At 42.1% G+C, this 243,793-nt stretch overlaps 2 protein-coding genes across 3 annotated transcripts; one reads left to right on the forward strand and one right to left on the reverse strand.

Moving 5' to 3' along the window:
- Positions 1-29,643: 29,643 nt before the first annotated feature.
- LOC126175105 (adenosine 3'-phospho 5'-phosphosulfate transporter 2) lies at positions 29,644-92,633 on the forward strand. Of its 2 annotated transcripts, XR_007535525.1 has the most exons (7): positions 29,644-29,944; positions 30,648-30,766; positions 30,966-31,228; positions 42,672-42,862; positions 59,534-59,715; positions 64,918-65,056; positions 91,846-91,978. XR_007535525.1 is itself a non-coding variant. In XM_049921659.1 (6 exons), the coding sequence occupies exons 1-6, from the start codon at positions 29,756-29,758 to the stop codon at positions 92,024-92,026; spliced, it is 1,125 nt and encodes a 374-aa protein (XP_049777616.1). In that variant the 5' UTR covers positions 29,645-29,755; the 3' UTR covers positions 92,027-92,633. The 2 variants fall into 2 exon arrangements, 1 of the variants encoding a protein (XP_049777616.1); XM_049921659.1 differs by lacking the exon at positions 64,918-65,056 and having other exon boundaries at positions 29,645-29,944; positions 91,846-92,633.
- Positions 92,634-95,540: 2,907 nt separating this feature from the next.
- On the reverse strand, positions 95,541-239,168 carry LOC126175106 (uncharacterized). The gene is made up of 4 exons (XM_049921660.1): positions 239,022-239,168; positions 116,860-117,192; positions 109,493-109,768; positions 95,541-96,024 (listed from the first exon to the last, which is right to left on the reverse strand). Exons 2-4 carry the CDS (start codon positions 117,177-117,179, stop codon positions 95,796-95,798), a joined length of 825 nt encoding a protein of 274 aa, XP_049777617.1. The 5' UTR covers positions 117,180-117,192; positions 239,022-239,168; the 3' UTR covers positions 95,541-95,795.
- Positions 239,169-243,793: the final 4,625 nt, after the last annotated feature.

The following is a 243,793-nucleotide window of genomic DNA, read 5'->3' on the forward strand; positions in this document are numbered from 1 at the left end:
GAAAGGATTGAAGACAGACAATAGGAGAGAGAGGCAGAAGAAAGTGTCAATGGGAGGAAAAGGAAGGCAGTTGGAAAGAGACACATAAAGACAGTAGCAGTGAGATGCAGCTGCTGAGTATGAAGGCATTACTACAAGTGGAGACAAGAGGAAAAGGATTTAGTCTGTTCTGTCTTAAAAGAGCGCTAATATGTTCCATTGATAGAAGTTTTGGTGAAGAAGGCAGAAAGAGACAGCTAGTTTCCCACTTTATTATCACAGTCCTTCAAAGACAAGCATGTTCGCCTTTTTTGTGTTTTAACAGGTTCATTTCTCAGCTTCTGCTCTAATGCAAGCTGAGACACCTACAAGGAAATCTTATACATAAAACATGCAAATAGGACGTAAATATTGAATGTGCTGTACCTCTTATTCATTGTTTCCACATGTAAGTATAGAGTGGATTTAGGCTTGCTATAGAGGTGTAACAATTAACTTGGCTCAAATGTTATATGACCATCACTAACCAGTATGACACGCAAACATAAACAACAGACAGGTAGCATATAAGAACACACTACTGGATAAAAACAGATGAACCAAACATGGATATGTTAAGGGTGCATTTGTATAAAAATATGATAATGTGGTGTGTAATCAGCATGTGTGTTTGTAACTTCCAGGTTTCGTAAGTACGGTGTATGACTCAGTACTTCAAACTGCAATGGTAATTCTGCCAAAGGGTATCACTTAATAGTAGTCGGCAGAGACAAATCTCACCGTCTAGGTGGTGACGCAAAGGTTTGAATGGTACTTGACTGCAGCGAAAGTTGGCATGCCCCAAGGAACATGCGCCTAGTGGGGGAATACCGGTATTGGAGGAGGTACAAAACGGAATAAGAACAGAAGTCAAATATCATAGTAAAATTGTAGAGAGTGGTTTGTGTTAACAAGATGTAGTAATAGTGTAACATGGTGTAAAATCATAATGGGATACTTTGTATTATAGACAAAACGTTTATATTTATTTAGCGATAAATAAAAAGGGTATTCATTTACTCTAAAAATAGCGTAATCCCTGAAAATGAACGAGTATAAAAACGAAAGTTGTTAGTAACTCGTATTTTTACAATGTTATTAAAATAAAAGATATAGCAAGTAAAGTGCTGTGACAAGTATACTGTTAAACATCTCTTCATGGTTCACTGGTGGCGACAGTAGGGTTATTCCTTACATTTATACACTCTGATATCTGTTGCTTACGAAGCTAATAACACTTGACTGCATCACATTCTGTCGCAGCTAGCTGTTAAATATATGCTGCCATTGAGTGAATAAACCCTACTCCTACCGCCTCTGAAACTGTGGCAACAGGACATAACAGTTGCAGGCAACATTAACATGTGAGCAACCAATATGTCACAAGCAAGCAGGTGCAGCACAGCAGGTCAAAATAAGACATTCGATGGCGTGACAGTTGTCCATTCCTGAGAAAAGAAGGGTAAAACACTAAAATTGGCATCATAACAATAAGCATTTCAGCACAGTTGGATTGCGTAGCATATTTAGTAGCACTCAACAAGGATATGGAGAATACACTGATGGATGAAATAATAGAACACGCCTATATCATGACCAAAGCACATAAGGAGGCTTGGATTGTATGGCATATCTTGGCAAAGAAGGGACAGTAGATTTTTTCTTTTCCACATACCAATAGCGATATGTGTTCTATCCCATAGTGGCTCTGCAGCCACGATAGGAATGGTGGTGTTTCTTGTCTGTAATAGTGTTTCAGTCTATAACAGTGAACAATTACAGAGAGTTTTCTACAATTACAGAGCAGTCTGCTAGCTGTATCTCAGCTCTGACAGGCGACATCAGTTGCATAATTTGATAAGAGAAAACTTCTTAGTTTCCCTTTTTTAACTGACAGTTTCTGGAGCAAAACCCAGACGATATGGTGGTAACACTACTACTTTATTATATCTTTGTACTTGTCTTGAAGCTGCTTTGAAATTACTTTGCTGTACATGGTGCCAATCATTTTAAGCCATTTTGATAAACTTTTTGCCTCTCTCAGATCAACAACTGAATGCAATTTATCCAGTTCAGAGGGAGAGATCATAGGACAGTTGACTTTTGAACTCTTGTGTTACATGTAGATAAAATATTTGGCAGTTAACGATCCCAGTCATTATGTGTCTTATCCACCTAATAAGGTAGCACTCAGACAATAGTCTTCTTAACTTTTTCAACACAGCTGTTGGCTTTAGGATGAAAGGGAGTGGTTCTCTGCATCTTAATCATTAACAGTTTACACACCTGTACAAATGAAGTAGTCATGAAGTTTGTTCCTTGGTCCATCAAAATGGCATCGAGACTTTCAAGTGGTATTATCAAGTGATTGACAAAGCCTCCTGCCACACTCTCCACAATCACTGACATAAGGTACTGAGAAAAATGCTCAATAATTGACACAATGTATTAATTCTCCAGTTGTGACTGGAGAAAAGGTCCAGTGATATCTAGGACCACAGTCTCTAGTGACATAGATGCTACTGGCAAAGTCTGCAGTGAAATCCATGATTGTGTATGTTGCACTCTTTGTGCTCACGAAAAATAAGCAGATATACCGGTATACCTCTGCAAGTCACCAGTAACCATTTTTTAGACCAATAACAAGTAGCGATTCGAGCATGTGTAGCTCTTTTGCTACTGTGGCAGGACTGGATGCCATTGTGACATTGGCCAATGATATGAGACTGGAGAGTTTTCGGTATTACTAACAAATTCCCAAAAGGAGTCTTACAATAGAAATAAACTGTTCCAGATACGAAATTTGGAATTGTAGTAACTTACAGTTGGCATTTTCTCTTTGCACTTATCTTGGTTCTAGAATAAGGACCTCATCTCCTGTACTAAATGACATATTTTTTTTATTATTACTATCGAGTTGAGCCTCTTTGACCTGTGTGGTAACAACCAATTTCATTTTAGTGTCTAGGTCTTGTTCTTGTTCCAGCTTTGACTTCCTGCCAGTGTCTTCTGAGCCCACCAAGAAGTGCCTGTTTATGCTCTTTGGACAAAGGTCCTCTCTGTCTTTAGGACATCGATGGCATTTTAAAACCTTGATAGTTGTTCACCAATCTTCTAAATTTCTTCCTTGCAGGAATTTCTCTCTCTGAGATACCAATCTGCCTAAGATCATTTTCACATTCTTCGAACCATCTCGGCCTTGTTTTCTTAGATTGTATGAAACTCCATATTCTTTTTGTTCGTCAGTCACCATCCATCCTCGTGAGATGACAGTAAAATAACAATCGTCTCTTCTTAGTGGATGCTGTACCATTCATCATTTGCTCTCATTTACCATTGTTCACCAACCCATATATTATGTAGGATTTTCCTTAATATCCTATGCTATCAGTTTTCCAGCCACTCAGCTTGACCTTGATTCATGGCCAAAGTTTCAGACGCATATAAGCCCTCAGGTTTTACAACTGTGTTATAATGTCGGAACTTGGGCCCTATACTCATAGACTTTTTGTTATAGGTATTTTTTGTCAGTTGATATGCCTGTTCTAACTTCCTCATCCTGACATTAATTGCTTCTTCTTCTAATCCATTGTCCTGGATGACTTCACCGAGATACCTGAAATTCTTGACTCATCCGATTTTTCCCAGATTGGTGATCATCCATTCAGATCCATCTCAGATGTTCATCATGTATTTTTTCTTTTGAATAGAGATCTGGAGTCCAACTTTTTCAGCAGTTTCTGACAGCCTGTTGATCTTGTTGACTGCTGACTTTATGTTGTTAGCAATAATAGCCAGGACATCTGCAAAGGCCAAGCAGTCAATGTACACCCCTTTGTTCTTAGAACTAAGTCTGAACCGCTCTTCATTTGTTTCTTCTTGGGCTAACAAATTTCTCCACTCTCGAATGACCTTTTCCAAGATGCAATTCAAAAGGAGTGGGGATAGTCCATCTCCTTGTCTTACGCCCATTCTGATTGTAAAGGGTTCTGAGATCTCACCCATCAATTTTATTTTTGACAATGTCTTAGTGAGAGTTTGTTTCATCAGCTTTCTTGATGTATCATCCACCCTAAACTCTTCAAAAATATTCATTAATGTCTCAGTCGATGGAGCCATATGCCTTCTGAAAATCAACCAAAACAACCACATAGTTATTTTCTCCAGTTTGTTGTACCTGATGATATTCTTCAGGCTAAAGATCTGTTCTGGGCAAGAACGGCTCATTCGGAGTCCAGCTTGATATTCCACGATCAGTTGGTCAAGATGACCTTCTATTATGTTCTGTATTGCTTTGGAGAGAATCTTATATGGAACAGATACTAATGAGATGCCCCTATAGTTATTGACATTTTTTTATCGCGTTTTTGTGTAGAAGATGGATTAAAGCTGACTGCCATTAAGTTGGTATCATCCCAGTTCTCAAGATCTCCTCAAAAAGTTAGACAGTGCATCTAGAGTTTCATTATTTGCCAGCTTCAGTCGTTCCGCCACTAGTGAATCCTCTCCTGCTGCCTTATTATTCTTAAGGTTGTTGATGATAACTTTGATCTCCTCTTTACCAGATGGAGGAGAGTTGAATGTCTGATAGAACTCTCTGGCAATGTTTTCTGGAAATCCTAATCGATCTGTTCCAACTGCTGTTTCTCATACAATCACTTCGACCTTTGTAAAGTGCTGGCTGCATATTTTCGAACTTCATGGATTACATCAAAATCTTCAGGTCTCCTGGTCGAGTTCCACTTTTTCCAGGCGTTTGTTCTTTGGACCACCACCTCATCACAAACCTCATTCCACCATGTATGCTTTCTCTTTTTAGCTGTCAGGATTGTAGTATTTGCTGGTTGTTGGATCTTGAAGGCGATGTCTGTCCATTTATGAGATTCAAATGTCAGTCGCAGGTGGTATTGTTCCAATACGTTTTGATTGATTTTGAGCTTCACAACGTCATATTCTATATATAAATGAACATTAGTACTTAAGGGATTTGTCCAATTTATGGCCTTCGTCAGAGTCTACCCATGGCCTAGGGGTGCCGCGACCAGCGAGTGCTGGCTACTGACGCAGCGCATGCTGGCGTTACTCTTGCGGCGATTGCCGGAGTCTATCTCCCCTGACGAATTATTGCGCCCCGACGGCGTATACTTTCTATCAACCAGAACGAACGCCGTTAACTGGCTAAAAGGCATGGCCGTTTACTACATATTTTGCGATGCTCCCAAAGGCACACTTGACTTTTGGTCCCTATTGATGACGACACATGCAGCTTTCAGCCGCCACCCGAAGTACAGAACTCGTTTCGCAAATTATTTAGGTTCATTATTTGCGGATCCTCCTGCTCACTGGGGCGTTCCGGGTATGAGACGCTGAAAATGAAGAAGAATCCTGGAGCATATTGATCCTCTACGGACGGAATAGGGGGGAACCCCTCCCAACAGACGAGAAGACGACTCGGACGCACGGCTACGGCAGTTGTAGGATCTTTCTTTGTAATGAAACCAAAATAAATCTATAAAAAAATGTTATAAAAATTTAAAAAAAAGAATAAATAAATAAATAAATAAATAAAACAACATCGACAAACCCATTACATCCTCTTCCTGATCCTTCGATCCTCGAACTCGAACACGTTGCTTGGGCGTGGCGGCGGGATGGCCAGGCTTCGGGTGTCGACCCCTGCCCTACCCGTCGTCCTGTTACTGCAGCGGTTCATTAGATTAAAAAAAAAAAAATAAAAAAATAAAAAGAAAAAAAAGAAAAAAAAGGGGTAGCGTCTTTGATTTATAATCAAAACGTCTTCGGTCCCGGGTTCGATCCCCGCCACTGCCTAAATTTTGATAAATAATCATCATTGGCGGCCGAAGACTTCCGGCATAAGAAGTCAGCCTCATTCTGCCAATGGCCTTGTCAAAGAGGGCGGGCACTCTCTTGTCCTAGGGGTGGGAAATTGCCCCTAAAGGCGGAAGAATCAGCAATGATCAACGACATGAGGATGCAGAAGGCAATGGAAACCACTGCATTAAAGACACGTAACGTGTATCCACAGGACATGTGGCCTGTATTTGAAGAAGTTGGTTGGTTGGTTGGTTGGGGAAGGAGACCAGACAGCGTGGTCATTGGTCTCATCGGATTAGGGAAGGAAGTCGGCCGTGCCCTTTTAGAGGAACCATCCTGGCATTTGCCTGGAATGATTTAGGGAAATCACGGAAAACCTAAATCAGGATGGCCGGACACGGGATTGAACCGTCGTCCTCCCGAATGTGAGTCCAGTGTCTAACCACTGCGCCACCTCGCTCGGTTTTGAAGAAGTGTCATGATGATCTCTCCATTGGCAAAAGATTCCGGAATAGTCCCCCATTCGGATCTCCGGGAGGGGACTGCCAAGGAGGAGGTTACCATGAGAAAAAGACTGAATAATCAACGAAAGGATAACGTTCTACGAGTCGGGGCGTGGAATGTCAGAAGCTTGAACGTGGTAGGGAAACTAGAAAATCTGAAAAGAGAAATGCAAAGGCTCAATCTAGATATAGTAGGGGTTAGTGAAGTGAAGTGGAAGGAAGACAAGGATTTCTGGTCAGATGAGTATCGGGTAATATCAACAGCAGCAGAAAATGGTATAACAGGTGTAGGATTCGTTATGAATAGGAAGGTAGGGCAGAGGGTGTGTTACTGTGAACAGTTCAGTGACCGGGTTGTTCTAATCAGAATCGACAGCAGACCAACGCCGACAACGATAGTTCAGGTATAATGCCGACGTAGCAAGCTGAAAATGAACAGATAGAGAAAGTGTATGAGGATATTGAAAGGGTAATGCAGTATGTAAAGGGGGACGAAAATCTAATAGTCATGGGCGACTGGAATGCAGTTGTAGGGGAAGGAGTAGAAGAAAAGGTTACAGGAGAATATGGGCTTGGGACAAGGAATGAAAGAGGAGAAAGACTAATTGAGTTCTGTAACAAGTTTCAGCTAGTAATAGCGAATACCCTGTTCAAGAATCACAAGAGGAGGAGGTATACTTGGAAAAGGCCGGGAGATACGGGAAGATTTCAATTAGATTACATCATGGTCAGACAGAGATTCCGAAATCAGATACTGGATTGTAAGGCATACCCAGGAGCAGACATAGACTCAGATCACAATATAGTAGTGATGAAGAGTAGGCTGAAGTTCATGACATTAGTCAGGAAGAATCAATACGCAAAGAAGTGGGATACGGAAGTACTAAGGAATGACGAGATACGTTTGAAGTTCTCTAACGCTATAGATACAGCAGTAAGGAATAGCACAGTAGGCAGTACAGTTGAAGAGGAATGGACATCTCTAAAAAGGACCATCACAGATGTTGGGAAGGAAAACATAGGTACAAAGAAGGTAGCTGCGAAGAAACCATGGGTAACAGAAGAAATACTTCAGTCGATTGATGAAAGGAGGAAGTACAAACATGTTCCGGGAAAATCAGGAATACAGAAATACAAGTCGCTGAGGAATGACATAAATAGGAAGTGCAGGGAAGCTAAGACGAAATGGCTGCAGGAAAAATGTAAAGACATCGAAAAAGATATGATTGTCGGAAGGACAGACTCAGCATACAGGAAAGTCAAAACAATCTTTGGTGTCATTAAGAGTGCAACGGGAATTCCACTGTTAAATGCAGAGGAGAGAGCAGATATGTGGAAAGACTACATTGAAACCCTCTATGAGGGTGAAGATTTGTCTGATGTGATAGAAGAAGAAACAGGAGTCGATTTAGAAGAGATAGGGGATCCAGTATTAGAATCGGAATTTAAAAGAGCTTTGGAGGACTTACGGTCAAATAAGGCAGAAGGGATAGGCACTTCTGAGATTAAGTTTTTAGGTATCTTGGGCTTTGGTTTCCCCAAATATAATGTTCCTTGAAAATGTGGAAAATGGAATATAAAGCTTGTGTTGACAGCAAGATACAAAACTTGCTGACTAATCCTCAGTAATTCCATTTTGCGTGCTGAGTCAGCACTGTATCGTTTCATAAAATCAGAAAACTCACTATAGTAGCTTTGTAGTTGTCAGAGAGGCCATCATCATTGTGGACAGTCACTGTGTAAACTGCCCCAACCAGTAGTATGCAGGTTAATGGTGGTCACCCAGTAAACTGATCATCACTGCTCCACCCAGTAGTATTCAACTAATTAACTATCATTGCTCTTACCCAATATTGTGTGTGTGTGTGTGTGTGTGTGTGTGTGTGTGTGTGTGTGTGTGTGTGTGTGTGTGTGTACAATTCAGAGAAAAATATCTTGCACTATTTTAAGCACATAGATAAACTGCATCATTTTTATATTCTTCTGATTAAACACATAGATATGTATATGTAAAGAAATATTTTTGACTTTCATGAAAGTAATGTAACTTGATGCCTTTTTTATATGTCGTTTTAGTATAAGCTGATTAAATATAGATGTATGTATGTGTACATAAAGATCTTTGACTTTCACAGACATAATGAATATATTTGATCTTGGTGCCACAAGGTTAACTATTTTTTTCTACTTGAAGCCAGTTTTAATACTTCCCTGAGACTTACATGTGAGAAGAGGGAAGGTGGTGCAAGGTCCAGACCACAACTATGCTAATTACATTTTTTAAAAATTACTTTTATTTTTTGTCAACTACAACTTATCTCCATGTGCTGAAGAGATACAATGTAGTACTCAAAAATGACTTTTTATTTACTAAAGCTTGAACATGATTCAACTGAATAACGTAAGTCAATACAAAGAATACTAATAAAAATCAAAGAGTAAAGCTGATTGTCCATGCACTCATCGCCACAGAATAATGCTGCGTTTCATTGTGCATTCATAGATGTTCTTCTGATAACTCCCACAATTTATTTATTTTATTTACTGAAACTACATTCTGATAATCAGCCTCATTCTGCTGTGATTGGCTGGAGAAGAGAGGGTATTGAGTGATGCAGGTTAGGGGGAGGGGGGCTTGTCAATAGGTAAATAAGGGGAATGGCTTGTCACGTGATAGATAAAGGGGGAGTGGCTGGCGCCATCTTTGATTGTGACTCCAATGTACTAAGTCATGTTATATAAATAAATTAAAACTTCTACCTGTAAACAAAGTGTAGCAGAATCAGCATAGATACACAACTTATAAATATAAATAAGTGTCGACATAATAGTTTTCTGGGTGTGGTACCATGTCATAATGTAAAAACTACTGCTGCTGGAGAAAAAACCAACGTTTCGACCATGGTTGCAGCAGTCTTCTTCTGGGTCTAATGACCATTACACCCAGAAGAAGGCCACTACAACTGTGGCCAAAACGTTGGTTTTTCTCTAGCAGCAGTAGTTTTTACATTATGACGCAGTACCATACTCAGAAAACTTTGATGTCAACTGACTCAGGCTGCGAAGCCTACGCAATTATAAAGATGTGTGTATATAAATATAAAAAATCAGTTATAATACTCTATTTAAAGTTTATAGAGTTATAAATCACTCCTGTTCAAGAATCTGCTGTACTATAAATTTGAGATTTATTGGACCATATATATAATACATGAATGCATTCAAGCTATTACCTATATGTCTAGTTTTACAAGTATTTATACATTATATACAATGGTCTTTGTATACAGTTTGAAACAATTTAGTTAACAATGCCATAACTCATGTTGCATTTAACAATTCCAATACTTCATTAGTTACTACACATACTGCACACATTGCCCTAACTGCATTCATATTGTTTCAGTTGATGTCAGGACCATGACAGTAGGTACCGTTCCATACCATTATACTACTGACGTTTTCCAGCTTTGCTATCTGAAAAACTGAGGTTTTCATTTGCTTCTGATTTCATTTGTTCTGGTGTTTTAACTGTTGTTGCTGTGCTGCTATCACAAGATAAAATAATTTTCCCCCATGTCCATCGCAGTCTGGAAAGCCATTAATAGGCAGCAAGTGCAAAGATTCAGACTTATCAACAGACTCTTTTAATTTGGATGTTGTTTTGTTTTTATTTTAGTGTGAATTTTCTTTAAATCTTGTAAGACTTATTCTTTCGTTACCCATTACCTATGAGCATACACATTCTCAAATATGCAGGCAGTACAAAATTATTTTGAGGAATTTACAATGAAATAATGAATAACAGTATATATACTACTGTCTGTAAAAAGTGAAATGCTCAGAAGCAATGGTCTTCAAAATGCCATGATAAGAGAACGTGTAGAACAGTGGAACCATAATAAATGATTTAAGTGGCACATAGGTCCAAGGGTGTCCTCTTTTGGGTGAACAGACATGTCAGTGTTACACAATGCTTTTTCAGTGTGGAGCTATCATACAAAGTGGAAACATGTAACCAAGTGTCCTTATGGCTTATCAGCATCAGATGGTCGAATATCAGCATGTGAGTGCGTTCAAATGGGCAGAGTCATTGGTCTCCATGAAGCAGGTCTGTCGTTCTTTAACATTACGGCCCATACAGGGCACACTGCTCGATCGATTATGTATACGTAAATCATTGAAGAGAAGAGTGATGTACACAGCGCCGACAGGTAGCTGGACATTACAGTGTGACCACATGAAAGATGACTACCATCTCCTCTGCTTGGCCATAACAGACAGAACAGCTTTGCTCACAGCGTTGGAGCAATGTTGGAGCACTGCTTTGGGGGTGGACATTTCTGCATCAACAGTCCCATACCGCCGTTTTGGGGGCTAGACAGGTTGAATACATGCCATTGTGTCAGCTTCCATTGGCCAGAACCCACTAATGTTGCAGACTCCAATGAACACATGAATGCTGACAATGAAGTGCTGAGTGGCAAACTGTAGTGTTTTCAGACGAATGCCACATTAACTTATCCTACATTGATGGCAGCATGTGTGTTTAATACCACAGTGGTGAACACAGTGGGGCACACTGTATTGTTACATGTCATAACAGACAAATGCCAAGTATTTGGGGCTCCATTGCCTATAACATGCAATCTCACCAAGTACGTCTTGAGCACAACATGACCAGCTACCTCTACATCAAGGAGATTTTACAGCCAGAGGCACTGTCCCTCCTGCAGGTTGTTCTATACACCATATTTCAGTAGAACAATGCATGGCCATACGCGGTAAGTAATGTGCCAGCAGGTACCCCTGCTTCTCTGGCCTAACTGTTTACCTGACGTGTTGCCCATTGAACATGTCTGGCATATGATAGGTCGGCAGCTTGTTCGTTCAGATCTTCCTGCAGCCACAGTTGATGTTTGTGAAGTGTCTACAACCGACATGGCAGATTATTCTCCAGCAGCATATTCAGGCGCTCTTTGATTCCATGCAATAGTATGTAGTGGCTCTGACTGCAGCATGTGGTGATGCTATTCTGTATTGAATTTCCACAGTCACTGTGTATGTACAGGTCTGTAATGCTGACCATGTGTGTTGTGTAATGTCCCTAATCAGTGGAATAAAATTTCATTGTGATTACATCTCTCATTCTTGGTTTTTCACTCCTTCTAAACAGAAGCGTAGGTCTTCACTATATCTGTTAGTTCTATAGTATTGCTTGGCCTCATAGGAAGCCAGAAAATTTCAATTTTTGACCTTTGTGAGACGCTCTGGCTAATGTTTGAGTGTAAAAGACTGAAATAACTACTAAAAAAGCATAACAACATTAACTAAGCATAACACTATATCTGTTAGTTCTGTAGTATTGCTTGGCCTCATAGGAAGCCATGTCCTATATGATTTGATGAAATAGATACTTAATAAATAAAAAAAAATGAAACGACCTGTAGGATATCACTATTGGACCCCAAAGTCATCTGAGAATCTAGAAAAAAAATTTCAGTTTGAGACCTCTGTGACACGCTCTGGCTAATGTTTGAGTGTAAAAGACTGAAATAACTACTAAAAAAGCATAACAACGTTTTCCAGTAACCATTAACACTCGAAAAGTAGTTTCGTCTTTCCATATCTAGGAAGGTCACTTGCGTTATGGAAATGTGTTTTTTTTAAAAAAAAAAGTCTTTCATTTTGTTAATCAAAGTCAGATAGAAAAAGAAAAACTATGTCCTGTACACACCTGTCGACTGCATGTATCAATGCAAAATTCTTGCCTCCATTTTTCGGGAAGTTCACTGTTGGGAGAGATGAGTGTTTTTGCCAGTTTCAATTGAACCCAAATTTTCCCATCCTTAAATTTAGTATATCCTCACAACAGACACTCGTTAACTCTCACACCTTTAAACATGGTACAGTATAAAACTTCCTGGCAGATTAAAACTGTGTGCCAGACCGAGACTCGAACTCAGGACCTTTGCCTTTCGCAGGCAAGTGCTGTGAGGACGGGGCGTGAGTCATGCTTGGGTAGCTCAGTTGGTAGAGCACTTGCCTGCGAAAGGGAAAGGTCCCGAGTTCGAGTCTCGGTTCGGCACACAGTTTTAATCTGCCAGGAAGTTTTATACTGTACCACGTTTAAAGATGTGAGAGTTAAAACTCCATTGTTGAGTGAAAAATTCATTCCAGTGGTACAGTATAATGTGTCCTTCCTGTGAAATATTATAAATTCACTTTCGTTCCCAAGTTCTGCTTATCTGAATGTTCAGGTTCATTCATCTCTGTTAGCTTATCCGTGTTCACTCATGTAACCTTCCTTCTCAATAGACACCTGATTCTGCCATCGACAGACTCATATCACAGTCCATTAAAATGTCTCCCATCGACTTCTATCAATGGTCCAACATCAGCCTCATAAACGTTGTAGGTTTTGCTATAGCTGTTGCTTTGAAAACCCGTATCCATCACTTTTAAGGACATTTCACACTGGCTGTCATGTCATGTCATGTTGGCCATCACATTATGTCATGTGTCGGTGCCTTCATGTCAGGGTGTATTCACACTATCCATCATGTCATGCCATGTCAATTTCCTTGGCCCAGAACTGAACGGCGAAAGTGAGGTTATTAATTAGTATCGGAATATACTGGGCCGTATGAATAAAATGGAGAATATACTTTATACTCGAAATTTTGGAGAACAATCTCAGGTTCACATGGATAAAGTGACTAGGAGAATCTACTTCATGGGAGAACGTTCTGTGTGAGTAAAACGATCAGAAAACTGCTCGGGACAAGAACATTTTCCGATTTTGTATGAATAAAACTAGAGACGTTCTCGCAATCTGAGAACATTCTCCATCTTTTAAGTGACCTCTGCAGCAAACTTCGAGCTGAGTAAGTTCTGTTAAGGTTAATTTTTACCAAGTTGTTTTAGTTAAAATGACAGAATTTATGTTGATTGGATAGCAAAAAGGATGATATATAACCCAAAGAAATATTGAAGAGAGAAACTGTGTAATTGTATACAGGTTTAACAATAGCAACATTATTTTCCTGGCGGACTTCCTTCCCAAAAATCATTAAAGAATAGGGGGCGACCCTTCAAACAAAGCGAAAATGAAAACATTTTTGCACTATTTGGCAGAACCAGGTTTTCAGACTGGTGTATGAGAACACTTACTAGATATAAACCAGGCAACTCTGTCACTGATATTTTCAGATGTTCATTATCTTTTCTCACTGCATAAATCTTATATTTTGTTGTGTCAGAAATAAGTAGACGGATCGGAAAAATTAATACTGTGTTTATTACAAACACAGCCATCTCTTTCTCGTAACAAACATAACGGGTGACTGCTAGTATACGATAGAGTTCCAGTTTGGAGTAGATAAAAATGTCGAGTTCGCATAATGTATTCACTTAACTTCAATAACAAAAAGTTTCCCACAAGTCGAAAATTCGGTAACATGGCCAGAAAATTCCATTTCGTAAAATGTCCGTAATCAAATTGAAACGTAGTACAACTCTTCTAGAACGCACTGATGCCAGTTCCACATTTGTAGACTGAATAGTTAATCTGTTTAAGCGAGATGAATGAAATGTAATACTGCACGTGTGTTCTCTGCTGGACATGGCAGAAAAAATACACTGAGAACCTTCCTAATATGGGGTGGAGGTAGTGAGGAGGAATTTTCTAGTAAGAGAATATGCTTCGAATTTTTTATTCATATGAAACTGAGAACTTACTCAGGCCCAGTTGTACAATCTTGGGTTAAATCCAGGTATAGCTAACCGAGGAATAGGATAACCATGGGTTACCTTGGAGTGCACATTGTATGACAGCATCTTATACCCTGGTTAGCTGTTCCTGGGCAATAGTATTCTCATCCAGTTAAGTTGGCAGCAAGTTAAGAGCATAATGGGCATTTTCGAGTACGTCATTTCATTTTTGCTTTAGTCACTGTATGCAGAAATTCACAAAATTGTTCGCTTGGTTGGTAGATACTGTACACAAGTTCAAGCGTATAGCAGAAAACACGAAAACTTCTGCTGTCTCATTCAATGAAAACGTTAGGGCAAAACAGTTAGCTAAGTTTGTTGGGTACTTGCTTGTATAACAGTATAACGATCTATCCTTAAATTGGTTGAAGGCTCTGGTATTTGTTGTTTGACCAGTAAGAGATCTTTCTAGATTTCCGATTAAAGTATGGGAAAAATTATGCAACAGTTTCCATTCATAAACAACCTCACACAGATCAGTAGAGCAGCTACAACAGGTGTACGATTTCTTCTCCCCCATGAAAAAAACATGTAAATATTATGCCTGGGAAAGACAGCAGTGGCGCCCCATATGTGGAATGTAAGTTTCAAGTTCTGCACAATGAAATTTACGATTTGATAAAATTATCAAGGAAAGGACGCCACGGTCCAAAAAGGGACATAATACAACAGCAACTGTGAAATGTAGTCTGCTTTGTGAAATAGTTGATCGTTTTTCAGAGTCTCCAATTGTGTCAACACAGATGTCATTGAGATTGATTTGACTGACAATCCTGAAAGGTGTTACTGCCTAACTTGCTGTTGTATTTACGTCTTAGGACGATTAATTAATTACAGCCTCAAGGGGTTTCTGTAGAAACTATCTTTCCTGAATTACTGAACATTGTGCATCCACTTTTGCAGTTATTGGGCATATATAAACCTTGTTTCTGTGATGTGATTATTAATAATTATATTGAGCTCTAAATACAGGGTGACAATTAATGAACTACACACATCAAAAGCAGTTTTGCATCACCCTGGTTCCCAGAACTCCTGAAGATAGATGTTGACTGTGGATACTACTGTATATCACAGACACAGTCCCTTTGACTGTCACTAAACCTGCCCAAAGATGTAGACAACCATGAATGAGCAGCGCCTATTAGACGGAAGGGGTCCAATAGCCGATTAGGTCCAGTCATTCCACCAGGAAAGAGGTACTCGGCTTGTCTTGTCTGTAGTTCAACCATGCTTAGACGGTCAACACCGCCATTCGATCGCTTCCGCATTGTTACTTTGTGCCAGGAAGGACTCTCAACAAGGGAAATGTCCAGGTGTCTTGAAGTGAACCAAAGCAATGTTGTTCAGACATGGAGGAGATACAGAAAGACAGAAACTGTCGATGACATTCATCGCTCAGGCCCCCAAGGGCTACTACTAAAGTGGATGACGGCTATTCGGATTATGGCTCGCAGGAACCCTGACAGCAACGCCACCATGTTGAGTAAAGCTTTTTGTGCAGCCACAGGACATTGTGTTACGACTCAAACTGTGTGCAATAGGCTGCAAGGTGCGCAACTTCACTCCCGACGTCCATGGGCGAGGTCCATCTTTGCAATCACGACACCATGTAGCATGGTACAGATTGGCCCAACAACATGCCAAATGGACCGCTCAGGATTGGCATCACATTCTCTTCTCCGATGAGTGTCGCTTGTGCCTTCAATCAGACAATCGTCGGAGACATGTTTGGAGGCAACTCGATCAGGCTGAACGCCTTAGACACACTCTCTAGCGAGTGCAGCAATATGGAGGTTTCCTGTTGTTTTGCGGTGGCATTAAGGGAAGCCGATGTACGCCGCTGGTGGTCGTGAAAGGCGCTGTAACAGCTGCACGATATGTGAATGTCATTCTCCGACCACTAGTACAACCATATCGGCAGCATATTGGCGAAGCATTCGTCTTCATGCACGACAATTTGCGCCCCCATCGTGAACATCTTGTGCGTGACTTCCTTCAGGATAACGACATCGTTCGACTAGAGAGGCCAGCGTGTTCTCCAGGCATGAACCCTATTGAACATGCCTTGCATAGATTTAAAAGGGCTGTTTATGGACGACGTGACCTACCAACCACTCTGAGGGACCTACGCCGAACCACCGTTAAAGAGTGGGACAACCTGGACCAACAGTGCTTTGATGAACTTGTGGATAGTATGCCATGACGAATACAGGCATGCATCAATGCAAGAGGGTGTGCTACTGGGTATTAGAGGTACCGGTGTGTACAGCAATCTGGATCACCACCTCTCAAGGTCTCGCTATATGGTTTTGTTGTTTTCATGAGCAATAAAAAGGGCGTAAATGGTGTTTTTTGTTGATCTCTATTCCAATTTTCTGCACAGATTCCGGAACTCTCGGAACCGAGGTGATGAAAAACTTTTTTGATGTGTGTATGTGAAAAAAACGTAAATTAGTTATAAATAACGACATGCACGAACTTTATTCAGCATGTAAACGTCACTACAGATATTTGGATTTAGGTAATGACATGTTCAATATGCCTGCCATCATTGGCGATGTTGTGGTGCCGACGAATAGACAAATATTGCATAACCGCAGAAGAGTCGGAACATCGATGCTGTCAATGGCCGCCTGAATGGCTGTTTTCAGCCCAGAATTTTTTTTGGAGCTATTACTATACACTTTGTCTTTAATATAGCCCCACCAGTACGAGTCGCATATGTTCAGACATGGAGAATATGGAGAAGAGCCAGAATGTGGTCCCCAAAGTGCTCTCCTGGTTCAATGTGGTCGAGCTCCATCTTGCATGAGCCACATCTTGTCGAAATCAGTCACTTTGGATAATGGGTATGAAATCATCTTCCAAAACCTTCACATACCGTTCGATAGTCACTGTGCCATCAAGGAATATCGCACCAATTATTCCATGACTGGACATTGCTCACCACACAGTCACCTGTTGAGGGTGAAGAGACTTCTCGACCATGAAATGCGGATTCTCAGTCCCTCAAATGCGCCAATTTCGCTCTATTGAAAACCCATCCAAATGAAACTGGGCTTCATCACTAAACCAAACTGTACAGCACATACTAATTCTCATCATGCCTTGCGGCCAACCATCCTAACACAAACTATTGAGAAGCGATGACGATTTTATTTCGTGTAGTTCAATAATTGTCAACCCGTATGAAGTAGAAGATTCCAACATTTACAATAAGTAAACATAAACTTGTTTATAATCCTCTGGTAGAAATGCACCTAAGGCAAATACCTGAAGTGGCTGCTGTTATCGTATCTCAACTTAAATGTTTTAGGAACAGTAGCTATTTTAAACCTAATTTTAGCTTTTGTAATCATCTTTAGCAGCTAAATTTAATCTGGGAGGGAAGGGAAAGTAACTAGACACACGAGACCTTTACTATGTAGTTCCTTTTCTACAGTCATTTCAGCTTAAAACTGTCAGTTTTGTTTTCAGAATAAAGATACGCTTGTCAAATGTGGAAGAATTAACAGAGTTGGGGGTGCTGCTTCAAAAGAAGCATGGTAAGAACCAGAGAATGGAGAAAGATCTGTATTGTTTTTTAAAAAAAAAGCATGCAGTTGAAAATTAGGATTGGAAAATACGAATAAAACGAATGATTTCAGATTAAAAGTACCGGTTGATCAAAAAGTCAGTATAAATTTCAAAACTTAATAAACCTTGGAATAATGTAGATAGAGAGGTAAAAATTGATACACATGCTTGGAATGACATGGGGTTTTATTAGAACAAAAAAAGAAAATTGCTAGATGCGTGAAAGATCTCTTGCACGCGTCGTTTGGTGATGATCATGTGCTCAGCCGCCACTTTCGTCATGCTTGGCCTCCCAGATCCCCAGACCTCAGTCCGTGCGATTAGTGGCTTTGGGGTTATCTGAAGTCGCAAGTGTATCGTGATCGACTGACATCTCTAGGTATACTGAAAGACAACGTCCGACGCCAATGCCTCACCATAACTCTGGACATGCTCTACAGTGCTGTTCACAATATTATTCCTCGTCTACATCTATTGTTGAGGTATGTGGTGGATATACTGAGCATTTCCTGTAAAGAACATCATCTTTGCTTTGTCTTACGTTGTTATACTAATTATTGCTTATCTGATCAGGTGAAGCGCCATCTGTCGGACATGTTTTGAACGTTTGTATTTTTTTGATTCTAATAAAACCCCATGTCATTCTAAGCATGTGTGTCAATTTGTACCTCTCTATCTACATTACTCCGTGATTTATTCAGTTTTCAAGTTTATACTGACTTTTTGATCACCCGATATATTATTCCACATATATGTTTTTATTTTATTTTCACTTAACTACATCAGATAACTGAAATAATTAACCAAATTGTCCCTTGTACATGTTGTCCTGTCTCTCACAGATCCTTTTAAGAAATTAGCTGGCAGTCCGCTTGTCAGTACCAAAGAAGTCTGCAATGGACAGAAAAAATCACAGAAGCAAAATATTCCAGTGTCAATAATAATTGCTTCTTTGGTGGAACAGAGTCTTTTCTGAAAGAAAAAAAAGGAACAATATGAGACAATTTGTTTGACTATTCAAGACAAATTTAAAAACATAACTTGCTAGCCACTTGCGACCGAACCGCCGAATCTTTCCATCAATAAATGGGGTATGTTCTCAACTGACTCGGTTGTTTTAACCCCCTCCACTGACGCAATGACCCACTTCCTAATTCCATATGTATATCACCAATACGGACTTGTAGCTGTCACGCCTTTGCGCTTACTGCAACGTATTTTAACAGTAAATAGCTCAGTCCTAATGGTAAGAGGTAGTAGTGAATTCAAGTTGTTAATATTTGAATACAGCACAGCTGCCACACGCTCAGTTCACTTTTACTCCGCTCCTACCCTTGCCATTGCACGACATTAACTATGTACTACTTGGACCATGCTAAGCTATTAAATTCACTTGCGTGTACATTTTGACCGTTACTCGCCAGTATTTACCTAATGATTAAAGCACACTCCTAACTGGACTATTTCCCAAAGAGCTGTGATGATTGAACGGGTTCGATCCACAGCCTACAGTGCCCTACAGTTCACACAGTAACACTGCCTACCTGACCCACTTAACTTGGTAGTGAGCTTATGTATCCAATCATCACTGCTAGCAGCAGTGTATAATCCTATCAGCACGACGAGAGCAGCAGACTTACCGCTGAATCTCCCTGAAAATACTTATAACTACGGTCGCCAGCTCTGAAGGAGCAAATCCATAAACCAATTTTTGGCTCGTTTCAAAGTGAAACAGCTTGTGTTGAATTTAAACTTAATTTTGAATATTACTATTACTGATCATTCAAGGTGATTCAACAAAGCAAATACTCTTTCAATTTCTGTGTGTTGACTTGGTAATTACTACCAAGACTGTTTATGAAACTTGGGTTAACAAAATTCTATCCTTCAACTTTATGTAAAGATTTTGGGTATTACTCTTTGAACAATTGATATAGAATTACTTAAGTGATGTTACTTATAAAGTTACTCAGTAAAATTTAAGTTAACTATAAAATGCGACTCATTCTGGTGTGACCATTGCTCTTTTCAACATTCTTATACGCTAAAGTATTCTACAACAAAAATAATTGTAAATGAAAGAGGTGATGGTGGCCTCAGTCTGATTTCACTATACTATGTTTGAAGTTACTACACTTTACAATGAACAACATGTGTCGTAATTTTACTCATAACTGTATTCTGTCCTCTGTACTTGCATAAAAGAACAACGTATTCTCCTTTTACCTTTCTGTAAAGTTCGAATTAACAATTACAAGCAGTCTTGCCTTGGGTAGCCGTGCCGATGCTGGTGGTGAGATGTATGTGGATAACGCAACTCTTCACGCCTCATGCCCTTGATGGCGGCTGGAACTACGAGCCGTAGCACCCGTATAAGCTACTGCACGTTCGCCATAAAATCTGGGCGCAGGAACTCCTACAATCAGCCCCAGTGGCATAGAGGCGGCTTCGGTAACCATTCGTCGCGTTTTACTCCACAAACGGCGACGATATTCGCCTCTTCGCCATTGCACAATCACTTTTGCGTGAGCACAGTTACACACGTCCGATCACGTCAACACTACCCAGGCCATTCTATTGTTCAGTCCCTGTGTCTCCAGCTACCACTAGCGACGCTCGTATCACCAAGAGTGAGGGCCTTCCCCTACCACATTTTTATCGAAATCATTTAGTGTTTAAGAAATTTTATATTTATTACCCTGGAGTTCATACCAGTCATAATGATTTACTACTAGCGCTTAACAACATTAAATTATACAGTAATATCTTATAATTAACAAGAAAAGGAATACATTTGAGTCCGAGAGCTTAGTGCATTGTCTGACAGATAGCGTGGTGGTGCCTTTCCGCTAGTTCCCGTTAATTCCCGGTTTCGCCAATAGATGGCATCAGGGTGCGCTCCCTGGCAGTCTCACGTCAGCGCGCCCATTTCCGACGCGCGGGCTCCAAATTACTGGTAGCCTACCATCATTTCAGTTCTGTTACGCACTCCTTCCAGCGTTATGAGTATGTAGATTCAATAACTAAAGATTCCTGTTAGCTGAGTGGCAACTGCCTATATTATTATGACACACATAACAATTACTTTATGATAAATATGGTGTGGATGATACTAAAAACCGAGAAACACAACAATCATATCCTATAGATTTCTTAAAAAGACTGACTTTCCCGTTAATTTTACTGTGTTAAACTTAGCTTGAGTTAGAACAAATAATTTATATGTTAACAGGAATAATTGTAGGTGGTGAATAATTGTTTTCACTCTGAAGCATTTACTAAAAGATGGAAAGTTGTAGTCTAAATGGGAGATAAGAGTGAATAATATGTTCTGCTGTAGATGTGACTGAGTTAGTTCTAGACGTTAGTATACAATCAAACTTTTTGTTACATTAATCAGTCATAATATGTCCTCACTCTCAGAAAGATGGTACTTCCCAGAAGTGCAATATTAGATATTTCAGTTTAAATCATCTTTAGCTAGCTACAATCTGAAATAAAGGAGGACACTAAACAGACTCCTTCCACATACTAGAGCTACATAGACTCGTTAGCTAGATTCGTATTTTGCTCCTATAACTCACAAATATATAGCAATTATTTTATGATAAATATGGATGGGAAAGAAAACAAATAAGAAGGTGGAAGGAGTATATAGATTGTCTACACAAGGGCGATGTACTTCAGGGCAATATTAGGGAAATGGAAGAGGCCATACATAAAGGTGAAATGGGAGATATGATACTGTGTGAAGAATCTGACAGAGCACTGAAAGACTTAAGTCAAAAGAAGGCCCCAGGAGTAGACAACATTCCATTAGAACTACTGAGTCTTGTTGTAACCCTTGTTCACTCAAGTACGAGCAGCCCTTAGCGGCTCGCTATCTTATTTACAACTATTCACGACGTCGCCTTTCTGGCTTAGATTTTTTAAAATGTGACTTGTAAGTACTGCATCTCTTTCCAGTCAGTACAAACTTTAATTTTATTAATGTATTACATACCTAATATGTTTTAGAACAGTTAGTTCAATTCTGAAGAAGACGCTCATAGTAGTGTCGAAACTTGGTCAATTTTGACTTAATATTTGTGACCGAGGGCTTATTTGTTCTAATATACTACTGATAGCTTTGGGAGAGCCAGCCATGACAAAACTCTTCCATCTGGCGAACAAGATGTATGAGACAGGCGAAATACCCTCAGGTCTCAAGAAGAATATAATAATTCCAATCCCAAACAAGGCAGGTGTTGACAGGTGTAAAAGTTACTGAACTATCAATTGATTAAGTCGTGGTTGCAAAATACTGACACGAATTCTTACAGACGAATGGAAAGACTGGTAGAAGCTGACCTTGAGAAAAATCATTTTGGATTCACGAGAAATGTAGGAACACGCGAGGCAATACCGCCCCACAACTTATCTTAGAAGATAGATTAAGGAAAGGCAAACCTAGGTTCCTAGCATTTGTAGACTTAGAGAAAGCTTTTGATAATGTTGACTGGAACACTCTCTTTCAAATTCTAAAGGTGGTAGGGGTAAAATACAGGGAGCAAAGAGCTATTTACAATATGTACAGAAACCAGATGGCAGTAATAAGAGTCAAGTGGCATGAAAGGGAAGTAGTGGGTGAGAAAGGAGTGAGACATGGTTGTAGCCTATCCCCAATATTATTCAATCTGTGTATTGAACAAGCAAAAGCAAACAAAGGAAAAATTTGGAGTAGGGATAAAAATCCAGGAAGAAGAAATCAAAACTTTGAGGTTTGCCAACGACATTGTAATACTGTCAGAGACAGCAAAAGACCTGGAAGAGTAGCTGAACGGGATGGACAGTGTCTTGAAAGGAGGAATAAGATGAATATCAACAAAAGAAAAACGAGGATAATGGAATATAGTCGAATTAAATCAGGTGACGATGAGGGTGTTAGATTTGGAAATAAGACACTTAACGTAGTAAACGAGTTTTGTTATTTTGGGAGCAAAATAACTGATGATCGTCGAAGTAGAGAGGATATAAAATGTAGACTGGCTATGGCAAGGAAAACGTTTCTGTCGAAGAGAAATTTATTAACATCTTAAGATTTAAGAGTCAGTAAGTCATTTCTGAATGTATTTGTAAGGAGTGTAGCCTTATATGGAAGTGAAACATGGACGATAAATACTGTAGACGAGAAGAGAACAGAAGATTTCGAAATGTGGTGTTACATAAGAATGCTCAAGATCAGATAGGTAGTTCGCATAACTAATGATGAGGTACTGAATAGAATTGGGGAAACAAGGAACTTGTGGCATAACTTGAAGAAGGAATTGGTTGGTAGGATACATTCTGAGGCATTAAGGGTTCACCAATTTACTACTGGAGGGAAGCATGGAGGGTAAAAAATCGTTGAGGGAGACCAAGAGATGAATACGCTAAATAGATTCAGAAGAACGTAATTTGCAGTAGTTATTCAGAGATGAAGAGGCTTGCACAGTATAGAGTAGCATGGAGAGCAGCATCAAACCAGTCTCTGGACTGACAACTACAACAACAACATGGATGCGCTTCTGTGGATAACACTGATAATTGAGAAACACAATAGCTATGTTCTGTAGCTGAGGAGGCATTACCATTTTTTACATATTCAGTTTCCTTTTAATCATACTGTGTTAAACTTAGCTTGATTAAGCACAGATAATTCACAGGTTTCAGTCAATAATGGTAAGTGGGACACAATGTTGTTGCTCTGAAGCATCGATGGACCTGTACAGCTAATACTTTCACTAAAAGGCAAAAGTTGTTGCGACACTGCTGTAATATTTACAAAAAGGGTCATTCCTAATAGAAAACAGAGTGGAACAACATTTTCTGCTGCTGAAGTAATGTGTCTGAACGAAATTCGCACACTACCTTTAATTAAATTGTTTTGCTACATGGAAAATCATTGTTTTTGTCTAAAACAGAAACAGCTGTTAACACAAATAGTACCCATAACTGGTATGGGTCTTCGATTTGGTTAGTCTATTAAGTCATTGCTAAATAAAGTAAAGAGCCAAAGAAACTGATATTGTGTAGACCCCCGCAAGCATGCAGAAGTGCTGCAACATGATGTGGCATAGCCTCAACTATGGATGAAGTGGTGCTGGAGGGAACTGATACTATGAACTGTGCAGGGCTGTCCATAAAAACGCAAGAGTACGAAGGGCTGGATATCTCTTCTGATCATCATGTTGCAAGGCATCCCAGATACGATCAAGAATGTTCATGTCCGGGGAGTTTGGTGGCTGCCAGAAGTGTTTAATCTCAGAAGAGAGTTCCTGGAGCCAATTTCGGACATGTGGGGTGTTGCATTGTCCTGCTAGAATTGCCTAAGTCGTCAGAATGCACAATGAACGTGAATGGATGCAGGTGATCAGTCAGGATGCTTACATACGTGTCACCTAGTCAGAATCTATCTAGACATATCAAGGGTTCCATATCATTCCAACTGCACATGCCCCACACCATTACAAAGCCTCCACCAGTTTGAACAGTACCCTGCTGACATGCAGAGTCCATGGATTCATGAGGTTGTCCCCATAGCCATACATGTCCACCTGCTTGATACAATTTTAAACGAGACTCGTCTGACCAGCCAACTTCTTTCCAGTCATCAACTGTCCAATGTCAGTGGTGATGGGCCCAGGTGAGACATAATACTTTGTGTTGTGGAGTCATCAAGGGTACATGATTGGGTCTTTGGCTCCAAAAACCCATATTGATGATGTTTTGTTGAATCGTTTGCATGCTGGCACTTGTTGATGGCCCAACATTGAAATCTGCAGCAATTTGCAGAAGGGTTGCACTTCTGCCATGTTGACCAATTCTTTTCAGTCGTTGTTGGTCCCGTTCCTGCAGGATATTTTTCCAGCCACAGCGATGTCAGAGATTTGATGTTTTACCAGATTCCTGATATTCATGATACACTCATGAAATGTTCATAAGAGAAAATCCTCACTTCATCGCTACCCCAGAGATGCTATGTCCCATCGTTCATGCACCAACAATAATACCACGTTCAAACTCACTTAAATCTTGATAACCTGCCATTGTAGCAGCAGTAACCGATCTAACAACTGTGTTGCTGCTGTCTCATTACAGAGGTAAGATGGGTCCCTATTGTCTGGTGGAGTTCAAGCTTGTGAGCTATGCCTCTAAACTGTCTATATAAGCATTGTTAGCCTGGCGTCATGGTGGTGTCCTATCGATCAGTGTGAACGGTGTCATCCAGGGTTACTTATGACTTAGCCATCACAAAGCAGGTGAGGCCATCTGGTAGTGTTGACATGCTATACCAATAGCCCAGTGTGCGGATAAGCTGATTGTTGACTGGACGGTCTTCTTGTAGAAGAGTCGAGCAGCCTGGCAGAACCTATATCAGATGATAGGTATATTGGAGACCCAAATGAGGTCGGCTGGTGTGTATTGGCGGTGAGGCACTGGATGGGTTAAACAAAAGGTTTCGAACGCTAGGCATATTTTTTGATTTAACTAAGGTGTTTGACTGTGTTGATCACAAAATATTGCTCCAGACGTTGGACCATTATGGAATACGGGGAGTAGCTCACAGTTGATTCACCTCTTACTTTAGCAACAGACAGCAAAATGTCACCATTCACAGTGTTAAGAATGGCTGTGATGTGGGGTCTGAGTGGGGTATAGTCAAATGGGAGGTGTCCCAGGGATCAGTGTTAGGTTCACTCTTGTTCCTTATGTATATAAATGATACACCCTCTAGCATTAAGGGTAACTAAAATACTTCTGTTTGCTGATGACCATAGCTTGGTAGTAAAGGATATTGTGTGCATCATTGGTTCAGTTTTAAATAATGCAGTTCATTACATAAGTTCATGACTTGTAGAAAATAAACTAACGCTAAATCATAGTAAGACTCAGTTTTTACGGTTTCTAACACACAATTCAACAAAACCTGACCTTCTAATTTCACAGAATAGCCATATGATTAGTGAAACTGAACAGTTCAAATTTCTATGTGTTCAGATAGATAGTAATCTGTCATGGAAAGCCCACATTCAGGATCTTGTTCAAAGACTTAATACTGCCATTTTTACTATTTGAACGGTATCAGAAGTGAGTGATCGTTCGACACGAAAATTAGTCTACTTTGCTTCTTTTCATTCTCTTATATCATATTATATTATATTTTGAAGTAACTCTTCCCATTCTAAAAGGATATTTTTGCCTCAGAAACTGGTGGTTCGAGTAATAAGTGGTGTACATTCACAAACCTCTTGTTGACCCCTGTTCATGAGTCTGGGTATTTTGACATTGGCTTTTCTCGCGCTCTCTCTCTCTGTATATATATAACCCTTACTGTCATTTCTTGTTAATAGAAGAAATCAAACTTACATTTGGTTCAGACTTCCTTAACTCTTGTGCAGAAAGGTGTACTGTTGCATCCATTTTCAATAAGCTACCACAAGAATTAAAAAATCTTAGCAGTAATCCACGCGCTTTCAAGTCGAAACTGAAGAGTTTCCTCATGGTCACTCCTTGTATTCTGTTGAGGAGTTCCTTGAAAAATTAAGCTGATTCTTGTTGTATTGTTGATAGCGTTTACTTAAACTTATGGCTTGACTTTTTTTAGGTTTAAAAACATTTTATTTTTATCTGTTATTACTTTTACATTTTAATTTCATGTAGTAACACGTTCCATGATCTTGGAGATTTGCTCCTCAATTTTGTCCTACAGAACTTGATGTGTAAATAAAATAAATAAAGTAATCCCAAGGCAGATGTAACGCCAGCTGCAGAGCCCAGTTCTGGAGTCATTGCAGGTGACTAACGCGAGTCACCGCTGCATTGCCCCAAACCACGGCAGCATAGTCGATGATCTGTCAGATGAGTGAGACATAAAGCACCACACGTAGTTTTGGAGTTAGTGTCATTGTTGTGTTGAGGAATGGGTACAGTTGGGTCAGTCGATCTCCGGCCTTCCAGACGACGTCGTCGACGTGCTGTCCCCACATTAGCCTCCTGTCCAACGTTACTCCCAGGCACTTCGCTGTAGCGCTCCAAGATACTGCAATTCCCCTGACAGTAATCTGTGGGAAGTTTGCTTGGACACACTTCTTGTTGATGAGGAGCGTTTGTATCTAAGCTCCATTGAATCTAAGTCGCCATCTTTTTTTATTTTGCCCACTGACTGATGGTGTCAGCCACTTCTTCCATTCAATAGTGGAGATGTCCAGCGTTCATATATCCCGTAAAGAGCGCCACGTCATCGGCATAGGGGGTGAGGTGTACTCCGTTCATCTGAGGCGTATCAGAGGTGTATAGAATATACACTAGGGGCCAAGTATGGAGCCTTGGGGAACTCCAGCATACTTGGCGTTTAAGTCGTTTCCGGCAAAGACTTTCCCAGGTAATACTAACAGCGTCTTGACATCCTCCAGGAGCAACAGTTGGCTGGGCTAGCAGTAAACTGCCACAAACGTGATCCATACATGCGATGTTTCAACGGTGACAGCTGTGCCCTCCAGTGTGTGCAGTGGCAGGAACTGGACTTGATGGTGCATCAGTGATGTTAGGATATTTGCAGCTTTATCACCACCATGGCTGGGCCTGTCAGTCCAATAACACACATAATTTGCAGCACGAACATGAACTCCAGGCTTTAGGAATGTCACAGATGCCAGACGAACATCGATGGACTCATTCCTTAGCAGCTATCGAAATTCACTATCTTGGGTGCAGACGCCCTGGTCATTCCACACACATACAATTACACAATGTCGATTACAGTGCATGCTGGGTGGTCAGAGATCCGGTGGAAAACGCCTGAATGGCTGCAGTGACAGTGGCGATGAGTTGCTGGGGTATTTCCTTGAGAAGCTCCCAAAGTTCCTGGAGAAGGCGCTTCATTTCATCCAGACTTGTAGCATCTCCTGTGAGTGTGCAGGAGCAGCTTGTGGGTGTTGAGCCGGGGTAGCCATCATGTCAGCCTGACGTCCCTGTAGGGTGTGGTCATAGTGTTACTGGTCATGGTTGTAACCCTGCTGCTGTTATGTGGCATGTCATTCTGGCGGAGGTGCTGGAACCCATGGTCGACGGTCCTTCTTGGCACCTGCAGCTGCAGTGGTGGAGGCAGGCACTGCTGCAGGTGGGGGCTCTGGAGTGGAACCAGAGGTAGCAGCAGCAGCATAACTGCCTCCAGATCTGACTGGTGCAGGTCCCTTGACAGCGCCATGCCCTTGGCCATGGCTCCTTGCCTCTGCCTATTGGAAGCTGTGACATCCACAGTAAGAAGCGACATGTTACCCACCAGTTCCGGTGCATTTGGGTGGTACATCCATCTTCTTCTGAGTGCAGTCGCGCCCGGCATATTCCCCAGCACACTTAACACAGCGTGTGGATATTGTGCAGAACCTGGCAACATGTCCAACAGTTTGGCAGTTGTAGCATTGAGGGTGGGGCCGAATCGGACCACCAACAAAGCAAGCTCCGCCCGACGACGATTTGCCGCACCCTTTGCCATACTGAGATCCTCACGCTCTGACATCACAACTCGGAATGTTACGTGTGCGTGCGTGCAACTGCACCAGACACTTGTCTTATATAGGCGTTGCCGACCGCAGTGCCGCATTATGGCTGTTTAAAAATCTCTGTATTTGAATACGCATGCCTATACCAGCTTCTTCAGGTAAAACAAAACAGTGCTTTCCACTCCCGCAGTAATTGTAAAACATGCCAAACAAATAAGGCTATTTTGGCACGAATTGACCATTTAATGTGACTGGTTTACATAAATAACGTGACGGAATTTACTAATTATTGAAATCAAATGCGTAATAGTACAAATAAACAGTATTATTTTAGGAAACGGAGAAATAGTCCCACCTGTCCGTCCTGTGCTCCAGTTTCTCACTTACAAGATTGTAAATACGAAGTACATCTTCCTTTGATAAGCGAAATCTTGATTAAATTCGGAATCGGCGTCGTCTCACTTTTTTCTCCTTCCTCAACCTCGGGAACATTTTAGACAAAATCTCGTCATTGCTGTCTGCAGCTGCATCTGTCACTAACTGGTCTATAATCGCCGGTTAAGTTATCCTAAGTTTGTTTTTAGGTTATGTGTTCATCCAGGTTCGCACAACGCGTTTCTCTCGCTATTCCGTGAATAGAGCTACTAATCGGAGATTGTACAATCGGCCCTCAGAGAATTTCTATTGTTCTTGGAATCTTCTTCAGAGAATGTTCCCTTTTTTATTCATACGACCCAGTATCTAAACTGAGAAGCTAACAACAATGAAGTTTATTAATGGCCACAGCAAACCTCATAATGTATCCTCCAGTGGTAAGGTCTTACATGTTATGTTAGACTGTAATGCTAAGGAGTGAACCAACATTTCGAAACATCAATATTTATTTGCCAGCGAAAATATACGCATACAAATACATCAAACAATATATTTACCAGATCCAGTATGTTTTTTTTTTTTAATTAGGTAACTAATAACATTATAAAAATTGTATTTCTTCCTACATTAGAGCCACCGTCAAAACTTTCTTCCTGAGAAATCTTTACATGACGTGATGTGACCGTGACGATCGGTTGACAGCCTATGTGAATGCCGAAATTTGAAATGCACTGTGGAATGTTTTGACGCGACGTGACGGCCAGTGTGAATTGGCCTATGTACAACAAATAGAGCAATCTCATTCCATATACGGCCGTCTGCTAGCAGGGGTGGCCATGTTTCATATCTTAGTTGTTTTCTATCTTTTTAATAATTTGAGTGTTTTATTCAGCAATTCGTCAAATTTATAACTTACATCAAGAAGGAGACGATGGACATATAAAATAGAAATAACAGGGAACCCAATTACTCCTAAACTCCTTGGTTAGTGCTTGGCGTTTACACGTTGAGGACACATCTGTGCTATTGACGAGTACAAACTTCGTAGGCTAAAGTCTTTGTGGTATAAACGTGGTATTTGAATCTGTGTTGACGTGTAAGCGGCAAAATAAAGAAGACGTATGGAAATACTGTGCCGTAAATGTAGCAATGAGTGTGAAACTCTCAATCGAAGATGAACGTAATAAGGGCTCAATTCAGGGAAACGCAAACCGGACTGACACGAGAACAGAAATCAAAGTTTTATGTTTTGACATTAGCACATTGAGCCAAATTCGGCAGGTTGTGATATGCTCCGTAGGAGTTTTTGGATTTTATTTGCTGTATGGTTACCTGCAGGTACTACATTAATTTAGCAATTATACTCAAAACTTAAGAAAGCAACACTTTCTTGTATTGTCTAATCGGTGGATACTTCAAAGTAAGAAAATTGTCAAGACTGAATACGTCACCTACATATAAGCACCGATTTCCCTATCAATCAAGAATTCAGTAAAGGTGGAGAAATGTGTATAATTTTCCCGTTTTTTTTTTTTGCGTTCTGACTATTTACTGATGTCAAATTTACATGCAGTTGATTTTAGAGGAAAGTGGTTCTATCTGTAGGCATGTTATAAGGCTCATTCAAAATCCTCAAACAGTGGTATGTATTACAATGAATGCCCCCTCCCTATAAATGAAAACCAGAAGAGACATCAATTACAACAGCATACCTAATCATGGACTTGGATTGTTATATGAAAAACATTTTTCTTTTTTTAAAATTTGCTTTATCATTTCCATTTTGTCATGTAAACTTGAAAGAAAACTACAAATAAAGCTCGTTGGAAACAGGAAAAAGTGAGAAATAAATAAATATTGTTGTTTAACAGCTGATGTGTCTACCACCTTCTGTCACCACTGAAGCTAAGAGAATTTATACTTGCAGACTTTATTGTTCAGAATACATTGATCACTAATAAGTGTTGTTTAGTTCAAGGTTTCTGTATGTATTACTCTGCATTCCAATAATTGCACTAGCTGGAGATTATTTTATTTACAGGAATTAATATTTACCCTTGATGGTTTTAAGCCTTATGGATGGTATCTAACCTTGGTACAATTTGCTTACTATACTGTTTTTGGATTTGTGGAAACATCTGTAAAAAATGTGACTAGAAAGTGAGTACATTGTTAATTACACACTTATTTAATCAAGGCATTGAAAAGTATTAAAATTCTCATCAGTATACACTAATGTTTTGAAAAATTATTTTAGTTTGTTCTTGGTAGCTCGATAAAAATTGTAATGAAACTGACAATATCCTTACTAGTGTTTGTTCACCTCATCCTCGAGAATGATAAGGCAATTTATTTGCAGAATACCAATCAAAACATATTTGCTCCTGGCTATGTTGACGTTGGGCACAATGGGCTTCTCCAATTCATCTCTTGGCTACCTTAACTATCCAACCCAGGTTATTTTCAAATGCTGTAAACTGATACCAGTTTTGATTGGCAGCATACTGATTCAGCACAAGCGTTATGGTTTACTAGATTTTGCTGCGGCTGGCTGTATGTGCTTGGGTCTGACACTGTTCACACTTGCAGACAGTCAGGTCTCTCCTAAATTTAGTGTTCTAGGTGAGTGTGAGAGATGTTTATTGCCATCACTAGTGTAATTCCATTAATTTAGATTGGTAAATGTTATTTTATTCACTGAAGTTGGTATTATAAATACTATTAAAGTTTAGGAATATTTTGATTCACATGGAATTGAGGAAGTGTTTAGTATCTCTTGTGTACCTTTCCGCAAGGTCTAGGATAGATTTGGCATGTTATCTCCACTGCAGTAGGAAGAACATTGAATGGATGAAGAATGTAAGCTGTAGCTAACCTGCGGAGAAGTCCTAAATATAAGTTGATAGAATAGTAAAAGAGGAAAAGAAAACTTCTGCTGCTAGGTAGCAGTCTGGGATTTCACAACACCACAAACCAACAAAAGCCTACAAAAAACTAGGTATCAGAAATTTCACTTGACTTATACTTCTCAAACATAGTCCACAACACCACAAACACACACATAACTCCTAAACCAGGTACCAGAAATTTCATATGACCTATATAACTGAACCATATTCCATGATACCAACAAACCACAACTAAATAGTATCAAAACCTAATCAGGCCAAAATAACAACACAGTATGCAGAACGATTAACTATTAAATAAGAACTTCAAGTACTAACCAAAACCACAGATATATTTGTTCCTGGGGATTTGTTAACTGCTGAGGTTTTTATTTGGTTTCTTTTTGTGTTTCTATTTGTTTTTGTATGCCTTCATGTTAGGATTGTCATATATTTAGTTTGTTCTCACCCAAACCCCCTCCCCGATTCATGCACTTTTCCTGTCAGTTTCATGTTATTTTTGATATTAAATATTTTTGTGTGTTTGTGTCTGTCTGCATGTGTAATGGGCAACATCATGGTTGCCATATTGTATAAGGTTCAGGTAGTGGTATCTGTCACTTTATGGCATCATGGGTCAAAGCCGACATATGGTACAGCAATTTTCAGTAATTCCATGTAGTACAGCAACTACAGGAAAAATTGGGCTCATAGTACAAGGTTTCAAGTTGTGTGAAAACCAAATGCCAGTCACAATCAAGGCAACAGAAAGCTTGAGACAAATGATCATGATGGTCTTGAACTACACAGCTGACTCCCTGTTTAATATTAACAACAAACCACCACAGCTGTATTGATACATATTCCTTATATCACAAATGGTTTTGTTTGAAAGAACGCCATCGGGTTAGCAATAGTCTTCATAAGAGTAATTGGTGGATTTCCTATGAAAACTGTTGATAATCTTGAAATGTTCTTTCGAACTAAACTGGTTGGGACATACGTATCAATACAGCTGTGGTGATTTCTTATTAACATTATTAAGACAGATGCATAAGGATTTTAGCAAGGGATGTCAGGTGTCAAAGTTAGCGAGCTACCAACACTTAAAACTTTGTGTACAGTGTCACGTGTGGTATGGTAAAAGTAGGGAGAATTCTTAAACACATACATGTTGGCTTTGTGGAAGTCGTGTTGCCCCATGATCAGCCTTGTATCGGCTCTGGTTGAAGTAAGTAAAAGCAAATCTGTGCAGTCTCATTAATTCGTACATGTGTTCTGTAGGTCCCACCAATGGAAAGAGCCTTCAGGGGTGTAGAGTGAGACAAGATAGGTGTCAGCAAAAGCTGCTTGAACGGTTAACAGAGGGTGTGCAAACACTGGCCAGAAAAAAACAAGAAAGATGGTTTATGAATTAACTGGGAGAGGTACATGAATTCTGTTGATTTCCCTTCCCCTCAGCCCATGAATGTAAACATGTGCTGCTGTTACAATTTAATTTCTGCGGGGTAATTTTATCCAAGGAGCATCATATGTAAATTACACTGGTCTGTAAAGCTAGATGAAAACAACCATCGCACAATGTGTTACCGATGAGGGAAATAATTCAATGAACTTGGACCCTACATAGAAAGAACTGGTACAGAAGGTAACTGAAAGAAATACACAATGAGACTAACAGAAATGACCCTTTAATCCAAAAACAATAATTACACTGAAGTAGGCATGATCGCTGGACATTAGAAAACGTGGGAAAAGGTTCTTAATAGCATGTGTGAGCATCATGGTTGGCAGTGCAATATGCTCCCATACAAGCAACAAATTTGGTAAGGAGTTCTCGGGATGATCCATTTCTCCACCAGCACAGTTGACATCTGTTGCATTGTCATGGTGCACGCGGAAGTGCTGCAGTACGTCTCCCCAATGAATCACACGTGCTCTCGATGGTATTTAAGTCAAGGGAATGGGCAGGCCAGTCCATTTGCTGAATACCCTCTAGTTCCAAGGGCTCCTCCACCTGTACCATTTGATGCGAGCACCCGTATTCATCCATAAAAATATGGTCATGGCGAAATGCACTCTGAAAAACCACAGATGGGGAAGGAATACAGTGTTAGAATAACATTTACCGGTGACTGTATCGTGTTCAAAAAGTGGAGGTCAGTACACTCGTGCAACATTATGCCTCTCCAATCCTTAACACGTGTACCACCAAAATGGCCATATTTGATAATGCTGGATGTCACCTCCTATGGTGAGAAGTGGGAGCATGTAATGCACCCATCAACATTGTTGAATATAATCGTTTCAGTGAGCCAAGTGGTACGGTGTGGGGAGGCATAATGTTGCGTGGGTGCATTGACCACCAAATCTTTGAATATGGCACACTCACTGGTGAACATTGTTGTGATGATGTGCTCCTTCTCCATGTGCATCTTTTCAGAGGTGCATTCGGGCCAGACTTCATTTTTATGGATGAGAATGCACGATGACATAGAACAGTGCAAGCGGAGGAGCTCTCGGAACCAGAGGGTGTTCAGCAAATGTACTGGCCTGCCTGTTCCCTTGACTTGAATCCCATTGATCTCATGTGAGATTCACTGGGGAGAAGTACTGCAGCATGTCCAAATGCACCAATGACCATGCAGCAGTTGTCTACTGCACTGGCGGAGGAATAGAACGTCCTATCACGAGAACTCTGGTACCAACCTTGTGGCCTGCATGGGACCACATTGCAGTGAATGCATCATTATTCATGGTGATGAGAAATCATATTAAGAACGATGTCACATGTTATGTAATATCCAGGGACTTCAGTGTAATTGTTTCAGATTAAAGTCTCATTTCTGTTTGTCTCGAGTATCTCTTTCAGTTACCTTCTGTACTATACTGTAGCAGTTCTTTCTATGTATGGTCCAAGTTTCACCTAGGTGTGTTACTTGGCAGTGCTGTGAAAGTTACTTTTGTCTCGTAAGTTTTGCAAATCAATGTACTACCCTACACGTGCCTATTGCTAACATGGCTGATGTGGCAAAAGTGCACGGGTCACAAAGCTGCTGCTTACACAGCTTACAGGTGCTGAGGTGTTAAGAGATGCTTATTCAAACATCTGAACAACCTTGAGGATATTTATGACAACGTCAGTGACTGCAACACCTTGTGAGTGCAGTTTCAGTAAATTAAAGATGGTGATAAACTGCTAAAGGTTAAAGAAGTGTGAAATCAGACTGCTAAATTTAGTTACCTTGTCAGTAGAATACAAAACAGCCGCTAAACTTCACTTAAATGGCATAATGAAAACATCAAGGGAATGCAAAGTAAAACTGTAATGAAAATACGAGTCCTGTGTATTTTCTCGACTCTTAATCATAGCCTTTTTCATTTATTTCTAATTTAAAATTTATGCGTTATTCATAATTTATGAAGAGCAGATAAAATGTATTCTTTGGTGTACACTTACTGAAACCAGTGTTCAGTAGCTGCCATAAATATTATAGACTTTTGATACCTGTTTTTGAGGAGGAGGGGGGGGGGGGGAATTTACACATTTTATGCTCAGCTTTCTAGAACAATACATTTAATTTGTTGTATGCAATATTTTTCATAAATATAATTCATCTAAGTAATATTATTCAGTAATGCTTCATTTTAACTATAGTATAAAAAATTATAATTTTTTAAAATTTTTATGGAGAAACATGCAGAAAGGGAAAGGAAGTGAGGGGCTAGAGACTGGGAGGGATGGGGACCCAACTTCCACTATTCTGACACAAGCAGATCATCATCATGGTCCTGCTCTGGTGGACCCTGTTCAGACCTTGTGGCACCCCATGTTATGTTTCCCTATTCTGAGTTAGTTTCATGCATGTGACAAATTCCATCAGCGAGCCCCTCTGCTTTCTGTTATAAAAGTAAGACACCATCAGTGCAAGAGGGACAGCCATTAGTGTCATAATGCTTCAGACTGCCCAATAGAATTTTGTGATCCATCCAAGGCAAGGACACAAAATATCACCAACAGGATAATTTTATTCATTTAGCTCTGTCAGCACTTCATCTATGAGGTCTTGCATTGCTTTTTCTGTGGAGAGTTCTTTATGAAAGCTGAACTGATAGACAGTTATCAAGGGGTGGAAAGAGTGAAGTAGGTCTCTGATTAGTGGTAATATGTTGATTGGAGGGTAGCCCTTGCAAGTCAGCACAAGTATTTTATATTCAACTAAAAACACAAATATAGCCAGCAGAATTATTACTTTCAAATGGCCTGATGAGTTTTCTAACCCCAGTGGGGTTGTAGTTTTGAAACCAGTGCCATCGCTGGTGCATGCAGTGTCTGCACAAGTAAATGTAATGTATCTGTTTTTGGTTGTTTGCAAATGGATAAATTTTCTTGGGCAGCATTGCCACATGTTCCTGTCCTGTGTCAATGTCAGAGTAGAACTTGCACCTAACATTCTCAGTTATTTGTTGGACATATTCTAATCTTTGTCTTTCCCTACAGTTTTTATTGACTGCAGCCCCCTTGAAGTACCATGAAAGTTATTCCTTGATGTCTCAGCACGTATCCTATCATCTTGTTCCTTCTTCTTGTCAATATTTTCGACACATTCCTCTCTTCACAGATGCTGCAGAGAAACTCCCCATTTTATGTCTTATCATTCTACCTAATTTTCAACATCCTTCTATAGCACCACATCTCATATGCTTCAAACTCTCCTCTTTCCCAGTTTTTCCACTATCTATGATTCACTTCCATACAGTGCTGTGTTCTAAATGTACATTCTCAGAAATTTTGTACTCAGGTCGATATTTGATCTAAATGATTTCCTTAGCCAGGAATACATTCTTTGCCTGTGCTAGTTTGCCTTTTATGCCCTCCTCACTTTGTCAGTCGTGTTTTTCTTTGCTCTCAACATAATAGACTTTGTTTTCTTTGCCATCCACAGTTTTGATGTTAATTTTATCACCAATCTCATTTCTGCTGTTCCTCAGTACTTTCGTTTTTCTTCAGTTTAATCTCATTCCGCAGTGTGTGCTCATTAGGCTCTTTGTTCCATTGAACAGGTTTTACAATTCTTCCTTATTTCGCTGAGAATAACAATGTCATCAGTGAATTTTAGCACTGACATCTTTTCACCCTGAATTTTGATCCCACACCTGAACCTTTCTTTTGTTTCCGTCATTGCTTCTACAGTGTGAACAGTAGACTGTGCCCCTGTCTTAAACGGTCTTTAATGAAAGCACTTCATTTTTGGTCTTCCATTCTTTTCTGTAGGCCAACAATTCCGATGAACATGTCTTGATTTTTCTTACATGTTGCTTCTATTATCAGTTGCAATTTCAGAACAGCCTCTCTGGTGCCTTTAACTGTCCGATAGCCAAACCAATTGTTATCTAACACATAATCAATTTTCTTTTATAGTCCTCTGTATTTTATTCTTGTAAGCAACTTTGATGCATGTTGAATCCTGCCTAGTCATCAAATGTAGGGTGTCTAGGAAACCTGCTTTCTCAAATTGCTGGACAAACAATTCAAACAAATCGTATTAATGAGTTTTATTACGAAATGAACAATGACAATACTTAACATTGAGAACAATATAGATGTGTCGCAAGCAGAGGGCGAGAGACAAAATAATCAAGCTTCTTCAGTATATGCAATTTCTAAGTCACTGGTCTTGAAGTGCCTAATCTAGATGCTGCTGTAGAAGCAGGCCACAGCCAGTCGGGAGCAGCACTTATGGTCTCTTCACATAGAGACTGCTGCTGTTGCATTGTTGTCCTGGAGATGTCGATCATTGTGCAATTGGCTGACATCTTCTTCACAGCCCTCTCTGCTCTGCCATTCCTGACTGGTGTGCTGGTGCTCGTCTTTACGCCATAACATGATGGTATCTCTAGTTTCACAAATTCCACAAACCAGCTTGAGTAGTTATTAGGCTGTCATTTGCCCCATTGAGTTAGAAATTTCAGTGGACTCTTGTCTAGGTCTTTTGCCTTATTTGATCGCAAGTCTTCCAAAACTCTGAGTCAAATACTGTATCCCCTTTATGTTCCCTACCAGCTCCTTTTTCTTTTATCATGTCACAAGACAGTTTCTCCCATCTTCTGTCTCCTCTGCACTTCAAAGCAGAACTCATTTCACACTTTTCATTTTTCCAAAGGTTGTTTTGACTTTTCTGTCTGCTGAGCCAGTCCTTCCAACAACCATTTCCTTTCGATTTCCCTGTCACTCCTAAGTAACCTGTGTTGCAATATTCCTCTCTTTTGCTGAAAATTTTAGTACTTCCTTCTTTTGCTGATCAGTTGAGGTATTTCTTCTGTTAACCAAGGTTACCTACCTTGTATTATATTTGTCTGCCCAACTTCTGTTATTGTGCTTTTTAGAGATGCCCATTCCTCTTTAAGTAAGCTGTATCGTGGTATTCATTACTTCAGTATGTACAGGCTTAGAGAAAATCAGATGCACATTGTCATTCCTCAGTACTTATGTATTTCACTTATCTACATAGTGAATCTTTCTGATAATTCATTTAAACTTCAGCCTACTCTTCATTATTTCTAAATTGTGATATGAATAAGTATCTGCTCTTCAGTATGCCTGACAATCCTATATCTGATTTGTCTAATCATGATGTATTACAGCTGGAATTTTCATGTGACTCCAGACATTTTCCCAGTATACACACTCCTGTTGTGATTTTGAACAATACATCCAGTATTATTAGCTGAAATTTATTCCAGAACTCAATATTTCTCCTCTCCAAGTCATATTACCATGCCCATATTCTCCCATATTTTTGTCTTCCATTCCTTTCCCTACTGCAGTGTTCCAGTCATCCATGATATTCGTTTCTCATCTCCCTTTATATATTGAATTATACATTCAACACCCTCATACTTGTGTTTCTCTATTTCTTCATCTTCTGCTTGTGATGTTGGCATGTATATCTGAACTGTTGTTGGTTTGCTATCAGTAATAATGAGAATAACGCTGCTACTGAACTGCTCACAGAAACTGACTATTTGTGTCTTACTTTCTAGTTCATAACAAATCCTACTCCCATTGTACCAGTTTTTGCTGCTCCTGCTGATATTGCTCCACATTTGTGTCTCTGGAAATCTTTATCTCCTTTTTGTTTCTCTTCAGTGACTATTTCTGGACTGAGGAACCAGATTCAGACTTCTGACATTTCACACTCCAACTTGTAGTGTGTTATCTTCTCATTGGTTATTCAATCTTTTTCTCGTGATCATCTCCCCCTTAGTGTTCCCCTCCAGAAGATCCCGTTTGCCTTCTGCCTAATCATGCTTTTGATCACTGCTGATTCTTCTGCTTTTTAGGGGCAGTTCCCTACCCCCAAATAAAAGACAGTGCGCTGAACCTCCGATTGCTCCTCTGCCCTCTTTGCGAAGACTGTTGGCATAATGAGGGTGACTTCTTATATTGTAAGTCTTCAGCTGGCGTAGCTGATATAATTTTTATTTTAAATTTAAGCAGTAACTGGGATTGAACCCATGACCTAAAACATTTTGATTACTAGTCAGTGTACTACTCACAGACCACAGTTACAGCCCCTGCTAATATAAGAAAGTAATTGTCAATTTTCATTTCCAGTGACTAGTGTATTATCATTTCTGCCACAACAGATTTCTGTGGACTCTGTATCAATTACATTGCTATTTTTTTTTTCCCTTCTCTAATAATGTCTCAAAGTGTTTTTGTTGAACTCTAGGAGTGCTTTTTAGTACGGTGCACAGGTTCACCTTTTTTAATACTCTACTGGATGATTTCAATGCAGTATTTTTGTATGATCTAAACTGAGTCAGTAAATTTTACCTTCATCATTTAACCATTTTGGCAGATAAACCAGTTACTGAATCACAGAAGGTAGTTTTGGGTCTTAAAACAAATTTTCAAAAAGTGTTACATTGTCCTCTTCAATCTTCGTAGGAAATTTTGCTGTGGAAAATCATCCAAAGCTGTATGTAAATGATTATAGGTGCTTTCCATCAGTATTACCTGATAGAAAAATCAGCATTTAAGTCTACACAAACACAGCTTATCCTGTTAAGTCTGCATAACCATGTTAAAACTGTCTCTAGTTGCTTGATGAAGCCAGAGATATTTTTTGCAAGTGGTTGGTAACGTATTAGATTATGTGTTTCTTGATCCACTGCGCGCATCTCGTGGTCGTGCGGTAGCATTCTCGCTTCCCACGCCCGGGTTCCCGGGTTCGATTCCCGGCGGGGTCAGGGATTTTCTCTGCCTCGTGATGGCTGGGTGTTGTGTGCTGTCCTTAGGTTAGTTAGGTTTAAGTAGTTCTAAGTTCTAGGGGACTGATGACCATAGATGTTAAGTCCCATAGTGCTCAGAGCCAGTTGAACCAGTCTTGATCCACTATTGTGGGACAAAATTCAATTAACTGTGGATGAAGCCCGACCAACAGGCATTACGTGCATTGATCAAAAATGATAGTGCATTAAGAGTGGCTAGTTTCTAGATCTCCCAATAAAATTTATAAGGGACAACTGATAGCTGAAATCTATTATTTACAAGTCAATATAACAGTTGCTGAGTGCAACAGCCTTCTGAATGGAAGTTAACCTGAAAATTCAAACAGTTATTCAACGCAATATTCACTAACCTGAAGTCCCTCGGACTGAACGTCTTTTTGCATATAAAGCCACTCCTGCTGTCCTTGTGTTGGTTCTACAATAGAACAATGTCAGCTTGTATCAAGGTGAATGTCGGATTTCAGCGATTTGCATGTGATGTTCTGACATGCACAACTATTATTGTTGAAATTCCATCTATCCTTTTATTTTCTTGTGTGAATGTGAGAAATTTATCTTTTATATTAATATCCAAACTGTAGTATTTTATTTTGCTATTCGCTGTTTCATCTGTAATGATATTTATTCTGCTGTTATTTTTTGGATAAATTTAATACAGAAAAGATGTATAGAACACATTTGGCAACACTGGAATAGGATGGATACTTCTTTGATCAGCCTGGACACTTGTAACTAGCAGTACAAGTAGTGTCTCACCAGAGGCATTCTGGTGCAAACTATGCTGTGTGTGCCGCATCCAAGTGAGAGGCAATCCCTCAGTCACACCTGTGTGTTGACTGCCTTTTTCTCCTGTGTGATTGTTGAAGCTTTGAATTAACATATTCCACAGAATGCTTAATATGCTCAAAGAGTGATACACTCTTCACACTAGTATGTGTATGTGTAATTTCGTCTTCAAGTGTATGATTGAGGATAGTATCCAAACTGTTGCCTGCAGCCTCAGCTATTATTATATCACCTTCTTTACCTAGACCAATCCTAACAGAGCCTAAATTGTGGGTTACATTGCTGAGCCTTTCACTTCCTAGTATAAAAATACTGGTTGCCTGGTAATAATTTCGCAGATAGTTCTCTACTAGTTCAAGTATTCCTCTACTGTGACTACTACCCAACAATAAGATACGGTCCTCTTAAAACTTTTCTTCTTACATTTAGATTTCACCTTAAGCCCTGTACTGTTAGACTGGTTCTGAACTTCCTGAGTTGCCTGAATATTTGTCGCCAGAGCACTGAAGCTATCAGGGATAGACTGACACTGGATTCTCTTCAGAATAAGGAGCTGGATTGTAGCATGCCTCCCCACAGTGTTGCTCTGTCAGATCGTATTGGGCAAGACATGACATATGGTGAACATCACAGTGCCTTTGTGTTGAGGGCATGCACAGTTGGTGTGTCACTCAATGTGTAGAGGAACCCTTCAAAGCTGGTGATAAGTATTCACACTCTGACAGGAGATGTGAGACACAGAGGCTGCTGGCAGGTCTCAGATGAGACAGGGTCTGTGCAGATTTACCCAACTTGCAACTGCTCTCTGTAGGATGGCTGCTAGTCTGACAGTAATCATGTCACAACTAGTGTTACGTGTCTTGCATCATTAATATTGGCTAACCGTATGTGCGCAACATGTAGTCAGGAACATTAAACCGAGATCTTCCTTCAAATTGACTATTGCGAGCTCTTTACCCCATAACATACTGCCATTTGTAGTTCCATATTATCCTGCCACAGTTTACACTACACAGTATCCCTATGACAAAATTCTTCTTCGTGGATCTCAGAAGTTCTTTAACTTCTGGGCATGAGCATGCTTTTCCGTGTACCTGTCTGTTGCTCAGTACTTATCCTATGAGAGAATTAAGTTTTCACTTTACATGTTGAAAAATTGGAAGAGAGATATTGGCCAGACTGAATCTATGAGGGTGGGTCTGACTTGTGCCTGGATAGCTCAGTTGGAAAGAGCACTTTCCATGAAAGATAAGGCTCCAGTTTTGAATGCTGGTCGGGCACAGTTTTTTTACTTTGTTAGGAAGTGTCAAAACTGTGTACGTGCTGGTGCAGAGTGAAATGTTCACTTTGCCTATTTGCTGTCCAGTTGCACTTCACCCAAATAAAAGTCTACATACAAGCTTTTGTTTTTGTTTTAATTATCAGAATACTATACATCGTGTATAAATTACTGTTCTCTTATTGCTGTGGTTTAGTAGTGGTGAATTGAAGCTGCAGTCTGAAACAGTGAGACTGGAGTTGCATCAAGTCCAGCATTGAAATTTCCTTTTATTTTCCAAAATGTTTTGATTATTGTAAGTTGGGAGCTGTGTCCATATTCATTGTTGAATCTGAGTAAATGTTACAGCCCTAAGTACCTTACTGATAAAATGTTAAAAACTTATGTTATACATTTGAAGGAAGACGTTGTTGTACTAGGATCTATTTTAAATTATTTTTTTTACATCACTGGTTTTGGGCGCTGTCCTTTCTCAAGTGCAACTGTAGTAACAGATGTTGATAAATTATCTTCATTGTAGCAAAAAGTGTATATAGTGTGATTTGCAGTAAACATTACAGGATTGTGACCATTGATGACCGTGCTGTGCACAAATATGTGTGGCACATGATTTTTTGATGAAACAAGGACAATAAATAAGGTTCTCCTTAAAATTTATTGAGGCCATGGGGTCCACCTAGAAGAAATTAGTTTATGTTAAACGTTGCATTTACTGTGTAAGTGTAAGATGTTTTCTGTATTTTCTCTGTTTCATCTGTACTGTGATTGTCATTGTCTGTTTTTGTTACCACAATTACACTTCTCTACTTTTTAGGAGTGTGTATGATTTCGTGTGCGCTTTTGTGTGATGCTGCTATTGGAAATGTTCAGGAGAAATCCATGAAACAATACAAAGCAGCAAACAGTGAAGTTGTGCTGTATTCATACTCCATTGGATTCCTATACCTACTGTCTGTCATGTTTTTCACTGGTGATTTACACAAAGGAATCAATTTTTGTTCCGAGGTAATATATTAAGACTGCTAAATATAATTTTTTATCTCTGTGTTTTTTAAGTTTTGAAATTTTCTCTTTTTTTTCCTTTTTACTAGCCCTGGTCTTGCGCATTGTTTGATGTAATGTTCACTATTGCTTTACAGCTGGAATTGCATTGTTTCAATAAACAACTGTTCACAATAAAGTTTTTGTGAAATAATGTAATGTGTGCTCAATAACCTTTACCTGCTTCTGATATTTATTCAGTAATGAGCACTTTGTTGGATGATTACCTAAAACATAACACACTGAAACAGTTATAAGTACCAAAAGGAAATTTTCTGGAGAAAAGCATAAAATCATGAAACAGAGTTACTGGACAGACCTAACCATCAGGGGAAATATCGGTACTGCTGAAACACGCATATCAAAGTACATGCACTACATTAGCTCTCGAAACTAATTGTTTCTAAAGAAGGAGAGGTTGCCCCATGTCTTCTCAACCGTGTTCCTCAGAGACAAAGGTGTCATCAGAGTGCCCCAAGGAAGTGTGATAGAACAGCTATTTTTTTCTATATACATAAATGATCTTGTGGACAGGGTAAGCGGCAGTCTGTAGCTGTCTGCTAATGGTGTTGTTGTGTATGGGAAGGTGCCATTATTGAGTGGCTGTAGGATGATACAAGATTATGTAGACAAAATTTGAAGTTAATGTTAAATAATTCACATGATTAGGAAAAGGAAAACCATGATTTTTGAGTACAGCATTAGTAGTGTGCTACTGACACAGTCATGTTGATTAAATATCTAGGTGTAATATTGCAAAATGGAATGAGCATGGATGGACTGTGGTAGGGAAGGTGAATGGTCAGCTTCAGTTTCTTGGGAGAATTTTAGGAAAGTGTGGTTCATCCTTAAAGGAGGCCACATCAAGGACACTAATGTGATTTATTGCCAATTACTGTTCAAGTGTTTGGGATCTGCTCTAGGTAGGATTAAAGGAAGACATCGAAGCAATCCAGAGGCAGGCTGCTACATTTGTTACACCTGAGATGTCTTCTGTATGGTAAATAACAATCTGTCTTGAAACTTCCTGGCAGATTAAAACTGTGTGCCGAACCGAGACTCGAACTCGGGACCTTTGCCTTTCGCGGGCAAGTGCTCTACCAACTGAGCTACCCAAGCGCAACTCACACCCCGTCCTCACAGCTTTACTTCTGCCAGTACCTCGTCTCCTACCTTCCAAACTTTACAGAAGCTCTGCTGCGAACCTTGCAGAACTAGCACTCCTGAAAGAAAGGATATTGCGAGGACATGGCTTAGCCACAACCTGGGGGATGTTTTAATCTGCCAGGAAGTTTCATATCAGTGCACACTCCACTGCAGAGTGAAAATCTCATTCTGGAAACATCCCACAGGCTGTGGCTAAGCCATGTCTTCGCAATATCCTTTCTTTCAGGAGTGCTAGTTCTGCAATGTTCGCAGCAGAGCTTCTGTAAAGTTTGGAAGGTAGGAGACGAGGTACTGGCAGAAGTGAAGCTGTGAGGACCGGGCGTGAGTCGTGCTTGGGTAGCTCAGTTGGTAGAGCACTTGCCCGCGAAAGGCAAAGGTCCCGAGTTCGAGTCTCGGTTCGGCACACAGTTTTAATCTGCCAGGAAGTTTCATATCAGCGCACACTTCGCTGCAGAGTGAAAATCTCATTCAGCAATCTGTCTTTTCCTACATTGTTGATATTCCTACCTGGAGTTTCCATTGTTTGTTTACTGGTACGTTTGGTAGACATACAGGTATTATGGAGCTACTTGGGAACTCAAATGGAAATCACTGGAGGGAAGGTGACATTCTTTTAGAGGAACATTATTGAGAAAATTTAGAGAACTGGCATTTGAGGCTAACTGCAGAGCAGTTCTACTGCTACCAGTGTGGACTATGAAGATAAGATTAGAAAGATTAGGGCTCAAATGGAGGCATATAGACAGTGATTTTTTCCTCACTTTATTTGCAAGTATAACAGAAAAGGGCATGATTAGTGGGATTAAGGGTACCCTCCGCCATGCACCATGCGGAACACGTAGATGTATTTAGACATAGAACAAGCCTAATCTGAGTTACCTGCCTGTCCTTTTTAACCTTCTCCAGTCTATTCCTCTCTCTACCTGAGGAAGAACCAGTTAGTTGACTAAAACTAGTGTAGTGTATGTACTTTTGTATATGTGTATTGATGGTACTCTTATTACTCCTGACACAATTAATAATTAGCAATTTTGCCTCATAATTTTATATGGGACCGTTATAGTTCATTCAAAAACATTAATTATTCTATCATGTGGAATTCCGGCCAGAGACATCGAGAAGGCTATTACTAAACCTCAACTAATTACAGTTCACTGGGTGGCAAGTAGTGCTCAGAGTCTAAAATGCTGCATGCTGGTTATAAATACAGCATTAGTTGCTTCTACAAAAAAATGTATAACAACTTCCACATCTACCAGGTTTCAGTGTGCTACACGTGGTACATATGCAGTGTTTACAACTGTTTTAAATATTTTTAAAATTCGTTTTGCATTTATTTCACCTGGAACGGTTAGGGCCTTTGGCCCTGTGTTACATCCAACCAGCTTCTTCAGTGAGTAAACATTACAATGTGTATGATACATGAGTAATATAATAATAATAACATTGTATTGTTTCTTGATGTTGTTGCTGCTACTGTTGTTGTGGTCTTCAGTCTGAAGATGCATATGACGCAGTCCTCCTCACTATTCTATCCTGTGCGAGGCTCTTCATCTTCAAATAACTGCAGCAACCCACATACATCTGAACCTGCTTACTGTATTTATGTTTTGTTCTCCCTCTGCAGTTTTTACACACACACACACTCACTCACTCACTCACTCTCACTTTTCTGGACATCCCTCAGAATGTGCCCTATCAACTGACCCCTTCTTTTAGTCAAGTTATGCCACAAATTTCTTTTGTCCCCAATTCTATTCCGTACTTGCTCAAAAGTTACATGATCTACTCATCTGATTTTTAGCATTCTTCTGTTGCACCACATTTCAAAAGCTTCTGCTCTTTTCTTGTTTGAACTTACTATCGTCCTCATTTCACTTCCGTACAAGGCTACACTCAAGACAGATGCACTTGAAAAGACATCCTAACACTTAAATTTACATTCACTGTTAACAAAGTTCTCTTCTTCATAAATGCTTTTCTTACCACAGCTAGTCTACTTTTTATATCCTCCCTACTTCAGCCATCGTCATTTATTTTACTGTCCAAATAGCAAAGCTCATCTACTACTTTTTGTGTCTCATTTTCTTATCTAATTCCTTCTTCATCGGCTGATTTAATTTGACTACATTCCATTCCCCTTGTTTTGCTTTGGAAGACACTGTCCACTCCTTTCAACTTACTCTCGCAAGTCCTTTGCTGTCTCTGGCAGAATTGCAGTGTCATCGGCAAACCCAAATGTCTTTTGTTTCTTCTGCCTGAACTACAATTCCTTCCCCAAATTTTTCTTTGGCTGCTTTTACTGCTTGCTCCATGTACATATTGAATAGCATTGGGGATAGGCTGCAGTCCTTTCTCACTCCCTTCTCAACCACTGCTTCCCTTTCATGCCTTTGACAACCGCCATCTGGTTTCTGCGCAAGTTGTGTATTACCTTCAGATCCTGTTATTTTATCCCTGCTATCTTCAGAGTTTCAAAGAGTGTATTGCATTCAGTGTTGTCAAAATCATTCTCTGCCTACAAAAGCTATAAATTTAGACCTGCCTTTGGTTAACGTATCTTCTAAGATAAGTCATAGGGTCAGTTTTGCCTTGCACATTCCAACATTTCTACATAACCCAAACTGATCGTCTGCGAAGTGAGCTTCGACCACTTTTTCCATTTTTCTATATTTTATTCAAGGCAGCATTTTGCAACCATGAATTATTAAATTGATAGTTTGGTATAATCAGTCAGTACCTGCTTTCTTTGGAATTAGAATTATTACGTTTTCTCAAAGCCTGCCTTGTTCAGAATAAGAATATTGCATTCTTATTGAAGTCCGGGGACATTTCCCCAGTCTCTGATATCTTGCACATAATGACAACTTGTACAGTGATAGTAATGAGTGTCTGGAATTTAAGAAATATCAATCTCTTTAACTTTAAACAGTTTCCTCAATATGTTTTTATTAAATGTGATTGTCACGCCTAACAGGAATATTTGACAACAGTACAGAAGGAATCAGTGTGGAGAACAGGTTGGATGGTCAGAGGAAGAGCAAGAAATAATAGGATGAGATTGGCAGATGAGCCAAGAAGAAGAAAACTGAAATAAAAAGATTGAGAAAAGCGTAGAGAGGGAAAGGGCTTGGCGATGATAAAATACAAAGCTTTAATTTATGGCACATTATATAGTGGTTTTCAATAAGAGGCAGGTCACAGAGTAAGTTGTTCCATAGCCCTGTGGCTGAAATGGACAAGGAGATGGAGAAAGATTTGGTGTTGTGCAAAGGTAAAGCCAAGGTGCTGGATGTAGCCGATCTGCTTCTGTAGTTGTGCAATGATGATAAGATTTGATATGTGAGGATGTAACGCTACCGCCCTGTCGGATGTGCGTTAGCTCTATAAAGCCTGTACTGTAATAAGTTCACGGGCTTCACCTTGTAAACAAGGATTTTAGTACATAATTTGACCGCATGTACCTAATGGAAGCAAGATCGAACCTATACTCAGTTAGTAACTACAGTGATGCGTCAAGCAAATGTAAAGTATAATTACGCGTTCGTATGGACAAAAAGTACACACAGTAGACATTACCAATGATTAATAATTCGGTCGCCAGCCTAATTAGGCATTGAGTGAGTTTTCCCTTGTACAAGTGGGTGCATGTACAAGCATAATGACACGTAGTAATGTTGCGTTTTATGGCAAAATTTGGAACCAGAAAAAATCTACTGAACTAAGGTTTTCTTCTTTTGTACTAATTTGGACGAGCTAAAATTACACAACACCACACAGCAATGATTACTACGAACTGCATTTTGTATATTGATCAGACTGAAATCGGGCATAGATTACCCTAGAATTAGCAATTTTGAAAGCACACATACAATGTCACTATTAAAATTGGAAAAAAACACTAATACACTTAGGTTTGATATAGAAATTAACTTTACTGTTCAAATCTGATCAGTACACCTCAAGATGTGAAAGAATGGGCAAGAGAAGGGGGGGGGGGGGCCTGAAACTGTTATGGTCGTTATACTGAAACTATTAAGTCCTGAAGGTAAATTAACACTCAAAATTATCAATCTATGGATAACTACTCTTTTCTCTTATTTCTGAATTATTTGACTGTCTCACATTAATTAAATAACATTGCTAACTCATTTCAAAAAACTCTCTTTCAATATAGTCATACTTTTGTTCTTTATCAACATTTACAATAACACACATAAATTTTAGCTTCTTTATAGTATAGCTTTGTCTACTGATAATTCTCGTTAATACTATCTTTAAACTTTCAGTTCGGGATACTCGGGTTACACAATATGTGGTAAGGACCCTGTCTAGGTCAGTGATAAGGATGAGTAACGGCTAAGGCAATTCTGGTAAAAGTCACGTTATTATTGAACAGTTAGAAACAGTTTCGACACTGGTCCACACAGATACACTTCTAAAGATGAAATAAGTGTTTGACCTGGGCAATTCGGTGCGGTGGTTGGCGGGCAGCGAGATAACGGGCAGCACAGCACACATACAAGCACGGCTAAGGCTCTCACTGCATCGGCACTTTCCTTCTTCTTAGCGTCGTAATCTTTCCAATTTTGTGCCTGAGAATATAGCCATGCCAAGTAGTCGTCGGAATCGGCCCATCCGAGGCTCAATGGAAACCACTTTTCCTAGATAGCCTCCTCGGTACAGTACATGTTCCACTGACTGATGCCCAACTCCGACTGTTTTACTGAGCCCGTTGTGCCGAACCGCGCCAGTGTGCGTTTTCCCGCGCTCGCCTACCTCCACCTTTTCCCGCTCCCCTACAGGTAGGGTATTCACCACAGGTTTTCTACTACACATATCCTAATGCATTACCTACGTATGGACCAAGTGTATAAATTACAATTTTCACATCTTACAATAGTTTTAACATTAAATACACTTCCCTTTGAATATCAAATTGCTTGAAATCTGACATAAATAATAACATTCATTTCAAAAGTTGCTTACAGTTTCTTTAACATGACACAAAAAGAAAAGAAATTCAAAACATTGCTTATATTAATTTGCCGAAATTCAGAAAGAAAAAAATTATTATATGTACAGTTGTCGTTACAAGGAGAGATAAAAAAAGCAATGAAGTAAACAGAGTGTGTGTGTGTGTGTGTGTGTGTGTGTGTGTGTGTGTGTGTGTGTGTGTGTGTGTGTGTGAAAACTCATGCTGCCCACCTGGTTGCAACCAGCCTAACAGCACAGGAAGGACTGTTGTGATCAAACAGCTGAATGACAGACTGGAGCATTTATGACCAGATGACATTGCTACTGGTAAACCTGTGGGGGTATAAGGTCATGGTCCACAAAACTCTTCTGTTCTTCCTAACATTTCATCCAGAATCCAGAACTGCCTGGACATCTTCAGAGCAAGGATGGAACTCTGAGGCACTCCATAAAGCACATTTTCCATGATGGAGATGACTCAACGACATTTATTTTTGAGGTAGCGGTTGAACCATACTATTTCACTGTTGAGAAATTCAGCTGTTTCAGTTTAATAAGTAATATGTCAGAATCAGTTGTATCAAAAGCCTTGCTGAAATTGAGCAATGTTAAAATGGTCGCTTTGCATCTTTCCATGGAATGTTTGATGTTGTTTGTCACTTCAGTTAATGCAGTTACTATACTTTGGTGTTTCAGAAGCCTTATTGATATTTGTCATGAATGGTGTAGGTTTTGAGGTAATCTTTTATCTGATTGTGAATAATGAATGTGTTTCGAGGCTGTATTTACTATGATATGATCTTTGGTCTTTAGTCATCTGGCGATTTTTGGTTATCATTCTTGGGTAGTGGTTCAATTAAGCTTTGCTTCCACACTGTAGGATATGTACCACTAGTGAGGAAGTGTATGAGAGAAGAGATTCTCATGATTGCTTTTTGTACTGCGTGTGCAGAAACGTGTTTTAAGAAAAGCAAGTCTGTTGAGAAGGTGCTATCTTATTGCTAGTAATTTGTCACAACTTGATAATTGACTGTGAGAAAAAATATTCAATTCCTCTGAAGATTTTGTCTTTCCTATGCTGAAGCTGCAGTTTTTTCCATAATGCTGCAGAATTCGACATGCTGCATAAAACAGAGCAGGCATGCCTGATTTTGGCATTGTGTGCATTTTGCTTCTCTGTGTTTTGCATCTTCCTGTATTCTTCATACAGTGCAGGTGTTGTATTTTACTATGTGCAGAATCACATTCATTCACTGTCTGGCATTGTTTGTAGTCAGCTATGGAGCAGGAGCTCTCTTTACTTTGACAGATCATCTGGAGCCAAGTTTGTCATACAATGCAACAGTACTGTGACTTAATTTCCGAACTTTACAGTTTAACAGTTTGGACGACTTAAAGTGTTGAAGTATGTATGCAAACTTCCACTTCTTTTACGAGACGACTTATTTGAGATGTTCGGCCAAACCTCCCTGCTGGTTGGCCTGCTGCTGAAAACTCTCTTTCATTTCTTCTCTGAAGTATGCTACTAGGTACAAGAATTTTTTAAGACTCTTTCCACTTATGAAAATAAGTAGACATACCGAGTTTCATTTGCTTCAATTAACGACGTATATTTTAACTTCTAACATTTTACAAATTCCACACTTCACATGAATAAATACTGTTTCGTAAGCCTCTCGTGTCTCCAAGCATTAGAAACAAAATAAGTTACATATGAGAGAAAGTTGGCTTAAAAACCATGTCCATTCTCAACATGAAACAGAATACGTGTCTTCTCTTCTCCAAGGCTAAGACAAAAGTTTTTAATGATTCTTTTTCAACTGCTCACCTTACTATAACAATGATCAAAATATGATTAGAACAGAATAGCATAAACACTCCATGGTCCTTCTGTCCACTTTCACTAAACATCCATGGATCGACCGACAAGTACTTGTCAGTGCAGTTCGACTGCAGCATCTACATTCTGCTCGCAGCTCATTTCCAACCTGTAAACACAAACATGTGACGTGCAGTAGGTAGGATTCCACTTTCTCGCACTCATATCTAAAATATCTTGTGTTCGAGAAGGTAGAAGGCCAAGTGGTTCTAGAATTTACGCAGAAATTCTCGAATCACTTCAACAGTTGAATATCGGCTCATCGCGTATATCCTGTAGTAACTTATATATGCTTATACACATTGTTATCAAAAGTCCTTGATAGAAAATACACACTCTCCCGAATCCATATGCCTTTTTAAATATTCATTGACAAGGTCCTACTTTTTTCGACTATGCCTGCTGTTTCTCCATCTCAGCTGTCAGCTACCATTTCCCCTTTCTCTCTCTCTCTCTCTCTCTGTTACTCTTTCTCTTTCTCTCCCTCCCTGTCACTCCCAATCCACCCAACACAACTCCTCAATGTACTCTGTAGCTCTGAAGAAAGATTCGTCCAAAAAGTAACAAAGTTCTGTCGTGTTTATTTGCATGTCAGCAACTGAGTGCCTCAACTATTTGGTGAATTATTGCCTTAAATCTGTAATTTATTTGTTTTCCACCAGGGACTTGCCTACCACATTTAATAAGAATTTGATAAACACAGCCCAAGAAGTAATTTTAATATGTTGCCTACTAGATAATTACTGTCTGAAAACAAATTGCAAATGATGCTCAAGCAAGTGGAGATACTCTGCTTTGGCACATTCTGATGATGTCTTGAAAATGGAATTCTGGAAAACTGCTGTAGATCTGTTCATTGACAGATGCAAGAATAATCTGGTTAACAGCAATTTGGAAATATAGACAGTTTCTGTTCTTTCAAGATTGAAGACCCATACTTGAAATTAGAAAAGAAAATGGAAATATATCTGAAATTTGAAGAGACAAAACTTGAATGTAAATATAGTTTCAGTTACTGTTTCTCTTTGATATTTCTGTCAAGTAGTGTTCTGAGTGACTTTGAATCATTTTCGACTTTCTTATCCATTTTCTTTCACTACCTTGACATCTATGTGCATCTTGCACGATGAGAACATATAGCCTTCATGTGGGAAACACCACCATCCATTTCAAATGTGGAATGACCATCTTCATACTGACTGCAAAGGTATGCTATTGACTTGATGGTACTCAGTCGTCTGAAATTTTTGACCTGCCTGAGGGTCAGTTAAGAGGCTTCTACAAGTGAGATGAACTCACGTGAAGTGGCTAAATTTTAGTTCAAAACTCGATGTCTGTAATGTTGTTTTTGTGATCTTTGGTTTGAAGACTTGTTTGATTCAGCAGTCTATGCCATTCTATTCTGGTACATTACTCTCCATCTCTGTGTAACTACTGCAACCTACATCCATTGAACCTAGTCACTTTATTCAGTCTTTGGTCTTTTGGTGGCAGCCAATTCATTACGAGTTAACCACCACCTCTGTGAGGACTAACTTCTTTGACTTACACTCTGTATGCTCTTGTTCAACCATGTTGTGTGTCGTTTTTGTATCCGACGCAATCTTTGTGTAAAAACACTCCATTAATAATGTGTTTATTATTTAATAGTGTGTGTCTAGTATTTTTTGATGATCCTATTATTGCTCAGTTCTGCATCACATTGACTTTCCTCAGTGATCATCGCTGGTTACTGTGAACAATGTTTCCCATGACCAGTGCTTCCTCATGGTATCACACATCAGATGTTGTGTACCAATCTCTACATTTGAGTACAGTACAGTGTGTCTCCACAAGTAGGTAAAACACCACTTTCAACTTTGCACTCACCACCCCACACGTTGCCTTCACACCGTAGTTCCACCTACGTCTTCTCCCCCCCCCCCCCCCCCCAATCCCATCAAAGGCAGCTGTTTTGGACACTTCTAGCTGTAGTGGCTCAGCTCAAGTGAGTGGTGGTCAGACAAGACCCTGGCTTCTTGACCCTGCATCATTGTTTCAGCCTTTGCGCAGTGCCACCACATCCTCTAAGTTTGAGCATTCCAGACTCTTTCATGATATAATGACCATGGTCATTCCTACCATTCTGGTCATGTCACCCACGCCACCTGCGTTCAGTCCTGCATCTGCCGTGATGTGTTATGTTGCGAAGAGTCCCTACCCCCGCTACTGCTACCAAGATGTTGGCCATCACGCTGTTGTTGTGTGCCAGGCATCATACCATTGTCGCAAACCACTGTCACTCCATCTAGCGTACTGCCCTTGTTTAGTACACAGTTTTGTGCTCCAGTGCTGCCTCAGGCCACCTCCTGTGGCCACTTCCCTAAGCTGCCTACCTCAACAAGTAAGCTGCCTACTCTCAACAATGATAGCCCTCTCACATGGTTCACTGAAGTGGACTGTTCTCTACATTAGTGGCATCACCAGTGATGATGCGCATTTTGTATGCTTCATTGGACACTCATACATGCCGACCTGTAACTTATCAGTGATATCATCCTGATCCCAACCCCTCACCCCCAGACAACTCAACATGAGGCTCATCATCATCAAGCATCTTTCTCACTCACCGGGGAAGCACTCATCCCGTAATTCATGTGGATCAAATCGATTACAGGACACACTCTCAACTCTGGTGTTACCTAGGTGCCCTTGTCGATCCTAACACCATGCCAGACACTGTCTTGTGGACCATTTGGATCATCAAGCTTCCATACAACATCCAGCTGCAGCTCTTATCTTTGTCTACAGAACCATTGGAACTCAGACTTGGTCATGTGGATTACGTATATTGAGTCGGGTGACATCACCAGCTTGTCACTTCTGCAAGAACGGTTTCTGCTACCTATGTTGGCAGTCTGGCTGTGGATACGGCTGCCCCGCCTCCTTGCCCACCCGGACTAGGTCGCACGAGATCTCATGTGTCATGTGACTGAGTTGTGTACCCACCTAGTGGCAGACCAGCTGCACTACCTTCCATTCCACTCCCCACCGTCAACTCTCGATGGCCCCAGTGCAGCACGGCAGCAGACATCGGAACTTCACATCCAGCTCCCCACTCAGCCTACCCCTTGTTGATTCCACACAAATTTTGAGGACACCACTCATAACTGATGTGCTCTGTGTGTAATGGAATACTCAGCTTGAGCCTACGGTAAGCACCACAACCCAAGCTGCTTCTTCAGGGTGCCACCTCCAAAATCAGTAATCGTACAATGATCATATTGCAACTAGATGCCTCTACGTGCTCGACAGTCTAACCATCACATGCTTCATGACTGACACTGGTGTGGATGCAAGCGTTATCCTGCCAGCTCTCACTCTGTTGAAAATCCTGCCCTTGCCTGGTACACACTTTGTGGTTAATAATTCAGATATCCTAGCCCATGGCACAGCAGTTGCATCTCACCCCTAACCTGCAGTTTCCATGAACCTTCCATGTGGCAAATGTTGAGAAACCTGTCCTCAGAATTTACTTCTTTTAAGGACTTTGGCCTCTCTGCAGATATCCAGTCTGCTGCACTGTTGCATCATACTTCTGGCACACACATACCAGGTTCCTTCGTTCCACTGGCTGCAGCCCCACATCTGGATTTGATACACTCATCCCTCCATGATCTGAGTGTATACGTCTGACAGCCAGCTCCCTCATTGAGCTCTTACTCCAATGTCATGATAATGATACTCATCATGCCATGAACAACACGCTCCATTGTTTGGTCATGGATGTTTCCAACAACATGACGCTTGCATGTCACAAGGTTGATGCCCCTTCCACCACAGTACTGCCTGCTGTAACTTTGGCCAACGCACCCACTGCCATTCCACTGACTCGACAGGTCAGTGACTCTTCATGTATCAGTGTTGCATGTGATGCTCCTGCCCCCTCTTCACACCTCATGGCTATTTCAAATGGACCACAGAAGGTCCTCCTGTCCATCACAAGGCAAGGTGTCTTACAGCTAACAAAATGCACCATGCTAAGACCGCTGTGCAGGAACCATTAGAAGCAGGTATAGTCCGCCCCTCTTCTAGGAACTGGTCTTCACCTATGCAGCTGATGCCTAAGAAAGACGGTACCTACAGGTAGTGTGGAGACTACCACAAACTGAGTGCACACACTGTCATTGACAATTATCCCATTCTGCACATTCAAGACTTCGCATGGCACATTTGTATTTAGCGTCATAGACTGCCTCAAGGTTTACTATCATATCTGTATGCACACTGATGACATCCCGAAAAGTGCCACCATTACACCATTTAGTCTATTTGAATATTGTTATACACGTTACAGACTGAAAAATGTTGCCTACACCTGGCAGTGCCTTATTGATACTCTACTTTTCCCACTGCCATTCTGCTCTGTATATCCAGACGACATTCTTATCTTTTCCTCTCCCATTGAAAAACATGAGAAACACCTGTCACATGGTGTTACAAGTCCTCACGAACAATGGTGTCGAAATTAATTATGATGAAACTCAACTCCTCCGCACTAGCGTCACCTTCCTTGGTCATGAAGTTACCACCGAGGGCATTCACTCGACTTCTGATAATGTTGCCTTCATCTCCAACCTGCTGTTACCTGAAACCTATTGTGATCTTCCCAGGTTCCTGGGTGTTATACCCCATCCTGCCTCACATCAAGCCGTCTCACAGACACCTTACCAGGCACGAATACTATTGAGTAGAGTGAACTGGTCTGAAGCTGTGTTTTAAGCTTTTGAAAATCTCAAGGTTGCTCTACAATGTGGTCTCACTCACCTACCCCATCGCCGAAGTACACATCTCTGTTACCACAGACATTAGTGACTCCTCTATCAGCACCATGCTTCAGCAACATACAGGTGACATCTTAACAGCCTCTCCACTTCTTCTCTAAGAAATTGTCCTCCTCCCAGCACAGATGGTCTGATTTTGACACACAGTTATATGCCATTTACGAGGCAGGGAAATACTTCTGACAAGCTATTGAAGGTCATGAGTTTACCCTCTTTATGGACTACTGCCCCCTTGCATATGCACCACTTAACTCTGTTACCGACCTTCCCCCTTGTTGTTTTTGATATATGGACCTCATTTCTCAGTACACTACAGATGTCTGTTATATCAAAGGTGTTGTCAATGTCATCCCGGACTACATGTCAAGAATTAACTCCTTTACTTCACTCCTTGACTTGGACAAGCTGGCTCACTTGCAATAACAAGACTCCAATATACAAAATGTGTTACAAGACTCATTTACATCCCTTGTAGTGGAATCCCGACTCCTACTTGGCTCATCCCCTCCAGTGTTGTGTGACACTTCTACCGGCACAACATGTCCCATAGTTTCTTCTTCCTGGCAATGCAGTCTTCGATGCTATTCCTGACCTGGTCCATCCGGGCATCAAAGCCACCTCTTGTTTGCATGCCAAGCGCTTTGTTTGGCTGAACATCAAAAGTGACTGCCACGCCTGGGCATACGTGTGCATTCCCTGCCAATGTAACGAGGTCGGTCAACACGCCTCTTGGATGTTTTGACATCCCAAGAGGACGTTTTCCCCACGTATGTCTTGACCTGGTTGGTCCTCTACCTCCCTTGAAAGGTTATAGATTAAGCTCTGCAATCTATGCAGTGTTGCCAAGTTCCATATTACTGCATACCATCCTCAAAGCACCAGACTCATGGAATGCTGGCATCTCACTCTGAAAGCAGCTCTCATGTGTATGCCTGTGAGTGTGCGGAAGCATTGCCGTGGTTCCTCCAAGGCATATGTTCCACATTCAAAGAGGATCTTCAATCATCTATAGCTGAGGTACGGTACAGCGAACCGTGGGTCCTTCCTGCAGAGTATGTTGAGGACTCCGACCCTTTTCCCCCCTTCACTCTACCCACATTAGTCAAGCACATCTGCTCACACATCTCACGCATTCATGTACCCCCTCCTCACATCCGCGTGTCTTCATGCACAGCGACCCCGCCACCTGCGACTACGTCGTGCTCTATGACGACTCACTTTGCACAGTTTTGCAGCCCCCTTATTCGGGCCCTTACAAGGCACTGTCATGCTCTAGTAACACCTTTGTTATTTTCCTCAACAGGAGGCCACAAACTGTATCCTTGCAAAGGTTAAAACCGGCCTGGAAAATTGAAGACACCATGACTCAGAGACCCATCACCCAGTCAACCTACTGCAGATGAGTGTTACAACTCATTGTTAGATCAGCTTGCATCATCTTTGAACCCCCTCCCTCTCAGTGCTACGGTAATTCCCGCAGTGTTGTATTCAGAACAAGTGATTCTTGTGTGCTCATTCAGACTACTCATCTCTCACCAGCACTGCCAAGTGTCACAATGATCTCCTTTGACATCTCGCCTTTCAACTTTGAAGATCCTTCAATTCAGATCTGTGACAATACCCTGTACCTTCTCCATCCCCCTCCTTACTCCTTTGACTACCCCCAACAGTGCCTTCATAACCCTTCTCAAACATTGCCTTTTACTTCTCCTCAGACAAGGCCAACATTATTGCCTCCATTGACTCCTCTGGGAGGCTTGTCATTGCCATCCCTCGTCTGCCCACATCTTCAACCTACTCACCCTCCCCTCACATTCCTTTATCATGTGCAGGTCGTCCCCTCCAGCTCCCTTTTTGGCACCAAGATTACTTGCTTTCCTCACCACCTCCTTTCTCACCGAGCAACAGTCGATCCTCGCCTGCCCCCATGGCAGCTGCAACACAGCTGGTGACAATGTCTCTCATCACATTGGGAGCTCCTCTGTCGACCACCACATCTCTGAGGACTAACTTCTTTGACTTACACACAGTGTGCTCTTTTTCATCCATGTTGAGTGTTGTTTTTGTATCCCTTGTGATCTTTGTGTAAAAAGGCTTCATTAATAAAGTGTTTATTATTTAGTAGTGTTCACTTCTGACTGCGCCATAGTATTGGAATACCACAGTCCTCTTCCATGCCACCACTTCCCTCTGTTATCAAATTAAATATTTATTGATGCCTTAAGATGTGTCCTACAATCTATCCTCTCTTACACCAAGATGTACCATTGTTTTAGAATTCCCTGATTTGATACAGTGCCTGTTTATTAAGTACCCAACCTACCCATCTAATGTTCATCATTCTTCTCAGCACCAAATTTCAAAAGTGTCTATTGTTGCCATATTGTTGATTATGCACAAATCAGTTCCATAAACTGAAAAGACTTTTTAACACTTAAATCTATATTCCATTTAATATATTCTCTTTTTCAGAAAAGCATTTCTTGCTATTACCATTCTAAAATTTATATTGTTTGCTTGTGCCATTGTCAGTTGGTTTGCTGCCCTTATAGAAAAACTTGTCTACTGCTTTTACCATCTCATTTCTTAATCTAGCTCCTGCAGCAGCACCTGAATTTGATTGGACTTTACACCAGTACTCTGATTTTCCTGTAATTGGTATTCATATTTAATCTCTTTTCAAGAGACTATCCATAGTTCAAAAGATCTTCCAAAGTGTTCCCTTCAGTCTTTTCTGTTTGCTGGTTCCTGCATTCTCTAGATCAACGAAACAATCAGAAAAGTTCTGAAAGCTTGAGATTGAAACTGTTGTTTCATGTGTACTCTGTCTGAGAAATACTATTAACAGTTGATCTAAAATTGTCTATGCAGGGTGTAAAAAAAGGTCACAACCCAAATTTCAGAACTCATTCTCCATACAAATAGAAGAAGAACATATTTACTTGGAGATGAGTCAAGAAACATTTCATTTCTTAGAGAATACTCGACCAAGTATTTTAGAAGATGTGTCTTTATCCATGTAGTGAAACATACTTCCAGCATGATGGAGCTGCTCCTCATTTCAGTGTTAATGCACATTGCCTTCTAGATAATAGATTCCATGACAGATGGAGAGGAAGACATGGATCAGTTAACTGGCCTTTACATTTCACATTTTCCTAAACTTAATCTACTAGACTTTTATTTGGAGGAGGCGGGGGGAGGGGGGGAGTCGTTCACTTGAGGGCTCTTGTGTATTGAACCCCGGTGCAAGACCCAAAAAGTCTTCATGGCCATATTGTGAAGGCATATACAGTACTCCAGGGATATATCAGTGTATCCTGGATTCAGCCTCATGGGAGGCTGTTGCTTGTATAAATGTAAGTAGAGAGTATTCTGAGTGTTTAATTTGAGAAAGTGTTTCATATAATGTGCTGCTACATTCTGTTCTTGTGTCTGTTTCTTTAATTCATGTGCTATGAAGAGTTGTAGAGAATTAATTCTAAAGTGGAAATAAAACATTTGCAGATGCATGCTCCTGCGATATATTTTCTCCTTTTACCTTGAAGGATATCCCTGAAAGTTGTGCCTTATTGTTTTGTTACACCTTGTATATTGCCACAAATATTCTATCTGTAAAAGTATTGAAATAAATTATTTTCTTTCTTTCTGTTCTTTTTTTAATTGAGTTGTAGAATTTAGTTATAAGGAATACTATGATATTTATGAATCTCAGTTACCTAAAAAAGATCATCCCAGTGGATTGGATATGCAGTTACTGTACAGAAAACATTGATGTTGTGTCTGCAGCACCCCTTGGAGACATATGGCTACGCATTACTATTCTCAGTATCTGGTTACCTTGGAATCCAAATTGTACTGACACTCGTACGCACAAGTGGGGCCTTTGCCGCTGCTACCGTCACCACATGTCGCAAGGCTGTGTCCATTATTATCTCCTTCATGTTCTTTGACAAGCCATTCACATTCCAGTAAGTACACAATATATATAAATTTTGAGAATTCATTGATTACTCTATATAGCACTGTTTTGTGGCAGATATTTGATTTTGCCTCTTTATTCTTTAGATTATATTTTAATTATTGTAGATATATAGTATATAATTTTATAGAATTGTTACAGATGATTGTAATATAATTTCATTTCCTATTCTACAAGGGAGAAGTTCGTTAATGTGAGAGATACTAAGTTGCACTGTGATGTTAAACTGTAGCTTCCCCTATAACTTTCTGGATGAGTCAGTTCAAAAGTCAGAAGAAGAGGAGGACATGGCAACTCCAATAGTATGCTGCTTAGTAAAGCACTGTGATGTTATAGCCAGCCTAATGACAGCTTTACTTTATGTAAAGGAACAAATGCTTGTGCAGCATGACCAGGCATGTCACTTGTGCTATCAATGCACTGTGGTATTCAGTCAGCTGAAGAATCTTCGTGAAACCTGAGAATTGCCACAGAGTACTGAATGTCAGAAGTATTGAAAGATACATGTTTTTACTAGAGTGGTGAACTTATAAGAATATGAGAGGCATGGTGTCAATGCCAGTAGACAATAGGAAGAGGCAGTGTACTGTGTTACAAAACAAGCAATAGCTTCAGTCTGGCACATCTGTTCATAGTATGTGTTGAAACATTTAACATTAATTTCATGTTAGTGTATGCATGGAAATGGCTATTTCACTATAGTAGTATTGATAGCATCAAACATATGCTAAGAACTGATAACAGTAGTGTTCTTGTGTATATAAGTCTTGTGAGTAAGAAAGAAGCTGAAACGATGTTGACTAACAACCAAGATACAATCATACTGATTTCTTTTACTTAATAGGACCTGCTTTGTTATACTGGGAAGTGAGTTCCAGCAGAAACAATAGTGAGACTGAACATGCCTCAAGAAAGCTTGACAGAACCTTGACTGTTCTTAGTTTACTTAAATAAGATAGGATCAGCAGCACTATCAGACTGTTCATTGATTATGCTGCTGTCTACAAGAAAGGAAATGCAGCAATAGTTAAGACAAAATTTCAACTTGGTGTAATGAAAGGAAGCTCTCTTTAAATGTGGATAAATGCAAGATAATGCCTACAATGCGGAGAAAGAACCCAATAATATCCTGTGGCAACCTGTGGGGCTACTACCCACTTTGGCAGGCATCTGATACCACTGATACTGCTGCTGCCAAACTGTCACAGTCATGACTCATATGCTTTTCTGCTGCAGCAGAGTTCGGCTGCCAAAGTGAGCAGTGCTCATTTTGTGATGGTATGGCATACTGTACCCTCTGACAGAAAAAAATTAGAACAGTGGATTTTGAGTTGTGGTATGATAGAACTTTTGCTGCAGTTGAAGCAATGTAAAACGAATGTTGTATTTACACTTTTACATTTTTAAAATGCTCAGGAAGCATTAAAATAACATATTAAGAAGTCTAAATTTCAAAAATATCCCCTGCATGGTCACAGTACTGGAACTCCCTTTTTTTTCCTGAGCACAGAGAGAGTATCAGATAACTTTTGTCACACTATTATTTATGTTCCCTGTTACAATGTATCTGATTACAAGATCAGTCACGAATACCTAAACCACATCAGACTCTTTAAATATGTGGGAGTAATACTAAGAAGTGATACAAAATGTAGCAGACACGTGGAATCATTAATAGGTAATACAAAGAGAAGAAGTGTTATAGATTATTGGAAGGATTAAGGGTTAGTTCATTGTGACCAACTGCACCATCATTTGGAATTATTTTTAAATAGGCATGACACAAATGTCAACAGAATTCAGGTAATGATGCTAGATTGTAACAGGTCAGAGCAGCCTCTACAAAAATGTAATAGAGATGCTCAGGGAACTTAAAAGGTAATGTAAGAACACTGTGACACTTTTTCTGGAAATTTGTTGGCTAAATTTATAACCAGTTATCTAACGAAGACAGTGCAACATTTATACTTCTACCTTTGTGTATCTTCTACAGAGGTCACGAGATTAAGATGAGAGAGACAGAGGCATTTCTGTCTAAGACTGGCTTGATGCATCTCTCCCACCAATCTATCCTGTGCAGGCCTCTTTGTCTCTGCATAACCGTACTGCAATCTACATCCATCTGAACCTGCTTACTGTAGTCAAGTCTTTGTGTCCCTATACAATTCCTGCATCCCCCTCCACCCCTCCCCTCCACCACCATACCACACACACACACACACACACACACACACACACACACACAAATACAAGCATTTCTCAGTTACCAAACTGAAGATTTCTTGATCTCTTCTTTTAGTCAAGTGGTGTGATAAATTTCTTTGATTCTACCCATCTTTTGTAGCACAAATATTTTCAGAAAATGCTTCCTAACACTTAAATTGCAGGATATAAAAATGTTGTCTCATTTTCAGAAAATGCTTTTCTTACTATTGTAAGTCTACATTTTATATCCTCTGCGGTTCAGCTATTCTAGTTCTCTTGCCTGTTGTCGTATAGCAAAACTCAACTACTTTCAGTTTATTATTTCCTAATCTAATTCCCTCAGTGCGGCTTCATATAATTTGGCTGCTCTCTGTTACCCCTTGTTGTACTATTGTTGTTTCTATTTTATAACATATTTTCAAGACATATATGTTCTGTTCCACTGATCTTCCCAGTACATTGATGCATCTGACAGGATTAGGAAGTCATTGGCAAACCTTAAAGTCTTTATTTTATTTCACTCAACTTTAATTCCCTTTCCTAATTTCTCTTTACCTTTCTTTACTGCAGTCCTGTCTTGCTCCTTTCTCAGTTGTTGCCTACTTTCCATGTCCTTTAACTCTTAAGAGAGACATATACACAGTCACTTCTCTCTTGCTCAATTAGAGTATGGAATATAGCAGAAAATTTCCAGTATTAGTACAAAGTACCCTTCACCGTGGAGTATGCTTTTGCTTGCAGGGTATATACATAAAAAAGTGTAGGTAGAATGTGTAACATACCCACCTTCTTATCTGCTCACCACTCTAGGTGTGGTCCAACCGTACAGCGACACACTATTTTGTCTTAACTTGCTTGCTGAACAGGCCAATGGCCTTGCCATGATGGTAACACCGGTTTCCATCAGATCACCGAAGTTAAACACTGTCGAGCTTGGCTAGCATGTGGATTACTATACACATAACTAGGTCTACTTTGAGTCTTCTGGTCAATTCCACAATGCCACGTCTTGTAGGCGATAACATCTCTATCGGCGAAGGATTCCAGTCCAGGAAGGGAAGCGTTTTCACAATGCACAATGGCTAGGGTAAACCAACCACTATCAGAATTTCCAGTAGCGACATCTAGAGTAAAATTAACTCTGCAGCCACGGAAGAGTATTGGTCCATTTAATATGCTGAGACCTTTTGTGGGCAAGTACACACACAACATACAAAACTCAGCTGATTTTATCAATAGACTGGGAGCTCTTAGTCTTAGCTGTGTTGACCTCCTAGTAAGTTTTGATGTGGTCTCACTTTTTACAAAATTTCCTCTTTCAGATTCTTTGACATTGATTGGTAACATGTTTCCTGTTGATATCACTGCTTTGTTTAGGCACAGTCTTTCCTCAAGTTATTTTATGTTTAATCAATAATACTTTGAACAGACATGGTGTCGTCATGGGTAGCCCCCTGTCTCCCTTGGTGGTCAACCTTTTTATGGAAGATTTTGAGGAGAGAGTGCTTGAATCAGCTGCCCTGAAACCAACAGTTTTTTGGAGGTATGTGGACGATACTTTCATGGTATGGTCTCATGGAGAAGACAAATTAATGGAGTTTCTACATCACCTCAACTCCATTCATAGCAACATCCAGTGTACCATGGAAATAGAGAAAGATGGTTGTTTGCCTTTCTTGGATGTCCTGGTTCGAAGGAAGAATGATGGTTCTCTAGGGCATTCATTTTATCGGAAGCCCACTCATACTGATCTGTACCTGCAAGCATCGAGTTGCCGTCACCAATCGCAAACCATGAGTGTGCTTAAAACACTTGTTCATAGAGCTCATACTGTCTCAGATCTAGAAGCTCATACTGTCTCAGATCTAGATAGCTTACCTCAAGAACTCACCCATCTAAAGACAATATTCAGTGAAAATGGGTATTCTATCTGGCAGATTAACAGGGCACTAACAGTTAAAACTAAGAAACAGGAAGTGGATAAAGAGGAGAACATGCCGGAACAATCTTTAGCTTTTCTTCCTTTCGTTGGCAACACTTCATTTAAAATAGCAAGAATCCTCCGAAAATTTCAGGTAAAAGTGGTTTTCCACCCACCATCAAAGATTGCAGATGTTGTGGGATCAGTAAAGGAAAAACTGTTACTACAAAAGGCCGGAATTTACAAGATACTGTGCCAGTGTGGTATGGCTTATATAGGTCAAACCACACGCACCATGAAAGAACGCTGCACTGAACATCATTGTTACTCCCACCTTTTGCAGCCAAGCAAGTCCACTATTGCTGAACGTGGTATTTCTACTGTACGTTCAATGGAGTATGAGAAATCAATGATTTTGTCCACAGCAACATCTTTCTGGGACTCCGTTACTAAAGAATCCATAGAAATACGTCTGGCTTATAATCTGTTGAACCGTGACCAGCTTGACAGCGCATGGAATCCCATCATCTCCATGATTTGCTCAAATCGAAGACGACAGAGTGTGCCGAGGGCCGCAGCAAACAGCAATGTAGAGGGCAACTGACTTCTGCCATTCCACTAGGGAGGGCGCTGCTGGCGGGCAGTGTGGTCTGTCTATCAAGTTTTTGATGCATGCGCAGAATAGTTACAGCGCGCTATATATTGCGGAACGAAGGACATTTTCACCAGTCTGTGACAGCTCAGTTGAAGATGACTGGCAGGTGCCCAGTTGAAATATCGTGCGAGGTATTGAACGACGACCGGCTGCAAGCCCAAAATTTGTTTGAACAGTCAATTCGCCGAATTTTAAAATTCAAAATAATGAACAGTTCTAAACACCTCATACCATGACAAATGTTTTTATTTTCAAGTGGGTGTGCACTCATAAACTGAAGGCTGAGTTGTTTCATAAAATGGGAGTGGATGAAACCCATCAGCTTTCTCGTAGTAACTAATTACCCAGCTGGCATGTGTAGGATCAATTATAATGACAAAGCGGCTACAGAAAGTACCATAATGTTGCAGGAGCAATGGACAAGAATAACTGCTGGCCTGTAAATGAAGGTCTTCCTGCCGGGGAGACTGGCAGAGGACACTCCTGTACTACACAGACGTAATAATAGCTTCAAACAAGCAACTTCCCTCATGTTTCCAGTCAGTAATGGTAATGTATTGGTAGTACATTTGGTAAAGGGATTAGTAAGGTGGTGGTTTTTAAGGTCTTTGTCACAAATTATCCTCCATTTCAGTTACATAGCGGTATTCTTGAATTTTAATTGGGTTTGTCTGTAGGTTTGAAACAATAATCCTGAGAAAGAAGGAAACTATCTGGTTTTGGAAAATAGCAACACTTGCTCTTGTAAACATCATATATTAAGCAGCACTTATGGCATATAGATCACAGTGCGCCACATTTAGTAGGCTGCGTTTTATTTTTGGACCAAAAGGCAGCAGTAGATCTGCTCTCTATTTTAAGTGACATTCAAATGAATGTGGTGAGCCTTTTAATATTTTGTGATTTGTCCAACTTGTTTCCAAAACTTTTTGTGAGATGTTCTTAATGTGTTAACAGGGTGACTGGTGCACCCATGTTGTTTGTAAGTAGTCATCTGGTCACATATCCCTGTGCCATTCATTTAGCTACTCTGTCATTTTCCTTCTGTTTTCATCCCAGGTATAGCAACTTTCACTATTTCTCCTTTGTTTTACAGCATTTGATGTTGGGTGATTGTGTAGATCACCGCGAGTGAGTGGGAGTTGGTGAGTGAGTGAATTAGTGGGGAAGTGTGCCCAAGTTTTTACTCTTTTACCCATATTCATTTCTTTTAATATTTGTAAGTGCACTGATAATCTCGCTGTTGAGCACATGTAAACTGCAAAAACATCAACAACAACAACAACAACAACAACAACATATGCTCAGCGGTGCAGTCACCTTTAGAAAACACAAAATGTCATTAAAAGTTATCTAATAACATTAACATTTTTTACACACTTTAACAATTTCTCTTGATATTAAGCAAGCATGAAGGAAAAATTGTGTACACAACCTAGCAGAATGTCATGTTTAGTTTAGTTATGTCATGTTCCGTAGATCATTTTCACAATTATTTTATCAATATGATGTGGAACAAGTCAGATTACAAGATATACAGGGTGGTCCATCTGAAGTTTTGGATGAGATTATCTCGAAAACTATACATCGGGTAGAAATAGTGGGTAAGACAAGTTCATAAGCTCAAAGGGGGACATCAAATGATACTACACGTGACCTCCAGCCCCCGCCCCCTTGGGTGGGGTGGGGGGACAACTTTTAAATCTTAACTGGAAACACCCATTTTTATTGCAGATTTGCATTCTCCATAAAAAGGTAATCAAGTTTTGTCTAAAACATTATTTAAACCATTGACAGATGGCACTGAAATCGAGAAAAAAGTAAAATTGGGGAAGAACTCTGATTTATTTAAAATTATCCGAGAAAGACGCATCATATCGATAAAAAATGTGCACCAATTCTTTCATTATGCCAAATTAAGCTATTTTTGTACAAAATGTACTGTATCCTACTTTTGGCATTACCCAGGAACGACATGGACATAGTAGAATGATGTTCCCATGGGGTGCTTCATTAGTGTGAGTCCCCTTGCCTCTCACATGTTGGGGTGCTTCATTAGTGTGAGTCCCCTTGCCTCTCACATATTGGGGTGCTTCATTAGTGTGAGTTCCCTTGCCTCTCACAATTTGGGGTGCTTAATTAATTAAATTGGCCATGAAGAATTTGTTCAAAATTATCCGCATTTGCTTAAATGCATAAAGTCAATTGTCTGCGAAAGTTGTCCACAGTTTTGAGCAGCACATCCCATGGTATGGCTGCACACGCTCTTTGAATGCGTTGCTCCATATCGTTTCGGGTTGTGGGCTGTCTTTCTTGAACAATATTTTTTAAATAACCCCACAAGAAAAAATCAGGTTATGTTAGGTCTGGTGAACGTGGAGGCCACTGAATTGGTCCGCCACATCCTATCCACTGACCAGGGTACCGTAAATTTAAAATGTTCCGCACATTTTTAGCATAATGGGGAGCTGCTCCGTCCTGTTGCAACCACATTCATTGTCTAGTTTCTAAATAATATCTTTCATTAGCTCCAACAAAAAAATCATGGAGGCATTGTAAATAAGATTCCCCAGTAACATTTCAGTCAAAAAAATATGGTCCTATCAAGTAACCATTTAAAATTCCACACCACACCATTAACAACCATTTGTGTTGACCGTCAACGGGTCTGTGCCAGTGTGGATTGGCAGGGGACCAAAAATGACAATCATGACTATTTAATTTGCCATTGTTTTTGAATGTGGCTTCATCGGTGAACATAACATATCTAAAAAAAATCATTGTCACGTCTATCATTTCCAAGGTCCATTGAAGGAAATGCACGCATATTTGCATACCTTTTGGCGTTAATGCCTGTGTCAGTGTGATATGATACACATGATATTTATGTGCCTTCAAAATCCTCAAAACAGTTGATTTCAGTATTCCAGTATGTCTCTGAATCACACGACTATTAATTTCGGGATCAAGTTGAACACAGGCGAGAACGATAAGGGTACGAGTGTCATTTTCATTGTATTCGCGATGACGAGGTGGACGGTGCATATGTCCATTTCGAGCTCGTTGAGTGCAATTTTGAATAATGTTTTTGCTTGGATTTGTCTGTTTGGGAAACGATCTGCATACAATTGCGCAGCTGCAGCCTGATTGTTATGGCATTCACCTAAAATTAACATCATATCAACAATCTCTGTAGGAGGATAGTGAGCCATGTTTCGCTAAAGAATAATTTACTTTTGTCAGTTGATGTTTACAGTTCACAATCTGAAAGTATAGTGACGTCCGATTGCATTGCACCGAGCTTTATACTTAGTCATAGTTCACAGTTTGGCCATGGTAGCACCACAGTTGGGTTGTAACGCTGGGCGCGTGCGCACGATTCTCATTAAAGCCTGTACTATGGTAAGTTGACGGGCTTCACCTTATGAGAAAGGATTTTGGTATAGATATTGACCACGTGTACCTGAATGGAGGCAAATCAGGCATAATATGGTAAATTTTAGAACCAAAAAATCTATTGAACTGACAATGTCACTTTCTGTACTGATATGGATAAACCATAAATGCATAACACTACACTATAATGTTTACTACAAAACTTCGTACTGTCTATTGATCTGATTAAAATCGGGCATAGGTTACCCTAGAAACAGTAATTTCGAGCCACAAACAAAATGTCAATTTTGATAATGATAAAACACTGATAAATTTTGGTTTTTATATTGACTTTAACTTTGCTGGTCAAATCAGTTTGATTACTGAAATCATTATGTGCTCAAGATTTCCAATATATTATTTACTACTCTTTTTATCTTATTTCCTGCTCATTTAAATACCATTATATCTGTCTCCAGGAGAGCCTCCTCGATCCAGAACATGTTGCTCAGACCACTGCCCAACTCCGACTACTACTGCTGAGCCCGTTATGCCGCGCAGCGCCCGTGTGCATTTTCCCGCGCTCGTCTGCCATCCACCTTTTACCACTCCCTTACAGTCAGGGTATTCACCCGAGGTTTTGCATTCTACATATCCTAATACATTGCCTACGTATGGACCAGACACACAGTTACAGTTTTAAACGTCTTACAATAGTTTCAACGTTTCTTACATTTCAATTCTCTTACCATATTGATTGACACTTGACATAAACATTAATATTCACATCGAAATTTGTTTACAGTTTCCTTAACATAATGGCATGAAACAAAAAAGAAATGAAATCAGAACATCGATTACACTAATTTATCGAAAATTCAGATGGAAAAAAAAATATTATTTATATGTACAATAGTACAGCGTTGTTGTTACACATGCCCCTGTTTCCAGTAAATTTCACTAAGTGCAAATTTGATGGGAACACTAAACTTTATATTTATACAGTGGTTCTGAATCTTTGTATGAATGTCCCATCATAAAATTTTATATCACAAAACTTCCTTTCTCGCACATTGTAGAGGTCTATACTTTTTTATATATCGAGAACATTTACCTATATTTACTTAAGTGCCTTTGGCACAGTCCAACCTCTTCTCACAACTTAATTTAAATAGCAAATTACTTATCATTAAATTTCTCAGACAAATAAAATCAAAAGCTGAAACACAAACACTTGCCTACAAAGCATATACAAATACCTATATACACTATAAGACAATTTGTTGCTGCTTGCTTTGAATGGCAGTCCATTTCCTTATTTTTCTAATAAACACACAATAATATTTAGAAAAATCACTACATATATTTGCTGCCTATTATTCAGATTTGGGCAGTCCATTTCGCATCATTTCATCACATCACCTGCACCACACTTACAATTCTCCTTTGACTATTTATCTGCCCTCTTTGGTGTTTGGCAGTCCTTTAGATTATGACTCATATACTGCCCACTTTGATTTTTGGCAGTCCCATCTTTTATTTGGCTTGCAGCATTTGCTTTTTCTTTTCAGCCCTTTTCTCCATACATCTTTACATTTATAGTACCTTTGGTAATCTGAAACTCACATAAGTACATTAACACACCGATATTGGTATACATATACACTCCTGGAAATGGAAAAAAGAACACATTGACACCGGTGTGTCAGACCCACCATACTTGCTCCGGACACTGCGAGAGGGCTGTACAAGCAATGATCACACGCACGGCACAGCGGACACACCAGGAACCGCGGTGTTGGCCGTCAAATGGCGCTAGCTGCGCAGCATTTGTGCACCGCCGCCGTCAGTGTCAGCCAGTTTGCCGTGGCATACGGAGCTCCATCGCAGTCTTTAACACTGGTAGCATGCCGCGACAGGGTGGACGTGAACCGTATGTGCAGTTGACGGACTTTGAGCGAGGACGTATAGTGGGCATGCGGGAGGCCGGGTGGACGTACAGCCGAATTGCTCAACACGTGGGGCGTGAGGTCTCCACAGTACATCGATGTTGTCGCCAGTGGTCGGTGGAAGGTGCACGTGCCCGTCGACCTGGGACCGGACCGCAGCGACGCACGGATGCACACCAAGACCGTAGGATCCTACGCAGTGCCGTAGGGGACCGCACCGCCACTTCCCAGCAAATTAGGGACACTGTTGCTCCTGGGGTATCGGCGAGGATCATTCGCAACCGTCTCCATGAAGCTGGGCTACGGTCCCGCACACCGTTAGGCCGTCTTCCGCTCACGCCCCAACATCGTGCAGCCCGCCTCCAGTGGTGTCGCGACAGGCGTGAATGGAGGGACGAATGGAGACGTGTCGTCTTCAGCGATGAGAGTCACTTCTGCCTTGGTGCCAATGATGGTCGTATGCGTGTTTGGCGCCGTGCAGGTGAGCGCCACAATCAGGACTGCATACGACCGAGGCACACAGGGCCAACACCCGGCATCATGGTGTGGGGAGCGATCTCCTACACTGGCCGTACACCACTAGTGATCGTCGAGGGGACACTGAATAGTGCACGGTACATCCAAACCGTCATCGAACCCATCGTTCTACCATTCCTAGACCGGCAAGGGAACTTGCTGTTCCAACAGGACAATGCACGTCCGAATGTATCCCGTGCCACCCAACGTGCTCTAGAAGGTGTAAGTCAACTACCCTGGCCAGCAAGATCTCCGGATCTGTCCCCCATTGAGCATGTTTGGGACTGGATGAAGCGTCGTCTCACGCGGTCTGCACGTCCAGCACGAACGCTGGTCCAACTGAGGCGCCAGGTGGAAATGGCATGGCAAGCCGTTCCACAGGACTACATCCAGCATCTCTACGATCGTCTCCATGGGAGAATAGCAGCCTGCATTGCTGCGAAAGGTGGATATACACTGTACTAGTGCCGACATTGTGCATGCTCTGTTGCCTGTGTCTATGTGCCTGTGGTTCTGTCAGTGTGATCATGTGATGTATCTGACCCCAGGAATGTGTCAATAAAGTTTCCCCTTCCTGGGACAATGAATTCACGGTGTTCTTATTTCAATTTCCAGGAGTGTATTTACAAAGATTTGTTACATTTGGAATAAAATAGTTTCAGCATAAGATACAGCACATTTAATGCAGATTGCTCTCTGAGTGTACTTAGGTCACTCAATCCTAGGAACATACAGTTTCAGGTCCACAACATTTCTTACACCTAAAGGTCTCTTGGATTTTGGGTAGATCAGGTAGTAAGCATTATCGTGTGGAATGTTCTGTATTATATACGGTCCATTATAAATATATTTAAATTTGGAAATTTCATGGTTCAGTTCACTAGATTTTTCGTGGGTTTTTAAAAGAACATAATCCCCAATTTTAAATTTTGACACCTTCAGATTTTTATCATGTCTTTTAGATCTAGATTCAGCTTTTTGCTTTGCCCTTTTTTTGACTAATTCTTTCTTTTGACTCAACCCCAAGCTTGTACAAGGTGGAAACTCTAGTTTTTCCTCAATTAAACTTTTACTTCTGCTGCCTAACAAAATTTCTTCCGGTGGGAACCCAGTAGTTTCATGATGTACTGTGTTCATGACATTCTCAAAGTCCAATATAAATCTGCCCCAGACTCTAAATCATGCCCCTTCCTGTTTTTTCCACAACGCACCTTAGTCGACTGTGACATTGTCCCAAGATACGTTCCTGACTTGTGAACCATTTATATCTGGTGGCTTCCTAGGTTTCTGGAGTTCAAAGTCTTTGCTTACTTGAACTCTTTGCAAAATAAACACTGAGTCGTCCGGTGGCTCTTTCTTTCTTTGTTCAGTCTCAACATCTGGGTTTTGTTTTGAAACTTCATCATCGGTAGGTACAATATCGCAATTAGCTGTATTCCCATTATTTTCACTAGTACCGAAATACTCGTTATCTGAACTATCGTCAGAATCCAACCATTCTGGATCGCTTTCAGGTTCTAACATAAAAGCTTTTCTGAGACAGGCACTAAGTTCTCCCTCTGCATTTTCGTCAGGCTTTGATTTTAACTCAGTATCCTCTTTTGACAAAACGGCCTCATTATCAGCTTTACTCACATCCACTGTTACTTCATATTTAGTGTAATCCTCGTGGACTTCAATTACTTTTAGGTAATTACCTGCCCCTTCACCACAGTGCCTTTTGGTGGCAACTTGTACTGTTGGCGGATCATTAACAGAAGTTACTTCCTCGCCAATGCTTAGGATTTCATCCTCCAATTCCTTCCTATCTTTAACCTTCATCCTATCAGCAGCACGCGTACTTTGCGTGGCGCTATTTACTCTCTCCTCTTCAAATTTAGGCCACGTCACCTTATCGACGTCCCTACTATTTCCTTTTTCACTAATTAACCTCGTTGCTTCATATTCCTTCTTAAAGTCCTCCCGCTCACATTGCTTGAGGCCCTTGTACAGATCGTCGATCTGCACACACCAATCAGTTACTTCTGCTAATTCATTCTCGCCATTTACTTTATTGCTAACACTGCTAACCGCACCTCTCTGTGTATCCACTGTTTCATCTACTATTTCCTTCACCACGGAATTACCACTCGTAACGTATTCACCAGCTCTTACAGCAATGTTTGTACCTAATTCTGCCGCATTGCTAGCGGCTTCTCTCTGAACAGCTGTTCTGCTAGGCTGGGCCATTGCCCCCTGATACTCCACTCGCCTGTTAACATGTATCGCTCTGCGCGGCGAAGATGACTCATCTGCGCTCGCACCTGACGTTTGTTCCGCAACAACACGCTGTGTCGTTCCATGCCTGTCTCTAACCTGTCTCATAACTTTACTGTCAGTCCGGTAACATTTTTTAAATTGGGGCCGGTATGTACTGTCCGCTTCCGTTTGGCCCACAACGTTCGCAGAAATCAGTTTCCCGCGTCGTTATTATTTTGTGCGGTGTACCCTCTACCGTGACCTGGATAACCCCCTCTTCCTCTACCTCTACCTCTCTGTATCATGTTGACGCGAAATCCATCGCCATCATTTCTTTCGTCATTATTGCGATTAGTTCTGTTACTAAAATTCTGATAATTGGCACGACTTTCGCGCCAGTGGTCCTCGTCTTCGACCCTTTCGAGAAACGCTTGGAAGCTACGATGATTACTTCCCACATATCTCTTTGAATCTTCTGGAAGCTTTTTATATAGCTCCCATATGATTTCTGAATCGGATCTTCTTCCTCTTAAATGCATCAACCTTCGGTACCAATATTCGCAGAAATCTTTCAAAGAATTTCTGCCCCTGTTATCATGAAGCTTGGCCATGATAAACTCGCGCCACAAATGATCCTGTTTCTGTCCGGACCAATATTCTTCCGTAAACTTTTGTTTAAACTCTTCGAACGTCATTTGTTCGGTATTCAAGCTAATTCCCCAGCGCTTAGCGTCACCTGCTAAGGCGCTAATTACTACGTTTACCTTATCCTGACCAAACAAGTGTTCAGGAAACATCCTCTCGCAATTTTTGATGAAATCTAACGGATGCCATCCGTTATGTTTCTTGGCGGGATCGAAGCGTTCCTCACCTTCCAACAGCTTCGTAAGTGGCGTGCCATTATAGACAACACCAAGCCTATCTTTAATTTTACTCTCAAGATCGAAAATTTTGCCTTGAATTTTCGATGTATTTTGTTCACACTTTTGTACACATCTGGTAACTTTTTCGCCTAAATCTCTTTCAGTGTCTGAAACTGCCTTTTTCAACTGTGAGATTCCGTGTTGACATTCGTTTACAATCTCAGTTTTAAGACCGAAAACTTTTTCGACTACTTTTGTTTCAACTAGAGGCTCTACTTTCTCTTGGATGTTGAGAATTTCAACATCAAACCTACTGTTAATGTTGTCAATTTTCCCCTGCATAGTATCCATATTTTTATTAATTGTGTCAATTTCAAACTTCATAGTATGTACCACAGAACTTAAATTACCCATTTTTTGTTCTACCTGTTCTATTTGTTTACTAATTTTAATTCCTTGTTCTTCAACCTGTGCTTTAAGCTGACCAACTTGTGTTTTAAGCTGACCAACTTGTGTTTTAAGCTGCTCGTCGACGTGTGTTTTAAGCTGATCATTCTGTTTTTGAAGCTGATCATTCTGTTTTTGAAGCTGATCATTCTGTTTTTGAAGCTGATCATTCTGTTTTTGAAGCTGATCATTCTGTTTTTGAAGCTGATCATTCTGTTTTTGAAGCTGATCATTCTGTGTTTTGAGCTGCTCACTCTGTCCCGCAATTTGTTTGGTTAATTGTTCAAATAAATCGTTCATGCTTAAAATTTTCACACTGTCTTGTTCTACGGAATCGGTGCGTTCCGATCCTACCTCAAAATTTTCTTTCGATTCTTTCTTTATCTGTGGAGAATCAAACATGTCAGTGGATTCGTTCACGTACCCACTATCATCTACAAAGTCATCCTCTACTTCCTGTTTTATTCCTTGCTGTGTTCGAGGCAATCTCGACATTTCAATCTGTTCGTTAACTTGTTTATGATATTGTATGTACGCCAATTGTCTTCCGCTAACGCCATCTGTTATCTGGCCGCGTAAACTCCTGTTATTGCCAGTCGCATTTTCCATTACGCTCGGCACATCTACTGTGTCTACGTTCCTGTCCATACTGAATGCAAATTACACCACACTACCGTACTTGACGTTCACTGCTATTTACTTTACTGAATATTAATGCAATTCGTGCCACTGAACATCCACTGTTCGGTATTCACATTAATTTTTGACCGACAACAACTGCATGTCCTGTCACCAGGAGCCACTTGTAACGCTGGGCGCGTGCGCGCGATACTCATTAAAGCCTGTACTATGGTAAGTTGACGGGCTTCGCCTTATGAGAAAGGATTTTGGTATAGATATTGACCGCATGTACCTGAATGGAGGCAAATCAGACTTACACCCACTCTGTAATAACAATGATACGTCAAGTCAGTCCGAAATGCAACTACACGTCAGGCCGGACAAGAAACAACCCAGAAGAAGCTACCAATTTGTTAATAATACGGTCGCCAGCCTAATTAGGCGTTAACTGAGTTTCTTCCCTGTACAAGTTGATGTACATTCATGCAAAACAACACGCAGTAACACTGCATAATATGGTAAATTTTAGAACCAAAAAATCTATTGAACTGACAATGTCACTTTCTGTACTGATATGGATAAACCATAAATGCATAACACTACACTATAATGTTTACTACAAAACTTCGTACTGTCTATTGATCTGATTAAAATCGGGCATAGGTTACCCTAGAAATAGTAATTTCGAGCCACAAACAAAATGTCAATTTTGATAATGATAAAACACTGATAAATTTTGGTTTTTATATTGACTTTAACTTTGCTGGTCAAATCAGTTTAGAACACTTCAGAATTCAAATGAATAAAAAAGGGGGGGGGGGAGAGACCCTGAAACTGTTATGATCACTATATTAAAAAATTTGATTACTGAAATCATTATGTGCTCAAGATTTCCAATATATTATTTACTACTCTTTTTATCTTATTTCCTGCTCATTTAAATACCATTATATCTGTCTCGAAATACACTCCTGGAAATGGAAAAAAGAACACATTGACACCGGTGTGTCAGACCCACCATACTTGCTCTGGACACTGCGAGAGGGCTGTACACGCAATGATCACACGCACGGCACAGCGGACACACCAGGAACCGCGGTGTTGGCCGTCGAATGGCGCTAGCTGCGCAGCATTTGTGCACCGCCGCCGTCAGTGTCAGCCAGTTTGCCGTGGCATACGGAGCTCCATCGCAGTCTTTAACACTGGTAGCATGCCGCGACAGCGTGGATGTGAACCGTATGTGCAGTTGACGGACTTTGAGCGAGGACGTATAGTGGGCATGCGGGAGGCCGGGTGGACGTACCGCCGAATTGCTCAACACGTGGGGCGTGAGGTCTCCACAGTACATCGATGTTGTCGCCAGTGGTCGGTGGAAGGTGCACGTGCCCGTCGACCTGGGACCGGACCGCAGCGACGCACGGATGCACACCAAGACCGTAGGATCCCACGCAGTGCCGTAGGGGACCGCACCGCCACTTCCCAGCAAATTAGGGACACTGTTGCTCCTGGGGTATCGGCGAGGACCATTCGCAACCGTCTCCATGAAGCTGGGTTACGGTCCCGCACACCGTTAGGCCGTCTTCCGCTCACGCCCCAACATCGTGCAGCCCGCCTCCAGTGGTGTCGCGACAGGCGTGAATGGAGGGACGAATGGAGACGTGTCGTCTTCAGCGATGAGAGTCGCTTCTGCCTTGGTGCCAATGATGGTCGTATGCGTGTTTGGCGCCGTGCAGGTGAGCGCCACAATCAGGACTGCATACGACCGAGGCACACAGGGCCAACACCCGGCATCATGGTGTGGGGAGCGATCTCCTACACTGGCCGTACACCACTAGTGATCGTCGAGGGGACACTGAATAGTGCACGGTACATCCAAACCGTCATCGAACCCATCGTTCTACCATTCCTAGACCGGCAAGGGAACTTGCTGTTCCAACAGGACAATGCACGTCCGAATGTATCCCGTGCCACCCAACGTGCTCTAGAAGGTGTAAGTCAACTACCCTGGCCAGCAAGATCTCCGGATCTGTCCCCCATTGAGCATGTTTGGGACTGGATGAAGCGTCGTCTCACGCGGTCTGCACGTCCAGCACGAACGCTGGTCCAACTGAGGCACCAGGTGGAAATGGCATGGCAAGCCGTTCCACAGGACTACATCCAGCATCTCTACGATCGTCTCCATGGGAGAATAGCAGCCTGCATTGCTGCGAAAGGTGGATATACACTGTACTAGTGCCGACATTGTGCATGCTCTGTTGCCTGTGTCTATGTGCCTGTGGTTCTGTCAGTGTGATCATGTGATGTATCTGACCCCAGGAATGTGTCAATAAAGTTTCCCCTTCCTGGGACAATGAATTCACGGTGTTCTTATTTCAATTTACAGGAGTGTAATTAAACTTCATTACTAAATCAATATCAAAATTATCTTCCAACCTTGTCAGACCTTCGTAATTCATCTATAGGTTCATTAACAAAACAGTTCTTTAAACATCATTCTAACATAGCTAGGTCTGCAGGTAATTATTATTAACACAAACTTTAATTATTCATCTCGGGACACTCGGATTGCACAACATGTGGAAAGGACTCTGTCTCGGTTAGTTGTGAGGATAATTGAATGAGGACAGTTCTGGTAAAATTTAAGTTGTTATTGAACAGTATGGAACAAAAGTAACACTGGTCCATACGAATACAGTACTAAAAGTTTCAACCTGTTCGTATCGATGCGGCGGTTGGCGGGCGGCGAGATGGCGAGGCACAGAGCACACATACAGTCACAGCAATGGCTCTTGATGTATCGGCACTTTACTTCTTCTTAGCGTCGCAATACTTTTCCATTTAGTGCCTGTGGAATTTTGCCATGCTGTATAGACGTTGGAACGGCATATCTGAGGCTCAATGAAACCACGTCTTCCAGGAGAGCCTCCTCGATCCAGAACATGTTGCTCAGACCACTGCCCAACTCAGACTACTACTGCTGAGCCCGTTATGCCGGGCAGCGCCCGTGTGCATTTTCCTGCGCTTGCCTGCCATCCACCTTTTACCACTCCCTTACAGTCAGGGTATTCACCCGAGGTTTTGCATTCTACATATCCTAATACATTGCCTATGTATGGACCAGACGCACAGTTACAATTTTAAACATCTTACAATAGTTTCAACGTTTCTTACATTTCAATTCTGTTACCATATTGTTTGACATTTGACATAAACATTAATATTCACATCGAAATTTGTTTACAGTTTCCTTAACATAATGGCATGAAACTAAAAAGAAATGAAATCAGAACATCGATTACACTAATTTATCAAAAATTCAGATGGAAAAAAAAATATTATTTATATGTACAATAGTACAGCGTTGTTGTTGTTACGGGGTGAGTAATGCAATTGTGAAGAGTTCCCTAACGAGATTTTAATACCATTCCGCTCCCTCCATCAAAAACTGTGGCAGGTTGGATACATTTTGTACAAAAATAGCTTAGTTTGGCATAATGAAAGAAATGGTGCGCATTTTGTATCGATTTGATGCATCCTTCTCCGATCATTCTAAATAAATTGGAGTTCTTCCCCAATTTTAATGTTTCTCGATTTCAGCGCCATCTGTCAATGGTTTAAAAAATGTTTCAGATAAAACTTAATTTCTTTTTTTATGGAGAATCTGAATCTGCCATAAAAATGTGTGTTTCCATTTAAGATTTAAAAGTTGCCCCACCCAAGGGGGGCGGAGGCTGGGAGTCACGTGTAGTATCATTTGATGCCCCCCTTTGAGCTTACGAACTTGTCTTACCCACAATTTTTACCCGATGTATAGTTTTCAAGATAATCTCATCCAAAACTTCAGATGGACCACCCTGTCTATACACACATGAATAGTGCTAATATTAATATCACTGAAATTTTTAGTTCTGCACATGCAACTACATTTAGAGGTACAATTTATTTTGTAAGCTTCAATGAGAGGAAGATAGCAATAACCTGTGTCCATTATTTGATGGTTCCTCTTTTTAAGATCATTAAAGTCCTGTAAATTTATTGTCATATTGTGTTCAAAAATATTAACCAAAATGCACAAACTAGTGTCAAAGAGTTTCCGAAATTTTGGAAATCAACTGAATTTAGGTGGGATTAAATACGTCAGTTTTTTTTTCTTTTTTTTTCCATAAAAAGAACCTCTGACTAGAGCTAATAGATGACACACTCTCATCAAGACCTTAGCAGCTAGTTACTGTGCTGCCTTGTGTTTGTGCTGTTTATGATAACCCTGTATATGATGGTGAACATACTAATTTCTCATTCTTCACAATAGTGAAAATGTATCACAGCATATCTTAGCTAAGTTTTGAATCAATTTAAATAATGTTAGTGCAACAGAAAACTTGTTTATTCAGTTTTATCCATTATTATGAAGAGTTGACATGAATGCAGTGTTTCAAATTTTCGTACTTGTAAATTCCACGTCCATTTGCAACAACTTTATTTTCTGTCACATACTTTCACATTTGTATTCTACAATTTGAGCTGCTCTTGCATTTTCCTGAAAGGTGTGTGTATTTTAGTCTGATATGAATTAGGTGTCTGATTTCTTCAGTGTAACAAAAGGTGTCAGACAAAGTTTCGTTCTATCCCCTCAACTGTACAATTTCTTACAGATATGCCTTTAGGGATGCTCTTGATGGCTGGACCAAAAGCATCTCAATTGGTGGAAGAACTATTAACAACCCCAAAATTTCTGGTGATACTGTGCTTTTATTAATATTTTAGTTTGGTGACTTTCTGGTGCTGTAAGATACTTAAAGAACTGTACAACAATGCTTTTAACCAACAGTGGAGATGAACTAGATGAGCTACTACCAAAAGTAAAGGACTTTAGTGTATCATATGAGTTAGACATCAATCTCACAAAGCCCAAACTGATGATAATTAATAGAGGAGCACAGGTCCAACTCACAGGTCAATTAAGGGATCTGGAAATCGTACATTCTTTCATTTATCTTGTGTCCGCCATCTGTGACAAAGGTGGTGACAATGAGATAAGAATATAGATCATACTAGGGCAAGTGGCTATGAACAAGCTCACCAAGGACAGGCAGAACAGAGTGATAACAAACAATACAAAGATCTGGCGTGTCGAAGCTGTTGTGTCTTCTTTTATGGTCAGAGACAAACAGCTCATTGTTGCATTTGAGCTTTGTTGCTGGTGCAGTATGCTGCACATAAAATGGACTGAAAGAAGAACAGATGTGTTCATTATGGAGTGAGGCAGTATTTCAGGTGCCTTTCTCCTTATGTCAACCAAAAAATTCTCTAGTTCTTTGGTCATATTATGAGAAGAGATGGAGAAAATAATCATGGAAGGAAAGATTGAGGGCATGGGACCAAAGGGGAGGGGGACAATGAGTATATGGGTACCTGAAATAAAGATGATCTTCAGTCTACCTCTTCAGCAGGCTGTAAGAGAAACAGTTAACGATGTGGGATGCAGGTGCTTGGTTCATGGGGTCACGACACTCAGTAGTGGCACAATGATTGGTGGTGGTGGTGGTGGTGGTGACGAACTCACCATTTTTTATTGCACTTAATGCTTGCATGACAGGTGTCATGCAAGTACATGTTCATATAGTCCAAATGTAAAATATAAATTTGAGAACCCACTGAATGGTTTGTGAATAGAGTTGTTGATAGACACCTAACCAAGGCTGAGAATATTGGTAGCCTTAGCATGAATCCTTTTTCAGAGCTATGCAACTAGTCTCCCCCTTTGTGCGCACGCGCGCGCGCGCGCGCGCGCACACACACACACACACACACACACACACACACACACACACACACTCCCTCTCCACTCACACATACAAAACTGCACAGCTGATTACATTGTGTTGCCAGCACTGCAGCTCATCTGGTGTGACGGGTTTTGTCGTATTCGACAGGGAGCGAAGAGGTGGCGAATGTATGGACGGGAGAGACAACACGCCCAAGGGATAGGAATGTGGCACCAGTGAGCTTACTCTAGCCATACAGAGGGGGAGTCATGTGCAGCACACAATAATACATGTGGAGGAGTGAATTGGAAGGGGAAGGCAGAACTGAGGAAGGGATGCTGCGGAGAAGAGGGTGTGTGTGCAGGATGATTGAAGTTAAATTCCTGCGACAGGGTAGATGTGGATGCGGGGCAGAAACTAGCAGAGATTGAGGCCAGAACTGTGTTGTTGGAGGTTATGTTGCAAGGACAACTGCTGAAGTGTTAACATGAGATTCTCCGGAATAACATGTTCAACTATTATCCTGTTAGGGAAAGATGCTTGTGAAAGTAGAAAAAGTAATTAAGGTAGTTTGTAGACAGCAAACGAGCAGTTGTGTGCCCTTTAAGATTGATATGTGGAGATATGACGAACAAAGTGCGAAAACAGGAAATCAGCAAAGAGCGATATATGTAACTTGACTCGATGTACTCTTTGAGTTGTTGTAATAAGATTCACTCCATATATGTTGCTCAAGTTAATGTCAGATCTGTCCACCCAACTGTGTAGTGATTTTATTTGACCAATAAAATACAGAAAAGTTCTGTCAAAAGACAGTGTTCTGAGTTTCTGTAACTAGTACTTCTCCATAACATTAAAACATTTAATTTGGCACACTGAGTGAAGGACACTGATGAGAGGTGCTAAAATAAGAAAGCTACAACAGAAAATAAGAAATTTTGTTAAATAATATATGATGATCCCTGCAGCAACTGAGATAAACAAGAAAAAAGATACAGGTGAGCACACATTGTAGTGTCGTCTAATGAAGAGTTATGCTCAAAAGAAGGTATTTGGTGATTTAATGAAAACCACGTAAGTGTGAATTGTCACACCATTTGAAATTAAGAAAATCCGTTGACCATAGCAATGTGGTCAACACCCACGATTATTTATGTGTGTGATTAATTTCTTAGAATGTAAGGCAGAAGAAACATTACAGTGACAAACGAGAAGATTTTGGGGAGCTGTTTTTGAGCATCTGTGTGCAGCAGCTACTTATGACAGCATTGGTGACAGTCAAACTACGCAGTGGCAGCACAGTTAAGCACCACGGTTCTGTTGTCATTGGCAGAACTGTGTAGCTGCTGTTTCAGTGAATTGAGAGAGCTGTGCTGTGTCCCACGTGCAGAATTTATGTAGTGCTTCAATTTGGTGAGACGATTTTTGCCAAGATTATGTGATGGTGTAAATACATTTGGTTTGAGAGGGAAGTGCTATTGAGCGAATTGATTGTTAGTTATACTGTATACCACTGACTACTTGAAGTATGGATACCAATATTTTAGTAGTAGTAGTAGTAGTAGTAGTAGTAGTAGTAGAGAAATTAAAACGATTAGATAAATTAGACGATAGCATTACTATGCTTCAGTGTCAAGGAGAGAAGCTGCAACAGTTGCACAAAATAGCTCCAAAGTAGGTAAACTTTCTAATAAGAAAACCTCTTGTTAGACTTATCTAAGAAGTTATATTCTGGGCTAGAGAAATCTTCAACTCATAGATGTGATAGCACAAGTATCCATATCTCATGTACACAACTGAAAATCCTATATTCTCTTTTCTCTGTGAGGTACTGGATGCATTAAACAGGGGGCTTCGAATGCTAGGCATATTTTTTTCATTTAACTGAGGTGTTTGATTGTGTTGATCACAAAATATTGCTCCAGAAGTTGGACCATTACAGAATACAGGGAGTAGCTCACAATTGGTTGTTCTCTTACTTTAGCAACAGAGAGCAAAAGGTCATTATTCACAGTGTTGAGAATGGCTGTGATGTGGGGTCTGAATGGGGTATGGTCAAGTGTGTGTGTGTGTGGGGGGGGGGGGGTGCCCCAGGAATCAGTGCTGGGTCCACTCCTGTTCCTTATTTATATAAATGATATGCTCTCTGGTATTATGTGTAACTCTAAAATATATCTGTTTGCTGATGACACTAGTTTGGTAGTAAAGGATGTTGTGTGCAACATTGGCTCAGTTTCAAGTTCATGACATAAGCTCATGGCTTGTAGAAGATAAACTAATGCTAAATCACAGTGAGACTCAGTTTTTACAGTTTCTAACACACAATTCAACAAAACCCGACTTTTAATTTCACAGAATGGGGATATGATTAGTGAAACAACAGTTCAAATTTCTAGGTGTTCAGATAGATAGTAAACTGTCATGGAAAGCCCATGTTCAAGATTTTATTCAAAGACTTAATGTTGCTATTTTTACTATTAGAACATTATCTGAAGAGTGATCGTTCAACATGAAAATTAGTTTACTTTGCTTGTTTTCATTCATGGATGTCTTTTAGTATTATATTTTGGGGTAACTCTTCCCATTCTAAAAGGATATTTTTGGCTCAGAAATGGGAGGTTCGGGCACTAAGTGGTGTAAGTTCACAACCTCTTGTCGACCCCTGTTCACTAGTTTGGGTATTTTGACATTGCCCTCACAAAATATATATATATATATATATATATATATATATATATATATATATATATATATATATATATATATTCCTTACTGTCGTTTCTTGTTAACAATATTAGCTTATTCCCAAGAATAAGCAGCTTTCACTCTGTGAATACTCGGCAGAAATCAAACCTGCATTTGGATCAGACTTCCTTAACTCTTGTGCAGAAAGGTGTGCAGTATAGTGCTGCATCCATTTTCAGTAAGCTACCACTAGAACTCAAAAATCTTTCCACGTGCTTTCAAATCGGAACTGAAGAGTTTCCTCATGGTCACCCCTTCTATTCTGTTGAGAAGTTCCTTGAAAAATTAAGCTATTTCTTGTTGTTTTGTTGATTATCTGTTATTACTTTTATGTTGTAATTTCATGTGCTGACGCGTTCCATGACCTTGGAGATTTGCTCCTCAATTTGGTCCTACAGAACTTGATGTGTAAATAAATAAATAAATAAAAACACGGGGCTATGTATAAACATCTGAACATAATAAAGAATGTACTGAAGTAAATAGTGAGAACTTAGGTACAACTGATAACAAGGGAATCCAACTTCGCTTCACTTCACTCCTATGTAAATAATCAAGAGAAGCTGTTGTGGGCAGAGAACCAGATGGCACAGTTGTGAGGAAGCCATTGAAACTGAGAATGGTGTGCTCAGCAACTGTGTCCTGCCACTGGATGGTCAACTCTTCAGATGAGCAGCTTGATGGTGATCATGCTCATGTAAAACGGTGTGCAGGAATTCAGCAGAGCTCGTACATGATGTGAATGCTTTCACAGTTGGGTCTTCCTCTGATAGGGCTGGGTAAACCTGTGAAGGGACTGGAGTCCTTGAGTGTACCGGACAGGTCTGCCACCTGGGTCATACAGAGGCATATGACCCATGTCGAAAAGGGATGAGAGTAGGTTTGGCGTAAAGATGGGCTAGTAGGAGTGAGTCGAAAAGGACTTCACAACTTTGGAATGATATAGAAATTTATTGAGACAATTTACAGAATTGGTAGATTTGTCATTATGTAGCAAACAACCTCAGGTTTGGATCAGTACCCAATTCCACCCCAGGAATGCCAGCATAGTGCACACTTAAAATGGCTGCTTTCACTGGTGTGGAGTGTGTTTTGGTTTCATGAAATGAACTCTGCAACAACTGTTTGGCACAAATTTTGCACTGAATACATTAAAGAACCTCCGAGCAGGCCTACAATTTACTCGTGGCACAAGAACTTTGTTGAGACAGGTTGTTCAGTGCGACATGATAAATTACCAGGTCACTGGGGTGTTTATGATTATGTCACTGGTACTATGTATCTGGATATGTTTGAAAACTTTTTAATTTCTCAGATCGATGAAAATGAACGAGATGGGATGCTTTACTGCCAGCGAGACAGTACACCATCTCATTTCCACAGAAGTTTGAGGTTTCCTTGATAACCACTTCCCAAGGCAATGGATTGGCTATGAATGGCCAATCATGTGGCCCCTCGCTCCCCTGACGCAACACCACTGCAGTTCTTTCTCTGGAGTTTCATTAAAGACTGTGTGTGTGTTCTTCCCCCACCAAACAGAGTAGCTGACTTGAAAAATTAAATCTACGCTGCTGTTGCACACGTTACACCTGATTTGGTGCATTGGGACGTTTGCCGTATCACAAATGGTAGTCACATTGAACGAAAATGACACTTTGCACTTTTATGTGAAACTTGCGGTTGTTTGCTACAAAGTGACACATCTACTGATTCTATAAGTTATCTCCATCTGTATCATTTTGAAGCTGTAATGTCCTTTGTGACACATCGTGTATATTTTGAATGGGCAATGGAATAGTAACCCGGAGGGCTGGGGAGGGTTGTGGGTAGAATGTTCCTCGTTTACAGGCATAATGATAGCTAGTTGAAGCCCTGGCAAAGGAAATGGTTAAGCTGTTCCAGTCCAGAATGGTATTGGCAGACTAGGGGGTGTCCCTTTGCAGTGTGCTGCCTGTGTTCCCTCTGCCAGAAGCCAGATTGAGCTCACCAGTGCTCCATTGCCATCTGGTAAGCCTGTTGTCTCCCCCTCCCAGCTGTCAGCCAGCCTTCCCCAACACTTCCTTCCATAGGGTGTATACGACCCGGGACATCTGGGAAAAACCCAGGAATTTTTACATCCGGGAGAAAACCGGGAAAAACGCGAGAATTTCTTAGAATTCCAGAAATTTTTCATTGTTTTAGTTTTCAGTTAAATTTTTGTAACTTTGACTGGTAAGAACCAATACTCTGACAAAGAATATTACTGTATCTCGCTAGTGCAGAATAGTACTGCAGCAATAAAAAATGAACGAGATAAAAGAAATGAAAATAAAACTTAGATTGCAAAGGAAATTCACCATATGCAACAACAAAACACAGTGCTCATACAAGCATCTGCCATCAGCAAAATGTGTCAACGGCTTTAGGGAGACTGTGCAATGTTTCATAAAAACAAATTGCCTCCAATGAACGTGGCGCCACAACTGTTTACATTGCGATTGAGTCTCGTATGAGTAATACCTTCTCCCATTTCTGGCTACAGAAGTGTGGCATTTAGCTGTATAAGAAATAGGAGCAAGCAGCCAGATGCTATCTGGATAAATTTTACTTGTGCACCTAAGATGTCAGATTCACGTATGCGCAACAGGCCCGGAACAAGGGGGCGGGAACAAACCGTGGTATCTGCCCCGGGTGGCAGTTTCAGGGGGGAGGGGGGGGAGCTGCCAAATTCATATTATTGAGGAAAAAGACCTTGTTTCACAAAGTGCCTAGCATACAGCACATGTTGATCTATCAATTACTCATATGATTTTGAATGCATCTCGGTTGGTTTTTGAACATTTTTGAACAAATTCTGAGTCGATTTCTGAAAGAATCGTAAGTTGATTTTTGAATGCGTGCATAGTGTACGTGATGTCTCTGCCAGGGGAATCCCCCTCGCATCTAGAAATAAACTTTCCTGCAGACAAAAGGGGACGTGTCTATAGGAGCTGAGTGGAATAAAGCCGAACAGGTGAATGTCAATAGCTGTTTATGTGGTTAACTTGGGTTGCAAATGATGACCATTGTTATAGCTACTAGCAAATTCCATAGATTCAGACTACCAGAGTGGAAATAAATGACTAACAGGAATAACAGGCAACAAAGATCGCATATTGTCTCCTCCATGTGTCCAAGAACATGAAATTTTGACAGAAAATTTTTGGCCAGACCGCTACACTACTAAAGGCCAGTTATACAGACCCCGGCTAACAGCCACTAAAGTTCTGTTCTGGGAGTAGTGCAGAAAACGCGTTGTACGAACGCGTAATAATGCCTAACCGGAGAATAAATGCGGTATAACTAAAACGGTGATTGTGACAGAGTTAGTGAAATTAACCAGAGAATAAGTTTTGACACTGACAGGAATAGTTACAGAGTTAGTGCTGACAAGATTGTTTGTTAGGACGAGGAAGGAGAAGAAACGGGGACTCACACAAATTGCGGAAGAATATGACGATTCCAAATTTATATAAAAATTTCGTACTACTACCTCTCGACTCATGCTTCAGAAGCTAGAATGTATGAATGAAATGTGAAACTATTTCCTAACATAAAACTTTGTTTGTATTATGCCTAATAGGCACTTGATATTGGTACTTTGTGAACTATATTCCGTCGTGTTATAAAAGTGACCATTTGTGCCAAAACAGTCTCGTTTATTTGGTGTGTGTAACAACTGCTGCAATATTGGGCAGGACTATTTTGTTTCATATAGCAGTGACAAAATACACGTAATCAGATCGAGAAACCACACCAGTCTTGGGAACAATTTCTATTAACAGCTTTTCTAGTATTAGACAATGACATTTTGTTTTTTCGTGTAGCAAAACGTTGACGAACTTTGATGAGGTAATAGATTCTTTCCCACAAAGGAAAGTATGCCGTATAAAGCTGTGGCAAGATTAGAGAGAAAAAAAAAAGGTAGGACTTAACGATTGAAGAAATATGTACTGTCTTGCTTGTCTCTTGTCTTTACTCGTTTTATGTATCCTATATTTAATTTTATCTCACACAAATCAGCAAGTTATTAGTTAATAGGCCGTAAAGACTGTAAATTTTCTGAAGAGTTCTTATTCTGCCAGTTATAAATAATCCTATTCAGTATTAATTGCAAGATTTTTTAAAAGAGGAGCAGGGTGTCAAACCGGCCAATTGGGAGCAGGAGAGGCACCACAGGACATTTTAATTTCCACTGTCGTGAATATAGTTTGATGGCAGCCATTCCATTACAAAATATTACATGTTTGAATTCCACAGAGCGAAATACAGAGACGTGCGATGGAAGAATGCTGTGTGGAGAAGCGTGGCACTGCACTTAGACCAAATAACATGTCTTACGTTCCCTCGAATAAATATGTTTTATGTATGAGACTCTTCAGAAAGATGTGCGCTACAAAATGAAGATATTTTTGAAAAGTCAGTTTTTTTAATTTTTGGCGTCCTACCTCATGCTCGAGGGAGGGGGAGCGCCACTATCTAATATTGCCCCGGTTCGGAAATTCCTAGATCCGGTCCTGATTTACAGAGCAGTCTGAGTTGTAGTGGGAGGTGGTAGTCGCCATGTGACCCGTGTTTACATTAAGTGATTTTGCTGTTTCCTCTTCTGTTATTGCTCTCACCTCAAATGAAAACAAAACGGATTACAGCAGCCGGAGCTATCAAGTGAATTAAAATACATTCACATAATTACAGAAGGCTGAAATATTTAATTAGTTTCAGGTTTTATTTTGTTTCCACCTTTCTGACAGTCAAGCATTAATCGCCTTGCAGAACAATGAAGCTATTTTTGTCGGTTTGTTAAAGAAATTTGACTTTTATTAATCTTTTCTGCTGAGGCAGTCAATTTATTTGAAACGAAGTGTTTCATTCCAGACTATTGGCTAGTTTCAACTGTTCGCTGCATTTCAAGTTCACATTTTCCATCTTCTACCTCGTATGGCATTATGCCTTAATAAAGAGCCAAATATGAGATAATACAGTACTGGTACTCCAAGAAAATTTACATCTGAATCTGGACATACGGATGTGCACTTTAAGCCAAATGATGCATTTTAGTATAGTTCACAAAATTCCCATGCTCTTGGAATATCCTCTAATGTCTTGTTTCTTTTATGACATAATGTAAAATCTTTTAATGTTTTACACATACGGACTTCCTGCGTCATCGTAGCTGCGCAAGCGTGACACGACGACGCGTGTTATCTGGCGCTCTCTGGCAACTGCTGAAACAAATCTATTTCTAACAGGTCGCAGGAAAATATTCTGAATGGTTGTTTGGAAAGCGTTACTTTCAAAGTAAATTGCATTTTACGCAAGATGAACTCCGTGCACAAATGTCCGATGAATTTCTTAAATCACATAGTGTTTGACTCTCAACTCTGAGAACAACCATCTAGAGGAATTTTGAGCCCAGAAGATCAGACATTTACGTCGTTATTAAAAATTTTACTGGCACATTTGTGTGATGTATCTTAAAGTGCAACACGCGCAAAAAAGGTCAACATTATATGTGGAAGCTTAGCTTTTCTTGCAACTTATCATCTTCGAGACCAATATTATTTGTGAAAGCTTTGCTTTTCTGGTAGCAACACTATGTATATTAATTTAAACCATTAACTTTTCTTATTTGTGTGTTCGCGCTACTTAAGAGTGATCTTGCTATTGGCCGACTACATCATGTGTCCTATGCTGTCATCATCTGGCGAGATCACGTGACATGAGCTATGACTGGCTTACAAAAGTGTGTTGCTATCTCGATGTGAATGCTTCGGAAAGTAACATGTGGTGTTAGGTGGTATTCGAATTTATTCCTTCGTAGCACAAAAATATGCAGCGTACATGTTGCTGCACATCGAAGATCTTTCCGAAATGTGTTTCTTTTTCCCCCCTGCATTTCATTATCTAAAGTGCCGGGAAATTCTACGTCGGTGTATAAAACCATAAAGATAAAAAGGATTGAAAAGTTTTACAGTGCCAAGGAAAAGTATACTGTCAGTTACAACGGAAAAAGTGTATTTTCACACAGGAGAAAGTGTATTTTCAACCGGAAAAATCCAGGATTTTTTTTCCTTGTCCATGTATACGCCCTGTGTTAGTATTGTGCACAAAAGTATAATAGGGCAGTGCATTGGTGGAGGTGTCATTTGGACTCACGTGATTCACCTGAAAAGGTTTCCGAGACGCTGGGAATTAATCAAATCTTTGAGGATGACCATTTAGAATATTTTTGAGCCCAGAATATGAGACATTTATGTCGTTAAAAATTTTACTGGCGCATTTGTGTGATGTATCTGAAAGTGTAACACACGCAAAAATGATCAACATTATGTATGAAATCTTAGCTTCTCTTCTCCTGCAGCTCATTAATCTTAGAGACCAATATTATATGTGGAAACTTTGCTGTTCTTGTAGGAACAGTATGTATATTAATTTAAACCATTACCTTTTCCTATTTGTGTGTTCATGCTACTTAACAGTGATGTTGCTATTGGCTGACTACATCACATGTCTTATGATCTGTATTTCTGCTGTCATTCATCGGCTGGCGAGATCACTTGACATGAGCTACAACTGGCTTACAAAAGCACATCCCAATCTCGATTTTAATCTTTCGGAAAGTGACATGCAGTGTTAAGTGGAATTTGAATTTATACTTTTGTAATACGAAAATATGCAGTGTACATGTTGCTGCACATCAGACATCTTTCCAAAATGTGTTTTTTCCCCCGAGTTTCGTTTTCTAAAGAGCCAGGAAATTCTACGCCAGTGTATAAAACCACAACTATTTAAAGGATTGATAAGTTTTACAGTTCCGAGGAAAAGTATGCTGTTACTTAACATGGAAAAAATGTATTTTCATCTGGGAGCAAGTGAATTTTTAACCGGGAAATCTGAGAATTTTTTTCCTCATCAATGTATGCACTCTGTTCCACTTCCCACCTCCTGTCTCCCCTCATCCGCTCTACCCAGTCCCAGCTGAGCTGCAATACCAGCACAGTGTAATCATCAAAATGATGCAGGTGTGTGTGTGTGTGTGTGTGTGTGTGTGTGTGTGTGTGTACTCTATATCAACTGTAATAGTCTTGTTACTCGTGATTTGTTATCTTTACTCTTTAAGTTATTGATTGAAACAAAACTAAAATAGGAATTTTTATGTACTATTGTATGAACATATTTAGCTGAGGTAGTAAGAATGATTAAGGATAGGGATTGTTTTGATTATATGTGCTGCATCATTTTACGAGACATTTTGAAGTTTTCCACCTCAGGTGTTATTTTGAAAAATAACCGAGGTGGTAAACTTCAAAATGTCTTAACAAATGTGCAGCTGTGGCACCCCACATGAAGAAAATGATCATCATCCGTTTGCCTGCAGGATAACGGCCTCTAGACCAGCATATACATCACAGTATTCAGTTATAGACTTCAGAATTTCCCCTGCTTGTTTCCCAATGTCACCTACTTGCCTTCTGTTAGCTCATTGTTTAAATATTAATTTCATTTTCATTACAGTCATAATTATGGCTTTCATTCCACTCTCTTCTCCGATCCATTTGTTCGTTTCCTCTCTGTAGTCCTCTCCATTGCTCTCTGAATGACTTTTAACTTTTGACTGGTCTTCACATTGAAAGTCCGCATCTCTGTGATGAAAGTTGATAATGTTTCTTTTCAGGCTCATTGTAAACTTAAGTTTGAAGACACAGTTGAGTTTATCAAAGGAATATCATGCCGTTTTTACTCTTTCATTTGTCTGTTTTGCTTGTTGCCTTCAACTACTCCAAATACTAAAGATAGTTAACTGGTTCTGTGGCTACATTGTTAATTGGTACTGCTTTTCAGTATGTTTGTTATACTTTATTTTATATATTTTTGTTACTTTATATAGTAGCATGACCAGATTAGGGGCTTCCAAACCCCTCTTATACCGGACCAGTCTTAGTACAGTTAATTGATTTTCACAGTTGCTTTCAAACTTGATGTGTTCCTCAAGTCCCTCAATTTCTTGCCGAAATTTAATTGCTCTAAAGGCAAACAGTACAATGTCATCAGCAGAATGAAGGTGGGTCACATATGTTCCACTAACATGTATGGTTTTCCAATTCAAGGCTCTGAGTTGTATGGAATCTCCTTGCCTGGCTCCTCTTTCAGTTTGAATTTTGTGCTACCCTAATGAATCATGATTGACATTTATATTCGTCAGTATATTGGTATAGGTTGATTCAGTGTCATGTTCCTCAAATGTTGTCACTACATACTTTTTTGAAACTGAGTCAAAAGCTTTCTCACACTCAGTGAATCCCAGTCAAAGTGGTAATTCATACTTACTGCTACCTTCTGTAGTTGCATTTATGACGTGTAAATGGTTTGTTGCACTGTATTCACTTCCAAACCTCAAGTATTCCTTTGTATCATTGAAATGCAATATTTTTTCAGTGCAGTTGATGGTAATTGTATAGAATATCTTGTACATAATGGGGAGGTGACTGATAGGCAAAAAACTACAGACCTATATCCTTTCATGTGAAGTACAGTAATCCTAGCACTGCTCAGAATTATGAGAACTGTTTCCTCTGCAGACATTTTGTAATTAATTTTGCAAGTTCCTTTGTATTCCTATCCCTCCAGTGTAAACCATCTTATTGAAAAACCTTCCCCAAGCATTTTTCTTTTCTCAGTGCCTTGACTGTTTTTACCCGCTTTATGCATCATCAGCAGCATATATCACACTTAGAATATGTTATACAATTCCATTGTTAATATTATCTGTTAACTGTAGCACTTTGTTTTTCTTCTTACAGATATGTATGGTCTGGCATGCTTGTTGTACTGGGAATTTACATAAATGTGTACAGCAAGAACAGAGGTAAAACAGACATTCCAGAACTGTTTGGGAAAGTACAACGAAAACTTCAACATTTTTTAATAAAACTGAAGTACAACAAGTACTCTTCTCATAGCCATACTTTGGCACATGTATGAAGTTTATTACTAGCTGTGATATGTAAGAATCTCTAGAAGAGTCTCACACAGTATGAAAGAATCTCAAAATATCTTAGTGTATGTTTTTGTACAAAGATTACAAACATCAGTATTTTGTATTGTATATATTTGTAAGAAAATAAATTATTTTATTATTTTTTACTTACAAGATCTTTCTCTGATGCGAGAAATGTTGTAGCTGCTCAAAGTTTTCTCAACCTTTACAGTATGTTTTTAAGAGAATAATTCTCGTACGCCAGAGAACTCAGTCTGACAACTGGCAGAGTTTCCACAATATTGACATGTAATTGGTAGACACCTGTATATTACTTTGTGGTAGTATTAGTTCTCTGCATGTACAGTAGTAAATAGTGCACCACTGAGAGAGTATCCATGAAGAGCCAACAATACAGAGATTTATTTTTGGATAATGATCATTCTCTTGCACAAACATAATGAAACATCAAAAACCTTAACTGCAATGTGTTAGTAACCATAAAGTTACATGATACGAGCTACCGTGTTTACTCGAATCTAAGCCGCATTCAAATCTAAGCCGCACCTGAAAAATGAGACTCTAAATAAAGGAGGAAAAAAAAAAAAAAAATCCCGAATCTAAGCCACACCTGAAATTTGAGACTCGAAATTCAAGGTGAGAGAAAAGTTTTAGGCCACACATCCAAATCGAAACAAAGTTGGTCCATTATAATATGAGACATAATTTAGGTCGAATGAATGGCGATATAGCTACAGTAGTTTGGTTCGAGTCGTAAGCTTAGCAGTTAACCTTTACCAAGTAGCCATTGCTATGCGTCAGACGCTCCGTCCGTATTTACCCTTCCTTTTTCACGTGCTTCATCTGGTTTGAATTGATTGCTTATTTTTCTTTGATCTGATAAGTGCCGTTCTCTCTGTTATAGGTGTTTACGTCACTCTAAGCTGAAAATGCGTTACTGTATTGTGCCATGCAGTGTTTGTCGCTTTCTGATAATGAGTGTTTACGGCCTGTCGCCGATCGCCGCATGGCTTGCTTTTGTGCACAGTACCGCCGCTTGCAATAAAAAAGAGAGAGAGAGAGAGAGCGAGAGGAATCGTCTCATTAGCGAAACAATGGCAAGAGACTGCTATTTGTTGTTACTTACACTGCTGCTTTCTTTGATAATGATCAACAAGAACCAAATAATAGGCTGCATATGATAGAAGATGTTCTGAACGAGAGTTTAGCGAAAAATTTTTTTTCAATTTATTTACTGACGCAGAGATTTTAGCGCCATATTTATCTTTGTGCCCGCAAAGCATGCCTGTGTAACGCTACATATATTCGACTGCAGAAGTTAGTTGTGGCGGCACCTACCATCATTTTTCAGAACTTCCGCTTACTTTGCACTCGATTCTAAACTGCAGGCGGTTTTTTGGATTACAAAAACCGGAAAAAAAGTGCGGCTTAGATTCGAGTAAATACGGTAACACATTATCTTTTAAGCAAGCAATTTTCCATGTTTCACTGTAAATATCACTTTTGTATTTTTAAAATTGAAATATGTTACTTACCGATTGAATAAATATCACAAAGACTGATGCAGATCAGAACTGATTGCAATAATACATTATTTTTACAGATACTGCAGCATGTTTTGCACTATGTCTTGCAGTATTGACTTAACAGTCAAGGTCAAACTTATATAAATATTGCAAAATATCTGTGTAACATGGAATTAAACATCTGCCAGGTGTTTTTTTGTATGTTAATTAAGAAAGACATGCTAAATATTCAAAAATCTTTGTACCGTGGAAAACCCTGGGAAAATGTGCTGTGGCTGCTGATCAGATGTAGATCACATTTCACACATAATTACTGATCTGGCAGTAAAATAAAAAGGGTGAGCAGTAAAATAAAAAGAGTGACCAGTCTGCATATCTTACTCTCACTGGTTTTACCATTAACTGCAAGGATTGTATTCTGGTGATATTATATTAACTCAAACAACTGAAATTGCCATCTTAATATGTACTTTCTAGTAATTTTCGCACATGCATGCATTATTACTAAAATCATATAAGATAAAAAGAGGGAAACCTGTGAAGTTGCAGAACTATTGACAGTGTGGTGTTAACTTGTTGGCACATTTACTGACTGATGAGAGACAATTAGTGCATGTTTTCGTAAGAAGGTTCCAAACTAATAGGAATACCATCTTTAATATGTGTGAAAGAAGTTATAAATGTTCTTATAGTGTTTGGAATTTTGCCAGAAAAAAAATGAGCACAACTTGAATTATGTGCAGAACTCACTCATGTTGTTTGTGCTGCATTTAAATTAATTTTATCAAATTTGGTTCTTTCACAGGTGTCATTCTATCCTTTTTGTGACACCATGTGTACTATTCAATTACTCTATAGCATAAGTGGTAAAGACACCTGTATCTGGAAATAACAGGATTCATTTTATTTATAACTCGTTTTGTATTTCCACATGGTGAATTTTAATATTATCAACATAAGAAAACACTTTATTCAGCAATATTAATAGTGACTGAAAATATTTCAATTTTTTTGTAAACTTTTATCAACTGGATATTTTAAGCACTGGCCCATTCTGCTTATCTACAGTCAGTCCTACCAGTAAAGGGATTAATTTAAAAGGATTGCTTTATTTATCTGTCATGATTTAGTAAACCAAAAGTCTATTGTAACAATATTTGCACAAGTATGAAGTTATTATCAGAGAACAAACATATACAAAGTCAAAGAATCTGCATAAAAATATCTTGAATGAGATATTTTATCTGTCACATTAAAGTGAAAATGGAATAGGAATTTACTGGAAACTTTTTGGGTAGCAAATAACAGGCTTACATCACTGCAGTATGGATGTTTTAAGTAATCTCCACAAGAAAGATATGCGGTACATATTCAACTTTCTGCCTGAAGTACATAGTACATTAGATATCGGCACTTACCAAAGTTCTGTCTTTGACCTCGTACTCACTCTCTCTCTCTCTCTCTCTGATTCCTTTTCCTTCACTTTGTTTCCTCTCGTCCTCACAACAGGTGGGAACTTTCTCATAAGTAACCTATCACTCTCCCCCACCCCCTCCCCCTCCCAAGGAGTTAACATTTCCAAAAGCTAGGTATAGTTTTCTCTCCATTAGTGTGTGTGTGTGTGTGTGTGTGTGTGTGTGTGTGTGTAGTTCTTATTTCTGTATGTATCCTATTTCTCAACACATCCGCTAACATCCACTATATGGTCCCAGGTTACTTTTTTACACTTATTGCTTTTAGGCTGCACTGCTCCTGTGTTAATAAACAAGCCTCTTCAGCCTCCCACATACACTTGTAGCTGTGATTGTATCATCATTCACTAATAATTGTGGCCAGTTTCATTGTTTGTCTGTATAACACAAGTATAACATCAAAGCAGCCAACTATATCAATCAAAGCATCACTGCAAATGTGACAGTCCAGCATTGTTATAGTCAAATACAAGTGATATATGTAATAAAGACAATACAGGTAAACTTTCAGGCTTTTTTAGGAGGAGAGGGGAGAATTACATCATTGACACCAGTGTGGCATTAGTGAAACAAAATTATTATGTAACAGTCAGCTGGATTAAAATACAGTAGTTAGTTTACACTTTAATTGTAGTTGCTACACTACATTAGCACCAAAAGTTATACAACAGTGTCCTCTTCTCAACACCTTGCACACCACAACTACCATGCAGTTTCCACCAGACTGCTCGACAGGGTAATCACTTCTGTCGTCTTCAGTACCTGTCACTGTACTTGCCAACGGAATAACGGTCGCTGTAACGGTCTGGGTCACTCTTGCGGACATCTGTCGTGCCTACCGATTTTTGCCAGTGATGCGTCCAGTAGAGATCTTCGAGGTTTACATCTTTTGGATGTTTAGCATCCCTGCACAGATATACACAGTAGACCAGGCTTCCAAACAGGGTGGCAAACCCAAACACCAAAAATACAATCCCCAAGATCCTGTAAATAACAGAATTTAACAGTAAATATGTTGTACTCACAAGTTACATGTATCAACAGTGTAAAAAGTAGAGACATTTATTCAGTTTCTTAAAATTATAATCAATACAAGGGGGGGTTCCACAAGTACCCATATTTTTCAACATATGTCACATCTAACACAAACCGGTGTTACCATCATATGTTGCTGTGCAACAAACTAAGCTAAAACAAAAGTGACACAGATTTGTAAGTCAAGATGGATTTAGCAGCCTTTACAGTATCATTCAGTGACATGATTTTTTGCTCTTGGGTGGGAAATTGAATGATGAGGTAAAAGTGAAACTGTAGGCTGTTTACGCTGAACCTTCACCATCAGTTAAGGCTGTAAAGGAACGACTAAATTTCGTACTATATGTATTCGGTGTTGCTGAGACTGGTACATGTTACAAAATATTTTTTAGTTTAATTACTAAATGTTTTTCTGTATAATTATCTGTTTGAAACTTGCTCTGGACTCTCTTCTGTCTGAGTATGGTTGTTGACACAAATCACATTTTGTTTTATTTCTTGACTCTTCTCTGAAAAAGTCATACCATTTGCTTCTTTTCCACTGCATAAATGTTGCATTAGGTATCCAATGAGAAAAGTTAGTACATTATTGTTGACATAAACTAATATTGATAGTATAATGACTCATACAATAGAACTCTCCATTCAGTTCAGATCATAATTTAACTGTACAATAGAACTGACACTTTGAAGAAATGTGAGCACATCGAACTAATTATGTTGGTGACATACAGTTCACACATGTCACTCACTTCCACATACAGTGTTTGTATCCACAGCAGAAGGGCCTGTTTCACACAATACGGTTTCCGCCATTCAGTAAACTTCTTTGTGCCACATTTACTGCTGACACTTCAAACATTCTGTCTAAGTGACAGATCCAAAAGCTAGAAGCATCCCGTGTCTTTGCTATAAAAATATTTGTATGTAAATGAAAGTATACCAATCTGATACTGGAGATAGCTTTTTAAGACATCTATTAATTTTCATATGAAGAAGTAAAACTTTGGTTTTTCTTTTCACTGGTTTTTCTTTTCACATGATGTATTGCACCAGAATATTTCTCACACTATTTTAAAAGAAGTATTTGCTAAAGAATTGAATTTTTCACAGATGATAGGCTAACAGCTTCACAATGAATGCCTTATCTTATCATTGTTTATCTCACCATTAGTCAAGCATGAGCATTTGAGTCACAAACATAGAATGATGCCGCGTAACTGACTGTTCATTGCATTTTGACAGTATGTTATGATGTACAAAATGTACCTGAAGGTTTCAAAAAGTTTTTAATCTTGGAAAGACACTCATATCTACATGTGTTCAGAGTAAGGGGACATGATGTTTCGTTACGGATCAATGATAAGGCTGCCTCAGGTTCTCGAGTTTTTAGTTAGTGTACTTTATGTGAGTCATGCTGTGGTACTCATTCTTTCCAGAAAGATTGCTTTTCTTGCAACTCGCATAAAAAATGTCGTCATTATGACCTGGCAAGAGCTTTTTGTTAAAAACAGTACTTTCATTTGGACACTGATGAAAGTACCCTATCTGAAATCTTTTATTGCACAACTCGTCGTATGCATAATTCCCTGTGTCTAAGGCCTTAAATTGTTCATAAAGTTCGATGCATACTTACCTTCCCTCGATGCATTCATTGTGGCATTGCAATCTTTGTGTCTGTAGTCTTGTCCCATTTGCCTCATAGAATAGGCCTTTGTGTACCAAAGTAATTGATTTCCCTTTGTCTATTTCAACATCATTTTTCACACAAAAACACCCTACATGCAATAAAGAACACAAGTAGCAGCACAAGTAGCACCCCCTTCCCCCCTGGCCACACATCGTCCACTACAGACACACACAATAGTTGTGCCCGCTCTGCAGTGGCAATTAGCAGTGATGTAAAGTTGGCAACTGCTAGTTGGTGCATGCAAGCCACTTGCCGTAGCTTGGGGAAATGCCCATTTAATGCCATGGAAAATGGTTAAGCCTGCAATTTGCCATATGGCAGAAACCATACTGAGTGAAACAGCATAACATGTGAAATATATCTGGGAGAAATGAAGTGGAAGTTTATGAACAATGCAGATTCAGCCCAAGCTGCATATGGCGAATGACTTAATGTATTCGGCACTCAAACCAGTACTAACTTGGCCCACTGAGGATTAATAAATAGGAGGAATGTAATAATGACCAGATTGGCATGTACTGCGTGTTGGGAAGAAGACATGCGAGTAACAGAACATTCCCATCACTCAGAATCCACTGCAGGTAATGAATTATACGTATACGAAAATGATCGACTTAAGTAAGGCACAAACTGTATGTGGGGAAGAAGAAATGCAACGTACAAAATGTTTTGGGCAGTAACAATATGGTGCTTTGAGACTTGTGGCATCTTCATTACTCAGTATTACGTCACATCCAAAAGCTCTGCATTAATGACAAGTTAGACTTTGGTTCTAGGAATTTAAATGTTGTTGGACGTAAATTTTTCAATCTGGGGATCACCCCTCAAGACCAGCAGATGTGGTTATTGAATGCAACATTGAAGTAGCCACTGCTTGTTTCTTGCTGATTGATAAACAAAAGTGCAAGGAGTAGTAGAGTACAAACATGTGTCAATGGGAATGGCAATAAATTTTTCGCTTAAGTTTGAGATAAGAAACAGCCTCATAAATGCCGCCATAGCTAACAGTGTACTATGAGCAGGTGTGGCTTCCAACTTCGAAGCTGTGTTAGGAGCAATTTAAATGAGGTTTGAAGAACTTTTTGTGTCAATGAGACATAATTCTAGCATTATATTGTCGAAATCATCAATAGTCAAAATGTGTGGTTGCATCTTATGAATCTGCTCCAAAGAAGCTGTAGAGGACCCCATGGACTGGGAAACTTATTGTGATGAGTTTCTGGGATGCAAAAGACTTGAAATGAGAATTACTACTTGACAACACTACAGTGAGATGTTAGACTAATTCAACAAGGAATTACAGGAAGCTGCTGGAAAAGAAGGTGCTGTTTTGATATGAGAACATACCAGCATTTTCCTTAGGAGTTGTTGCAGCAGAAGTTCATAAATGCGAGAGTTGGAACTTAAATAGCGGCAACTATTTATTCACAACCGATACAAAAGAGTTACATGTTTGCACCTGTTATCGTCCTTCAAAGTAGTCAGCAGCGTTGTGTAGAACCCATTGCCAGCAATGTGGAAGGCGTAGTATACCGTTAGCAGAGCCTGTTATGTTGATGGTGCGAATGGAGTGGTCTAAAGTTATGGTGATTCTCGTGTAAGACTGTGATTATCCTAATGCATTACATTCCTCCACTGCAGACTATCAAAGCACAGTATTACTGTTCATTTTTGGAGCATCATCTGCGACCAGCTTTGCGAAAGAAGCAGCAACACTTTCTGCGCAACCCATCATTTTGCACGACAATCCGTGGGCAGATACAGAGCAAGCTGTGACTGCTCTGTTCAGTCAATTGGGCTGGGAAGTACTGCACCATCCACTGTGCTCCCTGGACTTAAGTCCTTGTGACTTTGATTTGATTCCGAAGATGAAGGAACCACTTCGTGGCATTCACTCAAGAAATGTTCCTGAGATTCGACAGGCAGTAGACCACTCCATTCGCACCATCAACAGAACAGGCTGTGCTAACGGTATACTACACCTTCCGCATTGCTGGCAACGGGTTCTACACAATGCTGGTGGCTACTTTGAAGAACAGTAACAGGTGCAAACATGTAACTCTTTTGTATTGGTTGTGAATAAATAGTTGCCACTATTTAAGTTCCAACCCTCGTAGTTGTTTCATCTTCCATATTCGGCCAGCACAATCACTGCAATAAATGGCTCATAGGTCAAACAAATCTGTTTGATTAAGGCTAAGTTTATGGCATAGGTGGAATTTAGAGAACTTGAGCACTCTTATTTTTTGGAGGGCTTAGAAAATAGGTGGCTGGCACTTCAGGAAAAGGCTGTTTTCTGGATAGAGAACTAGATTGAAAAATAAATAATCTTTCTTCAGAATTGCAAGTTCATCCCTAACTCTGTGTTTGTGAAAAAAATGTTATCAACTGTGATATCACACTTACTAAAATATTTGGGCTGTTGCACTGTGGTGGAACGAACTCATTGTAGGAACCCAGCATTTTGTATCCACTGTGTTGGACATCTTTAAGTGGGGGAGAATGTTGTAACATAGAGAAATTCGTTCAATCTCTTCACAACTGTCCGTAATGAGCTCACTTCAATCAAAGAACACACTGGTCACTTTGGAGTGTTGAGGTTGGTGTAGAACTGGTATTAAGCGGTCAGTACAATATTGTGGTGCCTGTGTTGTTAAGAAGCATGATGCAGTGTTCCTTTGAACATGCATGTTGTTTGTATTCGCAACTCTGAATACATTTCATATTTTGAGTTGTCATGCAACATTCAATTGCTGACTTACATCATGGCAATCAATTGTTATGTTCACTGCCTGACAAAAAAAAGGGAAGCATCCAGAAGATAGATGTCAACAAAATTTCAACCAGTACAAACCCTCGGCCGGTACATAAATGATTAGGAGTTGCAATCCTCTGTGACAGGTAGAATGGACACCAGAGTGCATTAGTGTTGTTTGTGTTTAGTGTTGTTACCTGGCAGGATACACAACAGGCATGAACAGTGTAAGATGTTGAGTGATTACTGTGAAGGAAACGGAGATGCCCGTACTCGTGTGAGATGACATTATCAGCATCTGACAGGGTTTGAGGGGACCCTTATTGTGGATCTTTATTTGGACTCCCAGTTGAATCATGCAGTATCCAGTGGGGCATTTGGATGTGACAGTGGCCCAATGACAGACTGCATGGACATGTGATGGCAGGCATACTCATCATCAAGGTTCTGGTTGATACAGTCTGACCACCATAATGGATTTATTGCCATATTGTGCACCAAGCACAGTGTAACCCAGCCATGTATGCACTTTCCATCTGAGAACAAGTAATGGACTCCCCTGCAAAATCCTTTGTCATACAGAAAGATTGGTTGAAGACTGGCAGCAGCCAGAGTAATAAATACCATCCTATGTCTAGCCTGCCACTAACACCACAACACGAATGGCTGCATTTGGAGTGGTGTCATGATCAGGTTGGCTGGTTGATTTGGGGGAGGGGACCAAACATCAAGGTCATCAGTCCCATAGCATTAGGGTAGGATGGGGGAGGAAGTCGGCCATCCCCTTTCAAAGGAACCATCCTGGCATTTGCCTGAAATTATTTAGGGAAATCAGGGAAAATCTGAATCAGGATGGCCGGACACAGGTTTGAACCATCGTCGTCCTGAATACGAGTCCACTGTGCTAATCATCGTGCCACCTCTCTTCGTCCGTGATCAGGATGCATGTACTGCTGATGATTAGGACTGAATTGTGTTCACCTATGAATCGCAGTTCTGCATTACTCCACATGACCACTGTCGGCGAGTATGACGGTGACCTGGAGAGAGGTCCCAATCTTCCAATGTTTTAGAGAGGAACAGCAGTGTTACTCATGGAATTATTGTGTGTGGAGCCACCAGGTATGGCTTCAGGCTACAGCTGGAAGAGACTGAGGGAAGCTACAGAAGTCCTGTGTCTTCATGAGTTACCTCTTGTGCAACAGTATTGTGATGCCATGATTCAACAGGACAAAGCTCATCCAAACACGACACATCATCATTAACTATCTGCACAATGTCGAGGTACTCTGTGACCAGCAAGATCTCCTGGTCTCTCCCCGATAGAATGTATGGAACCAATCAGACATCAGTTCCAGGACATCAAGGACCTTTTTCGACAGGTGTGGACATGCTTGCCTCAGGAGAGGATACAATGGCATTATGAAACCGTCCCCAACCGAATCAGTGTGTACACATAGTGAGCAACATCATACTGGTATGTGGACTCATACTGCCAATTCTTCATTCGTTTGACTCAATTTTGTAATTGCTGAAATAACATCACATATCCTCTCAACTCATGAATTTTCATTCACTTCCTCCTTTCCTTATGCATCCTTCACATGTTTTGGCAGGCAGTGTATGTACTAGTCAGTAGTATGTAATTGGTGCAGTAAGACATCTACATCTACATCTACATCTATACTCCGCGAGCCACCTTACAGTGTGTGGCGGAGGGTACTTATTGTACCACTATCTGATCCCCCCTTCCCTGTTCCATTCATGAATTGTGCGTGGGAAGAACGACTGCTTGTAAGTCTCCGTATTTGCTCTAATTTCTCGGATCTTTTCGTTGTGATCATTACGCGAGATATATGTGGGCGGTAGTAATATGTTGCCCATCTCTTCCCGGAATGTGCTCTCTCGTAATTTCGATAATAAACCTCTCCGTATTGCGTAACACCTTTCTTGAAGTGTCCGCCACTGGAGCTTGTTCAGCATCTCCGTAACGCTCTCGCGCTGACTAAATGTCCCCATGACGAATCGCGCTGCTTTTCGCTGGATCATGTCTATCTCTTCTATTAATCCAACCTGGTAAGGGTCCCATACTGATGAGCAATACTCAAGAATCGGACGAACAAGCGTTTTGTAAGCTACTTCTTTCGTCGATGAGTCACATTTTCTTAGAATTCTTCCTATGAATCTCAACCTGGCGCCTGCTTTTCCCACTATTTGTTTTATGTGATCATTCCACTTCAGATCGCTCCGGATAGTAACTCCTAAGTATTTTACGGTCGTTACCGCTTCCAATGATTTACCACCTATGGCATAATCGTACTGGAATGGATTTCTGCCCCTATGTATGCGCATTATATTACATTTATCTACGTTTAGGGAAAGCTGCCAGCTGTCGCACCATGCATTAATCCTCTGCAGGTCTTCCTGGAGTACGTACGAGTCTTCTGATGTTGCTACTTTCTTGTAGACAACCGTGTCATCTGCAAATAGCCTCACGGAGCTACCAATGTTGTCAACTAAGTCATTTATGTATATTGTAAACAATAAAGGTCCTATCACGCTTCCTTGCGGTACTCCCGAAATTACCTCTACATCTGCAGATTTTGAACCGTTAAGAATGACATGTTGTGTTCTTTCTTCTAGGAAATCCTGAATCCAATCACAAACCTGGTCCGATATTCCGTAAGCTCGTATTTTTTTCACTAAACGTAAGTGCGGAACCGTATCAAATGCCTTCCTGAAGTCCAGGAATACGGCATCAATCTGCTTGCCAGTGTCTACGGCACTGTGAATTTCTTGGGCAAATAGGGCGAGCTGAGTTTCACATGATCTCTGTTTGCGGAATCCATGTTGGTTATGATGAAGGAGATTTGTATTATCTAAGAACGTCATAATACGAGAACACAAAACATGTTCCATTATTCTACAACAGATTGACGTAAGCGAAATAGGCCTATAATTATTCGCATCTGATTTATGACCCTTCTTGAAAATGGGAACGACCTGCGCTTTCTTCCAGTCGCTAGGTACTTTACGTTCTTCCAGCGATCTACGATAAATTGCTGATAGAAAGGGGGCAAGTTCTTTAGCATAATCACTGTAGAATCTTAAGGGTATCTCGTCTGGTCCGGATGCTTTTCCGCTACTAAGTGATAGCAGTTGTTTTTCAATTCCGATATCGTTTATTTCAATATTTTCCATTTTGGCGTCCGTGCGACGGCTGAAGTCAGGGACCGTGTTACGATTTTCCGCAGTGAAACAGTTTCGGAACACTGAATTCAGTATTTCTGCCTTTCTTCGGTCGTCCTCTGTTTCGGTGCCATCGTGGTCAACGAGTGACTGAATAGGGGATTTAGATCCGCTTACCGATTTTACATATGACCAAAACTTTTTAGGGTTTAGATTGTTTGCCAATGTTTTATGTTCGAATTCGTTGAATGCTTCTCTCATTGCTCTCTTTACGCTCTTTTTCGCTTCGTTCAGCTTTTCCTTATCAGCTATGATTCGACTACTCTTAAACCTATGATGAAGCTTTCTTTGTTTCCGTAGTACCTTTCGTACATGATTGTTATACCACGGTGGATCTTTCCCCTCGCTTTGGACCTTAGTCGGTACGAACTTATCTAAGGCGTACTGGACGATGTTTCTGAATTTTTTCCATTTTTGTTCCACATCCTCTTCCTCAGAAATGAACGTTTGATGGTGGTCACTCAGATATTCTGCGATTTGTGCCCTATCACACTTGTTAAGCAAATATATTTTCCTTCCTTTCTTGGCATTTCTTATTACACTTGTAGTCATTGATGCAACCACTGACTTATGATCACTGATACCCTCTTCTACATTCATGGAGTCGAAAAGTTCCGGTCTATTTGTTGCTATGAGGTCTAAAACGTTAGCTTCACAAGTTGGTTCTCTAACTATCTGCTCGAAGTAATTCTCGGACAAGGCAGTCAGGATAATGTCACAAGAGTCTCTGTCCCTGGCTCCAGTTCTGATTGTGTGACTGTTGTTGTTGTTGTGGTCTTCAGTCCTGAGACTGGTTTGATGCAGCTCTCCATGCTACTCTATCCTGTGCAAGCTTCTTCATCTCCCAGTATCTACTGCAACCTACATCCTTCTTAATCTGCTTAGTGTATTCATCACTTGGTCTCCCTCTACGATTTTTACCCTCCACACTGCCCTCCAATGCTAAATTTGTGATCCCTTGATGCCTCAAAACATGTCCTACCAACCGATCCCTTCTTCTAGTCAAGTTGTGCCACAAACTTCTCTTCTCCCCAATCCTATTCAATACCTCCTCATTAGTTACGTGATCTACCCACCTTATCTTCAGCATTCTTCTGTAGCACCACATTTCGAAAGCTTCTATTCTCTTCTTGTCCAAACTAGTTATCGTTCATGTTTCACTTCCATACATGGCTACACTCCATACAAATACTTTCAGAAACGACTTCCTGACACTTAAATCTATACTCGATGTTAACAAATTCCTCTTCTTGAGAAACGCTTTCCTTGCCATTGCCAGTCTACATTTTATATCCTCTCTACTTCGACCATCATCGGTTATTTTACTCCCTAAATAGCAAAACTCCTTTACTACTTTAAGTGTCTCATTTCCTAATCTAATTCCCTCAGCATCACCCGACTTAATTTGACTACATTCCATTATCCTCGTTTTGCTTTTGTTGATGTTCATCTTATATCCTCCTTTCAAGACACTGTCCATTCCGTTCAACTGCTCTTCCAAGTCCTTTGCTGTCTCTGCCAGAATTACAATGTCATCGGCGAACCTCAAAGTTTTTACTTCTTCTCCATGAATTTTAATACCTACTCCGAATTTTCCTTTTGTTTCCTTTACTGCTTGCTCAATATACAGATTGAATAACATCGGGGAGAGGCTACAACCCTGTCTTACTCCTTTCCCAACCACTGCTTCCCTTTCATGCCCCTCGACTCTTATAACTGCCATCTGGTTTCTGTACAAACTGTAAATAGCCTTTCGCTCCCTGTATTTTACCCCTGCCACCTTCAGAATTTGATAGAGAGTATTCCAGTTAACATTGTCAAAAGCTTTCTCTAAGTCTACAAATGCTAGAAACGTAGGTTTGCCTTTTCTTAATCTTTCTTCTAAGATAAGTCGTAAGGTCAGTATTGCCTCACGTGTTCCAACATTTCTACGGAATCCAAACTGATCTTCCCCGAGGTCGGCTTCTACCAGTTTTTGTGTGACTATCCCATTCTATACCTGGTAGGTTGAAGTCTACCCCTATTACAATAGTATGATCACGAAACTTCTTCACGACGTTCTGCAGGTTCTCTCTGAGGCGCTCAACTACTACGGTTGCTGATGCAGGTGGTCTATAGAAGCATCCGACTATCATATCTGACCCACCTTTGATACTTAGCTTAACCCAGATTATTTCACATTCGCATTCGCTAATAACTTCACTGGATATTATTGAATTCTTTACTGCTATAAATACTCCTCCACCATTGGCGTTTATCCTATCCTTGCGGTATATATTCCATTCTGTGTCTAGGATTTCGTTACTGTTCACTTCCGGTTTTAACCAACTTTCCGTTCCTAATACTATATGCGCACTATTTCCTTCAATAAGAGATACTAATTCAGGAACCTTGCCCTGGATACTCCTGCAGTTTACCAATATTACATTAAATTTTCCTGTTTTTGGTCTCTGAGGACGGACGTTCTTTATCAACGATGATAATGTCCTCTCTGGTAAGCCGTCAGGTATTTTATCGTTTCGCCCAAGGGGGGGGTCCCTCTAACCTAAAAAACCCCCGTGTGCACGCCACACGTACTCTGCTACCCTAGTAGCTGCTTCCGGTGTGTAGTGCACGCCTGACCTGTCTAGGGGGGCCCTACAGTTCTCCACCCAATAACGGAGGTCGATGAATTTGCAACCATTATAGTCGCAGAGTCGTCTGAGCCTCTGGTTTAGACCCTCCACACGGCTCCAAACCAGAGGACCGCGATCGACTCTGGGCACTATGCTGCAGATATTAAGCTCAGCTTGCACTCCGCGTGCGATGCTGGTTGTCTTCACCAAATCAGCCAGCCGCCGGAAGGAACCAAGGATGGCCTCAGAACCCAAGCGGCAGGCGTCATTCGTTCCGACATGTGCTACTATCTGCAGCTGGTCACACCCAGTGCGTTCAATAGCTGCCGGAAGGGCCTCCTCCACATTACGGACGAGACCCCCCGGCAAGCACACCGAGTGCACACTGGCATTCTTCCCCGACCTACCCGCTATTTTCCTGAGGGGCTCCATAACCCGCCTAATGTTGGAGCTCCCTATAACTAATAGGCCCGCCCTCTGTGACTGTCGGGACCTTGCCGGAGAATCGGCCACTGGCCCAACAGGCGAGGCATCCTGTGGTGGCTCGGAAACGATGTCATCACCACTAGGAAGCACCCCGTACCTGTTGGAAAGGGGTAAGGCAGCTGCCACGCGGCCAGATCCCACCTTCGCCTTTCGGCCAGGCATGCGCGAGCTCACCACTGTCCGCCATTCACCCTGGAGTGATGGCTGACCGGTAAGATGCTCACTGCCGGAAGACGCAGCGACATCAGGGGTTCCATGTGATTCCAAGGCCACCGAAGTAGGCATAGGTCTCACCACAGTTGCCCCAACGCCACTACGAGCCGACGCCTGCGCCTCGAGCTCGATGAGCCTAACAGACAAAGCCTCCACCTGCCCCCGAAGAGTGGCCAATTCTCCTTGCGTCCGCTCACAACAACCACAGTCCCTACACATGACTATGTTTACCCTACCCTATACGGTGACAAATTCCCAAGATAATCTTCTGATGAGCTACTCTGATAATCAAGAAACACTCACTGAAATACGAGACGCGAAAACTATGCTAGGTTTTCCCAGAAAAACTATTTAAAAGCTAAGCGCAGCAAATAAGTACAAAAACGCTTTATACAAACAGTACTCGCTGCTGCTGGTGCTCTCGCTCTGGCTGTCACAAGACAACTGCTGATTCAAGTGACTAGTGGCTAACGGCCGCGAAACAAACAAAGACGGTTTTAGGGCGCTTTCTGTTCTAAACGATCAAGAAAACACTAAGAAATCTAACACGAAAACTACGTAAAGTTTTATCAAGAACTGTTAGTTACTATGCAGAGCAGATAAACACAAATAGAATCCCTTCCTTAGTGGAAGGTCGTAAACAAAATGCAAAATAAACTCTTTATACAAACAGTACTCGCTGCTGCTGGTGCTCTCGCTCTGGCTGTCACAAGACAATATGGTGAAATGACATAATTCCAAAAATAAATTATTGCATTTCAATGTTCCCAAGACCACACTGAGAATGAAGTTGCTTAATTTGTTGGTGTATCAAAGTGAACTGTCCAATGTATCTACAAGGAATGGTTTACTCCTCGTAGCTGTATAACGCAGTTTAAGATCAGTGGTGGTAAAAAGAGCCTAACCGGCAGGACCAGAGATGAGTTTCATGCCTTGTCAAGACAACTGATTTTAAACCTGACAAGAATTACTGTCGCCAACGAATTCAGCTCCATCTGTGTCAATTTTGGAGCAAACACTTCAAAAAATACTGTGTGCAATCGGTATTTCACCCCAGGCATCTCTCAAAAGCCCAATACTCATAGCACCACGTAATGCTGCACATTTTCAATAGGCCAATGAATATAAACTGGACAGAAGCTGGCAGGAGGCATAGTGTGGTCTGACAAGTCGGTTTTGGCTCTGGTGCAACTCGCCAAGTGCACTGGCTGCCCACTGAGGCATTTAACCTACAGTTTGTGGAGGATGTTATTGAGGCTAGTGGTAGCTCTGTGATGTTTTTGGCACCATACGTTGAACCCATTCACTGTGGACATGAACCAGGATGCTTATTTCAACAGTCTAGTGATAAAGTGTTCCCTTTCTTCTACATCTTTGCGATGCATATGCTGTGGACACTCCTGCCTTCTAAAGCGACAATGGCTGTGTTCATAGGACCGCATGCATACATTCCTGGTTTGATGAATACGAGAGACATGCAATCTGATAGATCTACAGGATGTAATCATAAATAAGTGGCTCTATTTGAAAATGACAAACCTGGGGAAGCATGTGGACACTCTCCCTCACTGACTTGCAGGCATTATCAAACCTACAGATGGTGTTACACAGTATTAGTGTGATGTCTCCTCATGGTGATTAATTTTTTGTCTATTGTGCTCATTAACTGTTGAGCAGATGCCCCGTTTTTCATAACACGAGTGGGTGTACTTTGTACACATATAATGAATAGATGTATTTATGTAGCCAAGGTAAACATGTATGAATAAACTTATAGTTGTATCTTACTTTAGTTAAACAATGATAGTAAACTTAACACTATATGAGGTAAATGACTGTTTAATTAAACAATAATAAAATAAACTTAAATTATATTGCTCTGTTGCCGCATAAAGGTGTTATCCCACAGTAATGACACACTCAAAACATTAAGTAGTGCAGTTGCATCAGATCCCTACAAACAACTTATTTGATTACTAATGATCTCATAGATAACTGTCTCATTGTGGGATTGTGCTGCTATCTCAGAATCTGGGTCATATTCTTGCACAGACTGTAAATTTTTTCTCACCTCATTTACTGTTTATTTTGTAGCACTGCTGCTCACTTGCACATATGACAGCACAAGTTATCACTGCATTAACTGAAGCAATGATGAAAGGATAGGTAAGGGCTTCTAATTTTAAAACAACAATGGAATAATACAAGACAATGTCATTTGTGATTGGTGCACTTTATATGTAGGCCAACCTACATGAGGACCAAATTAGGCATGACTTTTCTGGCTGCAAAAGTTTTCATTTTTTAACTGTGACACTCTTTCAGAACTACTGTGACAGACCTTGATACTGGGTAGTGAAAGTACGAAAATTGGTGTAACTTGACTTCATAACTTATCTAAATACTCACCACACAAACAGTGGTTCAAAGAACTGTATAACTACTGTGAAGCCAAGGGTGACGAGTATCAATCCAAGGTTGATTAGCAGCATGAGGCAGCACATGCCACGTGTGTTGGGGCAGAATGGGTTGGGTGCTGCCATTGTCTCCACGACGAGCCCACCACGCCGCGACACACGGGACGCCCGTGACTGCTGAGTGCGTGATGTCTTCACCGTCGATCGTGACAGCTCTGAGGCTGGCCGGGAGAGGCGGGATGGGGTCCGGCTGTAGCGTGATCCACGGCTGCAATGAAGAACATATACAGAAGGACATCGCACTGATGAGGTGTAGATTTAATTTGAGAACTTGATTCTTTAACATACCACAGAGAAGAGCTTTATGGGATGGGGAACGAGTGAAGCTATACATTAACATGTGGAAGCTGCCACTACAGACTATTTCTCTAATGTTTATTAACAACAAATCATCATTACTGCTAATTTTCTAACGCTGATAATTATAGTAAATAATACTCTCTCTCTCTCTCTCTCTCTCTCTCTCACACACACACACACACACACGATTTAATATCCCTTTCACTTTCTTCACAATATCAAATTCTGGCAAATGATGTTACAAAGAGGAGAACAGGATTTTAATACATGGTTAATGCTACCAACTTTTGTATCACCTGAGACACTTCTTTTTTATGGAATGGTGCACTGTTTTCAACACTCTTTGAAAGCCATTGGAATCATAAGAACAAAGATATAACACTTATTAGTATTTGCATCGAAACCTCTTGCCAAAGTGAAATGTGCTAAAATTGAAAGACTAAATTGCTGGAATTTGCTACTGCAAAGTAACCATCATAGGCGTCATCATTAAACCCAGCATAATTAAATGAGAATACATTTATGTATTTGAAATAGTTTCCTAATCCTCTTTTAATACATTAAATGTTACATATCATTCTAGTTAAAAAAAAAATCAAGAGTTGACTGTGTATCTCAGTTGTATAAAGTAGGGTCCAAAGGAAATACAGTTTATCTTAGTAACCTCGCATCACCTTCTTGCTGCACGTAGTGATGAAGATTTGCATTGGAGCCTGCATGGGTATGTTCCAATGATAGTAGAAGGTTATGCATATCTTGCTATCTGATACTTTTGTGAAATATTTGATGTTAGTGAAACAAGCATTAATCACTGTACTTTTCTTTTAGAGAGTATTTAAATGTTGTTAAAAAATATAGCTTTTTAAATTTTATTCATTAGAATTGGTTGGTGAAACCCTGTGACAAAAACAATTGCTTTTTCTTAAGAAATGAGTTTTTCTACTACCAGTCACAATTTTCTTTTTGTTTATATTTTGTGTGACATGTGTATGGAAATGATTACGATTTTGACATCCATTTTTGTGTATCTCTATGCCAATTATTTGTGATGTTTCCAATGTGTGAGGTGCTGCATGGTTCTATTGTCTTAAGGTTTTCTTGTAAATGTAAATATGGACAATAGGAACACCTAAATACAACAGCAGATGAATGCACAACTTCACACATTGGTAACATCATGAATAAATGTCATAAAACCACACAAAAAGCACACTTTAGAATGGGGATTATTTCCTTAAATGTGTTGTACAAAACATAATTAAAAAGAAAATTATGGCTGATAACAGAAAAAGTTATTCCATAAAGAGGCTCAAAACACTGTATATTTTTCAATAAAAAAATTAAAAAAAACACTTTCTTCAATATCTCAGTTCATGCAAGGGTCAATAATTAACAAAGTAACAATATGATATTAGGAGATATTACCGATCAAAAAAGGAAAAGGTCCTACACACTTGTGTCCAGAAGCAAATACTTTAAGATACAGGCCATTCTGTACTATGATAGCTATCTGTTTGACAACACTACAGGAGGCACTCATTGTGATTACCACCCATTTCACACCTTCTGCAGTTCTTTGTCTCTAAGAATTACAAACTAATGGGTACACACCTGACCATCCTCATATTTAGTCACATGCTTGATATGCACAGTCCTGCAATGTGTGCATATTGTAGACAGGTGGGTGTGGATCATACCAATGCCTTTAATGTCAGCCAGAAATCAATAGGAGTAAGATCAGTTGTGCTAGGTACTTTAGTACAAAACACAGAAAATGATGTGTTGCCCAGTGACGCATAAACCAGATCTGTTGTCTTTCTTTAAGAGTAACAGTCTCCAAATTTGTCTGGGGCACTGTATGGCCCTATGAGTCTGTACAGACAATTCTGCTCCCAAATTGACATTAAAATGAACCTGACCCCTAGCACCACTGATTGCTCAACAATTTGCATTTGCCCGAATGTGGTTATTACGGTAATTTATTATTCCACTCTGTGCAAATCCTGTCTCATCTGCCAGCACAATCTCAAAACAATCTGTATAGAATGGCTGATACAAGTCAGCACTAAATGTATCAGTATACCTGACAACTGCATCACAACTGTGTTTGACATTTTTCTCTTGTTCTGGCCAGTGTTTACTCTTATAATAATAATATGGGAAACTTTCATTTTAAACAAATACACAAAGAAAAAATAACCCCACCTATATGTTTCTCACTTATTAACTCGTAAAGTATACTGTCACAATGACCTTTGGTAGCTGAGCTTTTCACTGAAATGCTCCACACTGTAATAAGTTAGTATCCACAATATTCATAAAAAACATGGCTGACTATCTTGGCCTGGGTGTTTCTATGTGTTTCTACATGTAGAACTGTAGTTAGTGGTATGGCTAAACCAATGGTGGATAATGGAGAAATAATTGTTACCCAATGGTGGATGATGGGGAAATAATTGTTATCTTGGAGAACAATAAAGTAATACACATATAATGTAACAAATGTAAATTTTAACAAAAGTTTGGAAGTGTTTCTCAAGAAGTTATTTTCTAATCTTTTAATGTCAAGAAGTGGAATAAAAACAGAAGTACCAAATTATAATCAAAATGTGCAGCTAAGAAAAAGGAGAAAGGGACATGGAATAAACAGGGCCACATATTCTTATCCTTAATTTTTTTTTTAGATATTTACTTAGATTCAATTAAAAAATACATTGGCAACCATTTCAAACACTATGTGTGCTTTTTATATTTTTCACTTCAAAGAGCTTGTGTATCATCCAGACGTTACAATTACTTCTAATAGGCAATTTTTGTTTCCCAAGTTTAACAAATAGTTGGTGAACGAAGATTAATATTGGAGAATGAAAATGAATCTGAAGCAGCAACTTATTTTGTACTGCAGGACAAACATTTTACTCACGGTATTAGAAAGTCTCTGGCCTAAATGTATTACTTTGTATTGTGACTATGTAATAACTTTTCTTTATGCCCTGTCTTGTGATTTCTTTTTCAGCCAGAAAAGATTTTGAGCATCTCTCTCATAGGAAGGATTGTAGCGTTACTGTATGGATCCAGTGAGCTATGACAAAAAACCAGCCCGAAGGATACAATACTTTGTGTGAACTGTATCGTGGAATCTGGACACTCTAATTCTGAATTGACAGGGTCCAAGACTTTGGTGTACTATTTCTTAATGTCAACTCATTACTAACGGTAGCTGATAAGCAGTACTGTATGGCCCAAAATCGTACTGGCAGTTGTTGAACACACTGTTTCATTTTGCTGATTTGTAATTTGTATCAGTATAATTACATGGAATTGCAGAAGATAGTTTCAGTTCTAATTTTGAGTACTCACAACATTTAAACATTCTGTAGCCCCATGTGTCACTTTTGCTCTTATGGATGCTTGGTACAAAACAAGAAACACAGGTATGTCACCTGCTTCCCATGCACTGCTTATCCATGTTCATATCTGTGTCTGCAAATCACTACGAAGTGCATTGCAAAGGGTATATTTTACTGAACCATATATTAAGTTTCCTTCATGTTTCGTTCACATGGATTGTAGAAAGAATTACTGCTTGTATCCCTCTGTGCAGGCTGATATTTGCCCACATTTATGTGCACCATCTGCATGGTGTATATATGTACACTGTTGTTTCCTCCCTTAAAGATTGTATCTCAAGCATCGTAAGAAAATTTTTCCAAGATATATGTGGTGTCTTTCTTTGAGTGTTGTTCAGTCACACCCTGGTTGTCTATAAAGAGAGGGGCAGGGAAGTTGCTTCTGTTGTACCACTTCTTGCAGTCTGGGAAGCAGAAGGGCACACACAGTACCTGTAATCTGATCTCATACCAATGTGGAAAAAGTCCGATCATACAGAGTGAGGTGACAAAAGTCATGGGATAGCAATATGCACATATACAGATGGTGTTAGTATTGTGTACACAAGGTATAAAAGGGCACATTGGTGGAGGTGTCATTTGGACTCACGTGATTCATCTGAAAAGGTTTCCCGGACACTGCGAATTAACAGACTTTGAACACAGAATGGTAGTTGGAACTACACCCATGGGATGTTCCACTTTGGAAATCATTAGGGAATTCAATATTCTGAGATCCACAGTGACAAGCGTGTGCCGAGAATACCAAATTTCAGGCATTACCTATCACCACAGACAACGCAGTGGCTGACAGCCTTCCCTTAGCAACTGAGAGCAGTGGTGTTTGTGTACAACTGAAAGCATTGACATCCAGGTAACACTGCATGAAATAACAGCAGAAATCAGTGTGGGATGTACTGAACATATCCATTAGGACACTGCAACGAAATTTGGCATTAATGGGCTATTGCAGCAGATGACTGACACGAGTGCCTTTGCAAACAGACTTCCATTGTCCGCAGCACTTCTAACCATATCGGTTGGATCTCAGACTGTGGCCTTGTTAGATGGGTCTCAGTCTCAGTTGGTAAGGGCTGATGGGAGGGTTCGAGTGTGGCGCAGGCCCGATGAAGCCACGGAGCCATGCTGTCAACAAGGCACTGTGCAAGCTGATAGTGGCTCCATTATGGTCTGGGCTGTGTTTACATGGAATGGACTGAGTCCTCTGGTCCAACTGAATCGATCATTGATTGGAAATGGTTATTTGCAGCTACTTGAAGATCATTTGCAGCCTTTTACAAATGACAAAGCGCCTTGTCACAGGGACACAATTGTTCGGAATTGGTCTGAAGAACATTCTGGGCAATTTGAGCGAATGATTTGGTGATTCAGTCCGCCTAACACTAATTGAAGAAGAAGAAGAATGGGTAGCTCTGAGGGGTGAAGTAGTGAAGGCAGCAGAGGATCAAGTAGGTAAAAAGATGAGGGCTAGTAGTAAAAATCCTTGGGTAACAGAAGAAATATTGAATTTAATTGATGAAAGGAGAAAAAATAAAAATGCAGTAAATGAAGCAGGCACAAAGGAATACAAACGTCTCAAAAATGAGATCGACAGGAAGTGCAAAATGGCTAAGCAGGGATGGCTAGAGGACAAATGTAAGGATGTAGAGGCTTATCTCACTAGGGATAACATAGATACTGCCTACAGGAAAATTAAAGATACCTTTGGAGAAAAGAGAGCCACTTGTATGAATATCAAGAGCTCAGATGAAAACCCAGTTCTAAGCAAAGAAGGGAAAGCAGAAAGATGGAAGGAGTATATACAGGGTCTATACAAGGGCGATGTACTTGAGGACAATATTATGGAAATGGAAGAGGATGTAGATGAAGATGAAATGGGAGATACGATACTGCGTGAAGAGTTTGACAGAGCATTGAAAGACCTGAGTCGAAACAAGGCCCCCGGAGTAGACAACATTCCATTAGAACTACTGACGGCCTTGGGAGAGCCAGTCCTGACAAAACTCTACCATCTGGTGAGCAAGATGTATGAAACAGGCGAAATACCCTCAGACTTCAAGAAGAATATAATAATTCCAATTCCAAAGAAAGCATGTATTGACAGATGTGAAAATTACCGAACTATCAGTTTAAAAAGTCACAGCTGCAAAATACTAACGCGAATTCTTTACAGACAAATGGAAAAACTGGTAGAAGCCGACCTCGTGGAAGATCAGTTTGAATTCCGTAGAAATGTTGGAACACGTAAGGCAATATTGACCTTACGACTGATCTTGGAAGAAAGATTAAGGAAAGGCAAACCTACGTTTCTAGCATTTGTAGACTTAGAGAAAGTTTTTGACAATGTTGACTGGAATACTCTCTTTCAAATTCTAAAGGTGGCAGGGGTAAAATACAGGGAGCGAAAGGCTATTTACAATTTGTACAGAAACCAGATGGCAGTTATAAAAGTCAATGAAAGGGAAGCTGTTGTTGGGAAGGGAGTGAGACAGAGTTGTAGCCTCTCCCTCATGTTGTTCAATCTGTATATTGAGCAAGCAGTAAAGGAAACAAAAGAAAAATTTGGAGTAGGTATTAAAATCCAGGGAGAAGAAGTAAAAACTTTGAGATTCTCCGATGACATTGTAATTCTGTCGGGGACAGCAAAGGACTTGGAAGAGCAGTTGAACGGAATGGACAGTGTCTTGAAAGGAGGATATAAGATGAACATCAACAAAAGCAAAACGAGTTTAATGGGTTGTAGTCGAATTAAGTTGGGTGATGCTGAGGGAATTAGATTAGGAAATGAGACACTTAAAGTAGTAAAGGAGTTTTGCTATTTGGGGAGCAAAATAACTGATGATGGTCGAAGTAGAGAGGATATAAAATGTAGACTGGCAGTGGCAGGAAAGCGTTTCTGAAGAAGAGAAATTTGTTAACATCGAGAATAGATTTAAGTGTCAGGAAGTCGTTTCTGAAAGTATTTGTATGGAGTGTAGACATGTATGGAAGTGAAAAATAGACAATGAATAGTTTGGACAAGAAGAAAATAGAAGCTTTCGAAATGTGGTGCTACAGAAGAATGTTGAAGATTAGTGGGTAGATCGCATAACTAATGAGGAGGTTTTGAATTGGATTGGGGAGAAGAGAAGTTTGTGGCACAACTTGACTAGAAGATGGGATCGGTTGGTAGGACGTGTCCTGAGGCATCAAGGGATCACAAATTTAGCATTGGAGGGCAGCGTGGAGGGTAAAAATCGTAGAGGGAGACCAGGAGATGAATACACTAAGCAGATTCAGAAGGATGTAGGTTGCAGTAGGTACTGGGAGATTTAGGAGCTTGCACAGGATAGAGTAGCTTGATTGAGGTTTTGGTAACGAAGACGCTGCATACTATCTTGCACGCAGAGTTATTGACAGAAGTAGAATCAACTTCTGGTGTACCGCCCACCATCAGAGTGCTTTGCAGAAAATGCTTGTGCTGTAGGAGTGAAACAGGTACGAGGAGGAGGTGGATGGAGGGATGGATTTTGAATGCCGACGTCTCTTCGTTACGTCCATTTACCGTGAGGAGTAATTTTAATCTGGCACCGGTGCGACACCTGCTCACCTAATTTCCGAGGGCGCCCTGTAGGCGGCGCTGGTGACGTAGATGTCGGAGCCCTCCGGGTCGGAGAGCAAGCTGGGCGCCCGAGGAGAAGGGCGAGCAGTACCGGAGCGCCCCGCCGGCGGCCGACCAGCGCCGGAGATGGCCGAAGGCGGCCGATGCCCGCCCGAGATGGAAAAGGCGGAGGGCGGCCGGGCGGCGCCCAGCGCGCTGTCCTCGCCGTCCGTGGAGGCTGCGCGGCCGTGCGAGTGCGCATGTGCGACGGACTGGCCGTGCACGGGCGACGGCGCCACGTAGTGCGCTGGGCCCAGCCGGCGCACCATCGCCGCTCAGCGTCTGCAACAGCGCGGACAACTGTAGGCTGGTTTGTTTTTACATTAATAGGAAAGTTAAAACAACTCAAAGGTAGATTTCGACTTACTGGGCAACAATTATTGAAATAAGATAGTCATAACTTCCGAACGGTTTGCGCCAGAACGTTCAAACTGCACGGTTGGCCGCGGGGCATGATGGTAATTAGTATGGTTTGGTTGGCGCATTTGGGGGACTGAGAATCCGCATTTAGTGATGGAGAAGTCTCTGCACCCTCAACAGGTGACTGTGTGCTATGCAATGTCCAGTCACGGAATAATCGGTGCTATGCCATTTGGGGAGCAAAATAACTGATGGTCGAAGTAGAGAGGATATAAAATGTAGACTGGCAATGGCAAGGAAAGCGTTTCTGAAGAAGAGAAATTTGTTAACATCGAGTATAGATTTAAGTGTCAGGAAGTCGTTTCTGAAAGTATTTGTAAGGATTGTAGCCACGTATGGAGGTGAAACATGGACGATAACTAGTTTGGACAAGAAGAGAATAGAAGCTTTCGAAATGTGGTGCTACAGAAGTATCCTGAAGATTAGGTGAGTAGATCACATAACTAATGAGGAGGTATTGAATAGGATTGGGGAGAAGAGAAGTTTGTGGCACAACTTGACTAGAAGAATGGATCGGTTGGTAGGACATGTTCTGAGGCATCAAGGGATCACCAATTTGGTATTGGAGGGCAGAGTGGAGGGTAAAAATCGTAGGGGGAGACCAAGAGATGAATACAGTAAGCAGATTCAAAAGGATGTAGGTTGCTGTAGGTACTGGGAGATGAAGAAGCTTGCACAGGATAGAGTAGCATGGAGAGCTGCATCAAACCAGTCTCAGGACTGAAGACCACAATAACAACAACAACATTCCTCGATGGCACGGTGAATACTGAATGGTACGTGAAGATTTTGGAAGATGATTTCATCCCCATTACCAAAGCAACCCTGATTTCAACAAGATGTGTTTCATGCAAGACGGAGCTCAACCCCATCGAAACAGGAGAGTGTTTGATGACCTGGAGGAGCACTTTGGGGATCGCATTCTGGTCGGGGGTAGCCAGAGGCTACTGGCATGGTCCTCAATTGGCCGCCATATTCTCCGCATCTGAACACATGCGACTCGGTACGGTGGGGCTGTATTAAAGACAAGATGTACAGCAATGACCCCAAAACAACTGGTGAGCTGGAAACAGCCATTCAAGAGGTCAATGACAGCATCGATGTTCCAACACTTCAGCGGGTCATGCAGAATTTCGCCATTCGTCTGTGCCACATCATCGCCAATGACGACTGTCGCAACCTAAAGCCGAATATCTGTAGTGACGTTTACATGTTGAATAAAGTGTGCGCACGCAGTAGTTTGTAGCTAATTTACATTTTTTTTCATGTAGTTCAGTAATTGTCACCCTGTATGTGGCTGAGCTAATAATACCGTTGTTCCACACAACATTTATTTCGTTTTCTTATTCCACACGATATTTATTTCGTTTTCATATTAAATACAGGTAAACCAGAAATCTTAGTGGTGAGCAGACAAAACATAGTTGCCCAATGCTCACTTAACAATGAGCGACCACAGACTGTCGAAACTATTATGGCCGGCAGTGGGTGGCCGAGCGGTTCTAGGCGCTTCAGTCTGGAACCGCACGACCGCTACGGTCGCAGGTTCGTCCTGCCTCGGGCATGGATGTATGTGATGTCCTTAGGTTAGTTAGCTTTAAGTAGTTGTAAGTTCTAGGGGACTGATGACCTCAGCAGTTAAGTCCCATAGTGCTCAGAGCCATTTGAACGATTTGAAACTATTATCTATAGATGGCCTCCTTTGTAAATGAGCAACATTTTCCAATAATTCTCCGAATAAGCCGAAATCGACCATTCACCTTGGCTACTTAACGTGCTCGTTCCAGTTCATATCATTTTGCAACATTACGCCCTAACGTCAACGTTACTGTGTCAAGCGGTACATGAACATCAGAAGATTATTTTTCCTATTCATCTGTATTAACTTATATTCTTCTACATGTGGAACAAGCTCCCATTCATCACACCAAATGGAAGTTCTGTCTGCTTACTGCAGCATCTGTCAGATCATTTGTGTACGAGGCCCACTGAAAAGTGATGTCTCGAATTTTTCTTATTCTTTTGTCAATATCGCTTGAGGTATTACATGGCATATACAGGGTGGTCCATTGATAGTGACCGGGCCAAATATCTCACGAAATAAGCATCAAACGAAAAAACTACAAAGAACGAAACTCGTCTAGCTTGAAGGGGGAAACCAGATGGCGCTATGGTTGGCCCGCTAGATGTGGCGCTGCCATAGGTCAAACGCATATCAACTGCGTTTTTTTAAATGGGAACCCTCATTTTTCATTACATATTCGTGTAGTACGTAAAGAAATAGGAATGTTTTAGTTGGACCACTTTTTTCGCTTTGTGATAGATGGCGCTGTAATAGTCACAATCGTATAAGTACGTGGTATCACGTAACATTCCGCCAGTGCGGACAGTATTTGCTTCGTGGTACATTACCCGTGTTAAAATGGACCGTTTACCAATCGACGGTATCCTGGACGACATCATCCAAGTGTCCGGACTGTTCGCCGGATAGTTACGTTATTTAAGGAAACAGGAAGTGTTCAGCCACATGTGAAACGTCAACCACGACCTGCAACAAATGATGATGCCCAAGTAGGGTGTTTCAGCTGCTTTCGCGGCTAATCCGCACATCTGTAACAGACAAATTGCGCGAGAATCGAGGATCTCAAAAACGTCGGTGTTGAGGATGCTACATTAACATCGATTGCACCCGTACCATATTTCTATGCACCAGGAATTGCACGGCGACGACTTTTAACGTCGTGTACAGTTCTGGCACTGGGCACAAGAGAAATTACGGGACGATGACAGATTTTTTGGATGCGTCGTTTAGCGACGAAACGTCATTCGCCAACAGCGGTAACGTAGACAGGCATAATACGCACTATTGGGCAACGGAAAATCCACGATGGCTGCGACAAGTCGAACATCAGAGACCTTGGCGGGTTAATGTATGGTGCGGCGTTATGGGAGGATAATTGGCCCCCATTTTATCGATGGCAATCTAAATGGAGCAATGTATGCTAATTTCCTATGTAATGTTCTACTGATGTTTCACTGCATGACAGAATGGCGATGTACTTCCAACATGATGGATGTCCGGCACATAGCTCGCGTGCGGTTGAAGCGGTATTAAGTAGCATATTTCATGACAGGTGGACTGGTCGTCGAAGCACCATACCATGGCCCGCACGTTCACCGGATCTGACGTCCCCGGATTTCTTTCTTTGAGGATAGTTGAAGGATATTTGCTATCGTGATGCACCGACAACGCCTGACAACATACGTCAGCGCATTGTCAAGGCATGTGCGAACATTACGGAAGGCGAACTACTCGCTGTTGAAAAGAATGTCGTTACACGTATTGCCAAATGAATTGAGGTTGACGCACATCATTTTGAGCATTTATTGCATTAATGTGGTATTTACAGGTAATCACGCTGTAAGAGCATGCGTTCTCAGAAATGAAAGTTCACAAAGATACATGTATCACATTGGAACAAACGAAATAAATTGTTCAAGCGTACCTACGTTATGTATTTTAATTTAAAAAACCTACCTGTTACCAACTGTTCGTTTAAAATTGTGAGCCATATGTTTGTGACTATTACAGCGCCATCTACCAAAAAGCGAAAAAAGTGGTCCAACTAAAACATTCATATTTCTTTACGTACTACACGAATCTGTAATAAAAATGGGGTTCCCTATTTTTAAAAAACGTAGTTGATATCCGTTTGACATATGGCAGCACCATCTAGCGGGCCAACCATAGCGCCATCTGGTTTCCCCCTTCAAGCTAGACGAGTTTCGTTCTTTGTAGTTTTTTCGTTTGATGCTTATTTCGTCAGATATTTGGCCCGGTCACTATCAATGGACCACCCTGTATATTATCCGGCCAATTTTAGCGCTTCGCTGAGTAAGTTGCTGCCCTCTGCAGCTAGAGGGCTCGGAATTGTAGTGTGTAATATGGTGGTGTGTACGGTAACTGTGTAGATGCGAAAAAAAGAACGTGCTATGATCGAGTTCCTAACCGCAGAAGAGTTCGTCCACAAATGGATCACCAGACCACGCAAGAGCGCTGCGACATTTGCAGCTGTCCAACAACTTGGGTTCACTGTCATCGATCGTCCTACATATAATCCCGACTTGGCTCCATCCGATTTTGATCTGTTTGCAAAAGAACGCCATCGAGACTTCACTTTGATAGTGACGAAGCGGTGCAAGCAGAGGTGAGGTTGTGGCTCCGACACTTATGTCAGACATTCTGCAGTGACGGTATCAGCGAAGCTGTCTCTCGTTGGGAGAAATGTGTTCATCGCCAGGGTGGCTATGTTGAGAAATAAATATTCAGACACAAAGAGTAAAGATGTAAAATCTTAATAAAGTTTGTTTTGTTTAAAAAGCTTTAAAAGTTTTCACAAACAAAATTCGGGGGCTTTACTTTTCAGCGGGCCGTCGTGTCGAGAGGACAAGAGTAGTACCACCATCATCCTTTCCTGGGACACTTCCAACGATACCCTCGTCTGAGATGAACACAGTTTCCTGGGTTAGTGAAGAACTCTTCGACCCACTCACGTGTTTGGGAAGCTATTCCGTACGCTCGGAGCTTCGTTAACAGTCTGCAGTGGGGTACTGTGCCAATGCCTTTCATCCACGGTTCGCAGAATATCGTGCAAGAAATTGCAAACCCGAGTTTTGCACAAGCGATGCTTTCTAACTGAACTGAATCTGGGATTTCCGCAAGGCAGTCCAACGCGCAAACCACGTATCTACGGAGACTACAGCAGAGAACTGCTGATTTTTTAAAGTTTTTTAGTAATAAAAAATTGGACGGGTTGCAGATGTCACATGATAAAGCTGTCGATGATGTAAAACATTATGAATATGACCACAAATCAAGACTAAACAGTGTTCCCCTACACGACACTCCCAGGATCGAAACACGTATGTGTGCCATTGTCAAGGATGGCCTTTCATTGTCATTGCATTGTATTCCCTTTATGCCCCAAGGGACGTTGAACCGCCGTGTCCGTCTTCTTTATTTCCACTTCCGCAGAGAAGAATGGTGCGCTCTGTGGGAGGTTATAGTTAGTGACCCACACTTTTCATTTGTTCCGAGTAGATAAATAGGCGCACCTGTCGAGCAATGCTGCTACACACGGCAGACGCTTAGTGGTCCTTTTCGTGTGCTCCGGCTCGACATGGAAACCACGGTGTGTGGCGAGCTAGGCATCCGTCAGAAGCAGGGAGTGTCTCGCGGCATTCGGAACCACGAACGGTAGCGGTTGCATGTTCAGGCACAGACGGGGATTGCAGTGTTGACAATTCCAAGCAACAGTTGTAGTACGCGCATCCGCGTGCTTTTCGCTTGGGAAAAAAAAGTATATGCTGCAAATTATTTCTCTCGCTTGCGCATGCAGAATTTATCACTTACCTCCACAGTCAGGAATGAGAACTCGCAACAAATGGAATCTAAATTCACTAAACAACCCGCTACGACCACGTTCAAGCTCGCATTAACTATAGTAAGCGGAAACCGACATCACGTGATGCTGTCTGCACTTCACTGCAGTGACAGGTTGCGCTCCAAATCCGACCCTGACAGCAGATTTAAGAACCACGGTAGAGTTGAGTCTACCTTGAGCACCCCGCCCCCCCCCCCCCCCCCCACCTTTTCCATAACATGTTTTAACCATTCATGTTTACTGATTAAGTAGTAAAAGATGTGTTACTTTTTAGCTGAGATTAACGACTTCTATTTCATAGAAATCGAGTGAATTACTACACTACTGGCCATTAAAATTGCAATACCATGAAGAAATGCAGGTGATACGGGTATTCATTGGACAAATATATTATACTAGAATTGACATGTGATTACTTTTTCACTCAATGTGGGTGCATAGATCCTGAGAAATCAGTACCCAGAACAACCACCACTGGCCGTAATAACAGCCTTGATACGCCTGGGCATTGAGTCAAACAGAGCTAGGATGGAGTGTCCGGGTAAAGCTGCCCATGCAGCTTCAACAAGATACCACAGTTCATCAAGAGTAGCGACTGGCGTATTGTGACGAGCCAGTTGCTCGGACACCATTGACCAGACGTTTTCAATTGAGGAGAGATCTGGAGAATGTGCTGGCCAGGGCAGCAGTCGAACATTTTCTGTATCCAGAAAGGCCCGTACAGGATCTGCAACATGCGGTCGTGCATTATCCTGCTGAAATGTAAGGTTTCGCAGGGATCGATCGAAGGGTAGAGCCACGGGTCGTAACACATCTGAAATGTAACGTCCACTGTTCAAAGTGCCGTCAATGCGAACAAGAGGTGACCGAACCAATGGCACCCCATATCATCATGTGGGGTCACACGCCAGTATGGCGATGACGAATACACGCTTCCAATGTGCGTTCACCACGATGTCGTCAAACACGGATGCGACCATCATGATGATGTAAACAGAACCTGGATTCATCCGAAAAAATGACGTTTTGCAACTCGTGCACCCAGATTCGTCGTCGAATACACCATCGCAGGCGCTCCTGTCTGTGATGCAGCGTCAAGGGTAACTGCAGCCATGGTCTCCGAGCTGATAGTCCATGCTGCTGCAAACGTCGTCGAACTGTGCGTGCAGATGGTTGTTGTCTTGCAAACGTTCCCATCTGTTGACTCAGGATCGAGACGTGGCTGCACGATCCGTTACAGCCATGCGGGTAAGATGCCTGTCATCTCGACTGCTAGTGATACGAGGCCGTTGGGATCCAGCGCGGCGTTCCGTATTACCCTCCTCAACCCACCGATTCCATATTCTGCTAACAGTAATTGGATCTCGACCAATGCGAGCAGCAATGTCCAGATACGATAAACCGCAATCGCGATAGGCTACAATCCGACCTTTATCAAAGTCGGAAACGTGATGGTAGGCATTTCTCCTCCTTACACGAGTCATCACAACGTTTCACCAGGCAACGCCGGTGAACTGCTGTTTGTGTATGGGAAATCGGTTGGCAACTTTCCTCATGTCAGGACGTTGTAACTGTCGCCTCCGGCGCCAACCTTGTGTGAATGCTCTGAAAAGCTAATCATTTGCCTATCGCATCATCTTCTTCCTGTCGATTAAATTTCGCGTCTGTAGCACGTCATCTTCGTGGTGTAGCAATTTTAATGGCCAGTAGTGTATTTTGTGCGCTTATTTTCACAAAGTCTATGGATTGTTCCTTTTTGGGGGGGAAAACGTGACAGGAATGCTGCACCTGGACATGCTGCGAAATTGTATGTTTCCTCCACTTCACAACATTACATTGATTTCATTTTTATGTATGATGGCGCCCCACTTCTCCTTCACCTTAAGATCGAACGTTATCTTTACAGCACCATCCCACAACGTTGGATTGGAGGAAGTAGAAAACAAGATCTTGTTCACTGCTTTTGGCCTCCCAGCCTTTCAATTTTTTCTCTGTGGGGTACACAACAGTCTTCGGCAGCTACTCTTCAAGAGTTGAGAAATCGAATTGTTGAAGATGTCGATTCAATAAACAGGGACCTGTTGATTGGTGTGTGGAATGAAGTGGACTACCGTTTCAATGTTTCTCGAGCAACACTTGGTGCTGATGTCGAGTGTATGGTACAGTGTCTGTGCGAAAGTAAAAGTTTGTACCTTCCTCTATCCAGTGAGATGCGCAGCGTGTTTCTATCTTTCATAGTTGGTCTGTAATAAAAATTAAATTTTTTTTTAATCATCCTGTATTATGCTGTGAGGGACATCCACTAGGGGTTCCACGGGAAGTGTGTAGTAATAATCGGCATCGTGACAGCTGTGGATTACCTGAACATTATTGCGGACCAGCTGCATCCGTTCACGCTTCTTGATGTCTTTCCGTGTCACAATACCAGAACCGCGCTACACTGGTCTGAGGAGCATAATAACTCGTCCGATCTGAACCTGATGCAACACGTGTGGGACGCTATCGTGTGCCACAAACCAGTGGCCCGTAATTTACGACAATTACGTGACCTGTGCGTAGGCGTCTGGCGCCACACACCTCCGGAAACCTACCAGTGACTTGCCGAATCCCTCCCACGCAGAATCGCTGTGCTCTGCGTTGTAAAGGTGGACCATTACGCTGTTAAGTAGGTGATCATAATGTTTTGACTCAAATAAGTGGAAGAAAAGCATAAAAGATGTTCTGAGGTAATGGGCACAATAGAGTCGAATTTCTTTTTAATACTCGGTACTTTACAGCTGTTTGGTTCAAATGGCTCTGAGCACTATGGGACTCAACATCTGAGGTCATCAGTCCCCTAGAACTTAGAACTACTTAAACCTAACTAACCTAAGGACATCACATACATCCATGCCCGAGGCAGGATTCGAACCTGCGACCGTAGCCGTCGCGCGGTTCCATACTGAAGCACCTAGAACCGCTCGGCCACACAGGCGGGCTTACAGCTGTTTCTGTGCTAGTCTAAGCAACTTGAAACGCAAATACAAGGTACAGTATGTTCACCAAACAATGTTTGTGGTAGATTTTTGACGATAGTTCAGAACCTAAATACAGTGAATTGTACAAGACTTATCTATGAGGTACCCCGTATTCGAGACATGCATATGTGGGAGTTCAGCTACATGCAAGGATATTGTGAATGCTTCATACATGGCTGATAAATTTGTAAGGAGGACACGAGTTATTTAGTGCCCATTATCCCTCTGGCATTGAAGTTTTGCACTACACAGGGTGTTTCAAAAAGGACTTAAGAACTTTGAAAAATCATATAAATTAATTCATAGGACCTACAGAGGTGATTGTAGTGTCAATTTGTAGGGAAATACATCAAGATTTGTCTCGCGTAGTTCGCTAGTGCAGAATTACATCTTAAGGAGCGCTAGCGGCAGTTGTGTTAAAGGTGGCTGCCATCACTGGAACCGAGCGTGCTAGCTGTGTGTTTCGGTTCGAAGAATCTAAGTCGGCGACAACAGTTCACCGTAATTTCCGTACCAAGTACGCTAAAGATCCTCATAGTAGGCCTACGAGTGGCATAAATGTTTTGTAGATACAGGGTGTTCGGTAAGACATGGGAAGTAATCAGGTTGTCCATGCACATGTGACCACGTCGTTGAGAGAATGAGACCTTACATCACTTAATTTTTTATTATGGGGATTCATCAAAGATATCATATTTGTACCTCCTGTGTCGGCTTCTCTACCTGAACTTATAGCAAGAATTTACGCCGCCACTGAGCAAATTACACTTGCGATGCTACAGCGAGTTTGGGAAGAAATTGACTTCCGATGGGTTGTGTGAAGGATAACCAACGGAAGCCACGTACAACATCTTTAGTTTAAGGTAGAAGACTTGATGTGTTTCCCTACAAAATAACACTAAATCTAGCTCTTATGTCTTCTTTCAATAAATTTATATGAATTTTTAAAGTTGTAAAGTCCTTTTTGAAACACCCTATACTTGGATTCAGTACACACAGTCCAGTTACATTAAAGTGACTGTGCCTATGTTCTACGTCAACGTGCAGTAACCACTCCCAGACAGCAGGTGGCAGCACTAGCAGTGAAGGGTATGTATATAAAGAGTGTCGGTTGGACACGGAGAACAGTGCAGTCGTAATCGTAATGCGGAAGCGGACGGATTTCTGTGACGTCTAAAATGGCATGATCATAGGCTTTCGGGCCAAGGGTGGAAGCATTTCCGACACGACTAAGTTTGTAAACTGTCCATGTGTCGCCGTAGTTAAAGTGGCGCTATCCGAAAACGGCGACGAGGCGCCTGTGGTGCACCGCGGACCATAGATGACACGGGTGAATGGCGGCTGTGGAGATGTGTGCGGGCGAATAGACGTGCAACTGCTGAGCAACTGACCGGCCAGGCGAACGAAGGGGCTACCGAAAGGTCTCCTCAACTAGCGTTCAGAGAACACTGCTGCAAAACTCAGCTCGCTCTGTTCCTTCATGAGATCCACAGCGCAATGGACAACGGCGCTTGATTTCAGTAAGGCGTTTGACACTGTCCAGCACTGCCGGTTAATGAAAAAATACGGGTCTACGGAGTACCTGAGGAGACATGCAATGCAGTTGGATTCAGATGGAGCTCAACACGTCGTTCTTGTTTGTTGTTGTGGTCTTCAGTCCAGAGACTGGTTTGATGCAGCTCTCCATGCTTCTCTATCCTGTGCAAGCTGCTTCATCTGCCAGTACCTACTGCAGCCTACATCCTTCTGAATCTGCTTGGTGTATTCATCTCTTGGTCTCCCTCTACGATTTTTACCCTCCACGCTGCCCTCCAATACTAAATTGATGATCCCCCGATGTCTCAGAACATGTCCTACAAACCGATCCCTTCTTCTAGTCAAGTTGTGCCACAAAATCCTCTTCTCCTCAATTCTATTCAATACCTCCTCATTAGTTACGTGATCTACCCGTCTAATCTTCAGCATTCTTCTGTAGCACCACATTTCTTGTCTAAGCTAGTTATCGTCCACGCTTCACTTCCATACATGGCTACATTCCATACAAATACTTTCAGAAACGACATCCTGACAATTAAATCTATACTCGGTGTTAACAAATTTCTCTTTTTCAGAAACGACTTCCTGACAATTAAATCTATACTCGGTGTTAACAAATTTCTCTTCTTCAGAAACGCTTTCCTTGCCATTGCCGGTCTACATTTTATATCCTCTCTACTTCGACCATCATCAGTTATTTTGCTCCCCAAATAGCAAAACTCCTTTACTACTTGAAGTGTCTCATTTCCTAATCTAATTCCCTCAGCATCACCCGACTTAATACGACTACATTCCATTATCTTCGTTTTGCTTTGTTGATGTTGATCTTATACCCTCCTTTCAAGACACTGTCCATTCCGTTCAACTGCTCTTCCAAGTCCTTTGCTGTCTCTGACAGAATTACAATGTCATCGGCCAACCTCAAAGCTTGTATTTCTTCTCCATGGATTTTAATACCTACTCCGAACTTTTCTTTTGTTGCCTTTATTGCTTGCTCAATATACAGATTGAATAACATCGGGAATAGGCTACAACCCTGTCTCACTCCCTTCCAAACCACTGCTTCCCTTTCATACCCCTCGACTCTTATAACTGCCATCTGCTTTCTGTACAAATTTAAATAGCCTTTCGCTCTCTGTATTTTACTCCTGCCATCTTCAGAATTTGAAAGAGAGTCTTCCAACCAACATTGTCAAAAGCTTTCTCTAAGTCTACAAATGCTAGAAACGTACGTTTGCCTTTCCTTAATCTTTCTTCTAAGATAAGTCGTAGGGTCTGTATTGCCTCACGTGTCCTAACATTTCTACGGAATCCAAACTGATCTTCCCCGATGTCGGCTTCTATCAGTTTTTCCATTCGTCTGTAAAGAATTCGTGTTAGTATTTTGCAGCTGTGACTTATTAAACTGATAGTTCGGTAATTTTCACATCTGTCAACACCTGCTTTCTTTGGGATTGGGATTATTATATTCTTCTTGAAGTCTGAGGGTATTTCGCCTGTCTCATACATCGTGCTCACCAGATGGTAGAGTTTTGTCAGGACTGGCTCTCCCAAGGCCGTCAGTAGTTCTAATGGAATGTTGTCTACTCCGGGGGCCTTGTTTCGACTCAGGTCTTTCAATGCTCTGTCAAATTCTTCACGGAATATCATATCTTCCATTTCATCTTCATCTACATCCTTTTCCATTTCCATAATATTGTCCTCAAGTACATCGCCCTTGTATAGACCCTCTATATACTCCTTCCATCTTTCTGCTTTCCCTTGTTTGCTTAGAACTGGGTTTCCATCAAAGCTCTTGATATTCATGCAAGTGGTTCTCTTTTCTCCAAAGGTCTCTTTAATGTTCCTGTAGGCAGTATCTATGTTACCCCTAGTGAAATAAGCCTCTACATCCTTACATTGGTCCTCTAGCCATCCCTGCTTAGCCATTTTGCACTTCCTGTTGACCTCATTTTTGAGACGTTTGTATTCCTTTTTGCCTGCTTCATTTACTGCATTTTTATTTTTTCTCTTTTCATCAATTAAATTTAATATTTCTTCTGTTACCCAAGGGTTTCTACTACCCCTCGTCTTTTTACCTATTTGATCCTCTGCTGCCTTCACTATTTCATCCCTCAAAGCTACGCATTCTTCTTCTACTGTATTTCTTTCCCCCATTCCTGTCAATTGTTCCCTTATACTCTCCCTGAAACTCTGTACAACCCCTGGTTTTATCAGTTTATCCACGTCCCATCTCCTTAAATTCCCACCTTTTTGCAGTTTCTTCAGTTTTAATCTACAGTTCATAACCAATAGATTGTGGTCAGAGTCCACATCTGCCCCTGGAAATGTCTTACAATTTAAAACCTGGTTCCTAAATCTCTGTATTACCATTACATAATCTATTTGATACGTTTTAGTATCTCCAGGGTTCTTCCATGTATACAACCTTCTTTCATGATTCTTAAACCAAGTGTTAGCTGTGATTAAGTTATGCTCTGCGCAAAATTCTACCAGGCAGCTTCTGTCTTTCATTTCTTAGCCCCAATCCATATTCAACTACTATGTGTCCTTCCCTCCCTTTTCCTACTCTCGAATTCCAGTCACCCATGATTATTAAATTTTCGTCTCTCTTCACTAGCTGAATAATTTCTTTTATCTCATCATACATTTAATGAATTTCTTCCTCATCTGCAGAGTAGTTGGCATATAAACTTGTACTACTGTAGTAGGCGTGGGCTTCGTGTCTATCTTGGCCACAATAATGCGTTCACTATGCTGTTTGTAGTATCTTTCCCGTACTCCTATTTTTTATTCATTATTAAACCTACTCCTGCATTACCCCTATTTGACTTAGTATTTATAACCCTGTATTCACCTGACCAAAAGTCTTGTTCCTCCTGCCGCCGAACTTCACTAATTCCCACTATATCTAACTTTAACCTATCCATTTCCCTTTTTAAATTTTCTAACCTACCTGCCCGATTAAGGGATCTGACATTCCACGCTCCGATCCGTAGAACACCAGTTTTCTTTCTCCTGATAACAACGTCCTCTTGAGTAGTCCCCGCCCGGAGATCCGAATGGGGGACTATTTTACCTCCGGAATATTTTACCCATGAGGACGCTATCATCATTTAATCATACAGTAAAGCTGCATGCCCTCGGGAAAAATTACGGCTGTAGTTTCCCCTTGCTTTCAGCCGTTCGCAGTACCAGAACAGCAAGGCCATTTTGGTTAGTGTTACAAGGCCGGATCAGTTTGATACCGACTGTTGCCCCTGCAACTACTGAAAAGGCTGCTGCCCCTCTTCAGGAACCACACGTTTGTCTGGCCTCTCAACAGATACCCCTCCGTTGTGGTTGCACCTACGGTACGGCTATCTGTATCGTTGAGGCACGCAAGCCCCCCCACCAACGGCAAGGTCCATGGTTAATGGGGGGGGGGGGGAGGCACCTCTACATACAGTTTGTTTTTTCTCGGCATGATGGCATCGACCAGAAGAACAATGCCCAACGTGTCACACAGCTCGAGGTGTACGCGCGCGCTTCGAAGAGCACTAGGATCAGTTTACAGTACTCTGCAGGCCGCCGATCTTCCCGGATTTAAACCCAACCGAGTATACGTGGGCCGTTCCCGCCCTGGATTCTCAATCGCTGGCCACAGCTCTAGAGTCGACATGGCGCCACGTCCCAGTCGGTACCTTCCAGAAGGTCACTGACTCTCTTCCTGGACGTCTCGCAGTGGTCCGCGGTGCAGAAGATCGCCATTCAGGCTTTTGACAGGTGGTCACAAAAAAGATACTACTACTACTACTACTACTACTACGTGATCAGGCCCAGTGACCGCACGCATCTACAAGTTTCCTCCTCCATTGTATTCTGTCCATTTCTGCTATCCGCCAACCGTTCACATCTATTGGCACTTAGTTTAAATCTTCATGGAGTCCATCCCTCCAGCGCTTCTTGGGTTTCCCTGGCGGTCTCTTTCCTGTAGGTGTGAAATCCAGGAGCTTCCGAGGCCATCTGTGATCCTCCATCCGGGCCACATGGCCAGCCCACTGCATTCGTTTGGCTTTGACAGTTCCTGCTATGTTGGGCTGCTGGTATAGTTCCTCAAGCTCTTGGCTATATCTGATCCTCCATTCCCCCGTATCTGCCTCCAGAACTGGACCGAAGATCTTCCGAAGCACTTTTCTCTCAAAAACAAGGAGCTTATGGAAGTCCTGTTTCCGGATACTCCATGTCCCACAGCCATATAGAACAACAGGCTGGATCAGGGTTCTGTACAGTCGAATCTTGAACCGTCTGGAGAAATATCTGGACCGAACCAGTTGTGCTAGGCTGTGGTAAGAACGGTTTCCTGCTTGTATTCTGGCATTGATCTCTGCTTCACATGACGAGTCCTCTGTGAAAAGTGCCCCTAGGTATTTGAATTCTTGCACTCTCTTGTAGGACCGGTCCCCAACCTGCAGTGATTGTAGATGATCAGCAGTCTGACAATGACCACGCGTCATAACGAGGTACTCTGTCTTGGTTTCGTTTATGTTTAGCCCAAATTTGCTGGCAGCCTCCTTTAGTGCTGGATGCGAATTTGGTTGGTTGATGTAGGGGAGCGGACCAAACAGCGAGGCCGTCGGTCCTATCGGGTTAGGGAAGGATGGGGAAGGAAGTCGGCCGTGCTCTTTCAAAGGAACCTTCCCGGCATTTGCCTGAAGCGATTTAGGGAAATCACGGAAAACCTAAATCAGGATGGCCGGCCGCGGGTTTGAACCGTCGTCCTCCCGAATGTGATCCAGTGTGCTGACCACTGCGCCACCTCGCTTGTTAACGCCTATTTCCATTAAGAAATACAAAATTACTAGGCACGTAAGTGTACAACATACTGTGTTTCTTGTGACAAAATAAAACAAGTAGTTGGCAGTTGATGGCTGGAGTGCTGACACATTATCTGCGTATCCAGTTATGCTGGCAACTGACGTGATATATATATATATATATATATAGGGATCATGTCAACCCGTACTGCATCAGCAACAGCCTCAATATGGCGCACTGAAGCGTTGAAACCTGTTGCAACAAAATAAAATCACAAGGACGGCTGTAGGTGTTTTATTTTGTCGCAATAGTAACGGCCGTCGTCCCAAAGACCTCTTGCCAAAAGGATGGACACACAAATACTGTGATTCTGTCTCAGTAATAAACCGAGAGCTCAGAAAAGCAGTGCAATACGAAACTTTGTAGGAAAAAATTTTTATCTGAACTTTTAAATAAACTTACTGCCAGAGAAGCATCGTTTCTGTACTAGTATAAGATTAGATTTACGTACTTTCATTGAAATTTTCCTAGCGAATATTGTTCCAGATTTCTAGTGTTTGTCCTGCAATTTTCCTTTTTTTCTGTTTTATTCGTATAAAAGATCCGCTGCAGAGTGAAAATCTTATTCTGGAAACATCCCTCAGGCTGTGGCTAAGCCATGTCTCCGCAATATCCTTTCTTCCAGGAGTGTTAGTTCTGCAAGGTATGCAGGAGAGCTACTGTGAAGTATGGAAGATAGGAGACGAGTTACTGGCGGAATTAAAGCTGTGAGAAAGGGACCTGAGTCGTGCTTTGGTAGATCAGTTGGTAGAGCACTTGCCCGCGAAAGGCAAAGCTCGCGAGTTCGAATCTCGGTTCGGCACACAGTTTTAATCTTCGAGGAAGTTTCGTATAAAAGATGTTTCTCGATCTAATGTTGGTTACCTTGTGCTGCTGCTTTTAATGAGTATTCGAGATGATCAGTTTAAAGTTACTTGTAACTAAACAGGTATTTCAGCTCGCTTCTGTACCACTAAATGCGTACTCTAACGTTGTCGCTGTTACTTAAACACAGCAGCACAAAAATTAAGTTTCTCTTCCCCACAAAAAATTTGACACGTTTTGTTTAATTTCTTTGTTGCTAAGGACATTCAGTATGAAGCTGATGCACTTCTGTAGCTATACATGAGCTTGGCGAATGGCTTACCTACAGTGGATGGACTAAGATATGTAAAACACCAAGAAACTGCAACAAATTGCCATGTCTAATACAGCGTAAGAAACCTGTTGTCATTCAAAACAGCTTCCACTCGTCTCGGAGTGGATAGATACTGGTCCTATATGGTTTTCAAGGGAATTTTATACCAATTGTGCTGCAAAGTAGTGGCATGTTGTGGATAGCGAATTGTAGGCTACCTTTCCATCCACAGTGGACCACGAAGGCTCAATAATATTGGAATCCTCTGTCTCTGGTGGCCAGGGGAGATCCGACAATTCATTATCGTGTTCGCAGAACCAGTCCTGAACTACGTGAACTGTGTGACCAGGAGGCCTGTCTTCCTTGAACACTTCATCACTAGTGGGGAATAAACATTGCACCACGGAATGGACCTGATCGGCGAAAATGGTCACATAATCCGTGGCAATATTTACCTTGCAGAGTAACTATGGAGCCCATGGAATACCACGACATGGCTGCCCAAATCATCGTCACCGAACCCTCGCCATGTTTCGGTCTTGAAACGTTAACTCGGCCATAACTTGGAATTAGTGTGATGCAAGACTCATCCGACCAAATGACTTTCTTTCGTCGCTGCATAGCCCAGGTTTCATGGCTTCGGCACCACGTTGTCCTGTTGCATCACGGGTAGTTCTGCAATTCCAGCTCGCTCTGCACTTCCATGCTTATGGAGCTCTCCTCGTGTTGTTTTCGTGCTGACAGGGTTCGCCAGAGCAACATTCAGTTCTGCAGTGACTTTTCCAGCTGTGTTAATTTCCGTCAAGATCCTCTGTAATGAACGTGTGTCACGATTGCTCAACACATACTTTCGTCAGCGTTCTTAACGGACGGTGTTCTTCTGCTTTCCGTATGCGGTAGAAACCGTCGATCGGTGCTACCTGAAACACCCAACACTTCGGCTCCCTTAGTTACGGAAGCATACACCATACGAGCGCCAACAGTTTGCCAACGTTCGAATTCACTATCTCCAGCATAATGCACTCAGGGCTACACAACGACTAACACTTGCAACACACTGAAAACACTGCGCAGGTGCCGTTCGTGGTGAAATACAACAGTGCAACCTGCAGGCTAGGCTAGCACCTACATTCATTTTCAAGAGTGCATATCTTTCTGTTTTCATCTCTTTGCCCTAAACCCAGTTTATAGCTTAAGCGACTAACGCGGCGCACTTGCAAGTTGCCTATCTAACAGCTTCCACGGGCAACAAAATTTGATTTTCAATATTTCATATAATGACTAACCCAATTTCAAAGTTTAAAATGCTGTCACAATCTACTCATTAAGAGGTATAATCATATGTTACATGTTAAACACAGTACACGTATTACAGCCAGAAAGTGTGTATAATTATGTCTTGACGTAGCGAAACTCACAGCGCGTAATTTACCCAGGCTATATTCAACCACTGTTTGACAATGCGAGCACTTAGCGACTAGCGACAAACTTTACACATAATTTCAAACCTTTACGAAACTACTTCTCGCTAACACACCCCACAAACCGATGAAAGGAAAAAAGTTTATCACTTACTGTTGTCGCTAATCGGACAGTCAAACTCCAGCATAAGGCTTAGCGTTTTTAATTTCTCACTTCGTTACTGCTAACCCTATTCGCAATACATTTCGCAGACGGTATCCACATATACCACTGAATGTACCTGCAAAATTATGTCGTTGTACGGTGCATATTTCAGGAAATATGACGTCATAAACATTGAGATGCGCGTAGAACTAACTTTTGCTTAAACTGGAGCGCAATTTACCCACACAGCATTTAACGAGTTCCAACAAACTATAAACAAACAATAATTTCAAACCTTTTCTAGCGTAGATGGTTAACGTCAAATATTTAACACACTTTCTCTCTTGTCAAGTAATCAGAAATTTGAAGCTATTTAATGCATGAAAGTTCGATTCTTCGGGGTTTACTGGTTTAACAAAAACGGGTAAATACGCTGTATCGATTATTGTATGAGCAGAAGCAGGATGGACCCAAAATGGGACATGATGGAAAGCTTGGCATATATTACCTATAAACAGTTTCGGAGCTAGTTCTCTGCCACTAGTAACGCCCACAGACCATTTCTTCTTTATTTATTGACGCTCTGCGTCCGTGACCAACCATTTTATTTGGATCAGGCGACATAATTTGTTCTTTTCGTTTCGTTTAAGTCAGGTGATGCTGAGGGAATTAGATTAGGAAATGAGACACTTAAAGTAGTAAAGGAGTTTTGCTATTTGGGGAGCAAAATAACTGATGATGGTCGAAGTAGAGAGGATATAAAATGTAGACTGGCAATGGCAAGGAAAGCGTTTCTGAAGAAGAGAAATTTGTTAACATCGAGTATAGATTTAAGTGTCAGGAAGTCGTTTCTAAAAGTATTTGTATGGAGTGTATGGAAGTGAAACATGGACGATAAATAGTTTGGACAAGAAGAGAATAGAAGCTTTTGAAATGTGGTGCTACAGAAGAATGCTGAAGATTAGATGGGTAGATCACGTAACTAATGAGGAGGTACTGAATAGAATTAGGGAGAAGAGGAGTTTGTGGCACAACTTGACAAGAAGAAGGGACCGGTTGGTAGGACATGTTCTGAGGCATCAAGGGATCACAAATTTAGCGTTGGAGGGCAGCGTGGAGGGTAAAAATCGTAGAGGGAGACCAAGAGATGAATACACTAAGCAGATTCAAAAGGACGTACGTTGCAGTAAGTACTGGGAGATGAAGAAGCTTGCACAGGATAGAGTAGCATGGAGAGCTGCATCAAACCAGTCTCAGGACTGAAGACAACAACAACAACATTCGTTTTTGTATGAACCGAAGCGTTATTGGCAAGCCGAGTGAAGCAGCGTCAACAGGAAAAACAGTAGAGTACGATTTTGATAAATTTATTTACTAGATTTGCTCGAATGGGTTAGCTTTTTAACTCTGAACAAAAAAATACATCACTTCCTAGTAACGTAGTATACCGACAAAAATTGTTTAAAAAAATTGGCCTAGTGTTTTGTGAAATGATCTGTCTAAAAGTTAGAAAAAATACAGATTAGAAAACATTTGACGCGCCTCATTTGCTGTACATGATTTCGAAGATCATTCACAGGCGCGTCAAGTGGTTGTCTAATCTGTTTCATTTCTTACCTTCAGACAATAATGTCACAAACCATTTCACCGATTTTTAATTTTTTTTTTATTTTGTTCAAAAAGCATGATCTTTTGCCTTCCTCACGTCTGTTGTTCTCGAAATATCCTGAATTTAGTATTGATTCAAAGGAAGCCTTTTGACAGTTAAATATCATACCACTGTAACTTTTTACGCGCAAAGTAACTAGACCTTGAAAAGGTGGACTTTTTTACACTTACTTTACTTAACCAACAGCAGGAGCTCGTGAAATATCTCAATTTCCCTTAAATCGCTAATTCAGTTTTTCTTAATTGCCCTGATTGCTTTCAAGCAATTAAATATGTTTCTGCGAAACAAGACCTCAAGTTAGGCAATTTGATACCCGGTTTGTCCATTTCTCATTCTTCGTTTGGCTACGAAATTTCGGACAAAAACCCATTCTGTAAACATTGACCAAAAAATAATAAACAGTGTAATTTGTTCAACGTTCCTGGATGTGCATATCGATGAAAATTCAAACTGGAAGAACTATAACGCGGATCTGGTAAAATATTTAAGTTCACCTACTTTTGCCATCAGAATAACTCCAACAAGCATTTTAACTTTCAAACAAATATACCTGGTCAAGTTCTGTATTTCAAAAATCCCCCACCTCCTATTAACCTACTGCAGCAACAAAAAGTAATAGAAGCTGAATTTTTTTGAGTGTGATATCGATGAAAACTTAAAACTCCAAAACTTGTAGCTAGTAACGAATTAAGCAGTGTAAAGAAAACTCTAAGGTACAACTGCTATCGTTTTAGATTACTCATGTCGAAAGTCTCGCATAAGTAAGCTATGTGTAACAACTCTATCGCAGAGATCTGTTAACACTGTTTCGTTACAATTACAGTGGAAATAGGCCGTATCCTTCATCGGTTTTCGTTGTAGGTCACCACTACCCAGAGGAACCTACGCAACTAGTGGGGAAAAGCAGCCGGTAATAATTTAAACAACAACAAATGTAATATAAACGTGAACAGGCGTCTTAAGATGAACCTGTCGGTTCGATACTGGTACCGGCGCTATTTGTATAAATAAATTGCAATATTAACACTGGTTACTTGCTGTTTTCGTCTTTGCAAGAATCAAATTACGTTAACTACACGCGTGCCCGAGGACAGTTTCTTCGGACAGCTGCTGTTCGCGTTGCACAATAACCCTAACAGTACCAACTCATTTTCCGTAACGCGCATTACCAACGGGGGTGGGGTACTTCATGCTCACCCTAAAACATCGAAAGCAAAATAAAATGCGTTATCTGATGTTGGCTTATATCAACAACACACTTTTTAAAGACATTGTGTTGTTTAAGTAACGTCCAGAACCCGAAAATTATTTTAGCACCCTCCTAACAATATCAACACACTTTCAGTCTCGTGTACTACCACCTTTATGCCCACCGAATAAAAAATTGAAAATGCAAATTTTGTTACCTGTTGTCGACTTTTACTCACAACATACTACACTCCTGGAAACTGAAATAAGAACACCGTGAATTCATTGTCCCAGGAAGGGGAAACTTTATTGACACATTCCTGGGGTCAGATACATCACATGATCACACTGACAGAACCACAGGCACACAGACACAGGCAACAGAGCATGCACAATGTCGGCACTAGTACAGTGTATATCCACCTTTCGCAGCAATGAAGGCTGCTATTCTCCCATGGAGACGATCGTAGAGATGCTGGATGTAGTCCTGTGGAACGGCTTGCCATGCCATTTCCACCTGGCGCCTCAGTTGGACCAGCGTTCGTGCTGGACGTGCAGACCGCGTGAGACGACGCTTCATCCAGTCCCAAACATGCTCAATGGGGGACAGATCCGGAGATCTTGCTGGCCAGGGTAGTTGACTTACACCTTCTAGAGCACGTTGGGTGGCACGGGATACATGCGGGCGTGCATTGTCCTGTTGGAACAGCAAGTTCCCTTGCCGGTCTAGGAATGGTAGAACGATGGGTTCGATTACGGTTTGGATGTACCGTGCACTATTCAGTGTCCCCTCGACGATCACCAGTGGTGTACGGCCAGTGTAGGAGATCGCTCCCCACACCATGATGCCGGGTGTTGGCCCTGTGTGCGTCGGTCGTATGCAGTCCTGATTGTGGCGCTCACCTGCACGGCGCCAAACACGCATACGACCATCATTGGCACCAAGGCAGAAGCGACTCTCATCGCTGAAGACGACACGTCTCCATTCGTCCCTCCATTCACGCCTGTCACGACACCACTGGAGGCGGGCTGCACGATGTTGGGGCGTGAGCGGAAGACGGCCTAACGGTGTGCTGGACCGTAGCCCAGCTTCATGGAGACGGTTGCGAATGGTCCTCGCCGATACCCCAGGAGCAACAGTGTCCCTAATTTGCTGGGAAGTGGCGGTGCGGTCCCCTACGGCACTGCGTAGGATCCTACGGTCTTGGCGTGCATCCGTGCGTCGCTGCGGTCCGGTCCCATGTCGACGGGCACGTGCACCTTCCGCCGACCACTGGCGACAACATCGATGTACTGTGGAGACCTCACGCCCCACGTGTTGAGCAATTCGGCTGTACGTCCACCCGGCCTCCCGCATGCCCGCTATACGCCCTCGCTCAAAGTCCGTCAACTGCACATACGGTTCACGTCCACGCTGTCGCGGCATGCTACCAGTGTTAAAGAGTGCGATGGAGCTCCGTATGCCACGGCAAACTGGCTGACACTGACGGCGGCGGTGCACAAATGCTGCGCAGCTAGCACCATTCGACGGCCAACACCGCGGTTCCTGGTTTGTCCGCTGTGCCGTGCGTGTGATCATAGCTTGTACAGCCCTCTCGCAGTGTCCGGAGCAAATATGGTGGATCTGACACACCGGTGTCAATGTGTTCTTTTTTCCATTTCCAGGAGTGTATTTAAAGAGCTATTGATGTGCAAGTGAAAGCGCGAACCCGAAATATGACTCCTAAATCTAAAATTTTTGGTTCAACTTTAACCGAAAATTTTTAAAAAATATGGAATCTGCTAGAAGAATTCATTAAAAACAATTTACATATTTCCAAATTTTAAAATATAAAGTAACTGACTAGATTATAATATTTTCAAAATGTGGCATAAAGTACCCCCGACCTCCTCTCCCCCTTAGTGTTGCGAGAGTTAACTATTTGGCAGACAATATTAACAGAAATCTCAATTTTTTGTAGATAATGAAGTTATCGACAAGAAAGTGCTATCTGAGAAGACCTGCGCAAATATTCAGTCAGGTCTTGCTCTGATTTCAAATTGGTGTGAAAATTGGCAGCTTTCTTTAATTGCCCAGAAACGTAAAATCTTGCGCTTTACAAACGAAAAAATGTATCTTATGTCTAAGATATCAATGAATCATAATTGGAGCCAATTCTTACAAATACCTGGCTGTAACAGTTTTTAGGGATATGGGGTGAACCCACCGCACAGGTTCAGTTATGGGTGTGAAAGTGGCATACTGGGAAAATCTAGCCAGTCTGCGAAGGAGATTGCTAACAAAACACTCATACGACCCATCCTAGAATATTACAGAAGTGCGTGTGACGCATGCCAAATCGGACTGTCATGAGATATTGCACGTATACAAAGAAGAGTGACACGTATTGGTCCCATGTTTATTTTTTCCACAGCAGAGCGTCACATACGGGCCGAAAAATCTGAACTGACAGACGCTTGAATGTAGACGAAAGCCTGCTAATCAAGTTCCAGGAGTTTGAGAAATCTGGGAATACACTGCTGACACTTACCATACGTACCACTCCTCCAAGGGACCGCGGAGACATGAAATTTCTGCGCGCGCCGAGGGGATCTAAGTAACCATTGTTAGCGCGTGCTACACGCAAACGGAAAGAGAAGAATTGCTACTAAATATTACAATGGTAAGTGCCCTCTGTCAGTTACTACACACTTGTTTTCACAGTATAGATTAAAATTTAAAAGTAATTCACGGAAAACACCGGAAATTGAATCGGACGGATGTTCGAATAGTCGTCCTCCAGAACATTAAAACTTCAGTGTGTTTTGCCAGCATCCACCTCACACGGTTCACTTCAGAGATTATAGTGTCATTTACATGCTCGGATAATTTGCACCGATTTGCTTGCACAAACAGTGCTTGCACAGACGTATCGATCCTTGTGAATGAATCAGCGACTGAAAAATTTGTCTGTGGTATTGTCTTTGTCTGGTTTGTGCAAAATCTGGCGACACTTGAATTGACGCAGGCCAGATGAAGTCCTCTAGTACTTCAAACATGGCACAACCTGTTTCCGGAATGATGTGGTTCAAAGACGAAGGTGATAAAACAGCGGAAAATTTCGGATCAGCATAGCTTCCGCCAGTTGCCGAGTACCTCAGTATTAGTGTAAGCCCTTCATAATCACTAAACGGACGAATGGGAAAACTGGTAGAAGCTGACCTCGGGAAAGATCAGTTTGGATTCCGTAGAAATGTTGGAACACGTGAGGCAATACTGACCCTACGACTTATCTTAGATCAAGGAAAGACAAACCTACGTTTCTAGCGTTTGTAGACTTAGAGAAAACTTTTAACAATGTTGACTGAAATACTCTCTTTCAGATTCTGAAGATGGCAGGGGTAAAATACAGGGAGAGAAAGGCTATTTTCAATCTGTACAGAAACCAGATGGTAGTTATATGAATCGAGGGGCACGAAAGGGAAGCAGTGGTTGGGAAGGGAGTGCGGCAGGGTTGTAGCTTATCCCCGATATCATTCAATCTGTATATTCAGCAAGCAGTAAAGAAAACAAAAGAAAAATTCGAAGTAGGAATTAAAATCCATGGAGAAGAAATAAAAACTTTGAGGTTCGCCGATGACATTGTAATTCTGTCAGAGACAGCAAACGACCTGGAAGAGCAGCTGAACGGAATGGACAGTGTCTTGAAAGGAGGATATAAGTTGAACATCAACAAAAGCAAAACGAGGATAATGGAATGTAGTCGAATTAAATCGGGTGATGCTGCGGGAATTAGGTTGGGAAATGAGACGCTTAAAGTAGTAAAGGAGTTCTGCTATTTGGGGAGCAAAATAACTGATGATGGCCGAAGTAGAGAGGATATAAAATGTAGACTGGCAATGGCAAGGAAAGCGTTTCTGAAGAAGAGAAATTTGTTAACATCGAGTAGAGATTTACGTGTCAGGAAGTCGTTTCTGAAAGTATTTGTATGGAGTGTAGCCATGTATGGAATTGAAACGTGGACGATAAATAGTTTGGACAAGAAGAGAATAGAAGCTTTCGAAATGTGGTGCTACAGAAGAATGCTGAAGATTAGATGGGTAGATCACATAACTTATGATGAGGTATTGAATAGAATTTGAGAGAAGAGAAATTTGAGGGCACAACTTAACTAGGAGAAGGGATCGGTTGGTGGGGCATATTCTGACTCACCAAGGGATCACCAATATAGTATTGGAGGGCAGCGTGGAGGGTAAAAATCGTAGAGGGATACCAAGAGATGAATACACTAAACAGTTTCAGAAGGATGTAGGTTGCAGTAGATACTGGGAGATGAAGAAGCTTGCACAGGATAGAGAAGCATGGAGAGCTGCATCAAACCAGTCTCAGGACTGAAGACCACAACAACAACAATCACTAATTTATTGATTTGCTCATTAAAGAGCTATACCTCCTTGTATACGGTATAATATACTGCAACATCAAACAGAATGTCTATCTTAACGTCCAGTCTTTGGTAGTGAAACCAGTTCTCTTTTTCACTATTTAGTTCCTTCAAAAGATTAGCATGCAAATGCTTTAGATTTTTTAGAAGCCACTCTTTTGTCTGTCTTCAGCGTACTGATCTTTTTCTTTTTATAACTTCCGAAACAGAAGCACCATACAGGGCTACTGATTCAGGACAAAGCTGCATTGTGGTTGGGAGGTGTAAATGCGACCTGAAGACTGCAGACCAGATGTGCAGACGGTCGTTGCGAAAATGGCCTGCTCAGACAAACCTGACCGTGTAAAGAGGCCCCCAAAGGCTCAATACAGTGCGATTAAAAATGAATAACTCGATTCTGAACGTTGACAATTACTAAACATGGGACGTGCCAGCAAGGAAATGTGTGTTTTTTGGAATGGGCGTGGCCTAGAGGTTCAAAAAATCGCCGTTAGATGTCAGTCAATGCGTTTGCTCAGTTTACAGTGGGAAGTAAGATGGCGTCCGCACAACAGAAGGCGTTTTATGTGCTGCAGTTTGCAAAGAGCGAGTCACTGATTTCGGTTCAAAAATGGTTCAAATGACTCTGAGCACTATGGGACTTAACATCTATGGTCATCAGTCCCCTAGAACTTAGAACTACTTAAACCTAACTAACCTAAGGACAGCACACAACACCCAGCCATCACGAGGCAGAGAAAATCCCTGACCCCGCCGGGAATCGAACCCGGGAACCCGGGCGTGGGAAGCGAGAACGCTACCGCACGACCACGAGATGCGGGCACTGATTTCGGTCCAGCGTGCTTTTCGTCGGCGTTTTGTATTAGTCCGCCTGAAAAAAAAAAAAAAAAGAAATGGTCCTTGATACCGCCAATCTGAAGAGACGCATTGCTTGTGTAGAGGTACGAGCAGGTCCTCGCGCTTCTGATGACATGGCGAAAGGATTCGGCAAATGTTTGAGCGGAGCCCACGAAAGTCTACTCGCAGCGCAAGCAGAGAACTGGCAATGCCTCATACGGCTGTCTGGCTAACGTTAAGGCGTCATTTGGTCTATAAACCATATAGACTCTATTCCGTTCATCTTAAGAATAAACCTCATGTAAAATAAACCTCATGTAAACATTACACTATCTATTCTTGGCCGGCCGCTGTGGTCGAGCGGTTCTAGGCGCTTCAGTCTGGAACCGCGCTGCTGCTACGGTCGCAGGTTCGAATCCTGCCTCGGGCATGGATGGGTGTGATGTCCTTAGGTTAGTTAGGTTTAAGTAGTTCTAAGTTCTAGGGGACTGATGACCTCAGATGTTAAGTCCCATAGTGCTCAGAGCCATTTGAACCATTTATTTGTGCAATGTTGTCTTAACTTCAATAGTGCTCAGAGCCATTTTTGAACCTATTCTTCCCGCGTTTGCTGGAACCTCATTGGATTTTCTTTCACGAGGTACCCAAGACAAACTGTGCCGAGTACAGTCAAGTTCGATAATGAGGACACATTTTATCCTGTGCGTTGCGATGATACGGGGAACAGATTTACCGTCGCATTTAACTCGGACAGCATTGACCAGGCAAGTGATCCAACTGATCTGCACTGATGTGAACAGTTGCAGTAAAGACGTAAAACGAGACGACCAGAGACCAATACAGCGTTGAATGTAATTTAATTATTAACAGAAGGAAATAATATATGGCAAAACTCAGATAATACGCTTCTTAGGTGAGCAGACGGAAACCAAAAGTGATGAAAATTCCGGACTTAACAAAAGGATTTTTTCTACGTGAGCTATGTGTGACGTAGAAACGCACTGCTGATTTCCCATGTAGTTCAATATTGAAGCCACAAAAGGTATTACACTCAGTCGTCTGGTAATCTCCGAACTCTTTCCACACCGGACTCCGAGGAATACATTTCAGTACTGTTACGTCGATAAAGAGGCGATCAGCAACAGAATCTCGAGCCACCATAAAAATCAGCACTTCCTCCTTCTCTTTTATAATGGGCTGGTCTGCAATTCGCCATTGTTCGGTAGTAACGTGTCATGTGCATTAGTTGCAGTACGTTTGGCGGCTTAAATGTCTTATTATTTCTCGCGACGAAACCCTTAACCCCAGATCAATCCTATTGGGTTCAGATTGCAGTGGTACGGTGACAACAGTAAACCCTGCAACGTTTGTACAGTGTGTTCGACGCCGCCAAAATTATTGTTTTCCATGTTTCTATGACATTAAACACTCCGGCTCGTTAGAGACCAAATCTGTTCTACAACACAATGGACGTATTCAAATAAAGAGTATTTGATTGTTTATTTTACTCCAAAATATTTATTTGTGGCCGGCCGAGGTGGCCGAGCGGTTCTAGGCGCTACAGTCTGGAACCACGCGATCGCTACGGTCGCAGGTTCGAATCCTGCCTCGGGCATGGATGTGTGTGATGTCCTTAGGTTAGTTAGGTTTAAGTAGTTCTAAGTTCTAGGAGACTGATGACCTTAGAAGTTAAGTCCCATAGTGCTCAGAGCCATTTGAACCATTTATTTGTGCAATGTTGTCTTAACTTCAATAGTCTTTAACAATCCTTTATAAAATATCAATGTTAAGATTTTATGTTTGCCAATGAAAACCAGAATTCTGCGTGTGATATGTAATTATAAGACGTGCATTACTCTTGAAAAATGATTTTTAAGTATGAATTAATGAACATATATTTGATGAATCCCATATTTAAATGATTTAGGTATTCAAACAGAACAAAAAAGCTTACGGATCACAACGGGATTCGAACCGCCTTCCCACAGCATACACTACTACCATTCTACGACGCTACCGATTACGTCACAGACAAATGTTAAGTCCCACAGTGCTCAGAGCCATTTGAACCATTTTGAATCTTGTGAAAAACATGGAGAACAATTTGTTTCTCGATATTAATGGTGTTCCGCGCACGTGTTTCACTACGAAGCAGGGAGGAGTGTCATCCATTTTCACAGTACGTACGAGGCGTGTTTTTTTAAGTAAGTACCGTTTTGAAATTAAAAAAAGACGTGCTAAGATATCTCAATAATTATATTTTTACATGAAAGCCTGTACCTTCATCTACGTTTCTACATAATTCTGCCGCCTGACTTGTAATCACCACTGTTTTGACTTCGTCATCGTCTTGAAGACGCTGACCGCCCAAGTGTTTCTTCAAGTGCAGGAACAGATGGTAGTCACTGGGCGCAAGATCGGGGCTGTACGGAGGATGATCTAGAGTTTCCCATCGAAAAGATGTGATGAGATTTTTGATCTGATTCGCCACATGCGGACGGGCATTATCTTGCAGCAAAACGATGCCCTTGCTCAACTTCCATGGACTGCAGCTTTGATTCTGGTGTGACGTAGGCCACCCATGTTACACTGCCCGTAACAATTTGGCTTAAGAAATTATCACCGTCGTTGTGGTACAGCTCAAGGAAGGTCAATGCATTGTCTAAACGTTTGGTTTTGTGCACATCCGTCAACATTTTCTGTGTACGACGTGCGGACAATTATCGGTAATTCAAGTGCTCGGTCACAATGGCATACAAAACACTACGAGAAACATTAGGAAAGTCATCCCGCAAGGAGGAAATCGTAAAGCGTCTGTTTTCTCTCACCTTATTGTCCACTTCCTGCACCAAACTATCATTAACGACCGAAGGACGCCCACTCCGTTCTTCATCACGCACATTTGTGCGGCCATCTTTAAATTCTCTCACCCACTTTCTTACCATTCCATCACTCATTATGTTTTCTCCGATCATTACGTTTTCCCCGATCTCACGATGAATATCGGTCGCTTTTAGGCCTTTAGCACTAAGAAATCTTATAACAGCCCGTACTTCACAGTCGGCGGGACTCACGATTATCGGAGGCATCTTAAACACTCAGTACACAATGTAAACAAGGAAATGTAAACAAGGAAGAATCAGACTTTAATGGCGTCAGTGCGTAGATTAAAGTACAGGCTTTCATGTAAAAATAAAATTATTGAGATATCTTAGCACGACTTTTTTTAAATTTAAAACGGTACTTAATAAACACGCCTCGTATTAGCAGCGAGACAATAAGAGCACAAGTAGCGGTTACAGAGACTGTGACTGTACACGATTTTTGAAATAAAAATAACATAGCTAAAGTATGATTAAGAGAAACGTTGATGGCTGTTAATACATTAGAATGCCTTAAAGTTTCATTTCCAGTGTCATAATAATTAGATTTCTAGTACATTAAGTTGGACCTACTTCCAAGAGCGGAACAACAGCAGTGTACGAGAGCTACGGCTGCTGATCAACCGTCGCGTTTGTGTTTGTTTACATTAGGTTTATTTAACGGTGAACGAAGTGTATAATTTAGTGCAAGCTGTTCGGGTTGGTGATATAAGGAAATGGGTTGACTTCAGCAATGCTCTGCTGGAGGACTTGGAATACGAAACATTTTTTACTATGCATGACTTACACTGATGAAGGAACATTTCATGTTAGGAGTAAACAGGCATAACGTGAGCGTATGGAGGCTCCAGAACCTTCATGACATTACTGCGCACAAAAGAGATTCACCTAAAATTAACGTCTTTTTTGTGTCGCTTCTCGTTAAAAAGTGTAGGGTCCCTTTTTTCTTGAGGAAAACACAGCGACTAGAAAGAAGTATCTTCAAGTGCTGCAGAACTGGCCTTTTACTCAACTTCCGGAGGACTCCGATTACTTTATTTTCCAACAGGATGTTCTCCGCCACACTGACAACAGCGTATATCAGTTCCTCAATAACTAGGGAGCACGGGACCCTGAGACAATGAACCGCATTCTTGACCTTAAGGATCTCCAGACATGACCATATGCGATTTTTTGTTGTGAGGATACGTGAAGAAGAGTGTGTTCGCCCCCCGCCCCCCTACCTCGTGAGGTAGAGGAAGTGAAGAACAGAATAACAGCAGCCATAACTCAATATAAGAGCATATACACTGTGTACAGTTTATGACGAATTTCCTAGGGGTCGACATAAACGAAAACTGATTTTGGGGTCGACGAGGACTAAAAATCGGCCCCTATTAAATCAACACAAGTTCTTATTTAAAACTTTCAAGATAGGTAGGTACTGTATTGTTTATGTTATGTTACGTGTACTAAGAATAATTAATATTTTTGTAGGAAATAGCATTATTGTAGTAATGTAAAGTCTCAAGTTCGTACAAGATGAAAAACTCGGCAAGTCTGTGTGGACAAGTTTGTGCATTATGAATAAGGAGGTTGATCTTAAAAGTAGGTAATTTGGCCATGGGGGTATGAGGTAACAATTCATTTTGGAAAAGGGGTCACTTGTCCAAAATAGTTTGGGGATCCCTGGTCTAGATGTTATTTGTCAGAGCGTATGTAATAGCATAACTAAAACTTTTAGATCTTTTGAATATTTTGTAATCCATCCCATATTTGTAGTATTTTTTTTTTATCAATAACAATGGTGTTTGGAATGAGGTCATTGTTTTTGAAACGCCCTGTATTTATTGCGCATAATGTTGTGTCAGTACATTGCGGGAAAGTGTGAAGCCGAGGACGGCACAATATTATTGGGCAATATTTATGCCCGGGACGCGTCAGTTACAACTCCGCCTTCGTAGCGAACACATCGGTACTCGACAATATGGAACTGGTATGTTTTGCGACTGAGTTGTTTTCCTTGGAAAACACAATGAGATATTATGTAGACGAAATAAGTTTGAAAATATGCGATTGCAGTCTTTCTCGGCGTATTCCAAAGATGAATTCTTCTCGGGTTATCAGTCGAGTGGTGGCGTCGTCTTGTCGCAACGTTTAGATGAGTTTCGTACCCATCATCTTCTGACTTCGCCAGAAGATGATGGGTACGAAAATCATCGAAACGTTGCGACAAGATTACGCCACCACTGTGCTGATAACCCGAGAAGAATTCATCACAAGTTTGAAAATCTTTCAGTAAACATTTCAGTGGCTCATGGGCTCGTTCACTGTAGCATAGATCCGTAAACAAGAACTAATTACAGAATAAACAAATCAATCATACAATTTATCGTGCACATGTTCTGATTTCTAGGTAGTTCTCTGCCGCTACAATTCTTGCAAACGAAATAAAACAACTGTTTATTGATTACTGATTGAAAGATTAGCTGATCTTGTGTCTGTGACAACTGTTGCAGAAACAAAATAAAAAAATGACATGTATGCTCACTAGACAGCTGACCTGATGTTATTTGTCAGTTCTTAAAACTGCTACAAATAAAATAAATATATCTGCTTACTGTCGTGACACAATTATATTCAGTTTCCGCTGCTATTGTGGACAATAAAGTACCTGGTATTTCCTAAACAGTCAGCAATTTCATTTCTCAAAGCATCGCTTGTTGGTATAACTTACATCCTCCAGCACATCCCTGGGTCATTTGTCATTTACTTTTTTACCGTTCTTTGTAGAATTTCGTTCGGAGCGAACTGAATTTCTCTCGGTCTCGGCAAGAACTGCCGTTTACTGACCACTAATAGCATTCCGCAGCACTACTCAATATTGCGCAATAAATATCGAGAGTGTGACGGCTAAAATGTCACTCTTAAATGTGTGAGAGGAGGGAAGCATTTTAATGACCACTGATGCTGAGTGAAAAAAAAAAAGTACAGTTTCTCTAGTCTGTCTATAGTTGGTCAGTGGTAATAGTGCATTCTCAAACATACCATCAAAGCAACTTAATACTTTGGGCCTCCACCACTCACAAGAACGAAGAAAAGTGAAAGCTAGAAAATTTCAATCGCAGTTAATGACAGTTCACTTAATAACTTAGCTGCTCCATATGATGAGATTGACAACTTTGATATCCACAGGGGTTGTTGCTTCAGAAACTCAAGAGTATATAACTTTCCTTGTTTTATATTGTGACAGATTATCATGTACATTGGTGGAATGCACATTGGCCGTCCGACAGCCTTCGAAAGACTCCCACACAAACAGGTTCCAGCGCTGATAACCACGTAGTTGAGCGCCCCACAAACCAACCAACAAACAGGTTCCACAAGACAATAATGCAGACTGACCTCGTGGTTCATGCGCCACTTCCTTTTACATAAAACTAAACAGCTGAATATACTGTTAAAAGTAAGAATCCAAAATAACAATTAAACGTCATTAGATGATTTTAGTTACAACAAAAAATGGACTACATATTTTCCTTCATGTTCTGATATTCAATTTGGAAAAGTTTACTTAATTTCTATACAATTTCAATGAATTTTACAGTACAATAATTTAAATTACATTTTCGTTAATTAGAAACGAATCACTTTGAATAAAATATTGTTAACAGTATTTTGGTTTGCTGTCAAGTAGAGCTATGGTTTTAAGTAAGCATACTGAATAAACATCGGAGAATTTCAGGAATAGAGGACAAGTAAATATTCAGGAGTATGTGATGCAACATGACTGACAGTTCATATCTCGAAATTTCAAAATTGGATTATTAACAAACGGCTTCTTTCCCTTAGTTACTAACATAAATCGGGTAGTGTATTAATGTGAATTTAATTTGATATAGTAAACATATTTGTACTAACTTTTTAAAGGGCAGATTACTACTGGAACTAGGTACAGTCGTAACAGTATAAAGCCCAGAAAGTTCAGATTTCGAGCTAAAATGACCTCTTCAGGGAATGTTGACATGAGGACGTAATTTCAGATAAGTATGGGGAGGTAGCCCCATTTCACGGCCCCTTTAGAATCTTGCAACACCGGTGGGATTCTCGTTACGTAGCCGCTGCGGGTGTCAAACGGTTCGGGTTACGCAGGCGAGCGACCAGCTGTCGCTTCCGCAGTCCTGTGAAGGGTTTGGGTTTGGAGGGACCACTTTTCCTCGCAGCGACCGGTTCTCGGAACCTGCACACGCACTCTGCGCTGACATCACAGGCCCGCCTACGCATTACGGTATGCGTGTTGTCTACTGACGTTGGCGTCCTCTGAGGACGCTGCACAACTTGGCGCAGCGCGGACTCACTGCCTAGCCTTTCTGCTGGGCTTCAAACCGTTCTACCTTCCTATTGTTCACGCATTCTCTCTCTCTCTCTCTCTCTCTCTCTCTCTCTCTCTCTCTCTCTCTCCGTCTCTGCAAGCCTCGAACACTCGTTTTGAAATGTCTGCATTACGGCAGCTACCTGCATTATCACATTTCTTTTCTATTCCATTTGTGTACTTATACAGAGAAAAATGACTATACGGTGCAGTTTTGCTAAATGGGGAGACAGTGCAGGAAACAATGCTGAGAGTATAAGAAACAAAGAAGGTCATTTGGACATATGAACGCAAATGAGTTCCAAAGGAGTTACAAGATCATTTACCGTTTTTGAAAACAGGATTGCTGTGCGGTGTGGGATCCGCGTCAGATGGGACTGACGAATGACATCGAAAAAGTACAAAGAAGGGCAGCTCGTTTTGTATTATCGCGAAGTAGGAGAGATAGTGCCACAAACATGATACGTGAATTGGAGTACCAATCATAAAACAAAGGCGCTTTTCGTTGCAACGGGATCTTCTCATGAAATTTCAATCACCAGTTTTCTCCTCCGATTGCGAAAACGTTCTGTTGGCACCCCCCTACATAGGGAGAAATGACCATCACGATAAAATAAGAGAAATCAGGGCTCGCACAGAAAAATTTAAGTGCTCGTTTTCCCAGCGCGCCGTTCGAGAGTGGAATGGTAGAGAGACAGCTTGAAGGAGGTTCATTGAACCCTCTGCAAGGCACTTTATTGTGAATAGCAGAGTAATCACGTAGATGTAGATGAGACTTTCTCTATTTTCTAGTCACGAGGGAACATCCAACGCGCGAGAGATTCTGGATAAACATGAACTAGAAAAGAAGTTAACTCCACAGCGTATTCAGCGTAAAATCCAGTTCGAACTGCGACATAGTCTGGACTGAATGAGCGCCACGAATGTTCGCCCATGCACATTAACTTTTGCCCCTTATTTCAGTTATGTTTTTCACTCTGTCTGAGCCTTAACATCCTTCTTTTACAACATTCCACGATTTCAAGGAACCTAACTATGAGGTTATCAGTCCGCTCATCCGTATGAAATCTGTGCGGGTGAGATGATGCGAGAGAGGTGGGATTTGTTGTTGTTGTTGTTGTTGTTGTGGGGGGTGTTCAGTCTGAAGACTGGTCTGATGCAGCTCTCCACGCCTTGAAACATTTTCATCTCTGAATAACTAACTACTCCAGCCTATGACACCCACTTGAACCTGCACACTCTATTCGTGCCAAGTTCTCCCTCTACAACTTGTGTCCTCCACACTTCCTTCCATTACCGAACTCACAATTTCTTGATGCCTCAGAATGTGACTGTTGACCGATTCCTTCTTTCAGTCAAGTCGTGCCACAAATTTCTCTCTTCTCCATTTCTACTCAGTGTCTCCTCATTAGTTATTCCATATATACAAATAATCTTCAGCGTTCTTCTGTCGCAGCACATTTCAAAAACTTCTACTCTCTTACTGTCTGAACTACTTTTCATCCTCGTCCCACTAGTGTACGAGGCTACAGTCCATACAAATTCCTTCAGCAAAGAATTCCTAACACTTAAATTTATTCAAAAAATGTACAAATGTGTGTGAAATCTTATGGGACTTAACTGCTAAGGTCATCAGTCCCTAAGCTTACACACTACTTAACCTAAATTATCCTAACGACAAACACACACACCCATGCCCGAGGGAGGACTCGAACCTCCGCCGGGACCAGCCGCACAGTAACAATTAAATTTATACAGGGCGCAACAAAAATGGACGGCACAAATTGCAGGACACATTCCTCACGAAGAAAATACATCATATGAACTTGAGTCTGGAAATGCTTAGTTTCCATGCACAACTCATTTTCTCCAACTCATTAATCAAGGGAAACACACACGAACGGAACTTTAGAATTATGGAGAGTGCTCTTGGTGAGGTCTGGTTACGTTGTGTATCGCCAGTGTTTTTTGTTAAATGTCCCTGTTGCCATGTGACGTACTTCATTGCTTGTTTACAGGTAACATCAACTGTTTGGAAATTTTTGGAAATTTGAGGTAAGGTCTTATGGGACCAAACTGCTGAGATCATCGGACCCTAAGCTTACACACTACTTAACCTAACTTAAATTAACTTACGCTAAGGGCGACATACACACCCATGCCCGAAGGAGTACTCGAACCTCCGGAGAGGGGGGGGGGGGGGGGCGTGACAAGACACCTTAGAGCGCGCGGCTACCCCGCGCGGCGTCAGCTGTTCCAGCGATTAGTACGATCGTTACAAGCACACGGATTACTATGCAGAGTTAATCACAGACTTGGCTCGTTCAATGGCAGTGTACACAAATGTAGATATGGACGATGAGCATTTGATGAATGGATTACCTGACGGAAATGCTGCCCGCGTTCTGTTTTTTGTAAAATGGTTCAAATGGCTCTGAGCACTATGCGACTTAACTTCTGAGATCAGCCGCCGCCTAGAACTTAGAACTAATTAAACCTAACTAACCTAAGGACATCGCACACATCCATGCCCGAGGCAGGATTCGAACCTGCGAGCGTAACGGTCTCTCAGTTCCAGACTGTAGCGCCTAGAACCGCACGGCCACTCCGGCCGGCTGTTTTTTGTACCGTGAGAATTTTACCAGGACGACGGTGCCCCAACAGGAAAACGTTTGCAACCTTTGATAGTCGGCTTAGAGAAGATGGAACATTTAAGGGGAGCCAGAGATGCCTATGCTGCCCATGTTAAAATTACTAAGTCTGAGGAACATTTATGAATAAACTACCAAATAGAAAATTTTGAATTTTTTTTTTTACATATAGAGTGGTTTAGTATTGCAGTTATGACAGAGGGATTTTGGAGTATCTTTTCTAGTTTCCTTCCAATTATTTTTTTTATTAATGACCCAATTATTTTACAAATAATTGCTTTATAATTAGACTGAAATGAAACTACTGAACATATTGCCAAATGGCTGTGTTACAATGTAAGTTTGACTACTAGGAGTGCTGTATAAAAATTTCATCTCTCTAGCTTGAGTGGAGTTTGAGAAAATGTTCCTTATATTCGAAAAATTCTAATTTACGGGAAATGGCTATCAAAGTTTCTCAATACATTCCTGCACTATAGGATGGATTATCAGGGTCTTCTTCTTTATCCTCCAAAAGCTTCCTCTTTTGTCTTCTTTTCTGGCCTGTTGTTCCATCATACTTCATATGCCTTTCTCTTCTTTCTGCTCCTCTTATCCGTTCTCTGTCAATATTTCTTAGTGCTCGTACAGTGTTCACCCTGGCTGTAAATCCTAATGCCTTCAGAACTTCACACTTCACACTGTTCCCTTGGTTGTAGGTTGCTATTGCATCATAAATGCCAAAGTGCAGTGTTTTTATGCTTACAAACACCCTTTTAGGAATCACTTTCCAAATCAAATTGTTTACGCTCTCATTAGGATTCTGCGTCTTTCCGTGTAGACATTTGTGTAACAATTATGGCTGTGCTAAGTCATGAAAAATTGGTTTTATTGCATTTATCACAGCTGCTGGCAAACCATGTTTGTGATCATAGTCCTTTTTTGCATTATATTTGCACCAGGAATCTTTTGGGCACAGGCTGTATTGAGGGTATTCATTGGAAGAGGCAGTATGAAGGAACAATGCCCACACTGCTTTTCGCATGTCACTAACATTACTAGTATTTTGCCTTATAGCATACCCATAGTATCTCTGTAGAAGTTCAATCACCTCATCAGTAAGCCTGCCTCTCCCTCCTATTGTCTTTCCATCACTGAGCTTACTTCAACCCAGCCGTGCACCCATATGCTTTTGCACATGCCCAATGCATTCCAACTTTTCAACTACAAATTCATTTCCATATGGTTTCAGTTCCTCTATAGTCTTGAAACCTTTGGAGTCACCATCCCCAAGGTAGTATTTGTACCTAACGTTGTATCTGGGAACTGAACGTTCAAAAATTTGTTTCACTCCATCCACTTCCATTGCTCCACTTGATCCACTAAAATTTGTCTCACAGGTTCCACTGTGCTCTCCTTTGATTTTATTTTTGCACCTACAATGTTTTGATAATATTGCAACATCTATCACTTTTGCACTATCACGACAAGTAGCAGTTACAACCCCATTCAGGGATTTATGACCCCTCTTTTGCCAGGAACCATCTAATGCCACTACCAAATCCCTAGAACCACCGTTCATTTCTACAGATTCCTCCACTGCTTCCTTCATGTTTTTCAAAGCCACATCCTCAACAGAGGATCCTACCAGTTCACAGTAGTACCCAAATTTGCTTGGAGGCGATGGCAAGTTCATAATACCACAAAACAGTTTACCAGCAGCAGATCCTTTTCCAATGGATCGAAGACCATACACAAGTCGAACATTCACATCAAACACTCTAGATCGTCCATTAGACTGGCATGTGAATTGTAGAAAGTCACTTGATACTTGCAACATGCACAGATTATCTTCATCTCACAAGCTAAACCAAAGTGCTTTGTTATCTCTAGTCCCACTCCTACACTTGAACACATTTTGCACAGAACACTTTCTTTCAGCACAGAAGATAATAATCCAATATTCAGTACTTCGTTAATATCATCACTGTCACTAACATATTCACGAAATCTGTCACTTCCACCAGTCAGCTTCTTGCTAGAAGATGTCACAGGGCTATGGCCGGCCATGTGTTGCTTAGCAGAAGAATGCACTGTTTCAGTAATTGTAGTATCGCAACTTGTCTACATCTACACTTGGTATTAGTGTTAATTTTCTTTTCCCTACGTTCTTCCTCTTCTTATATATACGGTTACTAAAACGTGGCATCGTAACCAGAACAACGCTTTACACAAGAAGTATAATGCTACCAACAACAGGCGCAACACTGAACTAATTCGAAACGGTAAACAGCAAAGAGACGATGTTCCGCGCTCTTAGCGCTTCATTTGTCACGGAAAACAATGTAGCCAACCCTTGCACACTCGCTGTATGCGTAACATAAGGCGCTGTATGCGTAACAGGCCGAGAAAATCCGAAGCAGTTCGCCAGGAAGTCACGAGAGGGTGTTAGATGCATTCAGCGGCCGCCCATTTCCTCTGCAGGCGTGGGGGAAAATGGTAATAACTCCACTTCTAGGGCGAGTAGAACAATAATTCAAAGTTAACATTAAAGAGGAATGTTCCAATTAATTTTCGGTAGTAAAAAAAAATCGTAATTTTTTGGATTTGACCACCTTCGGCTCCCCTTAAGCGACCGGGGGAGGCCTAGAAGGATGAGGACTCCGTAACGGGAGGCGGCAATTCTTCATGCTGTTGACGACAACCCTAGTGTCAGGACAAGACATGTAGCTGCAACACTGAAAGTTGGCCACAGGATTATCTGGCGAGTGTTAACACTAGGGCCACTGTGCGTGGTAGCCACGCGGTCTAGGGCGCCTTGCAACGGTTCGCGCGGCTCACCCCGTCGGAGGTTCGAGTCCTACCTCGGGCTTGGGCGTGTGTGTTGTCCTTAGCGTAAGTTGGTTTAAAGTTAGACTAAGTAGTGTCTAAGCCTAGGGATCGATGACCTCAGCAGTTTGGACCCAAAGGAGCTTACCACAAAGTTCCAAACACTAGCACCAGCTGTATCAGGCTCTATCAGCTGCTGATTTTCCTCAGAAGTATCTCGACATTCCTATGTAGTGCAAAATCGACCACTAGATGTCACGACAGGTGGACCCGCTGGTATAAAAGAAGGAGGAGGGGGGTACTGTTGTATCCTATAACTATAACTATGATTATAATATCAATGAGTCACTGTTGAAATCGGCAAACTCATACAAATTCCTGGGTGTACCAGTTTGTAGGGATATGAAATGGAATGATCACATAGGCCCAGTCATGGGTAAAGCAGGTAGTAGGTTTCAGTTTATTGGCAGAATCCTGGGGAAGTGCGATCGGGCTACAGGGGAGATTGCTTGCAAATCTCTTGTGTGACTGGTTCTGGAATATTGCTCAAGTGTGTGGGACGCGTACCAGATCAGACTGACAGGGGATGTAGCACGAATGGTCACAGGTTTGTTCCATCCATGGGAGAGTGTCACAGAGATACTGAAGGAACTGAATTGGAAGAGTCTTGAAGACAGGTGTAAACCATCCTGAGAAAGTCTATCAACAAAGTTTCAAGAACCGGATTTAAATGATTATCTAGGATTATACTACAACCCCCTACGTATCACTCACATAGGCATCGTGAAGATAAAATTAGAATAATTACTGCACGCAAAGACACATTCAAACAATTATTCCTCACGCGTTCCATACGTGAATGGAATGGGAAGAAATCCTAATAACTGACACAATGGGACATACGCTTTGCCATGCACCTCACGGCTGTTTTCCGAATAAAGATGTAGACGTAGACTGTGTTGTCAGTAGAGAAGCAGTGACAACGGAATATGTTGGTCAGAACAAATCAGTGACTGTACGAGGATACAAGATGACTTCAGTTGGTGTGATGAAAGGCTGCTAGCTCTAAATGTACAAAAATAAGGTAATGCGGATAGCAGGAAAAACAGAGTCGCAATGTTTGGATACAGCATTAGTAGTGTCCTGCTTGACACAGTCACGCTGTTTAAATATTTGAGCGTAACGTTGCAAACAGATATGAAATGGAACGAGCGTGTGGAGATTGTGTTACGGAAGGCCAAAAAATGGCTCTGAGCACTATGGGACTCAACATCTGAGGTCATCAGTCCCCTAGAACTTAGAACTACTTAAACCTAACTAACCTAAGGACATCACACACATCCATGCCCGAGGCAGGATTCGAACCTGCGACCGTAGCGGTCGCGCGGTTCCAGACTGAAGCGCCTAGAACCGCTCGGCCACACCGGCCGGCACGGAAGGCCAGGGAGACTTTATGTACTGCAGGGCAGGAACTGTCGAACATCAAGGTGTGTGGTTGTGAATATTAGCATGAAATCAGATTTGTAGGCAGTACCTTTGTCAAGAGTCCAGGGGTATGAAAGGGAAGCAGTGGTTGGGTAGAGAGTGAGACAGGGTTGTAGCCTATCCCCGATGTTATTCTATCTGTATATTGAGCGGGCAATAAAGGAAACAAAAGAAAAGTTCGGAGTAGGTATTAAAATCCATGGAGAAGGAATAAAAACTTTGAGGTTCGCCGATGACATTGTAATTCTGTCAGCGACAGCAAAGGACTTGGAAGAGCAGTTGAACGGAATGGACAGTGTCTTGAAAGGAGGTATAAGATGAGCATCAACAAAAGCAAAACGAGGATAATGGAATATAGTCGAATTAAATCGGGTGATGCTGCGGGAATTAGATTAGGACATGAGACACTTAATGTAGTAAAGAAGTTTTGCTATTTGGGGAGCAAAATAACTGATGATGGTCGAAGTAGAGAGGATATAAAATGTAGACTGGCAATGGCAAGGAAAGCGTTTCTGAAGAAGAAAAATCTGTTAACATCGAGTATACATTTAAATGTAAGGCAGTCGTTTCTGAAAGTATTTGTATGGAGTGTAGCCACGTATGGAAGTGAAGCGTGGACGATAAATAGCTTAGACAAGAATAGAATAGAAGCTTTCTAAATGTGGTGCTACAGAAGAATGCTGAAGATTAGATGGGTAGATCACATAACTAATGAGGAGGTATTGAATAGAATTGGGGAGAAGAGGAGCTTGTGGCACAACTTGACTAGAAGAAGGGATCGGTTGGTAGGACATGTTCTGAGACATCGAGGGATCACCAATATAGTATTGGAGGGCAGCGTGGAGGGTAAAAGTCGTAGAGGGAGACCAAGAGATGAATACACTAAGCAGATTCAGAAGGATGTGGGCTGCAGTAGGTACTGGGATATGAGGAAGCTTGCACAGGATAGAGTAGCATGGAGAGCTGCATCAAACCAGTCTCAGGACTGAAGACAACAACAACAACAACAACAACCTTTGTCAAATATGAACAATGATACTCAATACCATAATATTCTCTTACACATATTGTATTTGGAGAGTGTACTCATCGATTATACTTGCGAGTCTGAATATCAAAGTTATGATGAAAACATGTACCACCACCACTATAAATATTAGTACATGTCACAAATGAGAAGTTGCTCCTTGAGAAATTAAAGAAGGAGGACGTAATGAGTAGAACTGTAGGGGCAAAGAGAACGTACCTCCCCAAACAAGTCTCCTGTCAAACACAGACGTTAATTTGGGGTCAAATTTGTGAGACTATACATTTGCTGCACAGCACTGCGTAGCAGTCACCCCTCGGGTCAGGATTTTTAGTGGGCGTGGAGCTGCACATATGAGATGGTGACGATGCAGGTGCAGAAAGCCGAGCTCGGGAGCTGGTGTGAGTGGGTTTATTACTTGTGATTTTACAGTACGGACTGTCTTCTCCGGTGCGGCGAAAGGCGTGCTGATTTGCACACCTGAGCTCGACAAGGAATGTGGGTGGACAGAACGCTGAGTCGGCTGCGGTTGTTGTGTAGGCCAGGTCCCAGCAGCGGTGTCGTGCAGGTTGCCGGAACAGGATTTTGTAGGCGCATGTCTACCGCGGCCTGCCATGGACTCGTGTAGCCCACCACAGTGCTCTCGAAGACGGTCACGTGAAGGCAGAAGCCCAGGATCCGAACCAGCAACACAGCCATACTTAAGTGTCTCGCGCTGTAGGTTTTATGTGATAGTTTGTCATCACTCGGTATGGCGCCCCACCAAACAAAGCCCCAGTCTTTTCCACATCTTGTAACCGTCAATGGAGGTGCCCAGACGACAATGGCAGCTTGCAGCGGCGAAGTTCCACTACAGCCAGCTGGCTGTGGGCTGTGCAACGAAGTCTTCTCTTGGCAGCAGGCAGCACATCACAATTCACCAACCAAGTTATTCTGTAACTAGCGAGGCTGTCATTCCGTCGGAGTGAGAAATGCAGACAGGATGACGAGATACTGAGACTTCTGAAACGATCGTATGTAACCCGGACGTGACATCGTCACAGCCAACGATGCGGTCATCTGCCGTCATTATTCGGAAGTGTCAGCGGACTTGTCCCCACCGCGGTGTCTCAGTTATTTTCAGCTGCCCTCGCCTACGCACTGTTTTTCAGTGCTAGGACGACGTGGAGCGGCCGAGCTCGGACGTTACATATTACGGCGCCATATTGCAAGGCTCCCAGAACTACGTATTCGGTGCTGTCATACTGCGCCTTTTCCGCTCCCTGATTACGGCTCGGCTCGGGGCGGAAATATATTACGAGCTTTGTCAAGTGCTAAATGACTCAGTCATCTATCCATTTAGCACTTGACGATGGCCGAGAAGGGCTCGGTCAAAGGCTCGTGGTATCTTAATTACCCGATGCGGCTGGAAGCTCGAGAAGATTTTAGGAGCTTATATCGCTGCGGAACCATGCATTCAAACATAACTGGATGAGTTAAATATCTGAATTGAAACTGTCGTCATGGGCTCCTATTCAAAATAGTACGTACTCACTCCCCATCACAAGACTTAGCAGTTTGTAACGGGAATTACCAAACACCCCGTATATGCACTCTCGTGAGTTGGATCTGCTGTGCAAAAAGTTTATGGAAGTGACTCACGAACGGGGGGAAAACCGGCGAAATAAAAGGACTGAGGCATTTGAGATTCCGTGTTACATAAGCTGAAAATTAAATGCACTGGTGACATAGAAATGAGAAGATTCTCCATGGAATAGTCGACGAAGGAATAACTACAACAAACAGAATGGAAAGACATGTGGTAAGACATCAAGAAATTGCTTTCATGATATCAGAGGGAGCCATATGTGGCAAAGATCTTGGGGGAACACAAAGACTAATATATACGCCGTTACCCGTAGAATTGCAACTCCAGGAAGGAAAAGAAATAGAGAAATTTTACTAGTTATATGTATACTGTGTAGAAAGAGAGAAGATGAGTAAATTTGAAGTTAAAATCTTCTGGGTTATTAGGCCTCGTCATGTTTCTTTTAAAATGAGCGACGTTTCGACACCTCTGCCGAAACCACAAATGGTAGTGATGTTGGACGCTGGGGGCTTGAAGCGAAGTCTACGTTCCAAGTCACACCAAAGATGTTGCATTTGGTTCAGAACATGGCACAGCCACACAATGCTGCTTTCTGACAAGGTGCACGGTCATGCTGATACCATTGAAAGGAGTCTACTGGGGCACACTTATTTGTGGTACCCGAATACGATAATAATATCAATGTAAACCAAAATGAAACTAGTACATGATTTTATAAACGATGTAAGTCTTTGATAGGCTTTATAATACGGATCGCTGACCGCACGACCGCAGAACCAAAGATACTGCTTCTGGTCTGAGATAGTAGTGTTGGAGTGAGAGAGCGCTTGGCGCGTAGTCGCAGTGAGTGTCTGTGAATGAAAGAGGATGGTGTAGGCAGTTTTGTGGTGTTAAATTAATAAAGGAATTACGAGAACATGTAATCAGAAGCCTTCTCGCAAGATAGGTTTAGACGTTAAAAAATTATGATTTTCGTTTTGCCAGCGCGTTAGTATATATGAGTTGTCTGATAATTTGTAATTGTTGAATAGTCCCAGAATGTACGTAAACTGATTGATAAAAAGGCTAGTTAGATATTTCAATTTTGTAATGCTTCTAAGATTTGTCAACAGAGCTATATGTAATTTGATGATTTGCATTTATGCTGGATTAGTGAGCTTAGATATTACTTGCTGAAAAAATTTTTCTGTTTATGAGTTAATTGGTAAATACGATACATTCCTTTTTTTGACCAATATAACTTTAGTTGTCAAATGTTTTTGAAAAGTCAAACTTAACTTGCAATATAATTCCGAAAAAAAAGAAAAATCTGTGTTAGTAACTCACCACAATAAGTATCGACTCCCTATCCAGGTTTTTCAAGAAGTTGGATTTTCTTAAATGTTCTCGTTTATTAGCCAAAAGAATTTCATGTGCATTTCAAGTGTTACGGCCAGCATTGCACACCGCTGAGCCTTTAGCTAGCATATTTGTAATTTTTTCATGAGATACCAGAATATATCGCGTTCCACCGTTGCTGCTTTAGAGGTAAGGCAATTTAATTTAATGTTATGTGCACAGGGACCGAGGTTATCAGTCTTGAACAGGGGCGGAGGATTGAGTGCCTAAGGGGCTCAAAGTGTTTTTGCAGTGACTGTATTTCTTTATTGGTATTGGGAGTTGCATTGGCCAATCAATGCGTATAAACTTTTTGCTAACAGTAACACAGAGTAAGCACGCCTCTTGCAGTTACAACACGCTACACGATAATTCGATGCGGTAAAATAGGTGTTCGTATCCTTCAAAATGTAGCGTTTGCTTAGTGCAATAATGAGACCACACGCTAACCACGAAAAGAGCCCCATAACATAACACCACTTCTTCTGTACTTGACTGTTCGCACTAAACATGCTGGCACGTAACGTTCTTCATGCATTCGCCAAATCCAGTCCCTTCCACTGGACTGACACAGAGTACAACGTGACTCACCACTCCAAATTACTCGTTTGCAGTCATCCACTGTTCAGTGGCGTCACATTTACTCCACCTCAAGCGTCGCTTAGCATCGGCTATGGGAATATGTGGCTTTTGAGGGGCTCCTCGACCTCTATACCCCGTTCTTAAAACTCTCTGCAGACAATGACTGTAACAGCTGGACCGCTGGCAGCAGTTTGGAACTATGACCGAAAGCTGAAATTGTACAACAAATGAGGTAGTGCGAGGAATGACAGCTTGTCCTAAATGTAGAAAAATGTGAGTTAATGCAGGTGAAAAGAAATAACAGTACTGTAATGTTCGAATAGAGTATTCATGGAGTGCTATGTGATGCAGTCACGTCGATTACATATGTTTTGTCCATTTAAAATTATTTGATAGTTCACGTCTGTCATTTGCCGCTGTGGTGTTACCACATCAGCCACCGGATACCGGTCGGTTATACAGTAGGTAACACACAAACGCAGCAACTCACTTTACAAGTGCTGTTAAGTATGAAACGAGGAGCAATGTAGAAGCTGCTGCCGCAGTGTGTGGTGTCACTAAAGCGGATTTACTAAATACAGTTTTCCGTAGTTCCTTCACGAAAGAAGACGAAGTAAATAGTCCAGAATTCTAAACCAGAACAGCTGTTAGCATGACTGACATAAAAGTAGATATTTTAGGTGTTGCGAAACAACTCAAATCACTTAAGAAAGGCACGTTTTTCCGGTCCAGATGGTATACCAATCAGGTTCCTTTCAGAGTATGCAGACACAATAGCGCCTTTCTTAGTAATCATATACAACTGCTCACTTCACGAAAGGTCTGTTCCTAAAGACTGGAAAGTAGCACAGATCACACCAATATTCAAGAAAGGAAACAGGAGTAACCCATTGAATTACACACCCATATCACTGACCTCAATTTGCAGTAGGATTTTGGAACATATACTGCACTTGAACATTATGAATCACCTTGAAGAAAATGACTTATTGATACATAACGAACACAGATTCAGAAAATATCGTTCTTGTGCAACGCAACTAGCTCTTTATTCCCTTGAAGTAATGAGTGCTGTCGACAATGGATCTCAGATCGATTCCATATTCCTAGATTTCCAGAAGGCTTTTGATACCGTTCCTCACAAGCGACTATTAATCAAATTTGCTTGCATATGGAGTATCGTCTCAGTTGTGTGATTGGATTCGTGATTTCCTCTCAGAGAGGTCACAGTTCGTAGTGATAGACGGTAAATCATAGAGTAGAACAGAAGTGATATCTGGCGTTCCTCAGGGTAGTGTCATAGGCCCTCTACTGTTCCTGATTTACATAAATGATCTAGGCGATAACCTGAACAGCCCCCTTAGATTGTTTGCAGATGACTCTGTAATTTACCGTCTAGTAAAATCATCAGACGATCAATTTCAATTACAAAATGATATAGAGAGAATTTCTGTATGGTGCGAAAGTGACAATTAGCACTAAACAAAGAAAAGTGCGAGGTCATCCACATGTGTACTGAAAGAAATCGGATAAATTTTGGGTATACGCTAAATCGCACAAATTTAAGGACTATCAATTCGACTAAATACCTAGGAATTACAATTACGAGCAAGTTAAATTGGAAAGACCACATAGATAATATTGTGGGGACGGCGAAACAAAGACTGCCCTTTATTGGTAGAACACTTAGAAGATGCGACAAACCTACTAAAGAGACAGCCTACATTACACGTGTCCGTCCTCTGCTGCAATATTGCTGTGCGGTATGGGATCCTTACCAGGTAGGATTGACGGAGGACATCGAAAAAGTGCAAAGAAGGGCAGCTCGTTTCGTGTTATCGCGCATTACGGGTGAGAGTGTCACTGATATGATACGCGAGTTGGGGTGGCAGTCACTCAAACAAAGGCGGTTTTCTTTGCGACGAGATCTATTTACGAAATTTCAATCATCAACTTTCTCTTCCGAATGCGAAAATATTTTGTTGACACCCACCTACGTAAGGAGAAATGATCATCACAATAAAATAAGAGAAATCATAGCTCGAACGGAAAGATTTAGGTGTTCCCTTTTCCCACGCGCCATTCGAGAATGGAATGGTAGAGAAGTAGTATGAAAATGGTTCGATGAACCCTCTGCCAGGCACTTAAGTGTGAATTGCAGAGTAACCATGTAGATGTAGATGGAGAATTGAAGATGCGTTGTCGACAGCTGATTTTTCTTGGTTGGTTGATTTGTGGGAGGGGATCGAACACTAACGTCAGCGGTCCCATCGGATTAGAGAAGGGTGGGGAAGGAAGTAGGCCGTGCCCTTTCAAAGGAACCATCCCGGTATTTGCCTGAAGCGATTTAGGAAAATCCCGCAAAACCTAAATCAGGATGGCCAGACGGTGGTTGAACCTTCGCCCTCCCCAATGCCAATATAGCGTGCTAACCACTGCGCCACTTCGCTCGGTCAGCTGATTTTAAGTGTCTAATGACTGAACTACCGCAGTCGGAGCGTTTTGTAGCCCTGAATTTAAACTATGTCGCAACTTAACCACAACCTCGTGCTGTGTAATGTATCCGAGATAGTGGTGCTCAACAATCTGCCGCAGGTCTAAACCAGCGATCATTTGGTTTATGGCTATTAAAGCTTGCCTCTACGAGCAAATTCAACACAGAAAAAGTTCAGTTTCAGCGCTAAAAGCTAACTATAATTTCTCGCTATTGTTGGTTACTTGATACTATCCCCACGCTGGCTACACGAGCTGCCACGTTACCAAACGATAAGCAGTCCTGGTCGTCACTTTGTTGCAGATTATCTACATCTACATTTATACTCCGCAAGCCACCCAACGGTGTGTGGCGGAGGGTACTTTACGTGCCACTGTCATTACCTCCCTTTCCTGTTCCAGTCGCGTATGGTTCGCGGGAAGAACGATTGTCTGAAAGCCTCCGTGCGCGCTCTAATCTCTCTAATTTTACATTCGTGATCTCCTCGGGAGGTATAAGTAGGGGGAAGCAATATATTCGATACCTCATCCAGAAACGCACCCTCTCGAAACCTGGCGAGCAAGCTACACCGCGATGCAGAGCGCCTCTCTTGCAGAGTCTGCCACTTGAGTTTGTTAAACATCTCCGTAACGTTATCACGGTTACCAAATAACCCTGTGACGAAACGCGCCGCTCTTCTTTGGATCTTCTCTATCTCCTCCGTCAACCCGATCTGGTACGGATGCCACAATGATGCGCAATACTCAAGTATAGGTCGAACGAGTGTTTTGTAAGCCACCTCCTTTGTTTGATGGACTACATTTTGTAAGGACTCTCCCAATGAATCTCAACCTGGTACCCGCCTTACCAACAATTAATTTTATATGATCATTCCACTTCAAATGGTTCCGCACGCATACTCCCAGATATTTTACGGAAGTAACAGCTACCAGTGTTTGTTCTGCTATCATATAATCATACAATAAAGGATCCTTCTTTCTATGTATTCGCAATACATTACATTTGTCTATGTTAAGGGTCAGTTGCCACTCCCTGCACCAAGTGCCTATCCGCTGCAGATCTTCCTGCATTTCGCTACAAATTTCTAATGTTGCAACTTCTCTGTATATTACAGCATCATCCGCGAAAAGCCGCATGGAACTTCCGACACTATCTACTAGGTCATTTATATATATTGTGAAAAGCAATGGTCTCATAACACTCCCCTGTGGCACGCCAGAGGTTACTTTAACGTCTGTAGACGTCTCTCCATTGATAACAACATGCTGTGTTCTGTTTGCTAAAAACTCTTCAATCCAGCCACACAGCTGGTCTGATATTCCGTAGGCTCTTACTTTGTTTATCAGGCGACAGTGCGGAACTGTATCGAACGCCTTCCGGAAGTCAAGGAAAATAGCATCTACCTGGGAGCCTATATCTAATATTTTCTGGGTCTCATGAACAAATAAAGCGAGTTGGGTCTCACACGATCGCTGTTTCCGGAATACATGTTGATTCCTACATAGTAGATTCTGGGTTTCCAAAAACGACACGACACTCGAGCAAAAAACATGTTCTATAATTCTACAACAGATCGACGTCAGAGATATAGGTCTATAGTTTTGCGCATCTGCTCGACGACCCTTCTTGAAGACTGGGACTACCTGTGCTCTTTTCCAATCATTTGGAAGCTTCCGTTCCTCTAGAGACTTGCGGTACACGGCTGTTAGAAGGGGGGCAAGTTCTTTCGCGTACTCTGTGTAGAACTGAATTGGTATCCCGTCAGGTCCAGTGGACTTTCCTCTGTTGAGTGATTCCAGTTGCTTTTCTATTCATTGGACACTTATTTCGATGTCAGCCATTTTTTCGTTTGTGCGAGGATTTAGAGAAGGAACTGCAGTGCGGTCTTCCTCTGTGAAACAACTTTGGAAAAACGTGTTTAGTATTTCAGCTTTATGCGTGTCATCCTCTGTTTCAATGCCTTCATCATCCCAGAGTGTCTGGATATGCTGTTTCGATCCACTTACTGATTTAACGTAAGACCAGAACTTCCTAGGATTTTCTGTCAAGTCGGTACATAGAATTTTACTTTCGAATTCACTGAACGCTTCACGCATAGCCCTCCTTACGCTAACTTTGACATCGTTTAGCTTCTGTTTAGGCGACATAGGCATATTACAGGCGATAAACGAATGATAGGTAGGAAAATAACAGCAAATAAAGAAGTCAATACGATGATGATAATGACGTGGCAAAAAATTAGTAGTAAAAAAGTTACGTTTAAACCAACTAACTAAATAAAAATGATAATCAAACTGTTTTGATCAGATTGAGAAATAAAAAAGGAATCACGACATGTGATGAAATTCGAACCTAAGATCTTCAGTACAGCACGTTCATATGCTAGCCATTGCACAAAACTGCATCATTGCGTGAAGTTGTTATGCACTGAAGTGCCAAGAAACCGGTAGAGGCATGCGTATTCAAATACAGAGATATGTAAACAGGCAGAAGACGGGACAAGTGTCTGGCGCAGTTCTCAGATCGGTTACTGCTGCTACAATGGCAAGTTATCAAAATTTACGTGACACAGCATTTCCGAGGATTTTCCCGTAAGACCATTTCACGAGTGTACCGTGAATATCAGGAATCCGGTAAAACATCAAATCTCCAACATCGCTGCGGCCGGAAAAAGGTCCTGCAAGAACGGGACCAACGTCGACTGAAGAGAATCGTTCAACATGACAGAAGTGCAACCCTTCCGCAAATTGCTGCAGATTTCAGTGCTGGGCCATCAACAAGTGTGAGGTGCGAACCATTCAACGAAACATCATCGATATGGGCTTTCGGTGCCGAAGGTCCATTCGTGTACCCTCGATGACTACACGACACAAAGCTTTACGCCTCTCCTGGGGCCGTCAACACCTACACTGGACTGTTCATGACTGGAAACATGTTGCCTGGTCGGACGAGTCTCGTTTCAGATTGTACCGAGCGGATGGACGCGTACGAGTATTTAGACAACTTCATGAATCCATGGACCCTGCATGGCAGCAGTGGAATGTTCAAGCTCGTGGAGGTTCTGTAATGGTGTGGGGCGTGTGCAGTTGGAGTGCTATTGGACCTCTGATTCTAGATACGACTCTGATGGGTGACACGTACGTAAGCATCCTATCTGACCACCTGCATCCATTCATGTCTATTGTGCATTCCGACGGACTTGGGCAGTTCCTGCAGGAAAATGCGACACCTCAGACGTCCAGAATTACTGCACAGTGGCTCCAGGAACACTCTTACGAGTTTAAACACTTCCGATGGCCACCAAACTCTCCAGACATGAATATTATTGAGCATATCTGGGATATTTTGCAACGTGCTGTTCAGAAGCGATCTCCACCCCCTCGTATTCTTACGAATTTATGGATAGCCCTGCAGGATTCATGGTGCCAATTTCCTCCGGCACTGCTTCAGAGATTAGTCGTGTCATGCCACGTCGTGTTGCGGCACTTCCGCGTTCTCGCGGGGGCCCTACACGATATTAAGCAGGTGTACCAGTTTCTTTGGCGTTTCAGTGTATTTTTAAGACTGTGATCACCCAGCCGCAATGATGAACTGCAGCCTTGAAAAACTCGATTTCCCGCAATGTTGTGCAAAGCTTATCTGTGATAAGTCATCTCTGTGTTTATGATAACCGCACATGTGACGCTGAATCGCGTCTTGTGCGGAAGTATCCAGCAACGTTTAGTTAGTACTGTGTATGAGACGTGCGTATTCCATTAGATCATTATGTGTGTTTCTTGTTCGTGGTATGTTTATCATGTATGATGAAATACGAAACAAAAGTGTCAGACTCATGAATCGAGATAAACATATTAAGAAAGAATACCAGACAAGGAACTGGACGTGATCTGACCAACTGTTGTGGCAGTTTGACAACGGTGAACGGTTCGGGCGTGACGTTGAGCGCTCTGATTGGACGAAACCAGCTCCAACGCGTAAATTGTTAACTATCAAGTAATTTTAATCAGACTATAAGGGTAACGTTGGAAAGTGATATGAAATGAATGAGCACCTAAGGACAGTATTAAAAAAGGCGAACAGTAGACTTCGTTTTAGTGTAAGAATTTTAGGATCGTGTAGCTGATCTATAAAGAAGAGCGCGACCTATTCACGAACGATAGCGGTTTACGAAGGTCGAGGCACAAACGGGCTTCGTATTGATGCCGGTTTCAAGCGACAGCTGTGGTACGCGCACACACGAGTTTTGCGTGTGAAGAAAGCGTGTATCCCGCACATTATTTGTCTCGCTTGCTTATGTAGAATTTCTCGCGTACCACCGCCATCACCCGTGACAACTTGCAACAGATGGAAGAAAAATTCACTACATAACTCGCTACCGTCACGTTCAATGCTCGCATTGGTTTCGACGTTCATAGCAGAGCTCAGAGAACACTACTGAACGTTCATTGGCTGTCGCAGAACGCGTGGCGTAGGTGCGCATATGAAGCCTAAACTCTCCCCCATCGTTCATTACTCCAACAATAGCGCGACCCATTGTTCAATACTCCTCGAGTGTGTAGGACCCCCACCAGGTCGGATTAAAGGAAGACATGGAAGCAATTCAAAGATGCGCTGTTAGATTTGTTACCGGTAGGTTTGATCAACATACAAGCGTTATGCAGATACTTCGTAAGCTAAAATAACGATCTTTTCGCGAAATGCTGTTGAGAAAATGTAGAAGACCGGAATCTGCAGCTGAGTGGAGAACGATTCCCCTGCCGCCAAATTACATACCGCTTAAGGGCCACTGAAACACGATAATAGAACTTAGGGCTCATATGGAGGCATAAGATAGTTGTTTTCCCCACGCTTCATTTGCCAGTGGAACAGGAAAGGAAATAAATAGCAGTGCTACAATGTACCCACTGCCGTGCACCATACGGATTGTGGAGAATGTATGTAGGTGTACATAAACTAAATCTGACAGCGCTGCAGGCGGGAGGCAATAATTTAATAAATTTGTCGCAGCACTGAACTTACAGTAATGGAAATAAGTATTCATACACTAGAGCGTGGAAAAGTAAAGCGCCTTTATTGACAATACGAAACCAAAAACACTAACTGGATATGCACTATACACATTGGCCAGTCGCCAATGAAGCTGTGCTGGTATATAGAACGAGAATGAACAAGCCTTTGCAAAACAAAATACAAAAACGTCTGCCAAGTTCTCTACTGCGCTGGGACTTAAATATTCATACACCAACAGAAAATGACACTTCTAGCAAAGCCAGAACATGTTTAATACTTCGTATGCATACCCTTCCGAAAAAATGGTTCAAATGGCTCTGAGCACTATGGGACTTAACATCTATGGTCATCAGTCCCCTAGAACTTAGAACTACTGAAACCTACCTAACCTAAGGACAGCACACAACACCCAGCCATCACGAGGCAGAGAAAATCCCTGACCCCGCCGGGAATCGAACCCGGGAACCCGGGCGTAGGAAGCGAGAACGCTACCGCACGACCACGAGATGCGGGCATACCCTTCCGATGTATTACTTCTCGCAACCTCCGTGGCGTGGAATGGACCAATTTTCTTGTAGTTTCCAACGTGATACCTTCCCATTCTCGAAGGAGAGCTTTTCAAAGAGGCCTTACTACGGATGTCGTGTTTTCTCACTCGTGTTTCCAGCTCATTCCACAAGTGTTCGATGGGATTCAGGTCCGGACTCTGAGCTGGTGTTTTAAGAGTGTGTGGAGTGTTGTAGAGCAACCACAGCCGGACAATTTGCGCCCTATGTTTGGGATCATTGTCCTATTGGAAGAAATAATTTCTAGGAAGACCCAAGGCGTCAACAGTCTGTTGTAAGTTCTGTTTGAGAATGTTCATATACACAAATCTGTCCAAGGTACCTTCCACAAACACTAATTTTCCGACACCAGAGGCTTACATACAGCCCCATACCATCACTCCACCACCTCCGTGCTTCACCGTGGGTTGAATGTTGTTTCGGTCGAGGTCTGTATTCGGTATTCTGCAGACCAAGATCCTACCATCATTGTGCACGATATTAAATTTGCTTTCATCACTAAGCACTAAAGTATCCCAGAAGTCTTCTGCCTTGGATACATGCTGTTTCGCGAATTCCATCCTCCACTTCCTGTTCTTTTTGCTGATGTAGCGCTTTCGTCTCGGGACCCTGGATCTGTAGCCCGAACAATGGAGAATGGTACTAACTGCCCTTGCAGTGATGTCCTCTCGGAAGTGGTCATGTACGTATGCGGATAGTGCTGACGCTGTCGTTTTCGGATTTTTCTTGATGATTCTTAGTAGCATCCTAGTCTCTCTTGTTGTAAGCTTCTGTGGACGATCGTGTCGTTCACTGTTTATTACAACATGTCTGTCCTTATATCGCTTAATGATAGATTGCACAGTCGCTCGACTTCGTCCTATGATGTGTTGAAGATATTGGGCGACAACGATGTTTCGTTCCTCAATGGTCGTTTCCTTCCCCTTGCGGCCTATTCTGCTGTTCCACGGTGCCCACGCCCGACGTGCTGTTGCTTCACGGCCGCCACACGACTACACAAGTGTGGCATGCACTCCGGGGCTGCGTCAGCCGTTTGTTTGGTTGAAAGTCGTCCGCTGTATGAATACATTTTGCCCTGTCGTAGACCGTGCGGAGTGTAGCATATTTTATTTTCACAGAACAGATTCATGGCATACGAGAAGCTTCATTACCAAGAACATGGTTATCTGACGCTACATCATCGTACTTATTCCTATCGGCGCTGTGGGTGATTTACTATCCCAACACACCATCGTAGTTTGTCACCACTTACTATATGAATACTTATTTCCATGACTGTACGTTGAATGAAAATCATGGAAGTCAAATTTCTTTTGCATTTTTTTCATATTTTCCTTGAAGCCCTTTGAGCATAAATGGGGCACATAAAATTTTAGAATGCATTGTGTCGTGGGAAAATCAATAAAACAGTCTCGAACGCAGCAGATGTTTCTGTTGGGGCGCACCTGGTTTCGGTCTATAACATTTAGACCAGGACGTAAGTACTGCAATACAGTAGTAAAACGTATTCATAAGGATTTCTTTACGAAAAGATGGATAACACGGCTCAAATCATTTAGAATGAAAGCTACAATAACAACAACATAAAATGTTATACCGTTCATGGCGATTGGTGACGGTGGACAGAGAAAGACCTGTACGAACACAGACGTCAACTGCTTAGTAAGGCATCATCACTCGAGAATATATACTGTAAGCCCCGCCCGTCGCAAAGCGCAATACGTCACTGACAACCAAACAAGTACTCTTTACCTGAGGTATGTTACAGTAAATGGTATAGTTAAAATTTACAAGAAAAATGATACAAAACACACTGTCAGAAACATAATCGCAACATCAAAATTAATTAATGTTGAGTAATGATACATTTGTCTAGGAAACATACACTACTGGCCATTAAAATTGCTACACCAAGAAGAAATGCAGATGATAAACAGGTATTCATTGGACAAATATATTATACTAGAACTAACATGTGATTACATTTTCACGCAATTTGAGTGCATACATCCTGAAAAATCAGTACCCAGAACAACCACCTCTGGCCGTAATAACGGCCTTGATACACCTGGGCATTGAGTCAAACAGAGCTTGGATGACGTGTACAGGTACAGCTACCCATGCAGCTTCAACACGATACCACAGTTCATCAAGAGTAGTGACTGGCGCTTTGTGACGCACCAGTTGCTCGGCCACCATTGACCAGACGTTTACAATTGGTGAGAGATCTGGAGAATGTGCTGGCCAGGGCAGCAGTCGAACATTTCCTGTATCCAGAAAGGCCCGTACAGGACCTGCAACATGCGGTCGTGCATTATCCTGCTGAAATGTAGGGTTTCGCAGGGATCGAATGAAGGGTAGAGCCAAGTGTCGTAACACATCTGAAATGTAACGTCCACTGTTGAAAGTGCCGTCAATGCGAACAAGAGGTGACCGAGACGTGTAACCAATGGCACCCCATACCATCATGCCGAGTGGTACGCCAGTATGGCGATGACGAATACACGCTTCCCATGTGCGTTCACCGCGATGTCGCCAACACGGATGCTACCATCATGATGCTGTAAACAGAACCTGGATTCATCCGAAAAAATGACGTTTTGCCATTCATGCACCCAGATTCGTCGTCGAGTACACCATCACAGGCGCTCCTGTCTGTGATGCAGCGTCAAGGGTAACCGCAGCCACGGTCTCCGAGCTGATAGAGCATGCTGCTGCAAACGTCGTCGAACTGTGCGTGCAGATGGTTGTTGTCTTGCAAACGTCCTCATCTGTTGACTCAGGGATCGAGAAGTGGCTGCACGATCCGTTACAGTCATGCGGATAAGATGCCTGCCATCTCGACTGCTAGTGATACGAGGCCGTTAGGATCCAGCACGGCATTCCGTATCACCCTCCTGAACCGACCGATTCCATATTCTGCTAACAGTCATTGGATGTCGACCAACGCGAGCAGCAATTTCGCGATACAATAAACCGCAATCGCGATCGGCTACAATCGACCTTTGTCAAAGTCGGAAACGTGATGGTACGCATTTCTGCTCCTTATACGAGGCATCACACTAACGTTTCACCAGGCAACGCCGGTCAACTGCTATTTGTGTATGAGAAATTGGTTGGACACTTTTCTCATGTCAGCACGTTGTAGGTATCGCCACCGGCGCCAACCTTGTGTGAATGCTCTGAAAAGCTAATCATTTGCATATCACAGCGTCATCTTCCTGTAGGTTAAATTTCGCGTCTGTAGCATGCCATCTTCGTGGTGTAGCAATTTTAATGGCCAGTAGTGTATTTAAGTGATTAATATTGTAAAATCACAGGTTAATGTAAGCGCTAGATACGCGATCAAAAATGTGAAATGCTGCTTCATTAATAACCTGTGTTGCCGCCAGAACGTTGAATGCAAACGTATATGCGTTGTGTTGTACAGGATCCGGATGTCAGTTTGTGGGACGGAGTTCCATGCCTGTTGCATTTGCCAGGTCAATACAGGGACTGTTAACCCTGGTTATGGATGACGCTTCAGTTGTCGTCTGATGATGTTCCATACGTACTCGACTGGCGACAGATCTGGTGATCGAGCAGGCCAAGGCAAGATGTCGACACCAAGGCAACGTGTCGACACTGTAGAGCATGTTGGGTTCCAACAGCGGTATGTGGGCGAGCGTTAACGTGTTGGAAAACGTCTCCTGGAATGCTGTTCATGAAAGGCAGCACAACAGGTCGAATCACCAGACAGATTTACAGACAGGGTGCGTGGGATGACGACGAGAGTGCTACTGCTCTTATACGAAATCGCACCCCAGACCATAACTCCAGGTGTAGGTCCAGTGTGTCTTGCAATCAGACAGGTTGTTTGCAGGCCCTCAACTGGCCCTCTTCTAACCAACACGTGGCCGTCAACGGCACCGAGGCAGAACCACCTTTCTTCAGAAAATACAACCGACCTCCATCATGCCCACCGTTGAACTCTCACTGAAGCCGCAAATGGCGGTGGTCTGGCGTCAGTGGAATGCACGCCACATGTGTAACCTACTGCGTATAACAAGGCGAAAATTCCCATTAATGTGTAAGTACAAAATGAATGATCAGTCGTTGGAAGCGGTAACATCCGTCAAGTATCTGAATGTGACTATTCGAAATGATCTCAAATGGAATGATCAGATTACACAAGTAACGGGTAAGGCGAACTCTAGATTGCGGTTTATGGTAGAATCCTGAAGCGATGCAGTCCTTCAACAAAGGAAATTGCTTACAATACGTTAGTTCGTCCAGTCTTGGAGTATTGTTCGTCTGTATGGGACCCTTGCCAGTTGGGTCTGATTCAAGAGATTGAGAAGGTCCAGAGAAGAGCGACAAGATTCGTGACTGGTACATTTAGTCATCGCGAGAGCGTTACAAATCTCATAGAAAATTTGAAGTGGGACACACTTGCAGATAGACGACGCGCTAAACAGAAGGGGTTGCTCACTAAATTCCGAAATCCAATCTTCACCGAGGATGTAGAGCGCATATTATTACCATCAACTTTCAAATCGCGCAATGATCACCATTCAAAGATAAGGGAAATAAGAGCTCGTACTGAGGCGTTCAGACAGTCGTTTTTCCCTCGCGCGATCCGCGAGTGGAACAGAGGGGGCAAGTATGACTTAAGCGCGAATTGTGCCCTCCACCACACACCGCTTGGTGGCTAGCGGAGTATATATGCAGATGTAGATGACGTCTGCCTCGGAACTGTCCTTGAACCGACTTGTAACAGTTCGTTGTGTCACTGTGGTGCCAACAGCTGCTCAAATTGCTGCTGCAGATGCTGTACGATGCTCCAGTGGCATACACCGAACACAATAGTCCTCCCTCTCGGTAGTACCACGTGGTCATCCTGATATCGGCCTTCTTGCGACCGTACATTCTCGTGACCAGCGGTGCCCGCACTCATGTATAGTGGCTAAATTCTTCCCAAGTCTTTCTGCAGTGTCACAGAAGCATCATCCAGCTGCTCGTAGCTCTATTACACAACCTCGTGCAAACTCAGTGATATGTCGATAATAGGGTGTTTATCGCCTTAAGGGCTGTCATGACTAACATCGACTCACCACGTCCAATCTCACGACCGTTACAGCGTGTATTTAATGCAAACTTGATTTGCATCCTCATAGTGGCGATACTAGGGCCACTCTTATGTGACAGGCGCAAAATCTGAATAGACGTTACCTTTCAGATGTAGAAACACGCCTACTAACCTTGTTTATGTCGCACAATTCTCTGTTAGTGCTGAGACTTTTTTTACATCAGTATATACACAAAAATTACATACACAGTTGTTCGTAATAAATACTTTCAGCCGGCTGGAGTGGCCGAGCGGTGCTAGGCGCTACAGTCTGGAACCGCGCGACCGCTACGGTCGCAGGTTCGCATCCTGCCTCGGGCATGAATGTGTGTGATGTCCTTAGGTTAGGTTTAAGTAGTTCTAATTTCCAGGGGACTGATGACCTCAGAAGTTAAGTCCCATAGTGCTCAGAGCCATTTGAACCAAATCCTTTCATGTTGTGGCCTTCAGTCCAAAGAGTGGTTTGATGCAGCTCTTCATTCTCCTCTATGCTGTGCAAGCTTATTCGTCTCCAAGCAACTACTGCAGCCTACATCCTTCTAAATCTGCTTACTGTATTCATCTCTTGGCCTTCCTCTACGATTTTTACACCCCCCCCCCCCCCCACACACACACAAACTTCCCTCCAGTACTAAATTTGTGATCCCTTGATGCCTCAGAATGTCTCCTACCAACCGATCCCTTCTTCTAGTCAGGTTGTACCACAAATTTCTCTTCTCCCAATTCTATTCATTATCTCCTCATTAGTTACGTGATTTACCCATCTGATCATCATTCTTCCGTAGCACTACATTTCAAATGCTTTATTCTCTTCTTGTCCAAACTAGTTATCGTCCATGTTTCACTTCCATTCACCGCTACACTCCATACAAATACTTTAAGAAACGACGTCCTAACACTTAAATCTATACTCGATGTTAACAAATTTTCGTTTCTTCATGAGCGCTTTTCTTGCCATTACCAGTCTACATTTTATACCTTTCCTACTTCGACCATCATCAGTTATTTTGCTCCCCAAATAGCAAAACTCATCTACTACTTTAAGTGTCTCATTAACTAGTCTCATTCCCTCAGCTTCACCTGATTTAATTCGACTACATTCTACTGTGCTCGTTTTGCTGTTGCTGATCTTCATCTTATATCCTTCTTTCAAGACATTGTCCATTTAGTTCAACTGCTCTTCCGAGTCCTTTGCTGTTGCTGAGAGAATCACAATGTCATCGGCAAACTTCAAAGTTTTTATTTCTTCTCCCTAGACTTTAATTCCTACTCCAAATTTTTCTTTTGTTTCCTTTAGTGCTTGCTCAATATACTGCTGAAATAACATCGGGGATAGGCTAAAACTTGTCTCCCTCCCTTCTTAATCGCTGCTTCCCTTTGTGCCCCTCGACTCTTATAATTGCTATCTGGTTTCTCTACAAATTGTAAATCGCCTTTCGCTGGCTGTATTTTACCCCAGCCAGCTTTAGAATTTGAAAGTGAGTTTTCCAGTCGACATTGTCAAAATCTTTCTCTGAGTCTTCAAATGCTATAAACTTAGGTCTACCTTTCCTTAACGTAGCTTCTATGATAAGTCTTAGGGTTAGTGTTTCCTCACGTGATCCTATATGTCTCTGCAATCGAAACGGATTTTCCCCGAGGTCGCCTTCTACCAGTTTTTCCATTCGTCTATAAAGAATTCGTGTTAGTATTTTGCAACCGTGAGTTATTAAACTGATAGTTCCTGATTTTCACAGCTGTCATCATCTGCTTTCTTTGGAATTAGTATTATTTTATTCTTCTTGAAATCTGAGGGTATTTCGCGTGTCTCATACACCTTGCTCACCAGATGGAAGAGTTTTGTCATGGCTGGCTCTCCTAAGGCTACCAGTAGCTCTGGCGGAATTTTGTCTACTCCCGGAGCCTTGTTTCGACTTAGGTCTTTCAGTGCTCTGTCAAATTCTTCCACGCAGTATCACATCTCCCATTTCATCTTCACCTACGTCGTCTTCCATTCCCATAATATTGCCCTCAAGAACATCTCCCTTGTATGGCTCTCTGTATACTCCTTCGACCATTCTAGTTTCCCTTCTTTCAAAGGTCTCCCTAAATTTCCTGTAGGCAGCATCTATCTTATCCCTAGCGATAAATCCTTACATTTGTCTTCTAGCCATTCCTGCTTAGCCAGTTTGCACTTCCTGTCGAGTTTATTTCTTAAACGTTTGTATTCCCTTTCGCCTGCTTCATTTAAATCATTTCTTTCATAATCTTTTTAAGATAAGGAAATGCAATAACATACATGACTTGACCGGTTTTGTTTGTAGACTGCCCTCTATGGGCATTTCTCGGAACTCGTTGAAAGCAATTGCAGCAGAGATGGCATTGGTTACCTTCGGATTCGGCCTCTAGTGGTCAGAACTGAGGCGATCACTTGCAAGGACTGTACACTGCTGTCAAAGGACCTGGTTCGTGCTCTTATAGATCTTACTCCGTCCAATGCCACCAGCCGCAATCATGGGTACAACATTTTATGGCTCTGAGCACTATGCGACTTAACTTCTGAGGTCATCAGTCGCCTAGAACTTAGAACTAATTAAACCTAACTAACCTAAGGACATCACACACATCCATGCCCGAGGCAGGATTCGAACCTGCGACCGTAGCAGTCCCGCAGTTCCGGACTGCGCGCCTAGAACCACTAGACCACCGCGGCCGGCTACAACATTTTATCTTGTTATTATTGCAGCTTTTATTCTAGAAGTTTTTAGCCAAGTTAACATGTTTTTATATAAAATCCCTCTTAATATGTACGAGGATCGTTCAATAAGTAATTCCCCACATTTTTTTCCTCAGAATATATTTATTGTTAAGAGTTAGAATTTGGTGACCATATACATGAACATGTCTTGTCTATGTCCTAATTTTCTACATAGTCTCAGTCAAGTTCTATGGCCGTACGGCATCTTTGTGGAAGAGCATGTATTCCCTGCTGGTCAAAGCTCCTGTCCTGTAGGCGTAGCCATGTTTTCACTGCACGACTGGCACTCTCGTCTTCTTCAAAGTCTGTTCCCCGTAGAGAATCTTTAAGCGGCCCAAAGAGACGGAAGTCCGAGGATGCCAGGTCTGGACTGTAGGGTGGATAAGACAATGATGTCCAACTCAATTTGGCGATGTGTTCCCAGGTTCTCAGACTTGTGTGTGGGCGTGCATTCTCGTGTTGGAACAAGTTTTCTGCTGGATTCTTGTCCGATCGAAAACGTCGGAAACGGTTCTTCAGTTTATTCAGAGTCTTCAGGTATGCCTCTGAAATGATGGTTGACCCTCTTGGAATAACATCCACGAGAATGACTCCATCACAACCCCAGAAGACTGTCACCATGAATTTTCCTGCAGAGAGGGTTGTCTTGAGTTTCTTCTTTTGTGCTGAATGAGGATGACGCCACTTCACGGACTGTTTTTTTTGTTTCCGGCGCAAAATTGTGCACCCAGCTTTCGTCCCCCGTTACGATCCGTGATAGAAAGACCTCTCTGTCCGTCTCAAAATGCTCCTACAATTCAGATGAAATGGCCTTTCTTTGAATCTTGTGGTCTGCTGTGAGCGTTCGTGGAACCCATCATGAACACCTCTTTGAATATCCGAGAGTCTCGATCATTGCAGACGCACTTCCGATGCTGACCTGCAACTGTAGAGCCAATTGTCGAGTTGTGATGCGCCGGTCGGCACGAATAATGGCATCCGCACGATTCAGCATGTCTGGAGCAGTGGCTGTGACAGTACGCCCAGGGCGTGCCTGATCGTGGAGCTCTGTTTCTGCATTTCCTGAGGCTGTCTTTCTTTGCCCATAGCCCAAGTGTTCAAATGGCCCTGAGCACCTGAGCGGTCGCGCGGATCCAGACTGAAGCGGCTAGAACCGCTCGGCCATTACGGCCGGCTCGCCCAAGTGTACTACTATCAACTGCAACATCGTCATACACTGCATACAAACGTTTATGATTGGTCAGCACTTTTTTCTGCACACAAGAATTCAATAACAGCGCGCTTCTTGCAACATGAGTCATGTGTAGACGCCATTTTGACGCTGTACTACAGCTCTGCCATCTGCCAGAACGGTTCGAAACTTCACCGGTGCGCAGAACAAACATCATATGTGAAGCACCAACAAGGACGTTTGTCTATGTATATTGTTGTGTACATAGTTCCGCGTAGTCAGCGCGTACACAACTTTCCCACTAGAGCGCGCCCCGCTAAGCACAACAGTGCAGGCGCAGCGCTCGTCCGACTCCGCACTACGAGATGGCGCTGCCTTAGAGAACGGACCAAATTGTGCTTCCGCTGATCCGCGTATTACTATGTAACGCAGCCAATGAGATTGCTGCTACGTAGAACCTTTTCTCCTCGCAGATCACACTTGCGCAGTGATACCTGAACGCGCGAGGTATTATAACGAGTGTACAGACCTCCGATTAGTCAGTCTGCATTAGTCTGCATTTGTCTGCACCAGTCTGTACCAGTCTGCATTAGTCTGTACCAGTCTATAGTCAAGTTTCAGTCTGCACCTAAGAAGATTATCATATTCCTGTACATAGCCATGAAAATAAATGTATAGACACTTCGTCAAGTATCAGAGATATGTGAGAATAAGATTAACGTACCAAGAGCAAAGGAACTTCAGATTGTCAATTGTAAACACCATCCACAATCAAGTTACGTAATGTCTATGCTTTTTATTATTTTAATAAACGTGTGTGAAAATTAATCAAGTTCTGTTTAAAGTTGGTCACCGTCAATCTGCTACTCTAAGCGTGCAAGTGGAATTTCTATCGTCTGACCTAACGGCAGAAGATAAACACAACACGATAAGACCACGAGACATATTGCTGACACTCGCCTACTTTGTTAGAGCGACTAGTCAAATAATCTGATCGTGTGTGTACCGAAGGTCTTACAGTACGCACACCACATATATTAATGGCTTTTTTTTTTAATATGTGCAGGATTACTTACTGAACGACCCTTCGTATTACTCTTGTGCTGCAGTGCTTAAGGCCTGAAGATTGTTTAAATTATAGACCGAAACCGGCTGCCAACCAAACTAAACATCTGTTGCGATCAAGATTTTATTTACTTATTTTTAATAAATGGTGCAACCAGATTTCCTCACGGAACGTAGTCGAGGAAAGGGCTGAAGTGTGCCTCCCGGAAGATCTGCGGCGCAGTGCACATTTTAAGGCGTCACGGCGCCTTCCTGGGTGTTACTGAGTTCTCGGCAACTGAGGTTTGGTCCGCTTTCTCCGGGTGACGCCACCGCCTCTGGCGCGTGGGTGTACCGGCAGAAACTCGGCTTCCGTTATTAAGTCGTGACGCGTGCGGGAACTACGGTTCGCAGTAGTGCACAGCTTCGGCGTAACCCGCTTGACAAAGTGCGTTGACCTCAAGAGGAACTGCTCCGAAGTAGACAAGCCCACTTCTGGGCTAAAAGACACAATCTTTGGCACTTGCGGAACATTTCTCCTTCTTCTTAATCGCTTAATGTTGCGGAATCAAAGCATGAATAAAATACAAGAAGTGAATGGATATATACAACTTGTACAGAAACCAGACTGCATCTACACGGTGTTACAAAAAGGTACGGCGAAACTTTCAGGAAACATTCCTCACACACAAAGAAAGAAAATATGTTATGTGGACATGTGTTCGGAAACACTTACTTCCCATGTCAGAGCTCATTTTATTACTTCTCTTCAAATCACATTATACATGGAATGGAAACACACAGCAACAGAACGTACCAGCGTGATTTCAAAAACTTTGTTACAGGAAATGTTCAAAATGTCCTCCGTTAGCGAGGATACATGCATCCACCCTCCGTCGCATGGAATCCCTGATGCGCTGATGCAGCCCTGGAGAATGGCGTATTGTATCACAGCCGTCCACAATACGAGCACGAAGAGTCTCTACATTTGGTACCGGGGTTGCGTAGACAAGAGCTTTCAAATGCGCCCATAAATGAAAGTCAAGAGGGTTGAGGTCAGGCGAGCGTGGAGGCCATGGAATTGGTCCGCCTCTACCAATCCATCGGTCACCGAATCTGTTGTTGAGAAGCGTACGAACACTTCGACTGAAATGTGCAGGAGCTCCATCGTGCATGAACCACATGTTGTGTCGTACTTGTAAAGGCACATGTTCTAGCAGCACAGGTAGAGTATCCCGTATGAAATCATGATAATGTGCTCCATTGAGCGTAGGTGGAAGAACATGGGGCCTAATCAAGACATCACCAACAATGCTTGCCCAAACGTTCACAGAAAATCTGTGTTGATGACGTGATTGCACAATTGCGTGCGGATTCTCGTCAGCCCACACATGTTGATTGTGAAAATTTACAATTTGATCACGTTGGAATGAAGCCTCATCCGTAAAGAGAACATTTGCACTGAAATGAGGATTGACACATTGTTGGATGAACCATTCACAGAAGTGTACCCGTGGAGGCCAATCAGCTGCTGATAGTGCCTGCACACGCTGTACATGGTACGGAAACAACTGGTTCTCCCGTAGCACCCTCCATACAGTGACGTGGTCAACGTTACCTTGTACAGCAACAACTTCTCTGACGCTGACATTAGGGTTATCGTCAACTGCACGAAGAATTGCTTCGTCCATTGCAGGTGTCCTCGTCGTTCTAGGTCTTCCCCAGTCGCGAGTCATAGGCTGGAATGTTCCGTGCTCCGTAAGACGCCGATCAATTGCTTCGAACGTCTCCCTGTCGGGACACCTTCGTTCTGGAAATCTGTCTCGATACAAACGGACCGCGCCACGGCTATTGCCCCGTGCTAATCCATACATCAAATGGACATCTGCCAACTCCGCATTTGTAAACATTTGCACTGACTGCAAAACCACGTTCGTGATGAACACTAACCTGTTGATGCTACGTACTTATGTGCTCGATGCTAGTACTGTAGAGCAATGAGTCGCATGTCAACACAAGCACCGAAGTCAACATTACCTTCCTTCAATTGGGCCAACTGGCGGTGAATCGAGGAAGTACAGTACATACTGAAGAAACTAAAATGAGCTCTAACATGGAAATTAAGCGTTTCCGGACACATGGCCACATAACATTTTTTCTTTATTTGTGTGTGAGGAATGTTTCCTGTAAGTTTGGCCGTACCTTTTTGTAATACCCTGTATACAACTTGTACAGAAACCACACTGCATCTATATTCCGGTTGATCAGAAGCATCCGGACACTCCTATGCAATTCGGAAATGACTGCCACAGTCAGATTAAAATTACTTGACAGTTTGACAGGGGACTGTCCTATTTGCCATCACTATTTTCGGGAAGTTTTGGTCACAAATGTGAATGAAGTTGCGAATTTGATAAAAGTACGCAACTTCTGTAATATCGATATAATCGTTTTCCTTGTAAGAGTGTGTTTGAGACCAGAGATGTTGGTCAGAGCACAGTCATACATTGCTAGACTGGCAATACCGTATACGGCACCATAGGTGTCACTGAAGCCAGCAGTTTAGAATAGCAATATGGCGGCGAGCGTAAAGAACGTGTAAACAGCTGTTTATTTACTGATAAAACACTCTTAAGAAATGGGAATAAACTGATACAACTACGTTACCTTTAGACTTTTGGCATAATGTTCAATACATGTGTCGTGTTTGGCTGTAAATTTTCGTGCAGCAGACGGAATATAACAAGCAAAGGAACATGTCCCAATGCAAGTGTACCTAAAAAGATCTTATGCATGTTTGCTTTTATATCATATGTGAGCATAAATCACTACATTACAGTTCGTCTTATCCGAAATACCGGCAGTATTGAAATATTTTGCCAATTTAGGGGGTTTAATGATGTAGTGTTAACAGACGCAGCTTAATGACGTGCTTTTAACCGATTTTGATCAGTTTCGACTTTCCTTCGAATAACTGCTCGTTGTGAAAGCGCTCCTATAAGTAGAGCGTGCCATTTGTTGTTGATAACAAGTGTCTTTATTCATGTGCGTGTTATTACGGAAACTACAGTCTGCTTTAAATGTGCATAAATGGAAATTAGTACTCTTCTCGTAACAAGGTTCTACATTGCATGTGTTAAATTCAACTAGTACGCAAATATTTCCTCAACTCCAGAAATTCTTTAAGCCACCTCGGAAAGCATACAACGCCGTTTTGTTTCAGAAAATCGTATTAGTACCACAAGGAAACGGAAATACGGAAGCGTCCGATCTAACCCGTCGGCTTTGATCCATGACGTCACAAATATAGCGGAAACGACAATTCCAATATGGCGGATATAGAAACGTTGCATACGTATCACAAAGACGAAAACACATAGAAAAAGAACACACACAAAGGTTTCACAAGAACAATCTGCTAACATTGATAGCAAACAAAGATAATAATAAACAAGTGGTACTCAAGGCCAGGCAGGGGGGGGGGAGCTGCGCCCCCCCCTGACCCCCCCCCCCCCCGCCAAAAAAAAAACTCCCAACCTAACCTCGTATTCAGGGCTACGCTACAGATCAATGTGTAGGTCAATCAAAAGATAAAAAAAAAGAAACAAATAAAAAAAAGAAAGAAACAATATTGATTCATTAGACATAACGAGTAGCGACAAAACATATAGACCATAAAGATTGAAATGACGTCTCACACCGCAACACCCTTACGTCACGGGTCAAAGCCGACGCGTGAGATCGGATGTTTCTGTTGACCCAAGGAAACATCCTGACGCCGCCATCTTACCTCACTAAACGTCAGGCTTCAGTAAAAGCTACATCTCTGCCAGTATGTCTGTGGGTCAGAGAGGTTAACTTCGCATTGTCAGAGTAAGGCACAGAGTAACAACAGCAGTGTGTGTTGGGCAGCCTGGCAATGCACTTGGTTTAAAAAGGGTAGAAGATACCCTGCTGTGAAATGGATGCAGCATTATTTAAAAAAAAAGATTTTGTAATAATATATTTTGAGGAAAGATACTGAGAAATTCCTAGTGGAGGAATGCTAACTTTTAAGGTAATCCAGTTTTTCATGTTTGAAATTGTGTGGCTTCTCTCGGTTAGAATATTGCGTATGGTTGCAGTTTGCTGTAGAAATTTTGTAATGAAGCACATGGTCTTATAGTTGAAACAAGTGTCAAGGAAGGCGACCCTACACAGGAGATTTATTAATAAATATTTTGCTAATTTGTCTAGGCGTGAGAACTCTATGAGAAGGTGTATTCTTGCTATGGCTTAATGAATCACAGCTGCACGCGGAGTCTTTCTTCTCATTTATCAGTCGTTAAGATTAGTTCCCCATTTTCATTTATTTTCAGGACTGCACAGTCGCATTGCAAAATGGTTCAAATGGCTCTGAGCAGTATGGGACTTAACATCGGAAGTCATCAGTCCCCTAGAACTTAGAACTACTTAAACCTAACTAACCTAAGGACACCACACACATCCATGCCCGAGGCAGGATTCGAACCTGCGACTGTAGCAGTCGCGCGGTTCCGGACTGAAGCGCCTAGAACCGCTCGGCCACCCCGGCCGGCAGTCCCATTGCACATGGCGATTTGTGTACTGAAAAGTATTTATGAAAATTGGCAAGGTACCGCCTTGCATTGTACATCGCATGTATGGCAAATGAAATTTGATTTTTGACAGTGGCGTCATTTTTCCTAATAGCAACAAGTTGCAGAGCAGATGAGCGTTCCGTGGACAGAGGGCGGCCAATAAATTTAATTATCATCAAAGTTTATGTCCACTGTAAGGCACAGTGACTGGCAGAGTGTATTTGTGAGAGTAATATCACTATCAATCCAGAGGCATAATACATATACATGTACATGGATACTCTGCAAATCACACTTAAACGCGTGGCTGAGGGTTCACCGAACCACCTCCACAATAATTCTCTATTATTCCACTCTCGAAAAGCGCGAGGAAAAAACGAACACCTATATCTTTCCGTGCGAGCTCTGATTTCCCTCATTTTATTATGATGATAGTTTCTCCCTATGCAGGTCGGTGCCAGCAAAATAATTTTCGCACTCTTAGGGGAAATCTGGTGATTGGAATTTCGTGAGAAGATTCCGCCGTAACGGCAAAACGCCTTTGTTTTAATGGCATCCATCCCAAATCCCTTATCATGTATATGGCACTCTCTCCCCTGTTTCACGATAGTAAAAATCCTGCTGCTCTTCGTAGAACTTTCTCGATGTACTCCGTCAGTCCTATCTGCTAAGGATCCCAGACCGCGCAGCAGTACTCCTAGAGAGGACGGACAAGCTATTGTAGGCAGTCTCTTTAGTGGATCTGTTACATATTCGGAAGTGTTCTGTAAATAAAACGCAGTCTTTGGATTGCCTTCCCCACAACATTTTCTGTGTGTTCTTTCCAATTTAAGTTGTTTGTAATTGTAATTGCTAAGTACTTAGTTGAATTTATGGCCTTTAGATCTGACTGATTTACCATGTAACCGAAGTTTTAACAGATTCATTTTAGCACTCATGTGGATGACCTCACACTTTCCATTATTAAGGCCAACTGCCAATTTTCGCACCATATAGATAGGTTTTCTAAATCGTTTCGCAATTTGTTTCGACCTTCTGATGACTATCTGCAAACAATATAAGACGCCTGCTCAGATTGTCTCCTAAATCGTTTATATAGATAAGGAACAGCACAGGGCATATAACACTACTATGGGGAACGCCAGAAATCATTTATGTTTTACTCGATGACTTTCCGTCAATTACTACAAACTGTAACGTCTCTGACAGGAAATCACGAACCCAGTCAAAGAGCGGAGACAATATTACTTAAGCACTCAGTTTCAGAAGCCGCTTGTGTGGTACGTGTCAGAAGCCTTATGGAAATCTAGAAATACGGAATCAATTTGAAATCCCTTGTCACTTCGTGTGAGTAAAAAGCTAGTAGTGTTTCACAAGAACGATGTTTCTAAATCCGTGTTGACTGTGTGTCAATAGACCGTTCTCTTCGAGGTTAATTCATAATTTTCGAACACAATATATATTCAAAAATCCTTCTGCATGTCGACGTTAATGATGCGGGCCTGTAATTTAGTGGATTACTCCTACTGCAAATTTCTTGAATATTTCCAGTCTTCACGAGCGGTCGTATGTGATTGTTAAGTATGGAGCTACTGCATCAGCAACTTCTGAAAGGAACCTGTTACACAGTCTGGACCGGAAGACTTACTTTTATTAAGTGATTCAAGTTGCTTCGCTACTCCGAGGATATCTGCTTCTAAGTTACTCGAGTTGGCAGCTGTTCTTGATTCGAATTCTGGAACATTTACTTCGTCTTCTTTGGTGAAGGAATTTCGAATGGCTGTGTTTAGTAACTCTGCTTTCGCATACCAGGAAAAGAATTCAGTAAAGTGATATCTCTTGAGTTTTCAACTAGGATAACAGTCAGATGCGTTTATTTTTTATATTCATTTGCTGTGTAATTACGGTACGGGAACGGTGAAAACTGACATTGGTTTCAGCCATAAATATCACATTAGAGTATTTAGGGGTGAGACCAATGTCAATTTTGATAGTTCCCGTACAAAGCAACAGATGACAACATTCATCACTAAGTTTTTACATTTGAGAGTTAGCCCGTTTTTCCGCGCATGTCTTCAAATGTTGTACGTTCACTGTTTGCAAGACTAAAAAAGATTAGCAATATTTAGGACCAACATTTTAAAATGAATTATTTTGTTTTATCGTCAGATGGCGTATGCAAATTTCAATGAAAATGGATTGCTTTCTCGCAGGCGAATTGTTTGTTCTACCAGCTAATGTGGATTTCGCACCGTGCAACGTGTGCTCCACATATTTCCGTTCACATATTTCAGTTGCCCTGCACTGAGATGTACATAACTCGATATCAAAAGTAAGTTTTACACCTTTCTTCAGATACCAAATTGTCATTTAGGGACACGAGTTTTTAAGTATGTAAGAAAGTTTCAAGTTGACTCTGTCACTTGCAGCTACAGAGTTGCAACAGCCACTGCTGGTTACCGCTCTGTTACAGGCGACACACGAACACGGCTGGTCATTTCACAAACACTGTTAATGTCGAACGCGGAGTAATGTTGGAAATGCCCGCGCAAGATACGACGGGAACGCGAGATGCTATCTCGACAGCTGATTTTTAAGTGTCAATGAGTGATCTGCGGCAGACGACGCGTTATATAGCGCTGACCTAACCACAACGTGATGTAGTACAACGTATCCGACAAAGCTGCGGCCAATAATCTGCGGCAGACCTGAAACCAAGATCGCTTTCTTCACGGTGATTTACGCTAACCCCTACAACCAAATTTAAGACAGAAGAATTACAACTGCAACGCTAAAACCAAACTAATTTCTCGCTGTCATTGATTGCCTAAAATTACCCTGACATTGGCTACACGAGCTGCTGCGGTCCCAACCGATGAGCAGTTCTGTTGTCACTTGGTTGCCGACTATGGGCGACACAGGTACATTCCGAACGAAAACAACATGATAAGAAGAAAAATAAGAGCACATAAAAAGAGTCAATACGATTATGAAAATGACACGGCAAAATATTAGAACTAAAAAAATACATTTAAACCGATTAATTGAATGAAAATAATAATCAGAGTCTTTTGATTATATTTAGAAATAAAAGAATTACAGTGTATTTGATAAGATTCGAACCTACGACCAACACTTCGAGTATATACGCTACCACTGCACTGTGCTACTTCACTGCGTAATCCTTTATACACTACTGGCCATTAAAATTGCTGCACCAAGAAGAAATGCAGATGATAAACGGGTATTCATTGGACAAATATATTATACTAGAACTGACATGTGATTACATTTTCGCGCAATTTGGGTGCATAGATCCTTAGAAATCAGTACCCAGAACAACCACCTCTGGCCGTAATAACGGCCTTCATACGCTTGGGCATTGAGTCAAACACAGCTTGGACGGCGTGTACAGGTACAGCTGCCCATGCAGCTTCAACACGATACCACAGTTCATCAAGAGTAGTGACTGGCGTATTGTGACGAGCAAGGTTGCTCGGCCACCATTGACCAGACGTTTTCAGTTGGTGAGAGATCTGGAGAATGTGCTGGCCAGGGCAACAGTCGAACGTTTTCTGTATCCAGAAAGGCCCGTACAGGACCTGCAACTTGCGGTCGTGCATTATCCTGCTGAAATGTAGGGTTTCGCAGGGATCGAATGAAGGGTAGAGCCACGGGTCGTAACACATCAGAAATGTAACGTGCACTGGTCAAAGTGCCGTCAATGCGAACAAGAGGTGACCGAGACGTGTAACCAATGGCACCCCATACCATGAAGCTGGGTGATACGCCAGTATGCCGATGACGAATACACTCTTCCAATGTGCGTTCACCGCGATGTCGCTAAACACGGATGCGACCATCATGATGCAATAAACAGAACCTGGATTCATTCGAAAAAATGACGTTTTGCCGTCCATGCACCTAGGTTCGTCGTTGAGTACACCATCACAGCCGCTCCTGTCTGTGATGCAGCGTCAAGAGTAACCACAGCCACGGTCTCCGAGCTGATATTCCATGCTGCTGCAAACGTCGTCGAACTGTTCGTACAGATAGTTGTCTTGCAAACGTCCCCATCTGTTGACTCAGGGATCGAGACGTGGTTGCACGATCCGTTACAGCCATGCGGATAAGATGCCTGTCATCTCGACTGCTAGTGATACGAGGCCGTTGGGATCCTGCACGACATTCCGTATTATCCTCCTGAACCCACCGATTCCATATTCTGCTAACAGTCATTGGATGTTGACCAACGCGAGCAGCAATGTCGCGACACGATAAACCGCAATCGCGACAGGCTACAATCCGACCTTTATCAAAGTCGGAAACGTGATGCTACGCATTTCTCCTCCTTACAAGGGGCATCACAACATCGTTTCACCCGGCAACGCCGGTCAACTGCTGTTTGTGTATGAGAAATCGGTTGGAAACTTTCCTCATGTCAGCACGTTGTAGGTGTCACAACCGGCGCCAACCTTGTGTAAATACTCTGGAAAGCTAATCATTTGCATATCACAGCATCTTTTTCCTGCCGGTTAAATTTCGCGTGTGTAGCACGTCATCTTCGTGGTGTAGCAATTTTAATGACCAGTAGTGTATTTATGACTTTTCTGACTCAGTCGCAACGAGTAGCTGCAGCCTTCTAAAATTCGGGGCCAAGCTTTATAATGTACGCCGATCTGTGTTATTGTAATAACCGCGTATGTGAAGCTGAATCGCGTTTTGTGCGGAAGCACTCAGTAGTGTTTGGCTATTGCAGTGTATGAAACGTGTGTATATCGTTAGCGTCGTTGTATGTGTTTGCGTGCGTGTGTGTTGTTTTTAGTGTGGTTGTCATGTGCGATGAAATACGAAATTAAAGTACCACACCTGGGAATCCACACAAATCAAGGGCGAAAGCCGTACAAGAAACTGGAAGCGAACTGATCAACTGATCAAACGCCGGCCGGGGTGGCCAAGCGGTTAAAGGCGCTGCAGTCAGGAACCGCGTGACCGCTACGGTCGCAGGTTCGAATCCTGCCTCGGGCATGGATGTGTGTGATGTCCTTAGGTTAGTTAGGTTTAAGTAGTTCTAAGTTCTAGGGGACTGATGACCTTAGAAGTTAAGTCCCATAGTGCTCAGAGCCATTTTTTGAACTGATCAAACCAGCAGTTTGGCAACGCCGAAAGATTCGGACGTGACGTTGTGCGCTCTGACTGGAAGAAAGCAGCTTCAAGGCGGGAAGCGTCAACTATCAAGTAATTTTAATCGGACTATAGTTGTCACGTGACGTGGATCTGCCAGTACAAAAGGAGTTGGGGAGTATTGTGTTGTCAGCTGAGACGCAGTGACAGGAGAATGGTTCGGTCAGGAGAGGCTAGTGACTTCAAATGTGTACTACTCATTAAGTGTCACCTGAGCAACAAATCCATCAGGGACATCTCAACCCTTCTACAGCTGCCCAAGTCGATTGTTGGTGAGGTGATTGTGTACAGGAAACTAGCACAATAGCTGTGCATAGGGAGTTAAAAAGAGTAGGGTACAGTGGTCGAGCAGCCCATCATGGGCGACACATTTCTGTAGTCATCGCCAAGTGCCACTTGAGATCGTATGACTGGAAACGAGTGATTTCGTGCGATATTCCAAATTAAGATGCAATGTTCCTTCAGACATGCATGCATCTCCGAAAGCATAGGCACTGCGGCGACTACAACCGTCATGAAATACACGAAATGTATTCGCGGTTGCGAATACGGACAAGCATCAGCTGTATAACGGGATGACGAAAGTGAAAATTTGTGGCGCATCGGGACCCAAAGGCGGATTTCCCGGGCAACCGACTTTCAATTGAAATGTGCTCGGGCGGTCAAATGATAAGGCGACCACTCGCGTTAAGTGGGACATCCGGGTTCGAGTGCGGGCCATATTCACAACCGCGAGTACATTTCATGTATTTCATAACGGCTGTAGTCGGCACAGTGTTACGACGGATAGACGTGCGTGTCCGAAGGAAAATTCCACCGTTCTTCCTAATAACATAGGCACTGCAATATCGTATTTATCTGCCTACACCGGACATGAGACTTTCGATTAAAATGTCTGCGCTGTACAGAAATACGAGGTGGAATCCAAAATTTTCGGGACTGGTGCTGCCACCTGGAAAGTAGGAGTAGTAGATCTTTGCCCCGCTAGGTAGCGAGAGCTGCATATCTGATGAGTCAGTCTGCGGAGTGGCATTCAGCTGGGAGGACGTGTTGCGTGTCCACAGTGATTTCCGTAATACTCTGTGTTTGGTGCGTGGCGATTTTACGATGGATCCGCGAACAGAACAGCGGTGTGTATCAAATTCGTCAGACCGCACCTGATGATGCAACCTTCTTGTCACGGGTTATCACCGGCGACGAGAGCTGGATTTACAGTTATGACCCAGAAACAAAGCAACAATCGTCCCAGTGGAAGAGCCCGGGCTCTCCATGACCTAAAAAAGTGAGACAGGTGAAGAGCAAAGTGAAGAGCATGATCATCCTTTTCTTTGATATCAAGGGAATTGTGCACAAAGAATTCGTCCCACCCAACCTAACAGTGAATTCCGCATACTACAGTGACGTTTTGCGACGGCTCCGTGAAAACGTGTGGCGACGACGGCCCGAACTTTGGCGTCAAGGGAACTGGCTGCTGCATCACGACAACGCGCCCAAGACCTTTTTGGCAAAAAACAACACGGCCGTTGTACCCCGCCCACCGTACGCGCCAGACAAAAGTTGAAAGGCCGTCGGTTCCACATTATAGAGAGGATTCAAGGAGCATCGCTGTCGGTGATAAACACCCTCAAAGAACAGGACTTCCAGAAAACGTTTGACCAGTGGCAGAAGCGCTGGGACTGGTGTGTGGGAACTACTTCGAGGGTGATGGTGACCATTAGTCCAAAGGTACAGCTTTCAACAGATGGCAGCACCAGTCCCGAAAATTTTGGATAGCATCTCGTGTACATAACGGACGTGCGAATACAAGTTGTAGACATGTAACTGACGACATATGGAAGTTTGGGTGTGGCTGAGAGTCGTGATCGGGTAGCCTAATGGCAAAAAGACCGCTCGTGATACACGGGAGATCCGGGCTCGAGTCCCAGTCCGGCACAAATTTCCATTGTCAGCATTCCATTCTACAGCTTGTAACGCCGGAAATGCATATCCTCCTATTTCTATCTATTGTAATATAAAGCTGCTGGAAAACCATTCTGGAGTGTAATTAGCAGTCTTCGAAAGGGAGGTAAGAAGGAAATGACAAGTATTCTGGACAGGTCAGGAAAACTGCTGGTGAGTCCTGTGGATGCCTTGGGCAGATGGAGGGAATATTTTGAAGAGTTGCTCAATGTAGGTGAAAATGCGATCAGTAATGTTTCAGATTTCGAGGTTGATTGGGATAGGAATGATGATGGAAATAGGATCACATTTGAGGAAGTGGAAAAAAGGGTCAATAGATTGCAGTGCAATAAAGCGGCTGCGGTGGATGAAATTAAGTCGGAACTCATCAAATACAGTGGAATGTCAGGTCTTAAATGGCTACACAGGATAATTGAAATGTCCTGGGAGTCGGGACAGGTTCCATCAGACTGGACAAAAGCAGTAATCACACCAATCTTTAAACATGGAAACAGAAAAGATTGTAACAACTACAGAGGTATCTCTTTAATCAGCGTTGTGGGTAAAATCTTCTCAGGTATTGTTGAAAGGAAAGTGCGAGTATTAGTTGAGGACCAAATGGATGAAAATCAGTGTGGGTTTAGGCCTCTTAGGGGTTGTCAGGACCAGATCTTTAGCTTACGGCAAATAATGGAGAAGTGTTATGAGTGGAACAGGGAATTGTATCTATGCTTTATAGATCTAGAAAAGGCATATGACCGGGTTCCTAGGAGGAAGTTATGGTCTGTTCTACAAGATTATGGAATAGGAGGCAAACTTTTGCAAGCAATTAAAGGTCTTTACATGGATAGTCAGGCAGCAGTTAGAGTTGACGGTAAATTGAGTTCATGGTTCAGAGTAGTTTCAGGGGTAAGACAAGGCTGCAACCTGTCTCCACTGTTGTTCATATTATTTATGGATCATATGTTGAAAACAATAGACTGGCTGGGTGAGATTAAGATATGTGAACACAAAATAAGCAGTCTTGCATATGCGGATGACTTAGTTGTGATGGCAGATTCGACTGAAAGTTTGCAAAGTAATATTTCAGAGCTAGATCAGAAATGTAAGGACTATGGTATGAAGATTAGCATCTCCAAAACGAAAGTAATGTCAGTGGGAAAGAAATATAAACGGATTGAGTGCCAAATAGGAGGAACAAAGTTAGAACAGGTGGACGGTTTCAAGTACTTAGGATGCATATTCTCACAGGATGGCAACATAGTGAAAGAGCTGGAAGCGAGGTGTAGCAAAGCTAATGCAGTGAGCGCTCAGCTACGATCTACTCTCTTCTGCAAGAAGGAAGTCAGTACCAAGACTAAGCTATCTATGCACCGTTCAATCTTTCGACCAACTTTGTTGTATGGGAGCGAAAGCTGGGTGGATTCAGGTTACCTTATCAACAAGGTTGAGGTTACGGATATGAAAGTAGCTAGGATGATTGCAGGTACTAGTAGATGGGAACAATGGCAGGAGGGTGTCCACAATGAGGAAATCAAAGAAAAACTGGGAATGAACTCTATAGATGTAGCAGTCAGGGCGAACAAGCTTAGATGGTGGGGACATGTTACACGCATTGGAGAAGCAAGGTTACCCAAGAGACTCATGAATTCAGCAGTAGAGGGTAGGAGGAGTCGGGGCAGACCGAAGAGAAGGTACTTGGATTCGGTTAAGAATGACTTTGAAGTAATAGGTTTAACATCAGAAGAGGCACCAATGTTAGCACTGAATAGGGGATCATGGAGGAACTGTATAAGGGGGGCTATGCTCCAGACTGAACGCTGAAAGGCATAATCAGTCTTAAATGATGATGATGATGTAATATAAATTTTTTTCCTTATTTTGTTACCTGAAGATATGACATTTCTGTGCCTTTATATATTGTAATTGTTTTACTATATATATATATATATATATATATATATATATATATATATATATATATATACTCCTGGAAATTTAAATAAGAACACCGTGAATTCATTGTCCCAGGAAGGGGAAACTTTATTGACACATTCCTGGGGTCAGATACATCACATGATCACAGACAGAACCACAGGCACATAGACACAGGCAACAGAGCATGCACAATGTCGGCACTAGTACAGTGTATATCCACCTTTCGCAGCAATGCAGGCTGCTATTCTCCCATGGAGACGATCGTAGAGATGCTGGATGTAGTCCTGTGGAACGGCTTGCCATGCCATTTCCACCTGGCGCCTCAATTGGACCAGCGTTCGTGCTGGACGTGCAGACCGCGTGAGACGACGCTTCATCCAGTCCCAAACATGCTCAATGGGGGACAGATCCGGAGATCTTGCTGGCCAGGGTAGTTGACTTACACCTTCTAGAGCACGTTGGGTGGCACGGGATACATGCGGACGTGCATTGTCCTGTTGGAACAGCAAGTTCCCTTGCCGGTCTAGGAATGGTAGAACGATGGGTTCGATGACGGTTTGGATGTACCGTGCACTATTCAGTGTCCCCTCGACGATCACCAGTGGTGTACGACCAGTGTAGGAGATCGCTCCCCACACCATGATGCCGTGTGTTGGCCATGTGTGCCTCGGTCGTATGCAGTCCTGATTGTGGCGCTCACCTGCACGGCGCCAAACACGCATACGACCATCATTGGCACCAAGGCAGAAGCGACTCTCATCGCTGAAGACGACACGTCTCCATTCGTCCCTCCATTCACGCCTGTCGCGACACCACTGGAGGCGGGCTGTACGATGTTGGGGCGTGAGCGGAAGACGGCCTAACGGTGTGCGGGACCGTAGCCCAGCTTCATGGAGACGGTTGCGAATGGTCCTCGCCGATACCCCAGGAGCAACAGTGTCCCTAATTTGCTGGGAAGTGGCGGTGCGGTCCCCTACAGCACTGCGTAGGATCCTACGGTCTTGGCGTGCATCCGTGCGTCGCTGCGGTCCGGTCCCAGGTCGACGGGCCCGTGCACCTTCCGCCGACCACTGGCGACAACATCGATGTACTGTGGAGACCTCACGCCCCACGTGTTGAGCAATTCGGCGGTACGTCCACCCGGCCTCCCGCATGCCCACTATACGCCCTCACTCAAAGTCCGTCAACTGCACATACGGTTCACGTCCACGCTGTCGCGGCATGCTACCAGTGTTAAAGACTGCGATGGAGCTCCGTATGCCACGGCAAACTGGCTGACACTGACGGCGGCGGTGCACAAATGCTGCGTAGCTAGCGCCATTCGACGGCCAACACCGCGGTTCCTGGTGTGTCCGCTGTGCCGTGCGTGTGATCATTGCTTGTACAGCCCTCTCGCAGTGTCCGGAGCAAGTATGGTGGGTCTGACACACCGGTGTCAATGTGATCTTTTTTCCATTTCCAGGAGTGTATATACGAGGGCCGTTCAGAAAGTAACCTCCGGTTGATTTAAAAAAATACACCAAGTTAAATAAAAATATTTTAATATATACATCTTACAACTACATCTTTGCACTATTTTTCTACATAGTCTCCATAGCGATTGAGGCACTTATCGTATCTCTTCACAAGCTTTAAAATTCCTTCTGCATAAAAATCACCCGCTTGTGCCTGGAGCCAGCCTGTGACCGCATCTTTGAGCTCTTCGTCGTCATCAAACCGCTGTGACCCGAGCCATTTCTTCAAATGCATGAAGAGGCGATAATCACTTGGCGCCAGGTCTGGGCTGTAAGGTGGATGGTTGATAACGTCCCACTTGAAGGACTCAAGAAGGGCCGTTGTTCTGCGAGCAGAGTGAGGACGGGCGTTATCGTGCAAAAAAACGATACCGGAAGTCAGCATACCACGGCGTTTGTTCTGTATATCCCGTCGTAACTTTTTTATTGTTTCACAGTACACGTCTTGATTAATGGTCGTACCACGTTCCATGAATTCAACCAACAACACCCCTTTGGCATCCCAAAACACCGTTGCCATCAGTTTTCTGGCAGAAAAATCTTGCGAGGCTTTTCTTGGTTTGGTAGGCGAATTTGAATGTGCCCACATCTTTGATTGTTCTTTTGTCTCAGGGTTCACGTACTTAATCCAGGTTTCGTCACCGGTCACGATTCTGTTTAACAATGGTTCTCCTTCGTCCTCATAACGTGACAGAAAGTCTAATGCAGAGGCCATTCTTTGAGTTTTGTGGTGGTCGGTAAGAATTTTGGGCACCCATCGTGCACAGAACTTACGGTAACCCAATCTTGCTGTCACTATCTCGTACAAGAGAGTCTTAGAAATCTGTGGAAAACCAGTAGACAACTCCGACATTGAGAAACGTCGATTTTCACGAACTTTTGCATTAACTGTCTGAACGAGTTCGTCAGTCACCAATGATGGTCTACCACTCCTCTCTTCATCATGAACGTTTTCTCGTCCACTTTTAAATAAACGTACCCATTCACGGACAACTCCTTCACTCATAACTCTTGGTCCGTACACGGCACAAAGCTCACGATGAATAGCTGCTGCAGAATATCCTTTGGCTGTAAAAAACCTTATGACAGCACGCACTTCACATTTGGCGGGGTTTTCTATTGCAGCACACATTTCAAACTGCCACAAAAACTAAACTAGCGCAGGTACGACGTTCACTCGACCACGGCTTGATGCCGACTGACCTGTTGAGTGCGTGAACGCACAGATGGCGTCGCTACTCCCCCCACAACCCGCACTGTGACCGATCGGAGGTTACTTTCTGAACCGCCCTCGTATATGGTTTGTTTTGTAAATACTATTTGTATTTTTACGCTGGGTCTTGCCTAGGGAGAACTATGCTATCGAACGATTACATCAATAGGTCGTGTGAAGAACCAAAGTGTGTAGGATCTTTGGTAGTGTTAACTCTGCCGCATGGAGCGCGGGCAGAGAGAGTCTGGCGGTGGAGCAGGTGTGTTGCGTGACGAACCCGCGAGTTGCTGCGCTTTCGGGGTTTGGCAGCATGTAATTGCGCTCGACTTGCTATGATAGTTTCTGACACGGTGTCGCGGACGGGAAACATTAGCTGGCACAGATCAAGAGCCTGGTGACCGTGTCGAGAAGAAGGCGCGCCAACAGCCAGCTTCTGCAACAGCGACGGCCGCCACCTCCTCGATCGACGACTTCAAACCTTCAATCAACCAGCAAGGAAGACTGGAAGCACGTAAAGTTTAGAACTGTACGGCATACCTCAGATTTTCAAACTGTTGCATCAAAACAAAATTACAGCAACTTAGCATGAACCTTTGTTGCTCATTGTCCCAATTGCATTGCCAAGCAGGGTCCCTTCCTTTTCCGAAATGAACCCGAGGGTCGTTGAAATTCAAACGCCGGCATTAAAGTAATATCATTCCATTTCACTGCTTTAATTTCAAAGTTCAGTTAAAGTAATCATAGCTGGCTACAATATTTAGATTACACAAGCACAAATTAAGAGTTCGAGTTTTGTTACCATATTTTAACTTACCTGTGACAGCAGCTCAGCTTGGTACGTACTAAATTTTACTATTTTTAATTGTTCAGAATCATTTAATTCAAGTTCAAAGTTAAATCTCTTATTTCTAAATTGCGTAGATTCAAGTAGCTTTTGAAATGATTGTTGAGGTAGCCCAAGACTAACCTTATTTTATTGAATTTCGTAGTGCTTCAGAAACAAAGTTCACTATTAATTTCAGTCACTAAATTAACTTTCAATTTTCCGGTTTTATTAATTCTTCTGCTAAATTAAGTCAAAGTGTAGCGAAATTTATTACTTCTGACAAACATTCAGTTTTCACACAACATGTGTCAATCTTCAGTTGCCACGCTTTTAGTGCTAATTATATGTGCAATAACCTTTCTTTTTCAGCTATTATAGTAGTTGTCCATAGGACTGGCGACCGAATTTTTCCCCAAATCTCAAATATCTAATGAACGCAAATTAATTTTTAACGTAATGACCGCACATTTACTTTCTTTATTAACTTTACCCCTTTTCAAAATTTATTTCCACCAATTTCATTTGCATTTTTCCTTCCATTTAGATGTAATCCGTTCCTCCCTCTTTACCGAGAGAAAACTTCGGTGACGATTGCTTCTCCCAAATTTCCATTAGCTACACGCGGTTTAATTTTTCACTGTCATTAAGGTCGATAATTAAGGGGAAGTTACAAGCTGATGGTTGTCCATATTCGCAACTGCGAATAGATTTCATGTATTTCGCGAGTCATCTGGGGCGATGAATCACTCTACACACAATGTCAATCCGAAGGAAAGGGTTTGGGTTCGGTAAATGGCCGGAGAGCATTACCAGGTACCATGTGTAGCACCAACAGTGAAGTACAGAGGAACGGGTGTCACGGTACGGGAAAGTCTTTCGTGGTTAGGGTGTGGTCTCCTTTGTGCGCCTAAGAAAACCCCAAATGCTGAAAGCCATACATTGTGCGAAAGAACTTGCTCCCTTTCCAGCAGTAATTTATCGTATATCGCTTGAGCAACGAAAGGTATCTAACGACTGGAAAAAAGCGCAGGTCATTCCCGCTTTTTTTTTTAAAAAAAAGCCGTAAGATAGATCCACACAATTATAGAGTTATATCAAATGTTCAAATGTGTGTGAATTCCTAAGGGACCAAACTGCTGAGGTCATCGGTCCCTACACGTACACACTACTGAAAGTAACTTATGGTACGAACCACGCACACACCCATGCCCGATGGAGGACTCGAACCTCCAGCAGGAGGGGCCGCGCAGACCTATATCGTTGACGTCAATCTGTTCTAGAATTATGGAACATGTCTGTGACGTTTTTGGAAAATGAACATCTCTTCTATAAAATTCAACATGGATTTCGCAAACTCAGCTCGCTCTGTTTCTCCATGGGATCTACAGTGCAGTGACAACGGCGCTCATGTTGATGAAAAAAATTGGTTCAAATGGCTCTGAGCACTATGGGACTTAACTTCTAAGGTCATCAGTCCCCTAGACCTTAGAACTACTTAAACCTAACTAACCTAAGGACATCAGACACATCCATGCCCGAAGCAGGATTCGAACCTGCGACCGTAGTGGTCTCGCGGTCCCAGACTGTAGCGCCTAGAACCGCTCGGCCACCCCGGCCGGCCATGTTGATGACGCGTTCCTCGATTTCAGTAAGGCTTTTGACACCGTCACACATTACCGTTTAATGCAAAAAATACGAGCAGACTTGCGATTGGATTCAATATTTTTCTTGCAGATAGAACTCAACACGTCGCTCTTAACGAAACAAAATCGATAGATGTAAAGGTAATATCGGGAGTACCACAGGGAAGGGTGATAGAACCGTTGCTGTTTACAGTATATACAAACGATATAGTAGAAAGCGTCGGATGCTCTTTAAGGCTATTAGCACATGATGCAATTGTCCATACCAAAGTAGCAAAGCCAGAAGATAGTAAGAATTTGGAGAACGACTTGTAGAGAATTGATGATTGATGTAGGCTCTGCCAGTTGAGCCTGAACGTAAATAAATGTAACATATTGCACATACATAGGATAAGAAATCCACTACTGCACAGCTACACTTCTGATGAGAAAAAGCTGGAGACAGCGACTGCCGTAAAATATCTGCGTAACTATCCAGAGCGACCTTAAGTGGAACTATCACGTAAAAGAAAATGTTCAAATGTGTGTGAATTCCTAAGGGACCAAACTGCTACGGTCATCGGTCCCTAGACTTACACACTACTTAAACTAACTTAGACTAACTTTCGCTAAGGACAGCACACACACCCATGCCCGAGGGAGGACTCGAACCTCCGGCGGGAGAGACCGTGGTGGCCGAGCGGTTCTAGGCGCTTCAGTCCGGAACCGCGCGACTGCTACGGTAGCAGGTTCGAATTCTGCCTCGGGCATGGATGTGTGTGATGTCCTTAGGTTAGTTAGGTTTAAGTAGTTCTAAGTTCCAGGGGACTGATGACCTCAGATGTTAAGTCCCTTAGTGCGCCAAAGCCATTTGAACCATTTTTGAAGAGGCCGCGCAGTTCGTGACATGGCGCGTCTAACCGCTCGGCCACTCCGCGCGGCCCACATAAAACAGAGAGTGGGAAAAGCACATAACAGATTCAGATTCAAAGGAAGAATCTTAGGCAAATGTAACTCATCCACGAAAGAAGTGGCTTATAAGGCGCTTGTTCGCCCGATTCTTGAGTGTTGTTCATTTATCTGGGATCCCTATCAGGTAGGGCTGATAGAGGAGATAGAGAAGATCCAAGGAAGAGCGGCGCGTTTCGTCATGGGATCGTTTAGTTGGCGAGAGAGCGTTACGGAGATGCTAAACAAACTCCACAGGCAGGCGATACGAGAGAGGCGTTGTGCATCACGGAGAGATTTCAGGGTGTATACATGGACAAGGAAAAAAAATTCCCGGATTTTTCCCGGATCTCCCGGTTAAAAATACATTTTCTCCCGGGTGAAAATACAGTTTTTCCGTGTTAAGTAACAGTATACTTTCCGTCTGAACTGTTATACTTATCAACCCTTTGAATGGATATAGTTTTATACAGCAGCGTAGAAATTCTCGGCACTTTAGAAAAAGAAACTCAGGGGAAAAAACGCGTCTCGGAAAGATCATTGACGCGCACCAACATGTACGCTGCATATTTTCGTATTACGAAAGTATATATTCGAATTCCACCAACAGGAAAAGAGAATGGTTTAAGTTAATATACGTAGTGTTGCTACAAGAAAAGAAAAGCTTTCGCACACAGTATTTGTCGCTAAGATTAAAAGCTACAAGAGAAACTAAGTTTTCACATATAATGTTAATCTGTTTAGCGCATGTTACACTTTAACATACATCACACAAATACGCCAGTAAAATTTTTAATACCGACATAAATCTCTTATCTTCTGGGCTCGAAATTCTTCTAAATGGCTCGTCATCAAAGAGTTGATTTTTAAAAAAGAGCAAACGCTCTGTGATTCAAGAAATTCATCGTACATTCTCGCACATAGTTCATCTTGCGTAAAAGACAAATTTACTTTGATAATAACACTTTTCGAACAACAGTTCGCAATATTTTCCCGCGACCTGTTAGATTCATCTCAGCAGTTGCCAGACAGCGCTAGATAGGAGGCGTCACCCAGTATGTTCGTACGTGTAAAACTTTAAAAGATCTTACATTATGTCATAAAAGAAACAAGACATCAGAGGATACTCCACGACCGTCGGAATTTCGTGAACCATACTAAAATGCATAGTTCGCCTTAAAGCGCACATTCTTATCTCCAGATTTCCAACGATGTAGGCCTCGATATGATATTAAGCTTTTCGGTAGGGTTTTCGGGACGTAAATTTTCTTGGAGTGCCAGTACTGTATTATCTCAGGTTTGGTTCTTTATTATGGAATAATGCCATACGTGCTAGAAGATGAAAAGTGCACTTTAAATGCAGCGAACAGTTGAAACTAGCCAATAGTGTGGAATTAAACACTTCGTTTCAAATAAATTTACTGCCTCAGCAGGAAAGGTTAATAAAAAGCCAAATTTCTTTAGCAAACCGACAAAAATGACTTCATTGTTCTTCAAGGCGATTAATGCTTGACTGTCAGAAAGGTAGAAATAAAATAAAATCCGAAACTAGTAACATATTTTAGCCTTCCGTAATTATGTGAATGTATTTTAATTCACTTGATAGCGCACAGCCGCAGAAATCCGCCTTGTTTTCATTGAACGTGAGAGCAATAAACGAAGAGGAAACAGAAAAATCACTAAATGTAAACACGGGGCACGTGGAGACTAACCCCCCCCCCCACCCCCCACCCCCAACTATAACTCAGACTGTTCTGCACATCAGAACGTTAAAAATTTAAAAAAAAAGACTTTTCAAAAATAAGTTCATTTTTTAGCGCACATCTTTCTGAATAGTCTGATACATAAAACAATAATTATCGAGGAAATGTAAGACATGTTATTTGGTCTTACGTGTGCCGAAGTGCAGTGCCACGCTCTTCACACAGCATTCTTCTATCGCACGTCACTGTGTTTCGCTCTGTGGAATTGAAACATGTATATTTTGTAATGGACGCCATAAAACTATTTAAGGACAGTGGAAATTAAAATGTCCTGTAGTGCCTCTCCTGCTCCCAGTCGGCCGGTATGACATCCTGCCCCTCTTTTTCTTTTCTCTTCTTTTCTTTTTTTTTTAAAAAAAAAAGAATCGCAATTAATACTGGATGGGATTATTTGTAACCGGCAGAACAAGAACTCTTCAGAAAATCTGGACTCTCTATTGCCTATTAGCTAATAACCTGCTTTTCTGTGTGACATAAAATTAAATATAGGATACCTAAAACCAGTAAAGACAAGAGACAGGCAAGACAGTACACATTTCTTCAATCCTTAGGTCCTAGCGATTTTTCTCTCTAAACTTGCTACAGCTTTCCTTTCTGTGAAAGAACTATTACCTTATCAAAGTTCATCAAACGTTTTGCTACACGAAAAATCGAAATGTCGTCGTCTAATACTGAAAAAGCTGTTAATACAAATAGTACCCACTGGTGTGGTTTCTAGATCTGATTACGTCTATTTTGTCACTGTATGCTGGATAAAACAAAATAGGCCTTTCTAATATTACAGCAATTGTAACACACACCAAATAAGCTAGACTGTTTTGGCAATAATGATAATTTTTATAGTACGACAATATATTTCACGAAGTACCAATACGAAATACTATTTGGTCTACTACAGTCAAAAAGCTTCATGTTAGGAAATAGTTTGTTATGCACTAGACCGAAAAGTAGTATAAATTTGGAATCATCATATTCTTCCATAATTTGTGTGATGTCCCCGTTTCTTCTCCTTCCTCATTCTAATAAACAATCTTATCACTAATTCTGTAACTATTCCTATCACTGTCAAAATTCATTCTCCGGTTAACTTTACTAACCCTGCCACAATCACCGGTTTAATTATCCAGCGATTATTCTCTGGTCAGGCGTGGTCGTACAACGCGTTTTCCGCGCAACTCCCAGAATGGAACTTAAGCAGCTGCTAGCTGGAGACTACAACTGGCCCTGTCTAATGTAGCGATCTGGCCAACTATTTTCTGTCAGAATTTCACTTTCTTGGATACACCAAGAAGATAATACATGATCTTTCTTACCTGTTAGTCGTTTATTTCCACTCTGGTAGTCTGAATGTATGGATTTCGATAGTAATTATAACAACGCTAAACATTTGCAAACCGAATCAATCACATAAACAAGCAGCAGCTGGCATTCACCGGTTCGGCTTTATTCCGCTCAGCTCTATCGCCCCGTCCCGTTTTGTCTGCAGTAAAGTTCATCTCTAGATTCGACGAGGATTCCCCTGGCAGAGACATCACGTACACTATGCACGCATTCCGAAATCAACTTGTAATTCAGTCAGAAATCAACTTAGAAGGTGTTCAAAAATGTCCAAAACCCAGCAGGGGTGCGTTTCAAAATTAGATGAATAATCGATAGACCGATGTTCACTGCATGCTAGGCGCTTTGTGAAACAAGGTTTTTTTTCCTCAAGAATATGAATTTGCCACGTGCCTCCGAAATTTCCGACCAGTTCAGATACCCCGGTTTGCCCCTCCCAGATCCGGGCCTGCAGCGCACGCGTGAATATAGCAGCTTGGACGCGCCAGTAATATTTTTCCGGGTACCCCATGTGGCTGGTTGCTGCTACTGCCGCTTACACAGCCAACAGCCACATTTCTGTAGCCAGCAGCGGGAGAAGAATCTAATGTAAACAGTTGTGACTTCACGCTCATCGGAGGCAATTGTTGTTATGAAGCATTGCATAGTCTTCCTAAAGCCTATGACACATTTTGCTGTTGGCAGACGCTTGTACGTGCACTGTCTTCTTTTATATGGCGCCTTTCCTTTGCAATTTAAGTTTTATTTTCGTTTTTTTCTCTCGTTCATGTTTTAATGCTGTAATATTATTCTGCAGTAGCGGGATACAGTAATATCCTTTGTTAGAGTATCGGTTCTTACCAGTCAAAATTACAAAAATTTAACTGAAAACTAAAACAACGAAAAATTCCCGGAATTCTAAAAAATTCCCGGGTTTTTCCCGGTTTTCTCCCGGATGAAAAAATTCCCGGGTTTTTCCCGGATCTCCCGGTTGTCCCGGGCCGTATACACCCTGGATTTACTATTGAAATTTCGGGACAGCACTTTTCAGGACACATACGTCTCGCGTATTGACCAAGAGGAGAAAATTCGAGAAATTAGAGCAAATATAGAGGCTTACCGACAATCATTCTTCTCACGCACTATTTGCGAGTGGAACAGATAGTGTAGGTGGCTTGCGAAGTCTGATGTAGATGTAGATGTGAACAGTCAACAGTTCAGAAACGATGTTGGTTTACATCAACATGACGATGCACTCTGTCATACAGCAGCTTCTGTGAGGCAGTGGTTTGTGGACAACAGCATTCCTGAAATGGACTGCTCTGCCCAGAGTGCCGACCTGAACCCAATGAAACGCCTTTGGGATGAGTTCAGACGTCGACTTTGCTCAAGATTCCAGCGTCCAATATCACCATTTTTTCTGATTTCGGCTGCTGTGGAAGAACGGGTTACCATTCGTACACAGACATTCAGACACCGCACTGAAAGTGTCCGCAGCAGAGTTCAAGGCGTCTCAAATGCGAAGGGTGGACCTACCTCGTGCTAATATCCACTACTAGGTGTCCAGATACTTTTCATCACATAGTGTAAGAGCCGAAGAACATGAAAGTGAGGTCGGTAGTTGAAAATGGGACGAGACATATCTGTAGCCTATCCCAACTATTCGATCTGCACGTTGAGCAAGCAATAAAAGAAACTCATGAGAAATTTCAAAATGGAATTAAAGTTCGAGGAGAAAAATAAAAAGTCTGAGGTTAACGAATAACAGTGCAGTTCTGTCAGAGACGGCGGAGTACTTGGAAGATCAGTACAGTGTGTGTCTTGAAAGGAAGTCAACGGATGACAATCATGTAAAAATAGAGTAATGGAGTACAGCAGATTTAAATCAAGTCATGCCGAGGGCATCAGATTAGGAAATGAGACAGTACAAGTAGAAATTGAGTTTTTGTATTAGGACAGCAAAATTACTGGCCATCGTCGAAATATAGAGGACTTGAAATTCGGACTGGCTATAGCAAGGGAAGTATTTTGAAAGAGAGATTTGTTAACATCGAATACAAATCTTTTCTGAAGGTGTGTTCTGGAGTGTAATGTTGTAAGCTAGTGGTAGGTTTTGAAATACCGTGTTACAGAAGATTGCTGGCGATTAGGTGGCTATATCGTATAAATAATGAGGAATTTGATAGAATTAGGGAGCAGAGAAATTTGTAGACCACTTGACTAAAAGAAGAGATCAGTTTAATCTTGAAAGTGCGAGGATTACTGCTACAACTTTTTTTTAAAATTATTGGAAATTGATGCAGCACCCATCTTGAGATATCAAGGGATTGTCAGCTTCGTAATGTAGACAAGTAGGGAGGGGGGGGGGGGGAGGGGAAATTGTAGAGGGATGCACGGATTCGGTTGCAGTACTTATGCAAGAATGAAGAGGCATACACAAGATGGACCAGCCTTGGGAGCTGCATTAAACCAGTCTGAAGAACGCTACTTCAAATAGTTCATCACTAGTGGTGTCAGCGGCTCGTGGTCTTGCGGTAGCGTTCTCGCTTCCCCCGCACGGGGTCCCGGGTTCAATTCCCGGCGGGGTTAGGGATTTTCTCTGCCTGCAGATGACTGCGTGTTGTGTATCTTTCATCCTCATTCACTCGCAAGTCGCAGTAGTGGCATTAAAGAACTTGTGGAGCGGCGGCCGAACTGCCTCGCGAGGGGTCCTCCCGGCCACCAATGCAATACGCTCATTATTATTATCATCACTAGTGGTAGAAGATGAGCATTACTCCTTAGGTCAATATTACACCATCATATATCTATCTTAAAGTTGAAATGTCAAATATTTATGTCAAAGAAATTTGATAGTGTAATAGGGAACTTTGTCAAATCTCGCCTTCCGTCAAAGCAATATAATCAAATCTAGAGCCTCGCCGTACATTTGATAATAAAAGTCTTCCGTCTTCTGTTAACCGCAATGTGAAATCTAACCGCTTGGAGCGCTGGCGTCGCTACAGCTATTTGACATCTCTATAGAGTGTAGTGTGTTTGTAAACATGGCTCCAAAGTTTAGCTGATGTGTTCTTTCCACTCTTTCTAATAACCTTCTTTTGACTTTCGACTGGAGGGGGGGGGGGGGGGGGAACAAGGGGCACATAAATCGTGTGCTGATGGGCAGGTGGAATATTCTGCAGGAGACTTCGTATCCGCAATCACAGCTACAGCCATCCACCTCTATATCTGGAAACCTCCAAGCAGCTTTTCAGCAAGCTGGAATAGAGGAGGTGGTCGAACTATAAAATAAATTTTTTTCTTAGCTTTCCATTTACGTTTATTTTAAACTCTAGATGCCACTACTTAATAACTAGTACAATGCAATTGTGGTAGAAGCAATTGCAGCGTATAATAAGTTGTTGTTGTCCGTCATCCTGAACTTAACAGAGTAATACCCCTTTTTAGTGCCATGTCAAAGATCTTTGTCAAAGAAATTTGACGAACATTTGATCATATTTCTTTCTCAAAGGCATATGATAGCGTAATAACGGCCTTGCCGCAGTGGTAACACCGGTTCCCGTCAGATAGCCGAAGTTGAGCGCTGTCGGCTGGACTAGCACTTGGATGGGTGACAATCAAGTCAGCGGAGCGCTGTTGGCAAGCGGAGTGCACTCAGCCCTCGAGAGGCACACTGAAGAGCTACTTGACTGAGAACTAGCGACTCCGGTCTCGTAAACTGACATACGGTCGGGAGAGCGGTGTGCTGACCGCATGCCCCCTCCATATGCGCATCCAGTCACGCCTATAGGCTGAGAATGACACGGCGGCCGTTCGGTACCATTGTACACATGAAGAATAAATACGTAGAATGTTAATAATGTTTGTTTTATTTGAAAAGCTTTAAGATTTTTCACATTAAGAAATCGGAGGCATGTTTCCAATATGCTCTCTTAAAATGTACTCGAATCCTATCCAGTCGACAAGCACCGTGTATATATTAGCATAATCAAAAATATAACAATATTTTATTTTCAGGAATTCCAAGACAGAATAAAATGAGTGAGACATGAGGAAATTCTTTAGTTTAGTCTTGAAAATGCGAGGATTAGTGCTAAAGATTTTTTAAATTCTTCTTGTAGCTTACGGAAAACGGATGCACCAGAATACTGCACACTGTTCTACACAAGAGTCAGGGGGGATGCGGTAATTTCGGCCTTGTATTAACTGTGTAAAAGCCGCTAATTTTTGGAAATAAGCTCATACTGTTAACAAGAAACGACATTAAAGAAAATAAATATTGAGAGGACAATGTCAGAATTCCCAGGCTCCTGAACTGGGGTCGATAAGAGGTTCGCGAAGTTAGAGCACATACTGCTCAAACGGCCCGTTTCTGAGAAGAAAATACCGTTTGTGAATGGAAGGAGTCAACCCAGAATATAATTCCGTATGTCTTATGCAAATGCAAATACGCAAAGTAGATTCATCATTGCAGATACTGTTCTAATGGTAAATATACCAGAGTTCAATTTTTGAACAAGATTCTGAACATACGTTTTCCCATGACAGCTTACTTTATATCTGAACACCTTTAAATTTGATTGTGAAGACTCACTAATCAAATTCCCATTGTGTAATCAAAATGTCAGTTTCAGTTGAATTGAGTGTTAGAAACTGTAAAAATTTAGTTTTACTATGATTTAGCATCAATTTATTTCTATATGCCATGAACTTATTTCTTGAAAAGCCACGAACGTATTTGTTGAACAGCACTTTTTTGTTGCATTCGACATCCTTCACTATGGGGCTAGTGTCATCAGTAAACAGAAATATTTTGCAATCAACTGCCATCTTAGAAGGCATATCAATCACACATGTATGAGACAACAGTCGTCCAAATATTGGCGATTGAGGCAACCCCACTTAACTCTGTCCCAATCAGACGCCACTTCGTTCCCATTCTCACAACTAACGAGAATGACCTTTTGCTGCCTGTGCTTTTAAACGCCTCAGTTAAACCAAAGAGAACGCCTATTGTTCGCACCTTTTTATTCAGTCCGTCCAGTGCCTCACCGAGAAAAAAGAATATAGCACTTTCAGTCGTAAAACCTCTTCTAAAACCAAACTGTACATTTGACAGCAAATAATATGAGGCGAAGTGAATTACTCGTGCATATTCAGCCTTTTCAATAACTTTCACAAACACCGACGGCACAGAAACAGATCTAAAATTGTCTACATCATCCTGTTCTTCTTTTTTATAAGACGGTTTCGCTGCTGAGTGCTTTAATCGTTCAGGAAACTGTCAATTTAAACAGCTCTTGAAAAATAACCAGCTAGTCGGTATCCCAGTGTAGGAAGCTTCTGAACTGTCACGTTGTTTCACTGGTGCTCTGATATAGCAATAACGTCAGAGTCAACACCAATTTTTCTCTAATGCGTTTTATATTTGATGAAGTATTGTAATATCTTCATTACTTCGATATCTGACCTGTTTTGATGATGGTTCATTTGTTAGACTTTCGTTAAGCAGGGATACCATCAGGTTGAAGTGGTACTTTAGGTCGCAATGACAAGGAATAATTATCTGGACCTGAAGATCAAATTATCAACGCAATGCTTCCTTTAATTACTTTTACTTTCCCAATTAAATTAAATTAAATTAAATAAGCTGAACTAGTATATAGATATGTATTCAACTTGAGCGTGAGGACGCCAGAGTAAACCGAGCTGTCACAGATGAAGAATGAGTTCAAGCAGTCTTCGAGTAAGACAGATATATCTCTGAGCTGAGTTCTTGTTGTGGTTGTTGAGCCCAGGCATATGTCAAGGACGGGCAGTCGTGAGTCGTCAGCTAGCGCGTCAGTACGGAGGTGGGAGGCAATAAAAAAAAATGTTCAAATTTGTGTGAAATCTTATGGGACTTAACCGCTAAGGTCATCAGTCCCTAAGCTTACACACTACTTAACCTAAATTATCCTATGGACAAACACACACACCCATGCCCGAGGGAGGACTCGAACCTCCGCCGGGACCAGCCTCACAGTCCATGACTGCAGCGCCCTTCACCGCTGGGCTAATCCCGCGCGGCGGGAGGCAATCAAATGGTTTAAATGGCTCTGAGCACTATGGGACTTAACATGTGAGGTCATCAGTCCCCTAGAACTTAGAACTATTTAAACCTAACTAACCTAAGGACATCACACACATCCATGCCCGAGGCAGGATTCGAACCTGCGACCGTAGCAGTCGCGCGGTTCCGGACTGAAGCGCCTAGAACCGCTCGGCCACCGCCGCCGGCTGGGAGGCAATGTCACCTCGTACTATCTAAACTGCAGTTGTTCCTTCTGATCTGAAGTAAGTGTTAAAGTGTATAACTTCCATGAAATGAAATAATAAGTGTGTTACAGAAGGAAAAAAAAAGAAATCGTAGTAGGAAGCCGGTTTAATTACGCTGCGATTGGGAACTAAATGATGGTATTGTAAGACTGTATCCACAGGTATCACAACTTCCAATTCAACACATTTAAATATAGACCGTACACTCTCATTTATGTAATTAAATATCTCTTTATTACTCATTTTTATAATTTAATTACATTTTTGTAAGATTCTGTTACAGGGTGACTTCATTCTAAAAAAATAAAAAGGTGCAGCTCTAACACTAACTAGTCATTTTCCTACGAGTGATCCTTCTGCCTCCCCCCCCCCCCTCCGTCCCCCACTTGTCCATAAGCTTTGCCAAACTCTCTCCAAAGTCCCCAATGAGAAACAAGCCGTGCCCAGCGAAACCCGATCTATCGATAGACCAACTGGCATCACTGCAATGTGAGGCTGGTCACGACGCGAAAACAGCTGGTTGTGAAAATATGAGAAAATTAGCATATTTTGAAAAAAAAAAAAAAAAACGGCTCTGAGCACTATGGGACTTCTGAGGTCATCGGTCCCCTAGAACTTAGAACTACTTAAACCTAACTAAACTAAGGACATCACACACATCCATGCCCGAGACAGGATTCGAACCTGCGACCGTAGCGGTCGCGCGGTTCCAAACTGTAGCGCCTAGAACCGCTCTGCCACTTCGGCCGGCTTGAATACCTGCATTCACTGACGTAATATGGAGCAATTCCACACACAGATGTAACAAATTCATGGCAGAGAAAGATGTTGTAAGGACAGTATCTGGTTCCATACTGGACCTTCTGGTAGGCAACTGTTTAAAAAGGTAAGGCATACTAACAAAAGCTACACAACACATTTATTTTCTTATGAAATTTATTTTGAAGAATCAGGCACAATCTGAAAATAACGGCAGCATTCACATGTACAGCACTAGTAATAAAACCAGTCTCCCCTATCCACAACTTATGTTTACTCTTGCGCAGAACAAAGCAGTGTATACGTCATGAAAGTACAAAGAAGCGCAAAAGAAACTGGTATAGGCGAGCGTATTCAAATACAGAGATACGTAAACAGGCAGAATACGGAGCCGCGGTTGGAAACGCCTTTATACTAAGACAAGTGTCTGGGGCAGCTGTTAGATCAATTACTGCTGTTACAATGGCAGGTCATCAAGATTTAAGTGAGTTTGAACGTGGCGTTATAGTCGGCGCACGAGCGATGGGACACAGCATCACCGAGGTAGCGATGAAGTAGGTATTTTCTCGTACGACCATTTCATGAGTGTACTGTGAATATCAAGAATCCAGTAAAACATCAAATCTCCGACATCGCTGCCACCGGAAAAAGATGCTGCAAGAACGGGACCAACGACGACTGAAGAGAATCGTTCAACGTAACAGAAGAGCTACCCTTCCGCAAATTGCTGCAGATTTCATTGCTGGGCCATCAACATGTGTCAACGTGCGAACCATTCAACGAAATATCATCGATATGGGCTTTCCGAGCCGAAGACCCATTCATGTACCCTTGATGACTAATCGACACAAAGCATTACGCCTCACCTGGGCCCGTCAACACCGACATTGGACTGTTGGTGATTGGAAACATGTTGCCTGGTCAGACGAGTCTCGATTCAAATTGTATCGAGTAGATTGACGTGTTCGGGTATAGAGACAACCTCATTAATCCATGGACCCTGCATGCCAGTGGGGACTGTTGAAGCTGGTGGAGGCTCTGTAATGGTTTGGAGCGCGTGCAGTTGGAATGAGACGTACGTAAGCATCCTGTCGGACAATCTTCATCCATTCATGTCCATTGTTCATTCCGATGGACTTGGGCAATTCCAGCAGAACAATGGGACACCCCACGCGTCCAGAATTGCTGCAGGAATACTCTTCTGAGTTTAAACACTTCCGCTGGTCACCAAACTCCCCAGACATGAACATTATTGAGCATCTCTGGGATGCTTTGGAAGGTGCTGTTCAGAAATGATCTCCACCCCTCGTACTCTTACGGATTTACGGACAGCCCTGCAGGATTCATGGTGACAGTTCCCTCCAGCACTACTTCAGACATTAGTCGAGTCCATGCCTCGTCGTGTTGCGGCACTTCTGCGTTCCCCCCGGGGCTCTGCACGATACTAAGCGGGTGTACCAGTTTCTTTAGCTTTTCCGAATATTTGACCATGTCTCTTATGAACCAGAAGTGTTGTCAGATGAAAGTATTTAAAACAAATTGATATCGATTCTACATAACAACTCCTTCTGTCCCATAAATGAATTTCTGTGTAGACAGTATGTACGTGGTTGGGTTGCATTTATCAATTTTGTTTTCGATAAAAAATTATTTGTGGGAATATACAACATGTAGCATGTTACCGCTACACGGAACGCGCAAATAGCTAGACGGAACTGTGTGATCTCTCAGAGTTTCACGGCATAAAATAAAATGGGAACAACCACTCGATTTAACAGCCGGAAGCACACCATTAAACTAGGCGAGACTAAGGCGCAGGCTGTCTGTAACAACAAAAAAGTACATATTTATTTTCGACCAGTAGTTCCTCATCTCAAACTTATCAGTTTAAGATACTCTACCGCCAGTAGAATATTGACCCAAACTGTTTGTAACACACTGAATGTCCCGCTACACACGTTCAGGTGCGCATAACGGGATTGTCTATGCAGTAAAATCTGGACGAGTGTATGACAAAACTGCACAGGTGTGTTCCACCTGCGCAGGCGACCAGAACGAACACGTGATGTCATTCGACATTACACCGCAAGTCGTGACTGAGCAGGTAGACCGATGTGTTTGTTTATGGGCAGGACAGTTCAGGTAAATCGCAATACGTACGTGGGTAAACAACGAAATAGTTTGCGAAAGTAAAATGAGTAGCGTCTGGGACTAGGTATATGCTGTATTTCGCAGTGAACCTTACGGAGCAAATTTTAACCACAGATATTATCATGGTTGCGAGAAGAAGCAACCTGAGAGAAATTAACAGGAAATAAATTGAACTTGCTTCCAACAAATGAGCGTGTAGTTTGCATTTCCGGAAGGAAAAAATAACGCAGTAATTTTGAAGATCGGGAGAGGTTCGATTGAAATATATGTCCCAAACAAAGCTATGCAACTTCAAGCTGCTGAGTCTCTTGAATGTGCAGCTTGTTCTACGAAACTCAGATTCAAGTAGGGTGGCGAGGATAATGGAAGGATACTTGCGACCTTCGATGAGAAGTACGATTTAATGTAGATTGTCACGCTATTTTGTGCCGCGCAAGTCTCCCTATTCTGCATAACCACTCCATTTGAACGTGCTTACCATATTCTAGCTTTGGTTTCCCTCTAAAAACTTATCCCCGCCACATTCTCCCCCCCCCCCCCCCTCCCAGTTACTAAATTAACTATTTTTTGACGTTTAAAGTTTGTCCAACAGTCTGTCTCTTATTTCATCTTATTTCATCTAATCTGAAACTTTCTTCTGCACCGTCACATTTCAAAAACTTATATTGCCCTCTTGTCTCTACCGTCTATCATCAACGTACCGACTCCACACAATGATGCTCTCCAGGCAAATACATTCTGGAGGAACTGCTAATAGGAAAATAATTTATTTCTCATTTTCAGAGAAGCAGTTCTTCGTATTGCCAGTCTGCATTTTATATTCTGTTTACGTCTGCCGTCGCCATTCGGTTTGCTGCCCCACTAGCAAAAATCGTCCGTTACTCATTTCATTTCACTGCTGCACGCGCCTTCGAAGCAGGCAACACAGCAAGCAAGTTGTACGTCTGGCTACATTGTCAGAGCCAGAGAACAAATACGAAAGCGAAACACAAGCAAAACCTAATTAGCGGTGGTGGTCCACTGAATTGTGAGTACTGACCGTTCTTAGCGGTGGTGGTCCGCTGAATTGTGAGTACTGACCGTTCTTAACACAAGTGTTATGGCCCTAATCTCAAAAGTATACAGGGTGGTCCATTGATAGTGAGCGGGCCAAATATCTCACGAAATAAGCATCAAACGAAAAAACTACAAGAGCGAAACTCGTCTAGCTTGAAGGGGGAAACCAGATGGCGCTGTGGTTGGCCCGCTAAATGGTGCTGCCCTAGGTCATACGGATATCAACTGCGTTTTTTTACATAGGAACCCCCATTTTTATTACATATTCGTGTAGTACATAAAGTAATATGAATGTTTTAGTTGGACCACTTTTTTCGCTTTGTGATAGATGGCGCTGTAATAGTCACAAACGTATAAGTACGCGGTATCAAGTAACATTCCGCCAGTGCGGACGGTATTTGCTTCGTGATACATTACCCGTGTTAAAATGGACCGTTTACCAATTGCGGAAAAGGTCGACATCGTGTTGATGTATGGCTATTGTGATCAAAATGCCCAATGGGCGTGAGCTATGTATGCTGCTCGGTATCCTGGACAACATAATCGAAGTGTCCGGACCGTTCGCCGGATAGTTACGTTATTAAGGAAACAGGAAGTGTTCAGCCACATGTGAAACGTCAACCATGACCTGCAACAAATGATGATGCCCAGTAGGTGTTTCAGCTGCTGTCGCGGCTAATCTGCACATCAGCAGCAGACAAATTGCGCGAGATTCGGGAATCTCAAAAACGTACCATATTTCTATGCAGCAGGAATTGCATGGCGACGACTCTGAACGTCATGTACAGTTCTGCCACTGGACACAAGAGAAATTACGGGACGATGACAGATTTTTTGCAAGCGTTATATTTAGCGACGAAACGTCATTCACCAACAGCGGTAACGTAAACCGGCATAATATGCATTATTGAGCAACTGAAAATCCACGATGGCTGAGACAAGTGGAACATCAGTGACCTTGGCGAGTTAATGTATGGTGCGGCATTATGGGAGAAAGGATAATTGGCCGCCATTTTATCGATGGCAATCTAAGTGGTGCAATGTATGCTGATTACCTACGTAATGTTCTACCGATGTTACTACAAGATGTTTCACTGCATGACAGAATGGCGATGTACTTTCAACATGATGGATGTCCGGCACATAGCTCGCGTGCAGTTGAAGCGGTATTGAATAGCATATTTCATGAAAGGTCGATTGGTCACCGGATCTGACATCCCCGGATTTCTTTCTGTGGGGAAAGTTGAAGGTTATTTGCTATCGTGATCCACCGAAAACGCCTGAAAACATGTGTCAGCGCATTGTCAATGCATGTGCGAACATTACGGAAGGCGAGCTACTCGCTGTTGACAGAATCTCGTTACACGTATTGCCAAATGCATTGAGGTTGACGGACATCATTTTGAGCATGTATTGCATTAATGTGGTATTTACAGGTAATCACGCTGTAACAGCGTACGTTCTCAAAAATGATAAGTTCGCAAAGGTACATGTATCACATTGTAACAACCGAAATAAAATGTACAAACCTTTTTTTAATTAAAAAAACCTACCTATTACCAACTGTTGATAAACTAACATTGTGAGTCATATGTTTGTGACTATTAAAGCGCCATCTATCACAAAGCTACAAAAGTGGTCCAACTACAACATTCATATTTCTTTTCGTACTACACGAATATGTAATAAAAATGGGGGTTCCTATTTAAAAAACGCAGTTGATATCCGTTTGACCTATGGCAGCACCATCTAGCGGGCCAACCATAGCGCCATCTCGTTTCTCCCTTCAAGCTAGACAAGTTTCGTTCTTTGTAGTTTTTTCATTTGACGCTTATTTCGTTAGACATTTGGCCCGGTCACGTCCAATGGACCACCCTGTATAAGACACAAAGGAATTACAGGCATTGGCTGCGAGCGGGCATGGATTGAAGATCAATAGGGATACATTTGTGCCGGACAGGGGTTCGAACGTGGGTCTCTTGCTTACGAGGCAGATGTTCTGGCCATTGAGCCATCCGGAATCAGTGTTCATTGCAACTGCACGGATACCCTAGCACACCTACCGTCTGATCCAAATTCTCAAAACTACTGATGTAGTGCCTCTTGCCTGTTAACCTCATTACTCGCGACATTTCGCAGTCTCCCGTAAGAGTTCGATATATATATATATATATATATATATATATATATATATATATATATATATATATATATATATAGGCTGAGGCAGCTAAGTCAGAACACCCCTTATTTCTCCCCAACTGTTATAGATACAAAGATGCCGTTTGGACAGTGAATTGCAGGGACAGGGGCTATTTGAACACATCATATTTCATGTTTGTGCTATTTTTTTATTACAGAGATATGAGGCCATCTTTGGTTTTATTAAATGGAACCCTATGTTACATTTTAGCGTGACATGATGTGCTTAAAAAGACGGTTTCAAATATGTGTATATCATAATATTTAGGCGAATAGTTTTTGAGACACAGATATGTCCTGGTTTGTGTTCGTCCTTCGAAGCGGCGTTGTCCAGTGCGACCTTTCCTGTTGTGTAGAGTACGTGGTAAACGTCGCGAGTTCGTCCTTACACAAACACGCCCATTTACCCGACAATAGTAATACATACTGAGATATTTTGCGCAAAAATTAACTGATGATGGCGCGCAAATATTATTCAGTTATTTGACAACTGTGACACCAAAATAGTAGACATCACACAGTATTAAAATACTACAAGATGTTAATCTATTTTAAGTAACAGAAATACAAATGTAAATGAGGAGGCCCTTATTGGTCACAATTATTTCGTACATATTTGTTTTTTATTTGAAAATATTTACTATTGATAACGATACGAAGCATATACACACAAAGATACAAAATACATACTGTACATGATAGAAAACTTTACTGAAACACGTGCTCAAAATGCTTCGCTTCTGCTGCAATGCACATTTGTAGTCGCCGTTCAAATGATTTGTGAACAGCTGCGAGTGTGTCACGTGAGATATCAGCGCACTCTTCACTCTTCGACGATACGTTGCTTCATATCGTCTGGTGTAATTGGTATTTGAACATACACTTTGATTGCTCCCCACAGAAAAAAATCAGGAGGGGTCAAATCAGGAGACCGGGCTGGCCACTTCACCTCAGCACGTCGTCCTATCCAACAATCCGGGAACTTTTCATTTAACAGCTCTGTAGCCACACGGGAAGAGTGAGCAGGACAGCCGTCTTGTTGGAACCACATGCACTGACGCGTAGTTAGTGATACATCTTCCAACAAAATCGGCAGAACGTTTCACAGGAACTGTGCATAATTATTGCCGTTTAGTATACCCGAAATGACGTATGGCCCGACAATGACATTTCCGACGATGTCGCACCACAAGTTAACACTCCACGGTTGCTGATGCTGTACCTGTCGAAGCCAATGAGGGTTCTCTATTGACCAGTAATGCATATTATGCAAATTCACATTGCCGTGGTTGGTGAAAGTCGCTTCATCAGTAAAAAGCACCCGTTGAAAAAACGTTGGATCATCTTGCAGGCGCTGCAGAGCAAACCGGCAAAATTCCTGGCGCCGTTCGAGCGAGTGCTTGATGTAATAAGAGGTGATACGGATGAAATCTATGCCGACGCAATATGCGTAGAACACTTCTCTGACTTATACCACATACGCGATACGCCGCGACGAAACAGTAGGGTCGTTATGCGCCAACGCTAGAACGCCGTCTTTATGTACCTCGCCAGTTGCAGTTTTCTGCCTTGTCTTCTGTATGGCGTTCCATGATCCCGATTCGAGCAGTTTCTTGCAAATACGTGCAAGAAGCTGGAGCGTAGGACGCTCACGATCAGAATACAGCTCCCCACATCGCTTTATTGCTCTAACAGCATTTCTTCTGTTTTCACCATAAACTAGACGCATATCTAACTTTTCTTCGTTGGTGTACGTGTCTGCTCCAAGAAACTGTGACGGAAAAGCGATGTCTCATTACCCCAGCAGCACATTTATACCCTTCTCTCCAGCTACCTCGGGCGTCACCTTGCGACGTTATCGAGAAGCGGGAAAACAACGTCTTCCCTGTTACGTTCCTGAGTGGTCAACAGGAAAGGTCGCACTGGACAACGCCGCTTTGAAGGACGAACACGATACGAGGACAGATCTGTGTCACAAAAAGTATTCGCCTAAATATTGTGATATACACATGTTTGAAACCGTCTTTTTAAGCACACCATGTTACGCTAAAATTTAACATAGGGTTCCATTTAAAAAAACAAAAAATGGCCTCATATCTCTGTAAGAAAAAAATAGCACAAACATGAAATGGGATGTATTCAAGTAGCCCCTGTCCCTGCAATTTACTGTCCAAACGGCAGCTTTGTATCTATTACAGTTGGGGAGATACAAGGGGTGTTATGACTTAGCTGCCTCACCCTATATATATATATATATATATATATATATATATATATATATATATATATATATATATATATATATATATCTCAGCCACTGCACTCGTGACTTTTTGAGGTTGTGCTGGCATCTGAACAAAATTAACGATTCCGGCTGTGTATGCAGTGAAATGGGGTTCTATTATTCTTCTACGGTTTAGCGAAATACACCGAAATACAACCTCAACGCCGCATTCTACCCGAAAAAAATTTCGGTATGTTGTTCCAGAGACTTCCAGACACAAACATTGTTCTCAGCTACACGCTAGACCCCACAGAATCCTCTCGCCGGATACAGGTGAGCCAGCCTTGCAACCAGTGGATGATGATTGTGAAACATATGTGTCAAAACTGTGAGCGAATCCAAAATATGCTCGAGCGAATATGGAAGCAAGGCGTCAGGCTTCTCTTTAATATCAGTTTGTGGGCTGGAATTGTAAGTGACAGACACAGCGATATACGAGGTTCGTTCGGAAAGTACTGCCTCCTATTCCTTTGTAATGACTTTGGATGTCCGCGCCAGATGTGGTTGGTGTACTGCTAATGCTTGAACGTTCCTCTTTCATTTCCGCCGTTCTGCGATAGTCGGCGCCAGCAGAGGAGTGTTCCAAAATGGAGCCGGATATGGACGCGCGTATAAAACAGCGGTGTTTAATTGAATTCCTCACTGCTGAAGGAATTGCACCGACTGAAATCCATCGACGCTTGCTACAGGTGTATTAAGACGAGACAATCGATGTGAGCAATATGACGCGGTAGCTACGGCATTGTTTCAAGGTGGTGAAAAGGGTGTGCATGTCAAGCTACTAACCGGTCGACCCTGCACAGCTGTCATCCCTCGGAATGAAGAGCGTCTTGATCAACGCATCGGTGTTGATAGGCGGGAAACGACCAGAGAATTGTGCGCAAAGTTCTAGGCGCTTCAGTCTGGAACCGCGCGACCGTTGCGGTCGCAGGTTCGAATCCTGCCTCGGGCATAGATGTGTGTGGTGTCCTTAGGTTAGTTAGGTTTAAGTAGTTCTAAGTTCTAGGGGACTGATGACCTTAGATGTTAAGTCCCATAGTGCTCAGAGCCAGCCAATTGTGCGCAAAGCTGAATGTCGGCTGTACTGCGTTGGAAACAATGTCGTAACATCTCAGTTATCGCAAAGTCTGTGCGAGATGGGTCCCGCGAAAGCTTACAGAAGAACAAAAACATCATCGACTGGAAATTTGTCGAGACCTGCTGGACCAATGTGAAGCTGAAGGTGACAGTTTCCTGAATAGCGTGAGACTTGGTGTCACCACTATGAGCCGTAATCCAAAAGACGCTCCATGGAATGGCGACATGAGAATTCTCTGTCAACTTAGAGAAATTCGAGACACAGCCGTCTGCAGGTAAAGTGATGTGCACAGCCTTCTGGGATAGCCAGCGTGTAGTTCTTTTGGATGTCGATCCTGGAAAAACTGTCAGTTCAGTACACTACAAGACGACACTGACTAAGCTAAAAACCAAAATTTCCAGGATAAGGCCTGAGAGGAAGAACAACTTTCATCTGTGTAATGATAACGCCAGGTCCCACACCCGTTTTGCGACAACGCAACGCATTGCAAAATTCGGCTGGTCTGTCTTACCACATCCACCGTACAGTCCCGATTCAGTGCCTTCAAACTTCCATCTCTTTGGGCCTCTGAAGGATGGACAACGTGGCGAACATTTCCAAGACTCGGATGCCGTTGTCAAAGCTGTAAGGAAGCGGTTAGCCTCAGCTGGTTCCGATTTTTATAAGCGCGGCATGCAGGCTCTTGTTCATCATTGGCAAAAGTGCACGACGAATGGTGTTGACTATGTGGAAAAATGACAGTGTTGCTGAAATATTGCTCTATTTAGCTGTGCTGTTGTGATTCATGTATCTCCTGTAGCTTCCATGAATAAAAATAGCAGGCACTACTTTCCAAAAAATGGGGCAAATGGCTCTGAGCACTATGCGACAACATCTGAGGTCATCAGTCCCCTAGAACTTAGAAATAATTAAACCTACCTTACCTTAGGACAGCACACACATCCATGCCCGAGGCAGGATTCGAACCTGCGACCGTAGTGGTCGCGCGGTTCCAGACTGTAGCGCCTAGAACCGCTTGGCCACATCGGCCGGCCCCGGCGTGATGGTATGGGGTGCCATTGGTTACACGTCTCGGTCACCTCTTGTTGGCATTGACGGCACTTTGAACAGTGGAAGTTACATTTCAGATGTGTTATGACCCGCGGCTCTACCCTTCATTCGATCCCTGCGAAATCCTACATTTCAGCAGGATAATGCACGACCGCATGTTGCAGGTCCTGTACGGGCCTTTCAGGATACAGACAATGTTCGACTGCTGCCCTGGCCAGCACATTCTACAGATCTCTCACCAATTGAGAACGTCTGGACAATGGTGGCCGAGCAACTGGCTCGTCACAATACGCCAGTCACTACTCTTGATGAACTGTGGTATCGTGTTGGAGCTGCATGTGCAGCTGTACCTGTACACGCCATCCAAGTCCTGTTTGACTCATTGCCCAGGCGTATCAAGGCCGTTATTACGGCCAGAGGTGGTTGTTCTGGGTACTGATTTCTCAGGATCTATGCACCCAAATAGCGTGAAAATGTTATCACATGTCAGTTGTAGTAAAATATATTGGTCCAATGAATACTTGTTTATCATCTGCAGTTCTTCTTGGTGTAGCAATTTTAATGGCCAGTAGTGTAAGTATTATTTGAAGTCTCCTGAGTGAGCGCGCTAAGTTTCCGTTACTTCCGATAGATTGCGTAGCTGCAGGACAGTTTCAAAATGGCGTCTGTAGGTGATGTACGTTACAAGCAACAGGCCGTCTTTGAATTTCCACTGCAGAGAAAGAAACTGTGGGGAATATCCACAAACGCTTGTGCAAAGTCTATGGAGCACATGCTGTCGACAGAAATACAGTTAGTCGCTGGGCACTGAGGGCGAGGTCATCTGAAGGTGGCTCGGCTGAGCTGCAGACGATTTGCAGCGGTCGGGGAAACCATCTACGATTGTCGCACCTGACAGCCCGGACCTAGCCCTCTCGGACTTCCACTTGTTTGGGCCATTAAAGGATGCCTTTCGTGGAAGACATTTTGAGGACGATGAGGAGGTGATTCACACAGTGAAGCACTGGCTCCGATGCCCACGTTCGCGCTGGAGAGAGGCCATACAACGGGGATGGAAATTACGTGACCATCACTTCTGACACACGTCTTCAGTCCAGAGACTGGTTTGATGCAGTTCTCCATGCTGCTCTACCCTGTGCAAGCTTCTTCATCTCCGAGTAAGTACTGCAGCCTATATCCTTCTGAATCCGGTTACTGTATTCATCCCTTGGCCTCCCTCTACCATTTTTACCCTCCACGCTGCCCTTCAAATCTAAATTGGTGGTCCCTTGATGCCACAGAACGTATCCCCACATGAAACATGGACCTTGCCGTTGGTGGGGAGGCTTGCATGGCTCAGCGGTACAGATATCCGTACCGTAGGTGCAACCACAACTCAGAGGTATCTGTTGAGAGAGGGTGTTGTGTGATGTCCTTAGGTTAGTTAGGTTTAAATAGTTCTAAGTTCTAGGGGACTGATGACCATAGATGTTAAGTCCCATAGTGCTCAGAGTCATTTTTTATCTGTTGAGAGGCCAGACAAACGTGTGGTTCCTGAAAAGGGGCTTCAATCTTTTCAGTAGTTGCAGGGGCAACGGTCTGGATGATTGACTGATCTGGCCTTGGAACATTAACCATAACGGCCTTGCTGTGCTGGTACTGCGAATGGCTGAAAGCATGGGGAAACTACAGCCGTATTTTTTCGCGACGGCCTGCTGCTTTACTGTATGGTTAAATGATGGCGTCCTATTGGGTAAAATATTCCAAAGGTAAATTAGTCCCCCATTCGGATCTCCGGGCGGGGACAACTCTGGAGGACGTCGTTATCAGGAGAAAGAAAACAGGCGTTCTGGGAATTAGTGAAGTTCGGTGGCAGGAGGAGCAAGACTTCTGATCAGGTGATTACAGGGTTATAAATACAAAATCAAATAGGGGTAATGCAGGAATAGGTTTAATAACGAATAAAAAATAAGTGAGCGTGTAAGTATATACAGAGTTAGGATTGGCGCGCTATGCACCTGTAGTGTACGATTCCATTCCCTCCAGTGGAAACCCCACAGGCAAATTGTCTGCGAATGCCGCTTCGCTTGAGTTCGCTTCCATTCGTTCCACTGTAAACGAGGCGTGAAGATGCTCACCTGTAACTGCTTCTCGCCAGCTTAACGCTGTGCATCTTCAGGGACACAGTCAAATGCCGCCAGTACTGACTACCGCATCACAGCTGCCGCGCCACGTGCGGTTGCATCACTGGTAGCTCACGCCGGCATTCCCGCAACGTGACTACACCCGCCAGTTGACGACGCGTCTACTTCTGTGCGACAACTAGCCTTTTCCACAGCAGAGAGAAATTGCGTGGTAAAACCTGCCTCCAGTCGTCGACAGTTTTCTAGCATGGCGCTGCTAGTGAGCTAGTGCAGAAACTTGTCTCATATTAGGTAGGATCTGAGTTTAAATCCCCGTACAAATTGTCTTGCATTACAATGGTTCTCCAAAGCCGCTTTACGCAAATGTTGACACCGTCGCTTTCTGTACGACGAGCATTCAATAAATAATGCAACACATTTTTCCCTGAAAGCAGGTTGATTTTATTCAGGATTAAAATACACCATATTACTCCCCACCGTTTTGGCTACAAAACCCTATTTTTCAACGTAATCTCCGTTCAGTGCGACAGCCTTACGGAAAGTTACTGGGAAGGCTTAAACGACCGCATAGTAGCACTCTACTGTTAGACGTCGGAACCAACGTCTTGGTGCATCAGTAACCTCCCCATCATCCACACACTGCTTCCCGCGCAGTGCATCCTTCACTGGGCCAAACAGATGTAAGTCGGAAGGTGCGAAATCCGGGCTGTAGGGTGGATGAGGAAGAACAGTTCATCCCCCGTGTGCAGACTTTTGTGAGACCATGCGTTGTCATGGAGGAGGATAAAGATGAGGAAGAACAGTCCAACGGAGTTTTGTGAGATCCCCTCTGGTGCCGAGACTTAGTTGAGGCCTTGCGTTGTCAAGGAGAAGCATGAGTTCGTTTGCATTTTTGTGGCGACAAACACGCTGAAGTCGTTTCTTCAGTTTCCTGAGGGTAGCACAATACACTTCTGAGTTGATCGTTGCACCATGAGGGAGGACTTCAAAGAGAATAACCCATTCACACACTACTGGCCATTAAAATTGCTACACCAAGAAGAAATGCAGATGATAAACGGGTATTCATTGGACAAATATATCATACTATAACTGACATGTGATTACATTTTCACGCATATTTGGTGCATAGATCCTGAGAAATGAGTACCCAGAACAACCACCTCTGGCGGTAATAACGGCCTTGATAGGCCTCGGCATTGAGTCAAACAGAGGTTGGATGGCGTGTACAGGTACAGCTGCCCATGCAGCTTCAACACGATACCACAGTTCATCAAGAGTAGTGACTGGCGTATTGTGACGAGCCAGTCGCTCGGCCATCATTGAGCACACGTTTTCAATTGGTGAGAGATCTGGAGAACGTGCTGGCCAAGGCAACAGTCGAACATTTTCTGTATCCAGAAAGGCCCGTACAGGAACTGCAACATGCGGTCGTGCATTATCCTGCTGAAATGTAGGGTTTCGCAGAGATCGAATGAAGGGTAGAGCCACGGGTCGTAACACATCCGAAATGTAACGTCCACTCTTCTAAGTGCCGTCAATGCGAACAAGAGGTGACCGAAACGTGTAAGCAATGGCACCCCATACCATCACGCCGGGTGATACGCCAGTATGCAGATGACGAATACACGCTTCCTATGTGCGTTCACCGTGATGTCGCTAAACACGGATGCGACCATCATGATGCAATAAACAGAACCTGGATTCATCCGAAAAAATGACATTTTGCCATTCGTGCACCCAGGTTCATCGTTGAGTACACCATCGCAGGCGCTTCTGTCTGTGATGCAGCGTCAAATGTAGAAGCAGCCACGGTCTCCGAGCTGATAGTCCCTGCTGCTGCAAACGTCGTCGAACTGTTCGTGCAGATGGTTGTTGTCTTGCAAACGTCATCTGTTGGTTCAGGGATCGAGACGTGGCTGCACGATCCGCAACAGCGAGGCGGATAAGGTGCCTGTAATCTCGACTGCTAGTGATACGAGGCCGTTGGGATCCAGCACGGCGTTCCGTATTACCCTCCTGAACCCACCGACTCCATATTCTGCTAACAGTCATAGGATCTCGTCCAACGCGAGCAGCAATGTCGCGATACGATAAAACGGATTCGCGATAGGCTACAGTCCGACCTTTATCAAAGTCGGAAACGTGATGGTACGCATTTCTCCTCCTTACACGAGGCAACACGACAACGTTTCACCAGGCAACGCCGGTCAACTGCTGTTTGTGTATGAGAAATAGATTGTAAACTTTCCTCATGTCAGCACGTTGTAGGAGTCGCCACCGGCGTCAACCTTGTGTGATTGCTCTGAAAAGCTTATCATTTGCATATCACAGCGGTTAAGTTTCGCGTCTGTAGCACGTCATCTTCGTGGTGTAGCGGTTTTAATGGCCAATAGTGTAGTTCCGGAAGACCGTCGCCATGACTTTACCGGCTCGCGGTGCGGTTTTGAAGTTTTTCTTCGGAGAAGAGGTGGTGTTGCGCCACTGCATGGACTTCGGAACGAGAGTGTCCGCACGTTCTGACACTGCAGGAGTCACAGCTGTGTGCGGACGGCCGGCACGCGGGAGGTCGGACAGGTTTGCGCTACCTTGTTGCGATGATGACAGGCACCTCGCCCAACGACTCATCGTGCTTTTGTTCACCGCCACGTCTCCGCAGACGTTCTGCAAGCACCTATGAAGACATGCGATGCTCTGGTTTTCCACCAAAAGAAACTCAATGACAGTTCTCTGCTTGGGACGCACTTCCGTTACAGACGCCATTTTGAAGACTACGTATAGAGTCAACACAAATCGGAACTTCGTAAAAATGTAGGGGCTGGAGCGGGAATATTCCACAATGTCCCACAACAAATTCCGCATTTTTTCAACCGAAAATGACCGAGAAAAAAAATGTGTTGCACTACTTATTGTACGCCTCTCGTTGATAACTGTCGAATCCCTTCTCCGTTCGGCTTTCCGGTATGTTACGTAGTCAAGAATGTTCTACTCATCTTCCGATGACTTGAAGCACACGCCTTCCCTGAAGAAACCGAGTAATGTTTCCACGGCTTGAGAAGCTGTAGCTGAAACCAGCCGCACTAAATGTAGCTACAAGCGGCAAAAGTTGTTAGTCTAGTTCCATGTTTTGATAACTATTAAGTGAGCAAAAGTCGTCGAACGAAAATTCCGAATGTTGTCACTCCTTGGGCACAATTTCAACTACTAAGTCCGCATTAGTTTGTAGTTTACAATACAATATTCACACGTAGGTACAATCACTTTCAATAGACAGCTTATGGTGTACACCATTCTCTGTTACCGAAAAAATATGCACGGACTTTTTGTGGGCCCGCATCTCGTGGTCGTGCGGTAGCGTTCTCGCTTCCCACGCCCGGGTTCCCGGGTTCGATTCCCGGCGGGGTCAGGGATTTTCTCTGCCTCGTGATGGCTGGGTGTTGTGTGATGTCCTTAGGTTAGTTAGGTTTAAGTAGTTCTAAGTTCTAGGGGACTGATGACCTGAGATGTTAAGTCCCATAGTGCTCAGAGCCATTTGAACCATTTGAACTTTTTGTGGACCGCTGGCTCACAACTAAACAAATTGTTCACTATGATCTGCTACTTTCAGGTTAGGACTTGTACAGTACGCCACACGGATTTAAATTGTTCAGAATAGGGCACAGTTCACACAGAAAACGCGGAATTTGCACGTTCCCCTCCACAGTTCGTCCGTTAATACTTTCCAATACTTCACGATATGGTTGTAGCCCGCGGTCGCTCAAAATTAAAACACATTTTCACAGCTCAATGTCGACATATTCGGTCGTTATGTTGCCCGAGCCCCGACTCCTTTACGCTGCAGAACGCAATCCTCGCTATACAACGTGCGCGCAAAGGTGCTCTTTTATGATTGGTTGGACTGGGACCATCGTAGCCAATCACTTTGCAGATCTAATCCTCACCATCCCGTGTCTTCTACTTTGCACCGGTCACATAACCAACATTTCTTTAGCTCAATTTATTAGATAAATAATTCTGAAAAACCAAATAACAATAAATTAATGCCTTCTTTAAATAGTTGAGCTATCAAGACTATGTTTCTCATTTCCCCAATACCGTAAACTCACAAATTTTATCGATGTATATGACACACACACACACAACCACGCGCGCGCGCACGCTATAGATTGATGTTCGCACGCTATCATACATTCATTTAACTATAAATGCAAATTTTCACAGATCATACATAAAACATAATGGCAGTGGGAACAGAAATACTAGAAGCAAACGGACAAGTGGGAGTAACACTTGCGCTCTGAGTGTTTCGTACAAACTTAATTAACTATGCAGATTGATAGTTGATTTATAGGTTTTGACGAGTGAGTTTACGAGTATCAAAATACGTGACATTAATGGCCGTATATTTTGACTGGATTGATGTAGAAGCTTAAATCTTTCACACCGCCACGGGATCATAGATCTTACTAATTGACACAAATTTCAACTTGATATCTCCACCCGTTCCTGCAAAAAATGGGCCGTAACAGACCCTACGAGACTGAGAACGTGCGTTCACTGGGGATTGTTGAGCATTTCCGTAACGCGTACAGAACATTCTCGGTTAACTTATCGCGTCAAACATGGGTAAAATCTCATCTCGAACTCTCGACCTCCATCATTTTCGTCACGAACAACTGACTGTCGTCACTGCTGTTGAGGTAATCATTTATAGCCCACAGATAGGATTGTCAGTACTAAAAATTGAAATGCTGGACTCCGCGTTATATTTAGCCGGACACTTTGAACTAAAAGCCGGGCTAGCTGTTTTAAACATTTATGTGAGATCAGCCTTAAACGTGCTTCAACAAAAAAATTAAAATAAAAAAGTCAGCAAACTGCCTTGTAATTTTGCAATTGTGATTGCAGCTAACAGTAAGTGCTTAGCGTTCTTAACTGCCGAGTCTTGTTGCTGAGATAATCCTATGTTGAAATATGCTAAAAGTTCTTCTTAAACAGAACAAACTATTGTCTATTCTTCTGGGACGGAAAACAAAATGATCTTCGATAACTTGTCAGTTCAATTAGATTCACAAAGAAATAAAAATAATCTGTGGTTAAGTATTAAAATTCTCATTTGAACCTACTTTATCAACAATGTTATTTTTCATAGAATGAATTTCGTGAAACTCTTGAAAGAATGATTTTAAATTAACAAAAACCATATATCTGTGATTGTTTCTGTTTGTAGTTTATTGCAATCCTTTGTTCATGGGGCGTTCAAGAAAGAGAACGTACGAGGGCAGTTCAATAAGTAATGCAACACATTTTTTTTCTGAAACAGGGGTTGTGTTATTCAGCATTGAAATACACCAGGTTATTCCCCAATCTTTTAGCTACACAACACTATTTTTCAACGTAATCTCCATTCAATGCTACGGCCTTACGCCACCTTGAAATGAGGGCCTGTATGCCTGCACGGTACCATTCCACTGGTCGATGTCGGAGCCAACGTCGTACTGCATCAATAACTTCTTCATCATCCGCGTAGTGCTTCCCACGGATTGCGTCCTTCATTGGGCCAAACATATGGAAATCCGACGGTGCGAGACCGGGTCTGTAGGGTGCATGAGGAACAACAGTCCACTGAAGTTTTGTGAGCTCCTCTCGGGTGCGAAGACTTGTGTGAGGTCTTGCGTTGTCATGAAGAAGGAGAAGTTCGTTCAGACTTTTGTGCCTACGAACACGCTGAAGTCGGTTCTTCAATTTCTGAAGAGTAGCACAATCGTTTGACCATGGGGAAGGACATCGAACAGAATAACCCCTTCAGCGTCCCAGAAGACTGTAACCATGACTTTACCGGCTCAGGGTATGGCTTTAAACTTTTTCTTGGTAGGGGAGTGGGTGTGGCGCCACTCCATTGATTGCCGTTTTGTTTCAGGTTCGAAGTGATGAACCCATGTTTCATCGCCTGTAACAATCTTTGACAAGAAATTGTCACCCTCAGCCACATGACGAGCAAGCAATTCCGCACAGATGGTTCTCCTTTGCTCTTTATTGTGTTCGGTTAGACAACGAGGGACCCAGCGGGAACAAACCTTTGAATATCCCAACTGGTGAACAATTGTGACAGCACTACCAACAGAGATGTCAAGTTGAGCACTGAGTTGTTTGATGGTGATCCGTCGATCATCTCAAACGAGTGTGTTCGCACGCTCCGCCATTGCAGGAGTCACAGCTGTGCACGGCCGGCCCGCACGCGGGAGATCAGACAGTCTTGCTTGACCTTGCGGCGATGATGACACACGCTTTGCCCAACGACTCACCGTGCTTTTGTCCACTGCCAGATCACCGTAGACATTCTGCAAGCGCCTATGAATATCTGAGATGCCCTGGTTTTGCGCCAAAAGAAACTCGATCACTGCCCGTTGTTTGCAACGCACATCCGTTACAGACGCCATTTTAACAGCTCCGTACAGCGCTGCCACCTGTCGGAAGTCAATGAAACTATACGAGACGAAGCGGGAATGTTTGAAAATATTCCACAAGAAATTTCTGGTTTTTTCAACCAAAATTGGCCGAGAAAAAAATGTGTTGCATTACTTATTGAACTGCCCTCGTACCTTCGACATTGGCATTATGGCCTAGAACTGCAAAGTAATACTCTGCCAATTTCAACAATTCCCAATAAAATTCTTCATTATACTGTGATTTAAAATAACTTGTCCACTTTCCACTAGCCAAGAAATTTTTGAAGGCACTTTTCTTTCTTTTTTTTCTTTTTGTTCCATGAATTTCGTGAAATTTTGCCACTGATCAAAGAATTTACTGTCAACTAACTTAACATTTTTACCAGTAGCAGGTGTTTCGTCTGTGGATTATTTTTACGAGCTTCAAACGGGAGCCACTTATTTTCAGTTATTTGTGTGATTACTACACTGAAGAGCCATGCAGACGTGCCGCAACACTATCTGGGATGGACTCGGCTAATGTCTGAAGTAGTGCTGGAAGGAACTGACACCACGAATCCTGCAGGGTTGTGCATAAATCTGTAAGAGTACGAGGGGGGGAGATCTCTTCTGAACAGCACGTTGCAAGGCATACCAGATATGCTCAACAATGTACATGTCTGGGGAGTCTGGTGAATCGCTGTAGTGTTTGAACTCAGAAGAGTGTTCCTGGAGCTACTCCGTAGCAACTCGGGACGTGTGGGGTGTCGCATTGTCCTGCTGGAATTGCCCAAGTGCGTCGGAGTGCACAGTGGACATGAATGGATGCGGCTGATCAGACAGGATGCTTATGTACGTGTCACCTGTCAGAGTCGTATCTAGACGTATCAGGGGTCCCGTATGACTCCAACTGCACACGCCCCGCACCATTACAGAGCCTCCACCAGCTTCAACAGTCCCCTGCTGACATGCGGGTTCCATGGATACATGAGGCTGTCCCCATACCCGTACACGTCCATCCGCTCTATACAATCTGAATCGAGACTCGTCCGACCATGTGAGACGTAAAGCTTTGTGTCGTGCAGTCATCAAGGGTACACGAGTGGGTCTACGGCTACGTAAGCGTATATCGGTTATGTTTCGTTCAATGCTTCGTATGCTATCGGTTATGTTTCGTTCAATGCTTCGTATGCTAACACTTGTTGATGGCCCAGCATTGAAATTTGCAGCAATCTGCGGAAGCTGTCACTTCTGTGACGGTGACGATTCTCTTCAGTCGTCGTTGGTTCCGTTCTTGCAGGATCTTTTTCCAACCGCAGCGATGCCGGAGATATGACGTTTTACCAGAGTCCTGATATTCTGGATATGCTCGTGAAATGTTCGAACGTGAAAATACCCACTTCATCGCTACCTCGGAGATGCTGTGTCCCATCGCTCGTGCGCCGACTATAGCACCACGTTCTAACACACTTAAATCTTGATAATTTGCCATTGTAGCAGTAGTATCCGATATAACAACTGTGCTAGGCATGTGCTGTCTTATACAGCCGTTGCCGACCGCAGGGCCGTATTCTGCCTGTTTGCATATCTATGTATTTGAATGCGCATGCCTATACCTGTTTCCTTGGCGCTTCAATGTATTTGTCAGAACACGACCGTAAAAAGCCGCACACATATCGACCCTACCCACACACAGCCTACATCATCACTACGTCATTCTGCCGGGGCCAACGCTCTTGAAAGAACGTAAACAGTTCGTCGCATTTCTCTGTCTCTTCTCAGCACGATGTAACGATGACTTAAGCCAATCAATCACAAGCCGTCTAGGGGACATCACAACAGCCATGGTAGTCAGTTGTCCCTAACTGAAGACGCTGGACGATTTCGTCGGCAAGTAAACCTTGAAAGTTTTTATACACGGCTGTTGTCGTGAGAAACTTCGATCTCAAATCTCCGTAAAACTCTCGTGCTTACTAAACAATCCCATGAGGAAACGCGGCGCTCATCGCTGGATCTTCTCTATTTCTTCAATTAGTCCAACACGCTAAGGGTCACTGATGAGCAGTACTCAAGAATCGGTCGAACAAGTGTTTTGAGAGTGACTTCACTCAACGAATCTTACGTTAGCCACACACCGGCTTTTCCGAAAATTAGTGTTAAGCGGTCGTTCCGCATTAAATCGTTCCAGATAGTTATTACTTGACATTTTATGACATGTTTCTAGTGACTTATTGCTAGTTGCGTAATAGAACAGTAAGGTGTATTTCCGCCTGTTTATGTGCACTGGTTCCAATTATGTGAGTTGATGATTAGCTGCTAACCAGTGCAGTGCGAATGATCACTACATGCCACAAGACTGAAAGGAAAGCCATTTCATCTGAAGTGCCGCAGCAATTTTAGGCCAACAGATATGTGTTTCTGTCACAGATCGTTACAGATGAACAAATCTGGGTGCATCACTTTGAGCCGGAAACAAAAAGTTAGTCACTGGAATGGCATCACCCGGAATCATCACAAAAGAAGGTAAAGGACCAATGTTCACAGAGGAAGAAAACACCATGGGATATCCCAGGTAACAATGCCATACGACATTTACATTTATATCAGGTGGATATCATAGCAGCCAATGGGTTTTGTGCAGCGGTAACACCTGTTCCCGTCAGACTGCTGAAGTTAAGCGCTGTCGGGCTTGGCTAGCACTTGGATGGGTGACCGTCCTTTCATTATGCAGGTATTTCTCCATATCGCTACACTCTGGCGTTACGACTTGACTATGTTACAACACCATCGTCCGCAAAAGCATCGCGCAACTTCCTACGATATCCCAAAAAATCTAAACTCCGTCCGACAGGCCTCGGAAGACCCTATCGGTACCGACCGACCGCTGTGTCATCCTCAGACCGTAGGCGTCACTGGATGTGGATATGGAGGGGCATGTGGTCAGCACATCGCTCTCCCGGTCGATTGTCAATTTTCGTGACGGGTGCCGCTACTTCTCAATCAAGTAGCTCTTCAATCTGCCTCACAAGGGCTGAGTACACCCCGCTTGGCAACAGTGCTCGGAAGACCGGACGGTCACCCATCCAAGTGCTAGCCAAGCCCGACAGCGCTTAACTTCAGCAGTCTGACGGGAACAGGTGTTACCACTGCACAAAGTCCATTGGCTGCTATGATATCCACCTGATATCAATGTAAATGTCGTATGCCATTGTTGCCTGGGATATCCCACGGGGCGGATTCGGGTACCGGTTGGAAAGGGTTGGTCCTTTGCTTGCTTCTGTGATGATTCCGAGTAGTGCCATTCCAGTGACTACTTTTTGTTTCCAGCTCAAAGTGATGCACCCAGGTTTGTTCATCTGTAACGATCTGTAACAGAAACACATCTTCATTGGCCTAGAATTGCTGCGGCACTTCAGATGAAATGGCTTTCCTTTCAATCTTGTGGCATGTAGTGATCATTCGCGGAACACGTTCTGAGCCCATCTTAAATACTGAGGGGTCTCAGCCATTGCACGCACACATCAATGCTCACCGATAGCTACAGTACCAATTGTCGAGCAGTGATGCACCGGCCTGCGACAATAATGGCATCTGGGCGATTCAAAATATTGGGAACGGTGGCTGTGATAGGACGTCCCGAACGCGGCAGATCATGAAGCTCAGTTTCTGCGCCTCCTGACACTTCTACCTCTCTTGACTCACCGCCCAACGGTGCTCCTATCACCTGCCTCATTACCATACACTGCACACAAATGTGTTCACCACTGTCTCTTTTTCCGCGTCCAACAATTCGATTACGGCACGTTGTTGATTACGATTGTCTCGAGTAGACGCCATTCTCATGGATCACTAACACCCAAACTTCCACATGTCAGACTCTCAGATCGGCACCAAACGTTGTATGTCGATAGAGTATCAACCAAGACACCGATTTAGTTCGTGCTGTGTGCTGTCGTCCAGCAGAACGATAGACCATCGCTGTGAGTACGTCAGCGTATAGCTTCGGTGGAGAAGTCGGTAGAGCATTAGATCGCCGTACCAAGGGTCATAGGTTCATACCCCATGATGACAATTTTTTTATTACTGTATTATGCATGAAAGTGTTATATGAGACTATTAATACTTCCGCACGTGTGGCACAGTTGCTTTTTTATTCTGCTGTTCCGATTGTTTAAGTTTATTCTGTGAAACTACAAGCGTACTGTTCTGTCGCACATGTCCGACAGAACACCACACTCAAATATACAGATGTACTCTATAGGTTTCGTTCTTTCAACTAACGAAGTCTAAGCGGGCTCCCAAAAGAACATTGCTACAAACTCCGACAAGTCCTTTTGCATGTCAGGAAAACATTCTCCCATATAACAGTTTCACGCGCAAACAGTTGAAACAAATTATCGTGAGTGTGATTTGAACGCTGGACATTTCGCACGACGGCCTCAGGCTCTACCAACTTCCCCACGAGAGACTTACACGGATGCGTCCTACGCACAACGTTTGGTACCGATCTGAGTGTCTGGCATCTGCAGGTTTAGGTGTAAGGCTCTGCCTTGTGTCGTAATTTTTCGAATTTTCGCATACGCGTAGAAGAAACATCAAATTTGAAGCACCTGAAGAGACTTTTATATATATATTAACGATTGTAAAAAAAATTTGGGCATTATTTATTGGACAACCTCCTATGTACATGACTGTTTTTCATAATTACTGGACGAAAGAGTTGCCGACTTCGTGGCCATGTGGGTAAGCATCACACTACGCATCCAAACGTCTCGATTTCGTTGTACGGAAAAACCTTTGGAAATTTCTTGGAGGTAATGGGATTTTCACTTAAAGTTATGATTTAGATACATATTAAAAGTAGAGTTATGTCCTGATTGGTGTTGCGCGAGTAATTTGAGGTTTTCTTTTCATTTACGAAGTATTCAATCTATTGTTCAAAGGAAGGAAATGCGCTACTTCTTCCACACAACCATGCCAAACAAAGTTTTGTCATGTTCCGAACAGAAGTTGAACCGATTGATGTCTGCCTTTAATTTTTAGTGAAGTGAGCATCTGATTCAGTTTCCCCTCTGTCAGGGTACTTGGTTCGATGTGTAGTTCGTAGGTGTAGGGATGTGAATGTTCTGCTCAGACATATACAGAATTAAAACTGATGGGAAAACAGATTTTCATTTCACATTGAGTGGAGATTTAGGAAGTGTGTGTGTGTCTGTGCATCCTACGACATAAAATGAATACTAATTTGCTCGCCAGAGAATGTTCAGTTGCATCTACTCCAAGCATCATAGTTCTTCGCAAATGTTGTCTGTGTGTTTATTCAAATCGAACACTCCAGTTCCTAATTATGTTCTACTTACATTCAGACAACCGATTTCGATTCAATTATTGGCTTTGTTTCAAGCTTTTATGCGGAGAACAATGGGGTAACGTAATATAATTTGTTAAGTTCTGCCCTTTTCCAATTCTGACTGCAGCTGACGACGACTAGTGTTATCTGAACATGAAAATTTTATTAAGTAGCCGTGCGTTCCTCGGCGTCAACAATATATCTGTGGATGATTTTTAACTGAGTATGAACCTATTCAATGATAAAACGCACCGTAATAGGCAACTGATGAGTTTGTTGTCGGTAAACAAAGTGAAATCGCCGCTTTTAATTTACAAGTATTACAGCAGTCATCTCACACAATCAATAGTAAGTGTATGGATCTTCTACACAAAGCTTTATAAGCACGTAATTTGCTCCAAAATGTTATCCATTGTTCAAGAACATATGTTTTCAATAGCTGTACAGCAATATAAAATGTTCATCTACAAACAAACTACACCTACCGAAAAACACCGTCATTGTATTAGATACATTACTTATGTACCTTGAGAGCTACATAATAAGAAATTATGGCATGCTAATTAAATCTAATATATCAGTTCCTGTGTATGCACATTATACGTATTATTTCCTTCGACATGATTCATATCAAGAAGCATCTCCACTGTACGGGTTATGAACTATCAATGAATCCCGAAAGCGAGCACACGGTTTGAAATTTATGGCGTTAACCGGCAGTACGTAACTGATACCCATCGAGTTAGATTAGTTTTTTTTTTTTTTACTTCTCCTTCATTTTCTCTTGGTAATTTAAAATTTTGATAAACTTAAGCAAAATATAAGTTTCTTCTTGTTCACGACATATCCGTACCTGACTCGGCGATATCTTGTTAACGTTTCTGCTGATCTTGCGCTGCGCAAGTGGTATATTGACACAGAGAATCATTTGCAATTTTGCACTAGTTTTCACATTAGAGCTATGCCATGAATTGTAATCACTTTGTGTAGTTCCTGTCGTTCAATAGTGGCTAACTTTGATGTTTTTAGAACAGTTTACCACGATATTTTGCAGTGAATAGATTAAGTGCTCCTGATTTCTTCGCAAGACACTTTATGTTCCTTATTGAAGCATCCTCAGTGGCGATTTTGTGTAACCCTTTGTTTACATTTGTTGCAGGTGCTGCAGTGAGCTCCTTCTGTTGGGAAAGTGTGTGTGTGTGGGGGGGGGGATTGACCCTAAGTGTGTGCTATGCAGGATGTGGTATGTCTGCTAGTAACGGGATAAGGGTAAACAGTGACGACCTTTGTTTTATTGTATCTTCTTAGGAGCTAAATCTTATTTTTGGGGCACGACTGTCCTAATGCTGTGCAGCTCCATACCTGTTTAGTAGAGACACTGGCAACGCTTCCATCTGTGCTCTGACCGAACGGTATTTAGCTGTCCTGTACAACCGAGGATTTGCATGCACGTTTCACAATTTCCACTTCACAATTTCACTACTGTTTCTGCCATGCTTTCATAGACGACAGTTTTCGTACATCTTCAAAGAACGAAATTTACTAAAGACAAACGCAGCCATTTTTAATTAATTATCCTTTTTGTAATTTCAGTTCCAGTCTCCTATAAAGATTTCCATTGCTCTAGTTCAGTTTATAGCTCATTTCCCATTTGTCTTATATATCATTTTTACGTCCATTTTATTGGTATTTTCAGATTGTAATGATCATTTTCCACGTATTTTAGGTTATAAAAGTCCAGATCCTGCAGTTATAAATTATTTAATTTTTATAAACTAAATGGATGCGTAAACTAAATGAATGCTCACAATACAGAAAAGTACAGCAAATTTGATCGCGAAATCGGTCGCTTCATTACAGCACATCTGTATTTCAACTATTACACAGACATCTCTAGTGCTAAAAAGTGCGTAACAGGAGAATCAGGAACATATGTAGCTGACAACGTATCGTAAATGTAAACGTAAGCACCACAAAGACACATATCATGAAACAACAGGTGACATTAGTCCTAAGTGCCACGCAGTAAAAAATATTGATGGTTTAGAGCGTACAGGGGTCTAACATGAACTAAAGCCCTTGCTTATGTGGTTCAACAGGAAAAAAAGCAATGTAGTGCCGTCTATCGAGGTGCCAGTGAATCGTTAAATAATAGTAAAGCTATATAATTTAAAAAATTCGTTCTGCAAGCCCAGAGACGGCGCTAATGAACTTTTAATGTATGGTTTTAGTTTATGCCCAAAGAGGCACACTATTTTGATTGTACTATTTTCATTCCTTCACTTTACTTATTTGGTCATTATACGACACTGGTTAGCTTCATACCTTTCGACATTGTAATGTTGCTTTACTCCACATATTTATACTGTAAGTCCAGAGATGGCGCTAATGTAATTTCACGAGTTGTACGATTGCAGTCTATGCCCAGAGAGGGCGCTCCACGTTTTACTGTACTATTTGCATTTCTTGAAATTTTAATTATTTTGGTACATTATGTTAACACTGTACTTTCCGTGTCGTATGGAGTTCTAAATGAATCCTCTTCCACCAGTTTGTAACGCAAAAATACATGACATACCGTGCTACACATATTGCCGTTTGCTGTACTTATGGCTCCACACATGTGATTTGCTTTCCGTGGTTTAACCATTATTTGCAGTTTAATTGAAAAATTAAAATTACATAGTTTTACTATTACTTAACAGCTCACCAGTACTCCAGTACAGGGAACCTCAAGGCTATGACGTCACATTTTCTTCCTGTTCAACCACGTAAGCAATGGCTTCAGTTCATGATGACTCCTGTACGCACTACACCGCCAATATTTTTGACTACGTGCCACTTTGGACTAATGTCACCTGTTGTTATACTGTATGTAACTATGTGGTGTTTATGTTTGCACTTGTTGTCAACTATCTTATATTTGTTCCTGATTCTCCTGTGTTGTCATTTTTAGCACTGAAGATGTCTCTGTAACAGCTGAAATCTAGATCTGTGTAATAAAGCGTCGATCATTTTCTATATTCAATGTTCGCTGCGCGCAACAAGATCATATTGATTCCAGTCTGATTAAAGGAAATCTTAGTAGGGGCATCCGTTCCCCCCTCCCTCGTCCCCGATGTTAACAAATATTAGTATGAGATCACTGTTGACTCTAGGTAGAGGATAACGTGCTGCGTCGTGCCCCTCTGGAAAACTTCGATCTAGTCACAAATCTGTTAAGGTATTATACGGATGTACTTTCCTTAGATTTTCTGAAGTACTGCAGACGCTGATTTCCTTGTAATAGGCTTCTTGGAACAGGACTGTGTGACAGTAAACATTTCGTTGGGGTTTCCGTGACAGTGTGCGCACGATTTTCGAGCATGATTTTTTAGTGGGAGATTTAAACGCACGGTTGAGCAAGTAACTCAGAGCTTTCCCGTCAGCTGGCTGTACGGGATGGGATGCCCACGCGCGCGCGACACGCCCTGCTTGGCGTTAAAAAGAAACGAACACGAAGACACCGCCAGCACGCTGCATCTGCATAATAACAGCCCCTCTGGCATACCGGGCTCCGTCCTTCACTTAATGAATCGTGTCAAGGGAACAACGGCAGACCTCTATAGTCGAAGCCGACAACGCGGCGCCCATCCAGTCTGTGCACGTGCGCTTAAAGAACATGTGCAGCTACAAATGCAAGCCGAGAACAGATATATTAACAATATAAACGTAGACTTCTGCAGCCATTGTCACAGTCAATAAAATTTTTCACGATTTGTGATCGCATTGTCAATATGTAAAACTAACGACGTTTCGATCATTATTGCAAATGACCTTCTTCAGGGTGTTTTTGTTTATTCCACAAACATCCTGAAGAAGGTCACTTGCAACAGTGACCGAAACGTCGGTAGTTTTAGTCATTGGCAATGCGGTCACAAACGCAGAAAAATTTTACTGACGTTTACAGTAGTTTTGTTGAGTAAGGAGGAAAAGGTAGATTACGGAAAATTACAGAACAAAGGAGCACAAAGGTAAAGGGTAAATAACGACAATGATACATATGAAATATTTTCGGTATTGGTGGTTCTCCACAGCTGTATTGTAGGAGTTTCACATAGTAAAGTACTGCCAAGCAAATCCCTTGTCATAGCAGTTTCGATCTAGAATATCATCACCAGACCGCAAAAACCACTTTAGCACATGTATTTTCTACGATCAAATGTGCTCCTAAATTTCTGTCCATAAAGTTCAGATACGAAACGAATGACAGGTTGAACGTATGTGTCACTTTAGTGCTTAATATAAGAAACCAAAACCCAAGCAAACATTTCGCCATAGACGTCAGACACAGAAGACCTGCACATCTTACTCGGGAATTGTTTCAGCAGGTACTCGTTGTCTTCTCGAATTATGTAGTAATGTCCATCACACACATTCGATCTGAAATTTTGTTCATGTCTGACATTTCGTAGACAAAAATTAGGAAGCAGACTTTGACGTTACATCTTTCGAACTTCATACCGAATGGTCATTTCGATATGATGGTACTCCAGATTTCGATGTCCATTTCTCCGCTTGCCTGAGTGAGGTCTCTGTGGCTCCCTTTCACAAACAATAGAAATTCTCTGGTCGCGCTCTATTAGCTACCGCGTAAGAAACTAAAGAGTAACGTGAACAGAAGCAGGCAACGGTGGCAAAAGGACTCATTGTAGCGTCCGCGGAGAGCAGCGATTAGCGGTTAGAAATCACGGAGACTCTGCAGCACAAATTCGGTCTCTGCAGACTGCTGGGCCAGCTGATGCAAATTGAGCATCGAGTTCTGGGCGGCGTCCATGTTGATGACGTAGCGTGTCCAAGGCCAGCCCGCCGTTACTCTGACTCCCACTTTCCCTTTCGTCAGACCTTACTTGGGTGCAGCTCCTGTCCGCTGTCATACTAGACGCTGGCTCGGATCTTGCGTGCCATTGATAACAACATAACCTACTGTACAACAAATTGAATAATTTTATATGTAGCAGCCTCTCCGACTTGATAACTGCGGAGTCAATTACGGCAGTAAATGCTCTAAGATGAGGTTAAAATTGAATTGCTGACAAGAAACAGGTTTGTGGTCCCACGCTACTGGACCAGCAATCACTTTTACAATGTATCCAGTACTTCGAATTAATATTAGAAACGTGTTTAATAAAAATAGAAACTGTTTGATGAGAGACTTGAGCACACTGCTACAATAATATAAGTCTTTGCAGTGCAACAATTTATCCACTTTCTGTTGAATGTTACTCGATTCGCAAGTACACAACGCATGAGTAATCACTGTTTCTCCATACGTGACCAGAAGCTATTATTCAAGATCACTAATACACGATTATACTCAGCAGGAGAGGAAACGACAGTACAAAATGCATAGTAACGCACACGTTAACCAACAGAGATAATGGCAACATACTCTTTTTTATCAAAATGGTATACCATCCTCAAACACTGATAACAAGGCGTGGGATGTAAACTTACAACGAGCGGCCGTTGGGATGCAGCAGTTGTCCACACGCAATCACACACCTTCCTCTTGAGATGCTTCTGCGCAACTGAAGAGCAGAACGACAGCAGGTCGCGACTCAGGCTTGCCAACCTCGCAACATGAGCGCGCAACCTCGCCCCAGCGTGCAGATCAGCAGCCGTATTCAGACTGCGCCAACACACTGGCTGCGAAGTTGTACTGCTAAAATGTTTGCGTGATATCGTATGTCCACAGTTGTCTGAACTGGTCCCGCACGCAACAAACCCGGCTCTCTGATGGCGAGGGGGGAGGGGGGACAAACCGGGGTATCTGCCCCGCGCTGCCATTTCTAGGGCCACCAAATTCATATTCTTGAAGAGAAAAACCTTGTTTCACAAAGCGCCTAGTAACCTGCGCACGTTGCTCTATCGATTATTCATATGATTTTGACACGCATCCCAGTTGGTTTTTCAAATTTTTGAACACATTCTAAGTTGATTTCTGAACGAATCACAAGTTGATTTTTGGATGCGGGCATAGTGTACGTGATGTCTCTTCCAGGGGAATCCCCGTCACATCTACAAATAAAAAAAACTTTTACGCAGAGAAAAAGGGTCGGGGCTATGAGCTGAGCCAAATAAACCCGAACAGGTGAATGCCAACTGCTGTTGGCTTCTGTGGTTGATTGGGTGTTCGAATGATAAGCGTTGTTATAATTACTGGCGAAATCCATAGATTCATACTACTAGAGTGGAAATAAACGACAACAGGAATAACATGTAAGATGGTTCGAATGGCTCTGCGCACTATGGGACTGCCGGCCGGAGTGGCCGAGCGGTTAAAGGCGCTACAGTCTGGAACCGCACGACCGCTACGGTCGCAGGTTCGAATCCTGCCTCGGGCATGGATGTGTGTGATGTCCTTAGGTTAGTTAGGTTTAAGTAGTTCTAAGTTCTAGGGGACTTATGACCACAGCAGTTGAGTCCCATAGTGCTCAGAGCCATTTGAACCATTTGAACCACTATGGGACTTAACTTCTGAGGTCATCAGTCCCCTAGAACTTACAACTACTTAAACCTAACTAACCTAAGGACATCACACACATCCATGCCCGAGGTAGGATTCGAACCTGCGACCGTAGCGGTCGCGCGGCTACAGACTGTAGCGCCTAGAACCGCTCGGCCACCACGGCCGGCAACATGTAAGAAAGCTTACACATTATCTTCTTGGTGTATGCAAGAAAATGAAATTTTGACAGAAATTTTTTGCCAGGGCGCTACATTACTAAGGGCCAGTAGTACAGTTCCCTGTTAGCAGCCACTAAGTTCTGTTCTCGGAATAGCGCAGAAACCGCGTTGTACGAACACGTAAAAATGCCCAACCGGAGAATAACCGCGGAATAGCTATACTGGTGACTCTGGCAGGGTTAGTGAAGTTAACCGGAGAATAAGTTTTGAAAATGGCAGGGATAGTTACAGAATTAGCGATAAAAAGATTGTTTGTTAGAACGAGGAAGGAGAAGAAGCGTCAACATTATGTGGAAGAAAATGACGATTCCAAATTTATATAAAAATTTCGTAATTCTACTTTTCGATCCCATGCTTGAGAAACTGGAGCACATAAATTAAATTATTTCCTAGCATAAAACTTTTTACTTGTAGTAGGCCTAATAGGCATTTGATATTGGTACTTCAGGAATTATATTCAGTCGTGTTATTTGTTTAAATGAGGTAGATGAAATTGGCCATTTGTGGCAAAACAATCTCGCTTATTTGGCGTATGTTACAATTGCTGCAGTATTAGAAAGGCCTATGTCGTTTTATCTAGCAGACAGTGTCATAATAGACGTAATGAAATCGAGAAACCTCACCAGTCTTAGATACCATTCGTATTAACAGCTTTTTCAGTATTAGACAACAACATTTTGATTTTTTATGTAGCAAAACGTTTAACGAACTTTGGTGAGGTAATAGATTCTTTCGCAGAAAGGAAAGCTGTAGCAAGATTAGAAAGAAAAAAAATCTGGGACCTAAGGATTGATGAAATGTGCACTGTTTTTCTTGTCTCTTTTCGTTTCTGGTTTTATGTTTCCTACATTTAATTTTATATCACACAAAAGCGAAAGTTATTAGCTACTAGGCAACAAAGAGTGCAAATTTTCTGAAGAGTTCTTATTCTCCCGGTCACAAATAATCCCGCCCAGAACTCTTTTTTTTTTTTTTTTTTTTTTTTTTTTTTTTTTTTTTTTTTTTACGGCGGTATGATGTCAAACCGGCCGACTGGGAGCAGGACATTTTAACTTCTATATCAAACTCTTCAGAAATACATTCGCTACAAAATGATCATACATTTGAAAAATCGTTTTTTTTTAGTTTTATGTCGTCCTATCTCAGAAGCACAATGGGGTGGAAAGGGGAGGGTCGGGGGCACCCCGGTTCGGAAATATCGTAGATCCGGGGCGACGGTATTTTTGATATCAGTATCATTTATCCTCTATCTGGTTTCAACTACGAATGATTGTCGGCAAAAGAAAACCCTAGTACGGGCTCTTAATTGCCATCTTCCCGTCGTGATCATTTCGAGAGATGAATTTAGGAGTAAATAATATGCTGTCCGACTCTTGCTGGAGCATACACTCTCGGATCCTAGCAGTGAACTTGCCCTTAATCCACCGCGGCTCTCTCGTAGTGTATGCCACTGGAATTTGCTGAGCACCTCTGTTGCTCTCTCAGGCTGAGCTTTTATTAATCAAGTCTGGCCCCCGACTGACGAGCAATGATAAAAATCGATCGAAGGAGCGTTTTGCGAGCCATCTCACCAAAGACTGAAGTCTTGCTTTAAATTTTCAAAAACGTAAAACCGTGCAATTTACGAAACGAAAAAAAAAGTGCTATCAGGACTGCAGTATTGTCGACTTACGTTTGTAACCGGTCAACTCAAAAAGATACCAGGTGGCTATAGTTCAATTGCAACTAGTCACTGAGGTCCAGTGTGGACTGTTATTATCGAATGACAGCGAAACTTGATAAATATTCTAATGCGTTGATGGGGAACCGATTTACGCTGCAAAACAAATTAGTTCCAGTTTCGGCCACCAGGTGCAAATCTGGCAGAGTGAATGCAAGAGATGCGTATACAAATGTTTCCATATGTATTTCTTTACACTACTGGCCATTAAAATTGCTACACCACGAACAAGACGTGCTACAGACGCGAAATTTAACCGACAGGAAGATGACGCTGTGATATGCAAATGATTAGCTTTTCAGAGCATTCACACAAGGCTGGCGCCGGTGGCGACACCTACAACATGCTGACATGAGGAAAGTTTCCAACCGATTCCTCATACACAAACAGCAGTTGACCGGCGTTGCCTGGTAAAATGTTGTTATGATGCATCGTGTAAGGAGGAGAAATGCGTACCATCGCGTTTCCGACTTTGATAAAGGTCGGATTGCAGCCTATCGCGATTGCGGTTTATCGTATCGCGATATTGCTGCTCGCGTTGGTCGACATGCAATGACTGTTAGCAGAATGTGGAATCGGTGGGTTCAGGAGGGTAATACGGAACGCCGTGCTGGATCCCAACGGCCTCGTATCACCAGCAGTCGAGATGACAGGCATCTTATCCGCATGGCTGTAACGGATCGTGCAGCCACGTCTCGATCCCTGAGTCAACAGATGAGGACGTTTGCAAGACAACAACCATCTGCACGAACAGTTCGACGACGTTTGCAGCAGCATGGACTATCAGCTCGGAGACCGTGGCTGCTTCTACCCTTGACGCTGCATCACGGACAGGAGCACCTACGATGGTGTACTCAGCTACAAACCTGCGTGCACGAATGGCAAAACGTCAATTTTTCGGATGAATCCAGGTTCTGTTTACAGCATCATGATGGTAGCATCCGTGTTTGGCGACATCGCGGTGAACGCACATTGGAAGCATGTATTCGTCATCGCCATACTGGCGTATCACCTGGCGTGATGGTATGGGGTGACATTGGTTACACGTCTCGGTCACCACTTGCTCGCATTGACAGCACTTTGAACAGTGGACGTTACATTTCAGATGTGTTACGACCTGTGACTACTCTTCATTCGATCCCTGCGAAACCCTACATTTCAGCAGGATAATGCACAACCGCATGTTGCAGGTCCTGTACGGGCCTTTCTGGATACAGAAAATGTTCGACTGCTGCCCTGGCCAGCACATTCTCCAGATCTCTCACCAATTGAAAACGTCTGGTCAATGGTGGCCGAGCAACTGGCTCGTCACAATACACCACTCATTACTCTTGAAGAACTGTGGTATCGTGTTGAAGCTGCATGGGCAGCTGTACCTGTACACGACATCCAAGCTCTGTTGGACTCAATGCCCAGGCGCATTAAGGCCATTATTACGGCCAGAGGTGGTTGTTGTGGGTACTGATTTCTCAGGATCTATGTACCCAAATTGCGTGAAAATGTAATCACATGTCAGTTCTAGTATAATACATTTGCCCAATGAATTCCCGTTTATCATCTGCATTACTTCTTGGTGTAGCAATTTTAATGGCCAGTAGTGTATTTATATATTTATTTATTGATCCTCTGAGTCAAGGACTGTACAGTGTACCAAAGATATTGGACCATTCATTAATTACAATACACATTCCTTGATTTTTTTCAGACATCATTTGAACAAAAGATAAAATCATAAAATATTTTCTTACTCTACACATTTCATAAAAACAGTCTTATTCGGTGAGGCAGTTTTGTTTTTTTAGCTATTCCCTTACCGTAA

Source organism: Schistocerca cancellata, chromosome 3 (genome assembly GCF_023864275.1).
Source record: "Schistocerca cancellata isolate TAMUIC-IGC-003103 chromosome 3, iqSchCanc2.1, whole genome shotgun sequence".
In the NCBI taxonomy this organism is placed as follows: domain Eukaryota; kingdom Metazoa; phylum Arthropoda; class Insecta; order Orthoptera; family Acrididae; genus Schistocerca; species Schistocerca cancellata.

Bases quoted from the DNA above. Each gene is read 5' to 3' on its own strand.
- LOC126175106 (XM_049921660.1), bottom strand. From the start codon at position 117,179: ATGGTGCGCCGGCTGGGCCCAGCGCACTACGTGGCGCCGTCGCCCGTG. The intron at 109,769-116,859 runs GTGAGCAGGTGT...TCTTCATTGCAG, and splicing joins AGGGCGCCCTCGGAAATTAG to CCGTGGATCACGCTACAGCC. The intron at 96,025-109,492 runs GTGAGTATTTAG...TGTTATTTACAG, and splicing joins TTTGAACCACTGTTTGTGTG to GATCTTGGGGATTGTATTTT.
- LOC126175105 (XM_049921659.1), top strand. From the start codon at position 29,756: ATGAGTGTGAAACTCTCAATCGAAGATGAACGTAATAAGGGCTCAATT. The intron at 31,229-42,671 runs GTGAGTGTGAGA...TCTACTTTTTAG, and splicing joins TCCTAAATTTAGTGTTCTAG to GAGTGTGTATGATTTCGTGT. The intron at 42,863-59,533 runs GTAATATATTAA...TTGTGTCTGCAG, and splicing joins GAATCAATTTTTGTTCCGAG to CACCCCTTGGAGACATATGG.